This window comes from Vigna angularis, chromosome 3 (assembly GCF_016808095.1).
Source record: "Vigna angularis cultivar LongXiaoDou No.4 chromosome 3, ASM1680809v1, whole genome shotgun sequence".
NCBI classification, from domain to species: Eukaryota; Viridiplantae; Streptophyta; class Magnoliopsida; order Fabales; family Fabaceae; genus Vigna; species Vigna angularis.
This window is the reverse complement of record NC_068972.1, coordinates 11,138,770-11,380,000: the sequence shown is the minus strand read 5'-3', so window position 1 is coordinate 11,380,000 and position 241,231 is coordinate 11,138,770. Positions and strand designations below refer to the sequence as shown.

The following is a 241,231-nucleotide window of genomic DNA, read 5'->3' as shown; positions in this document are numbered from 1 at the left end:
AGCACAGCATTCAACATCTGATTAGAGTCAGACGGATCGACATCGGAGGGAGGAGGAGATCTTGATGCCATCTTCTGTTCAGAAAGAAAGACTATCAGTCCAACTTAACCAACACAACTCCCAACACGAAACCAGAGCACACAAACATAAACGAATCACACCCACAACCTACAGGTTTCTAAGGAAGAACTGCTCTGATACCATTAATGTAACATCCCATCTATATAATAGCCAATATTATATATTAAAGATGTTAACATCCAAATATAGAGAACAGTCGGAGTATGACGTGTAATAAAATGTGAAATTACAGTCATCCAGAAATAAAAGAAAACGGAAATTCAAACTTAAATAGTTTAAAGAGTTGAACACTAGACGTGTTCAGATGGGAAATTCTAAGAAGACTACTCCGCAACATCAGCAACCTCCAGCTCTTGCTCCAAGGGAACCTCTTCGACAACATCTGCTCCCATCCAAGTAGATGATCATCGCCAAAGAAAAAAAATACCCAAACAGCACATAACAAGAAAAATGCAAGGGTGAGCTAGATATAGAAACATGTTATACATATGGCATAGGTAAATCATATAATCATACATAGATTCGTATCAAAGAACAATTAGAGCATACTCACTAAACCACAATTCACCTACTTACACGACATGCAAAAGTCATTCAAACAAGGTAGACTAACATTACAATACTTATTACTTTATACCCCGACTTGTTACTTTATAAACCGACTCGTCCGGACTAGAATGTATGTAGAGCTGGGGCGGGTTGTGCACTTGTGATGGTCCCTACTGCTTTGCAAAGCCATTGCCGAGGGGTTTCACCCGACCATACACAAGGTTAGTCCGTTACCGCGGAATAGACCTCCAGTGATAGCGTCTACCCTGGGACCTCCCTCTACTCCCACCACACGCGTCAATCCTCTCTAAGTGAGAATGAAAGACCGTTGGAGTGTAGGGATAACCCCCCATATGGAAGCCTCTTACATTCATTCTATACAGTAACCGATCCCACCGAGAGATCTTAATTTCCGATTCAATCCCACCATTTAAAACTCATGATATTTCTTTTGGAACCATGTGCCTCATAAACCACCATATTATCCCAACAATTCCAACATATTTCATACATTCACATAATTCATGTCATAGATAATATTCCAAACATTGGTACACATAATTCAATCCAAAAGCAAAGGAAATTAAAATTCAACATAATTGTAAAATACTATTTGGACGAGCACTATTCACTGGACACTATTTGGACGAACGCTCACTCACTGTTTGGACGAACGCTCCACATGCAATTTAAGGACGAACGCTCAACTATTCGGACGAACGCCAACTATTCGGACGAACGCCAACTATTCGGACGAACGCCAACTATTCGGACGAACGCCAACTATTCGGACGAACGCTCACTCTCTGTTTGGAGGAACGCTCAACTTGCAACTCAAGGACGAACGCTCACTATTCGGACGAACGCTCACTCTCTGTTTGGACGAATGCTCACTGGCGAACGCTCACTGGGAAGGACGAACGCTCACTGCCGAACGCTCACTTGGAACGACGAACGCTCACTGCCGAACGCTCACTGGGAAGGACGAACGTACAATAGAGCATAAACCCTGTTTGGCCGAATGCTCACTAAGACGAACACTATTAGATTACTGCCAATACTGTTTAGACGAACGCTACACAGATCAAATAACCGAACGTATATAGGCAAACCGAACATATAAATACTGTTTGGACGAACGTTCATTCAGTCAGAATAACCGTTCATAGATAAAGAAACTCAATATGTAAACAGTGTTTTGGACGAACGCACATACAGCCAATACTAAGAGACCGATCGCTCACCATTACTTTTACATCAAAACCGAACGTTAAAGTGGCAGATTACAGGTGGAATACTGTTTGGACGAGCGCTAACACATACAAAACCGAACGTTTAATATAACTATTTCAAAAGACCGAACGCTATTCTTAGATTGAAGGACGAGCGCTATACTATGATAGAAGGACGAACGCCAATGCTGAACACAAAACCGAACGCTATTAATAATGGGACGAACGTCCCATTTTCACTCCAACAATTTGGACGCACATGTAAATCTGCAGAATTATGCAGATTTGCAGGTTTTTTCCAGAAACCCAGAAAAATCCCAATTTTCATCCCCTTCTACCCAGATTTTCTTCAACAACATAATTTTACTACCAGGCATACAGATTCATGCATAAAAAGTCATTCTAAGTACGAAATTTGTTCATCAACAACACTATATCATAAATCTCAGTACACACATACATGGTTCATACAATCCAAAGAAAAGGATCTAGCTCCCCTTACCTCTTGAAGACTTCCTAGCCAAACAAGAATGTAGAAATTCCAAACGTTCTCTGCCTCACCACTGGATGCAGCAAGCTTCTTCTTCTCCTTCTCCCGCACGTGCAATAAGCTCTCTCTCTCCCTCTGCAGAAACTCCAAGTGCCGAATCCAATCCTCTTCAAAACTCACGGTTCTCCCCCTTAAGAAAGAAAGTAATGGGCACTCCACTGCCTATCAAACCCCAGCCGTCCCACTCTCCTTCCTCAGTGCCCAATCCACTAATGGAGGTAAGTGATGATGGTGCTTGGAGCACTTCTTGGTGGCTGGAACACTCCAAGGTGGGGAGATTCACTACCATTCACTGCTGCCCACTTGAAGCTCCACTAGCCTCCCACTACTTCAACTGCAGCCGCCCCACTCTGAACCCTTCCCTACCACCAATTATAAACAACTCCTTAAAATATTTAGGTCCTTACATTCTCCCCAACAACAAAATTTTCGTCCTCGAAAATTAGGACATACCAGAAAACAAGTGAGGATATGACTTCTTCATCTCTTCCTCCTTCTCCCAGGTAGAATCTCCAGTTCTACCGTCCCAAATGACTTTGATCAGTCTGGTAGCTTTCCCATCTGGTCGTTTGGATAGCCTCTCGTCTACTTTGACCGGTTGCATCTCTATAGAGAGATCTTCCTTGACTTGTACAGCGTCAGCTTCTAACACATGAGAAGGGTCGGGAACATATTTCCGAAGCTGAGAAACATGAAAGACTGGATGGAGATTAGCTAGCTGGGGCGGCATAGCTATCTCATATGCGACAGGTCCGATGCGTCTAGAAATCTGATATGGTCCAAGGTATCTGGGAGAAAGCTTCTTAGCTCGAATAGCCTTTCCTACTCCAGTAGTAGGCGTCACACGAAGAAACACATGATCACCGGCCTCAAACTCCAAAGGCCTGCGTCTCCTATCAGCATATGATTTTTGCCTACTCTGTGAGGCTCTCATCCTCTCCTGAATCACTCTCACTTTCTCAGTCGTTTGTTGCACTATTTCTGGCCCAGTCAGCACAAACTCCCCATCTTGGAACCAGCATAAAGGTGTCCTGCAACGCCTCCCATAAAGAGCTTCGAACGGTGCCATTCCAATACTGGTCTGAAAGCTATTATTATATGAGAATTCCACCAATGGCAACACTTCATCCCAGACTCCCATATGATCAAGTATACCCGTCCTAAGCAGATCCTCCAATGACTGTATAGTCCGTTCTGACTGACCATCAGTTTGAGGATGGTAAGCAGAACTCATCTGGAGTTTACTGCCCATCTCATTCTGTAAAGTCTGCCAGAAACGAGAAGTGAAGCGGGGGTCTCTGTCCGATATGATGCTGGAAGGCACACCATGCAATCTAACAATTTCCTTGATGTACAACTGAGCTAATTTCTGCATAGACATCTTCAAATTAATTGCCAAGAAGTGAGCACTCTTGGTCAATCTATCAACTATTACCCAGATGGCATCATGCTTTCTGACAGTGTGTGGCAAATGGGTCACGAAATCCATAGCAATGCTGTCCCATTTCCACTCAGGAACATCAGGTTGTTGTAACATACCACCTGGCCTCTGGTGTTCTATCTTAGCCTTTTGACAAGTAAGGCAAGATGAAACAAATCGAGCTACATCACCTTTCATACCCGACCACCAAAAAGATTCCTTAAGATCTTGGTACATTTTAGTCATGCCTGGATGCATGCTAAAGCGACTCCGGTGACCTTCTTCCAATATCAATCTCTTCAGCTCTCCATTATTTGGTACACAAGTTCTTCCTCCGAATCGTAGAAGACCGTCTGTACCCGTGTTAAAGTCTTTTCCTTGCTCAGTACCTATCAAAGCCCTTGACTTCTGAAGCTCAGGGTCTAAGAGTTGCCCTGCTCTGATTCGCTCAAGGAGTCCATTAGATACCACTAATTTGCAGCATCTTATACCATCAGGTTCAAACTCCACATTCAACTTCAAATCACTGAAGCTCTCTACTAACTCTAGTTCTCTTACCATCAAAGCTGAGATATGCACGGTCTTCCTGCTCAAAGCATCAGCAACCACATTGGCCTTCCCTGGATGGTAAAGAAGATCAAAGTCATAGTCTTTCAAGAACTCCATCCACCTTCTTTGTCTCATATTAAGCTCCTTTTGATCAAACAGATACTTCAGGCTCTTGTGATCACTGAACACCTGAAATTGAGCTCCATACAAATAATGTCTCCATATCTTGAGAGCAAACACCACTGCAGCTAATTCCAAATCATGTGTAGGGTAGTTTCTCTCATGAATCTTTAGTTGTCTTGAGGCATACGCAACAACTCTTCTTTCTTGCATCAAGACACATCCTAGTCCCTGATAGGAAGCATCACAGAAAACCTCAAAAGGTTTACCTGTGTCAGGAATGGCCAATACTGGAGCGCTAGTCAGTCTCTGCTTGTCAACACTCAATTTCGTCCGGATTGACTAAATAATTTGTTTTATTGTTTTATCCTCATAAAAGGAAAAATTAAAAAAAAAATGTGTGTTTATATAAAAAGAAAAAAAAGTATATAATAAAAAATTATTAAAAAAAAAAAAAAGTAAAAAAAAATAGGATGAAGCGTTCGTCCTTCTTTGGGTGCGTTCGGTTTTTGCCACTGTTGCTGTGACCGTTCGTCCTCAACCGTGAGCCTTCAGCACGTTTGGACGTTCGTCCTCCGCTTCAACCGTTCGGTTATCATCCAGCTTTCGTCCTCTGTGTTCCAGCGTTCGGTCTTGGTGTACGACTGATCTTTAGCGCTCGTTTCTTTAACGTTCGGCATGAATGACCGTTCGTCCAAACTCTGAGGCGTTCGCTCGTTGCAGGAACCGAGTACCACATAGGTTCCATCTTGTGACTGTTCGACCGTTCGTCCTCTCCTCTGCCGTTCGTCCTTTTTCCTTATTGGACCGTTCGGCCAGTATTCAAGCTTGCGAGCGTTCGTCCTCTTTGATCAAGCGTTCGTCCTCTGCCGTTCGTCCTTCCCCAATGTTACAGAAGACGTTCGTCCGAACAATGGTCGCTCGTCCTTCCCCACTGTTACTGTAGACGTTCGTCCAAACTGTTCAACCGTTCGTTCTTTACCACTGTTACTGTGGCCGCTCGTCCAAACAGTGACCGTTCGTCCTCACACACTCGTCCTTTTTCACTATTCGGCCGTTCGGGCATGTGTTAATTTGGGACGTTCGTCCTCAGTTTCAAACCGCTCGTCCGTGCCTTTTGCGAACGTTCGTCCTCATCTTAAAGCGTTCGTCCCGGTCTTTCAGGACGTTCGTCCTTTACACTGTTCGACCGTTCGGCATCTCGTTTCCTCTGGACGTTCGTCATCAACCGTTCGGCCTGACAAGGTTTCCGTTCGGTCAGTGTTCAAGCTTGTGAGCGTTCGGTCTGTACTGTTTGAACGTTCGTTCTTAATTTGGTTTTGTTCTCAGTTTAGCGAACGTCCGAGCCGAGCGTTCGGTCTGTTTGAGATGTCGAGCGTTTGGCTAATGTTTGTGAGCGTTCGGTTTTCGTTGGTTGACCTGCTGAACGTTCGTTCTTTTCTACTATTTACGTTCGACCTGGACCAGTTTTGTTCTACCTTGTGAGCGTTCAGCCTAAGCGTTCGTTCATCTTAGTGAACGGTCGTTCGTTTTGGTAGCAGGCTCTTGACCGAACGTCCAAAACTGGCTGCATTTTAAATTGATATGTCAGTGAGGATTCCCACAACTGCCGAAAATGTCTGCCATGTGAAAGCTGCAGACGGTATGGGTTTCGCGATTAAAAAAGGGGTGAAGCGGAGAATATTCCTGGCTAACACTTCCGTTTGTCTTCCACGAGCTTCCACATGACGCATCTGGAACGGCTGCCCTTGCAACTCTGTAATATCAGACTCCACTATCTCCACCTCCCGCTGCCGCTACCCACGACTATCAGTCTGACAAGCCACTCGCAGTATGGGTTTATGCGTAAGAAAGGGAGAAGAAGAGAATCACTTTGCTGGCACTCCCACCTGAGTTTGTCTCCCACGAGCGCCCATCTGGCTCCTCTGTACTGACTTCGGTTAGCCTCTGAAAGGCAAGCAGCTCACCTTCAGCAAGGGGAGCTGGAACAAAAAAAAGGGGAGGGATCTTCATCAAAACTATTCATTCATCATCCACCTCTGACCAGGTCCTTGGCCTCTCACGATGATCCCTTCGCGACACCACTGACCCCTCTCTGAACACCAACTCCTAAAGGCCACCACCTATCACCCAATGACCATCTCCACCCATATTCACCCACCGTTACAGCCACCCTCAAACACCTCATAACTACACTTCCATCACTCACTACACTTATCATCCTCACAGAACGACCCTTCATCCAGCTTCACCCACTGACAGGGGGACTTGACTATACGGCCGCCCATCTTCATCACATTCCCCATCTAACCCAACACTACAGTGGCAGTCACCGCATACTCATCCCGAACACCACCATCACCACCACGAGTCCCTACCGTATCCAACTCCACTATCTCCACTTCTCATCATCACTCACCTTGGTCTCCCACTCACCTTCAACACCCATGACTATCAACCTAAAAACTCCATTGCCTGCAACCATCATCGATATTCATTTACCACATTACTGAACACCATGACCTTCAACTCCAACATTGCATGACCACCACCATCACCAACACCTCACGGGTCAGCCACCCAAAAGCCGCCTTCACCTCCATATTCCCACACAGCCAACAACTCCCGGGACCAAACACCACTATTGGCCTTCATCTCCTCCCTCACGCTACTCACCTGATTCACCCGTAACTACTTAAGGAACGGAGACATCACTTCGAGAACTGGGGAAGGGACGCCTTGTTGAAAGAGAAAGCCAACCAAAGAGAGGAAGAGGAGATCGGACGCACGGGGATAGCAAAGAGTGAACCAAGCTTCAAGAGGTAAGTAATACCTTCCACTTTTTGATTTACTGAGTTTGGATATTTGAACTTGAATATGTCTCCATTATATTGATGCTAAATTTGCATGAGTTAAGTTTGCATGTGTGCATTGTGTTGTGAATATTTGCGTATGTCTGATACCAAACATTCATTACATCCAACCATCTTGACATCCACGGCCATTTGTTAAACACCTTACGTCCACTACCTATCTTCACCCATCTTCATCATATTCCCATCTAACCCTACACCACAGTGACAGTCACCGTAAGCAGCCCCCGAAACCACTTTCTTCACTGTGCCATGCGGCAACAGCGCCTCCACAATCAATGTAACAGCCACCACCGCGAGTCACCGCTGGACTGACCCCCCACCCCAGCTCATCTGCAACCCAAACCCACTCCGCCTTCACTTCACCACCGCAAGCCACCATGAAGCTTCCATCACGCACCACCACGTTAAAACTCTGCATGTAGCAGTCTCCATCACAATCTCCTATACCCAAACCACGACCAACTTCATCATCTTCATCCTTACCATTCGGCCAACACCTCCAACTTCTTCTCCATCATCTCCAGCACCTGGGAGGCACTGGCTCCTTCTGTTTCTTCATCCTGACCTCACGGCCTTTACCTCCAACACCGAACAATCATCACACCTAACCATCTAGACACCCACGGCCACCGCTAACACGCACGGCCAGACACCCATATTCACACACTCCAGCCTACCATTTTCATCCTCACCTTCAACACGGTCATCAACAAAACCCATTCGTTTCAACTCTCAACCCAATTCCAACTCTCAAGATTTCCTGCACAAAGTTTTTTGGAAGAGTTTGAGTCTGTGGAGCGTGCCGCTAGGGTGGCGGCGGCAGCGGCGTAGAAGAGAAGGAGGGAGGTAGAGCAGCCAGGGCTTGGCGCGGCAACTGGCAGGATCTAAGGCAGCCATCCGAGCACTGGCTGCGGCCAGTCTTAGCGTTCGGTGTCGCCGGCGAGGCTGTGGGGTGAAGTGGGTGCTTGAGTGGTGGAGCGAATATATGAGGGAGAGACTTGGATTTTGGATGTTGGGTGCAAGTGATAAAATGAGAGGAAGGAAGAAGAACCCCTAATGAGTTTCTGAGTAAAGGAACTCTGGGCCTGGACTAGCCAATACGTAGCGCACCCCCACTTCCCATTCACACCTCACTCCGCTTTCTGCAAACAACAAGGAGATTTGGGCATTGGGCTCATTTCGGTTCTGACACCCGATTTTACTACTGCACCCCATCTTGGGCCTCTACCAAGAATTTTGAGTGGCACCCCTGGTTTTATCTCTACACTCCTATTTTTGTTGGGCTATTCCTGTTTCTTTTTGTCTTATTTATTTGTTTATTCATTTTATTTTATGTAACCCCCTTGTAAGATAATCCCATCCCTCTGTACTATATTTGTTTTATTTATTTGTCAAACACTGCACACACTTTTTTTTTTATATATGTAATGAACAGAAATCACAAAAAATAAATAAATAAAATAATAATAATTCTCTTTCTTCAAAAACACCAAAAATACGTTTTAAAGGTTTAGGCACATGTGTGATCGCACGCATCGTCCTTGTGCCAAAAACCTTTTCTCTTTCTTCAAAATACCAAAAATATGTTCCAAAGGTTTAGGCACATGTGTGATCGCACGCATCGTCCTTGTGCCGAAAACCTTTTCTCTTTCTTCAAAATGCCAAAAATACGTTTTAAAGGTTTAGGCACATGTGTGATCGCACGCATCGTCCTTGTGCTAAAAACCTTTTCTCTTTCTTCAATAATAATAACAAAATATGTTCCAAAGGTTTAGGCACATGTGTGATCGCACGCATCGTCCTTGTGCTAAAAATCTTTTCTCTCTTTTAAATTAAATTACAAAAAAATATGTTTTAAAGGTTTAGGCACATGTGTGATCGCACGCATCGTCCTTGTGCTAAAAACCTTTTCATTCTCTTAAATAAAAAAAAATACCAAAAAATATAAAAATCCTCAGAAAACTAAAAACATCTACTTTTTTCAAAACTACGAACAATATCTGCAGAACTACGTGATCCTTGATTCTCCACTAAAAGTGGAGATACGTAGGAGCAAGGCCAGTCCTTGTCAGGCTCACTCTCCCAAAAATCCAAATCATTTTCCAAACGATTTCTCAAACAATTTTCCAAACGAATTCTCAAACAATTTTCAAGCAAATTTCTCAAACAGTTTTCAAAAGAACTACGTAACCCTGATTTCTCACATGAGAATACGTAGGAGCAAGGTCAATCCTTGTCGGGCCCCAAAAAGCTAAAAAATATTGTTTGTTTCTTTAGAGTTTTATTTCAAGGGAATGTTAAACACTTTGAAAACCACATCCACATTCGCGCATTTAGTTAAAGGTACTGCCTTAGGGCAGGCGTTGTAGGGTGCTAATACCTTCCCTACACGTAACCGACTCCCGAACCAAGAATCTGGTTCTATTTGACCATGCCTTATCATTTTATGGTTTTTCCGTAGTTTTCCAGAATAAACTATGGTGGCGACTCCAAAATCTCTTTTTTCAAAATTAATAATTTCCTCTTTTCAATATCTCTTCTTTTTATTGGATCGTCGTCCCGTCGCGATTCCGGTTGCGACAGATGGCGACTCCACTGGGGAGTCATGAGAGTCTGGCCATTTAATTAGATGTGCGAATTCAATGTGGTTTTTCTTTGTGTTTTTTTTCCCTTTCTTTTTCTTTATCTTTGTTTGATTTTTGTCATAATTGTATGTGTGTTTGTTTTGTTTATATTGAACCCTAGGGTAGAAAACATGTTATATCTGCCTGGGATTTTTCTGGTTGTTTTGCAGGTGAGGGTTTGGGGTGTATAATTGCATTCTCCCTTCACACACACACAATATGCATATCATGAGTGGGGCCCTATACCCGGGTCTGAGCGCAACTTAGAAATAGAGGGGTTGTGTAGCGGTGTCATTTGGGACATACTTCCTGTTTGGCTATCGTGAGAACCCCAGCCAGAGTCTGTTCTCTTCATTTGTGTCTCCACATCTAGTTGATTACTCTGACTGTTGTGGAGAAACAGTGAAAAGAGCCATAGCTCTGGTGGCCTGATTTAAGCATTAGGAAGCTATCCTTGTGAGTGCATATATTTGGCCTTAGAACTTCAGTCATCCAACCTTTGATAAGGCACAAAAGGGAGAAATGTGTATTCTTATAACCCTCATGTTCGCTTAATAAAAATCACGCACCTTGTACATATCCTCATATCTCTTTATCTTTTTTTCTTTCTTTTGCTTTTTCCTTTTTTTTCGCTCATTGTGTTTCTTCATAGTCTTGTCACGTTTTGTGGATTCTAGTCAAAAATTATAATGTTGTGATTAAGGCCTTAAGCTAAAAAATGGGAATTAACATGGAATTTTGAGTCAAGAGGTATTCGAGTTCATACATTTTGACGAAAAGATGCACGTCGAGTAAAGGAGGATAATATTGGTGGGGTATAAGAACTTGTTGAGTCTGTTAGAGGTGGAGGTCCAAACATCAGCAATTACTACTTTAGCCCAGTACTATGATCCACCACTAAAGTGCTTCACTTTCCAAGATTTCCAACTAGTACCACCAATGGAAGAATTCGAGCAAGTCTTAAATATGGAAAAGACTCCATACAGCTACCTTGAGCAGTATACCCTTATCTTGCAGTTAGCGAGGATCAGGAAAGTACACCCAATGAAGTTGGAAAGCGAGTTCACAATCAAGGGCAAAGTGAGGGTCCTTCCTCAAAGATACTTATAGGAATACCTACATCGTTTGGCTTAAAAGGAAAATTGGGAAATGTTTACGGATGTATTAGCTCTTCTCCTCTATGGTGTCATGATTTCTCCTAAATGTCAAAAACCTCGTCGATTATGCCGCTGTGAATGCATTTGTGGGATACAAAGAGCGCTGTGAGAATCTAGTCAGTGCCATCATGGCTGAAGTTTATGGGACCCTTAATCGTTGTTATGAACTTAAAGAGGGAAAGATGTTATGTTGTCTACCAGTGGTGTATTTGTGGTTCATTTCCCGTGAGACTGGAGCCGCCTTAAATTCCCTGTACCCCATGGACGAATTATTGTAGTATGTAATCGATTACAAGGACATTGTAAACGATTACCCGAGAGAAAATTGGATTTTGTACAAAAAGTCCATCACAGGTACTCAGTCAGGTGAACATGGGTCACCATTGGAAAAAGAAGTGACTTTTAGGCACTTTTGCACTTGTCTTGGGCTGTTCCTTGTGAACCACATGTGAAAAGAGTAAATGAATGGGCGCAACTTTGTGCAAGTTTAAATGAAGAACAAGTTAAATGGTGTGTCCCTTGGCAGCATAGATCGCAGATCACATATCATTGCAGGAGGTATCCTAATGTACCCCTCATGGGTATTAGGTGTTGTATTAATTGCAATCCTGTGTTAGCGCAAAAAATAATTTGAGTATCCTGAGAGGATCGCTAACACCTGCATCTCTCACCACATTGCAGATCATATGAGGAATGAATCTTCGCTGAAATGTTCCATCAAGTTAAAGACAATTGGGGGCAATGTTGTTCGCTTCAATGAAAGGCTCAAGATCATGGACTGTTAGTGGAAGTTTCCCTTAGCCAATGAATCACAGAAAGGGTTAAGACAATCAAGTTGTAATGCAGATTAATTTCCCCTACCCAAATTATGAGAAGAAATTTCAAAATGATGAGCAGTGGATAGAAGCGATGACAAAACTAGAGAAGGAATGTTGCCATTCAGCTAAAAGAGGACATAAAAGATTGATGAGTCGGATGAAGGAATATGTCGTTGAATAAGGACAAGTTAAAAGAATTGGAAGAGAAGTCTCTCACAGCTAGCTTCCCTTGCCAATGAGGCCATTAAAGACGTCCCTAAGTTCTTAGCTGATATTGAGTTTGTAATGTCAATCATCAACCCGCTTGAGGGGACTGAAACTTTCCTCAATTGCTGCAAGAAATTGATCAGACAAATGAAGAATGTGATGACTAAAGCCTGCGATGGTTGACCAAGAATTCCTATGTCTCGCATTTTGGGAACTTCTGAATGATGAATCACCTTATTGACTCTATTTCGTGTTAATTTCCAAAATTATACCGGGCCAAATATTTTCACAGCTTTATAGTTTCTGACTAGAGAATTTGAACTTGGTTTTCTTTTCTTTTTTTTTTTTTATTTTTTTTTATTTTTTTATTTTTTTCTTAATTTGTTTCACAAAAAAAAAAAAAAAAATACAGTTAAACATCTAAGACACCCTAAAGGACACGAACCAGTGGCAAAATCATGGAGAACCAAGTAGAAGTTCAAGAGGGAATGAAAGCCGATATCCAACAGCTGAAGGAACAAATGAGACAAGTCCTAAGGACCCTGGATGCCTTACAAAGTCCTGGATGTTTATGCACACAACGATCACAACAAGGAGTTCCAGAAGACACAAACTTTCCCTTCCTATGGTCTTCCCCCGAATTATACTCCACCCTCAGAAATGGACTTGAGACATCTTGACGCTCAAAAATAAAAAAAGTCAAAGGGGACACAGTTGAAGTAGGAAACGAGTTTGGGGGGCAACCGTTTGGATGGTCCTTAGGAGAATTATTGTAAGCACTAAGAGGACAAAGCCACCTGAGTTGAATAAATCTGATCACCATGTCATCACATCAATGTTGAGGTTGTCAGGCACAAATTTGAAGAACTGTAAAAATTGTGAAAGCCATAGAAGGTGGATGAAATGCCAGATTTGAAAATGTTGCAAAGTTTGAATAGGCTCAGATCTGATGGTACTTCCAAAATTCAAGTTTCCAGAGTTTGAGAAATATCGGGAAAGAGCTTATCCCCAAAGCCATCTATGGCAAGAAAATAATGGTTCATGCATGTGATGGAAAGTTATTAATTCTTCTGTTCTGAGAGATGGGCTGGCATTGCCTCTAATGGGAGTACTCATCTCGAACCTTGATGCATCGGCCTAGGGAGAATCCGGTGGATGGTTTTCTTGAGACAGTGCAGATATAACATGGATGAAACATCTCATAGAGCATGATAGAGAAGGAGTATGAATTATTCAAAGAATATGCCCAAGGTAGAGAGAAATTTTCTTCTCAAGTAGAACCACCTCTGAGCAACAAGAAGGTCACTACTGTACTCTACAACCATCATGAACACATGATAAGCAATGAGAGGTTGAAGGTGGAAGAGTCTCTGACAGGGTGCGGAGCTGAACCAAAGTACAGAAACGCTCGACACAAGCACACGGACAATCACCCTATGGACGACAGAGAGTACTTCACTAAGAGCACAAGTGGACGTTCGTCCAGTGAACAGAAGAGGACGCTCGTCCACAAAGAAGAAGTGGACGTTCGTCCTGTGAAGTGGACGCTCGTCCTTCAGCTAGAAGTGGACGCTCGTCCAAAATGAGGCAGCCGCTCGTCCAACCAATGAAAGCGAACGCTCGTCCTTCAGCTAGTAGATGACGCTCGTTCAAGAAGCGGACGCTCGTCCAAAGTTAGGCAGCCGTTCGTCCAAACTGAAGCGAACGCTCGTCCAGTCCAGCACAGAGAAGCGGACGTTCGACCACCAACTGAAGAAATGGACGCTCGTCCAGCACACTGAGGTGGACGCTCGTCCAATACATAGAATTGGATGCTCAAGTGGACGTTCGTCCACAAACTGAAGAAATGGACGCTCGTCCAGCACACACAATTGGACGCTCGTCCGTAAAACTGAGTAGAACGCCCGTCCAAGAAGTTAACGCTCGTCCATAATGGAAGTGGACGCTCGTCCTGCACGTGATCGTCCAGGGCGTTCGTCCTATAAGTGGACGCTCGTCCTTCAGGCTGAAACGGACGCTCGTCTATGCTGAAACGGACGCTCGCTCGAGCACAAATGGACACTCGTCCAAGCGAAATAGACGCTCGTCCAAGCTGAATTTGACTCGCCTCTAACGCGCTAGTCCATCCGAACAGAAGTAGACGCTCCGCCTGCCTTTAGAAGAGAACTCTCATTGACGAGATGGAAGAGGACGCTCGTTCTCCAATGAGAAGATGATGTTCCTCGAGAGAAGCGCTCAATTGACGCTCGTCAAGATATCGGTCCGTTAAGATTTCAGTGAATTCTCGTGCGCGATTTTCCAGAGAGCTTCAAGCCCGGGTGCGAATGAGAAGGTGTCAGGCACGACGTTTGCAGATGTATCTATTTAACCTCAAAACGCGAAGGAAAAACGGGTCTTTTGGTTCATTAGAGGCGCAAATTTCATGGGAAAGATAAAGAGAAGAGCTAATTCACATTTTACTGCCTATCCCCAAATGTCGTATTGAGGAGGTTGCCAACTTCACTCCAATCCCTATGACCTATGCAGAGTTACTGCTAAATCTTCTCCGCAGTAACCTCATAAAGATTTGTCCAACCAGGCCTATACAACCTCCGTATCCAAGGAGCTATGACGTAAATGCCAGATGTGATTATCATGGAGGGGCGCGTGGACATTCAATAGAGGCATGTAAGGCTCTAAAACGTAAAGTGCAATCTTTGATCGATTTAGGATGTTTAAAGTTTGAAGAAATGTAATCTAGCACTGCGGCAAGGCGTGAGTTCACCTCTACAAATGCCATGGACGAGTGAAGAGGACTCTCGGATTATTTGGAAAGCATAAATTATTGTAAAAGTTGGAACTGATGTTGTTTTGATCGAGCTTTAATTTGTCTCACTATGAGGTTTACGCTCATTGATATCACGCTTTCATTCATGAACTTTTAATGAGAACTTTCATTACTTGGTATCTCCAAGGTTTACTGGAAATCATGTCCTAATAGGGTGTCGTGGAGAAAATAAAATAAAAAATGAAATTGAGGAAAATCTTGTGTCACTTGTCTTACTTGCAAATTACCAAACTCATGTTCTTCGAAAATATCAAATTTGTTAATCAAGAGCAAAGTTACAGTGTCAGATTTTTCCCGAATTTGATGTTTTCTTGCGAGACGTGTTTTCCATCCAGACAGTTATTTCAGCATGTATTGCATCAGGTTTTCCATCAAAGGCTTATCTTGAGCCCTTTTCTTCATTGTTTCATGCAAATAATTTTGAGTTTTACTCTCGTTCTCATTTTTCCGAAGTTATTTTTCCTTATCTTCCTTCATCGTAATTTTTTTATTGTCTTCTTCTTCTTTGTTTCAAAGGTTTATTCGATTAGAATTTTTCTTTGGGCCAAATATAAAAAAAAACATAAGAAAAAACATAAAAATCCATTTTATTTCATCATCAGAGCGAGATTTACAGTAAGGTCGGAGAGGTGATTTTGAACAAAGACATCATTCTGAATACACTCATACGATCTTAACATTTGATAAATAAAATAAAAATGCATAAAAAAGAAAAAAAACAGATATAACAAAAAAAAAAAAGAAAGTCCAAAGTCACAAATTCAAATAAAAGCAAAAAAAAGCGGAAGCAAAGCAAATAAACAGTGTTCAGGGTTCGATCACTGGTGATCGTTAAGTTACAGACCATGAAAAAAAAATAAGTAAAAGGAAATTTAGCGAAAGTATTCCCGAGCTGGTTGCGGTGGTCTGAGGGAGAGCTCCGTCGAGGGAGCTCTGGTCCGGAATGTGAGAAGCATGGGTGGAGCGATTTGCCGTCCGTCCCTGTCGTCGTCAATGATGATCGGAACCGGGAACAAGTTCAGCAGCCTCGGCGCCCTCATGATCACCCAGTCGTTTTCTTTCCAAAAAAAAAAATTGTCAATAATAAGATGAGGAGAAAATTTTCAAAAAAAAAAAGAAAAAGATGGAGGTGATCAGGATACTTACCATACATGTATAGCGGCAGTTGTGAAAACTGAGTGCCAGTAGGGTCTATCTCCGCTTGCCAGCGCCTGACCCGATTGCCGTGGTTGTTAAACCAGCAGTGCACATTGTATTCAGTAGCGTCTGCGAAAACTCTTAGTCGAGACGCAATCTCGACAATTTGGGCTCTGCTGGGATGTGTGACCCCGTAATTGTAGATATGGGTCATCATTTTGACCTGATCTTCAGTAGGTCTCCACCGCTGACTGGTGTACCTCTCCATCTCCATCTCGCTCATCTTTTCTCTCTAAGTTTTCACACAAAAAAAAATATAAAAATAAAAAGAACAAAAACATAACAAAAGCATAAAAAAAAAGTATTTTCAGTGTTTTCTTTACTCGTTTTTGTTTCCTTTTAAGTTTATTTTGTCCGGTCGGTCTTTGTTATTTCAGTGTCTGGTCTCGGATCTGTTTCACGGTCCTTGCAAAAAGGGTCCTAAACGGATCTATGTCCTTTTGTCCTTGTCCATATTGTCCATGTCCGGTTCTTTCAAATAATTTATCTTTTTAAGTTTTCTGATTTTGTGGGGTACGTGGCGTTGTTCTACCCGATTGTCTCTGCCATACCTTCAATCGAAGGGAGATTAACGTCTGGTTTCCAGCCTATATACCCCTTAAGTTAAGACAGTTGTGTTTTTAAGTGTTTTAAGTTTTTAATTAAAAAAAAAAAGAGAAAAGAGAAAAGAAGACTCAGAAAGAAATGCAAAGAAGGGCAAGATGGAAATAAAAGCAGACAAAGCGAAAAGCAGAAGAAAATAGAAGAGCTTGCAGAAAGGAAAGCAGAAAAGAAAAACATAAAGGGGAGAAGTAAAGCAAAAATGGAAAGCAAAAGCATAAAAGGAAAAGCAGAAGCAGAAGGCTAGAGAGTAAAGAATAAACCGGAAAGCATAAGATAAAAGAAAAATGAAAAAAAAATAGAGAAGGAAAAATCGAAAGAACAGAAAAGCAGAGAAGGAGGGATGGAAGGAAGAAAAACAAAAAGGAAAAACTTAAAGGAAAGAAAGAAGATCGAAGAGTTTAGAGGACTTACCTGGAAGTGGAAGGCTTACAGAAGCTCGTCGCAGCCCTGGGACGCCTCCGAAAGCACACGGGGGCAGAGGCTCCTCGCAGAACTCGGACGCTCAAGGAAGAGAGGAAGAGGGAGAAGGAGAAGGATAGAGAGAGAGCGAAATCAGAAAATGTCGCCCAACGCGGAGGAACTCTCGACTTATAGCTGAGCAAATCCACTGTAGCTACAGTTCCGGTCACTACAACCGTCTGGTGTCGGTCCCGGTCTTTCTGAGTTCAAAAAAAAAAGCAAAAAAAAAAAAAAAAAAAAAATTGAAAATCTGAAAACGGGTAGGGTTTTGTTGGGTCGATCCGGCCCAATTCAAGACTTCTTGGATGATCCGATTTCACCAAAAAATAATAAAACAAAAAAATCAAAAATATGATAAATGGAAAATTTTCAAAAATATATAAGTCGAGTGATGTAAAATTTGAAGTGTTCAAAATTGTTTTTTATTTGCATGATAAAGGACTTTTTTTTCAGGTGCATTGGGCCTCATTACCATGTTAGCCTTCTTTGAACCCAATTCTTTCTGAAATATAAATTTGAGTGAAGAATTATTTTGGCATGTTTGTAATTTCACATCACCATTTTGTTTGATTTTTATTCCTTCTTCTTCTACATTTTGAATAAATCAAAAATATTGAAAAAAAAAGAGGAACAATGCTCGAGCCCATTAGGCCCACTGGCCTTCGTGGTTTTTCTCTCGAGTATACTTCTTTTGGAAATATGTCAAAAATATTTTGTTTTCACATTTTTGCTGTTGAATGATGTTTTGTACATTTGTTCAAATTGTCTTGTGTGATTTTCGTTGAATTTGTAGTAAAAGAAAAAAAAAGGGGTTTCCTTCGTCATCTTCTTGTGACAAGTTCACACGGCTCAGGTCATCTGATCCATCGGGTCAATGTGCTTGGTAAGTCCAACTTCCTTCTATGTTACTTCTCCTCAGGGCCGATCCGATCTGGATTTTCCCGTGTCAAAAAGTAAAAAAAAAAACATTTTTCAAACATTTTTCTAAATCAAGTTTACTCATATCAATTTTTGCATCGCTCACCAAGCCTAGTTCTCAAGCCTTTGTTTCCATTTTAGCTCTCAAATCCTGTTTCCCATACTGGCTTGCAAAGCCCAGCTTCCATGCTGACCCGCAAGGCCAAGTTTCCACAATGGCCGAAAAATATCAATTTCCACATTAGCTCAGAATGCCCATTTTCCATACTGGCTTGCAAAGCTCAGTTTCCATACTGACCCGCAAGGCCCAGATTTCTGCAAAGGCCAAAATCTCTCAATTTCCACATTAGCCCAGCAAGCTTGTTTCCCATACTGGTCTGCAAAGCTCAGTTCTCATGCTGACCTGCAGGACCCAATTTCCATTGGCCAAAAAAAAATCCCATTTTCCATTGGCCAAGAAATCCCATTTTCCCCAATGGCTCACAAAGCCCATTTCCCATATCGGCCCGCAAGGTCCAGTTTCCAAGCTGGTCCGCAAAGCCCAATTTTCAAAAAAAAAAAAAAACAAACAAAATAAAAAAAAAAGAATCTGTTTTTCAACTAGCATCATCATTTTCATTTCATATACTTTTCTTCATGCATAAAAAAAATAAAAAAAAAAATACGCAAAATTTTGAGTCATTTGTTTTCAATGCAAATCATCCATTTTATGAGATTTCAAAAAAAATATATATGGATGTTACAATCTCCTGGAGTCAAATGATCAAATCACATATTCTTAAGAGATATTTGTGTGTGCATCGCTTGAAAACATCATCTTTTAGCCCTCGCTATACCCATAGATTGGCCCAATCATGTTCTTGAGCCCAATTGATAAACACCAAGCTTTACACTGGGGCAGATTTTTCGTTATCTCCACTGGCTTTCATTTGGGAGATCCTGGAATCCGTTAAAAAAAATGAAAAAAAGAATGAAAATGACTCTGTTGAGATCATTTAGTCTTTGTCTCCTAATTAATCTTTTGAAAATAAAGCAATCAAAATTTGAAATGATGTGTGGCCATCTTTCTTCATCCAAAAAAAAAAACAAAAAAACATATCCTTTGATACCCAATTTGAGCCAATAAGAATTTTCTTTTCTAATTTTACCCAAACAAGGGTTATCATCACAGTAGAAGTTAACTCAAATTGCAAAGGAACACACTTAGTGATCAAATGAAGCAAACTCCTCAAAAGTGAAGCAAAAATACAAAGAATCACAAAGTGATGGCAAGCAAAGAATGAAATTTGAGAAAGGGCAAAGTAGTCAAAACAGTTTTGACGAATAACTGATACAAAGTATAGATGGTAACTCTTGTTTTTTCAAAAAAAAAAACCCACAAAATTTTATTTGAGCCTTTATATCCTTTCTTTCAACACCCTTTAGCCCAAGCCACATTACAAGCCCAATAAAAGTCCACACAGATTGAATACTGGTTGCTTAAATTTTCATAAAGCTTAATTTTGAGACAAGACAAAAAAATGACCAACAATGCAAAAAAAAAATGAAAAATGATGAAAAATAAATGTCCTCGGATGAAGGGAACTCCCTTTTGATCAAAATTATACAAAGGAAAATCAAGCCATTTGGGGCAATCTTTTCAAGCCAATCCTTTCCATATCCATCACAAATTCCTGAACACATTCGAATCCCATCCAAACTCTTCCCCCGATTCCCAAACTAGGGGGCAATTTTGGGCAACTATGTGAGTTTCATATGTTTCGGCCCGACCCATTCAGAATATTGGACGACTTTGTTAATCTCACATTTGTTTCATCTGTATATTCAAGGTTCGTACCAAGATCGGGGCATCCCTTGTTGGGCCTCTCAGATTTGTCCGTACTGAAATTCATAGATCCACCCTCAAGACAGGGGCAGACACTTTGGGGTTTTATATGATTTTTGAGTCCATCTTATCATTCGTAAACCCAAAGTGGGGGGCAACTTCTTGTGGAACCTCGCTTAATTGACTCATACCCAAAACCAAGGCAATTTGTAACTTTCATATGTTTCGACCCATTCAGAGTATTGAGCAACTTTGTTAAATCACCAAAATTTTTCATCTTGAATATTCAAAGCTCATACAAAGATTGGGGCATCCCCTGTTGGGCCTTGCATGATCTTGGTTCGCCCCGAACTTCAAAGAAATTCATCACCACCAAAATTGGGGCAATTTGCGAATCCCACATGATATTCTCACTCCCTGATTCCTGACTTATTCCCTCTCATTTCAGATACATGTGTCCATACCAATACTTCTACCATGTTCCAGAGCAGTTTTTGGGTATCTACTACCTCACATTGGCCTTTGTAGCCGTTTTAAGGAGTAAGAGGCTCAAGTAGCCATCCCGGTACTCTCCAAATCCTTCCAATCATCCTCCACATATTTTTCCAACCCCTGATATCAAGCATGTACACACTAGTATCTCGTCAAGAAATGCGTGGCACACAAGCTTCATTTTGCACAATTGACTTTAGAATTGGACATCCATTGAAAGGAAATTGAAAGTCTAGATCGTCATAAATTTGATGATTTCCAAGAAAGCAAATTGACTCAAAAAAAAAAATGTCATAGTTTCATAATATACCCATACATCATGTACATATTTTCATCAAACTTTGGATTTGCCTCCATGTATATTCATCAAATTTTCTTCCTTCAAAAAGACAAAAAAAATCAACATGTATCAAAGTTTTCTTCTCATTTCAAAATTTTCATCAACCAAGTTTCTCTTGCATATCAAGATTCCATATACTTGTACAAAAATGCAACACCTTGTTTCTTAATTTCAAATTTTCAAACAAAAAGAAAAAAAATCAATTAAAAATCAAAATCAAAAATCAAAAAAAATTCAAAAAAAAATTTCTCAAAATTTCAACCAATTCCAATTTTCAAATTCAAAGCAATCAAACACTTTTCTCTTGTTTTTATCTCGGCCATCTGCTAGATAATGGTCGAGCGCACTTTTCTCTTGTTTTTATCTTGGCCATCTGCTAGATAATGGTCGAGCGCACTTTTCTCTTGTTTTTATCTCGGCCATCTGCTAGATAATGGTCGAGCGCACTTTTCTCTTGTTTTTATCTCGGCCATCTGCTAGATAATGGTCGAGCGCACTTTTCAGTTTGTTTTATCTCGGCCATCTGCTAGATAATGGTCGAGCGCACTTTTCAAATTTTGTTTTATCTCGGCCATCTGCCAGATAATGGTCGAGCGCACTTTTCTCTTGTTTTTATCTCGGCCATCTGCTAGATAATGGTCGAGCGCACTTTTCAGTTTGTTTTATCTCGGCCATCTGCTAGATAATGGTCGAGCGCACTTTTCTCTTGTTTTTATTTCGGCCATCTGCAAGATAATGGTCGGACACCTTTTCTCTTGTTTTATCTCGGCCATCTGCAAGATAATGGCCGAAAGCACATTTCAGTTTGTTTTTATCTCGGCCATCTGCTAGATAATGGTCGAGCGCACTTTTCTCTTGTTTTTATCTCGGCCATCTGCTAGATAATGGTCGAGCGCATTTTTCTCTTGTTTTTATCTCGGCCATCTGCTAGATAATGGTCGAGCGCACTTTTCAGTCTTGTTTTTATCTCGGCCATCTGCAAGATAATGGTCGAAAGCACCTTTTGTTCTTTTTTTATCTCGGCCATCTGCTAGATAATGGTCGAAAGCACTTTTGAATATTGGTATCTCGGCCCTCTGTAAGACAATGGTCGAGCCCAATTTTTACTTTCTGTCATTGGTATCTCGGCCCTCTGTAAGACAATGGTCGAGCCCAATTTTACTTTCTGTCATTGGTATCTCGGCCCTCTGTAAGACAATGGTCGAGCCCATTTTTTAATTTTTTCAAACGACCCTCTGCATGGCAATGGTCAGGTACAGATTTTAATTTTTTCAAACGACCCTCTGCATGGCAATGGTCAAACCAATCAAATTCAAATTTCTCATTTCATTTAATTTTGTTCATTTTATTTATGCACTCAAAAAAAAAAAAACAAATGAAAAAAAATTCCATGTTTGATCCTGTTTCCTTTTCATTGAAATCCGAACGAAATTAATATTTCTATCTTTACTTATCTTTTACTTTGATAATATGAAAACATTGTTTATCATATGATCTAGTAAAATCTAAGTAAAGAGGGGCATCACTCAATTTCGTCCGGATTGATTAATAAATTTCTTTCATCAAAAAAATAAAAAAATATATTTCCTCGTTCACTGCATGTGTAGCTTTAGTGGACCCTCCACAAGGTTGTCACACTTCAATTCTCAGTTTTGTTTGTTTGTTTCATTCTCTGTTTGTTTCTTGTTTATCTTAAAATCCAGACGAAATTAGTATTTCTATCTTTACTTATCTTTTACTCTGATAATATGAAAACATTGTTTATCATATGATCTAGTAAAATCTAAGTAAAGAGGGGCAGCTGTCAACACTCAATTTCGTCCGGATTGACTAAATAATTTGTTTTATTGTTTTATCCTCATAAAAGGAAAAATTAAAAAAAAATGTGTGTTTATATAAAAAGAAAAAAAAGTATATAATAAAAAATTATTAAAAAAAAAAAAAGTAAAAAAAAATAGGATGAAGCGTTCGTCCTTCTTTGGGTGCGTTCGGTTTTTGCCACTGTTGCTGTGACCGTTCGTCCTCAACCGTGAGCCTTCAGCACGTTTGGACGTTCGTCCTCCGCTTCAACCGTTCGGTTATCATCCAGCTTTCGTCCTCTGTGTTCCAGCGTTCGGTCTTGGTGTACGACTGATCTTTAGCGCTCGTTTCTTTAACGTTCGGCATGAATGACCGTTCGTCCAAACTCTGAGGCGTTCGCTCGTTGCAGGAACCGAGTACCACATAGGTTCCATCTTGTGACTGTTCGACCGTTCGTCCTCTCCTCTGCCGTTCGTCCTTTTTCCTTATTGGACCGTTCGGCCAGTATTCAAGCTTGCGAGCGTTCGTCCTCTTTGATCAAGCGTTCGTCCTCTGCCGTTCGTCCTTCCCCAATGTTACAGAAGACGTTCGTCCGAACAATGGTCGCTCGTCCTTCCCCACTGTTACTGTAGACGTTCGTCCAAACTGTTCAACCGTTCGTTCTTTACCACTGTTACTGTGGCCGCTCGTCCAAACAGTGACCGTTCGTCCTCACACACTCGTCCTTTTTCACTATTCGGCCGTTCGGGCATGTGTTAATTTGGGACGTTCGTCCTCAGTTTCAAACCGCTCGTCCGTGCCTTTTGCGAACGTTCGTCCTCATCTTAAAGTGTTCGTCCCGGTCTTTCAGGACGTTCGTCCTTTACACTGTTCGACCGTTCAGCATCTCGTTTCCTCTGGACGTTCGTCATCAACCGTTCGGCCTGACAAGGTTTCCGTTCGGTCAGTGTTCAAGCTTGTGAGCGTTCGGTCTGTACTGTTTGAACGTTCGTTCTTAATTTGGTTTTGTTCTCAGTTTAGCGAACGTCCGAGCCGAGCGTTCGGTCTGTTTGAGATGTCGAGCGTTTGGCTAATGTTTGTGAGCGTTCGGTTTTCGTTGGTTGACCTGCTGAACGTTCGTTCTTTTCTACTATTTACGTTCGACCTGGACCAGTTTTGTTCTACCTTGTGAGCGTTCAGCCTAAGCGTTCGTTCATCTTAGTGAACGGTCGTTCGTTTTGGTAGCAGGCTCTTGACCGAACGTCCAAAACTGGCTGCATTTTAAATTGATATGTCAGTGAGGATTCCCACAACTGCCGAAAATGTCTGCCATGTGAAAGCTGCAGACGGTATGGGTTTCGCGATTAAAAAAGGGGTGAAGCGGAGAATATTCCTGGCTAACACTTCCGTTTGTCTTCCACGAGCTTCCACATGACGCATCTGGAACGGCTGCCCTTGCAACTCTGTAATATCAGACTCCACTATCTCCACCTCCCGCTGCCGCTACCCACGACTATCAGTCTGACAAGCCACTCGCAGTATGGGTTTATGCGTAAGAAAGGGAGAAGAAGAGAATCACTTTGCTGGCACTCCCACCTGAGTTTGTCTCCCACGAGCGCCCATCTGGCTCCTCTGTACTGACTTCGGTTAGCCTCTGAAAGGCAAGCAGCTCACCTTCAGCAAGGGGAGCTGGAACAAAAAAAAGGGGAGGGATCTTCATCAAAACTATTCATTCATCATCCACCTCTGACCAGGTCCTTGGCCTCTCACGATGATCCCTTCGCGACACCACTGACCCCTCTCTGAACACCAACTCCTAAAGGCCACCACCTATCACCCAATGACCATCTCCACCCATATTCACCCACCGTTACAGCCACCCTCAAACACCTCATAACTACACTTCCATCACTCACTACACTTATCATCCTCACAGAACGACCCTTCATCCAGCTTCACCCACTGACAGGGGGACTTGACTATACGGCCGCCCATCTTCATCACATTCCCCATCTAACCCAACACTACAGTGGCAGTCACCGCATACTCATCCCGAACACCACCATCACCACCACGAGTCCCTACCGTATCCAACTCCACTATCTCCACTTCTCATCATCACTCACCTTGGTCTCCCACTCACCTTCAACACCCATGACTATCAACCTAAAAACTCCATTGCCTGCAACCATCATCGATATTCATTTACCACATTACTGAACACCATGACCTTCAACTCCAACATTGCATGACCACCACCATCACCAACACCTCACGGGTCAGCCACCCAAAAGCCGCCTTCACCTCCATATTCCCACACAGCCAACAACTCCCGGGACCAAACACCACTATTGGCCTTCATCTCCTCCCTCACGCTACTCACCTGATTCACCCGTAACTACTTAAGGAACGGAGACATCACTTCGAGAACTGGGGAAGGGACGCCTTGTTGAAAGAGAAAGCCAACCAAAGAGAGGAAGAGGAGATCGGACGCACGGGGATAGCAAAGAGTGAACCAAGCTTCAAGAGGTAAGTAATACCTTCCACTTTTTGATTTACTGAGTTTGGATATTTGAACTTGAATATGTCTCCATTATATTGATGCTAAATTTGCATGAGTTAAGTTTGCATGTGTGCATTGTGTTGTGAATATTTGCGTATGTCTGATACCAAACATTCATTACATCCAACCATCTTGACATCCACGGCCATTTGTTAAACACCTTACGTCCACTACCTATCTTCACCCATCTTCATCATATTCCCATCTAACCCTACACCACAGTGACAGTCACCGTAAGCAGCCCCCGAAACCACTTTCTTCACTGTGCCATGCGGCAACAGCGCCTCCACAATCAATGTAACAGCCACCACCGCGAGTCACCGCTGGACTGACCCCCCACCCCAGCTCATCTGCAACCCAAACCCACTCCGCCTTCACTTCACCACCGCAAGCCACCATGAAGCTTCCATCACGCACCACCACGTTAAAACTCTGCATGTAGCAGTCTCCATCACAATCTCCTATACCCAAACCACGACCAACTTCATCATCTTCATCCTTACCATTCGGCCAACACCTCCAACTTCTTCTCCATCATCTCCAGCACCTGGGAGGCACTGGCTCCTTCTGTTTCTTCATCCTGACCTCACGGCCTTTACCTCCAACACCGAACAATCATCACACCTAACCATCTAGACACCCACGGCCACCGCTAACACGCACGGCCAGACACCCATATTCACACACTCCAGCCTACCATTTTCATCCTCACCTTCAACACGGTCATCAACAAAACCCATTCGTTTCAACTCTCAACCCAATTCCAACTCTCAAGATTTCCTGCACAAAGTTTTTTGGAAGAGTTTGAGTCTGTGGAGCGTGCCGCTAGGGTGGCGGCGGCAGCGGCGTAGAAGAGAAGGAGGGAGGTAGAGCAGCCAGGGCTTGGCGCGGCAACTGGCAGGATCTAAGGCAGCCATCCGAGCACTGGCTGCGGCCAGTCTTAGCGTTCGGTGTCGCCGGCGAGGCTGTGGGGTGAAGTGGGTGCTTGAGTGGTGGAGCGAATATATGAGGGAGAGACTTGGATTTTGGATGTTGGGTGCAAGTGATAAAATGAGAGGAAGGAAGAAGAACCCCTAATGAGTTTCTGAGTAAAGGAACTCTGGGCCTGGACTAGCCAATACGTAGCGCACCCCCACTTCCCATTCACACCTCACTCCGCTTTCTGCAAACAACAAGGAGATTTGGGCATTGGGCTCATTTCGGTTCTGACACCCGATTTTACTACTGCACCCCATCTTGGGCCTCTACCAAGAATTTTGAGTGGCACCCCTGGTTTTATCTCTACACTCCTATTTTTGTTGGGCTATTCCTGTTTCTTTTTGTCTTATTTATTTGTTTATTCATTTTATTTTATGTAACCCCCTTGTAAGATAATCCCATCCCTCTGTACTATATTTGTTTTATTTATTTGTCAAACACTGCACACACTTTTTTTTTTATATATGTAATGAACAGAAATCACAAAAAATAAATAAATAAAATAATAATAATTCTCTTTCTTCAAAAACACCAAAAATACGTTTTAAAGGTTTAGGCACATGTGTGATCGCACGCATCGTCCTTGTGCCAAAAACCTTTTCTCTTTCTTCAAAATACCAAAAATATGTTCCAAAGGTTTAGGCACATGTGTGATCGCACGCATCGTCCTTGTGCCGAAAACCTTTTCTCTTTCTTCAAAATGCCAAAAATACGTTTTAAAGGTTTAGGCACATGTGTGATCGCACGCATCGTCCTTGTGCTAAAAACCTTTTCTCTTTCTTCAATAATAATAACAAAATATGTTCCAAAGGTTTAGGCACATGTGTGATCGCACGCATCGTCCTTGTGCTAAAAATCTTTTCTCTCTTTTAAATTAAATTACAAAAAAATATGTTTTAAAGGTTTAGGCACATGTGTGATCGCACGCATCGTCCTTGTGCTAAAAACCTTTTCATTCTCTTAAATAAAAAAAAATACCAAAAAATATAAAAATCCTCAGAAAACTAAAAACATCTACTTTTTTCAAAACTACGAACAATATCTGCAGAACTACGTGATCCTTGATTCTCCACTAAAAGTGGAGATACGTAGGAGCAAGGCCAGTCCTTGTCAGGCTCACTCTCCCAAAAATCCAAATCATTTTCCAAACGATTTCTCAAACAATTTTCCAAACGAATTCTCAAACAATTTTCAAGCAAATTTCTCAAACAGTTTTCAAAAGAACTACGTAACCCTGATTTCTCACATGAGAATACGTAGGAGCAAGGTCAATCCTTGTCGGGCCCCAAAAAGCTAAAAAATATTGTTTGTTTCTTTAGAGTTTTATTTCAAGGGAATGTTAAACACTTTGAAAACCACATCCACATTCGCGCATTTAGTTAAAGGTACTGCCTTAGGGCAGGCGTTGTAGGGTGCTAATACCTTCCCTACACGTAACCGACTCCCGAACCAAGAATCTGGTTCTATTTGACCATGCCTTATCATTTTATGGTTTTTCCGTAGTTTTCCAGAATAAACTATGGTGGCGACTCCAAAATCTCTTTTTTCAAAATTAATAATTTCCTCTTTTCAATATCTCTTCTTTTTATTGGATCGTCGTCCCGTCGCGATTCCGGTTGCGACACTGCTTCAACTCCTGAAAGCTAGCCTCACAACGGTCTGTCCATGCAAATGGAGTGTCTTTCCTAGTCAGCTGTGTTAAAGAGGTTACAATCTTAGAAAAGTCTTCAATAAAGCGACGATAGTAGCCTGCTAACCCAACAAAGCTTCTGACCTCAGTGACTGACTTCGGTCTTTCCCATTGCAACACGGCTTGAATCTTGGCCGGATCTACAGAAATCCCATCAGCTGAAATAATATGACCAAGGAACTGCACTTCTCTCATCCAGAACTCACATTTTGAGAGCTTGGCAAACAACTTTCTTTCTCGCAATATCCTCAACACTGCTCTAAGATGATCGGCATGTTCTTCCTCACTCTTAGAATATATTAGAATGTCATCTATGAAGACGACAACGAATTTATCTAAGAAAGGTCGAAAAATCCTATTCATGTAATCCATGAATATTGCAGGGGCATTAGTCACACCAAAGGGCATGACCACATACTCATAATGGCCATACCTAGATCTAAAGGCTGTCTTCTGGACATCATCAGCCTTAACTAATATTTGGTGATAGCCGGACCGTAGATCAATCTTGGAAAACACAACTGCCCCATGTAGCTGATCCATCAAATCATCAATTCTAGGCAACGGATACTTATTCTTGATGGTTAATTTGTTAAGTTGCCTATAATCCACACATAATCTTGAACTGCCATCCTTCTTCTTTACGAGTAATACAGGCGCACCCCAAGGAGAAACACTAGGCCGGATGAACTGCTTCTCCAACAACTCTTCAATCTGCTTTTTCAATTCGGCCAATTCGGCTGGCGCCATGCGATATGGGGCTATAGAGATAGGCCCTGCTCCAGATACAAGGTCAATAGAAAACTCTACCTCTCTTGGAGGAGGTAAGCCAGGAATCTCCTCAGGAAATACATCTAGAAATTCACTGACTACCGAGAGGTCTACGCTCGAATCTCCTTGCTTAACTTCCATGTGTGATAGTATCAGGAAACAACATGCACCTTCTATTAGGTCTTGTCTCAACACACCAGGAGTCAGAGGTGTGTAATCCTCCTCATTGGGAAATACTAGCTTTTTCTCTCCACAATCAAGGAGAATACGATTAACAGACAGCCAATCCATCCCTAGGATGACATCCAAACCTTGCAAAGGTAAACAGATCAAGTTTACCTTGTACTGACGCCCCTCAACCACTACTGAACATCTAACACAAACTGTAGATGTCTTCACTATCCCAGAAGTAGGAGTAGATACAGTCAAGTCATACTGTAACTCTCTCACTGGTAACCCCAACTCTCTAGTACAAGTCTCAGACACAAAAGAGTGTGTCGCTCCAGAGTCAAACAATACCAAGCAAGATTTACCACCCAATACACAATTACCGAAAATCAAATCACCTGAGTTAGCTGCTTCTGTCCCTGTCAGTGCATAGACGCGTCCAGTGGCCTGAGGTCTGATGCCACCTCTGTGCTGAAATCTCCCTGCATGCTGCGGCTGGGAAGTAGCTCTCCTACCCATAGGGCAATCACGTTCATAGTGGCCCTCCTTGTGGCATCGGTTGCACCTCCGAAAATTAGTCCTATGGGGACATGAAGACAAGTAGTGCGGACCGCCACATTCATAGCATCTCACGTTACTCAAAGATGACGACTGGCTTGGCTGTACAGAAGGCTGAGAAGATCTTCCGGAACTACGAGAAGAAGAAGATCTGGAGTATGGTGTCATCCTGAAACTGGACCCGCCTCTAGACATGGCTGGTCCCCCAACCCTCAGTGGCTGGACCTGACGACTCGGGTATCCCTCAGCTTCTCTCTTCGTCTTCTCCATATCCCTAGCCATCTCCACAAGAGCTGGAAACTCCCTCAGACGGTGACCTCTCACCAGGAGCTTGATGTCACCGCGCAACCCGTTTTCAAACTTGCGACATTGCCACTCTTCATCCACTTTCATGGTGTTAAATCTAAGAAGATGTTTGAAACGATCAGTATACTCAGATACCGACATATTTCCCTGCACTAGCTCCAAAAACTCCACTTCCTTAGCATATCTAAGAGTGTCAGGGAAGTATTCCTTATAGAACTTCTTCTTAAATAAGTCCCATGTGATAGGGGTTCCAGTTCCCTCTAAGATCATCCGTGCACTGCTCCACCAGTGGCTTGCCCCTCCAGTCAATAGATACTCAGTATAGGACAACCTGTTTTCATCAGGACACCTCTTGGCGTTGTAGACTCTCTCCATATCACGAAGCCACTGATCGGCTTCATCTGGTGAGCACTTGCCATCAAACTTGGCGGGATGATGCTGCAAGAAATTTTCCAAACTCCATTCTTGAGTTGGAGCAGCCGAAAAAGAAGGACCGGTGGGAATCCTGCCACTAGTCATCACATCCAAGAACTGCCTTTGGGTGGTATCGGCCGACGCTCTGGCGTTCTCAGCAGACACTCTTGCAGCTTCCAGATTCTGCAAGGCTATGGAATTCTGCTGAACTAGTGTAACATTTTGTTGTTGCAACGCCTGAAGCACAGCATTCAACATCTGATTAGAGTCAGACGGATCGACATCGGAGGGAGGAGGAGATCTTGATGCCATCTTCTGTTCAGAAAGAAAGACTATCAGTCCAACTTAACCAACACAACTCCCAACACGAAACCAGAGCACACAAACATAAACGAATCACACCCACAACCTACAGGTTTCTAAGGAAGAACTGCTCTGATACCATTAATGTAACATCCCATCTATATAATAGCCAATATTATATATTAAAGATGTTAACATCCAAATATAGAGAACAGTCGGAGTATGACGTGTAATAAAATGTGAAATTACAGTCATCCAGAAATAAAAGAAAACGGAAATTCAAACTTAAATAGTTTAAAGAGTTGAACACTAGACGTGTTCAGATGGGAAATTCTAAGAAGACTACTCCGCAACATCAGCAACCTCCAGCTCTTGCTCCAAGGGAACCTCTTCGACAACATCTGCTCCCATCCAAGTAGATGATCATCGCCAAAGAAAAAAAATACCCAAACAGCACATAACAAGAAAAATGCAAGGGTGAGCTAGATATAGAAACATGTTATACATATGGCATAGGTAAATCATATAATCATACATAGATTCGTATCAAAGAACAATTAGAGCATACTCACTAAACCACAATTCACCTACTTACACGACATGCAAAAGTCATTCAAACAAGGTAGACTAACATTACAATACTTATTACTTTATACCCCGACTTGTTACTTTATAAACCGACTCGTCCGGACTAGAATGTATGTAGAGCTGGGGCGGGTTGTGCACTTGTGATGGTCCCTACTGCTTTGCAAAGCCATTGCCGAGGGGTTTCACCCGACCATACACAAGGTTAGTCCGTTACCGCGGAATAGACCTCCAGTGATAGCGTCTACCCTGGGACCTCCCTCTACTCCCACCACACGCGTCAATCCTCTCTAAGTGAGAATGAAAGACCGTTGGAGTGTAGGGATAACCCCCCATATGGAAGCCTCTTACATTCATTCTATACAGTAACCGATCCCACCGAGAGATCTTAATTTCCGATTCAATCCCACCATTTAAAACTCATGATATTTCTTTTGGAACCATGTGCCTCATAAACCACCATATTATCCCAACAATTCCAACATATTTCATACATTCACATAATTCATGTCATAGATAATATTCCAAACATTGGTACACATAATTCAATCCAAAAGCAAAGGAAATTAAAATTCAACATAATTGTAAAATACTATTTGGACGAGCACTATTCACTGGACACTATTTGGACGAACGCTCACTCACTGTTTGGACGAACGCTCCACATGCAATTTAAGGACGAACGCTCAACTATTCGGACGAACGCCAACTATTCGGACGAACGCCAACTATTCGGACGAACGCCAACTATTCGGACGAACGCTCACTCTCTGTTTGGAGGAACGCTCAACTTGCAACTCAAGGACGAACGCTCACTATTCGGACGAACGCTCACTCTCTGTTTGGACGAATGCTCACTGGCGAACGCTCACTGGGAAGGACGAACGCTCACTGCCGAACGCTCACTTGGAACGACGAACGCTCACTGCCGAACGCTCACTGGGAAGGACGAACGTACAATAGAGCATAAACCCTGTTTGGCCGAATGCTCACTAAGACGAACACTATTAGATTACTGCCAATACTGTTTAGACGAACGCTACACAGATCAAATAACCGAACGTATATAGGCAAACCGAACATATAAATACTGTTTGGACGAACGTTCATTCAGTCAGAATAACCGTTCATAGATAAAGAAACTCAATATGTAAACAGTGTTTTGGACGAACGCACATACAGCCAATACTAAGAGACCGATCGCTCACCATTACTTTTACATCAAAACCGAACGTTAAAGTGGCAGATTACAGGTGGAATACTGTTTGGACGAGCGCTAACACATACAAAACCGAACGTTTAATATAACTATTTCAAAAGACCGAACGCTATTCTTAGATTGAAGGACGAGCGCTATACTATGATAGAAGGACGAACGCCAATGCTGAACACAAAACCGAACGCTATTAATAATGGGACGAACGTCCCATTTTCACTCCAACAATTTGGACGCACATGTAAATCTGCAGAATTATGCAGATTTGCAGGTTTTTTCCAGAAACCCAGAAAAATCCCAATTTTCATCCCCTTCTACCCAGATTTTCTTCAACAACATAATTTTACTACCAGGCATACAGATTCATGCATAAAAAGTCATTCTAAGTACGAAATTTGTTCATCAACAACACTATATCATAAATCTCAGTACACACATACATGGTTCATACAATCCAAAGAAAAGGATCTAGCTCCCCTTACCTCTTGAAGACTTCCTAGCCAAACAAGAATGTAGAAATTCCAAACGTTCTCTGCCTCACCACTGGATGCAGCAAGCTTCTTCTTCTCCTTCTCCCGCACGTGCAATAAGCTCTCTCTCTCCCTCTGCAGAAACTCCAAGTGCCGAATCCAATCCTCTTCAAAACTCACGGTTCTCCCCCTTAAGAAAGAAAGTAATGGGCACTCCACTGCCTATCAAACCCCAGCCGTCCCACTCTCCTTCCTCAGTGCCCAATCCACTAATGGAGGTAAGTGATGATGGTGCTTGGAGCACTTCTTGGTGGCTGGAACACTCCAAGGTGGGGAGATTCACTACCATTCACTGCTGCCCACTTGAAGCTCCACTAGCCTCCCACTACTTCAACTGCAGCCGCCCCACTCTGAACCCTTCCCTACCACCAATTATAAACAACTCCTTAAAATATTTAGGTCCTTACAATAATAATAATAATAATAATAATAATAATAATAATAATAATAATAATAATAATAATAATAATAATAATAATAATAATAATAATAATAATAATAATAATAATAATAATAATAATAATAATAATAATAATAATAATAATAATAATAATAATAATAATAATAATAATAATAATAATAATAATAATAATAATAATAATAATAATAATAATAATAATAATAATAATAATAATAATAATAATAATAATAATAATAATAATAATAATAATAATAATAATAATAATAATAATAATAATAATAATAATAATAATAATAATAATAATAATAATAATAATAATAATAATAATAATAATAATAATAATAATAATAATAATAATAATAATAATAATAATAATAATAATAATAATAATAATAATAATAATAATAATAATAATAATAATAATAATAATAATAATAATAATAATAATAATAATAATAATAATAATAATAATAATAATAATAATAATAATAATAATAATAATAATAATAATAATAATAATAATAATAATAATAATAATAATAATAATAATAATAATAATAATAATAATAATAATAATAATAATAATAATAATAATAATAATAATAATAATAATAATAATAATAATAATAATAATAATAATAATAATAATAATAATAATAATAATAATAATAATAATAATAATAATAATAATAATAATAATAATAATAATAATAATAATAATAATAATAATAATAATAATAATAATAATAATAATAATAATAATAATAATAATAATAATAATAATAATAATAATAATAATAATAATAATAATAATAATAATAATAATAATAATAATAATAATAATAATAATAATAATAATAATAATAATAATAATAATAATAATAATAATAATAATAATAATAATAATAATAATAATAATAATAATAATAATAATAATAATAATAATAATAATAATAATAATAATAATAATAATAATAATAATAATAATAATAATAATAATAATAATAATAATAATAATAATAATAATAATAATAATAATAATAATAATAATAATAATAATAATAATAATAATAATAATAATAATATACTGTGAATTATAAAAGTCAAAAAATAGTAACCGTTATAAACTATGAATTAGAAATATTACTAGAATATATTTTAATATTTAGTGAATTTTAAGTCTAATGGAATCTCACAAAAGATTTATTTATAAATTATGAATTAACCATAGTCGATGAAAATATGATTAATAATTTCATAAGATAATGATTCATTATTCCTTGTGTAAATTCCACAAAATCATTATTTTACTTTTGTTATTTGAATGAATAATATTTCACACGAAGTGTTTCCCTTCGTTCTTATTATTCCAGTTAAAGATTTCCTTTAAAATTGAAGTTTTCATTCATCAAGTTAGCGTTGAAATAATGTTATTTAAAGAATAATATAGATTTCATCAATCAAAATTATACGAAATACAACAAATATAAATTAAAAAACATTATTTATTATCATGAACTTTTAAAAAAAGTTATTAATTTTCTCAAATTGTCTACTATGTCAATTCTATCCCTCTCTGTAAATACAACAAATAAAGCATAAGAACATCCCAAAATATAACTACATCTTGTGAAGCATTGAACGGCCTAGGCCTAATATCAATATATTATTAATAGAAATATTAATTCATACTCTCATGATCTTCAGCAACCCAAAATTATAATTAACGTAAAATTGAATCAAATACAAATTGCAACCCAAAGCAACATCAAATCTAGTCAAATTTTAAAACAATTGTAAATTCATACTGTCATTATAATCTAAACCAACATTGTAAATCTCAAAATTTGTTGCACTATTTTGGTACAATAGTTTTCCTTCAATTAAATATTTTAACTTTAAATTTGTATATAGTTATAAATAAATTAAATATTTAGTAAATAACAAAATAATAGTTCAAATTAATGATTTAATTATTTTTGCCGTAATTTTATATATAACTTACAAATACTCTAATATATAACACTGTTGAATAAAAACAAAATGTAATACTTTAACTAATTCTAATCTATTCTGTAACTAAATTTACAATTTTACTATTTTTACACCGTGTAAAAACATGAGTTGCATATTATATAAATAATTCTCACAACATGTAAATACATAATATTTAACTATAATATGATTTTAGTGAAAATATAAAATTAAATATCGAACCAAAATTTTAAATACGATTTTAAGTTTTTTATTTTAAATTTCGGCTATTGTCTACAATTTTCAACTTAGATAATTATTTTCTGATGTTTTATACATTCAAAGGAACGTAAGTTTTAGTGTTTGATGAAGTATTATAAGAATTAGATCACTAATGTAAATGAAAGGAAAAGAAGATAAATGAAATATTAAAGTGATGACAACATACATTTTGACTGTTTTTTCATTTTAGTATTACAAAAGTTAATAGTGCTTTGTTTTCTCCTCGGATACAAATGTTCTTCAACTTATAATAGATTCTTTTTATGGTCATCTTAACAAAATGTGTTTAGTATCTATCATATATAATATATTAAGTAAATACTAATTAAAAACTCATTTATAAATACAAGTTTAAGATAAAAAAGACAATGTGATTGTATTTATTATATGTTAAAAAATTAACTTTACTTACTGAACCGTTATCTATTAACTTAAGTATCGAAATACTTTTTACAAATAATCTCATCACACAGGTTTAAACGAATAAAGATTTGAAAACTTAGATTTGAAAACTTAGATTTGAAAACAGTTTAAATTTTATTAGGACCCTAGTGTACCAGCCAATTAACCTCGACCTCACAATTAAACATCTACATATTTGTTTTTTATTGAATAACTAGTTTTATCGATTGTTTCTTTAGTGAAAATGATTTTTTTTCATCATTCTCTTTGAAGAATTTAGCTTAGTTAAATATATATGTCTCCTATAATATCCTTGTCAATTATTATTTACAATATTGATCCATTTTTTTTTTACATTATGTCCCACTTATTATTTCTATGTAATCCGTCGGATTTAAAATGTAAAACAGAAGAACAATGAATACTTGAATAGAGTTATAGGTAAATATTTGCAAAGAGTTATAATAATTTAATTAAATATTGACAATTCACATAAAAAATATAAATTGGGCCACATGTTTTCTTAAAATTTTGTGATCGACAATTGAGTTGATTAAGCTATAAAAATATTTGATATTTTAAAAAATGTATGAATGGTTCAATGAGGGAGTTTCGATAAATTCTAAACAGATTCGGCGATATGTACAGCACTGGGCATAAGCAAAACTAAATTAACGTTATAAATTATGCTAACCAAGTTTAAAACAAAGCAAATAATTTACATGTTACTGATGGCCGGTTTTACGTAAATTTAAAGGTAAATTTTAAAATAATTTCTTGACCTTCGGAATTTTGCTCCTATATTTTACAATTGTTTTTGAAATTAGTGTCCCTGTATTTTTTTTCTTTAGTAACTTAATTTTAATTATTCACCTATGTTTTTTTACATAATTTTAATCTCTTAATTTTTAATTATATTACACGTGTGTTTTTAATTTAATTATTTACAAATTTTATCACTTTAGATATAACTGGGTAAAATTAGGAAAACACTATGCTTGGTTTTGTTGATAGGATTGAGAAAGATAAAAAGGATAAGGACTTATCACCAACTGTAATTAAATAGTAATTCAATATAAATTGAAAAAATAAACAAAGTTGCGGATATAATAATAATTAAACTTTTATTCTTATTAAATCATTTCATACAATGATGAATTTTAAACACCACTAACTTACTCAAACTATATATATATATATATATATATATATATATAATCTTTAAAAAAGGTAAATATATTATATATATTATACAAAGAATTAATAAAATATCAACTTTTTTACATTGACCATAAACTATATCAACATTTCTCTAAGATATATATATATATATATATATATATATATATATATATATATATATATATATATATATATATATATATATATATATAGTATAAACTTTATTGTTTAATTAGAAAAATCTAAGATATTTTTTCTTCTTTCTTTTTTTTCATATTCTTAATTATTTTTTCTTCTCTTTAAGCCTTTCTCTCTCTATCTTTTATCCTTTATGATTTCTCTCAATTTATCACTTCACTTCTCTTTTAAAATCAAATCTCATAATGCAACATGCGAGTTTGAGATCACTATCAAGGAATCAGTTTTTAATTTATAGTAAGTAACCTTTTATTATGAAAGTCTCTCATTTTCCTTTATTTGATAGTTTAACTAACGATTAAGTTTTTATATGATGATATAACTATTTTGTTTGGATTCATTTTTTGGAGAATTTTCCAACTAAACCGCTTGTAGGTAAGAGAATTATTTCAAACGATAATAAATTTTTTAGATATTGAATTAATGATTTGTATAAGAAAAAAATGACGAATGTTGTTTAAATTGATTTTTGAACTTGAAAGTTTATTACGATTAATACTTTGTGTTCATTTTTTCTAAAATTTTATTTTTATAATTTAAAAACCATCTAGACCATAAATCTAGGCTTCACCCTCTAATCACTTTAGTCCGGAGTCACTTAATTCATATCAACCCAATTTTCAACATGTTTAAATGATTCTTTTTGGTAAGAAAAGATAATATGTATATATGCAAAATAAAATGAGTAACATATTAAAAAACAATCTTTTTTCTGTCCTTTTCAGTATTTTCTATGCTTTGAGAGGTCAATTTGTTAATCTCCAACCCACATCAAAACAAGGATTGTGTTTCTTAATTTGCTTTAGCCAATAAATTAATATACTGTGTTCTATTTCACTTAATTAAGATCTATAAATTGAATTGAAAATGAATTAGAATGAGTAAAATCGAATTCCTAATCCACATTATAATAGTATGCTTATAAACACAAGGTGTTGGAGTACATATAATTTTAACCTTTAAAAGTTGTATATGTCATATGACCGTTTTAGATGGAATTATTGAAAATTTAATAATATTAATTTAACAACAAAATTTCACTAAAATAAATCACGTGACATTATCATTAGGTATACGTGTGTTATATATTATCCTAGTGTTGATATATATACTACTTATAAGAGTATTGTAATATAAGGTACATAATACAAAACGTCGTGTCACTTATTTAACGTAAGATCTTGTTAAACAATGATGTTTAATTTAAAATAACTCCATCGAAAACAACCTTATATGACATTCTCTTCGACAGAACAATGCAATAAAACAATGGAATCTAGTTGAAGAGATTAGTCTGATTTGAAATTGTAAAGTGCGATTCTACTTGATGTCTTATGTGTGGTTAAAAGAAGGTTTTGGAAGAAGAAAGAATAAAGAAAAAGGTTAGAAATTTGAGGAGTGTATAAAGCGATAAAACCTAGATTACATTACCCTTGGCTTTCTCTATTATATATATAGGATCATACCATCTTTTTGGTTGCAACCACCACATAGCGATTCAAAATGAACAAAATTTGTGCATTCATGCTTTTCTTTTTCCTTACAATATTAACACACCTTCCATCTCTTACAAACGCAAAGCACAAATCCAAACATCATCATCAACATCATCATCGTTCCCCTGCGTACGTACCCTCTGGAACGCACGCCATTCTCACCGTCAACGACTTTGCTCGCGGCGGGGACGGAGGGGGCGCCGCCGAGTGCGACGGCAAGTTCCATCCGCTGCCGCAAAGAGTGGTGGCACTGTCTAGCGGATGGTACAATCACGGCGTACGGTGCGGGAGGATGATCAAAATCAAAGCGAGAAACGGAAGAAGCACGGTGGCTAAGGTGGTTGACGAGTGTGACTCAAGCCATGGCTGCAAAAACAACATTGTTGATGCTTCCGAAACTGTTTGGAAGGACTTGAGATTGAACACCGATGATGGTGAAGTTCCAGTGAGTTGGATCATGCTGTAAACTCATCCATCATCATCACAGTAAATAAAATAAATAAATGAATATGAATAATAATTATTATTATTTATTATGATGATGATAATAATAATAATAATAATGAATATAATAATAAAGATAAATAATGATGATGATGATGATGAGAGGCATATGTTTACTATGTGTATTTGGATAAATATAATGCTACGTTCATTTCATATCAATCACAATATGTATCGTATATATATACGTCTTCAACTGTACTTGAAGATGACATCATATTATATATATACATTAATGATATATATATATATATATATATATATATATATATATATATATATATATATATATATATATATATATATATATATATATATATGCACTTCACTTTGCTTTCTTCATCCTTCTATATGCAACTAGTTTCTGGTTTCATTCATCAGTTTTCCTGCATTTTTTTCAACTAGGAAGATATTACAGCACCATTTTATGTTTGATTTTGCTGCAGAATGCTGGTTACATATAACAGCAATATCTCATTTAACAGAGAAAAACCTTATCAGAAATTGGTTTTTGTAACTTGGTCTTTCAATCTTATGTTTTGTATTAAAACTTTGTCATGGAAGGTTTGGAGATTTTGTATAAGGATTATTATACATGTTGTACCTAGGTTTCCAATTATATACCTATCTTTGTCTGATAAAAAGGAAAAAAAAACTAAGAGGTGTTAATATATACTTAGCAAGATATCTAAAACAAATCTATAAATGTCACAATTGTAGTCTTGTTAAAAGTATATTGCCCTCAAAATTTAATATATACTCAATCTGTTTCTATTTATAATTCTCTTTCAAGTATTTCACACTTTTTAACAAAATTAATTAAAAATAATAAGTTTTGTCAGTAATTTATATTATAGTGCTGAAATTATCTTTATTATATTTAAAAAATTGATGAATGAAGTTTTGATATTATTATATTTATTGAGGCTTATATTCTTAAATTTAGAAAGAAAAACATTTCTGCCATAAAAATTTTCTAAAAAATATCTTAAAAGTAGGTTTAGAGTAGTGATTAATTTAACAACATTCATAAACTGATTTTTTAAATCATGGCTTCCTTGAGATGAAAGTGTTTGGGGAAATCTTAAAACATGTAGATTATATTGGTATAGGCATAGGTAAAACCTAATTATACGTTATTATTTATGCTAGCCGCCACATTAAGCGAAAGAATTTAAATGCCAATCTTAGCCGGTTTTACCTATTTAGATTTATACAGAAATTTAAACTAACATTTCTTTTAATAAATTAAGATAATCAACTGAAAAGTTTGAGAAATATAGACAAACTTATTTAAACATGGCATTTATGCCTATTAATAAAAAAGAATATGACATTTATAAATTCAAGCTAAGTTACATTTAACTATAATGTTGTGTTCTTTTGCGAAATTTGGAGGCGATGCGAAGCATGCAGTTGTTTTTGGTTGGAGGAGTTCGAGAGGTATGGGAATGATAAAGAAGCCATTCAGACATGCTTCATGATGAAGAACCGATAGTAAGAATGGTGGCTCAGACTTACATGGTAACCAGCCTCCATGGACATTTGAGGATCGGAGAACCGGTTCAGGATTATGTTAAAATCGATTCTTGCATTGTGTGAAAGAAGTAGAATCGAATTTGGAAGAAGTTTGGAATCGATTTCAGGGACGATGCCATGTGTTGGAAATCGATTTCCTTGTGGTTCCATGCATTCAAACTTCTTATGCTTTCTCTATGCTTAAGAACAAAGTATGCTTAGTTTGCTTTATGATTTCCTTCTTGTATTGAAACTTATCAATGGAATATATGCAACTCCTTTTCCTATATCATTGGCAGGTTTGTAAACCATTTTGAATTACAAGAAAAACGCACATTAAACATCTGCACAGATGTCATGGTCTTAAGTCTACCTGTAATGAAAAATTGTTGAAAAAAAAATCAATTTCTTAAATTATTTGCAGTGGATGAAATAGTCTTTCATTTTTTTTTTAACAAGAATACCTTAAGTTATACAATTTTTTAGGTAGGATTTTAAAGAATACAATTAAGTGAATTTAAGTTAATTTTATTCATTAAAATATTTTTTTAAAATAATTATAATTTATCTAAATATTATTTTATATTATTTTTAATATACAGAGCAATTTAGTAATTTCTTTTTTTATCTATTAAAATTTATTTTTAATCTATCACATAAGTCAAATCATTTCCAAACTTTATCTCTAGATCCTTTAAAAAAACAATCCAAACTTTATTTTCAAATTCATCAACTCATTTTTTACAAATTTATCTTTACAAAATAACACACCTTAAATATAGATTATTATTTAAGTGAAGCTTAACTCGTTGGGAAAATATAAGTCTTATTGTTGTTTCACTTAATTTTGTTTTCAAATTTAATATATATTTTAGCTTACGTCATCTAATTAATGTAATATGCAATATATATATATATATATATATATATATATATATATATATATATATATATATATATATATATATATATATATATATATATATATATATATATATATATATATATATATATATATATTAATGATGAGTCATATAGATTTATGTGATTTGTTTATATATTAAATTTGATGTGATTATATTTTTAAAAATATATTAAAATATAAAATATATGATCATTCTTACTATTGTTATTCACTTTTCATATAAAGTTATTAATAGTATAAATTAATCTAATGAAATTTGATCTGTTTCCATAACATATATTATTTCGAATCAAATACAATAAAATCAACATCATCAAGGTCAAAAGTTTTGCATACCTTATAAAGTTTTACACGGCTTAAAAAGTTTAAACCAATTATATTTTATACACTATATATTAATTCTCACATAATCCATCAATGTTTTTTAAGGATAAATATATGACAAAGTATAAGTTTATAAAACAATATTTCAAACAGATAAAGAGTGATATAATATATACGAATAATTTAATTACTTCATTATTAGTGTTATTATTATTATTTATTACAAAATCTAACATACTAATTATGATAATATGAAATTACACTTTGGCTGGAGGAATTTATACTGTGTATATGCCTTCTGCTAAAACTTGTACCTGATTTATGAAAAGTCTCCCTTATCATAAAAGAATATAAAACTATTAATAATATTGTATTTGATGAGTTACATAGATTTAATTTCTTTATATATATATACATAAGTTGTGTTCAACATCTTTCAATTTAATTACATTCTCTTATATGGTGAAGGATTTAAAAATCTGATCACTATAGGAAATGATTTGATACCATAATAAGTATAGTGAGAGTGTCAAATTCGTAATCATGAATTCCTACATGTTTAACATAAGATGAGGAAGAAAGTGATTGCATAGTTGGAGGAATAGTCTGAATATGTGTTTCACACTAAACACTATGTTAATGAAAACTAGAGAGAATTTGGAAGATGGAATGGTGAATTGGTAGAGGTTGAAATGATGTTGGCATGGACTTAAAAAAGAGAAGCATGAAATGAAATGGTGGATGACGGGTGAAGATGATGGCTACGTAAGCCTACCGAAGCCTGTGGCTATATATCTTGTTTTGAATAAGAGGAAAATCCAAAAAGGTTGACCGATTCAGCATATGGATATATATCCTCTATCTTCATTCAGTCAAAAAGTTAGAAGAAAAGTGCACCCAAAAGATCTGGGTCAAGCTACACACTATTTTTCTTAATTGTTTGATAAACTATTATGATATTTTGGAAGTGATGTGATTAGCATTGTTGTCCACATAAAACAAAGCATTGGTTAAATTGGTCGGTAGTGCCTAACAGCCAACACAAACTCAGGATCAGATCAACAACGACAATTAGTTTGGTTCGCACTACAAGTCCTAAAGTTTTTGACATAGATGTGTTTGCGCGTGCCTTTGTTTTTCTCCCATTCAATGGATCACCAAATTATCCTAAGTTAAAACGTTTCGTTTACACAACATTTCCACCAGTCCTCTGTTTAATATTCATTTCATGTTTTAGGAAAAGACCTAACATACAATGAGGTGATTCTAAGGTACGAAACAAACTTAAGCATGCGCGTATTTTCAATCATAAAAAATATCATGTATTTATATCCTTTTTTTTGTCTATGAGTAATAAGTTAATGAGTTGTGTTATATTCTGTTTATTTAATAAATAATATCATATATTTCATCAATATTATAATTTTCTTATTTCAAAGAAACTAATATATCACATGGATCTCACACTTTTCACACTTTTTGTTATGGGTCTTTTTAGGGTCTCTCAAATAATAATAATATTGCAAATACATACCGGTATAATAAAATAATATATTTGTTTTTGCATTTTCATCATCTAGTTAGAGTGAATTTTGATTTACTATTTTGAGTAGTTTTAAATAATATGATTCTAAAATAAATGTTAAATGTGTTTTTAGTCTTTAAATTTTAACGGTAAAATTCAAATTAGTTACTCAGTTGCATTAAACATTTCGTGTATTTCAAATTGTTTACACCTTTTGACACATTTTAGCTTAAATGTCAGCTTGAAAAGCAATTTAACACAAAAAAAAAAATCTAAAGTTGTTGGATTAAAAGGAGTATATTCATCAATTTTTAAAATTTAGGGACCAAAATTTAGGACAAGAATAAATTATAATTTTTACGTCCATGTTTAAAAATTAAAAGCATATTTAACCTTTACAAAAATTATCAAGGTCTTTATTCATACTTTTATTATTTAATTATGTATACTTGCTACTTTGAATTTAATGTTATGAAATTTAGCTAATGATAAATACATATTTGGAATAGGTTTTTACATAGTCGCGTATATTCTATGTAGACTCCTACTTTAAGTACTCCTAACTTTAATTACAGAGTATTCATTGTTGGAACATTTTTCAAGAACAAGAGTGAATGAGATTACGAAATGTAGAAAAAAAGTCTCTTGTTTCAATATAGCACAAGATCCCTTTATATAGATGTTGATCAGACATCTTTCAAATCCAAGAGATACATAGTTACATTTCTTGATTATAACTTTTCATGAATGATTGTAACTCTTCATAAATAAATAATTGTAACTCTTCATGAATTTGAAAGATTTCTAATACTCTTAAATTCCAATATTCATCCTCTGGAACAATATTCGTCCTTTTCAATCTGAACAAAAATTATGTTTGCTGAAGACACTCTGAGTTAAATCACTCAAGTGTGTTAGATAGTAATAAATATGCTTAAATGTTTACTTCGTCCTCATGTTAAGAGGTGAATTTATGTTTAGTACCCGGTTTTAAAAATGAAGACATTGGGTTCCTATGTTATGAAAAGTGTATGAATAAGGTCATGTCTATTAAGTTGACAGCAACGACGTTAAGTCTATTATGATGTGACCGTACTTTTTCTCTTCTCTCTTCTTCTGCTGTCCAGCTTTTTCTCTCTCTTCTTCAGCTTCTTCTTTGATGATTTGTTGAACTTCTTCTTTCTTTCTGGACCTTATTCATATACTTTTCATAACACATAGACCTAATGTCTTCATTTTTAAAATCGGGTACTAAACATAAATTCACCTCTTGGGACGAAGTAAGCATTTAAGCGTAATAAATATAGTTGTAGAAAATATTATTTATATTATTATTCACCAATTCTTATTTGAATAGATTTGAACCATCTAACATAATTACCTGTTTCGAGTTAACCTCTTCTTAACTTAATAACTTAATTGGAGATTACCAATGTTTGGCCGATATGATTTCGTTATGGCCATGTAGGTATCAATCGAATAATACATGCCGCCTCATATATAACCAATATTTATTCAATTATCTTAAAGTATGTAAAATATCCAAAGTTCAAAATAAGTACGAATATTCACGTCAAAGGTAGTTTTTCTAATAGTATGATACAATATATTTTTAGAGCACTTTTAAAAGGTAAGGAAAGCTTATTTTTGTACTGCAGTTAGTGTACATTAACCACTAAGGAAGAGACATGTTTATTTAGATTGTAGTAATATATATACACACACATTACACTGATGTATATTTAAATTGAATTAACAGAATATTATGCATCAGGTTATTTAGTCTAAAATTATTAAAAGTAAACAAAAAAAATTAATTTTAATTAGTTAAAATCCTCCGTAAAATCAAATGAAACAATCCTTGTACTATTCAGTTTGACAACATATATGCGCAGAAGAGAAAAGGAAAACGTGCTATGTTTTGGAAACAAATTGCAGAGTTTAAAGCTTGAAGATGAATTAGTGATTGGTCACCGATATCGTAGGCTTCATCTCTTCAAACAGTAAACGAAGAATTATGGAAAAGGAAGTGAAGATAATACTCAGAATTATGAAGTTGAAAGTTAGTTCACAAAGGAACTACAATCATTCTGAAAAGTACTCTAAGACCCGCCTTTTTGGCAGGTATATGTGTGAAATAGTGTAATGACCTAAGTTGTCTCATTTCTTTATTGCAAAACTTTGGTTCTTTTGATCTTTAACTTACAGTCACTAATTGTTACTTAACTTTTCACCTGCTTTGATTGTTAAAGCAGTAGTCAAAGACTTGAACAGTTAGTCAGATTTAGCCACCCATAATGGTTTTTTCAGTGTCATTACAACTGTGAGACCACACTAAAACTTACCTACTTTAACACAATTTCCCTACTTTCAATTGGATAATCAACCTCTACGAAATGCTGTATATCATTCAACGCGCTATTGCAGCTGTTAGACTAACAAAATATAGATATATACTAAAAAACACCACATATGCCTATATGATGTTTGTTAAAATGAATGAGTTAACTATTTAGACCAACAAATGTGTTTGATAGAACATGAATTTAGTTTCCATGACTAAGACTAATCGATACTTAATTGTTTTTTTATATTTTTGAAGTAAATGATGGTCAAGGAACATAAAGTTTGTAGGGTTCAAATTCCTATATTGTTCTTTTAAGTGACTTAAATTGATCGATGAACGCTTGAAGCTTCTAGTTATCTAATTCAAACTAAGTTCAATCCTTGAATTAAAGTTCCTTCAATTAAATATGGTCCAAATCTTTAGTCCAAACATCAATAATAATTTCTTGAAACGTATAAATCTATTATTCTTAAAAACTTATTTGTGAAGTTTCTCAATATAGAACAAGAATTTCTTGAAAATTTTAAAAATAATAAAACTAATAAATGAATATCTTTGAAGGTAAATAAACCTAGAATGTTATAATAAATATAAGAAAAGAAAGAAGAGAACAAAGAAACGGTAGAGTGAGAACTCGAAAGGTATTATGTGAAAGGAAGAACTCGAGACTGTGTTATGTGTTGTTGGAATGATCATAGGACCTTTATTTATAGAGTTTAAAAGATATATATTGTTGGAAGTCCCACATCGACTAGAGAAAAGGTCTATTTATAATATATAAGTGAGGTGCAAACCTCACCTTATAAGCCGATTTTGTAGGATTAAGTTAGACTTGAAAACTCACTTTCTATCTAATATATGTATCCAGCCCAAAGATCATAACATGAGGGATCTTTCGACAACAAAAAGTATTGCAACGAATTCAACCAATTCAAACTCGACCACACAAGTTTAATCTAACATGAGCTCAACCAGCATGAAAAGAGATGAGACTTTTACAAAATATATATATATATAAACACATGTTTTATTACTATGCTCACAAGTTTTGCCGTATAAGACACAGGTGGTTAGGCTGCCCTTCAAATTATTCATTGTATTAAGTTATCTCATTCATTATTTATTCTTCCTCACTCATTTTGATCTAGGCCTTCAATTATTTTGATTGTGCCTTCATAAAAATAAGTACTATGTCACTGGTTATTGCATGTTCCTTGTATTTTTATTTTATATTTATTTTCATTTTATGGAAATCGAAGATACAAGTGACAAATTTCCCAGTGCTTTCTGAAATTGAACATTGAATCGTGGCTACTGTACCACTTGTGAGTAGCAAGTGGTTATTTTTTACCTGTCATTTCACTCCAACTCTTCTCTTTTTATGACAGTCAATTGATGCACAGCGTATAGCTTTTGATCTTGCTTTTCATATAAAACATGTTGAGATGATTGTTGAATATAGTTTAAAAAAAAAATGAAGCTAGCTCTTTTAACTGCTTTTTTTTCCTTCCTCGAACCATCTTGCATATATTTTTTCAATAACTTGTCACAGTTCATATAATTTTTTGTCCAAACCTCTACGTGTACTCTTCAGCTTGAGGGAGGGGTATTTTTTTTTTCATGTTGTGTGATATATAATCTAAATATTGTTGTTGGATTATCAATCTAAGACAGATCAATTATAAATTTTTTAGTAAATGAATATGTATCAAACAACATAGATAAATTGGTATTTAATCTTCCAATTGTAAAACATCTTAAAATAGAAAAAAAGAAACATTAAAAATTGTACGTGCTTACAAATAGAATCATGATCTGATTATGTAACTTATATTGATTATTTTTTCTTAAATTTCAGTATTTTAATTTGATCAATCAGTAAATTAAAATATTATTTATGCTATTTACATAGTTAATCTTTCATAATATATATATATATATATATATAAAACCTAAATAAGTAACCGTAGTATGAAACATAGGAATTTTATTTTAGTTATCTTTTTACAAAACTTTTATATATACCACTAATTTTGATTATTGTAATCTTTTACTAACTTAAATATTTACTTAATATTAATACATTCCTATTCTTGATTAATTTCTTTATTATTAGACATGGATACTCAACAATCATGAACATGTCCAACCCATTTATAACAAACGTCAAGGTTAGAAGCAAAATTCTTTCTCATCTCATCATGACCAATGAGGAATAAGAAATAGACAAACACAAGAAAAACATATCAACTATAAAAGATTCGAATCATATCATCGAAAAAGATCGAAGCTGAACCTAGTATATAAATAACCCAAACCAAGAACGAGAGAGCATATATTTCCTCTTCAAAATCAACTTTATATATATATATATATATATATATATATATATATATATATATATATATATATATATATATATACTACTTTTTATTCCTTTCACGTTCTATCTCCATTTTATTTTGGTTAATTTAGCGGTGGTTCAGATGTTCTTTATATCCTTACAAGTTTTTAATTCTTCCTTTTCAGCAGAATTTGCATTTAATAGAATTGAAGATGGCAAAACACACATTAGCTACGCAATTTTAAAATATTAGAGAAAATATTCGTAGAATTTATGAAATCTATTGGTAAAAAGTGTCCATAGTTTGATGTTTTGTCACCTTATGCTTACGGTTGGGTAGCGTGAGTGGATGTGCAAAAGGGTCTAAATAAGTTTATGCATATACTATTTATGGTTAAGCTAATGCTTGTGCGATTGTTAGAGATCGTAATATCATTCTAAAAGTGTTAACTTTGTGTTCATGATTTGAGGACACTAACAAGTTCTCTAGAGTGGTATGTTGGTATTCAATTAAAAATGATATCACTTTTCTATTCCAAGTTTCCAACACTATTAGCTATATTAATTCTCACTCTAATCTTTACTACAATTAATTAATATTCATATCTCTCTTTCTCCCCTTTCTTGCTTTATTTTCTGGTAAGTAATTCCTTCAAACACAAAGCGATCATGATTAGGCCTAGGCCTTGCTTTTTAAGATTCAATTTTCCATTCAAACAAATCGTCTATAAAACAATCTTGCAATTAAAATTCTAAAAGCATGATTAACCATTGAATCAATTAAGCTTCTTGCAATTAATTATACAAGTAACGTTACGTTGATGATGAGTACACAATCTTGTAAACAGTATCACAAGTTTTAAATTTGATGATAGTGCAAAGTTAATTGGCGAGTGTGAAAGTTTGATCTGATTAACAAATGGATTTCTAGAAGACACAGCAGAATTAATATATGTGGGTCGTGTTAAACAATTAGATTCGATAGAATAATGATCGAATTTAAATACTCTCAAGTGTCCCCGCGACAACAATGGGAAAACCTTGATCCTAATCTATGTTGAAAGGACAAGCAAAGAAAGAACAAATTACATGTGTATCCACAAAAAAAAATAATGTTAAACACAAGAAATCACATACGATCCTCTTTTTCACCTTTAATTTTTCAAAATTTGGTTTGAGTGCGCACACATGCTTAGCTGTTAAACAAAGTGTTTTAGTAGTACAAGTATATTTATATTATGTTGATGATGATCGATCCGTACCACACACGGATATTACTTGTAGTATCTACACACACACACACACACACATATATATATATATATATATATATATATATATATATATATATATATATATATATATATATATATATATATATATATATATATATATATATATATATATATATATACATTTAATGTTATTAGTTTTGGTTGTGTTGATCATGCTTCTTCTTTTTTCCAGTGATGAATGTCTCAAAATGATTCATCCATGTAGTTTGAAATTGGTCTGCAGATTTTAGTGACCAAGCCAATTTCATAATTTATGACTACGGCTTTCGATGTAATTTCTGGGATTCTAACACTTCATCAACAATCCACATAACATCCTTTTCAGATTAAAATACCAAAAAGTACTATATAGGAATGTGGAATAAAGAGTAAAGACCCTTGTTTTTCGATAGATAAGGAACAAATTAAAGAGCACAACGATATCTCTTTATCAACAAAAGCCCATTTTTTCTAAAAAAAACCTTAACTTTTAGAATTTAATTTGTTAAATTTGTTAGAGATCTCATCGATTAATAATAATAAGATTGAGTTACAATATATAAATACAATTTATTTATTTTTTTGAGAATTTAAGTGTTTGTCTAAATGTTAGATTAGATAAGATAAAAAAATTAAGCATATGAAAATTTATAAATTCATTATTTTAACATTTTAGGTTAAAGAAAGTGTTAATATTATATATGAATTTGAATTTATGTCTCTTTCGTGAATCATTTCTTAATAAACTCATAAAATCTTTTATAAATTGAATTAAAATGGTATCAAAGTCTATATCTTTTTATTTATTGACTCTCACCTTTAAAATTTAAGTTTTCATTAAGCTAAAGTAACGGAATTATAAAAAAACAAAAGATGATTTTATTTTCATTTTCTTTCACTAATAATATATTAAGATTAAATTCAGTAAATATCTCAAAGAAAAAAAGAAAATTATTAGTCAAAAATAAAACTTTTATACGAGTAATATAAGATATATAACTTGTACAAATTTTTCTTCATAAAAAATGCCTATAAACTAAACATAGTTTGATTCTAAGGAAACAAGTGGCAACTAATTTAGCTCAAACCTCACGTGTGAAATTTAACATCAATTGTGTTTTTTTCTTCTCTACCAAAGAAAACAAAATGGAAAATTCACATGTCCATCATCAGTTCACGAAGCACCATGGTTGGAATTTAAAAAGACGAAAAAAAAACACCAGCTGTCCCAAGATGACGTTGGACACCATCATATCCATAATATTTAATTGGCCCCAATACCCAAAAATGGTATCCAATTAAATAATATTTTAATGAAAAATCAGAATTATCTGTATTGATCCCCGAAAGAGGCAAGCAGTCCAACACCTGGGGAATGCCCATTGGGGATCTTGTACTTTTCACTTTAAAAAAACATCACTAACGTTAATATTTTATGTTTCATTCCTTAGATTATGCTTCTTAAACAGTAATTTTGTGTCCAGATCCATCACCCTACTTAACACGTGTCACCACAACAACTAAAAAATTTAATTTCTCTTTTATTTTATCTTCGCCAAGCTTGTCACCTAATAGTTTAACATAATGTTGAATTTTCTAATATACCCTTCTCTTGTATGTTATTCCATGATTGGCTGATTGCAATTTTCCAAGCTCTTTCAGCGGCTCAAGATTTTGTATGTGAGGAAGTCGATTTTTCTTAGGCAATCACGTTTCAAACCCCAAACACTCACTAATATCAACCTGACGTAAATAATAAACCCCAAGGGTATTTTCGTCAGTTACCAAGATTTTACCTACACGTTGTTTTTCAATTTACATAACTTATATAAAACCAGTTTCTTATAATTGGAACTATAATTCAATATGTATAGTGAATAATAAATATATCACACTTTGCCTTCAAATAATATAAGGAGCTAATATTGTTCATAGTGCGTTTTGGCCTTATAAAATGAATGTTTTCTTTTTCTTTTAACTCGGATTAGGCTTGTATAAATACAATTAATTTCATTGTAACAAGTATATATTAATTTATTAAATATTGTCATTCCTAAAATTTGTACTCTTGGACATCAAACTATTTTATAGTAAAATCACATATAATGGAGAAATGTGCAAAGAATTTATCTTCTCTAAGAAATCATGATGATGCTCCAATTGTTTTTTAAATTTTAAGTGCCAAATTTATCAATGTAAAAATATAAAAATGATGATTAAATTATATTAAACTACATTTCATCTAACCTATAATAATAATTGGTTATATTATTTAGTGTTAATTATTAAAGCAAATTATTTATCATTGATCCAAACACTCACTTATGTTTGAATTGTTTTCTTTTTAAGAGAGTATATTTTATCTTCAAACTTATTTCACAAGAATACTTAAACAAACGTGATCATTGATAACAATTTTATTAAACTAGAGCATGTGATTTCTTGTAAAAAAAAATGTTGTCTTTTCCCTCTAGACAGCATAACCGTGTCTCTAACAGTGACATGGACAGGGATTACAAGAAAATAACATTGGTTGACTGACATAATGAAGTTGAGGTCCAGCTGCTGGTATAAATATGCAGCAAACATTGAACACAAATCAGTAGCACAGAATTTACAACACAAAAACTTTCCCAAAAGACAACAACTTTAGAAGACTTTTTGTATGTATTGGGGAGTTATGGCAGGCAACATGGGATGGGGAATGATAGAGGAACAAGGATGGAGGAAGGGTCCTTGGACTGCTGAAGAAGACAGATTGCTCATTCAGTATGTCAGATTGCATGGTGAAGGCAGATGGAACTCTGTTGCAAGACTTGCAGGTCCCTACTAAATTTTTCTTTTTTATCAGCAAATGTACTTGTTAGTGTTTTATCTTTACACCTATTCTCTGAACAGGACTGAAAAGAAATGGAAAGAGCTGCAGACTGAGATGGGTGAATTACCTGAGACCAGACCTAAAGAAGGGTCAGATAACACCACAGGAAGAAAGCATAATTCAGGAGCTGCATGCTAGGTGGGGAAACAGGTAATTTTTGAAGGTTTTCTCAGTTTGTATATATGTTTATGATAAAACTGTGTGAAGCTAAATCAATAACGTTTCAGGTGGTCAACAATTGCAAGGAGCTTGCCAGGAAGAACTGACAATGAGATCAAGAACTATTGGAGGACCCATTTCAAGAAAAAGGCTAAAAGCCCTTCTGATGCTGCTGAGAAGGCTAGAATCCGTTCCTCAAGGAGGCAGCAATTTCAACAGCAACAACTGCAGTTGAAGCATCAGCAGCAGGTTCAGCAGCAGCAGCAGCAATTCCAATTCAACTTGGACATAAAAGGGATCATAAACTTGCTTGAAGAAAATGATCACAGAGTCCCTTCTACATCTCAAGAGACACAAGAAATGGTTAACATGTGTCCAAACACTTCAGAGCAGCAGGGTTACTTCTACTCTATGTTCAATGTCAGTGACAATGTCTCTGCACCAGAGTCCTCAAACGAAGAAATTCTCTGGGATGGACTGTGGAACTTGGACGATGTTCTTTGCAATTTCAATGCAGCAAGTGCTACAAGCAAAACTAGTTTACACAATTTAGTCACTCCTTTCAGTTAAAGTTATTTTTCTTTTATCTATTTAGCCTTGAAAACTGCTAGAAAGATTTGTACTACAAATATGAGTCGCGGCTTGATAAGGCTCCTAAACAAGGAGCTCAGAGTTAGGATTAATTGTTTCTTGAATGTGTGCAAGTCAGTGTAGTGACTAGTGAGTGATTTTCTGAAGGTGAGTTATTGTATAACCCCTTAATAAAGTGTCTCAAATTTTGCTCATAAAGTCTCAAATTTGTTTGCTTTTTTGCTTTTAAGTTAACAACTTTTCTTGCTATAGGAAAGTGGAAGAAATGAACTAGATTTCCCTTTACATTTTCTTAATAATTCTCATTTCTCAGTTATTTTCTCCTCTTGCAATTGTCTCAAACCAAGGTGGAAGCAGAACCTTAAAAATTTAGCAGACATTACATAAAGCAATTAAAGAAACTAAGTAAAACCCTTTGAGTCATTTCATTTCGATGGTAAAGCTCTGTAGATAAGCAAATTTTAAACATAGATTATGATGAGATAGTTTTGGTATTATTGGTAAAACTCAACATAAAGCTTCTTCACACATCTTTTCTCACCTTATTCTTTTCGTCTATTTAACCAACACATACTACAAATTCTCTCTTTTTTTTTCATTTATTGGTGAATAAATTTCTTAAACCAAGATAGAATTTGATTCTTTAATTCTCACACATCTTACGCAGTATATTTCATTTATTTAACAAATAATCTTTTTACGTGTTGATTACACCCTGAACATGTTTGAAGAAGGATCTCTGCTTCTGACATTCTGCAAGTATCTCAGAATCTGGAATTACAGAGGGAGAGATATTACCAGAAACGTAAGAATTTTTTTTTTTTTTTGTATTCGTACGGTTCAGGTTGATTATATTGACGTTAGAGAACTGATTATAAAAGAATCAATACTGAAATAATTAATTTATGTCCGATAATTTATTTTAGGTGTTAATTTTTATTTACGTTCTTAAGCACTTTTACTTCATTCAAAAACTAATTTCTACAAAATTTATTTAGTTTTCTAAACAGTTTCTGAGATTGCATGTTAAGTAAAACAATTTATAAAGATTATTAAAATGAGGTGTTTCGGGTTTGAGGTCAACAATTTGAAAATAATGTTCAATTCCAAGTTCTTCAGCTGCACTTAGTTCAGTAAATTAAAAGGTTACTTTTAGAAAAAATTTCAATATCAACATCAATAAAAATTCAGTTATTCAAATATTAATGTAGTATTACCATCACTTACATATTTACCTTCTATTTATATTTATAAATTTTAAAATAAACTTTTAATTAATTATGGTAATCAGATTTTATCTTAAAAGTGGTCAATGTTAATATCTTTTTACATTATATTGTCACAAAAAAACTTGATAAAATAAATAGTTCGATTTATGATACGAATCAAACTGTCATATTTTACAGTACTTCAAAATAAACATTGTTGGATAAAATGAAAAAGAAAATGTACATATAAATTAATCAATAATGAGTACTAATAGTTTAGTCCATTCTACTAAGAAGTCTTGAGGATAAAATTTTGACCGCAATTTTTTTTAATGGTAATTGAAACTAATTATTAGTCTCAGTGGTAAATAGCTTAATAATCTTTAAGTTTCAAAACAATTTTCAAATACTCATAATATAAGGAAATTTTTTTTATTATCTATACATGCTATTATTACTTTTTCTTCTTCTTCTTCGCGTATTTAAATGATATTTTTTAATTCTTATAAATAGAAAGGCTAAAATATATGAATCTCAAAATAAATGGACTAAAGCAACCGAAGCGACATAGGAACCGAAATTCAACTAGATAACTTTTTTTTCTAACCCTTTTTAAAAGTGCGTAGCGATAATTTATAAAACAATTACTTAACAAACTTTAAATATTTATCATAAATTTAAAAATGAATGCAAATTATTATTCTCTACACCTGTACCTATTAAAAACATAAGAATGGCATAATAATCTCAGTTTTTTAATCAAAGGGAGAATATTAATGCATAATCTCCACTCACTCGAATCTAAAAATTATACCCTTGCTACTACGCTGTGAAAGTAACTGAATGCATATAAATAAATATAAAATATCATTAATTCATATTTATTGTCAAATCTTTATAGTTATATTTAAAAATCTACTAAATAGTTAAATTGAATGTAATGTATGATATACTTAAAAAAAAAAAACACATCCAAATATTAATTATAACATTAATAGTTAGATTTTAACATATATTTTTTATTGAGAGTGAGGATCTAAGTTAAAGATAACAACAAGTCACATATATATGTCTATTTGCAATAAAACAAGTTCTATTTGTTAACCATCGATGCCTGTTTAAAATTATTTACATATATTTTAAAACACGTGAGTATTCATAAATATCTATTTTAAATTATATATTTAAAAAAAATATTTTATAATTTTTTAACACAAAATTAAAAAACATATATAAATTAGATATAAATTAAAATTAAATTTTAATTAAATTTAACTTAATAAAATAAAAAATAATTTTAATTTTAATTAAATATAATTTAATAAAATGTAAATTAAATTTTAATTTTAATTTTTTATGAGTAACTTAAAAAAATAATAATATTCAACCTGTTTATAAATAAGTATTAAAATACTCTTATTTGAAAATAATAATTACTAGGAGATACTAACTATTTATGATTTTATCAACTCCAACACCAATATTTTTCTCATCCCAAATCTAGACCATTATTACTTAATATTGAATTATTAATTAATATTGAAATATTTAATGATTAAAATAGATTAATCTAATGATATGTAAAACTTTATTAAATATATTAAAATAATTATTTGTAAAGTAATATTAAGTACAAAGTTAGTGTAGCACAAATATGGTCTTATACCTGTCATTTTAACACATATCCCATGTGTTGGCTCTAAACCTATTTAAAACTAAGTTTCTTACTTTTGAGGGTGTTTCATCTTGCACTCGAACACTTCACTTGCACCTCCAACTTTTACAAAAAAAAAATAAAATTCTTTGGTAAATATTTTTTAACTTTTTCTCTTTCTTATTAAAGTAACCTTGCACCCTTTTAACTCTGTAATCTTTTAATAAAAAATTTTAAAATTTTGTTTCTTATTTATAATTTAATAAATATATACTTTAATTTAAAAATCTAATATTATTTAATATAATTTCATATTTTAATAATTATTAAAATATAATTTGTATTATTATAATAGTTATATTCAAAAGTTAAAATTAAAATAATTAAAATAAAAGTAATAATAATAAAAATAAAGAAACAAAAATAATAATATAAAACCTGATTTAATATATAAATATATTAAATTATATTAAAATATTAAATTAATAAAATAAGTTTTCGAAACTTTTACATTTTCTAATTATTATTACTTTAATTTTAATTTTTTAATAATATAAATTATATTTTAACAATTATTTAAATATAAATATATTAAATAATATTAAATTTTTAAATTAAATTAAATAGTTAATAAATTAGAAATAAAAAACAAATTTTTAAAAACTTTCTTTTCGGAATTGGAATACTAATATCCGATGATTATTTTTTTAAAAATTTTATTTTCTATTTAAAATTTAATAATAATTTAATTTAATTTAATTTAATATTTTAATATAATTTAATATTTATATATATATATATATATTAAATCAGATTTTATATTATTATTTTTGTTTTCTTATTTTTATTTTTATTACTTTATTTTAATTATTTTAATTTAAATTTTTTTATATAATTATTACAATAATACAAATTATATTTTAATAATTATTAAAATATGAAAAAAAAATAAATTATATTAGATTTTTAAATTAAATTAAATAGTTATTAAATTATAAATAAAAAATAAAGTTTTAAAAATTTGATAAAGGGATGGAGTGTTAAAGAGATGTATGGTACTTTAATGAAAAAGATAAAAAGTTAAAATAAAATTTCTAAGAAAATAAAAAATGTAAGATAAAAGGTTGGAGTTACATTATAAAACACCTAAAATTAAATTTTTAAAAAATTAAAAATATAAAATAAAATATTAGAATGTTAAAATTGTAATTTTCGAAAGTAAACATAAGATATTTGAGGTGTACACCCTACTTTTGATTCATTAAGAGGCTTCTCTGAAGCTTAACTCCAAAGCCCCTAGGTTGAGATTGAGATAAGATGGAACTTATCCCTAAATCTGAAACTTCTTCCTTCCTAGTTCCCGTCTTGAATCCCTAATATTAAAAAAAAATTAATCCCTGATATTGAACATAATCTCATAAAGTCAAATGGATTCCACAAAACTAACAAATTATAGTTTCTTTTGTTTTTTTTTTCTTATCTTTGGTCCAAAGATAATTGTAATATCCCAAAAATATAGCAATAAACTATATAATAGAATAATTACGTTAATTAAAATATCAGTTCAGTCTTACATTAAAGAAAGTGTGCGGTTCTGGCCGAACGGCATATACAGAAAGAGTTTCAAATTTAATTATACACCACTATAAATCTGACCGAACGGTTTACAAAAAGGAATTTACCGAACGTTCATTCCTAACAAAAGGAAAGGTTATCAAACGACCACCTTACACTATTTAAACTATACTACTAACCGAACGTACTACGGTTCGGTCTTGACTTCAACATCGACGAGGTTCTCTTCCTCCAAATGTTCTTATTCCAGCGCTTCTTCCAACAGCGCATCCGCTTCTGCTCACATCCACACGGATGATCATTGCAACGACAAGACGGAAGTACAAAACGAGACACGACAGAAATACAGGGTAAGCTTATATAATTTAATTTCACGAATAAACATATATTTCAAACAATCCAATCACACAAGAGAATTTTCAACATACGAATCATACAAAGCCTATTACTAGACTGACTGTCCGGACTATATGAAATCTGTGTAGCTACGACGTTCGTGCACCCGGGTGATGTAGTAACTGGAATACTCTCATCAGTTGCCACCCGAGGTTAGTCTGTTTCGTCCAAAGTACCCCTAAGGACTAGGACCTCCTACCGTTCCCACACATGACCTACCCTCCTCTACGTGAGGACGAGTACTCACGGAACATCAGGATGAACCGCCAGCTAAGCATTACCACATTCATACTTTACAAATTTCAATATTCACTCATGAGTCGTTCCTCCCCGGAACGCTCGTTCAAAATTCACGATAATTCCTCCATCTCATATACTCTTCATCTTTTATCATCCTTCGTTTTAATTTCACTTTTATCACCAATTCTAAAAACATCAAATACCGAACGTTCAGTCCTCACTCAGAACGAGGATGAACACTAGGAATGAGACCGAGAAGTCTCCTGTTCCAGAATAGAATAAGATCGAGTGGGTTACTATTAAATTTAGAAATAAACCGAGTACAACTAGATATTATATGACGAACGTTGCTTACAACGCGAATCAGTTAAATGAACTGACTCTCGTGAGCTCAAACCAATATTCAAAGAATATGTCAAGTACGAAGGCTCTAGGCCGGATCCAATAAATGTAGACACGTCAAGACGTTAAAGAACCATACAGAAATCCAATGCCAGTATATGACCGAACATAGTAAGGAAAATTTCTACTGAAGTTGAACGAACGCTATTTTATCAAAATGGATCAATTATAAACGAGTATAAGCGCTAGGTATAAGACCGAGCACTACCCATTACGGAAATTCGGTGTGAGACCAAGAACTACTACTTATAACGAAAGATTTATAAATGTGATATTTATCGGAATTGTGTTTAAGAATAACTACCATATACAAATACATATAATTACAAGATTTGAGTTTATCACCGAATACTCAGATGCAACTACGCTTGGCCGAACACTCAAGCACAGTACTATCACAAGAAGACGCTCGTCCTCAACTAGAATTCTTTCCAAATGAAAGAATTCAATTACAAACCATTTTAATAGGAACACCGAACAGTCGAGGACCGTTCAATGACGAACGTAAACTATTATAGGGAAATTCATATCCAGAAATTCATTTATCTTCAACTCATTTCTCAATACATAATATCATAACCATATAAAATACATATCAAATCAATTTGCATACTTCATACGATCCATATCATATTAATAAATCATTTTCCATATAAACAATCATATCAGTATCCTACTTCATATACATTCAGCCACTCAGCAACATGCATTCATTATCAACGAACGTATAAACAACATACAATTAAATTAGATAAGCTTCCCTTACCTCTAGTGTGAACGATCGTCCTAGAGGCAGAATTACAGTTCACCACTACCGGTTCTTCTACTCTCAAGTTTCGACAGTTTCAACTAAACCAAGAAAATCACAACACTCTCAGAACTACTCATTTGAATAATGACGATCATCACAGAAGAAAAAATGGATTTGCATGCCTAGAAAAATTAACGGTTGGGTGAAGAGAAAGGCTTACCAGCTCAGCTTCACAAACCGAACGGTTTAACTGGAGGCTCTTGACGCCGGAAGCACTTCTACGGTGTCTGAATGATGATCGGAAAAGAAAAAGGTTGAGTTTTCTTAGAGAGAAGATAGAGTTTCTAGTGAGAAGGAGGAGAAAATGGAAAGTTCAGAGTTTGGGAAGAAGGGTGCATGCAGAAGAGAGTGGGACAGAAGTTTCGAAAGACAATCATTTTCTTCCCATGTCCAAACGAGTGTCCGCTCTTCTGCCGACACCTGCCTTCCATTATCTGATTTCCGAATCCTAGTTGCCTGACACCTAGCGCCCGTTCAGAGGGGTTTTGAGTGTGTTTTTAATGATTCTGACAGGAGGGGTTTGGGTGCGTTTTTCCGAGGTCTGACAAGAATTAATATATATAGTTTTTTAATTTTTATTTTCTGTCTTTGATCTTGATTATCGATTTCAGATGATAGAGATACTTGTAAAGAAATTATGATGTTCAAATCAATATTGTATCGATAGTTTGTTTTTAAACCTTTTTACTTTGAATACTTACTTATTTATAGTATTTTTTTTTATCAGGGAGGAAGAAAGTTAAAGAAGGAAGAAACAATGAGAAAATGCTGAAACGCTATAGTTTCAAGTTGATAAATTTATTTTATAATTTTAGGAATTTATGGTGATTTTAATGGAGCTGGTGTGGAAGCCTAGTACAAAACCACGTTGCCCTGTTGTGCAAATGGAAACATATCTCAAATGTCTCTTTCATCTTAAACCGCCAAATTCAAACTCAACGCAACTTCTGGTTCTTATGTTTCTGAAGAGGGCATTTACATTTGCCCTAATAACCTGTCGTTATTACACTTCTGCCATTCCCTCTCTCCCGCTTACACAGCACAGTCTCCTCCGTCTGCTTCAACTTTGCATCGACCTTCGAGCTCAGAAACTCGCTCAACAATCTCACGCTCAGATCCTCGCCAATGGATATGCGCAAAACGTTTTCCTCGCCACAAGGCTCGTCTCTGCATACGCCACGTGTGGCGGGTTGAGATCGTCAAGGTCTGTCTTTGAGTCCGTTGAGGCCAAGAACGTTTACATCTGGAACTCACTGATTAATGGGTACGTTAAAAACCACAACTTTCTCCAAGCCTTTGATTTGTTTGGAGAAATGGGTCGCAATGGTGTGTTGCCCGATGACTACACTCTCGCGACGGTTTTCAAAGTTTCTGGTGAACTTGAGGACTTGGTTTCCGGGAGATTGATTCATGGGAAGAGTGTAAGGGTTGGGTTTCTGTCGGATGTTGTTGTTGCGAATTCTCTGATGGCAATGTATAGTAGGTGTGGGGAGTTTGCTCTAGCAGTGAAGGTGTTTGAGGAAATGCCTCAGAGGAATGTGGGTTCGTTCAATGTTGTAATTTCTGGGTGTGCTGCCTTGGGGATTTGTAATTCTCCCTCCCATGATTATTTGTGGAAGTTTTTTTTACGAATGCAATGTGAGGGGTTTATGGCCGATGCTTTTACCGTTGCGAGTTTGCTGCCTGTGTGTTGTGGCGATTCTGGGAGGGAGCTTCACTGTTTCGTGGTGAAGAATGGGTTTGATTCGAAGATGGGTTTAGAGGTGCATATGGGGTCTTCTTTGATTGATATGTATTCTAGGAGTAAGAGAGTTGTTATCGGAAGGAGAGTGTTTGACCAAATGAAAAACAGAAATGTGTATGTTTGGACGGCAATGATCAATGGTTATGTGCAGAATGGAGCACCTGAGGATGCATTGGTTCTTCTTCGTGAGATGCAAATGAAGGATGGGATACGACCCAATAAAGTATCACTTGTTAGTGTACTTCCCGCTTGTGCCTCGCTTGCTGGATTAATAGGAGGGAAACAAATACATGGGTTTTCTATTAAAATGGAGTTAAACGATGATGTTTCCCTATGCAATGCTTTAATTGACATGTATTCCAAAAGTGGGAGTTTGGATTATGCAAGACGGGCATTTGCATCTGATTCCTATCTCAAAGATGCTATAAGTTGTAGTTCAATGATCTCTGCGTATGGATTACACGGGAGAGGAGAAGAAGCTGTAATTACGTATCACAAAATGCTTCAGGAAGGGTTCAAACCAGACATGATAACAGTGGTTGGAGTTCTTTCTGCTTGTAGCAAGTCAGGATTGGTAGATGAAGGCATTAGTATATATAAGTCGCTGATAACTAAGTATGATATAAAACCAACAGTTGAAATTTGTGCTTGTGTTGTGGATATGTTAGGTAGATCAGGCCAGCTTGATCAAGCCTTGGAATTCATCGTAGAAATGCCTTTAGATCCTGGTCCAAGTGTTTGGGGATCTCTTTTAACTGCCTCTGTAATGCATGGGAATTCAAGGACAAGAGACCTGGCTTATAGACATCTCTTAGAGCTGGAACCTGAAAACCCTTCAAATTATATATCCCTTTCAAATACATACGCTTCCTCTAGAAGATGGGATGTGGTAAGTGAGGTGAGAACAACGATGAAAGAAAGAGGTTTAAAAAAGATTCCAGGTTGCAGTTGGATAACTGTTAGTGGTAAAACTCATTCTTTTTGTGTTGCTGACAAAGCACATCCTTCGTCTAGTTTAATATATGGAATGCTTGATGACCTTGTATCAATTATGTCAGATGGTTGTGCTGACAGTGATATCCTGATTTGAATCTTCTGGTATTGATGTGCTGCAAATTTTGAAGTGCTGGTAGACACTGAAAACTGGCCTGGCCGCCATTCTAGCTTAGCCATCTCTGAAACCATCTGCTTTGTGATACTTCAAGACCCAACTAGATGAATTCATTACTTGAGTGACAAAAGCGGTAGAAAAGCCCGAACTTACAGGTGGTTTTAGTTCATATGGTTAACTTTATTTTGAACATGGTGAGTGCAAACGTTTTCCGCGATACTGAGCAACTAATCAATATGCAGATGAGATGCATGGAGGTTCACATGCAGCCTTACCATCGTGAAGAAGAAAAGGGGAGGGGAGGAAAAACCGTTTCCTTCAAAACAAGCCCATTTTGCAGCACCGGTGTCAAAATATAGCTACCCACTATGATGGGACTGGAAAATGGGGATCCGCATGGGGTCCACATTCTGATTTACGACCTGGATGGCAAAGATCTCCGTTTCAAATATAATAGCATGATTCAACAATCCATGCCACCACGGGAAAAAATAATGTGAATCAACTGTTTCAAATTCTTTAGTTTTTCAGGGTTGTTAGTTCGAATGCTTTCTTCGATAGTTTACCATAATTATTTGGGTGAATGATAATTCTATTCCATCAAATACAGGATCATGAGATGTTGTATAGGAGGATAAATGAAAGTGGATACAGGATATAGGAATATTTGTATTTTCCTGGAGTGTTACTGCTTCAGCATGAAATTGATTTACAATTTAGTTAATATGAAAATGAAGACAGTATCCATGACTTAGATGAACAATCTTATAACAATTTAGTTACTTGTATCAATTCCAAATTTTTAATGTAATGTCTTTAATTGAAATGGATTGTATTCGAGATACCGTACAAAAATATTATACATTCAAAGCAAGAAATCTAGATTGTAGTTTACTATTATAATATATTTTATTGTGTTTTTTGCATATAGACTACGCAATTTTGCATTTAATATACTCTAGGCACTTTTTGTTAACATAATGTAATTAGTAAAGCAATTGCATATAGGTGAAGTGCATTATAATAGTGCATTTTTATATGAAGTCAATCCTACATTTTTCTATCTTTGTTGATTTAGTAGTCACTTAAAAAATTATTTCTTATGACAATTTTGGAAGGAAAAGTAGTAATGTCTCTATGAAAATTATATATAAATATGAATACCCATTTTAGTAATTATACACTCAAAATCAATTTTGAAAACAAATTTCCAAACAACATTTAATATGAAAATCATATCACTTTATGTCATCCAAAAACAATCACGTTACTTTTAAATCACTCAGTCAAAATCAATTTTACAAATTCACATCAATTAAAATCAATTTGTTCAACGCATGTACAAACACACCCTAAGTCTCCCTTATACTGATAATATTATTGTAACCTATAAATTAATTTAGTAAGTCTTAAACATACAAGTACCCTATTAATTTTTTTTAATAATCTTCGATTTAATTTGGAACCCCCAAATGTAATATATATATATATATATATATATATATATATATATATATATATATATATATATATATATATATATATATATATTCAGAATAAATAGAGCTAATATCGTGCCAAAACCCATGAGTCAAAGAAAGTGAAGTAACATCTACAGTACTTGCAAGTCCAAAGAGAGGTAACATGTACAGCACAATCCAATGTATCATGTTGCTGACATTAACTTTCAGAACAGTGATTTTGGATGGCATTCATGCCGATGCAAGACAATGAAAATGATCCAAGCTAAGTTACAATATTAATATTAAAGTGACACCTATTAATTAAACCCTCCAACCTAAATTTTTCAATGATATTTTTGTTTCATGACCTTACCAAAGGTAAGAAATGAAACTACCCTAATAAATATGTCACCTCCATATATCTCTTCTTAGCATAAACCACAATAATTGGCTCGCGTGAACGATCCTTATCATCAGGATGACAGATCAAAATTTACATCTAGAATTGAGTAAACATCAGCAAGGGAAGACACCTTGAAATCTGGTTTGAATTCAACATCAGCATACTCGGGAGAATCATATATTCCTTTTTGATCAAGCAAGCATGTAAAGGCTCCTGCTCGCTTCCCGCAAGCCACCTGTAAAAGGGTTAAGCAAGCAATAAAGCATAAATCAATTAGCAGCCAATTTCAAATATGATAAATATACTAAGAAAATAGAGCATAAATGGAAAGGAATTTGTTTGCAGCTGTGTTGGAAATAGTAATTCGTTTTACAAATATAAAACAACTCTCAATTAAATTTGGCAGGCTTTCGCACAAAACAAAGACTACTTTGCCTCCCACATGAACAGATTGCTACTATTAAATTTAACAGTAAATACAATTTCCTCTATTCATCATAGTTTTGGGGGACTATAAACATGGGTAAATTAACATCATATGGCACTGAATAGTCAAGGAAATGTAATTTACCATATAACTTATTGTGTTTACCTTATACGAAAATCCTTTTGTCTCTCACCATAGTTAAGGAAATGTTAAAAGCATATAATTTATCCTTTTGTTATACATAGCTTATTCCCCTTGTGTACACTTACTAATGCAGCACAATCTTCATTCTTTGACTGATCAAATGCAGATATTTGTAGCGGTATGAAACTTACAGATAAAATAATGATAAAATTAAAATACCACTAGGTAAATAAAATAAGGACCCAAGTCACAGGATTTATATACTGCAAGCAAACAGACTAGTTTGCATACTGATGCTGAATATTTTTACTATGAGAGATTTGAAGAAATGCTTTTATTTCTCTAGATTCAGGATTTTGTTACCACAATATTTAATGTTCTGCTTTTGATTTTGCAATTATTCCTATTATGTATTTGTAATCAAATGTGAAAAGAGAAACCAAGAAGAGCCGTGAGCATTTTTCCCAAATAATGATGATGATAAGAATCACTGCACTTGAAATTGTACAATGCACAGCTGCAATGAAAAGTGTGACCTTTGAATACTCACGTTAGGAAAATAATCACTTACATCATCTTTAAGGCTGTCCCCAATCATTATTACTTCATTCGGTTGAACATCCCAAAGAGAACAAATATGCAGTAGTGGAGCTGGATCAGGTTTATAAGGAAGAAATTCCCTGCTTAATGCTGGAAAAAATGTAATCTGCAGCATTGAGAGATAATATATAGTTGTTCAACATTTTAAAAGAAAGAAGAGTTAGAGGTTTAACCTTACACTAAAAATCCAGTCTTCAAGTCACAATCAATAATGGTGACTTTGTGACGGATGTACCACCATAGATAGCACATTTTAGAAAGGAGTTTTTTTAAAACTGTCTTTATAATGTTACACCAACTTTTTTTTACAATAATGGAAATGTAATGTAATAAGATACCATTCTATACAAGCATCCATCCAGCAACTATATAACTTCATTTTCAAACTGATGTATGTCATACCTACGGACAAAAGAAAGCAGCAGGGCAAAATCCCTGACTCTGTCACGCTCTTCTAGTTTATATTGGCATAATATCATAGCAAAGCCAAAGACAAAGATCAAATAGGAGAAAAGTGGACAACCTAATTTCACAAATAATTTCCCGTATCAATCCAATCCAACTGTCCTAGACAGAGAAAATTAGTATATATACATACACACAGTTGCATTTGTTGACAAACTCACCCCAAATCGTTCATGGAATAAATCAACTGCTGACTTCATGTTCCTAGTGATCAAACCCCTCCTATTGAAAAAAAGCTATATACCATGAGTAATTTATTCACATTTTATAACAAACAAGATCAAAATGTCTACTGTAAAAAAAATCATACTATCCTTATCTTCTTGGGACAACAACTTCAAACAAATGGAAACACAGTTAGCTAAAAAATACTTTTTTTCACAAAATAAACTTCATATTGTAAAATCTTCTAGAGCAGGTCAAAGATATGTGCTGCAGTAAAAAACAAATAATCAATTGATTTTATCAACTCATTGCCTTGGTGTCTAGATGTTGCCAACAAATCTTAGCATAGACATACAGTATGGATAAATAAAAGGACAACTTAAATGTAGTTCCTAAAATGCTTATGGTATTAGTTTTTTGGGTCAGAATTAGAGTTTTACCTCAGTAATAAAGATTCGCATAGGCTTCTGAGATAAAGTTTTAATTTCAATAGGAAAAAGATTACCAAAAGTACATTCACATAAACTGAATCTAAGTCTGTCCTAAGAAAAGATAGAACAAAACTGATTGCTTAAATATTTTGAGCATTGTTCTCTTGTCATAACTGAGAAAACAACACGGTAATCTGTCTTGACCTTTAATACAAATATTCATCACATATACTAAGCTGAACTTTAACTATTTATTGGAAACCGTGAAAAGCAAGTTTCATCACAAAAATACGTCAGTTGTCCAAATTAAACAATGCGCCTAGGTTCACATGTATATTTAGAGTTGCTTCGAGCAACTTTACCATTAGAGATTGGAGGTTGTTGAGATAGCAATGAAAATTGCTTAAAAAAAGTTTGAGCTGCTTGTAGAAATAATTATTGTTTATAATAAAAAAATATTATCTTCATAAATATTATTATATATTATAATCAAGTTTAAATGAAAAAATATATAAAGTAACGAGTTAGTTGGAGTTATTGACAATGCTTCTACTAATAGAATGTAGGTCGATATGCTATTGTGGGACCCACTTTTATGCAAGAAACTCGTAGATTGCTCCTGTATGAGATGCCCTAAGAAACAGGACCGATAACCAATATGGCGTTTAACTGAATCTCAATTCGCAAAGAGCAGAGAACAGAAGAAGAAAGTGCGCTTAACTGAACCTTATTTTCTTGGAATCAAGAATAGCACAAAGCTCCGAAGCACCTGCAGAACGAGCATGAAAACTGTGCTGACTTCATGTGAAAGAGAGAAAGGAAGAGTTGGATGCAAACCAGGCATGATTTGGAGGCGTTCGAGACCCTGACGCTCGACCTCGGCGATGGCATCGTAGGCCTTGTGCTTTTCATGAGGAGGCCAAGTCTCGATGTGACCCAAAATGTCGATGCCGGAAGGGTTTTCCGCCTTCAGCCTGAGGTACTCCGCATCGCCGAGCACCGCCCTGTACATGGCCGGAAAATCGATGACAGGGACAGTGAGGGTGCCGTCCATGTCGAAAACGACGCCTCTGAGACGCGTTTTGAGTGCGGGAGGATGAGAGGACATTCGCCTGGAGAAGCTAAAGGCTTTGGCGGAATTGGATATGAGCAATGGCATTCCCAATCTCTGCTTTCTTCTTCGCTCATCGCATTTTTCGTCCCACTCTTCTAAAATCTTCTTATACACTATTTCGTTAGCTACCTCTTAATTCACAAATTTTTCATTTTTCATTTTTCATTACCTTAATCCTTTAGAAAAACCTTTCAAATGGCTTCAAAACATGTGATTAACAAAAAAAAAAAAAATATATATATATATATATATATATACACATATATACTTTACGAAAATTAAAATTAATAGTAAAAACCAAAACCCCAATAAAAAATTAAACAATTTTTGTAAAAATAATATAATTTTATTTATTAAATAAAAAACTTATTGATATTTAATTTATATTTCTATTAACTTGTTGGGTAGATTAAGAGAATCTTTTTATTTAACAGTTAGGTAGGAGGAGATATTTTCTGACATGACATGACCTTTGTCCACCACAAAAGGATAATATTGGATTTTTTTTAAACCAATTTCATTTTCAGACTTTGGTTTATTTATTTTTTCCACCATTTTTTCTGTGATAAATGATGGATGCATCAGCGGTGAGTTTGGCGGCGAAGAAGATGACGGAGGCATCATTCCTCGGTTACTTTTGGTTTCTTGTTTCAATGATTTTTCTTCAAATATAAATGCAATCCTTGTGGATAAAAAGTTTCAATAATATATATATAGGATATAAGGCCCCGAGGGTATTATACAGAAAAAACAAAATTTACTATTATTTCTTTCCATATACAATTTTTTAACTAAATTTCTTTAATCTAATTAAAACAACTCTATTCTTGTTTTAATTTTTCTTTTTATTTATTTATTTTTCTCTCCATTTGTGTCTTTCTTTTGTTATTTCAATCATAATCAATATGATAAGTATCAACACAAAATCCATTAAAGTATATGAGTTTAAGAAAAGTATTTCTTTTTACATGGCTAAACTACAGCATGACTCATTATTAAAAAAATATCGCTACTTATTTTCCTTTATCATTTATTTTAAATAAATTAGGATTAAACATGTTTTTGTCTGCGATTTTAGTTTTTCTCCTACTTTAAAATTTTGATTTATTTTTATTTTCTCTTTTTAGAAAATCTTATATTAATTCTTCACTTCAAAATTTTGATCTATTTTTATTTTTCTCTTTTTGAAAAATCTCATATGTAATTCTCCATAACATACAAGGTTAATGTTTTTTTTAACATGACTAACTGTATGTCATATAATCAATTGGATATAATAGCACATGGTTGCCACATATTTAATTTTATTTTTTGAATTAAAATTAACTTTTGATGAGGTGAGTATTGTTCACGAGAACTACTGCATTGTAATTTTCTTCATTCACTCAAGATTAGAGTTTTCATGTTTACATAATAAAGTAGTTAAAAGTGGTTTAATGCTGTGTCAGTGGATTTTGGTCGTTAATAAAATAAGTTAGATAATTTAGCTTTTATTTATAAAATATAATATAAGTATTATAATGTTTTATTTTATGTATTTATTTAAATTTTTATAATAAATATAATTTATTTATGTTTAATAAAATATGAATTTTATTATAAGCTTAGTATGCTTTCATGTGCTTTTAATACAATATAAATAGCCTAATATTTTACTTTTATGTATTTATATTTTTTTATAAATGATATAATTTGATTATGTTACGTAAAATTGTTGGTTTAATTTGAAACCAAATGAAAACATATAGACCATAAAAGTAATAGGAGTAAAAACATATTTGTAGTTTTCTTTTTGTAATAATTTTTTATCTATAAAACTTCTAGTTGATATAGACAAATCTAATGTTAATTGTAACATCCCAAAAATACAGTAGACACCATATAATAGAATTGATTACGATTAAAGATAAACCAAATCAGTCTTAATTACTGTAAGCAAAGGTTTAGGTCGAACGACCTTAAGAGAGGTTAATTACAAAACCACGCTCGACCTAAGCGTACCCAACCAACGGTTTACAAGGCAAAGATACAACCCGAACTACCAAAATAATATAAAGGTCGCTCCAAAAATCAGTACAATAAAATATCTAATCTAAACATATAACCGAACGTCTACTGTTCGGCCTTCACTTCAACATCTACGGGGTTTGCTTCCTCCAAATTTTCTTCTTCCAGCATTTCCTCGAGCAACACCTCATCATCTGCTCACATCCACACGGATGATCATTGCATTGACAGGACGGACGTACAATGACGATCGACAACGCAAGGAAAATAACACAGGGTAAGCTTATTGAATTTAATTCAAGTAAAATCATTCAATTCATAATATATCAAACATCTCAAATATTTCACAACATATAATTAAATCAATCCCTTAACTCAAAGCAATTCCTGATACTAGACTGACCGTCCGGACTGTATGAATCTGTGTAGCTACAGGCGTCCTTGCACCCGAGTGGTGTAGTAACTGTATTACACTCGACAACTGCCACTCGAGGTTAGTCCGTTTCTTACGTCGCCCATGTTAACTTATGGACTAAGGACCTCCTACCATTCCCACACATGAACTACTCTCCTCTACGTGAAGATGAGTATCACGGAATATCAGGATGGACCAAGCCAGCATTAGCATGCCCACAGTCATACTTTACAAAATTTCATATTCAACCATGAGCCGTTCCTCCCTGGAACGCTCGTCCAAAATTCACAACCATAGTTCCCCTCATATAATGTTCATCATTTATAATCTTTCACTTTTATTTTCATTTTTGTCTTTCTGTCCAAGTACATAAAAATCACGACCTCTTTATAACGAGAACGAATGTGAGGAACGAGACCGAAGAACTTGCCCCGTTCCAAAATAAAGTAATACCGGCTTCAAGATGAATGGACGACCTATATTACAAGGTGGCTCGACACGGTCGGTCGACCTAGATGGACGACCTACATTAAGAAGGTTACTCCACACAGATGGACAACCTGTATTAAGAAGGGTGCTCGACACAACCGGTCTGCACAGATGAATGACCCGTATTAACAATGGTTGCTCGACATGGTCAGTCGACACAGATGGATGATCTGTGTTATCATGGGTGATCAACAGGGTTGGTCGACACAGATGGATGATCTGTATTAACAATGGTACTCGACACTGTCGGTCGACACAGATGGATGATCTGTATTAACAATGGTACTCGACACTGTCGGTCGACACAGATGGTCGACCTGTATCAACAATGGTAACTCGAAACTGTCGGTCGACACAGATGGATGATCTGTATTAATAAAGGTGCTCGACACTATTCATTATGAGCTCTAAGTAGAAGACCGACACAACACATCCTCAACCAGAATTCTTCCCAAATGAAAGAGTTCAACTATTTCAAAGGAGTTACTGAAAATACCGATCGGTCAAAGACCGTTTCGATAACGAACGTTCATTATAATAGAATTTCATATTTAAATTCAACTTACGGTAACACATTTTTCAGTATAAACTTTCATACATTAAATTACTTATAACATAGCACAATCCATACTTTTCATACATTATCTCATCACCAAAATCATATAGTAAAATCTGATACCATAGATCATTCTCAATAAAATTCACAGAACATGCATCCGACACAGTATAACTCACAGAACATTCATGCATCGCAGTATAACTCAAGAATTAAATTTTATAAGCTTCCCTTACCTGGATCCGAAGTGAACGTCTTAACTCAGGGTGTTTGGTTCGTACGCTAACAGTTCTCTACTCTCACAGGATCACTTAACTCTTCCAACCCGATCTAACCATAAAAACCAAGAAATATTAAGAACTTAACCCTTCATGCAACCAGTATTTGGCTTTGCATGAGACAGAAAACGTTCGACAAGAAGAGAGAGACTTACCAGTATCAGAACGTTGAGGTGATCGGTTCAAAACGAAGCTCACGACACCAGGAATGGTTCTACGGTTTCTGAAACGTGAACGGAGAAGAGAAAGAAGAAGTTTCAGTAGAGAGAAGGTAGAGGTTTCTAGAGAGAAGGTGAAGAATATGAAAAGTTAGAATCTGAGGAAGAAGAAGAGTGCATGCAAAGAGTGATGCGGACTTCAGAAAAGTCATTTTTGTTTAAAAACCAACGTCCGTTCTCTTGCTGCCACTTGTCTTCTACTACTGATTTAGGAACATTCCATCACGACACCTGGCAGGAAGGCAGTGAGTCTGGAAGTGCGTTTTTAATGCACGGCAGAAGGGTTTTTAGAGCAATTAATGAGGATGAGACAAGGGATTAATGGTGCTCGTTTTTCTAGGGTCTTACATTCTCCCTAACTACAAAAATTTTCGTCCTCGAAAATTAAGACTTACCCGAGAATAAGTGAGGGTACAAACCCTTTATGGCGCTCTCGACTTCCCACGTAGTGTCGCCCGTCTTTTCATTTCACACTACCTTCACCATTCGGACAGCTTTTCGCTTGTAATATCTGGTATCACTCTCTACAATGCGCACCGGCTGCATCTCCAACGTTCGGTCTGGACGAAGTCGAACGTCTTCCAACTCCAGTACGTGGGATGGGTTCGCTATGTATTTCCGAAGTTGGGAAACGTGGAAAACTGGGTGAAGGTTGGATAGCTGAACGGCAAAGCTATCTTGTACGCAACTGACACAATTCTCCTTAAGATTCGATAAGACCAAACTAATTTGGGACGCAGTTTCCTTAAGACGAACAGCTCTGCTTACACGCACGTCTCTAGCAAATTTTTCAACGTTGACGGGTTTCAACTATAACGAACGGTTACATTTGGGTAATGGCTGACTGGTCATGGGTAGAGAGTAACTTCAGGAGAATTCTGAAGTAAGGAAACGATTGATGACATTTAAATAAAGAGATAAAGGTTTTGAAGTGTTAACCGATCGGTAACATAAGTACCGAACGGGAGAAATTACTATTTGGAAGAGTCACAAGTCTTCTAAGCGGAAAATTTTTAACATGGAAGTTTCTCACTTATTGGATTAGAGTGTGAAACAGAGAAACATAAGAAATAAGAGAAATAGAGGAGATAAAACACAGAACGAGTAATATGAATATCAAGGAAAAATTATTATTGAAAACTAAGCCAGTTACAATATATATATATAGCTAATTCAAGTGAAGGACAAAATAACGAAAGTTAAAGAACGAAGGAAACCGAGCAGTCAAAAGACCCGAACGTTCGTTCGAAACCGAACGCTTAGAGGAAAGAAAAATTGTTTGGCCATAATTGATCCAACAAAAACCGAACGATTAATCACAAGAAACAAATTGGTTAAAATCAAAAGCTGATCCTATCGGTCAGTTGATGTTTGAAGGAGAAAGGATAGGTAATTCCCGAGTGATTGTAAGAGAGTAGCAAACATCTTAGGATTAGGCAGAGAATGGATTTCTTGGAGAAAACGAGACTTCATCTCTAACCCCTAGTTGATTCAAAGCAGACGTTCGTACGGATATGCGAACGTCAGAATCGATCTATTCGCCAAGTCGTTCCTCCATAGTGACAGCTAAACAAGTCTTCAACTGGTTGCCCAACTTACTCTTCAATGGTTGCACAGAACCTAGAGATAAATCGAAAATTTCTACCTGAATTGCTACCAGGTTGCAGTCTAAGAAATCAAACCACTCCCCTACGATAGAGTGGAACCAATCCTTATCAATAACTTCTCAAACCGATGACTATAAAGCGAAAGTTCTTGGTCAATCTACTCCCAGTAACTCTAATAGTATCTTAGACATATGACTGATCGTGAAAGTTGGTGATGAATTTTATGGTAATGCTATAGTATTTCCGTTCGATGTCTGAGGCTCGTCCTCCACCTTTTTACATGTTACAATGTAACACAAACCGAACTACTGCTGTTTATAAACCCAACTACTAAATTGATGGTGATGACCTGTCTAAAAATCAATCTCTCAATTCGCTACGAAGGACACCATCTTTTAGCCGAATCTTCCAGATACCGTCCATTCCTAACTCAAAATCTTCTCCTTAATCACTTCCGATTGGTTCTACCGAACGTTTCACTCTCTACTTCCAACTGAGGCCCCTACTAACGTTCGTATTTTTACTTATAATATTAAGTGCCTGAAACTCTCAACCAAACTCGACTCTTGGTTTATCACTGCTTACCTATACCCTAGTACTTGCACTTTACTCAACAAGTAATTCACCCTTCGAACAATTCTTCACACATTTCTCCTTATCTTTAATACTCCTAGCAATGCTCTCAAATGTTCCACTCTGATTCATCCTTCTTGTATGCCAGCACAACGAACGTACTACATAACGAATCGTTCAATCCAATTAAACTTTTTCTTGAGTTCCATCCACTCTACTAGTGTTAATTTGTAAGAAGTCACTGATGTTAATCTAACACCTGGCCTTAATGCAAAAGAACCTCAACTCTACTATGAGTAAATAACCTTGGCACTCCTTCAGGAAGACTCACTAATTCAGACGTTTACAGTTACCGTTCGGTTACTCTCTTGCTACTGAACGGTCTAACTTAATAGATACCGAACGCCAACATCCCATTCACGTTAAGTCTCTCCTAAGTTAGTCAATTCTAGAAAATAACACTCTCACTAACATAGTAATAAACATCTATCTCACTGGTCGGATATCTAAACTAACCCAAATGTTGGTGTTTACACTATCAGACCGAATAGCCTCCTTATCAAAATAATTAAACAGTGTACAGTAGGGTAGTTCATACCGCCAGAAAGTGCAGATGATGAGCGTACCTGAGCTCGTTGCTTCAGCGTCCGTTAAGACATAGACTCATCCCACTTGTGCTTGGCCACCTCTTCCTGGTTGACCTCTTCCAGCATTTGGTGGCCCCAACACTGCTCGTTCTCCCATGTTGCACTCGTTCTTGACATGTCCGCTTCCCCCACATTGAAGGCAATATTTTGCTTCCACTAGTTGAGGACACGATGATCGGAAGTGTGGTCCTCCACACTTAAAACATTTTATGGTTCTTTGCTGTTCAGACCGATTGGCAGCAACCAAAGGTTGTGCCTGAGAACCACTAGAAATAGATGGTAATCCAGTACGAGCGTAAGGCGTCCTCCTTGTCCTCCTTGAATTAGTATTATTCCTTGAAGATGTGGTTCCTCTTACTACCTGCTGTTGCTGCTTCATGTGTTGCTCCACTTCTGTCACGTTCTTCTCTAATACATTAACTTTCTCCACCTCACCAGGGAGACACTTCTCATTGAACTCAGCTGGATGATGTTGGAGGAAACTCTCCCAACTCCACTCGGTCCGATTCCTCCCAGAGGAAGTGGACGCTCCAGCAATATTCCTAGTGATTTCTATAATCTCCATCAACTGTCTTCTGGTAGCTTCAGAGTTTGCCCGTGCGGCCTCCAAATTCTGCAAAGCGACCGTGTTCTGCTGCACCAAAGCAGCGTTCTGCTGTTGCAGAGCCTCTATCACTGATTCCAGTAGTCTGGTGTGGTCAGACGCCTCGCGTTCGGTAGGTTGAGGAGGAGGTCTTGGTGCCATTCGTTCTCTCTGATAAGCAGAGAAAAATAATCATTAGATAAATTTGGACAGTTTGATACACTCATCAAACGAACGTTGAGCACACAGCATAAGCATAGTATGCTCATAACCTACAGTGCTCCTTAAGGAACAAAACTGCTCTGATACCACTAATGTAACATCCCAAAAATACAGTAGACACCATATAATAGAATTGATTACAATTAAAGATAAACCAAATCAGTCTTAATTACCGTAAGCAAAGGTTTAGGTCGAACGACCTTAAGAGAGGTTAATTACAAAACCACGCTCGACCTAAGCGTACCCAACCAACGGTTTACAAGGCAAAGATACAACCCGAACTACCAAAATAATATAAAGGTCGCTCCAAAAATCAGTACAATAAAATATCTAATCTAAACATATGACCGAACCTCTACTGTTCGGCCTTCACTTCAACATCTACGGGGTTTGCTTCCTCCAAATTTTCTTCTTCCAGCATTTCCTCGAGCAACACCTCACCATCTGCTCACATCCACACGGATGATCATTGCATTGACAGGACGGACGTACAATGACGATCGACAACGCAAGGAAAAGAACACAGGGTAAGCTTATTGAATTTAATTCAAGTAAAATCATTCAATTCATAATATATCAAACATCTCAAATATTTCACAACATATAATTAAATCAATCCCTTAACTCAAAGCAATTCCTGATACTAGACTGACCGTCCGGACTGTATGAATCTGTGTAGCTACAGGCGTCCTTGCACCCGAGTGGTGTAGTAACTGTATTACACTCGACAGCTGCCACTCGAGGTTAGTCCGTTTCTTACGTCGCCCATGTTAACTTATGGACTAAGGACCTCCTACCATTCCCACACATGAACTACTCTCCTCTACGTGAAGATGAGTATCACGGAATATCAGGATGGACCAAGCCAGCATTAGCATGCCCACAGTCATACTTTACAAAATTTCATATTCAACCATGAGCCGTTCCTCCCTGGAACGCTCGTCCAAAATTCACAACCATAGTTCCCCTCATATAATGTTCATCATTTATAATCTTTCACTTTTATTTTCATTTTTGTCTTTCTGTCCAAGTACATAAAAATCACGACCTCTTTATAACGAGAACGAATGTGAGGAACGAGACCGAAGAACTTGCCCCGTTCCAAAATAAAGTAATACCGGCTTCAAGATGAATGGACGACCTATATTACAAGGTGGCTCGACACGGTCGGTCGACCTAGATGGACGACCTACATTAAGAAGGTTACTCCACACAGATGGACAACCTGTATTAAGAAGGGTGCTCGACACAACCGGTCTGCACAGATGAATGACCCGTATTAACAATGGTTGCTCGACATGGTCAGTCGACACAGATGGATGATCTGTGTTATCATGGGTGATCAACAGGGTTGGTCGACACAGATGGATGATCTGTATTAACAATGGTACTCGACACTGTCGGTCGACACAGATGGATGATCTGTATTAACAATGGTACTCGACACTGTCGGTCGACACAGATGGTCGACCTGTATCAACAATGGTAACTCGAAACTGTCGGTCGACACAGATGGATGATCTGTATTAACAAAGGTGCTCGACACTATTCATTATGAGCTCTAAGTAGAAGACCGACACAACACATCCTCAACCAGAATTCTTCCCAAATGAAAGAGTTCAACTATTTCAAAGGAGTTACTGAAAATACCGATCGGTCAAAGACCGTTTCGATAACGAACGTTCATTATAATAGAATTTCATATTTAAATTCAACTTACGGTAACACATTTTTCAGTATAAACTTTCATACATTAAATTACTTATAACATAGCACAATCCATACTTTTCATACATTATCTCATCACCAAAATCATATAGTAAAATCTGATACCATAGATCATTCTCAATAAAATTCACAGAACATGCATCCGACACAGTATAACTCACAGAACATTCATGCATCGCAGTATAACTCAAGAATTAAATTTTATAAGCTTCCCTTACCTGGATCCGAAGTGAACGTCTTAACTCAGGGTGTTTGGTTCGTACGCTAACAGTTCTCTACTCTCACAGGATCACTTAACTCTTCCAACCCGATCTAACCATAAAAACCAAGAAATATTAAGAACTTAACCCTTCATGCAACCAGTATTTGGCTTTGCATGAGACAGAAAACGTTCGACAAGAAGAGAGAGACTTACCAGTATCAGAACGTTGAGGTGATCGGTTCAAAACGAAGCTCACGACACCAGGAATGGTTCTACGGTTTCTGAAACGTGAACGGAGAAGAGAAAGAAGAAGTTTCAGTAGAGAGAAGGTAGAGGTTTCTAGAGAGAAGGTGAAGAATATGAAAAGTTAGAATCTGAGGAAGAAGAAGAGTGCATGCAAAGAGTGATGCGGACTTCAGAAAAGTCATTTTTGTTTAAAAACCAACGTCCGTTCTCTTGCTGCCACTTGTCTTCTACTACTGATTTAGGAACATTCCATCACGACACCTGGCAGGAAGGCAGTGAGTCTGGAAGTGCGTTTTTAATGCACGGCAGAAGGGTTTTTAGAGCAATGGTTTAATGTCTCCGTAGGTCCCTATTTTGGTCATGAATTTCAAATAGGTCCTCTTCATTTTCGGCGTATCAATTGAGTCCTTGTTTTTGTAAAATTGAATCAATTACAGGCCTGCCGTTAATTTGGAGAAACGGCCGTTACGGTATTGGTTAGGTGGCATGGTTGACTGCAGTAACTAATCAGACGTGGCATTTAAAACGATTTTTGTATTAAATAATTGGTATGCACGTTTGATTATTCAGTTTTGGGTAAGGGCATACTAGGAAATTTGAAAAAATTAAAGGCCAAGAGGTTTTAATTGACGAATGCACATGAGATTGGGGAAAGAAATTGAGAGTTTTTAATATTAGGGTTCGCGTGAGAGGCCAAAAATGGGATCCTAAGTTCGATTCAAAAATCAGGTGTATCTTTGTTCGATTCGAAGTGGGAGGGTGCGCGTTCTTTGTTCGATTCGAAGTGGGAGGGTGCGCGTTCTTGGTTCGATTCGAAGTGGGAAGGTGCGCGTTCTTTGTTCGATTCGAAGTGGGAGGGTGCGCGTTCTTTGTTCGTTTCCAAGTGATGGATAATGAAGTGCAAAAGTCGCATTCTTGTTCATCTTCGACATGCAATGGGTGGCGGAATCAAAACTGTGATGTCGTTTTTCGTGGTGGTGGAGTATCTACCATTGATGGTGTATCACCCCTTTGCCTTTGTGGACAGAAAACAGTGGTAAGAACAGCTAGAACTGCTAAGAACAGAGGGAAGCAATTCTGGAGCTGCCCTAAGTACAAGGTAAGAACGTGTAGAAGTAGGGTTTTGTTTGAGTGGAAAGTGGTTTTAATTTTTATTTTTTTCACAGACTGGACATGAAGGTGGTTGCAATTTCTTCAAATGGTGTTGTGAAGACGGTGATGACAAAAACTATACGAATGTGAAGTGGGAAGAAAAGCATGAGTCTTTGTCAAAGACAAGAGAAATGGGAGGTGGATCGAAGATGATGAGTGATTTGATTAAATCTGTCAACGTTGTGGAGAAATGGATGAAGGTGTTGACAGGATTAGTTATTTTGATTTTTTTACTTAATATTATTGTAATTTCAATATGGATCATAAATCCATAATGTAGTAGTGTTGATCGTATTCTTAGGAAGAAATTAGCTGGGTTTTTCGGTTTGTTAGGATGGAACTGTTTATGTATATGACTGGATGTAGTAGTGTTTATGTATATGACTAGATGTGAAGGAATGAAGTTGTGTTACTGAAGTGATAAACATAATAAATTGAGGTTTTGGTTTAATTTAGCAGGTTTTAAGCCTTTTGAAAATTGTATAATGTTTATTTTATTCACAGCAATGTTACATAATAATTAACGCTCGGTCCGGTCGTCCTACCGTGTGTATCGCTCGTCAAACTAGGTCCCTGTTCCCTAGCGTTCGGTTTAGTCGTCGTCCCTCGTGTACCGCTCGTCCACCTACGTCCGTGCTCAAGACCTTTCGGTGTGGTCGTCCTCCCTTGTCTAGCGCTCGTCCAACTACGTGCGTGCTCAAGACCGTTCCGTGTGGTCGTCCTCCCTTGTCTAGCGCTCGTCCAACTACGTGCGTGCTCAAGACTGTTCGGTGTGGTCGTCCTCCCTTGTCTAGCGCTCGTCCAACTACGTGCGTGCTCAAGACCGTTCCGTGTGGTCGTCCTCCCTTGTCTAGCGCTCGTCCAACTACGTGCGTGCTCAAGACCGTTCGGTGTGGTCGTCCTCCCTTGTCTAGCGCTCGTCCAACTACGTCTGTGCTGAAGAGCGCTCGTCCAACTACGTCCGTGCTGAAGAGCGCTCGTCCAACTACGTCCTTGCTGAAGAGCGTTCGGTCTGGTGGTCCTCCCTTGTCTAGCGCTCGTCCAACTACGTCCGTGTTAAAGACGGTTCGGTCTGGTCGTCCACCCTCGTGCATCGCTCTTCCAACAACCTCCGTGCTGCAGACCGTTCGGTCTGGTCGTCCTCCCTTGTCTAGCGCTCGTCCAACTACGTAATATAACCAAAACATTGTAATACATCCAAAACAGTTCCTGGTCATTGACAAAATAGTTCCTGCTCATTGTAATACATCCAAAACCATACATAGTTGGCATCATTGTCATTCATTAATGTACATAGCAGTAAAACAATTAACCTTGTTCCTTAGACTATTACATAACCAAAGTTCCTTAGACTATTACACACATCTATAGTTCAGCTTCCTCATCATTCATACACACTTCAGATAATTGCGATGATGGCATGATTGGTTCTTCGGTTGCTTTCGGGCAACGACTCCTGTTGTGCCCAACCTCCCTACATATCCCGCATCTCTTCCGCAAACCACCCTTGCTCACTCGTGAATCATCCTTTCTGATCTCCCACTGCTCCAGTCTTCTTTTCCTTTTAGGTCTTCCAGGCATAACCTTTTTCCTAGGAGGCATGACATCCGGATATGGTGTTAGGTCCCACATGTTGTTGCCGTTGATGGGATATACGATTGATGCATAGGTTTCTTCATAGGTGGACTTTAGAAAGCAAGCCGGAATGAACTGCTGGCCATCAATATTAAGAAACTTCATTGCGGCAAGGGAGTGACAACATGGAATTCCTGTGATGCTCCATCTCCTGCACGAGCAGGAGAACTCGTCTATGTTTACAACAAATTTTTCTCCACTTTGGGAGACGTGTCTTACTTCAAACAGTTTGTGTGCTGACCAGCTATAAAGAAATAAACATTTATAAACATTTAAGTGTCTGACATAAAGTTTACGAAGGAATGAATAAACATTTATGAAGTTATGACTAAAGTTACCTAGGTATCCAATTCTTAGTTGCTTGGGATTCCTTTGTAAATCTGGCCTGGATCTTTGGACAAATTGGTCCTGAAAATGATTGTATCTTAGACCTGTTTTTTGCCCATCTTTGCATTATGTATACCCTAATTTCTTCCAGCATTGTTATGATTGGTTTAGTCCTGGTGTGAACCAAGACACTGTTGAAAGCCTCAGTGATATTGTTGACCAATGTGTCACATTTTGGTGTTGGACTGAATCTGGACCTTGACCAATATCTACAACAGATGATATATACACATGTTAAAACTGCAACTAATATGGACAAACATAAAATAATATAGAAAGGGCAAAAATAATTAATACAAATTGTCAACCTTGGAGGGATGGCAATCAAATGCTTGAATGCGTCTTCATTTATATCTTTAATGTTTCTCATCTCCCTTTCCCAGTTTTGTGGATGAGTGGCAGTAGCTGCCCTCCACATCAGCTGTTTCAGATTTTTACCAGGAAACTTTTTCCTAAAGTTTGAATATAAGTGTCTGACACAAAATCTCTGGTCAACACCTGGGAGTAACTGTTGTATGGCTGGTAGTAGACCCTGTGGTGTTAACATAAATGATTTATCACCATATCAAATTAATGAACCAATATTCGAAAGAAGCAATTTAAATATGATTATTACCTTTTGTTGGTCGGAGACAAAAGTAATTGAAGAACACACTTCTCCACCACCAAGATCATCAATCAAAAGTTCCAAAAACCACATCCATGAATCTTTGTTTTCGACTTCTACCACCGCATATGCAATGGGCAACATTTGATCATTTCCATCCCTCCCAACAGCCGTCAACAGCTCACCACCATACTTCCCTTTCAAAAAGGCTCCATCTAATCCAATTATTGGCCTACAGCAGACAAAACTGTCTTTGCATGCCTTCAGACAACAGTAAAATCTCTTGAAAATTAACTCACCCTCATTATTCTCAACATGGACCTTAACTGTAGATCCTGGATTTCTTTCCAACAACTCATGCGCATAATCATATATCCTCTTATATTGTTCATTAAAGGACCCATCAATTTCATTAGAAGCAATAGCTTTGGCTCTATAAGCCATAGACCTTGATATACCTATGTTCCACTTCCTTTGAACTTTTTCACGAATATCAACACCCTTCATCTTAGGATTTTCCTGAACTGTTTTCACCAACTTTTTGCTCAACCACTTGGCGTCAACTAACTTCAGGTTGAACTCCCTGCTGCATGTATGAATGTCTTTTTTAGTTCTCAGCTGCCATGATTTTACAGCCTCCATATAACCAAAGTATATTGTCCATGGGCATTCTCCTTTTGCACCAAAGCACTTCATCCTCAATCTTCTCTTGTCATTTTTTACAAACTTTATATTCCTCCCATTTTCCAAGGCATACCCTTTTACAGCATCTAAAATATCTTGCTTTTCTGCAAAAAAAGTCCCAACTTCCCATGTAAAGTCTACCATACTTTTTGGCATACAAAAAATACCAAACCTCCCATAACCTTCACTGTCATTAACCTCTTCATCACTATCTGTTGCACTAAAAAATTCCTCAGATTTCCACTCAAAATCTGACAATCCTCTATCGTTATGACCATCACATTCAACACTGACATTATCACGGTCATCAACACTATCATAAAGACTTTCTACTTGTACTTCTACTTCTACTTCGACATTACAATCTACATCACCATCTATATCACATTCAACACTCACATCTACTAGGCCCTCTAAGCACTCATTAATTCCATGTACATCACCTTCTTCAGTAGATGTACTCCAACTACAAAGATAAACTTCATCCTCCACGACTCCTTCACACACATTCAACTCTTGCTCTTCTTCAACCTCATGCAACTCTTGTACGTGACCATGACCTTCAACCTCTACTTCAACAGCACCACCATCTTCTTCACCCTCGTTCACCTCTTGTAAGTCACCATCAACTACATCATTTACTTCAACACCGTCACCATCTTCTTCACAAACATTGACCTCTTGTAAGTCACCATCAACTACACCATTTACTTCAACACTGTCACCATCTTCTTCACAAACATTGACCTCTTGTAAGTCACCATCACCTTCACCATTTACTTTAACAGAATCACCATCTTCTTCAACCTCTTTTTGTACTGTACCATTACCTTCAACTTCTCCTTCATCATTAGTAATGTCTTCAAGCATATGAATGACTTCGGGATCAGAAACTACATGGACAACGTATAAGTGAACTTCACCATTAAGCCTAGCTAAGTTAGCCATATGCATGGCACCTCTGTCATCAATCAATTGTTCCAACCTATTTTCCAACACTAAACCCCCTCCTAAACAGTACCATAAATCTTTCAAATTCTCATATCCTAAACTTTTGACTACACTGACAACCACAAAAAAACTCCACGTGTCAGGGTCAAAGGACAAAGTTGTTGTCTCCCCTTCATACTTTAGGGTACTATCATTAATGAACTTTCCTCCATGGTGGAACACACACACAATAGCGTCCTCCATTACGCACAACACAACATAAATATATCTACAGACCTATTATGAAAACATATGACGACAAAAAAATATATATATTAAAACAGGCACAGAGATCAAATAACTTTAAACATACGCACTCAGACAAAGTCAAATAACTTTAAACATACATGGGGGACCACCAAAATGCAATCAAAACCAGAGACCAAACCATACATCAATGGGGGACCACGTATTCGGTGTAGTTTCGATTGAATAAAAACGAATACAATAAAGCACAAACACTTACCTTCCTTTAGATGAACCTCCACTGACCACGTGCTTCAGCTTCTTGCTTCCAACAACAAAAGGACCCACAGACACCGCCCACTGCATGCACTCTGCCGCTTCAGCTCGAACTTACGATCGCGATTTTTGGCCTCTCACGCGAACCCTAATACTCTAATAATCTTTCCCCAATCTCAATTGCCCTTTAATTTTTTCAAATTTCCTACTTTGCCCTTACCCCAAAACTGAATAAACATACGTGCATACCAATTACTTAATACAATAATCGTTTTAAATGCCACGTCTGCACTCAACCATGCCACCTAACCAATACCGTAACGGCCGTTTCTCCAAATTAACGGCAGGCCTGTAATTGATTCAATTTTACAAAAACAAGGACTCAATTGATACGCCGAAAATGAAGAGGACCTATTTGAAATTCATGACCAAAATAGGGACGTACGGAGACATTAAACCTAGAGCAATTAATGAGGATGAGACAGGGGATTAATGGTGCTCGTTTTTCTAGAGTCTTACATTAATCGAAGAGATTAAAGTTATACTTGAACTTAAGAAGATAAACATTATATATATATATATATATATATATATATATATATATATATATATATATATATATATATTCCATATGAGTAGATTTTCATCAGAAAAAGTTTACTACATATCTTCAATAAAAAAACTCTTTCTGACCAAGTTTTCTTCTGTAGACAAAACATAAATTGTAAACTTAATACAACTATTGAAGTTAACAAAATTGGGCAGCAGTGTAAACAGTATGGATGAAAAAAAAAAGTTATGCAATTGTCACTTTCAAAAAATAATTTATAACTTGTAATTTTAATTAATAAAGGCAACTATTTCAAAATGTTGCTTTCAGCTGAAATGATCACATCCCTTTAACTATTACAATTAATAGAGAAAATTATTACAATTTAGTAGAATTAGGGAAAGCTACAATTTTTATTTGTTCATTTTACCATAAATAGCTAGTTTGATTAACTTAAAATAAGTGTTTTTACACTAAGTAATTTTTAAAATAGTTTTATTTTTTAAATAAGACTCATTTATTAACAAGTACATATTTCTAAAGTAAACATATTTAACAAACACATAAAAAGTTAAAATTTACTTATTTTTATAAGAAAAATATGTATAAAAAAACTCACAATAGAAATCGTCATTTCTTTATGAATATAAGATGCTTCAGATATAAATGTTACTACGTACGGTATTTTTTTTATTATTATTATCATCTCCAGTAATAAAATTAATAAGATCTATTAAAGAAAGGGATAATTTGTTTATTAAAAGGAATTGTTTATTTTTAATTTTTTTTTCTTAATTTCAAAATGAACGATAATGTAAAGAAGAAAAAGTGTAGGGCTGAACCAGAGGTGTGGCACCCACCCTTCTGTCTTCCATGGAATTCGTTGCAAGCTCTGTGAATGCTTCTTCTTCTCTTCGTTGCTGTCATAATACGCCTTTTCCTACTATCTCTATTCCTAAGGTTCTCTTTCTATTTCTCACTATTCCCTTATCTTCTCATCACTTTCACCACTTTTTCTAATCCATTTCCCTGTTTCATTCCCACATTCTGTTTGGTTTCTGAGAATAAAAAAATTGTTTTTTAATGTTACCCTTTACTTATTTGTCTCTGTAATAAGCCAATTTATAGATATATGATCAATGAGAGGACATGATTATTTTGATTTGAGTAATACAAGTACATAATGAATTGTAATTTGTACTGTCTGCAGGTGTCACAATGGAAATGTTTTTCATTAAGGGTTTTGGAATCTCGGTTTCCGTTGGCACATAGCAGGAATAAATGTGTTGGTTATAGAAATAGGGATTCTGGAAGAGAATTTTCAGTTGGAGTTGTGTCACGGATAAGCAGCATCTGTTATCCTCAGTGTAGCTATTTTCCATCAAGTTGGGGTTTCTTTGCCAAAAGGACGAAATATAATAGTCTTCTGAGACTGAAGGATTGTTCAGACATAAGACAGCGTGCTTCTATTCTATTTGTGCGGCTGGTTACTGGAGTGATGTTGGTCATGTCTGTTTCTCTGGCTTCTACTGAGTCATCATGTGAGTCACCTTGATTTTGAGCTACGGTTCAAATTCAAAACATATCTGGACAGTGAGTTTTTTATAGAATTTTTTTAGTTTTGTCTTAACCTTGTATTTTTTCTTTTTTGGTTCTTTCTTCTAGGGGGGCTGTCTGAAGAGAATCTTCTCTTTCTGGAGGCGTGGAGAACAATTGACCGAGCGTATATTGATAAAAGTTTTAATGGACAAAGTTGGTTTAGGTATAGAGAAGATGCACTTCGCAATGAACCAATGAACAATCGAGAAGAAACATGTATAGCTTTCATTCTCAACCTTTTTTCATATTTTTTCAACTTGCTGCATAGTAACAACATTCTGTGATGGTAAATTTTCTGTTTTCGAGATAGGAAATCAGCCATGCTTGCCTGTTATTAACTTTTCTTCGAATAACTTTGTCTCTACTTTATAAGTAGTACGAGGTTTTAATTAAATTTGGGCGAAATTTTAGCTCAGACAATGAAAATTTGATTGAAAATGTTTTCAAGTTATACAAATTATACTTATCTATAAACATCATGTTTTGAAATGCACTTGATATCTGATGATTTAACCTCCAAGTAAACTGCTCAGAATTACTTTTGCTCTGATAGCATCATGAACGCAATCACTTTATTGATTCTGGGTTTTGAAGATAAGTAGACCTAATTTGATTAGGTTCCAGTTTGGATACTCATTGATAAACACTTAAAAGAGAAGAAAATAAGAAAATTTAATAAATCAAACTAGTCCATTACAACAGCAGCAACAATAAAGTGTTATCTCATTAGGTAAGGGTCAACTACATGGTTCACATGATGTCATTCATTATTGTTAAAGATCAAGGCTTCAAGGATAGTATATACGAAGAAATCTCTCTTCACAACGTCCTTCCATATCCTTCTTGTTCTCCATATCCTTCTTGGTCTCCATCTCCTTCTTTTCCAAGGTCTAGGAATCTTGCAAACTTGATTTAACTTTTCCAGAACATGAGGTGTGAAACTTGATTTTAAATTATAGGAGAAGTTTAATTCACCTCCCTATTTTTTTTTCTCATAAGTTCTTAATGAGATGTTTATTTGAACTAGACCCAGAGTAGAGTAATTGAAGTTTTATATAACATGGATATTAAATACATTCATCTGGAATTTTACTCAAGTTCCTGGTTTTCTCTCCTCTGATAGGTTATATTCTTGTAAGTGCCTACAATGTGTATCTATGTTTTCTGATTTTCTCCCTCAAGTTTTGATTCCTACATTACTAAATTCAGTAAATTGTATTAATTGGTGTCTGCAAATTAGGTTTGTAACTCTAATTTATACACATATATCCAACAAAGTAACAGAAAGACTGGTAGAATGCTTAACCATTGATTCCAATAAATGGTTCTCAGGACACAGTGATGAAAAATAATGCCACTAAAATTTTCTTGAATGCTGAGAACTAATTGTAGATAAGCCACTTATACGTGAATTATGATAAACAACTTATATTTCTTACTTGTAAAATTGAAGGATCAAACATGAGTGAATAATGACTAAAATTACGCAATTGGTAACTTATTGACTTGCCTTCATTGTCCAGATGGATCAACATAACTGTGGAAATTTTTGTTAACCATTGAATGTTGATTTCTATCTTCAATAAACGAAGGTTGCACTGTTTCTTAATAAGTTGCATACATGGTTATGATAATATATCTGAAATCTAGTACGATTGCACCATTCGTTGTAGCACCAGTTTACCTCAAATTGATGTCATTGCATTTGAACACAGATAAGGCAATAAAAAAGATGCTTGCCACATTGGATGATCCATTCACCAGATTTTTGGAGCCTGAAAAGCTTAGAAGTTTGAGGGTAGAATTCTCTCGTTTTAAGTTTTCCTTTTACTTATTTTACTCACTGTCCTGGCTGCATATTGCATAATACGTTTGACCAACCTAGCAGAATATATGCTTCCCTACACATTAATCTCTAGCACTAATGTTTTATTGAAGGCAGTCTGGAACTCAAGGCGCTTTAACAGGAGTGGGGATATCAATAGGCTACCCATCAAAGACTGATGTGCAAACTGGTGGACTTGTTGTCATTTCAGCTTCTCCAGGAGGTCCTGCATATAGAGCTGGTGTCTCATCTGGAGATGTTATTCTGGAAATTGATGATACAAGCACAGAAAACATGGGGCTATATGATGCAGCTGAGCGCTTACAGTGGGTTTTTCTTCTACATTTCACTTATGCCTTCAAATAAATATTTTCCTCCACAAATGGGAGGGGGCATAAAAAGATTAAAAAAATTATCGTGAATATTGTGCAGAAAGACTGAGAAATAGGACTGCATTTAGTTCTTAAAACTTTTCCAACAAGTTAAAATTGTAGCACCATGTTGATATAACTATAAATATTGTATTCTGTTTTTTATCTGCTGACTGCCATCTTAATTTTACAAGATTGACCCTCATTCATTGTCTGTCTTTTTATTGTTACTCTAATATGAGAGCCAGTTGTAAGGTTTTAGTTACTTGATTGAAACAAAAATGCAAATTTAAGCTTTCATTATTTGCCTTGAAATTATCAATTGATTGCCTTTCCTTTTAAAATTAATTGCAGGGGACCGGAAGGAACCTCTATAGCTTTGACTATTCGGAGTGGTTTGGACATAAAACACCTGGAATTAACGTTAGTTTCATTTCCAAACAGAAGTAAATTCGAAGTGTAGGCCTTTGAGCATATTTTTGTTTTTTGTGATGATTTAGAAGGCTTGTAGTTTGATAATGCTTTATTACGATTAGCCACATTTATATTGTTAACTCTTTTTTGTTACCGTTGTCAGCCCTCCTAAATTTTTTTCTGTTTTAGCTGTAGTATCGTACCTGGTGGTAAGCTTAAATAATGTTTACTTTTTCTTCCAAAATTTCAATTATTTATAATTAAAAAACTAACGCCAGAGTATCTGCATATCAGGCGTGAGAAAGTTTCTGTGAATCCAGTGAAGTCAAAACTGTGCAAGCTACCTGCTTCAGGAAATGATCCCCCGACAGTTGGTTATATCAAACTAACATCTTTTAATCAAAAGGCTTCAAGTAAGTACCAATTGGAGGGTTAAGCACGATTTGTCTTGCTTCTTTACTGCTATGGAAAAGGATCATTTTTAACTAATATATGCTTTATTCATGTGACATTTGTTTGAACCTAATATTTCAAGGCATAGTTCTTACTACGCTCAGCAGTTTGGTCTGGGTAAGAGCTACAAAGTGTCTCTAGTGAACCATTTGTACTCCTCTCCTTCTTCAGGAATATGCAGTTCAACCATTTACTTTTTTTTTTCATAAATTAAGATCAATAAGAATTTTCACTGTTTTATGGAGTATACATCACTGAACTGAAGTGAAGCAATAAATGTGAAGATATCCAAAACTAGTCTTGAGCATTCTATGCATGCTTTCCATCATCCTATCTGTGTTTATGTTTGATATCTTATAAAGTTGCATTGTACTTCACTTTCAATTTAGATTAAGTATGATTTACATTATTGAATATATTGATAATTGGTTCTTTTTTTCTTTGATGATGAAAAAAGTTTCTGTATCTTACTTTTCCTTTCTTTCTGGTGGATGTGCCTCCCTGCAGGTGCTATCAAAGAAGCAATCAATACATTAAGGAGCGATAATGTTAATGCATTTGTTTTGGACCTAAGAGATAATAGGTGATTCGGCAATGAACATTTCCCATTATGTACTTTCAATCACTAGCTTTCTGAAGCCTTTTATTTGTTGCAGTGGTGGTCTTTTCCCAGAAGGAATTGAGACTGCCAAAATTTGGTAAGATAGGATTATCAACTATTGACAAATTTACACCTTATATTATGTATCATTTTTCTTTGGTGGCACTTGAAAATATGCTTGATGCTACGGGTTATAGGCTTTCCATGTCTGTATAGGTCACTCCATCATTCTTATCTTTTATAGATCAGAAGTGTTCAAACAATATTATCAGAAACACCTCGTAATATTTAAAATTATTTGCCTAACTAAAATAGGTTGTGAAATTCTTTAAATTATCAATAATACAGACGTCCTCCAGCATTATCTTAAAATTTTCTTTTACGTAACTATCTTGCGTTCAGCTTTGAGTTCTAGTTAAAAAAGATAAGTTCTAATGGATATTATCAACCAGGTTGGACAAAGGAGTAATTGTGTATATTTGTGATAGTCGTGGTGTTCGAGATATACTTGATACAGATGGAAGTAGTGCACTGGCAACATCAGAACCCCTGGCTGTACTGGTATGTCTTTCCTCTGTTGCATCAGTATCGAGTAAAGAGTTGGCCAAAATGAATAGTAGAGAGATATCATAGTTTTTGTGGTCTCGTAGGTTTTCATGGGCAAGTTTCTTAAACATGATTTTACAGACCTTGCAAGTACTGAGGTCTAGTTGTGTCTGGCATGAGAAGGAGCTTTCAAGAGAGTCAAGTGGCATTGAACAGAGATGCATGGCTAATAATTAGTTGGGGTGTTTGAGAATTCCATTGACTCATTACATCACAATTAAAATATTCTCTCATGTCATTGTGGTCGACAGATAACTTTTCAAACTATCTAAGTTTTGTTTGCATTTTTTTTTTTTGCTGTAACATGGTATGCACAACATCTGAAACTCTATCATTAACAATATGCATCTATATTGTACACTAGTTTTCCATGCATTAGGCTTGATTCCTCCATAATTGAGACGTTGGACGGTTTCTACCTGTTGCTTAAATACTCAAAGAGCTTGTGTTGTACTTACATGTGCTTTGTACAAGTTGAGACTGCATCTTGTCAGAATTTAATGTACAAGTTTAAGGATCTTTTTAGAAAAGAACGAGATCGAGATAATGTAGGAATTTTAGGGATGTGAGTGGTTTGAATTTGAGGATGGCAAATAGTTGTCAGGATTATTTGTAGACTACACTGTGAAGTATGGCTTGATTATTGTTTTCCAGTCATGGGAATATTTAGGGAGTTGTTCTACCTGATGTCAGCTAGGTTTATAAACGTTATGAAGATGTCAAAGTAGGGAGTAAACATAATGCAGTTATTACGTAATTGTTACCTAAACAATTTGTTTATTGTGTTCACGGTTCATTCCTCCAGAATTCCAATTTGTTATTCACTCATTTGTATAGTTAAGAGTAATTAAATATCTGGTGCCTGTTTCAGGTAAACAAGGGAACTGCAAGTGCCAGCGAAATATTAGCTGGTGCATTGAAAGACAATAAACGGGCCATATTGTTTGGAGAGCCAACATATGGAAAAGGGTACCTACTTTTGGTTAAACTCAAACCCGACAAACTAAATTTTATGTCATTTTCCTAATGTGAGCTATACACATTGCAGGAAGATCCAATCAGTTTTTGAGCTCTCAGATGGCTCTGGATTAGTTGTTACAGTTGCTCGCTATGAGACACCTGCACATACAGATATTGACAAGGTTTGCCCTTGATTCTACACCTCTTAAAATGGTTTCCCCCTACTAATACCCACCATTTCCATGTAGGTTGGCGTCATTCCTGACCATCCTCTGCCTTTGTCATTTCCTAAGGATGAGGATGCATTTTGTAGTTGCCTCCAAGATCCTGCATCTTCTTGCTATGTTAACAGGGTCCAGCTGTTTTCACAATGACATTTTTTGAAGATTGTTGTACATTAATTATTGTGAAGCATTACAATTCTTTAACAGAACATAAAGTTTTAGGGGCTTATTATTTTATTGAGCAAACATTGTCGCCTCAAATATCACGACTAGAGATTTTGTTCCCGAAATCAACTAAGGAACGGAAAAACAAATGAGTGTACCTGAATTAGAATTGCTCACAACGTGTGAGATGTTATTAGGGGGTGAATATTGCTGAAAAATTATGAATATGTTTATCCTTCAAACATCAAATATTAAATAATAAGTAAAAGAATATTTAGGTTTCAATAATCTTCAAACTTCTAAAGAAGGGGCTTTTTAATTGAAGATGTTTCAATTTGACACTGGTAAATTTTGTATTGTAACTTCGTTATTAAACTGTACTGATATATTGTGTAAATACGATTAACTTAACGACGTGACGTACGAATTAGAAACAAATTATTTGGTTACAGTTTTTTACCGGAATAAAAATTAAAAAACTTTTCAGTTCTCAAACATTTTAAATGGTCCATCTAGATGCTGTCACTGATGAAATGGAGAAGTATTCAACTTTCTACAACTAGATATATTCTCAGATCATCCATTTATTTTGAAATGTGTAAGAAAGACCTGTTGAATAGGTCTATATTGTTTTCAATTGATTTAATTGAAATAATCTCTTATAAAATATGCTGAATGTTCGAAACATCTGTTACAATTTTACGAAAGGTTTTCTTTAAATAACATTTGATGAATTAAAAGATCATCGTTCATAAATATTTTTAACAGTTCCTTTTTTCTTTTCACAACTATACATTTTTATCATGTATAAAAAACAAATTTATGTCCAAACAAAATAAATTACCTTAAAGTCAAACCTTTCTGCAATTATCCCGAACCCATCCTTAGTTTCTCAACAAAAAAGAAAAAGACTTTCAAAACTATTGTTAAATTAATTTTTGATCGCTATATTCTGATTTGACGATCATTAGAAAGCTTAAAACTGTTGCATCACGACAATAACCAAACGCATTAGAAGGGCACAACGTATGAAAGTTCATAAACAATATCGTTTTCTAATAACTCAATTTCATGATAAGGATATTTCACGCAACAGCACACATACTTAAAGCTAGCTATAACCAATTCCAACACAGTTAACATCAAGTCTTCCAAAAATCCAACATCACTAAATCTAATTTTGATGTTCAATCTAATAAACTACAGAAATTTGCCTTCATCCCTTGAGTGCCAAATTCTACAGCTTTAACATTCAACAGGGGTAATAAAGTGATCAAACTATCCGCATCATACATTCTACAGCGTTAACTGGCGAGGGCATCAAACTTCTGTGAAAAGGAAGCTTTATGTTCTTGCTTCACCAACGAAAATTATTACAATGGCAAATTAACAACGCCTGCTCTCATAAATAAATGTGATCACCTATCAAACTGTGAATGTGCACTAGTATGGCCTGTATCGTGTGGGTCTTCTATACCTTGGAACCCTTCTGCAGGAAAAAAATAATAAATTATACAAGGTCCGGGGAACAAAGAATAGCATTCTATCCAAAAATCAGAAAGAGTTACAAATCAGAGAAATCAAAACATACATTGTCATTAAATTAAACCTTTTCACATTATCGAGTTCAAATCAAGTGATATCTATTCTCACTTGATGATATGATTTATTCTCCTCTAATTGTGAGAACAGATTTGACTCAATAACGTGTTGCGTGCATCTATGGTTTTCTTCGTTTTTTTTTCAGTGGGTTGGGAGTGCGGTGTTCTCTCACATGGTATTGCTACGTCTTTTGGGTGCAGAGCTAGTCCCCACTTAGCATCTGATGGCATTATCCTGGCCAAAGTTCTGTCGGCAGTATTCAAACTCTAGTACTGAGTAGTAAAGCTCACTAATATGGAACTTAAATCTATGTAGTTTTAAATTGGATTTACATCCTTTCGTGTAAGAAATACGTCAAGTTAATGTTGAGAAAGAATCACAACAATTATAATTTGCCCCAACATGTGTGTAGGGCCCGTTAAAAAAGTCTAAAAAAAAGTCTAAAAAAAGTCTAAAAAAAAGACTAATAGAATTAAAAAAAGTCTAAAAAAATTGTATTACTTTCTTATATGTTTCTGTGTACGTACGTATGTGCCCATAAGAATAAAAAACAAATAGATAAACGAAGCATTTGCTTTGCTGTTAGGATTGCATATTGAACATGAGGTTCCTATAGCCTAACACCTACAAGCAAATATATTCGTTACTTTGAAACAACAGAAATAAGGCACCATTTAAATGAAAAAACTTTTTACTAAGTCATCAAAATTCACAAAACATAGACGGGAAAGAGAAAATGGATCAAAGATAAATTATTCATTTTATCCAGTTTCTAATAATTGCTTACCCATAACTATACGGTGGAAAGAATGGAGCAGGCATGAAAGGCCTCCTAGATCGGAAACCAGTAGGCCTTCTTCCATAATACTGCTTCATTCCAGGAACGTTTGTACGCTTGGCTGAGACCTGAAGGGAAAAACAGATTTCAAGTATAGCCAAAGAAACAAGGAATGATTAATTTGAATTTACAAAGATTAATTGATGGTGAAGAAGACCTTTAGTTGTCGACCATGCAATTCTGATTCATTTAACAGGAGAGCATTCTGAACTGCATCAATCTCCACAAATTCTACATAAGCAAACCCTTTTGGTTGACCAAATTTGTCTGTCAGTATGGTAACCCTGTTCACAGTTCCACAGGACTGAAAATGCTGCTGGACTTCTTCAGGCGTACATGCATAGTCAACCTGAAACATAATTTTGAAACCAGACAAAAAAAATAAAACACTATTAAAGCTATATAAGATTATAATTAAATTAAAAGCATCCAACAGAAAAGTTAAACATGCGGTAGACAAGTGACCATAAGAAGCACTAGTCCTATCACATTCAGGTTACCAAATACATTAATGTCATTTTGTGAAAAGTAGAAAATGGATTAAGTTTTAAGATTAGCATCAACATGAAGTCCGTATGAGGTTGGTCTGAATAATCAATAATAGGTCCCGTTATAATTCATAAGATTTCCATAAATCAATAATAAGTCCGTATGAGGTTGGTCCAGTTATTTCTTAGTCCGTTCTGACATCTAAGTCTTGCAGCCTTAAGAAGATGCATAAATTTGTTTTTTTTTTAATTTACTTAAGTATTTCAGTAAATCTACACAATATAGGTTTCACCAAATCTTGCAGCCTTAAAACTTTCTAGGAAAGGGTCTAATTTTTCAGAGATGTCTAGGGTCATCACATTTCAGCTACGAGGGACATAAGCATAGAGTTGTAAATTATGAATAGTGGCTGACTTCAACAACACTGTAACAAGGTAGATATGGCTGTTAAACTGAAGATAATATTATACATATTAAATTTATACTACTCACATGCATTATACTTGTGGTTCACCCACTTCTGACATTGACAATACTATTGTTGTATGAAAAGGAATATATTGTAAAACCCAGTAATATTTTAATGTTAGATTTTATAATGAATTAGACGTGACATCCATAAATAAAAGTTAGACAGTTATTTCTTAGTCCATTCTGACATCTAAGTCTTCTAAAACTCCTCACACTACATTCCCTCTGCATTAAGGAATTCACGTGAAATTTGGGTCTGGGTTGCTCTCAGGCAAAGTATCACTACAGCAACATGTTCTCACTTGGGCGAGGCCAAGCATTGTACATTAATTGGACTAACAGCCTTAAGTTCCTCAAGTGATGGGTTGGTCATTCAAGCATCATGGTATATAGCTAAAGTGAGGGCTTGTAGAAGACAACTTTCTCTTCTCTGAAAGATCATCGCTCAAGCATTATGCTAGACACTTGTGCGATGTGGCATGTGGCTCAAGCATTGTTTTTCAATGCTTACGTGTGGCATGAGGCAAAGTACACATGTCATAGAATAAAGTACTACATGACACATAGCCTTGGTCCTCAAGCATTGGTTGGCCACTCAAACATTACAAGACAGTGAATGGCCTTCTGGAAATGGTTGGATGATGTTTCAACATATGAATGTCATTCAAGCATTAGCTGCAACACTCAAGCTATGGACACTTAAGTGATAAGACGACCATTGGAGCAAGGATAGCTTTGGGAGGGTGCTGCTCTCAAATTGCACTTCGCTCAATTGGTTAGACCTTTGCTCAATCAAAATGGTTAATGCTTTGTGTATGTTGCTAAGGTTGCTCAAGTGTGACGTTATGTCAGGCTTGATGTTTGCATATTTGGTGTATGCTTCTATACATGTTTTATTGATGATATGATGTATAAAAGGTGAGATTAATTATATATTCTCTGGATAGATATATGATTAAAGTTGAGATGCATGACATATGTCCTTCTTGGGTGAATCTTCGTGGGTGGTGGATCCTAGATATATTGCTATATACATGTATACGCATCGGTAGGCACTAGATGGGTGACCTGATTGGCCGGTTTGCATGGCCCTAATGAGTGATGTAGAGATACCCATGATGTTTGAAGATATCACTACTAGAATTGTCAATTCTAGTATGTAGTTGGCAGACATTCACTAAATCTCTAAAAGGACCAAGGATCAATCACAGTTGAGGCAAGCTGAGGACGACTTATATGTCCTAGCTTGGGGAAAAGTGTTATAACTATAGAAATAAGGATAATATCTTTATAATAAGAAATATCGAGATAAAATGTATAATATTTTAGGATCGTATATTTACTATTAGAGGAAATCAAATATCCTAATATTTATTGTATTGATTTCTTTTTGTCAATATAAATAAGCCACTCATGTCACAGAAGCACAAGGTTTCAGTTCAATGCTTCTCATTATCTTTATAGTTTGAAGTTTGATGTGAATCATGGAAGAGATATTAGAGAAAATAGTAGGGGGAAGCACATGCATGTATAAACTATGGATAGAGATACTAGGAGAAGAAGTGGAATTGACAAAGTTAAGGGTCTCAGAAACACAAAGTCTGGAAAATGAGTCATTTATCAGAGATTATTGATGACCTACTGCATAATTCCTTGAATACTAAAGGGTTTTGAAATCATTTTTCTACATGATGCAGAAAAAATTATGAAATTTCAAAACAATTCTAAAGAAACCTGAAGTACAATCAACCAAATGATGGCAAAACAAACATTTATGGACTATGAATATAGTCTGCTAGAAGGAACAAACTTCATACAGTCAAGGGTCTTCCAAAAGTAAAAAGCAAAAGCTTTGCTGGAAAATGAGTCATCAGCGAAAGAGAAGTAGTTCACGGAACAGAGCAGTCGCATATTGAACCATTTTTTAAGGACTGAAGGGTTTTGAACCCATTTTTCACTCTGATGAAGAAAACAGTATGAAATTTCAAAAAGTTCCAAAGAAATATTAAGTATGATCAAACAAAATGATGAGAAAACATGGATATTTTAGTTGTTTCCACATTATATGAAAAAATATTAACCAGTTTAACAAATAATTAATCTCTGCCAAAAAATCTAGTTAGCCAGCTTTAATGGAATAACTCTTCGAACCATGTTTATTTCATTGGAGGACTCGAACCCAAAACATCACTTACAAAATTCAGGTCCAGTTCCACTCAAACCAATGTAATGTTGGTTGCAAAAAAAGGACTAACGGTCTGTTAACCATAGTGGCTGCATGGTCAGGATTTGCCCATATTCATGCAGCTATTGCTGCTCAACAAAAACGTGATGCACTCCATTCATGAAAAGGCTGTGCCTCATGACTCTACATTATATCACACTATAAGTACTCTGGTATGGTTATTATTAAGTTAACCATGTCTTCTACACCTTTTCCTGTTTGTTTCTTTTTTGTTAGTATTAGAGATTTCACATCCATCAGATAGATAGATAGATAGATATATATATATATATATATATATATATATATATATTCAAACTATAATATATAAGAGGATGCAAGCCTCATACAAATCCGATTTTGTGATTTTATGAGGTTGAATTAGATTTAAACTTCACTTTATAATATACTATCATATCATATCTTAGTATCACCTGCCGTTAGACCACTATCAAACTGTCCACAAATACCTAGTTCTGCATTTGGGATATCCAGCCATCAACATGAAGGTGTGTATTGACGACCCCACATTAATCAAATATATGATCAAATTAGAGTAAATAAGTGAGAGCAAACTTAATCTAACAAGTCGATTTTGTTAAAGACAAATTAAGCTTAAAGTCCACTTTCTAAAAGTTACATTACATTTTTCCTTTCTGTAAATAACTCAAACTCCCAGTGTTTCAATCTAATTCGTTTTCATCAAAATTTTTAATATATAAAGCCAATAATAACTTAATTATACCAATTATTTTGCTAGTTAGTATAACCTGATATCACTAAAAATATTAGTCCGGTATGAATGGAATTTTGGACGAAATCAATTTCATTAATTCAGCTGGTCATTGGCATGAAAGCCAAAAAATCTAAATGATAAACATTGAACACCTGCGCTCAAAACATTATACTTCTACAAAGAAGTAGGATTGAAAAAAATATTTATTTAAAGATTTAACAGCATGTCTATAGAGCAAAGAGATGGGATAATTATAAATACTATTACAAGTTCGAAATACTATGCTTTGTCCAACCAGAAAACCAAATTTATCAGTTTTTTCATAACCAAGAATAGAGAAAACTCAGTAGAGAGAGGCCGAGAGCATAATATCACACATTGGTAACAGAGAACAAAAAGGCATGTAGGTGGATTAATGGACTCACTGAATAGATTCACAGAATCAAGCTTTGGGAACAGGAATTAACAAAGTCTTGGAAATTACAATGGATGAACCATAATGCACTTGGGTGAAGAGCTTCACACAACCCAAAAGTGAACAACATGCCCTAGCATGTCTTCAAGCCGGGAATAAGTAAGATGCAATGTCAATTGACTAAGTACTCATTGAAAATTTAGAGGAAAGTGAATTTGACTAGTATTTTAAATCTGGGATCAAAATTCAGATAAAAATAAAATGCACAAAAAATGGCCTAATATTAACTAAAAAGTTCAGTAGGCCAAGAATTCGCCCCACAGACGGAAAAAGCATATAAGGTGCATGCTGCAACCAAGACATCTATCACAGAAACAACAGCAGACTGAATTACAGTCATTAATCTGAGAAATTCTGCAACACAATAGCAATATAACAGCTATTTAACAGCAATGAAGCAGAGAACCGTGCCTTTAAACATTCACGTTCAGTTTCATTCATTCCTCAAAATAGTTAAGATGGTCATTTGGTCTGAAAAGAGAACCTTGATGGACTCACACAACTGGTCCTCCAATTTGCAGCTAGTGCAAACCTATACAATCCACGTGATTTTACTCAAGCTTACTTGAAAATGATTTTACATCTGTGTTAGCTCAATTTGGGGGAATGAGCTAGTAAATTTGTGCAATACTACCAGTCAAAACTCAAGTTTAACAACCATTATCACAGTGGTTCACTTTTAGCAGGGACTATCCAAAGAGAGAAAAAGAGAGGCAGGTGATGAATCCTTGTCTCAATATACTGCAGATCAAGTACCATTGAAGATAGCAAGGCAATTTAAAGATTATACTATTTACTGAAATTACAAGATTATGTTAAGCCTTTATACAAAGGATCTAGATCGCCATTTACACACCTTCTAAAAGAGACAATTAATATCCAGGAATGTATAACCTGCATTTCAAGAAGAAAAAACAGCACAACGTGCAGTTACTGGTCTCCGCTTATTATTTTCTTTCCTTTACTACAGACTAAAATTAGATTAAGAACCGAGATCCTGAGAAATTTTTTAGGACTATAGCTGATATGTTTCCCTTAAGATCCAGATGCATTGATATGTCTCCCGTGACTTCTGTGATGGGTTAAAACAACCCCATGAATTTGCCATCATTTGACAACAAGCTGCGCAAATTTTTATCAGTATGCGGCAGGAAAGCTGCTACAACTTAAGCAACATTTATCATCACCATACCTCATAGATCCAAATTTCATAATCCGTCACCAACAAGACAAATGTCAAAGAATTTGATCAACGAGGTGAATTCGTTAGCAACGAAAAAAAAAAAAGTCCTTAAAAACCCTAAAGTTATCAAAGCACTGGAACAAAGGACCAACAACTAGCGAGCATCAACATGGAAGAGCACAGACCAACAAACAGCCAAACCAACCAAGAAATACAGTGTTCGAAGTGATTAAAAAGCAACGTATAAATGAAAAAAGCGGAAGAACAAAAAAGATAAACCCTCACATTACCAACATAGATTGACCGAGCATCCACTTCTTCCTTTTCAGCTTGAGTTGCAGATGGACCAGACGAATCTTTAAACGAAATACCACAAAAAATACAAAAATTGAAGTCAAGACACAAAAATAGCGCTAAAAATCAGAGAGATCTGAAAGAATAAAACAAAGAAACCTACCTTGAACAGCTCCCATCTCTTTTTCAACCTTGGCCTGCATTTCGCGAAGCGCGCTAGCTTCTTCCTCGATCTCCTTCAGCCTCTTCCTCATATCCTCCAATTCCTGAGAATTTGACGAAAATACTTGATGCAACTTTTCGGAGAAAGAGAGAAAAAAGAAAAACAGCGTAACCTAACTGCGAACCCTAACTGACCTTGGTTGTGTGATTGGAGGGAAGTTGGTCGTCTTGTTGGTCGGCGTCGGCGTCCATGTCAACCTCCTCGTCGGGAATGTCTGCACCGTATACTTCATGCTCTTCCTGCTCCATTCCCTCTTCTGTTCTGCTCGCTGTCACGCCAACTGATTTTTATTTTCCTTTCTCCTACACCCTAACTCTCATCTTATTCAAACGTTCTATCTTATCGCCTTTTATAGGAATGCAGTGAAAAAAATAAAAAAGTTCTTTCAAAACTATCCATAATATGTGTATAAGAATTACCATGTTAAAGTAAGAGAAAATATTCATAACTTTTAACCATTAATTAGTTCGTCGATTAGAAATATTTTGTATAAATCAATCAACAAGTATAGAGTAATAAAATGATATAAATTTTATTATATAAATAAAAATTGTATTTTTAAGAAAAATATATGCTATTATCATTACTATTATTATGTGGTTTTCATTTAAAATTTTCAAAAGTACTTTATTTTTTAATTTCAATAGGCTATTTTATGTAAATTAGTATATTTGACAAATAATTATTTTACTTTTTGACAAAAAGTCGTTTATTTTTAATTTCGATTAATGTTACATTAGTTTAATTTTGAAATACAATTTTTTTATTTAAACTAATTTATAAATTGTTGGATGATAAAAAAAATAATTTTTTATTGAAATTATGGTAAAATATTTTAAATCGTATTTTTTACACAAGAGAACATGTTTTTGTCAGTTTGTAACATGTTAAAAACATACAAATAGAAGAAAGAGAAATAAACTTCATGTTCTTTATTTTGTACATGGATTATTTTCATACTAAGTCTACATTTTATTTTAACTTGTTTATTTATATTAACATATTACTTCTGTTTAAAATGCTTTGAGTTTTCTATATTGCATGTGTTTTTTTTAAAAACCCTTAAGCTCAACTTAATGTTGTTGTCGTAATTTTGTATCGAAAATAGGTTTTATAATATGTTTATATTTTATTTTAAGTTGCTTATTAATCTATATGTCAATATTTTTGGATATATTTATGTCTTTTAAGTTATTTATATTTACATGTTTATATTCTAAAATTTTAATACTTTGTGGACAGATTGTATTGTATATGGCTCAAGATTCGTCTATTTTGTTAAACAAAACTTATAATTCATATTTGTATATACTTAGTGTTAGTTACCTTGGCATTGATGGCCTCCCACTAACTTTGTAGGGAGGGACAACACACATAGATCTCCACACTAGTAAGATATTATCCATTTTGGGTCAAGCTCTCACGGATTTGCTTTTGGTACCACTCCACTTTACCATTTCAAAAGACCTCTTACCACTTTACCATTTCAAAAGGCCTCTTACTAATGAAGGTATATTATGTGTATATAAATTCATGTTAATCTCTTATTTTATGCTTTTAGTATCACTCCAAAAGGCCTATTACTAATGGAGGTATATTATCTGTATATCTTTTACTCAAAACCTTAAGGCAATGGGTTAATGGGTCTTTCACCTTTATATACTGCTCTACTTTTTCATTTTTATTCAATATGAGACTTAGACTCATACTTGAATTCCCAACAAACTTGAAAATCTTTAGATATTTCATAGACCATGGGATGGGAGACCGAAGATAGGATAACACCTATCGTCATCTCCAAATGCATGTTGAAAGCATTCAAAGTCTCATGTGACTTAGCCAAAAACAAGCGAATTTATCATTGGGCTTTCAAACTAATAAACTCGGAAGTGCGACACATTCAAATGAAAGTTCATAATCAATCATTTACGTCTATAAATATTATTTTAATAATAGTTTAATTTTACTTTTACATTTAACACACATTTGACCAAAAATGTTTACCAATGGTTGATTTGAGTTTTTGTACAAGCATTCCTATTTGATGATAGGAAAAGGAGACTTGATGAAAAGACACCTGGTAGTGGCGAAGTCGTGAAGTCGTAAAGAGAATATAACTTTGTAGAATAAGTTTGCCCTAATAAGAATAGAGATTATTTTTATAATTATTGTTATTTTTATTATTTAAGCTTCTCATTTTTGCATATTACCGCTTCATTTTCTTATGATTTTATATGTGGTTATTGAATAACCTTAACGCATGAGGTAATTTGTTTCATTGTTTTTATTGCAGGTTAAAAAAAAATCCTGTTATTTTTTAACATAATTTAGTGTTTCTGTTGTTAGGATTGTAACATAAATTAAATTTTGTTTTCATTTTATATAAGAAAACATGTTTCGCAATGTGTTTATTGTCACGGTCAACTTTAGTTGCTTTACTCTGCAGGTTAGTGTCTCAAAACATGTCTGTATGGTTACCGTTAGACTTTATTTAATCTACAGTTCTATTTAAGTTAACATAGCATTTTATTTGTGTGTTAAATTATTGCATTTACTGACTACTTGTGTTATTATGTACCTTAACTTGGTAATTGTGATTTTTGAAGTTCAATTTGATTTCTGAATATGTCTAACTTGTCATAATATGTTGGTTGCTGCATTTCATTGTTTTTTTTTATATTACATGTTACTTATATTTACCTATTATTTATTTTCTTAAATTAAATTTGGATAGAACTTGAGAAGTGTTTATTTATCTCATTTGTGTATTTTTTGTTAGACTCATATACATTGTACAACATGACCGAGAAGTTTGATATCAAAAAAAATATTGATGGTAAGAGGGAGATGTTGAAACTGTTTGGTTTACTTTCTCATTTCTATCCAATGTGTGACTTAAACTCACACTTGGATTCACCAACTATATAAGCCAACTATATAAGGGATCGACACCACTCTTTACTCAAAACCTTAAGGCAATGAGTTAATGGGTCTTTCACCTTTATACACTGCTCTACTTTTTCATTTATATCAAATGTGAGACTTAGACTCACACTTGGATTCCCAAGAGAAACTTGGTCTTAGAATCATTGATATGTGGTTTGTTGAAAATCCCAATTGCTATAAGCATATTATGATGATTTTGATAGACCATAAAATGCATACAATTCATATTTCAAAACATGTTTCATGTGATATGAAAAAAAAGTTATCATTGGTCAATTTTGCATGTCTTATTATATAGGTGTGATTTGTAGAGTGACATGATATTTGTTATGATTAAAATGGGAGATTTAGCCTTGTGGGAGGATAAGTTGTAGAGAGTAACACTTAAGTCGTGCATAATTTTAAAATCTTAAAGAAATAACGACACTATTGGATATTATTATTGTTTATCAGTGCAACTATTATGAAAACTCAATCAATTTTCAATGTGTCTTTCAAAATACACACCTTTACAAGCATTACGAAAATAAAGAATGAAAACGTATTCTCCTAAACTGTTATTTGGTATGTTTATATTGCTTATTTACCGTCTAAGCACATGTTTTTTAAAAATAGTATACTAAGTAATTATTATGCTATTATGTTTAGATAAAATTTGAGTGGTGACAATGATAGAACAAAGTCACATTCACGGAATATTGTTGTTAATGTCATAAATCAAAGGTGAGTACATTGATTTATATTTACTATATGATTGAGTCTTTGTTATTGAATTGTTTTGATTATATACTTGTTAATATGTAATTATGGTATAATTAGTTGTATGTTGTGGGATAGTTATGGCCCAAAGTTTCAGTAATTAAAACCATGAACAAAAATCTTAGATGATAGTCATTATTTTAACTCAAATAAAAAAAAATTAACCTCCTTCAAGTAAATCTATATTGAAGAAATGAAGAAAAAATTTGTTAATGAATGATGACATACCAGAGATGGAAGAAATGAAAGAAAAATCATCCATATATTTTTTTTATCAAATATCTATTTAGTTTTTACATGTTTAACCCTATATATAATTAAATACTTGAAGTTCTTATCCTATCAAGTTAACAATTACTTCAACTGTATAGCGTCTTCAAATAAATCGAGTGAGATTCAACATCCAAGTCAAGTAGGTAATTTATCAACATATAGTAAACCAGAAAGATTTATGTTACAAGCCTAAAAAATGTTGATATGAAAAAAAAAAATAAATAAATAAATATATATATATATATATATATATATATATATATATATATATATATATATATATATATATATATATATATTTGCAAAGGATATCTAACTAGGATTCACATGGTGTTTTTGGTTAATTTTGATAGGAAATATGTTGTGCAACTATTGCTACTGCAATTAAAGTCAATATGAAGATTGATGGATGAACATTGGAATTTAAGGTTAAAATGAAATTAAGAAATAAATGTGGTTCAATGATGAAAACTTCCTCAAATAGTGAGATTATTCAGAAGATCGTAACTCTATTTCAGTTGAAAAAGGTATATATAATTTTTATTGTCTCGTAATTGTATATTAAAATATGTAAAATATATTAATATTATTGTTGTGACCTTTTGTATGTTTGTTAAGAATAAAATGCCTAATGCAATGAAAAAGTCACTTATAATTTGGACAACTATTAAATATATAATGTGGAATTATGTATGATCCAAATTTTGCATACCTGTTAAAAGATTCTCCTGGGATGCACATGCGAGGAATAATGATCAACTATCAAAAGAGTTACAATTTGGGCAACTATTAAATTACAAAAATTATACAAAAAGGAAAAGGTTTTTTTTAATCCTTTACTATAAGTTGTTGAATTTTGAATGTGTGTCATTTTTATTTCTTGTATATGATTTCTATCCATGACAAAAGCTTCTTTGTGACTGTGCACGTGTAGGTGTGTGTGCGTGCAAAGTATGTGTTTGTGAGTGTACATAAACCTTTCATTAAATTGGATTACAATAATTTGAAAGTAAATTATATTTTTTTAAAACAATCGATCTTTAAATATACAAACAATTAATTTTTGGGAAAGAATAACAAAAATTATAGAGCTGTCAAAACGGATAACCTGGTCCGATCCATCACAGGTGTTACTTAGTGAGTCAACCCAATCCGACTCATTTATTAGCGAGCCGAAAAAATTCGAACCTGACCCGACTCACCACGGGTTGGTGGGTTAAACGGATTGGCTCATTGGCTCACTTAATTAACTTTTTTTTTTCACCTCTTCTTCTGATATTCTTATAACATGTTACTTTGATCGATCAAATTGAAATAGTAATAATTGGACCAATTGATATAAAAGAAAATGAAACAAAAGAAATATATTGTTATATATATTCTAAGCTATCAAGCATAAAATTTTGCCAATTTAGTTTAATGAGACATACACAACCGTTTGACCAAGAAAATACATATAACCGTTAACAAAAATATATAGCATAAGATAAAATTGTCATGCTTGTAGATAGGTATAAAAACAAGATAAAACAAATTATACATTCCTGAATTATTCAATCTATAATATTATCCATCTATTAAATTAGAGTCCTGAATGGATAAATCCACAGTATCATGTTCTCTTGAAACATTTTCTTCTTTATCTCCGTCTATAATATTATTCAATCTATAATCTTAGGATTTTATTTGCAAAGGGGAACTTTTGAAAAGATAGCAGCGCAAAAGGCTCTATTGCTAAGTAAAGGTTGTGCGTTTTAAATAATTAATTTAATTAATTTGATTTCAATAAAAAAGTAGGATTTGAATAATTAATTTAATTAAAAAAAATAGATGGATTGGTGAGCCAACTCGACCCACCACGAGTTCAACCCATGTGAGCCGGGTCAAAATTGGCTCGCATAAAAAATTTTGTATTTTTCTCCAACCTAACCTGCCTCAAACTCGTGGTGAGTCGAATCCATTTTGACAGCACTAAAATATTGAATTTATAATAAATTGATTGATTTTTTTGTTACTGATTGATATACGTTTTATCCAAGATGAATTGAGTTATAAGAATCAATAAATAAAGATTTGGTACGTTATTCTTTTTTTCATGTTGTATTTACAACTACGTTTATTTTAACTACTTATGAAATCTATGTTGTATAAGAAGTCTCTTATAAAATGTTTAGTACTATATTTTTTTTATGTATTTATATATTATTCATTTACTTTGATCTCGTTCATAAATGATAGTGCTTGTCGGGCACCAACCAAATCAAAAATTTTATATTAAAATGTTGTTCAACGGTATAACCTAATGCCCAACATATTTACACAAAATGTTCATTATCTTTGAAATTTTGAACTAGTGTCCAACACCCCACTAATATGTATTAGAATTCAAAGTGTGAGTCTAAGCTTCACATTGGATATAAATAAGAAAACAAAACATTATATAATGTTAAAAATATATTAATCAAGTAGAAATAAGTGAGATATGTGCTAAGAGGAGCATGGGATAAAGAGCATTAACTTATCGTTTTATTTTTGTTTGTTTGTCTTCTTATTTATAACAATTATCTTAATGGTATAAATAAACGAGAATGTTGATTAGGTATATGATAAATGGTGCTGAAGCATAAAGTAAGATATTAGTTTCTTTTTATAACAGTTTTTGAAAGATTCAATTACACCTTTTGTTTTATTGTGATGTCACCTCTTAATGGTATAAAATCTTTGTATGTATGTGTTATATATATATATATATTTCTTTGAGTTGATTATTTCTTAAATTGAATGTGTGTGATGATTTATATGATAGTTAAATACTATTAAAAGTAACATGTTACATTTTTTATTTTCGTAACGGACATTGGATAAAGTTTTCAAAAAAGATGGAAAAGAAAGTAAAAACAAAAAACATAATAAAGAAAACACAACGAGAGATAGTTTTGCAAATTTCTTGAAGGAGTTATAATAGTTAAGCCTAAATTCTTTTATATATTTTAATTCTTATATATATATATATATATATATATATATATATATATATATATATATATATATATATATATATATATTTATTATTAGATTATTTAACGGTGATACCTTAAACTGAGATATTATATTTATGATTCATATTAAGATGAAATAAGTTAAACACATAAAAAAATGATTATTAAACTAAAATTTTACGTTTTCTAAAATTTAAAGACTAAAATTGCAAACAATGATAAAAAGGCAAAAAACGAAAATACAAAGTTAAAAGAAAACCAAAACATTAAATTGCTTTTTTAATGCATTTACTTAATTTGACTCAGTTTCAATTTTCAAAGAGCATAGACATGGTCATTTTGTTTAATAAGCAAAAGAAAAATATTATTAGAAGCACGGAGTCAGGACTCAATAGAATAGAAAGTTAATCCATGTTTGATAAACCCTTCTTACTTTACTTACAATACAACCTTAAGATATTCTTCCTAAATTCTTCCACTATAGCAGTCCTTTTTATACTACTTTTTTTTGTCTCCCATTAATATTACCAATTTTTTTCTTGCAAAACCTTGACCCATGGTGACTTTTTTTTTTCTCTTTAATTCCCAACCCAAATTCTCTTTGGTAGACACAATAATTCCACTCAAATAAACTTTCTCTCTCCCTTTTTCCTTTCATGTGAGAATCTCCTTTGTAACGTTGACATTTTTTTTAAGTTAGTATTTGTTGAAGTTTGGAAAAAGGTGGATATTTTCCATTGGGCTCTGAGAATCCCAAAGAAAATGTTAGAAAATAAAGAACCTTGTATCTATGGATTGTTGGGTGGAATTTTAGTGTGTTTATGGAAGGTTTAGTTTATGGTGGTTTAAGAGAGATAAAGTAGTTCAAGTGACGAATGCTTGTGACAATGTATTCATGTATTGTTATGCATGTTTTATAATGAAAGTTATTAATATTTATGATATACACGTCCATAAATTACATATGGATGTTATGAAAACACACACACACACACATATATATATATATATATATATATATATATATATATATATATATATATATATATATATATATATATATATATATATAATATGTGAAATATTAAATTCATTAATAAACACTTTACATACCATTTAATTAAAATATAAGATTTTTTTATTTTCTTTTAAACACGTGATTGTGATCAATTCATATTTAATATTTTTTAACCGTCATTTAATATAACTTCACAATATATAAACACATTTTTAAATTCTAATTCCTTATTTTATTTTATTACTTTTCTTCTTAGAATTGTATTAGATATTATGAATTTTGATATCTTAATTATGCTGATACTTCAAAGTTTATGAATCATTTGTACATAAAATTTTACTAGAAAACAAATTAAATAAAAAATTACAAACTAAACTCAAGATAAAATTTATATTTCACAAAACATACACAAATTATACCTATTATAATTTTTTAAATAATAAAATATAACATTAAATCACTTATATTAAAATTATTTTAATATTTAATATATTACAATTTAATGTAAATAATATTATTTCTTATTTTTTCTTTTTAATACATTTTTGAATTGTGTTGTTATCATTAATTTTATTAAATAATAGTATTTTTATTGTAAATATCATTTAAAAAAGTTAATTAAATCTTTTTTTTATTTTATTATTAGTAGCAAAAACATATTTTATATTAATTTTGTATCAACGATAGAAAAATTAAAAGAGTATTGATTTTTTCATTAGGCATATTTTTTAATATACTTAAAGTCATATTTTATTTATTCATTTATTACTTTTTACTTTAAAAAAATTCTGATGAATTAAAAGATAAAATATATCATAAAAAAGCAATATATAAAACAATCATAATAATTATTTTTAAATAAAAATATATCATTAATATTTTTATCCCTCGTGGTACAGTTTATGAGACAGCCACTATAGTGCATGGTGTACAGCTTGCAGAAGATGAGGTCAAGGTCACGGTGGATGAAGTTGTCGTACCAGATGTTGTTCTTCCTGTACCTACAGATGAGTTCTTCATTGTGGAAGAGACATTTAAGTCATTTGTCGCCTGACCTAGACATTTGGTTGGTGATGTATCTGATCCCCCGGTAAACACTCGTACTATATACTTCTCAATTTTAATATTTACTTCTAATTGACGTTATAACATAACCATTTTTTCATGTAACAACAGATAGGTCAAGAGGGAAGTCCTACACCGAAAAAGACTCATTTATCTGAGGACGACCCTCTTGGTGCGTTAGACGAGCTTACTAAAATCATTTCAGATGCGCCGATGAATGTACACTGGGATTCTACTACATTTGGAAAAGAAGCTCATATCCCATTGTACTTGCATCATCAAGATGTTAGGGAGCTTGCGTCGGGGAGAGAAGAAATTAATATTACAATCATTCAATTGTAGATGATGTAAGTTTATGAAAACTTTTTCATATAATTATTTTTTATCAAGTTATTTATATCAGATTATATGAGTTCATTGACCCCTCTATGACTCATGAAAGAAAGAAATTTGATGATATCTAAACATACATCACCACCTGCTTTGGAATGGGAAAGGAGATATATTTTCTCCCTTATCTACTTGGGTAAGTGAAGTTTGTTAACTTTAAAGTTTCATTTATTAATTTTGGTATATGACAATTAAGTTATTACCAATTTCAGGTGTCATTGGTAGCTACTTGTGATCTCCATACCGGAGAACACTGTTGTCTGGTTTTGTTCATTGCACAAGTCTCCTCCCAACCCTCTTAGACATGTAGTAGATTGGTAAGAACCTCAATGTTTCAACTTTCTGTTATATAAATGTATCCTAAAACAATTTTTTTAATAGTTCCCTTGCAACACATATGATGTTATCTGGGAGATCTATTGCTACAGCTAAAAAGCTTGCATGGGTTGCCCTTAAGGTTTGATATTTTAGTCTATACTTTGTTACATTTGGTTCCATTCAAATGATGTTACTTAACATTTTATAATTATGATGATATATTGTAGTGTAATAAACAAATGGGGTCATATGAATGTGGTTACTACGTCATGTTTTGGATGATGACTATTATTCGTGCACATTACACTAGTGGATGGCAAATTGTAATATTTATGTTTGAATTTTATTTTCTCTATAGTTTAGATTTCATATACATTAATTGAAATCATTGTGTTTTATGCAGAGATTCAATAGGACTGCTCAAATTCCAGAGAAGTCACTTCAACTCGTGAGGAAAGCACTGCTAAATATGTAATTCAATTGTATAATAGTATGTAGTAGATATTACGATATAGTAAGTTCTAAGTTTATGTTTCTAAGTTGTTTTATGCTTTTCTACATTATTATTAGTTTAACTTTGTACATTGCATTGATTTATGCTTCAAACTTGATTTATGATTACATTGGATTGATGTATGCTTCTAAGAAGTTGATTTACGATTCCATTGAATATATTTATGTTTTAATATAATTTTCATTCAAAATATACGTTTCTGGATTATTCTGAACTGTTATGGCTGTAAATATATATGCAGGTTTGTTTCTGTAGTTGGAAATGTAGCAGAAACATACCTCATTTAAAAAAAAAAACAAGGGCATATGCCTCGGTTGAGGTCATAACCGAGGTAGAAAAGCCCCCTATGGCCTCGGTTAAGGTCACACCCGAAGCAGAAAGGCTAACGGATGAAAAAAAAACAAAAAAGGACTCTACTGCCTCGGTTCAGGTTACAACCGAGGCAGTAAAGGGGGACATACTACCTCGGTTCAGAGGGAACCGAGGCATAAAGTCATACGAAAAAAAAAATAAAAAAATCTACTGTTTCGGTTAAGGCTGAACCGAGACAAAATCCTACCCTTTTATGCCTCGGTTCGCACCCGAGGCAAAAAGAAGCAAAAAGTAATAGACTTTTTGCCTCGCTTGGATATGCTTCGATTCGTGAACCGATGCCTATCAACAAAAATAACCGTTGTCGTTTCTCCTTAATGTACTAGTGTGTAGACTAAATAAATTAATAAATAACTAAATTAAAAGTAACACCTTTCCTTGAGGACTAAAAGTAAACGTACCTCACATTTATTGAAATTAAAAATATATTTAATACGAAAACACCATTAGAAACTAACTTTCTTCTCATTAATATGCATTTGCATTTTAATAAAATTTCATCAAATACAAATTTAAATTCATTAAACGTTTATTTAAATTGTGTATAAATATGATTAAAAAACATTAAATGCTATTTTGAATTATGATAAAATGGCATTAAATGATATATAATTGCTAAATTTTTCACTTTCATTGCTTGATAATCCAACATTATACTCGTAAATTCAAGTAAACATCCCGATATATATATATATATATATATATATATATATATATATATATATATATATATATATATATAAAATTTTTTAATAGTGGATTTTAAGTAGAAAAAAATATGAATTATAAACTTGATTATGATGTTGATGTATATGATAATGAAGGTAGATTCACCATTTTTTTAAAATGAATTAGGTATATATAAAAACTCAATCATTTCCCAACTTTGAGATAAGTTTTGTTTGGATACAAACAAATTGGATAGCTCACTAGCTTGCTAGAGCAATACAATTTTATGAAAATTACTAACTTTTTCTATTGCAGACCACACTATATCTATCTAGTTATCTTAAATGAAGTTATATGAGCCTTTTGGGCAATAAAATATTTCCTTAAAAAGTATTAAATATTTATCATAATTTAGTTATTTGCTTTGTACAATCATTTATCAACATTAAAAATTATAAATAACATGCATTACCATGACAATCATGGAAATTACAAAAAACATTTAATTGATACACATAGAATTAAAAAATATCATAAATTTAAGAAACTGATAATAGTTAGTTGAGTTAATTTAGAAGAGTTTTTAAATATACTTCATAAAATATTAAAAATTGGTTTAATTTTTTTGTTTTGAAAAGATATATTTCATTTTTTGGCATTTATATTTCACACCTTTTAAATGTTTTATAACACAAATCATAATGCAACATTAAAAAATCAATTCAATTAAGAGAAAAATATCTATAAACCCAATTATGTTTATTAATTGGTTTATTGAGTTAGTAAAGATTTCATCATTAAAGAAATAAAATGCACGGTTAATGGATGATAGTTTTGTAGATGCGACCATTCTTTGAAAATTTTAATATTTATTAAAAAAGTAAATAATTTTAAATAAAGAAAATTCTATTATACATTATATTGGTATAAAGAATACATATAAGTAAAATAATATTATTTTATCCGAAGTTAAGATATCATGTTCAAAAAATTATATATTTGATTATCATCCGACTGTATATTTTTTATTAAATAATAGTGTAAAACTATTTAAATTTTTACATGATCCTCACTATTAGACTAAATACAAATTATTTATTATAATATTTAATTAATTTTTCGTTTCAATATTAGTTAATTTGATGAAGCTCTCCTTTCCTTTACCGATAACACTTAAAAGTTATTATTATCTTAAATTTAAGAAAAATAATATATAAAAGGGAAAAAATTTAAATTTTTTTTATGTCATGGCACCCTTAAAAAAGTGATAAGTTATTGCAATATTGCATTAGATTTCTAACAAGGATAACTATAAAAAATAAAGTGAAAGAAAACAAAAAAACAAAAAGACGTCAATATTACTAAAATTATTACTACAATTGATGTTATTTTTGCGTGTTTAAGACAATATTTTTAGAATTGGACAAGGTTCTGGTTTTAAGCGGAAGTGAATTAAAGTTGAACGATATTAATGAAAATATATTTAATTAAAATAAATAAAATAGTTTTTAAAAACATGTAGTTAAAAATTAAAATAAAATATTTATATAGAAAACAAAAATATTAATACTTGATGATGAATTATAATTTTAAAAATAAAATTATGATTTATTTTTGTTATTATACTGATTTCTGATTAATTGATAATTTTAAATGTTTGACAGCAATTTCACTAACATGGCTGCATTAATTTTTCATTAAAGTAATGATGATTATAATAATAACAACTACTATCATCAAATTTATCATTATGGCGCACTAAAATCAGAACATAATTATACTAAATTTCATTGACACTAATAATTAAATACTTATATTTTTTAATACCATAAGTTCAATCTATAGTTCGTGAACGAAGTTACAATTGTACCCTCGGTAGAGTTAACTAGGTAGAAGAAATATTAGTTGACTGTGAATTCTGAACATTTTTTTTTCATAAAAAAAAAACTAAAAATAAAAAAAATTCTGGAGAGAGCTAGGAGGGACATTTCATAAAGTTTATTTGAGTACATGAAAAATTCTTATAACTTTTTATAAGATATTTTAACTTTTTTGAACTTACTTTAAGAATTTATTTATAAATATATAACAAAAAAATTAAATATTTTTTTAGCCAGGATTGAATATACTTACTTCTCTTTTCGGCAAAAATTATTATCTCAAATGATTGAAAAAGAAAAAGAAGGAAAGAATAAGGCGAGTCCAACATGTTGTGGAAGCAAATTCCAATAATGCCTACCCTTGGCCCACCCACCTAAAAATTTTATTTTTTTAATTTGGAAAATTAAAACAAAATAAATAAATTTCATATTTTCTATTTTTTATATTAATTATCATGAGACATGAACATTGTGGAAAATAAAAATAAAAAAGGAATCATCTATCCCCATCTTGCACAGCGTATTCTATACTCTACAGAACGTTAATTAAGCATTAAGTAAAGTATAATAAATACAAATACATAATAAAATAATAATATAAATACCAAAAATATTCCCATATTCCTTTTCCCACGGCTTTCACCATTATTTCCTTTCTCTCTCACTCCAAACAAAACAAAAACAACCGGAAAACAAACCAAACCACTCTCTCCCTCTCCTTCAGCTTCCGCCGTTGTTTTCCGCTGCTGTCGCCGTCGCTACGCAGTGCGATTTGGCGGCGGTTGAGTATCAGATGGGGAAGTACATGAAGAAGGCGAAGCCAAAGGGAGAGCTGGCGCTTGTGGAATCCAGCACCACCAACGCCACCACCTCCTACATGGGAGTTCGAACCCGCGCCAAAACCCTAGCGCTTCAGAAATCACACCCTCAGCCCGAACTAGCTCCCTCATCCGATTCCTACCTCCAGCTCCGGAGTCGTCGCCTCCAGAAGCCTCCGATTTTGCTTCACTCTCCCAGGCGGAACAAACACCCGAACCCTAAATCACCAATCCCTGAACCTGCCAGGCTCGGACTCGCTTCGGAGCACGACGCTGCGCTCACAGCGCGCAGCCACAAGGAGGAGAGTGCTTTGCATGAGAATGCTGAGGTGCAGGAAGCGTCGTTTGGGGAGAATGTTTTGGATTTTGAAGGTAGAGATAGGTGGGTCTTCCTTCCCTTTTTCAAATTTAACTCGAATTTGTTTCGATTTTTGAACTATTAAATATGTCTACGGTTTTTTTTTGTTTAATTTTTGTTACCATTTCGCGATTTGCTTGGGAAAACAAATTTCAAGTTTGTGAATGCCCTATATTTTGGGGGTATTGTTTATTTTTGCGATTTGTCTTGGTTGGAAGGAGTGTGAGGGGGCAAAGTACTAAAACGTGAATATGAAACTCTTTTTTTTTTGCTTCCCCTCTGGATTTGCGGTGGATTGTTCAGTTGAGTTGACGTTGTTTTGAAAGGCAAAGGTTTTTTGTAGCAATTTATTAAGCTTCTTGGCCTTGTCCGCCGCAATGTAATTCGATTCCTTTCCGGAATATGTGCCCTAAAGATGATTGAATGCCGGAATTTTGTTTTCTCGTTTAACGGTTGTGTTGTGTTCCTTTTTTTGTGGTATGAGGATTTCCTTCACAGTTTGTTCAGTTATGCGTGCAATTTCTGTGACATTTTTGGGCAATTTGTTTTTTTGTTGAATTTCTTTATTATCATCTATGATATTTTCATCAATTCAGGGTTCCAAGGGAGAAATATGTTTTGTTTTCTCTTCCTAGAAAGCTTTTAATATATCGGAAGGTCGTGTGACCATTTTCAGTGTACATGTTCTCTTGGTATCCACTGAAAATGCTTCCTATTTGAAGATGTTAATTAGAAAATAGTCTACAAAATTTATTCCACCATGATACTTCATTTTTTATACCCGTTTGTTTTTATTGGTAGGAAATGCTGGTATTTGATAAAAATGTCAGAAAGTTCACACCTTTTTTTTTTATCATTGTGGTCTTTTTACTCGTTTCATCAACTATGTATTGAAATATTTCACTAATTTCTCCTCATGAGACATTAATTTTGTATACTATTATTTTTATTATTATATTAATTATAACAGCTGTGTAGATGGAGAAAAAAAAAATACTCCATTCTCATTCAGTTTTCTTTTTTATCTACTGAGAGAATGACGGGACATGCACAAACTATGGAGAGAAGGGATAGTCATTACGCAATGTCCATTTTCCTCCAAACTCCCCTCATATTTTATTTATGTTGAATATTCTCATAACTGAATCGTTATATGTACAATGAATTTGTAACTGTGTTCTTTGGCTTTAAATGTTGTGCTGGTCAGCCTTCAATTTATGAGCAATATTCTTTTTGCCGTTTTAAGGCTGACTTAGTCTTACGTGAAATATTGTTATGGTATTACCTTATTCTTTGCCATTAAAACACTTTAATTTTTTAGTGATTCTTATCTAGTAGTTTGGTTTAAATTGCTATTTGTTGGAATTTGCAATGTTTAATTTTATGTTTATTATTTGCTGTAGAAGCACTCGAGAATCCACACCTTGCAGTTTGATAAGGGACCCTGATACTGTCAGAACACCCGGTTCAACTACCAGGCCTACTTGCTCAACTGATGCTAATCGAAGAACCGAGCATGCAAATAGAAGGCAAATCCCAACTTCACGCGAAATGGATGAATTCTTTGCTGAAGTTGAAGAGGCCCAGCAAAGGAAGTTCATTGAGAAGTATGCTTTAGTGGTTTTATTGGTCAATCTCTGTTACATATGTCCACGAGCACATTAATATATAATGTGAGTTCATTGCAGATACAACTTTGATCCTGTGAATGAGAAGCCACTCCCAGGGCGTTTTGAATGGGAAAAGTTGAAACCCTAGAAGGACGGTGTAGTGTTCCATCAAGACATCTTTGAAGTAGCAGCAGGGGTAGAATTTGTTGAAGCGGTGGTGGCGATATTTCCCTTTTCCATCACCTTCTATTTACATGTAAAGAAAGTAGGAGTCTTAAACTGTGTAGACTAATGGTCTGTAACTTTACAGAGGTGATGATTACACAACAATACAAATCAAAGTCCTTTGTCTAACAGATCATTTTAAGGGGGCAAGGGAAGGGACCGTAGCGCGTAGGATTAGGGATAAGTCAAATTAGGTCAGTATGAGGTACAGGAATTTACTTAGGTTTTCTCTTGTTCTTGTATTTTACTTATCTTTATCTTTGTCTATACTTGTACTGATGGAACTTGAACAAACTTTTAGAAATAAAGACCCGATTCCCCCACCTAAATTTCTGTCACTTCCTGTGCCATCCGTCTTCTGCTTTATAATATATTTTTGGTCTTATTTCCGATCAAGACATTGAATCTTTCATTTGTTTTTAGATGACACTAGCTGTTTGTTTCTGTGGTCCTTAGCAATATTGCTTAAATCTGGTGGTCTTTTAATCGTCCTAAAGTGGTGGGGCAAAGCTAACATGGAATGTTTTGTCTTCTCTGTTATCATATAATCACGAATGACTTTATAACATTTAATAACCTGACATCGTGGGAGACATTTGCAAACTGGAAAATGATGCATGGCCAGATTCAGTATCCAAGCATAATTTCATCCTTTCTTATGGAACTTATTATTCGCCTTACTGCCTTATAATTTATTTTACTATTTTTTGGATTCTTTCTGTAAACTTGAAGACTTGGTCATGGTCACTTTGAATAGAGCGTGTTTGACAAGTTATTTAAGTTGGTTTGTGATTTATTTTACTACTTTTCTACTATTGGATCCGTATCGATTTTATTCAAAAATCAAGTTAATTTTTAATTTACAGGAAAACTAGTATTATCAACTTTAGAGTTTTTTTCCCATGAAATATATAGAATTGAACTAGCTTTCAATTCAGTATCCATCTCTCACCATCAAATGATATGTAAAAATTACTATTATCCCCTCTTTGAAATAAGGGCACTTCCAATGATGCTACTTTAATTTTTTTCTTCTTATCCACTGAGAGAGAGAGTCTTCAACTCTGTTCTCTATATATCATTACATACCCTACAAAATACAACAATGATGCAAATGCTTCTTACTTTCCACCCTTAGAAGGAATCAACCTTTGAAAGTAAGCCAAACAAGTACCCTTTGTCCATCCAAATGTCATAAAAAAGTTCAGTTTGATCTCACGTTGAAGAAAATAAAATTAAATGTTTTCATAATATTATTAAGAAAATATTGTCCATTTTGACTTTTATTGCAGTTTAGTCTTTAAAAAAATTTAAAAAAAATAAAAAATGGAGAATATAAGATGAAAACTATTTATTTTTTGTTCTCATCAATACTCAAATAAAAATACACCAAGAGATGTCTAGGGAAGCATGTCTTGAAAAGCTTTTACAGTGTCATAATTCTCTCCTTTTGTCCACTTTTCATGTTACACAAACTAATTTTCAAAACCAAAAGATTCGCCATAGTGTTTTTTTTTCCTTTTCTTGTTATAGAGATATTATTGGCAATGGTTTCTCTTGAAGAAAATTACATATTACCCAATGTGTGAATGGTGTTGGTGTTTTTTATTTTGAGGTTGAAAAGGATATTATTGGCAGTTTATTTGAAGAGAAACGTGTGATGATTATTAAATTATGAACAGGGTGTTCCATTTAGGACCCCAATGTGAGAGTCCCCATAGAGTCAAAGGAGAAATGATAGGAGAGTTTGTTTGTTTGTGAAGTGTTTTCCCGTGGGTGAAGAAATCATGAATACCCATTTGAATTTACACTTACGGAATATTAATATTTCCTTTCCACGCATATTTTTGCAAAAGGAACAAAATATTTCATTGGGAACTGCAGATTCTTCACTCATAACACCAACAACCACCCACTGTTCCAATCACAACACTGCTCATGTGTGAACCACATTTTCTTAAGAATATGCACAATAATCACTTGACTTTGGTGTCCAATGAATATTGTTAATTAAAAAATTCCAAACTTTTTACATTATTTTGAGTACATTTGTGTTCTCAAAATAAATTTAGCTTATCATGAATTCAAATCAGAATAAAAAAGTTAAAATTTTGATATAAATTAATTTTGAGTCAGATTCACTAAAACTCTTATTTAACTAGATTAAACTAGTAGTGAATTAGGTTGTTAACCACTTAATTTTTCTTTTTATGTTTGTTTTTAAATTATATTTGAATTTTAAAATAATTTTGTATTATATTATATCTTTTTATTTTAAATTGTTTCTAATATTTAATATAATTTTATATTAAAATTGATTTAAATTTGAATTAGAAAAAAAACTGTTATTTATTTTTAATTAAAAAAAACTTTATAATTAAGTTAACGTGAATATTTTAATCATCAATTCACCGTATGTCATACCAAATTTGAATTTTTTTAAATTTACTAAATTAGATTGAATTGATTTATTAACTAATTAACTTGTGAGATGTGATATCTAATTGAATAACTTATTTTAACAACAGTAATCTCATTATCGTAGAATTGATCAATTTGTAGATACAAATTATATTTACTTTTTTCATAAATTAAATTTATTTCTAGTTAATACTAGACTTTCAACACGCATAAAATTTATTTCTAGTTAATACTATACTTTCAACACGCATAATTCTGTTAGAGTCTAGATTCTCAATTAAAATTTATGTTTTTTTTTCTGAGTTTTTAAAATATATTGATATTAATATATTAAAAATGTTTAATATATTTTAAAACATTAAAATTAATGTTTAGGATTGTGTTTTGCAAACAAAATGCAATATTCAAACTGATGTTTCTATATCAAATTTATTGAAATGATATTTAAAATCAATGGTTATATTTAAGGAATTATCTGTTTTAAAAGATTAAAATTATTCTCCATAAAAAGATACATTAAAAAAACATTTAAATTGTTTTCCTAACATCTAAATAATAACACAACGTTATCATAATAAATCGGAATAATGTAAAATTGAATCTCATAACTGCTTTCTTGGCGTTCCTGGTTCTTTCAGTTTGGTGACTGAGTGGAGAACTTTTGTGTTTGTTTTGGTTTGATTTTGTTCAACTTTTCATTCGATTGCGTACTTGAAAAAATATAGCATTCAGTAGATAGCAAAAGTTTGATTCCGCCGTGACAAAAAACATCATGGGAACTTTTTGTTGGCACTCATTGACATACCTTCAGTAAAACGATGAATAATGATAATCTAAATCTGCTTATGTTAGAAAGAAATTCTTAGAAAATCTTATACCTTGCACTTGCATGTGTGAATATCCATTATTCGTAATAAAAAATTTAAATACTTTTATATTAAGGTAATTAAATTACATTTTTTAATTCAAAAATGTATATCAATAAAATACTATTTTTTTACCTTTTTAAATTCTTCACATATAAAAGTGTGAAGTTGTTGAAAAGAAACAATAATTAATTTTTTTTGTTTTTATTTTATTCAAAAAAATTATGCTTATCATTTTAGTTATACTTTGAATGTTAGGAGAAAAGCAACAAAAAAAGGCAATAGAAAAAGGAAATGTCACAAGATCCTATGTCTCTTATGGGAATTATATGACTTTGGCATATTTAAAAGTTTTACAGTATTTTGCTCATTGCAATACAGAATATAATATTCTTTAATATTATATAATGTGAAATTAAAACGTTTCCCTCAAATGGAAATAGTAGAAAATCGGTATAATATACTCTTAAATTAACTGATAACTATAAAAGGATATAAAAGGAAATGTTTACATATGTATTCGCAGTATATCTTATTTTATAGATAACTTATATTCAATTAAATATAGCTTTTAATTATTTTAAACTAGTACGGTTTTTTATTTAATGGTCAATTGTTAATTAACAATTAGAAAATGTAACAATTAAAAAGTTAGTAGGAGTAAAAAATTTAGTAAAATAGATTATATGCATGTAATGTAAGGTTAACTGTTAGTAAAAGCGAAAACAGACATCGTTTGGATGTGAATTAGAATGTTAACAAAAACTAACTTATTAACACTAATATTAAAGAATAAAATTAATTATATTTATTAAATTATAAAATATAAAGTTAATATAAAATTGTTTATATATATATATATATATTAAACCACCTCAAAAATTAAAGTAACATCATTGGAAGTGTCCTTATTTAGAATGCAGTGTTAAGAGTGTTAAAATGGACTATAACATGCGGACTAGTCCTTCAGCCTGTTAAAATAAGAGTTGAATTTTTCAATTTCTCAGTTCCTTATGACTTAACCTATTTAGCTTTTCAAATTAGGCTAGTCAACTCACTTTATTGACTTTATTTAATTTTAAAATTAAAATAGAAATAATTAAAAAAATAAATTTTTTATACTATAGTTTTAAAGATGAAATATGAAATGATATTATAATTTAAATGATTAATATTTATAATTTTTTTATAATAAAATAATTTAACATGTAATGTAATAATTATTTTAATTTATCTAATTAAAAAATTTAATTAATCAAATAAAAGTTTAGAAAATATGTATATAATTAAATATACTTTCAATATGTACTTATGTGTGTATATATATAAACAAATTTAAAAAATAAAAAGTTAAAACAAAAATTAAAATTAAAAAAAATGAGCTAGTTTATCAACTTGACAAGACGAATTATAATTTTTTACCTATTCTTTTTATGATCAATTTGATTCATTTATTATTTTGGTGAGATAAGAACAAATCAGGCTAGAACAGGTTGAATTAATCCGTTTTGTTACTTTTATGTACAATTTTCTCTAAATTATTATATATTTTTGTTTTTTAATATGTATTTCGTCCATTGTTCTTGCCTTCAGTAAAAAAAATACTTTCGATTTACTGATCTATTTCTTATAGTTTATAAAACGTTCCTAAAAACTCGAATATTATAATAATGAGTTGTTTATAATATTTTATTTATTGCAAAATATATATATATATATATATATATATATATATATATATATATATATATATATAAACAACTTTAAAAAATGTATATTTAGAGCAAATACTAACGCTACTCACGTCCTTTTACATACCTCAATCAAGTGGTCAACTAATATTTTTATTAAAAATTAAAAACATAATACAAATGTTACATTAGTAATCATAATAGTTAATAATATCAATCCATGTCAAACACTTTCAATAAATTGAGTAAACATTGATTGTTTAGTATTAAACTCAAACTAGTTAAGCTCTTTTGAAAGTCCAATAATCTATCATACTTTCGTATGGATTCGTTTGACAACCTTGAACGAGTCGGTGACGTTTACATTTTCAAATAGAGTATTATTTTCAAATAGAGTATTAGTGACTCACATTTATGTTAATGTATGAAAGTGCATCAACTTTTTACTACATAATGTTGGTTTATTTGACTTATTATCCCATTAAAGTACACATATAAGTCTTTTAATTTAATATTTACAATCCATTTCAATATATTGAAACATATCAAATATCACATTTATACTATTTATATCACACTCAGTGATTACAATAAAAAAAACTTTGAATTTAACATCATTTATTCAATAATATTTTTTTCTATCTAATTAAGTAACTATAATAATTGTCAACCAAATTTCAAGTTATTTATATAATAAAAATAATTTTTCATAAGATTTTCGTTGTTTAAATACTCAAATTCATTGTTAGTAAATTATAATTTTGTTTGGTGTACTATATGGATGAGACCATCAAAGAGGACAACCAATCCCAATAAGTTATAGTCAGCATGTACCGTCCAACTAAGATAAATAAATATTGCTTATTAATCAATCGCAAGGTCATAAAGATAAGAGGTCGGCCATACGACATATAGCAATAAAGACTCTTAAACATCGTTTCTAATCAAAGTTACTAGTAAGAGTTACTTAATGGTAATCATGTCATGATTGGGTCGTGATTAAAATTTCACTAATCACAAACCCATTTATAAGAGTCAGAGTGACTTTAACATATACATGGAGACGGTTTAGAGCTTGGACATAAAGACTTTGACTAAGAACATTTAGAATACCTAAGCTAAGTGTGAAAGAATGTTTTGTAGAGATCCTCGACTCTACACCTAAAACATTTGAGTAGGAGAATTATTTCTCAAAGAAAAATATTTTCTTACAAGGATAATTGTTTCATCTTGATTTTCACTTGACCAATAAGCAATTTCTTTGAACAACAAGAATTACACCTACGAGTTTTGTCTTGTTTTATTTTCACAAATTAAAATAATGTATCATTTGAAAGATATGCAAAACAAGAAAAAAAATTATATAATACCTAAAAAACCTTTCAAAATCTATCCAAAATACACTCTATTAATTCAATAATTTGTAACAAGTTTATAATATCATCTTACACTACAGTGTAACATCCCAAAAATACAGTGTAAAACCGTATATGAGAGTCATCACATGTTAATAATAATACAGATCAATTCAACGCTCGGCTATATACGATTACAGCCGAACGACCTTACATAACATCAGAGAATTTAAAACCACTACTCTAACTGCCACTAGACTGAACGTTTTTACAAAATACCCTAATACTGTACGGTCTTTACAAACTATAAAACCAATACTAGACCGAACATCCCTAAGGTTCGGCTTTCACTTTCGTTACATCTTCCAACACTTCTTCTAGCAGCTCTTCTCCTTCTGCTCACATCCACACGGATGATCATTGCAACAGGACAACGACATGACGCACAATACAGACAAAGATGATAAACAGGGTAAGCTTATATAATTTAATTTATTCAATAACAACATACAACATTCATAACAAAACCAACAACGACCACATCATAATTCATACATCCATGCATGCAAATAACGATCACATGACTCTGACTGTCCGGACTGTATGAATCCTGTGTAGCTACGACGTTCGTGCACCCGGGTGATGTAGTAACTAGGATACCCTCAACAGCTGCCACCCGAGGTTGATCCGTTCCGTCCAAGTTAACCTTATGGATTAGGACTTCCTGCCATTCCCACACGTGACTTACTCCTCTCTACATGAGAACGAGTAATCATGGAATATCAGGATGAACAACTGCTAAGCTTTGCCCACATTCATACTTTACCAATCAATAACCACTTCCTGAGATATTCCTCACTGGAATACTCGTTCATAATCAACTATTGCATACACATCACATCTCAATTTTCCTCATACTTAATCATCCATACATTCAAAAGAAATAAGATCATACGCTCTTATCATAATAACCCAAGTACGAGTGGAATAACGTTTCTTAGAAATTAACGAGACTGAGCGCTACTCGTCTACTACAATAAACAAACTCCTAAGAGTTCAACCGGACGCCACGAAGCCTAGGCCGAGTATTAAGACTCTAGGCCGAACACCTTTTAAAGACCAACACAGACTTATACTAAGTAATAATACTGATGAGAAACTATGAATTAACGAACGCTATCTAGTTTGAATGAAGACTCTGATTCTAAGCACAGTAATAATATAATAAAGAAAACACGACCAAACGCTTGGTTTAAGACCGAGCCCTGTAGAAACCGAACACTATTGGACGAGCGCTGGTACAAGACCAAATGCTTATCAGGAACGAGCGCTACTGAGACTGAACGCTTGATTCAAGACCGATCACTAAGAAACTCACATAAAACGAATGAATATAAATTTATACAATTGAGCCACCACTTTTTCTGAATGAAAAGAACGATAGTCTACGACCTTGAGTAATATATGACACGTTCACTAAACTGTTCAGGAAATCTAAAGGAGAACTACACTTAGGCTGATCACTCATATTTACACATCTACTATTATAACCCGCTCTTCATTAACGAAATCATTTATATAAGAAGAACTTAACATGAACGGACGCTCAACGAAAACTGAACGATGAATACAAACTTTCGGGCACAGCTTACCTATTCCTATATAACCTTACAGAAAGACTCTTAAACATTATTCCTAACACATGATAATTAAAGTAAGACCATGCGCTCCCAAGAAAGACCGAACGCTCACTAATGACGCTCGACCACACTATCAACTTTGCTCAGAATACTACGGTTCGAAGATTAAACCCTATCCCAACTCAGTTCACAGCGTATATCATACTTCCATCCACACATCCAAACAAGCAGTACAATCATATTTCATACTCATCAAATAATCAAACAACGTATCATGCAAGCATACAAACATTCAACACAACAATCTAAATCAAATTATATAAGCTTCCCTTACCTTTAAGCGTGACCGAACGTTCACAATTTGTACAAAATAGCTCACCATCAACCTCTTAGAAGACTACGATCACAATTTACGAAACTAACCAAATGAAAGACCAGAAAGACGTTCAGAAATGGGTTAAGGAACTCATGCAACCGAAAATTGAGTTTGCATGTACAGAAAAACCACTTGACTGAGAGAGAGATGAACTTACCAGTCCAAAATCCAAAACTGATCAGTTCAAACGAACGCCCTCGACGCAGGGAGTGTTCAGCGGTGCCTGAGAGGTGATCGGAAGAAGAAATGGTTAAGATTTCTTAGAGAGAAAAAGGAGATTTTAGAGAAAAGGAGGAGAAAAAAGTTTCAGCAGGGTGGGGAAGAAGAAATGCATGCAGAGAAGTGACATGTTATTTGAAATTTTGCCTTAAATACTGCCGTTACCCAAAACGAACGACCACTCTCCTGCAGCCACCTGTTTTCCACTAACTGAGACACTCACTCTTTTCTTGACACATAGATCCCACTACTTGAAATTTTGGGTGCATTTTAATGGAGTCTGACATACAACATCAATTCATATTTCACTTTAACAAGTTTATATTCAAAACAGTTACTTTCCAATAACAAGAATAACAAAATATCATAAATAAATTTGATTTAATTATAAACTAATAATTATTAACATTAAAAATTTAATAGGTTTGCGCATTGTAAGGTTATTACACAATTAGCTAAAATTTTATATTGAAAATCTTTGGTAGATATTTACAATTAGGTTATCCGATAATTTCAAGAACCACATAATCATCTTTGTCAATCAAGGACTCATTGTCGAGATCCTGAAATTCACTGGAACATAAGCACCCAATGTGATCAAATGGCATCCAGCGCCCTTTCAATAGTTATTTTTATTAGCAATGACGTATATAAATTTTTATAAAAGAAAAGAAAAAAGAGAGTAAAATTTTGTAGAAAAAGCAAGTACTGTATGAGAAAAATCTTACAGAGATATAAAGATTTTTACAAATGAATGGTTTCTAATTGAAATTCTATTTATCTAGGTTCTCACATTCATTAAAATATAGCACTACACAAATTAAGAGATTAAAAAATCAACATAAAATAAAATCAAAGACGGATCAGCTTGATGAAATTTAAAATTCTTTTATATCTAAGGATTCTTGGGTATATTATTCTTCTTTTACTCAAAGTGTGAATTTCCTATTTTTTTTTTCTGAATTTTTATCAAACTTAATTTTAGTCAATGAATTAGTTCTTGAGTTAAAAAAATATGTGAATTTAATGATCTTTTCAATTTAAGAGTAAATGTTTTTAATAAATATTAAATTAAATGATAAAAAATACTTTATTTATTTAAAAAAAAATTAGAAATAAGTAGTTTGGATTGTAATGTACTAAAGAATATTGAGTCTGTGAAATTCAAAAATCTGTGTTGTGGTGCATCTTCTCTTTCCCGCCTTCAGTCACAGACAGATCTGATGGTATGGAACCCTAATGGGCGACAGAAAATACGTTGAACTGTACCAAAGACTCTCCAACGCCACCGTTCCAGATCCAATTTTCGCAGGCAAAGACCATCGCGGCGTCTGCGAAAACCTCTTCAACCAACTCCACTCCATCTTCCGCCGATTCTTCTCGGCTCTTCCTTTGTGCCACCGCCATGACCTTCACTATCGGTTCCATCCGCTTCCGCATTCGGAGCTGTGGCCAATTGTTGAAGAATTTTCTCTCATTCTGCGCTGCTGTCTTCTTCTCCTGACGCTCCCGCACTCCTGTCAGAAGTTTTTCCTTCTCAAGTGCCGCTATCTTTTTCGCATTCTCAATTCCTTTCTCTCTGTCCATGTCACCGAACATCGCAGCGTGCGCTTTAGCAACTTCCTCACCGACGTGGACTTGGACTTCGATGATTATTGTCGTCCGTTTCTGCTCGCGCTGCTTGAGGTGGGTTTCATGTTGACATAGTTAATATTGTAATATAGCTATATGCTCCAATTATCGGGTTAAGGTTAGCTTATATGATTATGGATTTGGTTCCTAATTGGCTGTTGCTTTTGTTTATTTAGTTTTTAAATCTATAATTCTGTTATCATTTTCTTGTAGATTTGGAACCTTTTTGAAAATACTTCTTCTTAAGTACTTACTGTAGGAAAAAAAACAAGAAGGTAGAATGAGTTGTACTTAGTTCGTTATTAGAATTGACCGTTTCACTTACAAGTGCACCCGGAGCCCATGCAAAGGGTTTGGTTAAGATATGCCAGATTCCACCAAATATACAAATGGAACCCAACCATACATGCCCTCCAATAATATCTTCCAAGCTTTTCGATATTTTAGCTGAGAAAGCTGTCTATAAAAAGCTGTCTATTGATTTTAGTTTTTTTTTTTTTTTCACTTAGAGGAGATGATAGATTCATTTATATTTTATGAAGATTTTTATCTAAACAGAACCTTAGTATAGAATATTAAGTGGATGTGATAAACATTTTTTTCAGAGGCTGCGTAAAGTAAAGTTTCTATTTATTTTTTGTGTGGATCCAACAATGTTAGACTGTGGGCTAAACACTTTTTTCTTAAGCTGTTTGATGTAAAGTTTTCCTCTTTTTGGTTTCTTCTGATATTTTCCTTTTCCTTTTTAATCTGAATAATTTTTAGTTGATTCGAGTTTGTCAAATAACCATTATTATCTTGCCTCTGACATGACCAAGTCAGCTTGGAGCCCAAGAAAACTTTGTTTCATTTTCTCTCATGTAATGCAATTGTTTCCATCATTCTCATTTCTTGTATGTATGTGTTTTTCACTTTGGATTCCACATAAACCATTTATTTTTGTCCCCACATTTCCAATCTGCTGCCTACGTGCGCAACCAAGATGGAAAGCTGTAATGTGGCAATGGGCAATGGGATTCTGCTTTCAGTTTAATGGTAAAATCATCTGCTTTCTTGAAATAAAAGGGAAATCACTAAATGGAAAATAGCTTTTGTTTCATCAGCTAATTTAAGTTTTTAGTTCCAGTTTGTATGAGACCAAAAGTCTATGTGGTAGTTCTATTAAATTATTAATGATTGTTACAAAAGTTTTTTTTGTCCAGTGCTTTAGGCTCCCACCTATTGTTGTCAGGGAGATTGTTCCAGGATTTGAACTTGTAACTTTCAGGTCACCAGACAACAATCTACCGCTGTGCTAAATCTTGTCCCTCTAGTTTTGTGCATTTTAAACATCTGCCACATAGAAATTTGTATAGGATTCTTACTGGAGTTCTATTAATCTAAACTTGAACATGTTATCTCAGGTATTTGCAGATGAACTTTTAAGACACCAGCCATTGAGAAGGTATCTTATGATGGTTGATTCAGTATCTTCTATCCATGAAAAGCTTTTCGTGTGTCATTTCAACCAAGGTGATATTGCCATTGTCCTGGAGGTGTTATCTTCTCATTTCATCCTGTCAGTTTCTAATGAGAAAGCAGTTGAGGATTTCGCAGTTAGATTATTTTTACGTTGTGATAAGGATTTCAGATTTCCTGAACTTAGTATTGGGCCCTCCATTGTGTTGTTGCATGACCCTGTTGTGCTCTCTGCACCAAAGATGTTCCAGGCACACATAGTTTCAACGGTTTCTGAAGCCATTGGTTCTGGCTTATCTTCCGAGCCTTTAGCCAATTTCCAGCTTATAGCACTGCAAAAATCTGTTATCTTGTACTCTACACACGTGTCTAGTTTGCAAATAGATGGCTTTCATGTTGAATCAAAATGCTCCAACTCACACCTTCTTGACAGAGGTCAGCTAAAATTTGAATCTTATATCCGGCATGGCACCAGAAACAGATTAAATAAAGTCTTATCAAAATTAGATGATTCATGGGATTCTTATCAATGCAAATTGTTTTCCAAGACAAAAACGGATCTTTTGACTGAGTATATTGCATTTATGAAGGAGAGACAGTACCTATTTGATGATTCGTTAAGGGAAGGGATTACCTCAATCTTAAATTGCCTAATCCATCAAGCCTTCTCTCAAGAGGCCACTGGAGTATACACTATAAAGGAAAACACTAGTGCACAAGATATATGTCTTCTTGCATCCATATTGAAGATGATGAGTGTTTCATTGCATCAAGCAGTTAAGTATCTACGTAATAGTGGTGATTCAGATTGTTTGAAAACCATGAAAAGTGCCACTGTGCATGGGAAATATGATTTCTTGATCAGCATCTTTGACTATTTTCGACAGTTTAAGATCTGTTTACCAATTCAAAGTTTCTTGTATGATGAGATGAAAAGTCAGAAATCAAATTACAAAGTCTCCGAGGCATTGCTCGTGCACTTCACAGGCTTGCTATCTTTAAGTTTTAACAATGGACTTGAATTGTTGGCAAAGGGGTGTATATCCGTACTTATGGCATTGATGTATCTGTTTGTTTTTGAAGAGGGGGATTTACTTGCTTTGGAATCATTGAAGGGTCCGTCATTACAACCTTGCTTGTCTGAAATTTCATGTCATAAGAGTGGAAAGGTGAATTGTGTGTCTTTGGTTCTCACGAACTTGAATTAAGTTTATATTTCATTCTAAATTGTTGGTAAATTTTGCAGGGTGCAAGAGATAACCAATCTGTCTATGAAGTTGTAGCAGAGTTTCGGAGAATTCAATCATGTAATTTGAGGTACGTATTGTATCTATATTTTTCTAGGCTTTACATGGTGTTGTCTTTTCCAGTCACAGATTCTCAATTTCTCTATTGAAGAATGTAATTTGAGGCTTGCTTAATGGGTGCTTGAGTAGCCATCTTAAGTTCAATTCATTGTTATGCCCAAGGAAACAACACTCTGTAGGGTATAGTTAGAGGCCCACTAAATTTTGCTGTTTTTGCCAAGGAGCAGTTGTGTTCTGTCCTAGTTATGGCCTCTTTAAAAACTTGAAAGATTACCCTTTATTTGATTAAATTATACTGCATATTCTCTTATCTTGGAATTTTGGGGAATATTTAGATCTTGAGGAACTTCATTTAGTTTAGTGCATTAATGGTACACTGAGTTTGAGGGATTCCATTTAGTTTAATTTAACTGTGGTTCCACTTGTGATATATAGATTGCATGAATTATTATTGTGTTATTTTATTCATGCATTTTTTTCCCACCCAAATATTGTAACAAACATTATTCAATCAAGTGATGAGGGCTAGCTCTAGTGGAATGTCTTGGGCTCGCTTTGGGTTAGGGATCCTTCATTCTTTGCTTATACCGTTGTCTCTCATGAACATGGCAACCTTCCCTTAGCTTCCCATAAACTTTTTCTGACCCCCAAAAAATGATGATTATGCAATGGATTCATAAGCTCCACTGAAATGAAGTGACAAATATCTTATATTTCCTCAAATTTTTGTGATGAAGTAGACATGTTTTGTGTGAATAAGTTGTCCTTTCATTTTTAATACTATTCCTCTTTTGTGCTTTTTCTGAATCATCCTGTATTTTTCAGAACGGATTCCTTCACCTCCTGTAACGACGATAATGAAACAAAGAAAACCTGCAATGGGGAAATGTTTCTTAATTGCATATTAGGAGACCCCAAAAAATTATCCGATTATGATGAACTTGCAGATTTCCTTGAGTGTAAGACTGGGAAAAATTATTCCAAGTGGATGAATAGGCGCGAAATATATAGAGATAAGAGGTATCAGAAAAAACTAGAATTAAGGAAGACCATGAAGAAAACTGTCCGGAAGTCTTGTCGGTTTAAAAACAATGGTCACTCCTTCAAGGGACAGAAAAATTGAATGTTTGTAAAGTATTGGAGGTGATAGATGCAATCCACCTTTGGCCCTTGTACATGTAAATGAATTATTTACTTTTTTTAGCTCTTCATTCTTGGCCATATTTTTGTAAATGGATTTATATTTAGGTTTGCTCAGTGGGTTTGGTAAGAGAAAAACATTTAAATGGAACTTCCTATCTAACATAAGATAAATGTTTCAGAAAAATAATTTAGTACAATAGATAAAGAAGTTCTTATATATATATGTAAAGGTTGGCAAATTGATGACGACATCATACTTTATTTTTTTCTTTATAAAATTATAATCCATCTCAATGTGTATGGTTTTATAAAAGATATGATTAGAGGTAATATGTAATGATGTTTGGTTGTCATATATGAGGTATATTCGTTATTTTTTTTTTAAATTTAAGCTATTTGAAGAGTTTTTTAATCATATGAACTAACTGTGACGAATGTTATTGTTGTGTATTATGAATTTTCATTTGATTTTATCGTAACATTTTATTTGTTACCTTATCAAGATTTTAAATTACCTTTAACAAAAATACAATATATTGAATTGGAGTGTTTATTACTCGGTGACCTTACTCAGTTACAATAAAAATAACTAATAATTTGAATATTATTTTTATTTTTATAAACGAGGCATTTTTTAGAAACCAGTTTAATAAAGTTTGGGATCTATTAGACACTATTGTAATCATAAACAATGAGAGTTTAAAAGTTGACTTATTGTATTGAGATAATTTAATTTATTCACTAACCTTGAGTATCTCTTTGGCTTAGAGTAAAGTTTTCTTGTAAGTCATGTATAAGTTTGACACTTAAATTTATTGGTATGTCTAGAAACTTAATATTTATTTATTTTCTTTCGTTAAAATGTCAGGAACAATTTTTTCTTTAAATATAACAAACCATTATTAGATCATGTCACTTTAATACTAAGAAAAATATATCAAGTTTATAAGATCTTTTGTTCGAAACTTTTGAACAAGGTATTGCTTTAATTATACATTACTCTCGTTATCACTACCTCTAATATATGATAACAATGGTATTTACATATACAATAATACATATATCCTTTGAGAGGATGACGAAATAACAAAGAAAGAATTACCAACATTCCTTCATATTATTCCAAATTGCTAGATAACCATTTCAAAATGTTCAAAGCATAAACGGATTGATTCTTTGAGGTCTTACGGAAACATCATAGGCAACATACCATACTTATTTAAATTAAAAATTGAGATAAGAAGTGGGTAATGTAATTTCTTTTGAATTATTTTATGTGATGATAATGCATCAGTTTGAAATTGAATTAAAAAGATTTTGAAAGAATTAGTCAATGACAAAATGAGTTTTGTGTTTATATAATAGTTATTTTTACACTATTCAAAAAATACTCAAACAAGATAATAAATTATTTTAAAGATTTATTGATATACTTTTTTCAAAGACTGTCGTGTAAAACCTATTAACCATTCATTTATCATTTGTATGTAAATATAAAAGGAAATGCTAAACCAACCTTATTTATTCAGATGAAATTATTAAAAGTGAGAAAGTAAAATAAAAGAAAAAAAAGTGAGAAATTAAGATTGCTTAAATTATAAAAAAGAAGATGAAAACTAAATAGAAGATGAAATAAATTTATTTATGATCTTAATAAATAAAACATGAAAGTTCTATAAAGACTTACTATATAATAAATTATATTTTTAATATTTCCATAATGAATTATATTTTTTTAGGTAAATGATTGTATCTTCCAAATAATGTAATATATCACATAAATACATATTAATAATAATAATAATAAAATATTTATGATATAATTAATTATTTGTTTTATTTAGACTATTATGTAATCTAAATATTAATAAAATAACTAATTTGTTTACTTTTCATCACAAAATTTCTTGAATTTTGTATGGAAAGTTGTTCTTTGTTCTTATCAGTCGCGTTTTCCCAATTTCATTGAAAATAAAATGATTTGGTACGTTTTTCTAATACATTCTTTCCTCTATGTACATAAACATACAAAAGATTGATGTGTAGTTAGAAGTGAGACATCATTAGACTGATACATGTGGTCAACATGGTGAAACATTAGAATAATAAGAAGTATGTAGTTGATTGTTTCGTTCATAAATTACATTAAAAAATAATCTATAACAAATACATTTAAATCCTTCAGTCCACGAAAGAAAAAAATATATTTACTTTACAAATTATTTTTATAAAAAATACATTTAAATGCTCTTTGTGACGTGTTAAAAAAATATAACAGAATAAATATGATAATAAAAAAGAGAGAGAAGAAAAAAATAAAAGAAAGAAAAAGGATAAACATGTAAATCGTATCCCTTATTTGTCTGTCCATGTCCTTTTATCGTGTTATTGTTTTTTTTTTTATTTCAATTTTTTTGTTCAATTTTCAAATACTTCCCTACCACGTTTAAATTGAAAAGCTAAAAGGTATTTTGAACGAATCAAATTTAAAAACAAATTAAGTTTTACTTATTTTATAGAATTATTTTTTAATAATCAATTTTAGTAAATTTTAATAAATGATAAGTGTGATAATTATCTATTATTTATATTTAGTAAAATCTCTTATTTATCTTTAGATGTAAGTATATAGTTGTTATAGAGATAAATACTTGTATGTTTTTGGATTATTTTGTAGGAATTTGAAAAAATTGGAGGATATTAAAGAGATAAATACTTATAAATTTTTGAAAATAATTAAATAGCATTGATTAAAAACTAACAAAAATAGGCAATTAATTTTAAAAAAGTAAAATTACAGTTATAATCTGTTTCAAGTTCTTTTTGCGTGGACACATGTAATAATACTTTAAAATGATTTAGTAATATCTAACTTGTCTGTTTTACATACCCATATCATGAACTTTTCTACTTGTTTTTCTCACACATACAACGATCATGCACTGAGATAAAAAGTTCCACGTCAGACTCTCACGAAGAAAGTGTAGTAAAACGGAAAAACACATGTTTAACGTTTCCTCTTCATTATATTTTAATTTCATTATTATATAGTTAGTGTTAAAGTCTTTAATAGGTTCCTTAATTGAAAATTATAATTAGTTTTTTACATTAATCTGTAACTAGGTTTTTGAAGAAACCGCAAATTCAAATTTTTCTGACAAATTTAAATTGTCATTAAAAGATTCAATTATAAAATCTGTACAAAATCAGTAATCTAATCACAATAATTTAATATAAATAATTAACTATTATTTTTTTTCCAAATAATTCAGACAATTTAACCTATAACCAACTTATTACTGTCATTAAAAGGTATGTTTAGCTTGGCATTAGAAAGTAAACTGAGAACAGAGCAATTAATAAAAGGAAGAGCTCTAACAAACAAACCCATGAAATGACTAACTTGGTGTGATCAGAATTCAGACCAAAGAATGGTGGGGCTGTAACTCTATTCCATTCTCATGGCACCATCATCGCCTCCGCCGTCCGACAATTCCGACGCCGAGGGCCGTCTCCGCGAAGCGGAGGAGCGCCTCCGTGACGCCATCGAGGAGCTCCAGCGGCGGCAGCGCCGGGCCGCCGCTCATGCTCAGCACCACCTCCGTGTGGAATCGCCTCCCTGCGATCATGGCCCCGACGAATCATGCGTCGCTCACGCCATTGGCAACCTCTGTCAGACCTTTCTTCTCTCCTATGGCGTCAGAGTCGGCATTGGTATACTTCTCCGCGCCTTCAAGCTCGTTCGGAGGCAGTCCTACTCCTCTCTCCTCGATCTCAAGGTTAGTTAAAATCAAATTAGGGTTCCTAATTTTCCTTCAATAACAACATTGATTTCTTACTCGAATAAAATCTCCTCCTCGTGTCAGATTTGAGGTTTGTTTGTTTATCTGAAACATTTTCTCTTAAAATTTGGTCGTGTTTTGATCGGAATGAGCAGAAAGTAACAGAATCGTCGTTTAGGAGTAGCTTAAAGCGGAATTTAAAGCAATTGAGATTTCATATTCTTTATTTTAATATATTTTATTGAAATTGATCCAGCATATGTTATTCACTTCGGTTCAATACTTTTGTAGCTAATATTATTGAGTGAAACTGTGTAGCTTTAAATTTTTGTTAGGTAATATGTATATTGCGTGGAAGTATTGACAGTATTATTGTAGATGTTAGTATTTCGGTATTTGTAAGTGGAGAATGTGAGATTATGGATGTTGTTTTTCGTTGTTTGCAGCAACTTGTTTCAGAGAAAGATCTAATAGTAAGGGAAGAAGCATGCCGAATTGGTTTACTTTTTGGTGGTTTCACTGGATCTTATCATGCTCTTAGATGTTTGTTGCGTAAATTGAGAAAGAAAGAGACACCACTTAATGCGTAAGTTCCAAGTCGAACCACTTCCTGGATTTATTCTTCTAGCTTTTCTATTCGAATGATTTATTTTATTTTTTGAGTTTTTGTTCATCTATATTTAAAATACTTGGATATTGTTGTATGCTGTTTGTGTTTGCACCTGTTGCTTATTTATGACTTTGTTTAGGGCGATGATGGTGCAGAATTTTAGCAGGTTCAATAGCTGGTTTTTCAATTTTGGCGTTGAATGATTCAAATAGGAGACGTACACTGGCTTTGTACCTGTTGGCTAGGCTGGCCCAGGTATTCTAAAGTGCATCCCCAAAATGATTTCTAAGCAATCTGACTTCCGTGGATGTATTTAATGCATTTTTAGCCTTTTGTAAACGATTTGCATATGCCAGGCTAATGCATATTCTTATATACTAGTGTGCTTATAACTCTGCAAAGTCTAAGAACAAGTTTCACCTTTGGGGGAGTCATTGGAGGCATGGAGATTCATTGCTGTTTGCTATTGCTTGTGCACAGGTATTTAATCCTCACTCTGAATTTTCGGGCCAGGGTTTACCGTTAACTATCACTTTGTAATCTTTTTGTATGCCTGATAATTGATATTGGTAAAATAACAATAAAACTAGTATGAAGCATTTTTATAGATATGAGCAAGAATGTTATTTGATGCAAAAGCTTTATTGTTATAAAACTTCATAGCCAATCCTGGTGAGAGAAAAAAATGAACGGTTGCTGGACAAAATATAACACTTTTTACTTTTATCACATGTCATTTCACAATAACACGTTTCTACCATTTAGCACTTTCTTATAATTAGTTGGGACACTCCTCGCGGGAATGTTTATTCCGTAATTGTCTTAATATATCCCATGTGGCTGATTCCTCTTATGCCAAAAATGTTAAGTAAATTACCTTGTATAACTAGTTAATATCTTAAACTTGATTGTTTCTTCTTGGGAGATGCTTGATGGGTTCCTCAATGTCTGTAAAATATTTGTCATTATTGATTTCATGAAATGTAAACCTTAAATTTTTGTCTATAGCATCTCATCTTTTCAGGTTTCATAAGTTACTTTTATTATTTTTACAAGTAAAAAAATATTTCAGGTTATGTATGCCTTTGTTATGCGTCCAGAGAGCTTGCCAAAATCCTATCAAGAATTCATTCAGAAAACTGGGCCAGTTGCAGAGCCTGTGTACAAGGCTGTGAGGGATAGCTGTAGAGGTCATCCAGTTGATGTTACTTCACTACATACCTACTTATCTCATGCAGGAAGGTCTGACTATGTAAAGTTGGAAGAATTTCCCTCTATTATTCCATGTTCCATCATTCATCCCGAAACAAATTCATGTTTAGCCCATCAAGTAAAGGCAACTTCAACAACGTTCAAGAAAACATTCCCGCTTTACTTTTCTTTGACCTTTGTGCCTTTTGTTGTTCTGCACCTACAGAAGGTATTTTCTTACTAAGTTTTTTCTGTTACTATATCAGCAAATCATATACTTGCATAATTTATCAAGAAAATTGATTTTTTTGTAAAGAGAACTGTTATGCATAATTTGGAAGTATTTGTGGCAAGTGTCCTTTCTAAGGCACTGGAAGGAAAACACAGCTAGTAAATTGCTTGTGGTTAGGTTCCTTTTTTTTATTTTGCTGGCTTACAAAACTTCAAATTTTTATTTTTTATGCATTGTCAGGGTAAAGCACACAGCTATATATGACTTTTAAGATATCGTTATTGTAAAAGTCAACGCACTTGACCATATAGCCTATATGACATTTTGTGATTGGTCAGTGCATCACAATATTTACCCCTAACTTTATGCCCATAACTTAACTACTTACTGCCATTTTTGTTTTAATTTAAGGTAACACTATCTTGCTAATTTTAACAGAGTGGTTTTTGTGCTTGGAATAAGATAGCCAACTTCTGTCTGCATCAACCAATGTTACTACTATTAACTTTTATTGCTGACATTTCTGTAACTTTTGTATATTTCTCTTTGCTGATGTGAAAATTTATGTTTTTTCAGTTCACTGATGCTCCTTTCCGTACTTTCTGGCTTGCCATCAACGGAGGTGTTCGCTCGACAGCTTTTTTGTCTGCTTTTGTTGGAATCTTTCAGGTGTATTTTGTTGTTCTCATTGTTAATATTATTATTACTATAATACTTTTTATCGGTAAATGTAATTTTAATGTTCTGTGTGTCTTTCTGGTTGTGCAGGCAGTCATATGTTTACATAGAAAAGTTTTTTCTAGAGATCACAAGATGGTATATTGGATAGCAGGTGGAATATCTGCCCTATCTGTGCTACTGGAGAAAAAAGCTAAGCGTGGTGAGCTAGCTTTATATGTTCTTCCCAGAGCAGGAGATTCACTATGGTATATCTTGGTGAACAGGCACCTCCTTCCAAATATCAGGAACGCTGAGGTATGGCCTCCTGACTTATTTATTTATTTATTTTAAGTAAAGAATGAATGCAAAATGATCACCACATAAATTTGAATTCGGACTAGGTTGACATCCCAAGCTATATTAATTATTTGCTGCATACCTAAATATCATAAAAGATTAAAAAAAAATACAAAAGAAAATGAAGGGACTATACAAACCTTTGACTTGGTAGACATCATCTAATCCTATAGAAATCAAACAGTAAAATCTGGAATAAGATCCCATGAAGTAGTACGTCTATGTCTAATTCCCAGAGCAGAGAGTTCGTTGGCACAATGGTTTCTCTCTATTTATATGAGATACATGATATCTCATGCTCCTAAGCCACACAACATATTCTGCCACTGATTATGAAGATACCAAAAAACAATATGATAATGGCAGAAAGCTTGAACCGGGAACATAGAGTCACTTTCAATTCATAGACTATACCCTGCTTTCTCAATTGCAATTTCAATACCTCGGATAGCACCAGGAAGTTTTGCATAATTAGCTAATTGTACACTAAGATAGTGAGTGAAACAACCAACAAAGGCAGCAACTCTATCATGAAATAGGTCCCCACAAGCTGCAAGACCAAGAGCACCATGAGCAGCTCCACCAATATTGCACTTTATCCAAAAACAGGGAGAACATAGTAAAAGATACTGGTATGACAGAAGGAGCTAGATCCACTTTAATAGAGATGCCAAATGGTTTTAGAATGCTGAAATCTTTCATCTTACATTTCCCATTATACGAGCACAGATATTTGGCTACACCTAATCAAATATCCTTCATCTTACATTATAAGAGCATAGATATTTGGCTACACCTAATCTTTCATCTTACATTTCCCATTACACTTTAATAGGGAAGACATGGCTTTTCAAGCTGGAATAATGAATCATATATCCTTCAAAACAAGTAGATATTTGGCTACACCTAATGCCATCAATGACACAAAAAGATGGCAGCTTGATGATTAATACGAAGCGTCAATACATAACAACACCCAATCAAGGCTTTGATGATTAACAGTATCATGCACACATGAACTAACTAGAACTTATGAATGAATGGACAAGTGTGCAACATTTTCAATGTGATTCCCACAATGATAACATCGAGAGACCATATACCAACCACATTTAAGAAGATTATCATCTATGGCATGTCTATTATAGCATATCTCTCCATATCAAATTTCATACCCATCTGGTATGGAGACGAAGATGGGTATACATTTTTACTTCGGAGACATAAATGAGTATAACCAAATTCATACTTATCCTATGTTACGATCTAAGATAGGGGTAATAATAAGGGTTGGAAAGTATATGAGCAGAAAGAATATTTAGTATAAGTTAATTAGAGTAAATAAATATAGTATAAGTTAATTAGAGTAAATAAATATATATTTAGGGAAATATTCAATATAAGATATTTATAATTAAGGATATATGCTAGAATAATATACGGAGAGATATTTATATTAAATATAGGGATATTTATATTAAATATTAAATATAAGGATATTTATATTAAATGCAGATATATTCTAGAGGAATATTTAATAAGAGATGGGCGGGAATTAATTAATATAAATAAGGTTAGAGTCCAGGGTTAAAGGACAGGCTTTTGATGATTGAGTTTTGTGACAGACATTATTGTCTTGTGAGGGAGGTTATGCTCTCAAAGTAATTGAAGGAGGTTATGCTCCCAATTATTGTTTATCCTTGTTTATTCAGATATTACCATCAATAAAAGAGATTCATTCATCCAATATCATTCGTTTATTGTTCTGTTACGTGTGAGAGAGTGTGAAAGGTTGTATTTGGTTAGTTTACGTACTCAGGTACGTAACAATTGGTCCGACCCGCCGGATCATCATGGAGGGAAGAGTGAATGTCATTGAAGGAAGATTGGAGGTCATAGAAATCTCCATGGGAGGACTGGAGGCAGCAGTCCAGGAACTGGTGAAGGTGATGGGAGAGCGAGGTCGACGACATGAGGGAAATCCTGATGGAAGTCAGGGGTCTGTCAACGGGAGAAGGAATGAGGAGGACGAGAGAGATTGCAGCAGGCTAGATGGTGGACACCGAGAGGAGCAACCGTATTGGAGGAGAAGGGTAGCCTTACCCATCTTCGAAGGAAGGGATCCTTTGAATTGGATCAATAGAGCGGACAAATTCTTTGAGCTACAAGGAGTGTCGGAGGAAGAAAAGTTGCGCCTAGCCTATATCAGCATGGAGGGAATCGCGGGACACTGGTTCAGATTCTAGAGGGAGAAGGCCAGGAACCGTTCGTGGGCAGGATTAAAGGAGTCAATGGTGATCCGTTTTGGAGGAAGAAACCGGGGAACCATCTTTGAGAGGCTGGCGGCCTGTAAACAATCAGGAACCGTGGAAGAATACATCCAAGAATTTGAAGTCTTGGTCGGCCAAACGGAAACAATGCCCGACGCACAGCTGATGGGGTACTTTATGGCAGGATTGCAGGAGGGGATCCGTAATCAACTCAGATTACTTGATCCACGGGAGTTGATGGACGTTATGAGACTGGCAAAGGACGTGGAAGAGTTCCAAGGGGGCGTGAAGGCTGGGAGCGGAAGTGTGATCGAGAATCAATCTGGAGAAAAACCGAACGGGGTGGATACGCGACTGGAGCTCAGTGGTCCGAACCAAGGCCGAACGGTAACTGCCGTGGAGAGCCGAGCAGACATCATGGAGAATGCGGAGACCGGACGAAAGGAAAGAAACATGAGGGATCTACCTTATGAGGAATATGAAAAACATAGGAAGGAAGGAAGGTGCTTTAGATGCGGCGAGCGGTTCGGTCCTGCGCACCGTTGTCCGGACAAGAGTTTGAGAGTCCTGATATATGCAGAGGACGACGAAGAATTTCCACCACCCAAACCTCCAGACTTGAATTGATGAGGAGCCATGAGATCAAGCTCCCCAATCCAACCTTGGGGACAAGGTTGTTTTGCAGCGAGGAGTAATGTTACGATCTAAGATAGGGGTAATAATAAGGGTTGGAAAGTATATGAGCAGAAAGAATATTTAGTATAAGTTAATTAGAGTAAATAAATATAGTATAAGTTAATTAGAGTAAATAAATATATATTTAGGGAAATATTCAATATAAGATATTTATAATTAAGGATATATGCTAGAATAATATACGGAGAGATATTTATATTAAATATAGGGATATTTATATTAAATATTAAATATAAGGATATTTATATTAAATGCAGATATATTCTAGAGGAATATTTAATAAGAGATGGGCGGGAATTAATTAATATAAATAAGGTTAGAGTCCAGGGTTAAAGGACAGGCTTTTGATGATTGAGTTTTGTGACAGACATTATTGTCTTGTGAGGGAGGTTATGCTCTCAAAGTAATTGAAGGAGGTTATGCTCCCAATTATTGTTTATCCTTGTTTATTCAGATATTACCATCAATAAAAGAGATTCATTCATCCAATATCATTCGTTTATTGTTCTGTTACGTGTGAGAGAGTGTGAAAGGTTGTATTTGGTTAGTTTACGTACTCAGGTACGTAACAATTGGTCCGACCCGCCGGATCATCATGGAGGGAAGAGTGAATGTCATTGAAGGAAGATTGGAGGTCATAGAAATCTCCATGGGAGGACTGGAGGCAGCAGTCCAGGAACTGGTGAAGGTGATGGGAGAGCGAGGTCGACGACATGAGGGAAATCCTGATGGAAGTCAGGGGTCTGTCAACGGGAGAAGGAATGAGGAGGACGAGAGAGATTGCAGCAGGCTAGATGGTGGACACCGAGAGGAGCAACCGTATTGGAGGAGAAGGGTAGCCTTACCCATCTTCGAAGGAAGGGATCCTTTGAATTGGATCAATAGAGCGGACAAATTCTTTGAGCTACAAGGAGTGTCGGAGGAAGAAAAGTTGCGCCTAGCCTATATCAGCATGGAGGGAATCGCGGGACACTGGTTCAGATTCTAGAGGGAGAAGGCCAGGAACCGTTCGTGGGCAGGATTAAAGGAGTCAATGGTGATCCGTTTTGGAGGAAGAAACCGGGGAACCATCTTTGAGAGGCTGGCGGCCTGTAAACAATCAGGAACCGTGGAAGAATACATCCAAGAATTTGAAGTCTTGGTCGGCCAAACGGAAACAATGCCCGACGCACAGCTGATGGGGTACTTTATGGCAGGATTGCAGGAGGGGATCCGTAATCAACTCAGATTACTTGATCCACGGGAGTTGATGGACGTTATGAGACTGGCAAAGGACGTGGAAGAGTTCCAAGGGGGCGTGAAGGCTGGGAGCGGAAGTGTGATCGAGAATCAATCTGGAGAAAAACCGAACGGGGTGGATACGCGACTGGAGCTCAGTGGTCCGAACCAAGGCCGAACGGTAACTGCCGTGGAGAGCCGAGCAGACATCATGGAGAATGCGGAGACCGGACGAAAGGAAAGAAACATGAGGGATCTACCTTATGAGGAATATGAAAAACATAGGAAGGAAGGAAGGTGCTTTAGATGCGGCGAGCGGTTCGGTCCTGCGCACCGTTGTCCGGACAAGAGTTTGAGAGTCCTGATATATGCAGAGGACGACGAAGAATTTCCACCACCCAAACCTCCAGACTTGAATTGATGAGGAGCCATGAGATCAAGCTCCCCAATCCAACCTTGGGGACAAGGTTGTTTTGCAGCGAGGAGTAATGTTACGATCTAAGATAGGGGTAATAATAAGGGTTGGAAAGTATATGAGCAGAAAGAATATTTAGTATAAGTTAATTAGAGTAAATAAATATAGTATAAGTTAATTAGAGTAAATAAATATATATTTAGGGAAATATTCAATATAAGATATTTATAATTAAGGATATATGCTAGAATAATATACGGAGAGATATTTATATTAAATATAGGGATATTTATATTAAATATTAAATATAAGGATATTTATATTAAATGCAGATATATTCTAGAGGAATATTTAATAAGAGATGGGCGGGAATTAATTAATATAAATAAGGTTAGAGTCCAGGGTTAAAGGACAGGCTTTTGATGATTGAGTTTTGTGACAGACATTATTGTCTTGTGAGGGAGGTTATGCTCTCAAAGTAATTGAAGGAGGTTATGCTCCCAATTATTGTTTATCCTTGTTTATTCAGATATTACCATCAATAAAAGAGATTCATTCATCCAATATCATTCGTTTATTGTTCTGTTACGTGTGAGAGACAGGTACGTAACATCCTACCTATCACCACACCTATTTAAGAGAGACATGCCTTATTCATTCCACCATGAGTTTCAAATCATCAAGGAGGAATCTGCCATATATACTTCTAGAGTTCCATGAAGAAAGTCATTCTTCACATTAAGTTGCTGTAATCTTCACAAACAATTTGACTTTATATTTGTCTATCGTCCACTTTCACTGTAAATATCCTTTTGCATTTTATGACCTTTTTGTCTCTTGGTTTGTAAAAAATAAGCTTTTTTCTAATGCATTCATCTTCTTTCATGGTCTTAATCCAATTTTCACTTTTCATGGTTTCTTGAACTAATGTAGGAAGTTTTGTGCTATCAATGACAACATTAAATCTTCAATCTTTATTAGAGAGATTATCACTGCAAACATATTGAGAAATGCAATATTCAGTACACTATTTTTTCCTTTCTCAATACGATGGGTGAAATCTCAATAACACTTATCTCCTCCTCACTATTATCTTCAGGAATTATTACCTTGGGAGTTAGATAACTTTTCTTGCACTGAAGCCAAAGTGAATTGTTGCCTTTAATATTTTTTGTTAAAGAATTAGTCTTCTTCCTCATTGTAGGCCGGTTCTATTTATTGGACATCCTGCAAAGATATAGTAATTACATGAATAAGAGCTCATTCATTTCACGTGCTTTCTCTCCTTGAAACGGGAGGGTTGGCAAAAAAATATTTTTGTTTTGTGAAAGGTGATATCCATAGAGCATTTGTACCCCTTTTTGTTAGAGGGATAACCAATAAAGACATATTTAAGTGTTCTAGGATGTAATTTACTATGACTAGAATTATGAGAGTGACAAAAAAAGCACATCTAATCCAGCAAGGTAGACTTGACACTAAACGAGAAGAGGGAAGAAAAGAGAATATAAACTCATTAGGAATAATGTCATTAAAGACACAAATGTGTAACCTGTTGATGAGGTATGTGACCACTAACCCAACTTCTTCCTGATAGCTTTTAGGAACATACATGTAGAAAAAGAAGGCTCTAACTACTAGAGGATGACAATTCCTTTTTGCTACCCCCATATTGTTGTGGAGTGTTAACACTTGTTAGTTGATGAATAATAATATTATGGGACAAATTTGGAGAATTCACGATTCACATATTCAGCACTATTATCAAATCTACTATTTTTTTTTTCAAATTGAATTTGTACAAGATAAAGAAAATTAACAGACATTCGAAATACCACATATTTACTTTTCATACAATATGTTTATGTGAGACATGTATAATCATCAATAAAAGCATCATACCATTTCATTCCAGAAATAGATTCTAAAATAGGTTCTCAAACATTAGAGTAATTAAAATCAAATGAGAAATTAGTCTTTATATTACTAATGAAATAAGATGCACGGTGACACTTTGATAATTGGTATGTAACAATTAAAACACTCAAGAGACTTTTTGGTAAATAAACGAGTGAACAAGGATTTGACAAGGTTGAATGAGGGATGTCCAAGTCTACTCTGGACAAGAAAAGGAAGTGCCATTGATTGCTAGCAAGGAGAAAGAAGGTTTCTTGAAGTACATGATATGACTCACCAATCAAATCTCCTTGTCTAGTTTTCTGTTAACTTCTCAAATTGCAATGAGTAAACTCTTTTCTGGTCTGTTTTTCTAGCATTTTTCAAAAATATTTTTCTTGTATTCTTGCAAACAGCCTTACTTTGCTTGAGAAAAATTTAGTTTTTACTGTCGGTGCCTCTTTAGATGTTTTTTGACGTCCAATATATCTATGTAGTTAGAGAATGTGAGTATTTTATCAGTTTGAAAACAATGCCTCCCACCATTGCCGCTCATTTATTGTCTTCTTCATAGTTAATCATGTTTATGATTCTTCTTTTCATTTTTCTCAAAGGTTCAAGGTTCTTCATGGTTTAGGAATTGCGAAGTAGGCGATGCCTTGCATGACAACTACATAACTTGTTTCATTTTATGCTGTCAACTTGTACAGGTTTTCTTGTTTTCAGTGTGTATGGGAGGAATAATGTATTACTTGGAACACGAGCCAGAAACCATGGCTCCATTTCTGAGGGGCCTGATCCGTCGCTTCCTTGCGAGCAGAATCAGCAATCCAAGCCCACCATCTAATCGGACTGCTTCCTACGCATACCTGCAAGCTCTTGATGGCATGACACCGCCATCATTACAGGAGAAGAGGGATACTGAATCTGAATCTTCCGAAAAGTACAATCTTGAATCTATTCCTGGGCTTTAACGTTGTTTTTTTTAGGGTTGGGAAGGGGTAGTCTCCGAACTAATGTTTCTTATATTAGGTTATAGATTATCCTTGTATTGGGAGCTAGTTCTGTTAGGTTCCTCATTTTTTATTGATTGCCAATGAAGGTGCTCTCAATATTTAGGTCTTCTTAATGCTTTCTAATTGTGTGCGATTGTCAAAAAAGAAAAAATTGTGTGCCAAAAGTAAATAAAAACATGATCTAATTATGAAGTGCTTGATGGAAAAATTGATCTCCATGATCATATTCTAACAGATAAAGGGGGGGCCGTGAGAAGTTCAAACAGACTGATACAGTAATTCTTGTGTGGATTGTGTTAGTTTGAAACTAAATAAATTGTTTACAGTGAAAAGAGGTGTGACGCGGTGAGCGGATTTTGAATTCTCAATATTTGAACTTTTTTAAGTGTTATAATGTTAAATTGCTGTAATAATATATATTTTTTATCATCGCAACAAGTTTTGATAAAATATTTTAGTACCCATTTATTTTGATTTGCAATAACAAGGACATGTGAGAAGAAATGTGGGAGCAGTATGAACCCATTCTGAGTAAGTTTATTGGTGATTATCATCAAAGTAATCATTTGCAAATAATCTCGACATTCATACGACATTTTTTCATTTACATTTGGCGAGTATTAATAACCCAAATACAATACAATAAAGCAACGAATTTACAAGAATATGAAAAATTTAAATTTTAAAATTCTTATTTCTTAAATATTTCATGGATAAAGCAATTCAAATTCTTTATACTTTACATTTTGCTTTTGTCGAAAATTTAAGAATAAATATACATATATTGACTCTTCTACGTTAATTTTTATTTATAAAAGAAAATGAAAGGAAGTAAACAAATGTGAATTAAGACAAAAGAATAAGTATTTTTGTCGAAAATTTAAGAAAATAAATATACATATGGTTGGAATTTAAGAAAATAAATATACAAATGTGATAACATAAAATAACTGTTCCATAACAATGGAAAAAATTTAGTAGATGGTTGGAATCAAAAAGGTCCATCAGTTTAGTTAACAAAATTTGTAAGCAAGCTTGCAAACCAGCTTAGTCTGCAATATAATCTTACATTGAAGTTCAGTGTATGGAGACTGAAAGGAAGGTTCTTACTTCTGGATTCTTACAGTGATTTGTACTGCTCAATAAGATGAGACGCATGAAGGCGAGATGTAGGGGTCACAGTGCAACCCAGTTTTTTCAAATATGAGATCTGCGAAAACAATTGCAACGTATGTCACATTCAAACTACAAATTTACATTCCTACAAATAAATAAAGCACAATAATCTCCATTTGTTCACCGAATCATTATCAAAAAATAAATGCAAGTTATCTAACACTACTACCGAAAAAATCCATGAATCTCAATGGCAAAGTGGGTCATATGAGAAGTATTCTTGGGCATGCGAAGAAAACAATCTGATGCTTAAGAAAGCATTGAAGTTTCAACAAGAAAATCAATGAACCAAAGTTGGAAAAGTTTCGTTTTAATCGTCTTTATATACCAAAGTTGACACAGATCATTAGCAATGCTAACTAAGAAATGAAAACATTGGAGATGGAGACTTCTTGTGAAATGTGACACCACCACCATTAGGTATTAAGTCAGTAAACGAAAGGTATGAATGTACAAACAACACAATGAAAATGGTAAGAATTCAGATACATAGTAAAGTTATCCAATCCAAATCATAAGTCACGAAAAATCAACAAAATAAAATTTCAACGTAGTGATAGCTAACCATGTCTTCATAAATGTAATAGTAGGTTGCATCGCCCAAATCAGTAAAAAGTGAATATACAAAATCGCTACTGGAAAAAAAATCCAAATTCCTAGATCAACAAGAACTAGTGTTAAAATACAATACATAAGTGGGGATAATCCTCACTTTACAAAAAGTTTTATAGTACTAAGTTAAGCCTAAATCACTTTGTAAGTTTGTATCGTCTTAGATCCACTAAAAAGGTCGGTCATCGTATTATCTATGTTCCAGTCCTAATAGTGATGGATGTGAAGGGGTGTATTGAGAAAACTCAAGTCCAACATACAAGACATGAATATATAAATAGAGATAATCATCACTTTAGAAATCGATTTATTAAGGTTAAATTAGATATAAACTATTAATATTTTATCCAAGTTTTCTGAATTTTTGTGAAGTTCATCATGAAGAATAACTTCATATTTAATTAACCACATACAAGACACGAATACCAAAAAAGATAAAAATGAAAGGTCTAACATGTTTTGTAACCAAGTATTGTTACCTGCTTGACAGTTGGTGTTGCAGAACCCATTGCATTCTCAATCTTTAATTTAAGAAAATGTTCCTGAAAAGTGAAAAAATACTCCAAAATCTTATATTCAATATGAAAACAACGAAAATCATGGTTACTATATACGTACCTCAATCCACGAAAATACTTGTTATGCATATCACTCAATAGCAGGGGGAAAATTACATAAATGCTTTGCATAAGGTTGGTTTAGTGTATCGACTTATTTAGACCAATTATTATAGGATCGTGTTGATCCACTCGCACCTATTTATAAATGAATCAATCTAGTACCTACAGGTATACAATCACTAATTCTGTGTTGCCCGTTGCCGCATCCTAACAAGTCTTCTAACAGATTCCTAAAACAATTAGAAACCTAATTTTCAGCTTCTTATAAACAAACATATTTTCTCAGGAAATAAATAAAAAATAATAAGGTCCTTAAATTACAAAATATTACAATATAGGCAAAAACAAAAATGACAAATCCCAAGACGGAAGTAACACATGTTATGTTACATGACCAAGCAAGAAGTATTACATTAGCACAGCCCAAACTTATTAGAAGCTCCTGACAAGTATTACCTCGAGTTTGAACCAAAAGACCCAAACACTATGGAAAACATATTTTTGATGTGAAGTAGGTTTAAACAAAAATAAAGAGACAAAAGAGAGCATACAAGACCGTGAAAATCAAGGCCAATTAATCATGAAAGATAAGCATATTTAATACGCACTAAATATGGAAATAATCACTATAAATTAGGGATGCAGTAACTAGAATTTAGGGATTTGATTCTTTCACTTGTATAATTGTATCTATGACCGATTATTTTGTACCCTAATATGTGATCATAAATAAGATCCAAGTGTAGACATATAATCGAATTGTATGATAGTGTATTAACAGTAGACCGATTGTGAGAGGAATTATCAACAGAATTGGTCTGCATGTGAGTGAACAGAATACAAGCAGGAGGTGCAACTTAATCAGGTGAGGGCCGAACAGGATTGTCAACTGATTGAGTTCAGCCGAGTGAGATTGAGAGCAACGGTTTCACACAGTTGTTTGAACTGTTCAAGTTGAGTTTCCTATTATGCGAACAGCCCAGGTTTGCTCTTAAGGGGAGAAACGATAGAGGAAGACATTCATACTCACGTCCAGAAACTTGATTGATGCGTAAAAAGAACTCCGCAATCAAAGCTCAGTTTACGATTGACAATACCTAGCTTTGGTCAGAGAACTGAAGTTTGGGGTTGTTAGGTTTTTTGCCAAGAAACCTTGTTGGCTCTAGTTTGGTCCAGTAAAACAACAGAAACTCAGCTTAAAACTGGAAAACAGCTTTATTACTTCAAAAGCAAACAGGATGTTCGAATGGAGCAAATGGACAATGCTTCCCTTCTCACAGGATGTCCCAGACGTCAAGGCTTCTCAATTACAAAACAACATCTCCTTAACAAGACACCCCTCCCTCCTATCTATAGTCTTCCTCCTAGGAATACTATAAAAACCTAACAACCCCAAACTTCCTAATAACCTATGTTCTGTTTTTCAACTCCCTTTCTCTTAACATAGACCCTCATAGTCCTGTCAAAATCACAGAGGTACTTGAGGTTTGCAGGCTGGAAGCATGCTATATGGAAGTAGACATGGTCTTAGAACAGCTGCAAGAACTGAAAACTACGACTGAAAGACGATGCCAAGTCAGGAAAAGTTTGCACGAAAAATAAAGAAAATGGTTTTGAATGAGCAAATTGATCCAAAAATGAGGAAAACTATTGGAATAGAACAGTTCCATGTTTAGGGGTCATGGTGCATGGTACCTATATGATATTATGTTAATTTTATCAGGGGAGATTAAAGGAAGAAAGAACGCAATACTACATAAAGAGTGGTACAAAGGTTCTGCATATGATCTATATACATATACAGTCTCTAGATATGGACTTTGAAGACACTCTAAGCTAAAATATGCAAAACTTGCTAAGAACAAATAAAACCCATTAGTATTGCATGAATATATTATTTCCTATCTGCATTAACTAAAATATTTCCAACAGAAGAAAAAAATTAAAAACTCTCAAAAATATAATATGAGATGATGTAAGATACAAGTTATTCACATTAATCTATACTAATTTTCTAAAGTCAAATAGTAACTAGTGAAAATCCAGAAAACCTGTTTTTCTCTCATAAGATGAGCACGTTTATCAGCAGGAATCTGCTCCCATCTCAAAACCTATCAGGAAATAAATATCAGATTTCTTCTAAAGATGCAGTATCCTAGAAATGGAATCATGTTTGGTTTAAATAATATATAAAGGCGCTTACATATTGAGCATACTGAAATGCTTCGTCACAGCTTAAGCAAGGTTTTAATGTATTCAATAAGTCCTGAAAATGAAATTAGAAATTAGGATTCAAAGCAATTATCAAGATATTTTTGTAAAACGTAAAACAAGACATTTACGCCAGTAACAGCCGTCATGTGAGTTTGGACAACTTTCATTAAGAAAAGTAATGAGAACAATATTTTACAGATTACTGTAAAAAAGTTTGTCCAGTAAGACGGAGAACGAAAAGAGAAATTGTTTTTGTTTCTGATAGATACTTGGAAAAGAATATGTATATCAACACATGAGTCCCAAAACATTTAAGCACAGTAATCTTATGCTTAAGCAGTGTCATCAATTGCAGACTGAAGAAAGTGGTGGATACCCAATAATCCGCTATATCTACATCATATAGCAGATATCACAGCAGCCAAATAGTGGAATTTGCATAATGGTTGAAAGATATATCTATTATATATGTATACAAATTAAGCCGTATGCAAATAAAAACAAAATGAACCAAAATTGGCATCATATTAACTCAAAAGTCCTACTGTCTGGAGACTTGTCAAAGATGACAAGCCAAGAAACCTCAGTGTCCACATAAGCAGACACAGTTGCAATTGCAGATCCAAGGGATTCCACAACGTAACAGCGTTATGGCGACTATTCAACAACACTGTTCTTAAGTAGCTCCCGATATTTCATGCCAATGCATTTAAATTTAAATAGTGGAAATATTCAACACAAGCTTAATAAAATATGTACATGCACTTCAATGTAATTGGCAAAAAAAGAATCCAAAGGTTTGTTAGAGACACGTCTCTTTGTAACAGGGTTCATTCCACATAACTGGAAATCTGTCAAAACAAAGTACACAAACAAGAAAGAGGGAACAACAGGCATCATAAAACAGACAGCTCCGAAAAATATGGATATTGCTGGACCTTGTTTTTGTTTCTCTTCTGTCTCAGGCGTTCATCAATTACAAAACTAACCTGTTGATAGGAAAAAGTGATTTAGTTAACAAATAAGAAAATATTAATTATATTCACGTTGTACATCCTACAATACTTATCTAAAACGATATCTTAATATTATAGCACACAATATCTAGAAATGCTTAGGCTACCTATGGCTGTTAATTATATATAAAATGAAGATAAAATATAATGAAATATATGTATTTTATAATAACAGCATAAGGAACACTTAACGGCATCTAAAGCACTATTTCCTTGAAATCGATATTGAGGGTCTTGATCAATCACTTAGTTTGTAATTCCCAAGTCCCAACATTAAAAGACCATACAAGTCTCAGTAGTTATTGAGTTCCAGCACGTTCGTATATGTTTCCTTTTTATGAATTTTCACAGGGATTTTGTACAATCCCGCAAATTCAGAAATTTAAACAATAAAAGTTGGGGATATTTTATTGATTAAGAAAGACCTTAAAACATCTCCAATGTGGAAGTTTTAAAAAGGGCATTAAATTTAAGGGACGGATTTTATAAAGAACTCCTACTGGGGAAAGCTGACATGGTGCGATGGAGCCTTAAAATTAAGAACTAGGCTTGTATCATAACCTGAATCTCAAAAATAAAATACAATATTTGAATAATTAAATTAATTCTTTAAGTTGTAAAAAGATGGAGACAAATAAAACACTATAAAATGTTGGTTCTAACAAGATCTCTCCATTGAAGAAAAATTAGCAAATATTAATAAATTGCTTAAAAGTGATGTGACATGGTAAGACTCATTTAAAATAGAGTAAGACTCCTTATGTGTATATTATAAGACACTTGAATTTTAGATGTTCTTAGTTAACTAATATAACTAAGACCCTCATAATCATGAATGTAACATTATTGACATTTATAAAACTACTCCCTCCATTTCAAAATATTAGTCTTTAATGTTTTTTTCACAAGGACAAACGATAACTATAAGTAATTTAATGAGTGCAACCACCCCAAACAGACTCTAACACTTAGCTTATATCAGGGTGAGTAGTGTAACCATGGATGATTTGTGGGTGAGATGCAAGTTTGGTTGCATGGAAAGACATCGATTTGTAGGGACAAATTGTTGCAGAGACACTTATCAATGAACGTACTCGAACTATGTAAGAAAATAAAAAATCATTTCAATGATAACTGTTGTAATTAGAGAAGATATCTTTAGAATATTTCTAATTAGAGAAAATAGATGTATAATCTTCTATTTTATTTTGTTTCCCTAGTTCCCTTTTTAGGAGAATTAGATTGTTACATATAGAGGATATAAGAATGTATTTTTTATCATTTAGAATAATAAAATCAGTCATATTTTCTACTTGGTGTAAGAGCTCCCGATCTTGGATCTCCATTCCGTTGCACAGTCGCACCATCACCATTGTTCGACCACCACCGATGCTGTTGTTGCCGGTTGGGCTCGTTGAAAGGGCAAAAAGGTGCGCCCAACACCGGCGACCACAACGTCGGAAGTCGCTCCGGGAGAGAAGCCGCCACGCACCGCCACCGTCTCCGGTGCGTGTAGCCTACGCACCCACCTTCGGCGAGACCCACTCGCCGCCGACACCACAAACAGAGTCGCCGAAGCCTCCTGAGTCTGTTCCTAGGGTTGGTGACGACCCATTTGGCCTATATTTGAGTAGATCTGAGTTTTAAGTTCTGCTCCTTTTTTCGGTGTGACCCACATGTCGTCGTCGTCTCGGAAAAGGTCACCAAAGCCTCCTGGTTGCGTTCTACGGAATGTCTGAAGTAAAAAATATTCTATTGGTTCCTAATGACTTGCCAAATATAGGGGGTACCTGTCGGTTGGATGGTCATAATTTCTTACAATGAAGCCAATTTATTTGAAGGATTCTCAAGGGTTGTTCAAGACTTGTTCACATAGATGGAGGAGGACCAGGACCAAACAACACTCATTTTTCTATTTGGGACAATGAAGATTCATTAATTATGACTTGGATGTGGCAATCCATGATTCTTGAGATAAGTAGAAATTATATGTTTCATTCTTCTACAGAAGAAATATGAGATGATTTACAGAGTAGTTTTTCATTAAAACCACCACTAGATCTTGATATGCAAGCTTATAAGGAGGAACTCGAGCGCTTGAAAACAATGGTTGAATCAATGAGTAAGTCCTTTGGATCATGTACTCTGTCCATAAAAGGTAAGATTTGTCTCAATATTGTTTGTCTTGTGTCTCAACGTATTTGGATCCTTGATTCGTGTGCAACTGATCATATGACACCTTTTAGTATGTCCTTCGACTCATATGGTAAAAGAAATAAAGAACAACTTATTACAGTTGCGAATGGTCAAGGTATACCTATATGCGGCTCTGGGAATATAATTTTGGACTCATCTATTGTATTGAAGGATGTTTTACATGTTCCTCAGTTAGCTAATAGCCTTATCTCTGTGCAAAAACTCACAAAGGATTTAAATTGTTCAGTAACATTTTTTCCAACTTACTGTGTTTTTCAGGACCTTGCCACGGGGAAGACGATTTTAACTGCTAAGGAGCATAATGGGTTGTACTTTTTAGAGTTTGATGACCAAAGCAACACAAAAATCATGAGTCAACAAGCTACATCTGAGACGTGGGCAGATTCCCAAATATAGTTACATCATCAAAGGCTTGGGCATCCTTCATTTAGCTTTATCAAGTCCTTGTTTCCCCATTTGTTTACCAAAGAGCCGTTGAGTCTTTTAATTGTGATATTTGTCAATTGTCAAAACACCATCGTGCATCTTATCCTTTTAGTGATAAAAAGAGTATTTCTCCATTTGATTTAATTCACTCTGATGTTCGAGGTCCTGTCATAGATTCTATTTCTAGAGCCAAATGGTTCGTTACCTTTATTGACGATTGTACTCGTGTCACGTGGACATACCTTATGAAAAATAAATCCGAAGTTTTTCAAATTTTTGTTAATTTTTTCCGTCTTGTCCAAAATCAATTTGGAAAAAATATCAAAAGAATCAGGTATGATAATGGTACTGAATATGTGAATCATGAATTTCTTAATTTTTTGTCTCATAATGATATTGTTCATGAACTAACCTATGTTGGGGTTGCACAAAGAAATAATCGTCATCTTCTTGAAGTAACTAGAGATCTTTCTTTTCAAATGTCTGTTCCAAAAAATTATTGGGGAGAAATTGTGTTAACTGCCACCTATCTCATCAACAGGTTACCCACTCGTATCTTAAATGACATTAGTCCTATAGAGTGTCTATTGTCTTTTGTTCGTTCTTCTCCCCTAATAATGAGTCTACCTAGTCGAGTCTTTGCATGTGTTGGTTTTGTTCACTCTCATTATCCTAACCGTGGTAAATTAGATCCTAGAGCTCTTAAATGTGTCTTTATTGGGTATCCTTCTAATAAAAAAAGGGTACAAATGTTATCATCCTCATAGTCGTCGCGTCTTTATCACCATGGATGTCACCTTTCATGAAACACAATCCTTTTATGTCAGTCCACCACTTTAGAGGGAGAAAGCACTTGAAGTGAATGAACTCTCCTTCTTGTCATTATCATGTTTGTTTTTGCAAGATGCCCAAGACTTGAGCAATGAAGCTACCATAGTCCACAGTGAGGAAGAAGAGGAAGAAGACAAATTTTTTGGCAAAAAATATGAAAGAAGAAAACAACCCACTTCAACTCTCGAGCAAGAAAAATTGCCTAATCCGGAGGTGAGGATCCCTGAAGATATCAATGAGGAGGAGGTAAGTATTACTAAGGGTTTACCTATTGCATTGAGAAAGGAAAGAAGATCATGTGCTAAATATCCTATTTCTCAGTATGTTTGCACTAACAATCTCTCTGATAAGCACAAAAGTTTTATTGTTGCCATTGATGCCACAGAAATTCTTACCTCAATCTAGGAAGCCATGAAACTTGAACATTGGAATCAAGCAATGAAAGAAGAGATGAATGCATTAGAAAGAAATTCAACTTGGGAGATTGTTGATAAGCCAAGAGACAAGAAGACAATAGGGTGTAGATGGATATTCACAGTGAAACATAAGGCAGATGGGACAATAGAAAGATATAAAAAGCTAGATTGGTGGAAAAAAGGATATACCCAAACGTATGGGATTGACTATGAGGAGACATTTGCCCCAGTGGCAAAGATGAATACAATTCGAGTTATTCTCGCTTTGGCTGCTCATTTTGGATGGGACTTACACCAGTTGGATGTGAAGAATGCCTTTCTTCATGGAAATCTAAAAGAGGAAGTGTGCATGGAGATTCCCCAGGCTTTGAAGTGAAAAATGAAAGAAACAAGGTATGCCTTCTGAAGAAAGCATTGTATGGGCTTAAAGCATGGTTTGGAAGATTTACAAAAGCAATGGTTTCCTTGGGATACAGACAAAGCCAAGGAGATCATACTCTATTCATAAAGCACTCTTCTACAGGTAAACTCACTCTATTGCTTGTCTATGTGGATGATATGATTATTGTAGGAGATGATGAAATAGAAAAATTGGCATTAAAAGATAAATTGGCAGCTCAATTTGAAATGAAAGACTTAGGAAAACTCAAATATTTTCTTGGAATACAGGTTGCCTACTCCAAGAACGGAATTTTCATCTCCCAAAGGAAATATATACTTGATCTCCTCAAAGAAACAGGAAAACTGGGATGTAGAACCTCAACAGTTCCTATAGAACAAAATCACAGAATTGGAAGTGAAGAAAGTGTTCCTGTAGAGAAGGCCCAATATCAGAGATTGGTAGGAAAATTGATTTATCTATCACACACAAGCCCATGATCCAAGAGAGAGACACATGCAAGCAGTTGACAAAATTCCCCAATACTTAAAGTCAAGCCCATGATCCAAGAGAGAGACACATGCAAGCAGTTGACAAAATTCCCCAATACTTAAAGTCAAGTCCAGGAAAGGGGCTATTATTCAAAAGGGAAGACACATTTACTATGAAGATATATACTAATGCTAACTATGCAGGTTCTATTACTGATAGAAAATCTACTTCTGGGTATTGTGTGTTTCTTGGAGATAGTCTGGTAACATGGAGAAGCAAAAAGCAAGATAGAGTATCCCGTTCTAGTGGAGAAGCTGAATTTCGAGCTCTTGCCCAAGGAATGTGTGAAGGACTCTAGATGAAAATCATTTTGATGATCTTAAAGTCAAAGTGGAGAACCCGGTGCAACTACATTGTGACAATAAGTTTGTCATGAACATAGCCCATAATCCAGTACAGCATGACAGAACCAAACACATTGATATTGACAGACATTTCATCAAAGATAATCTTGACAGAGACTTTGTGATTACAACTTATGTTCCTACAGAACTTCAAATCGCATATATTTTTACAAAAGGGCTTCCTCCAGGTAGATTTCAAAATCTTGTAGGCAAGTTGGGAATGATTAGTTTGTTACAAATAAAGGAGGAGGTAAGTCGATATTTTTTGTTTGTTGGGCATGTTGTTTCACCCGCTATCGGGCCGTTATCGGACCACCTATTAATGTTTAGTCTCACGCTCAAGATGTATATACCTCGGCGTCAGGGGGTGTGTTGGAAGTCCCACATCGACTAGAGATAAGGTCAATTTATAATATATAAGTTGGTGCAAACTTCACCTTACAAACCGATTTTGTGGGGTTGATTTAGGCTTAAAGTCCACTTCTTAACATAGTATCAGAGTCAGGTTAGAGCCTATCCTAGCAATATTTGTTGTTTGTTGGGCATGTTGTTTCACTCGCTATCGGGCCGTTATCGGACCACCCACTAATGTTTAGTCTCACGCTCGAGATGTATATACCTCGGTGCGAGGGGGTATGTTGGAAGTCCCACATCGACTAGAGATAAAGTCAATTTATAATATATAAGTTGGTACAAACCTCACCTTACAAGCCGGTTTTGTGGGATTGAGTTAGGCTTAAAGTCCACTTCTTAACAATAACAATAACACACAATACACTCATTAGCTCTATTGTAGCAATCAAATTGTCCAGAAAAAGGAAACAAAAATATGTTGAACATTGTTAAAAATATTTTCCCCTAGTCGAGTATGGGAATATTCCCAGAACCTTGTAGTATGGGAATAATAGGCTATTTCCAACACTTTCTCTCAAGTTGGTAAATAAAAATCAATCATTTCCTAGTTGCCTAGAAGATCCTGGAATTTACCTTGAGGTAGACCCTTAGTAAAAATCTTTGCCATCTAAACCCTTGTAGTACACATAGGTTGTAACCACAAGACCTTTATCAAGATTATCTTTGATGAAGTGCCTATCAAATGCAATATGTTTTGGATTGTGGGCAATGCTCATGGATGATTTGCTATCAAAATTGCATGGGAATGTCAACCTTCACTTTAAGATATGTTGTTTTAATGATATTCACTCCTCTCACTCTCACATAAAAAAAGGTCTTCTTAGTTGATAAGTGTTGCACAAATGTGTGCAATTTTAGGAGAAGATAACGATCTTTCACAGTATTGATTGATCAAAATTACATGTTAGATAAGCAGAGATGACTAGGAGAGTTCCTAACTACCATGATTACATAAAAAATTCAAGGATGAGATAGGAAGAAAGTAAAAAACAAAATCTAGACCTAAATATCTTAAATACTAATTATGCTAGATTAATAAAAATCCAATTTCAATTACCAGATCTTGATCTTTAATTTTAAAATAAAATTACATGCAGTTATCAACAATCACCTTGTCAAGCAATCTCTTTGGATCTTGAAATGCTTTTTTTTTGGCCCATTGATGGAATAAATGGGAAACAATAGATCTGTCCTCAACACTAAATCTGCATAAAAAAAAAACTAAGACGTAACGATTAACATTAATGTTCTAAAACTAAATACAGCTTAGATCAATGAAAAATAACAGTAATATGATTATTGAAATAGAGAAACCTTCTTAAGAAATCATTTCCACTGTTTGCCTCATCAAATTGTGCAAGCTCATTGGAAATGTCACTGGAATGATTATCAAGTATTTCAGGAGGCATAGGGACCACATCTGCTTCAGTTGGTCTCTCTTTTATCAACAAGTCAGTGGTACAGGGGGTAGGTTCCTTTTGAAAAGCTTCGTGCTTTATCTGTAGTTCTTGTAAATTTGTTTCACCCTACACAAGAATATACAACTCACTAGATTTAAGTCCTATTGCTTTTGACTGTATTTTCATTTTATTACTAGCATATGAATCCCACAATATTCGGAATTTGTTTCCTAGAATAGGCAATGCTTATTTCAAAAAATTTCCAATTAATGTGTGTGTGTGTATATATATATCAGATGCATGTAATGAGACTCAATAAGAGATAAATTAGTTTCTTCTAAACTTTAGATAATCCATTATTTTGCTAAACCACTATAAGACCTTGACTTGGCTATTTGAGATGTTATTATATGTTAAATATGGGTTGGGAAATCCTATATCACCTACCTCAAAAATCTTGGAGTGTGGCTTATATATCTTTTGGACAAATTCTCTTAATGTCAATTTTAAGATCAGGTTCGAAATGGTATCAAAGTCAATTATAGTTCATCTTAATAAAATGTCTATTTGGTAGGCTCGCCTACCATCTTTGGAGGGGTGGGGTGGGAAGTCCTACATCACCTACCTCAATTCTTGAAGTACAGCTTATATATATGAAAGGAAACTTTGCTTAATGTCAATCGATTTCAAGATGAAATCTGACAATTTGCAATCCTCATCCTATCTATAATTTATTAAGCTGTCACAATTTAACTCCCTTTCATTATACCCACTTCTGTGCATTGTCATCTACTTTTGTTCCTTCTTATCTTGGAAAATGTAACTGCAAAGGCAAGGCACATCCCAAAACCTAGCTCAAGGAGAGAAGATTTCAAAGTTTCACTTGTTAGGCCCCATCATTTTGAGTGGTGGCCAGTATTGTGGTTCAAATTTAGTATAAATTATAATGCAAGTATAAGGACAGATTGTTTAATTTTTGCAATACATATAACTCACTAGGTTTGATATGATATGGTTGAATACCTTTGTTAGAGACCTCGCCCATTTATTAATTATATTTAAATATTTAAATGATAGGAACTTCTTTCATGAATCCTAGCTACCTCCATTAAGTGATTGAAATGTGTTTGTTATCCTTGAGAAGTTCATACAGAGAAATCTCCACCAAATTTTCATTAATTTATTTTTTTATTAGTTGGAGCATGTATTCCTTATTGAGTGTGATCCGTAAGCTTTTCAAGCAAAAGGTCATTTGAGTTGGTCTTAACCATTCTGTCATGGTTTTAGAGCAGACCATGACAACAAAAAGGGTATGTACTTCAAAACAGCTATTGCACTATAGTTTAATAGCGAAAATAATTTATAATTAGGAAAGAAGAATACCTGGACTTCTATAAGACTACGGGGGATTTCTTTCAGAAATCTTGACGGTTGAAGTATCTAGAAATGCACAGAATTAGAAAAATCTGACAATTAAGAAGTTGAATTTAAAATTACACAAAACAAACCTGCCAGTTTGAGTCCATCAATACGTAAAGCATAAAAAGCTTCTGCCGAGCACGAGTCATTGCAACATACAACAAGCGTCTTTCTTCCTAGGAATGACACAATAAATTAGAATCATAATTTAAAACTGTGAAAAAATGTGTAGGCAGTAACCAATAATTATGGCATTATTTTTCTTGATATCATAAAGAAACAAAATATTGGTATTTAGAGGAAAAATGAAATCCTAATAAAAGGACAGGAATATCCTCAAATAAAGGAAATAAATCTCCCTAAATAAAGACTCTAAAAAAGGAGCAAATCTACCAAATAAACTCCTAATCCGAATCCCTTAATTTTAGGAGTTTCTTACAATGAAATCTATATTTATTATTCAATAAATCTATATTTATTGTACAGTAAATGTGCAATATTTACACCCATATTTCAACAAAAATAATCCAGTTGAAGACAAATGAACATACAAATTATCCATCCAACTAAAAAACAATAACAACGTACCTCAACCAAGGCTGCAGTGTCCTTTACAGTACCCTTGAAATTGTGTAACAGCGGGATCTCAGAGTCATTTGCCTATTTGATACAACAAATTACCCAATAAAGGAAACACAGCCCAAAAAACAAAGGTAATTCAAAACTTTTTGTGGTAAATTGTTGAACAAACCAAGGACCTATGATCTCCCCACACAAGGTAGTCAAAAAACAAAAGTGAACATTAACCAAAATAGTCTAATCTTACTGGGTGAGGTAGGCTGCATAAACCATACAACACCAATTGGATTAGTTAAAAACTAATTCACAAGAAACCAAATAAATTAGTGACTTCCAATGAGCAATTGCAAGGACATGTTGCAGATTACCAGGTTAAAATGTCAATCAATAAATTGTTAAAGGATCACAAAAAAAAAAACTTGAACTTTTTAAATAACAATAAAAGAATATGCCAAACACAGCAAGAAGTTACTATCCATGAAAAAGGTAATCACATAAGATTCAGGTGACAACAAAGATGTGTTCCTCTAGTACTAAACTGCAACAAATTGATAATTGTTTTAACTCAATCTCCAATTAATTTCTGAAAGGGAAAAAACTCTTTTTGGTGCACCTTTTCACCAAGTATGCTAACTCACTGACTTCCAATGAGCAGCATGGTCATGTTGCAATTTATTGAGGTGTAAATATAGCCATATAGTCATCCAGGTTAAGATGAAAAATGGGGTATAAAAATCTGATAATATATTTCATAGAAACATAAGAAAGCACATATCCTTCTGTTAAAAGCTTTGACAAAGAGCAATCACATACCTTAACTATGAAGACAACATCCCACTCTAAACCTTTTGCCTGCAAGTAAAAAAAAACTAAAACCTTCGTTATCATTGAGCTAAACTCAATTAGACGCTAATCAAGTGAGACAGGTACCTGATGAATGGTAGTCAATGTCACAGAGTTTTCATTGTTCCTCCTTCGAGCACGACAATTTTCTCTCTCACGTTCAAATAAATAATCAATGAATGCTTTTAAAACAAAAGTGCAGCCCTTATCTTCTGATATTTCCCTTTCCCCTTCTACCTCAACTAATTTAGTGGATAGAAACTCAGAGACATCGTCCAATAGGTATTGAAGAACCTGAAGAAACCATGGATGAACAAGGTCTGGGTCAAAATGATTCAAACTTCAGACTTCTACCCGAATAACTCATCCCATGTGTAAGAGGAAGAAAAGGATCTAAGAGTGAGCCCATTGTTTTCGAAAATATGAGTAATATGTAGAACAGGAGTGTAATGCAAGAGTCCAACTAGAATTACAGGTAAAAGAGCAAAAGCATACACGATGATTACTATTAATAAAAAAGAAGTTGAAGTTTTCAATATATGTACATTACAAACACAACAGGCATTTTTTTTCCTAACACAACAATCTCTAATGGTAACCTAAGTTTCCCTCTTGCATCGAAAACTTACAGATCTCATGTCATAGTCTTCATTGAGGAATGTGCCTCCATCAACATCAGTGATTGCCCGTTGCTCAAGAAGGTATTTCTGAAATTCAAAATTCATGGAATAATAATTAAATAGATATTGAAGAATATGACATTGTATTTGTAAGGAATATTTTGATAAAAAAAAACTATCTACTTATTCTCAAATCCATCCAAATTTATGTCAAAATTAAATGAATATATCTTCATATTTATCTAACAAAAGAAGCAAGAAATCTAAAATAAAATGCTAGGTAGTACACTAATACAATTGTATGATTGATACATACACACAATAATGTTTCATAGAGATAAAGCCATAAAATATCAAAATATGATTAAAAATAAACAAAAACTGTTCAAACAACAGCTACCAGTCAGTTAAACAAATTGATTGTAACACTTTAAGGAAATGCAATAACCCATGCACTACTAATAGGATACTATAGAAAATATTCCAAATAAGATGCAAGACAAACCTCGGGTATCATGTTTGCCACAGAAGTTATGATAGCTGAGATTGATTTTTCCTGTCACAAATAAATATAAATATTGCCTGGACTAAATTAGTATTAAGGAAGAGGAGAGAATTAAGCATGCTGATAAGGCATCCTCTCTTAGTTCAAAAGAAAACCAACAACATCATATTGTACAAAAAATGTTGACATATGTTGTACAAAAAATGTAACTTGGCACCAATATCATATTAGGCACTGATGCAAACAATTGTAATGTCGATGTCATAAACCATTAAGTGATGTTTTATGAATCTGATCGCTAGGATGAGGGGTTAAATGTCGCTTCTGAAGGGGAACAACAAAAAGAAAACGAAAACATTTTCCTTTAATTTTGCTAGAGATCTCATAAGTGGGTGCAGATCTCGACTAACATATGCCAAGCCTTATAATGCTCTTTACGATGGTATCAAAGCTTACCCTAGATCTAATTAAGTTAAATATGTGCCAAGCCTTGTAATGCTAGGGGTTTTGTAAATCTCATCGTACAAATTGATTTTGTGAGATTAAGTAACGCTTAAAATCCTTTCTCAAGGAATTTACAAATTTTGGCTTATTTTTGCTATCATTTTCTTCAGAAAATGCTTTCTAATATTCTATCAAACATATTTTCAGATTCATCTTCTGTTTTCTTTGGAAATTAAAACAGAAAATGTACAAAGTAAATGCCACCTAAATTTCTGAAACAGATCATTATCTAGAATAATTCAAACTGAATTTGATACAGCGTATATATATTAAGTTGGAGTACATAATTCTTCACGAGGGATAGATATTATATTAATCCTAACCACAACAAAGCCTAGCTAACTGCAACTGACCGCCCAACTCTCAGTAACTGATAACTAACTAGTTAGAACAGGACACAATACCCTGCACTTGATTGCAGTACATTCAGCATCATAACCAAATATTTCTAAAAAGTTGAAGAAATCTTTTTAGCACAAATGGTCAGTGCATGACCAGATGTTCAATGCTTGCGTTTGTGCTTGTCCTCTGTATTAAAAAATCCCCTTATTCATTTTTTTTCCATACATATCTAAGATAGAACGGTCAAACATCACCAAGATATACTTTCTTTCCATTGACCAACAAAGATTGCATCAATAATTGTTATTGCAAACATAAATTAGATTAGTGATTGAAGTTTGCAGAAAAAGCTTACCCTCTGGGTAAGTTTTGATATCATCTCTAGAGTCGTTAAAACCTTCCTTCCATGAGTAAGCTCACTTCTGTTATCAATAACAGCTATGAATGTCATTATATCAAAGACATCATACACCAAAGTAATACAGAAAAAGTGCATCTATGAACTGATAGAAAGCACAAAGGATACTAGCTTAGGTAATTATCATCACATGTAAGATGCCATGGAAGTAAGAAATTCACATTGAAGTTTAAGGGACAACCACAAAAGCAAGAAACACACCCTAATAAATTTTTAAAAAAAACAACACCCACATTCAAAAGAAATATTGCTTACTAAAGATTATTTTTGTAATAATCAATATTCCAGGGGGAAGCCTTGATGTATAGGGCTGATCATCCTAGTTTCGACATCAAGCCATTGTTATTCAATTAAAAGATGGATAGGTAGATTACTTTCTATGGCATTCACAATAAAACGGGATGAAGAAAAATACTTTACTTATTAAAAGAATGCAACCTCTAAGAAAATAAGATGGGCCATGCACGCTCTTACAAAGCAACAAAACAAAGTAATTGTTTCTTGAAACAATTAATATAGCATCATAACAATTTAGGAAAGAATCCTTTGCAAAACCTTTTAAAGGTACCAGAAATCTTTGCACTAAATATGTCAGAGGCAGCCGACAAGAAACTACATTTTCTAATTGTTGATATTTTGTTGATATGGTCAATTATCTGCAAGGGAAAAACATCAAAAAGAAACATTTACACTGAAATAATATATGAAAACTAAAGAAGGTATTTGAAGCCACAATGGCAATATGATTCATCTGTTATGAAGGTTAAAACAGAAAACCTTTATAAAAGCTGTACCCTCTTTTTTTTATCTTTCTCCAACGGCAATAAAGCCTTGAATACTCGACTATATGACCCATCATCACAACCAGGCAGGGTCGTTCGAAGCATGGCAATGATAGTTCTGACTACCTATTATAAGAAGGCACAAGCAAACAAATTATGCATTGATAGATACCAGAAATAAGGAAACACAATAAAGTTGAATATTCAATTTATTAGTAAAGAAAACAGATTGTATATCCCAGGGAAAAGACTACAGATCTGTAAAGCAAGAAACAAAGTATCTCTAGATAGTTAGAGAGTGTCTAGTCTCTCCCAATTCCCAGCCAATTCCAGCCCTCCCTCTCCTCCACTATCTTTCCACCCCTTATACCCATACAACAGATTTACTCCTTTCATACTGTGTCAGCTCAGCAGTTTGTTACATGGAAGGATTCTTCTCATTCTCTCTCTTGCCATTTTGATCCCCTACTTTGTCATTCCTTCTTTGTCTAACAAACACCTTAGATATTTTGGGTTTGGACCTAACTATTTCTGGGTTCCTATCATGCATACATGCAAAGACAAAGATACCATCATTTGCAAGTCCAATAGTTATAAACTTATAATAATAAACCTGTCAACGGCTTGTGAACTTCAATGATAAAATAGTCTAGAAGATATCTTAAACAAATCTTGCTGAGCCCTAGGGATAACTTACACATGTAAGAAGCTGGATGCAAGACATATATGCAATAGCTTAGCTTGACAGAGGGGAGTCTTAGGGTGCATAAAAGCCAGTTCATATTAATTTTCTAGGACTTGCCACAGATATTCTTCACATCCTAGAAATATCTTAAGGAAAACCTGGCGTAGGATTCTACACAAGATTATTGTACACCATAGAATTTGCAGTTTTGTTGGTGCAGACTAGGCAAGGTTTTTGCTGATAGGATACATGTGACTGATTATTTTCTTTTTGGAGGTAACGTGGTATCTTGGAAAAAATACAGCTCTAGTTGAAAACAGTTACACATAATTTGAGAAAGTAAAGAATGAAAGAAAATATATTGAGCTTGAAAAAGTTTCCCTTAGGTGGTCATATTTTTATACAACTGATCTGTGATACAATAATGAGAAAGGAAAGAGTAAAACACAAGTAATCTAGGAACAAATAGGAACTACCAAAAAATCAGCTTTGAAATAAAGTTTACTTAGCCTACTCTTAACCTATTCTAAGATTATCCATCAAGTTGGAGCATACAAATTGTATGTACCAAGCTTAGAGCAAATATATTCAATTTGAGGTCTTGTCAATGATTTTGTCAACACATCTCCAAGTTGATCATTGGACTCACAAAATCAGTCCTAATTTCTTTGGATAACAACATTGTTCAAATGAAATGATAGTACATTTGTGTGTGTCTTTGGTCATCTCATGGAACACACGATTAGAAGGAATGTGAAGAACCACTTTATTATATAACAATACATCTTCATTTATTCAATCTCACAAAAATCTCATTCCTGGAGAAACTATTTTCCTCGTACAAGCTCAATAATGAGAGATGTCATTGCCCTATATCTAACTTCAGTCGTAGCTACACTTTGTTTCTTGCACTTCAAAAAGATAATATTTTCTCTAATTAAAACATAATAACTTGTAGCAAACTGTTTGTTACGATCTAAGGTAGGGATAATGTTAGGGGTTGGAAAGTATATGAGAGGAGAAAGTATAGAAGGAGAAGGGGACCGAACGGTGAGAGAAGGAGACCGAACGGTGAGAGAAGGGGACCGAACGGTGGAAGATGGGGAGAGACCAGGCCAAACGGTAGAAGGCAGGGAGCGACCAAGCCGAACGGTGGAAGGCGGGGAGCGACCAGGCTGAACGGTGGAAGGCGGGAAATATTTAGAAATAATTATAATAAATAAGAATATATCTTAGGGAAATATTTTATTTAGAACAATATTCATATTTTATTCTAGGGAAAGATTTTATATTTATATTTTATTCTAGAGAAAGATTTTATTCTAGGGAAATATTTTATTCTAAGGAAATATTTTATTTAGGAAATAATTAATATAAATAAAGTTAGAGTCTAGGGTTAAAGGGATGTTTTTGATTATTGAGTTTTGTGACAGACATTATTGTCTTGTGAGGGAGGTTATGCTCCTAAAGTAATTGAAGGAGGTTATGCTCCCAATTATTGTTTACCCTTGTTTATTCAGATATTACCATCAATAAAAGAGATTCATTCATTCGTTATCATTCGTTTATTGTTCTATTACGTGTGTGAGAGTGTGAAAGGGTGTATTTGGCTAGTTTATGTACTCAGGTACGTAACAGTGTTTCATAGAAGAACTTACCTAATCAACATCACAATATCTAGAAATTTGGAATTTCATTTATTTTCACAATGTAGACCTTGTTTTGGAGCCATTTTTCTTAGAATACAAATGACATAATTCCAATGATCAATATAACGAGTATGTATGAATTGACTCACAACACCAACGACACTATTCCATATCTTTTTTAATTAGAGAAAGTTTCACCCTGCTTTGCCATTAAATTTTGATTTGGGTCCATACGGCTATCCATTGGTTTATATTCAATCATACATGTCTCTTTAAGGATATCTAAAGCATATTTCCTTTGAGAAAATACAACACCTTCCTTTGATTGGGCTACTTCATTGCCCAAAAAGTATTTAAGACTAATAAGATCCTTGGTCTGAAAATTATTGCACAAGTGTTCCTTTAGCTGAGAGATTCTAGAAACATTATTCTTTTTAATGACTTTCTCATTAAGATACATTATTAAGTATACACATTTCCAGGGGAGGTAAGACGATAGAAAACTGAATGATTTGCTTCAAAACCAAACACATGGTGATTACTTGAGACTAGAGGGAGAGCGAAGCAATTTACAAAACAAACCAAACTCCCCCGAGCAACATACCCAGTAGGTTACTCCACATAGACCATAAAATAGCAATTTACAAAACTAACCAGACTCCCCCTGAGAGTTAAACAATCCAAAGACTTACAATGTAATTAAAATAGTTAAATCGAAAGGCTATAGTTATTAGCAGTGGCCTAGAAATGTATAGTTTTAACAATGGTCAATTATAAATTGTTCAATATAAATGCAGTTTCATCTTATTGTAAAATAAATTACCTTTTTTCTGTAAAAAGCCACACCGTGAATGTTAAATGGTATTTTCCTATCACGGAAAGCCATTTGGAAGGCTTTCCCTGATACCTGAAAGAGGAAGAAAGGCAGTAGAAAAAAACATTCAGTCAGAAATAGGGAAATTGCTTTTGTACATAATTGTGATAGCAATAAACATCACCTGCCTACGGTAGAGAATTGCAACGTTGCCAAAACAACAGTTATCAGTTGAATGATCTGATGACATTTCTAAGATTTTGTCAACAACAAATGCGCATTGTGCATCCTCATTGTGACACTCCTTCATAACTATCTACACATATTGACAAAAATAAATTTTAACTATATATATACAAAAATTACAATTAAACATATTTTCCAAACCAGCACAGCAAGAAGTAACCTTAGAACCAGAAGAGTTATCGGTAAGAACATTCTTCAGCTGACTTCGCTTGGAATTGTTTTGAATAAGACAAGATGCAGCCTCAACAATGCAACGTGTGGATCGATAGTTTTTGTTAAGCCTAATCTGAAAAAAAAAAATAAGCAAGTATCCAACTAAGAAATTTAATAAGGAAACAATGTAACCATTATTCTACCAAATCATAAATGAATATGGGTAAAACCAATCACTCCCTAGGGCCTCGAATATAAACAGTAAAGAAATGAACCCACACTACTTAAGGAGTTAGTTGGCATTATTTAATTGTACCAACCTAAAGAATGCATGAATGGGGAAGATGAAGAAGACCAAGCAAGAGTGCACAAGTGAAATACCAAGGAGGGTTACATGACAAGAGACAACACTCTTGCTCAAAAAAATAATTCTTTACTTGCTTTTCTATTTCTTGGGCTCGTAATTGAAGAATTTAATTTCTTTAAATTCAAGCTTTAATTGTAATTATAGTTAGTTCAAATTGGGCTACAATCGAATACTCAATCAAGCCCAATTGGAGCTATAGAACTTCGACCAAGATGAGAAGATGAGGCAAAGAAAGGATGTGTTGATTTGTGCATTGACCAGCAAGCAACAAAAGCATGGAAAGCGAGAGCATGGCACAAATCACACCACCTTGCATATTCAGCCAATTCTTAGAACAGTCTAGATTCAAGTTGGAATTTGAATTTTGAATTTCCCTATTGTCTTTCATTTAAATTTTAAAGCAATGATGGCTATAAATAGTCATCCGTTGTGCTTATAAATCACTTTTGAATATCTATTATTGATTATATATAAAGTTGAGAATTTAGAGCATTGCCTCTTAACAACGGTTCTCCTTCTAAGTCTTATCTTGAGATTTGTTAGATATATTTTATTATGAGCCTAGGCTTATCTCTATGCAATGCAATGTACATTATATAATATATTGTAGATTCCACATCGATTAGTGATAACGCAAATTTACAATATATAAGTGGGTAAAAACCTCACCTAACAACTCGATTTTATAAGATTGAGTTAGGCTTAAAATTTACTTCTTGAAATGTTACCAAAACCATTTAAAAAAACTCATCCTAGCGAGATTTGTTATTTGTTGGACCTATCGTGCCACCTACTATCAAACTACTCATAAATATTAGTCTCACACTTCAGATGTATGTCTAAGTACGAGGAGAGGTGTTGGAGATTTTACATCAATTACTAATAAAACAAATTTACATTATATAAGTGACTGCAAATCTTACCTTACAAGTTGGTTTTATAAGATTGAGTTTTACTTAAAATCCATTTTTTATGATAATATATTATTTTAATGTGCATGAAACACACAAAAGTCAAGTATCTAGCACAAACAAAATCAGTCAAGAGAAAGAGAAACCTCTTTGTATTTTGGAAAATCATTTCGAAATGATGTAAATCCAGAAATGTCAGCTCCGTTGAAACTGTAAATAGACTGCAAGAAAAATTAAGGCAATAGACCAATGGTTAATAGGATGAGCATTTAAAAGACCAGACAGAAACAAAAAAAATACAAATATCCAACCAGACTTATCAAAATTTAGGTATCAAGAAGAAAACTCGCACCTGATCGTCATCACCAACAATTGTTATTTTATGATGAGATCCAAGTATCTTTAGAAACTTGTATTGCATGGCACTAGTATCTTGGAATTCATCTATAACAATAGCTTTCCATGAATCCTGAGATTCTTTCAAAACTTATTCATAGTTTAAACAAATACAAGTTAGTCTAACTAATTGTAACAAATGAATAGATTTTAACTAGTTGTATATTTATGAAAATGAAATTATTACCTTCAGGAAAATCACTGAGTAGCATCACAGAACAGCTGATCAAGTCATGATAATCCAGAGCATTACAAGATTTTAATATGTTGTTGTAATTCTCAAGAATTTCTGCCTGATTATAGTCCAGAAAAAATAAAGTAGGCGTATGAAAAGCAAATAATGTTGTTGGTGTTTGTGAGTGCATGCATGTGGGAAAAACTTTTATTTATCGGCTTACTCCAATTTCATTGCCCATTGCACGATATTCTGCAGAAGTTCTTCCCGAAGCTTTGGCCTGAAAATAGTGTAACGTTATTGCATGTGATAGGATAAAACTTTACCAATTAATCATAAGAATTAAAAGATCTTTATTAAGTAATTATAGGTGACAAAGCTTAATTTAAAAGAAATACATAATTTTGCCACAAAATTTCTGACTAATAATTTAGAAGCAAACAGCTTGTAGCTCAACTTTCCAGTCCCTAACAACATAAACAACCAACTGCCTCGTGAAGATGAATGAACTCAAGCTTTGGATTACAAAGAAATTTGAACATAGGTAGATGTCTGCCAAGAGTCGTCGTAGATACAAGGGAAGTCACATGACCCACATTAAGAAAATAGTGGAAATATAAAACCGGTAAAATTATAGTGTAGAGTAATTTTCTGCATGATAATTGATTTGTCCAATAAGATGCCTTTTTTATTAAACTACATGATACAATCAAATATTTAATTTCAAATGTTTCTAAGATTATGCATTACTAGTCAAAGAAACATGATGAAATGAAGTAGCTTGTGCTTGTCAGAAATAAAACTATCCCTGATTATTAATGTTAGAGATCTCACATTGACTAAAGATATAATCAAATTATAGTAAATAAGTAGGAATAAATCTATCCTTACAAGCTAGTTTTAAGAGGTTGAGTTAGACTAAACTTCATTTTCTAATATGATATCACAGTCTATCCTAGCAAGGTTTGTTGGGCCCCTCAAGTTACTATTGGACTAGCCACAAATATCTAATATTACACTTGAGACGTCTAGCCTCCAAAATTAGGGGGTGTATTGGAGATTTTACTTCGACTAAAAATATGTCATATTATAATATATAAGTGGATAAAAGTCTCACTTTACAAACCTATGTTTAGGGTTGAGTTAAACTTAAATTTTGCTTTCTATGATGGTATACGAGTCTATCCTAGTAAAGTTTTTTGGATCAATTATGTTACCCATTATCGAGTCACTCACAAATATTTAGTCACATGCACAAGATGTCAAGTTTTCGACATGAAAGTGTGTTGGAAATATTATATTGACTAGAGATATGGTCATAGTATAGTATAAAAATGGGTGTAAATATTTGCAAGCATTGTGAGGTTGACTTCAAGACCACTTTCTAAGAATTAGAATTTGGGCTTAAAGTCTAACTCAACCCCATATAATCAACTTGTACATTGAGGATGTAATTAAGTCATATCATATCTTTAGTCTCTGTTAGACTAAACACACCCCTTTCAAGCCAGATAAATGGAATAGCTTAAGTGGAATGACACTTTACTTCCCGTACATACACTTTATAATAAAAACATCAAGGATAATGGAGTGAGAGATCTTTCCTTGACATTATTCCAACAAAGATGTGTTGTTATTCAATATTCTAACACAAAGTTTCTCTTCAGATTAAAATTTGCAATATACTTAGTTTTGATTTGTTAATTAGGAATATCCTTCTCAAAAAAACATGCGCGCAGACATTGTTGAGCAGGGAATGCAAGAGGTCTTGCCATATGAGCAGCAAGACAGGTCAAACCGCTTTACTACCTACTTGAAATCAAAGAGTATGCCAAAATTGTATCTAAGCCATAGTGCCACATCACACAATGATATATTTATACTAGCATTGTTTTAATTACAAATTACAATAGTGATTTTCACTAAAGCTCTATTATACCTTACACATACACTAGATACTTCTAATAAAAAAAAGACAACTTCTACAACAAATAGAACTTCTTGTAGACATACAACTTAGATTTAAATATATATATATACACACACACACAATGAGTGAGATTATAATTTTACAACAGAATTGAAAGAGGATAACGTAGCTTTTGCGAAAGCATTTCAAAAGAAGGTTTGGAAAGACTGACTCTTTAAATAAACTGAGTACCTGAGCCACAAACTTTTGCCATTTCTTTGCCTTATCCTTGAACTGTTTAGGATTCTCTACACTATTGGATAAATCACCCATTAATAATGCACCATCTTTATTTCTACACTTTTCATTTTCTAACAATCTGACGGCCTCAATAATTGCATTTCGCTGCTGGCCCTGTCCATAAATATAGAATTCAGATGTACGACCCAACCTGCAGCATAATTTGAATATTATTCCGGAATCATTCTAGCAATAAGAGAAAAAAAAAAAGCTTCCAGATGCAGATGTAGCACATAGTTCACACAGATCCAGTCATATAATAAATGCATAAACATGATTAAGTAACCGGCAATATGGCTTTAAAACAAGATGTGATACACCATTTTTAATGATCTTAAATATTGTTCTTGTAGGTCTTTCTCTCCTTTCACCATAAAAGTTTCTTCCATGGCTTTAAGTGGCAACCCATAGTAATGAGCACCAACTACTCAATTCAAACTTTTAGGGGGAGAGTTAATGCAATTATGTTTATATTTGGTTGGAAAAAGTCATTTGTGTCTTTAAGCATGTTTCTGATCTCTCGATTTTGACTACAAAATCAGGTAGTGAATTGATGAATTGTGAACTACCATAAATGCCACAACTAGCATTTAAATAACAAGGAAATTAACAGCAACTTCAGTATCTATAACAGAAAACAGAGAAGGACACAAGTTATATGTAATAAGCAGAGCATATCAAGGACAAATTAAAGTGAAATCTGGATCAAATTCAGAACAACATACTTTTCTCCATGTGAACGACAAAGTTGCAAGGAAAATGAATGAAAAGTACTGATAGTAAGTTCTTTAGCTGTTGTCTTCCCAGCTATAGCTCCTATACGTTCTCTCATTTCAGAAGCAGCTGCTGTTGTGAATGTCATAGCCAGAATGTTTGATGGACTAATGCCCTGCTCATATTTAGCAGAGAATAGAAATTACAAACAATTGAGCAACAAAATTTACAGAGGTAAAAAACCTTAATACATAAAGTTAGAAAAGATGGACAGGTATCAAAGATACGTAAGTGAAAAGCGTGTAGCTCTTAGGAACGATTATTTTGCATCACCTCATTGAGGAGCATCAATACACGCCCTACCATTGTGGATGTCTGATATAAAAAAATAAATGATAAAAAAAAAGACAATTCAGCTTTTATATGAAAATCAAAAAACTCAAAGGGAAAAGAAAATTGTCCACATTCAATAGGACCAAAAAGGGCGTAAAGTAGAAGAAGACCTTTCCACTTCCTGGACCAGCTACAATCATTAAAGGGGTTGAAATATCAGTGCAAGCTGCTTCTCTTTGCCTGTCATTTAGGGACTGCAAGTATTTCAAATATTCCTCAGGCATGCTGCTGTTGCTATTTAATAAACCTTGCAAGCTTGTATCCACTTCGTCTTGTTTGGTATGTAGATCAACCCCAGAGTTAAGCAGGTGACCATTTCCTAACCCCACAGAAACAGTACTGCATCCTGAACTCAGACTAACCTCACCAGCAATATTGGTCTGGTTCAAAACTTTCTCGTCACATCTACAATCTAAATGCTGCTCTACTGCTTTCTCTACTGCTTTCTCTGCAGATTTCTGCTCGACCAAAATGTCAATCTGCTCCAAAACAGAGTCATCAAAGTCGTCATCAAGAAGGCCACTCGCGGCAAAATAATCCAGCTCTTTTGGTTTAGAGCCTTCAGGTTCTCTCCTTGGAGTTTCAAACAAAGATTGACACAGATTCTCATTCGCGGAAACAAGTGCAGAAACAGACACATTCCTTGAATTGAAGCTGCCGTAATTTGACTCAGACGATGGACCATGGTAATTCCCAGCCGCATTGAACATGTTCAGCGGTACCTCCGCAAGGGGAACTCTCTTCGCAACAGAACCGGAACCAACATCACCAGCATTCTTGATTCTACAAACAGTAAAAGATTACGGAGCTTCAAATAACGAAATTAATTCTCGCACGGGCGTTTCAAAATGCATTGACGGTTTTTCTATTTCTTGCATTCGATCTTCAAAAATTAAGAAGAAATATCGCATTCCAGAAAATGGAAAATTGAAAGGAGTAGAGAAAGAGGGTTACCCGTGACATTGAAGGGGAGAAGAATCCGAAGGTCTTTTTCGAGAAAGAATGGGCTTCGAAGCACTGAAATAAGCGCTGATTCGGCCACTTCTTTGGTCCGTCATTTCGGTGGGAAGTCCAAAACGTCAAACCCTGCCGCGGTTACTGACAGGGTATGCTGCGAGGCGCATGAAGGAGACCACGAATGACTATGGTTTCTTTCTCCCTCTTTTGAAAGTGTTTTCTTTCCTTTTTTTTCCCTCCATTAGAAAAACATTTTTTTTATTTATTTGATTTTAGAAAAAAAAAACTAAAATTGTCTTAAAAGGGCAAATGGGTTGGTATGTCAAAATCAAAATATTATTTTACATGAGAACATCTTACATAATTTAAAATATATGTTGGACTGCAATGACTCAAATATGTTTAAAATGTTAAGATTTTTGTAATTTGGATTTTTACAAAGTCACAGTAAAATTCAAAAAGAGTTTAATAAATTTTTGAAAATTTTTTTAAGAGTATTTTATGGAATTTTATAAAGTATTTAAACTTAAGTAAATGATAAATAGAAAATATATAAGCTTCGGGTGATGAAAAGTCCAACGAATATAAATTGTTATATTTTAATAGTTGGATTTTTAACTTCATACCACTTTATATTAAAGTATCTTCACTCGCTCATATTAAAAAGTTATCTCTTGTAAGTGGTCACAAGAAATTTCTAAAATTTTAACAATGTTTTTTATAAGAAATGATAGTTCAAAATAATAAATAAAAAATATAAAAATATTTATCAGAACAAAATTTGTAGAAATGTAATATATATTATTTTAAAACATGTTACATAATAAATATAATTTAAAGTGTAATAGAAACTTATGTATGACTTGTAAGAAGCAGCTGAGATGTTCCTAGTCTATTTTTTAAGACCCGTTGCACTTGAAGTGCGGATGGTGTCGCACTTGGAGATGCTGATGGGAATTGTATTTGGAAGTATGATTGTTAGTCGCCGTAATTGCTGTTGATATTCGCCGTTGAAGTTGTTGGGTGTGTTAGACGTAGTTTGATATGTGGTTTAGACTTTTTCTTTTATTCCTTTCTTTTTTCTTAGTATATTTTAATTTTACGCAGTTTAATATGCGGTCTAGTTTTTTTCATTCCTTTTTTCTTTTTCATTATGTTAGTATATTTTAGTTTTATTATTTTAATATTTGGTATACTTTTGTTTCAATATTTTTTATATATTCTGTAATTTTAATTATATGGTTTTGGAGTATGTTTTGATCTGTTTTTATTTTATAATTTATAATGTTTTTATTATAATTTCTAATTATTTAAGTATTATTTATTAAGTAATTTTTGATGTAATTTTTTTTATTTCTTTATTATTTTAGTGTTTTCTTTTTTGGCTTTATTATGTTAGTATATGAAATTTATTTTTGTTAATATTTTATAAAGTTTTTTTGTTAATATTTTGTTAAATAATGACATTAAACGTTAACATATTATAATTTAAATAAAAAAGTTTAAACATTTTTATTATAAAAATATATATAACGAAAAAAAAACATCATAAAACTAAAACAATTAAATAAAAGCATAAAAATAAAACACCATACAACATAAAACTAAATTTGAAAAACAGCATATAACATGTTATATAAATAAATAGAAACATCTTATAAATTAAATCATAAAATTTGTAAAACAAAACAATAAAAGTAAATATGTTTTGCAATGTAAATAAAAAATTAAAAAATAGTAAACAGATAATAACTATAATTTTGTGGTCTAATTGCAATTGGAGATACACCGCGTCTCAGTTGGAAATGTGAATGTGACACTTGGAAATGCAATTGGGGTACTTGAATGTGCAGTTTCACTGCCTTAGCTCGAAGTATGGAAGTGCAATACTTTTGATTTGTGATTGTTTATTACTTTGATTTGTATTTTATATTTTTCTATTAGTTTATTTAAATATTAAATATTATGTGGTTAATATTTTATAATTTATATTTTATTTTTATATTTGATATTTATTTAAATTTTATTTTTAATGTAATTAATTTTTCTCAATTTCAAAATTTAAATTTGTTTGTTAATTTTTTTGAATTTATAATTATTTATTGATATTTTAGTTTCAATATGAATTATTATTTAATTATTTGTTGCATATTATTTTTAATTTTTATTCGTTTGTTAATTTAAATTTAATTTGTTATGTTTTTGTGGTTTTTTAAACTTTTTTTATTGATTTGTTAACACTTTTTTAATTTTTAATTTTTATTATATTTGATATTTATTTAAGTATTATTTATAATGTAATTAATTTGAAATTTATATTTTTTTTTAATCTTTAATGTTTTTGAAATTATTTATTTATTTAAATAATATTTATCATGTCTAAATATTTATTTAAGTAATATTTATAATGCAAAAAATCATTAAACCATCATTACACTTTTTCAGATTATATTAAATGAAGGATATAACTGGCAATTGGGAGGTGCAGAATGAAACATGTGAGGTGTAGGGAGGAACACTCAACGGATTAAATGTAGGGATACTAACAAATCGATCACGAGTAAATCAATTGGATACTCGTTTAAACAATATTTTATGAGTATTTTAAAATCAATAGCTACTTCTGGAAATTTTTAAAAAAATATTTTTACTCAGCCACATACTTCATTTAGCTAAAAGTATTTGTTAGTCTACTCGTTCAACCAATAGATATGTTAGCTCAGTTAAAGGGGTTAAACAACATACTCATCCATCGACAAATCTGCTCGCTCAGCGATAAAAGAACTTAATGATTTTAAACCTCCAAAAAGTCGTCTAACGAATATATTTTTGTCAAACAACTACCAAATTAGTAGTTATCTGACTTTGACTCCGCTTAACAAGTATATCATTGCCCCATCGAGTTTCCATAATTTTTAATGATAGGATTTCTATCGATTTATGTCACTCCAACCCTGCAAAACAGTCTACCACTAATCCCAAATACTCAAAACAAACAATCATTTCACATAAATGATTGAATTAACCTCATATGCATATTTCAAACACACATTGTACCAACATTTCAACATCCAATTACTATAAATGATTCAAAACCCCTAACTCAACTCAACGTACCAAAATAACCAAATTAAACTAAACTCACCATACCACTTAGTCAAACAACACATCAAAGCCTCAAACAACAATAAGCACACTAAAGACCTAATTTCAGCAAACTAAGGAACTACCTAAGTTTTAGATAACACAAACACAAACTCATAACATCAAGCTCACTCTAAAAACAATCCCCACAAGATTTCACCCATTAAACCATCAATCCTAGTCCAATTCCCAACTCACTAACAAGTCTAAGTTCAAACAACGTAGAAGTTTAGTATATAACCAGATTTCAACAAAGTCAAGCAATTCAAGCAACATACCATCATAATACCCAACATAAATTTCATTATTAATTCAATCGATTAAAACAACAATTTAAACCAACCACATATCATTAACAATAATAACTTGTTCATTGAGCCACCACACGGAAAATTCCCATATTAGACGATCAACCTTAGATCAAATTCAACATGCATAATAGACTATAAATGCATCAATAACTTTAAAAGTGGTAGTTAGTTTTTCTTACATGTTTGAAGACCAACAACTCTATAAAACCCTCAAACAATTTCCACAAATAAAGAAAATACTTACTACACATACAAGCAACAAAATCATGACCAGAATATACCATCAGAACCACTAATCAACATTAAGTCTATTGGGAATAAGGCCCAACACCCCCTGAAGCCCAAAAGGCCCACCTTGCTCAGAACCGAAAGACAAAATATCTCTTAAGAAAGGCTTTAGTAAACAAGCTGCCTTCATCACACACGAATGAGAAAGATAGAGAGCTTGAGGCTCTTCTGGAAGCTAGAGAGGGAAAAAGTGTGGAGCTCTCTGCAAGCGTTCAACCATGGTTGTTGGGAGGAAAAGAGGAGAAGAAGAGAAGATATGCACAAAGGCTTCACGAAAAGGTAAGAAATACATAAACTTTTCTTATTCTCTGTAATGGTGTTCTTACATCATTTTTGTTCTACTAAAAAATAAAAGGGGAACTCTATTTATAGAGTTCATGGGAAAAAGGGGAAAAAAAATCAGAAAACTCTAACTAACAAAACAAACCTATTACTGTCTTCTGACAGTATTCTAACCGATTACTTTCAGTCTCAATAAAGTCTTATAAAAGATTAAGATGACACGTGCAAAAACATTAAAGTTCACATACAAAGTAAGCAAGACATATCAAAGAAAAATAGTATAAACTAACTTACTCTTTCGAAAAAACTGATGAGTTAAATCTAAAGACCTTGTCAATATAATCACTCATACCATTTTTTTTTTATCTTTACACAATTATTTTTATGATCATAACATATACATATACAAATATATATATATATATATATATATATATATATATATATATATATATATAATTTCTATTGGTTTCATAACATCTTAAATTTAAAACTTTATAAAAGATATGAAATGAAGAATAACTTTTATTATTTTGATTTAAAAAATGTATTATATAATAAAAATCATATTTCTCACCATATTAATGATGACTAGAACAGTCCATTAATAACTACATGTGATTGCATCATAATAAGGAGAGAGAAAAAAATAAAAAATATATATATATATATATATATATATATATATATATATATAACATTTTCATTTGATTTCATGTATTACTTATTTATATCTTTATAAGTGCTATATTTTATAATTAATATAAAAAATATAAAATAAAAACTATTTTTATTATTTTTATTAAAAGTGTATTATATAATAAAAAATAATATCTGTCATCTACGTTATTAATAATAATTACAATTCATTAATAATTATAAGTTATTACATGAAAGTAAAAATAAAACAAAATATAACAATCTTATTATTTAATATGTTTTAAATTAATATCACCTTACTTTAATCACAACATTTTTTTTAATAAGAGAACATTACAATGTTTTAATACATAAAAACAAATACAATGACGTCACACAATTAAAAAAATTTAAATATAAAATTTTTAAATTTTCAACCTATTAGAACTTAACCAAACATATATTATTTGATAAAATTGTAAAAATATAATGTATATTAAAATAAATTACAAACTTATTTTTATATATTACTCTAAATTAGATTATAAATAAAAAGACAGTAATGTATAATTAGTTCACCCACACATATACTATATATATATATATATATATATATATATATATATATATATATATATATATATATATATATATATATATATATATATATATAGTTTTAAATCAGTTGTACATTGTAAATTAAATTATAAAAGCTGAAGATTGTGCATATAATTTATTGAGGGAACAATGTTGAAAAGTGGAAGGTGTATATTGAACTTAGGTAAAAATAGTGAAATTGAGTGTGTCTTTGTTCTGTGTCTTATTGTCTGCATAAATTTGTTTTTGTAACCCAATTCCACCAATCATCGGTCTCCTTCTCGCGCCAAATACAAAAACCACCACCATTTCCCATTCTCCTCCTTCCTCTCTCACTCCCATACCGGTAATAATTTAACTTTGCTCTGTTAAACATCGTCCACCCATGTCACATCTCGGATCTCACCCACCCTTCACTTTCCATCACCAATCAATCCATTCCTTCTCCTTTCCCACACCCACATTCATCCATGTCTATAAACAAACATCCACAAGAGACTCTGCATTTTTTCTTTCTTCCTTTGTCACGCTTTGTTTCTCTGTTAAATCCTTGCGTTTTGTAGGGTTTGTGAGATGTCGGATGTGCCAGTCAGCCCGAGTCACGACAGTGGGGGCGAGCAGAGCCCGCGAGCTTCGTCGTCTGGTGCCAGGGAACAAGACCGCCTCCTTCCTATTGCCAATATCAGCCGCATCATGAAGAAGGGTCTGTCTCCCAACGGCAAGATTGCTAAAGACGCCAAAGATACTATGCAGGAATGTGTTTCTGAGTTTATCAGCTTCATTACCAGCGAGTTAGTTCCAAACTATAGATAACAAAAGTTTGAGTTCACGATTTTTATTTTTGATTTTTAATTTTTGTTTTAGCAACTGGCGGTTGTTTGAGAGTGTGATTATATATCAAACATTTGTAACAAAGAATGATTTGTTTTCAGTTTTTTTTGGCAATTGGAGTTTCTGATGATTTTTGGTTACTGAATTCCGTGCAGGGCTAGTGAGAAATGTCAGAAAGAGAAGAGAAAGACTATTAATGGAGACGATTTGTTATGGGCAATGGCCACTTTAGGTTTTGAAGACTACATAGAGCCCCTTAAGGTGTACCTGGCAAGGTACAGAGAGGTATTTTTTTTTTCTTTTTTATTCTTTCTTGATAAAGTTTCTCAGGATTCTTACATATTGGTTTGCAGCGTCTGCTCTTTCTATAGTAATAAATTATTTGTTCATATATATATATATATATATATATATATAAAAGTTCTGTCATTGTTGTTTTATTTTTTAGTGGATACACAAATAGGACACTGGGATATATATACATACCCACACCCACACCTACACACACTATTAAAACTTAAGGAGAATTATTCATCCCAGTTTTCATTTCCCTTCCCATCTTGAACTGTGGATTGGTTTTTGGCTGGTTGAGCCAGGTACACGAGGAACCTTTTCAAGCAAAAAATTCATAAAGTTCTCTTCCATCCCCTTCATTTAAACGAGGATGCTTGTATAATGTTGCTTATACTATAATTAACTGACTTTTCCTTTTCCTTTTTATTTGGTTGTTGACTTTGGGATGTGCACAATATCACAGACGGAGGTTAGTCAGTCCTCCTCTTGGGTTGTGTTATTTGTAATTTATCTTGGACTATTTTTGTCAATGGAAATGTTAATGTTTGGACACAAATTCTTATAGGGTGACACCAAAGGATCTGCTAGAGGTGGTGATGGATCTGCTAGACCAGATCAAGTTGGCCTTGCAGGTCAAAATTCTCAGGTGTGGATGAATAGCCTTTTTAATTTTGTTTTTAGTTCAACAATTATTAGTCTTATGATATTATCTCTAAGGAAAAATGATTTGGTTCATTGCGTGTTTTTGGTTAAATGTATATGGCAGCTTGTTCATCAGGGTTCACTGAACTATATTAGTTTGCAGGTAATATTCTTTCTTTCTCCTTCTCTATTGAATGCCTGAATGCTCATTTATTTAGCAAGCACTTGCAAGCCCAATTATGTAGATAGAAAAATAGGCACGTTCTTATTAAGCAAAATTGAATATTGTAGTGGCTTTTTATGTTCTGAATACCCTCTACACTATGATTCAGATATACAATACGGCAATACAATTATTTTAAAAATATATAGGATATTATATGCATGAGATACACATTTAAAAATATATAAAAATTCATAAAATAATAAATATATAATTGCAATTCTGCAAATTCAAATTAAAAACATACTTCTTGGACTTTACTAAAAGCAACAAAATTGTATCTTATTGTCATTATAGTTTACTTTCAATTATTTACATATAGGAACAATATATCCATCTCATTTCTTCTTTGAAATGATTCATAAAGAGAACGATTTCCCCCTTTTATTCATCAGGTCAATGCTTTTTGTTTATACATGCTTATGCCTATGTGTTAGATGCAGTATTGTTCTTTTATAAAACACTTTAAAAGGTTGTATACTTTATCGATACATATTGGTGAAGTATCTGAAAATATCGGTATCAAATATGAATACGTGAAACAAATAGAAGTATCAGTGTATCATAACCTCCACCATTGTTTGTTGTATTGATTCCAATTTCTTATAAGAGGAGGGAGGACTGATATTTACAAGCAAAGTTCAGTGCCAGCAATTTGATATTTTCCCTTTGTTGCTTGTGCAATTGCTGTTCTTAGCTTTGAGAGGATCATTTTGATTAACTTATTTTTTATGTTAAGTTTGTGGCTTTACATTTAGATCTGGTCAATATATTTGAAATTTTTAGTTTTATTCCATGAATACTTGGTGTCTCAAGCATAAAGATTAGATTGTCCTTTTGAAACATATAATTTAGAGGGAGCTTTTACAAGTCTAAATTGAGTTACAATTTTGTTGGAAACCTGTTGCTTTAGAAAAGCACACGCAATTTGAAGATTAATGGAGAGAGGTTTCACATCTCAGGATATTTTATTGATTTTGAAATTGGTACTCTAATTAAGCTGTCTAGCCATTGAGAGGTTCATTCCAACAGGTTTGTGTTCACTGGTTTGTTTAGTTTTGGATCCCTTTTCCCACCAGTTGGCAACCCCCGTGAATAAAAAGGCTTTTTTGAATACTTCATAAAACAAAAGTGTCTCAATCTTCGTCTCTTGCTGGATAATTTTTTGTCTCTGGTGTTTGTTTCATCGATTCTTGTACCTGTTTCCTAATAAAGTCTTCTTAAACTGGATAAAGACTATACTAAAATTTCATTTCATCAAAATTATTAACCTCTTCAATTACTAATGTCAGTATATTAGGAATATAGATATATAATGTATTCTGTTTTACTGCCGGGCTTTTAAGCTGCTCTAGTGCTGGATCTATATTAGAAGTTAAGACATTTACTAGTGGTTTTTATGCCCTTCCTTTCAGAAACCTCTTTGTTTCCATATGTTACTAGGTATTTGCTTAATCACTGCCGACAATAAGCCAAATCTGTGGGATGTTAGGGTTAATTTCCCCAAGCTCTGGATGTCATGATAATGTGATATTGAAGTCAGTTATTCACATTCTGTGTTTTATTTGCATGGAGATAACGTGGTTTTACAAGTTTTGTTTGTTTTTAGATAACAGAAACATCATTAATAGAGAAAGAAGAAAGTTACAGTGAATTTGGTCGGTAAGGGATACTCCATAAAGAAAAATAAAAAATAAGAATAATGAAAAACATCAATGGCATATAGCTACCCAATCCCTCTTCATTTTTGGCAAATAAATACAATGTTTGAGTGTGTGCCTTCGCCTTAAACTTGGAAAGAGGAAAAAAGCTATGAAATCGTTTTTGAATTCTTATGTGTTCTGCTCTTGTTCTTTTAAAGGGAGTTACCATTTTTATTTTCTATTTTTGTCGCAAAGTGATTCCTGGAGAAACTATTTTACTCGTACAAGCTCACTAGTGAGAGATGTCATGGTCCTATATTCAACTTCAGTTAATCAAACAACTACATTTTGTTTCTTGCTCTTTCAAAAAATAATATTTTCTCTAATGAAAACATAATAACTTGTAGCAAAGTGGTTCATTGAAGAACCTACCTAATCAACATCACAATATCTAAAAATTTGAGAATTTCCTTTATTTTCACAATGTAGACCTTGTTTTGGAGCCATTTGAGGTATCTTAGAATACAAATGACATAATTCCAATGATCAATACAACGAGTATGTATGAATTGACTCAACACCAACGGCAGTCTTTCATATCTTTTTTAATTAGAGAAAGTTTCACCCTGCTCTGCCATTAAATTTTGATTTGGGTCCATACGGCTATCCATTGGTTTACAATCAATCATACATGTCTCTGTAAGGATATTTAAAGCATATTTCCTTTGACAAAATACAACATCTTTCTTTGATTGGATTACTTCAATGTCCAAAAAGTATTTAAAACTTACAAGATCCTTGGTCTGAAAATTATTGCATAAGTGTTCCTTTAGCTGAGAGATTCTAGAAATATTATTCTTTTTAATGACTATATCATTAACATACATTATTTAGTATACACATTTTCAGGGGAGGTAAGACAATAGAAAACTGAATGATTTGCTTCCCAAAGGTTTGAACAACGTGGCTCAGTTTTCCAAACCAAACACATGGAGATTACTTGAGACCGGCGAAACAATTTACAAAACAAACCAAACTCCCCCGAGCAACATACCCAGTAGGTTACTCCACATAGACCATAAAATAGCAATTTACAAAACTAATCAGACTCCCCCTGAAAGTTAAGCTATCCAAAGACTTACAATGACATTAAAATAGTTAAATCGAAAGGCTATAGTTATTAGCAGTGGCCTAGAAATGTATAGTTTTAACAATGGTTGTTCAATGTAAATGCAGTTTCATCTTATTGTAAAATAAATTACCTTTTTTTCTGTAAAAAGCCACACCGTGAATGTTAAATGGTATTTTCCTATCACGGAAAGCCATTTGGAAGGCTTTCCCTGATACCTGAAAGAGGAAGAAAGGCAGTAGAAAAAAACATTCAGTCAGAAATAGGGAAATTACTTTTGTACATAATTGTGATAGCAATAAACATCACCTGCCTACGGTAGAGAATTGCAACGTTGCCAGAATAACAGTTATCAGTTGAATGATCTGATGGCATTTCTAAGATTTTGTCAACAGCAAATGCGAATTGTGCATCCTCATTGTGACACTCCTTCATAACTTTCTACACATTATTGACAAAAATAAATTTTAACTATATATATACAAAAATTACAATTAAACATACTTTTCAAACCAGCACAGCAAGAAGTAACCTTAGAACCAGAAGAGTTATCGGTAAGAACATTCTTCAGCTGACTTCGCTTGGAATTGTTTTGAATAAGACAAGATGCAGCCTCAACAATGCAACGTGTGGAGCGATAGTTTTTGTTAAGCATTCTACCAAATCATAAATGAATATGGGTAAAACCAATCACTCCCTAAGGCCTCGAATATAAACAGAAAAAAAATGAACCCACACTAATTAAGGAGTTAGTTGGCATTATTTAATTGTACCAATCTAAAGAAAGCATGAATGGGGAAGCTGAAAAAGACCAAGAGTGCACAAGTGAAATCCCAAGGAGGGTTACATGACAAGAGACAACACTCTTGCTAAAAAAAAATATTCTTTACTTTCTTTTCTATTTCTTGGGCTCGTAATTGAGGAATTTAATTTCTTTAAATTCAAGTTTTAATGGTAATTGTATTTAGTAAAATTGGGCTACAATCGAATACTCAATCAAAAATGGTGTATGCTAAAGGAACATTAGGATTATGGAAATATATCATATCTGTTAGTATGGCGAGGTACATTCATTAAAAGCTTTGTTATTTTGGTTCTAATATGTTGATGGGTCCTTAATATGTTGATTGTTGGTTATGTGTATGAGAAATAAAAATATTTGTTGAGAGGTTGCTTCCACTTCGTGATTTTTTTTGTCTAGAAAGGAATTGGTAGGCTGTGGAATACTTTTGATTCACACAGAAAAATGTGCAGTTAACCGAGTTGCTCTAGGGATTTGAGACCTCCATTTAATTATAGCTTTTTACTTAGCAAGTGAATTTCTTTTGCTGTTACTATGTACATTGATTTAAAAACTTATGACTTAGAATTGATTTTCATTGAGCTGTTTCATTCTCCTTCTCTTCTCATTTCTACGTTCTCTATCTTTTCCAATCTTCTCCGATCTCTATTAGTCATTGTTTATCCTCATCGTACATGATATTGAAGTTCTAGTCACATGATTACTCGCTCCATCCTCAGCAAAAATCCCTATACCATTCTGTAAATAAAATATGGGATGGGCTCATTGGGGTCTCGGACAAAAGGTTATATGATAAGATGGTTCTTTTCTAAAGTTTCTCATGTTGAAGCATAGTACCAACCAAGACATAGTTAGCCTTTCAACATTAAATACTAGTTATTGGTATTTCGATCAGGTTTCCTGTGGTGCCTAAATTGGAAATCACTTGGGAACTACCTGAGTACTTGTCTTAATATTGTCCTTCAGCTAAAAGTCTAGGATTATAGTTATCTACACATGCCAAAGTATAATTCATAACGGCAAGAAAAGATAGCTCAGTATTTTTTTGTTTATTTCTATTTGCACGCTTCATCCAAAAAGCCGTCGTTCTTTGGAGATCAAATGTGACTTGTTTTGTTTATCACTGTCTTTTTAGCATTTAAGATTGGCTGGGCATACATAGGAATTCAAATACTTTCAAGTATAAGGAGTGTGATTTCTTTGCTATCAGTTGTTGACATTTGTTCTACGTGCTTCTATTTTAAGAGGTTTGACAATTTTGAAATCTGTTGGGATTTTCAGGTGCAACCACAACATCTGGTTATACCTTCAATGCAAAGCCATGAATAGTGTAGATGTTTCGACGCATCTTTTTTATTTCACTTGAATGCTTGTACGCATGACATGGGTGAAAACAATGGTGTAATGATTTAAACGTAGGCTCTCGTGTAGAAGGTTTGAGTCTCGGTTTTGTTACGTCACTAAAGTAGATTTTTATTAACACATGTAATATTTAGCTGCATGACCAACTGAAGGGAAAGACGTGTGTTGGGGTTATGCATGTGATTCACCTTGTAGCTTGTCATGGTCAGAAGCATCTGCATTAAGAGTTTTCTTGTGATTATGTAATGTTTGCAGACACTCAAGTTGTTATATTATTTACTTTAGGTAAAATAGTTGGATTCTCTTTTCCTTTATAATCTTAAGAAAATGTCCACTTGCTAAAATACCAATGTTATCGAAAGGGTTCGCAGCTTCACTGATGTTCAAGTGATGCTGTATAAATTATAATTTAATTTTAAAAGTTAATTTTCTGTACGAACACTATGCATGTGTAGTATTACAGAGTTATGAGAATTAGCTGTTTGCTGGGGTATGTTATTTAGAGAGATTCAGCTTCGGGCCATCGTGTTTAATGCGACAATGTTGAGTTATAACTTCGAGCAAAATTCATCAGAAAAAGAAAAACTTTAACAGGAAGAAAAAAGACTTTAATTTATAATATTGATTTAAAAATTCATTGATTCCACACGATTATATATACGATAAATTTATAATATATACATGAATATAGATCTTATTTTATAAATTAATTTTGTAAAGTTATGAATTTAGTTTAAAATTTATTTTCTAATATCATTTAAAAATAATTTGTTTAAATTTATTTTAACAAGATTTATTATTTATTAAATTCATTATATTATTTACATATAGAAATAAGTGTAAATTTCACTAACATCTTGTTATTTTTTAATCTACCATTATAACTCTAACTGGTGTAAAAAAAATTATTCCAATCCTTGTTATAAGAACAAAATTACAATTTTTAATACTTTTCATAAAAATGATCTAAAACGTATGTTATTTTCTTTAAAGTACATTTAGTTATTAGTAAATTGCAATGAATAATACCAAACAAAATACATTTATCTTAAATTTTTTGGATGTGACCTTGCCAGAAACATTATGAGAACCTCGTTGTCAGTCGACTTAAATAATCAATAAAAGTTAAGCAATAAATATGTCTGTACGAGAGATTAAAAGAATCAAAACTAATAACAATAATTGAGAGCAAAAACAAAAACGTGTTATTAAATTATTGATAATGGACTAAATCCTCTTTGTTCCCTTGGAAGTTCATTTTTTACGATGTTTCTGCCACCATTTGCTCATGGACAACAAAATTACAATTATTTAAAATGTTTTATAAAATTTTACGACAACCCCAAATGGATTAATTCATAAAACTAATTAACAGAAGAATTATTTTTTTAATATATGACAAATGTATATTAATAAAGTATTCTTTTACCTATCCTCTATGATCAAACTTAATTTACTGAAACCATCTAATTGACACTGGTAGCCCTTGCACTTAGTTAACGGAATTGTGTGCAATACATATCATTATATTTTCCATTGAAGTACGTGTCCCATAAGAATAATAGATCCACAACACCTCACTGCATATTTTCTGAACATATCACTGAATGTTCAGTTTTCCATTTGCAAGGCACCAGGAGAAAGATGAAAAACGAAGATGCAATAAGAATAAACCCTAAATTCAGTCCTTCAAAGATACAAAGGTTATCATATTAGTTTCAATAATTTTGCTCGTTGTATTAGTTCTCCAAAACACTTTTTTGTTATCACCCGAGACTATGTTTGACTTACAATTTGGGACGCTTCAAATTTGAAGAATAAACTCAATTTTATGATATGTTTGGTTACTTCATAAGTATGTCTTGACAGTAAAATTTTACCTGGAAACTCAGTTTGGTAAAAACAAGACTTGCTTGCAAAATTTAATCGAAACATCACCAAGTTCTTCAAAGGTTTTCTTATACTTTGGCAGCCATTTAGCAATAAATTGGTTAAGCAGTTTTATTCATTTATGATATGCTGTTAAGTTGTTTTCAGCACCCCGTATAGTTGCAAATGTAATTTACTTATGGTATGCTTGCTATATTTGCTTCCCTTTGAGGTGAGGAGAAATCTACGGGTCTAACCTGCAAAATCAATTTGATAACTCAGTTAGCAGAGTAATAGTGTACTGAGATGTGCTTACCTATTGTCTTTGCATATGCAGTTCATCTATTTAGGAAGCACCCAGAGGTGCTAGATGAATCATAGCAAGTTCCAGGTAGCCTTCTTAGCCCAATAAGGATCAGTGACAGTAATTAACTACTTCAATGAATAATTCTATTGGAAAAAGAATCTTCTCTAAATAATTGTTCTGAATCTCCATTACCAGATTCCATTGTGTCTTCCATGATAGAATCTGGCAAATTTGCCAAAATATATTGCATGGTTTGTTCTTATCAGAATCTATGGTTAGTGCTCAAAACAATCAGATTTGAAGTAAATGACCAAATGAAACAAAAGATGCACAGTACACAACACACAGTAAAAATTCTAGGAAAACCAAAGTATATGTATTTTCAACTCTATGGTCTACAGTGAGATTTAAACTGAGGCCCCAAACTAGCTAAACCAAGGAAGATATGGATCAGATTCCCGTTTCAACTACAGAAACAGGACTGTTTACTTATCAACATTGTTAAACTAATATACAATTGAATGTGAAAATTGACCTATCTAACGTTTTTTATGCTACTGCTCCCAGACTTAAAACTTTAATTTTGTAGTGACACAGATATATCCAAGTAAATAGAGCTGACAGAGGATGCATTGGTATCACAATAGCTAAAAATCACTTATAAAACATGCCCAAGTAATACCCTTGTTTTCTTGAATATTTTTTCTTCAGCGGTCTCAAGATTGTTGCCTCAAAAGTGCGAATTCCTTTCCATTAGGCTTGAAACGCCTGATTGAAAACAGAATGTTTTATAACATCCTCCTCTTTATCTTCCCTGTTCTGTAGTTTTTGTCAGCTGACATGCTTCCTTAAAAACATTCTAGTGGTACTAAAATATGTATGACCTAGTAAGAGAATGATTCAATTAGTCCCAACTCAAAACTAGAAGAAAAATAAGATAATTTTATCTTCAAGCTATGCTCTATTATTTCTACTGCATCGTCTATCAGGATAATATGCAGCTTTTATATCATCCATCATAAGACATACGTGCACCTATCAAAATTATCAATTACCAAATCTTGCATATGTAATAGCAAAAAGTTACTTACCAAATAATTAGACTGTATTATGTTCAGAATTGGAGAGATCAAGATGCATGTCCTGGTCCTGGTCCACCGTTGTGGTAAAAGATGCAGGTTTGAATAATGTACTTGGAGTATAGTTAAGCTTGTAATTTACAAGAACTGATCCAAATATGTTGAAATTTTCAGCACTACTGAAAGCACTCTCTGCATCGGCACACTTCTTAAAAACCACTCTAGCCTGGCTGCTCCCTCTGTCAATTTCTGTCTCAGATTCATTTAGAGGTCCAAATTGCCTAAAAATCTTATTCAGTTTCATTTCTGAAAGAACATAATCCATCTTAGCAAAGTTCAAAATAAGTTCAGCTGGGGAATTCTCATCTACACAACCAGAAGGCTTTTCAGGAACCTCAAGATGACTATTTTCAGACAATTGTTTCCTGGGGTAGGACCTACGAGTGTAAACTATAATAGGCTTTTCTGGCTCAGCGGGGGCATGTTGGTAGTCTCTTCTGCTGCTTTTCTGTGACTGCTGTTTTTCAGAACCAATCTGGATGCCCGTCTCAGTCCTTTCACGTGATCCACCCACTTGTTTCTTCCTTTTACTACCAGCTTTCTCTGCAGACGAAATTTCTTTTCCAGAATCATTGGCCACAATTATTGAATTCCTGAAATCAGAGAAGAAGCTCACTATAATATTCAAGGAACTATAATCTCCCAGGGGTTCATGTGCCACCCACTGAAGTAAATGTAGCAAATCATCTAGAGATGAATATTCCACTGGAACAATCAAGCTTGACTTCTGAGTCTTCTCAGAATTAGAGAAGACATCAGTCCCATTTCTTAAAAAACCTTCAGCGCAACCATCTTCCCTTTGAGACCTGTCTCCAGAACACTTCAACATAGTGGGTGGTCCAGTAAGTTGATTAGCAACCTTTAGAATACGTTCACCAATTTTAAAGGATTGCTTTGTGGAATTAGAAACTTTGGCAAGGGAAATTGTTTTTCTCCGGTCTTTCATCCCTGAAATACCGGCCCAATGATCAATAGTCTTCTTTTTCTTGGAAGAGGCAGGATAAATCAGATTATCAGTGGCATCACCTGACTGATAATCACCGTGTGTAGAATCTGAAGTCCCACCTGCTGATTCAGACAAGCTTCTTTTCTTCTTTTCTTGATATATATCATCTTTCAAATTATGCTTGCCTTTGTGACTGGAGCTGTTTGATGTTTTCCTTTTTCCAACACCAGTTTGAACATCTTTTTTACTCGATTGACTTGCATGCTTATTAATTTCACTCAAACTTTTATCAGCATCCTTAATTAATGCGTTGGTGCCATTATCCAAAACTCCACAATATTGTAACTCAGGCAAGCAAGTGTAACCCTTCAAACGGTAGAAAGCAAGCAATTGAGCCTTAGCAATTAAGAGCTCCAATCGATCAAAGCTGCCAGTGGGAAACTCCGACAGAGTTTTCAAGTATTCCAAAAGGTTCTCAGGTGAAAAGGATTCGGCATTTAAAGATTCATCCACTCTGCGTATGAAACTTAGTTCTTGTTGAATGCCAGTGTTTTCAACAGTCTGGAGTTTAATCTTGTCAAGAGTATCTTCAGGTACGCAGGAACATGCTAACCCATATTCTGCACGTCTTGAGGCTTCTTCCAAAGCACAATCTACAGCACTCTGAAATACATCTGAATTACACTGCTTTACAATATTAGAGAAATTACTCCTAAAGGGCTTGAGCTGAGACGAATCATTCCAGGCAAATGTTCTATCCCCAAAATAAGCAACCAAATAGCGGTCCTTTTTTAAATGCTTATGTGCCTCCACAGATGAATCGGAGGGATCAAATATCTGCCCCGGCCACCATGGATGGCTTCTCACCTTGCCCCATACCAAATCATACACAGAAAACTCACCTACCTTTTCAATTGGCAGCTGATAACTTGCCTGAAAAATGACTCCTGAGCTCTTCTTATTTGACACATGCTTTGTGACTTTTTTACCCGTTGTTTTATGCCGTTCAGCATCATCAAAGTTTTCATCTTCAATTTCCTGCTCTTCATGCGAATCAACTTGCTCTGAAATGCCAGCATTCTCTTTAATGCTTTGTCTGTCTTCTGACTCAACCTTAACATCATTGATTGCTTCTTTCTCCACTGATTTATTTACCTCCCTGTCATCAATATCCTTCTGCTCATCTAATGCTTTCAAGTAGGCATCATTTCCACCTAATTCGGCAGTTTCATTCTCACTCTTTCCTTCTAAGGACCCCACAACTTGAGAACCCTCACCAAGAACCCCAACACCTTCTCTTGCGGTAGGATTCACACCTTTACCCTCCTTATTTAAGCCATCAGAATCCACATCACCATTAAGCTTAGTAACACCCTCACTACTGCAAACACCATCTTCTATGCATAAATCAGAACCCACCTTTAGATCCTTTCCATCCAAAACTAAAGATCCCTCCTTTACTAAAAGTTCTTCTAGGGTTTCTAGTTCACCAGCCATGCTCACAGTACAGGTCAACGAGGATGCTAGAATTCTCCAAGCAGACAACTTTCATACGTCTGCTTCACCCATGGAAAAGCTTGGCAAACACTGAAAACATGTTAGGTAATGAAAAAATATCTCTCCTGAACCCAAAAAAAAAAAAAATTGGCCTCAAGCAAGAAACCCATATGGGAAAAAGTCCATGCTCACACACATAGTACATAAAGATTCAAACTAAGATGCCCATCAACGAAATGAACAAAAAGTCCAAACAAAAGGAAGAATGAACAAAACAGGAAAGCTGAATACCAGGTTAGATCCTTGGGAAGTGAAAGCTGGCTCGAGTTTCGGTTTATTGGTTATTGGTTTAATTCGGTAGCCCCGTTTGGAAATTAGGAGAAACATTAAATAGTGCCTGATAGAAAAGACATGGGCATGTCCTAATTTATCAAATTGGCGGAATTTTGTATTGAATTTAATGACATGGATAAATTTTACAATCTGTGTAGTGTTTCTTATTAATTTTTAATCAAGAAATCATGATTCTAAATTTAACTTTGTAGTCTTACATCAATCTTTGAACGATGAACTCTTGCTTTCAAACATATTTTTACAACTTTTTTATTTATTTAGAAAAGTCGTGATTACTAGTATATTTTTACTATTTTTCTTAATGGAAGTTGGACTTAGAATTACGAGTTTAATTTTCTTTTTAGATTGTATCTATTAGGATGACTTTTTTTTTCTTTGTCTATATTTCTTATATAATCATATGTGAACATGATTTTAATGTATAGTGTTTTTTTAATCGTGTTATCAAGTACTTTTATATATTTTTCTTAACAAATTTTGTAATTATTTATACTTTTTTATAAATTATTTTTGTTTATTTAATGTGATTTTTTTTTCAATTTGAATGTTTTATGGTGTTTTGTGAAAAAATAAAAATAAAATATTAATTTTAATTTTAAACCATTATTTTATTCCATGAAATTTGTGAAACTAAAATCAATTAGATTGTAAGAAAATGAAATATTCAAAGATTAAAGAAAAATAAATAATAAAATGGTAATTAATTTTGAATAATAAGAAAAGGAAATACTTATTTCTAAAAGTTAATTCCATTATTTTAGATTATATTCTATATCTTCGTTATATTTACTTAATTCATCAAATTTAGTTTATACATTGACGTTGTATTGTACATTATGAACCTTTTAGTCAAACAAGTTTACTGAGTTGATCGACCTATAGAACATTCGGTTGAACGAAAAATCTTTGCGATTCAACATAATTAACCAAGTACGAGCATTAAGCTATGTTTGGATGATAAGTAAAAACCCATAATGAGTAATATAAACAAAATATTCAAGTAATTAAGATAGTTGGGTTACATTATGACAATAGTTAATACAATCTACATTTATAACTAACAATTATAACTCAATCTTTTTGAAAAAATTACAACAAACAAGTTAAAAATAATAAAGTATAGTAAAGATTTTAGTAACAGGAATTATTACAATGAATTATAAAAATAATTACACTAAAATTATTATATGTAAATACTTTTTGAATTCAAATTTAATTATACTAAAGTCATAAGGACGATTTTAACTCAATAATTTAACAAAAGTCGTCATACTAACGTATAATTTCAGACTAACTTAGTTTTTGCAAAAGTCATTATGTCTAGTAATAACTTTTGTTAAAATTATATTAAAAAAATGTGTCATACCCAATAACGATAACGACTTTAATTCAATTTAGCTTTTGACAAAAGTCGTTACAACTAATGGTAACTTTAGTAAAAATTATTTTCAAAAAATTGTCATACCTAATGTTGACTTTGGTTAAATTTTAAGGAGTTGTCACATCTAGATGACTTTAATGTAATTTATGTACGAATTAGTTTTAAAAGAAGTTGTGTGATGATTTTACTTTAATAAAAAAAATTAAGTATGTAAGTAAATAAATGTAATGTGATGAAAATTGTTTTTGACCTCTACAACTATATATTAACGAAGAAGTTGTATATTATTTCCATGACTTCATCTTCAAAAATCACACTTATCCTTATGACTTTTTAAAATGAAATTGAAAACGACTTAATTCTTTAAATAATTTAAAATAAAAAAACCAAAAACATAATATAAAAAACAAATTAACCCACTTTAAAAAAAATACAACCGCGCTAATAAACATCTCCTAAGTATATTTTATATTTTCATTTCACTTTTTACTTTCTTCCATTTATTTTCAATCAATCGTAAACCTATATCATACCAAACCACTTAATTATTTTGGTAGGTAAACATAATAGTATTTATCATGACCTTTGTAGTTACTATATAGTTTAATATAATTTATTTATTTGAATTAAAATAAATCAAATTTAGAACATAAACATGTGATATTAACATTTGCATTTACGTATATTATAAATCCAATTTTAGAACTGATAAGATGATGGTCGAGAATAATTAGTGAGAAATTAGGTAAAAGAAGAGTTAAAGGTTAAACTAATATACAAACCAACAAATAATGCTATAATATATTTTAAAAAAACTTTTAATTGTATTTTTAAATTTTAGATATTGCACATTTGAAAATTTAGTTCCTTGTATTTCAATTAAATTAATTAATTTTTTTCTATCTCAAATGGGAAATTTTATACCACGTCCTGGTTTAATAGTATAGTATTAACAAAACTGTGCAACATTCAATTTAGATTATTAAGTGTAATACTTTAAAAATATACTTTATAATGATTGTACAACAAATTGCATATAATTACAAGATACTTTGAAGAGAATGAATGCATATGTTTATACAAATTTTCTATAGAGAAATTGAAACTATTTTTGTATAAGTAATGAATTAATAAAATAAACAATATAGTACGATATACGATATAATCTATTTTAAATAAATTATAAAGAAAACATTCTGACATTGCTCTCATATCATAAAATATAGAAAGAAAGATATATGTTGACAATCCTGGATCTTGGTGTGATATTTTCATAAAATATATATAAAAAAGGATAAATTTATAATAAAATCATGTAAAAATTTATTAAAATAGAATTGTTTAAGTCCATGTAAAAGAGAAGTGAGTGACATCCACATTATAAGTAGCAAAAAGTATCTCTAATTTGCACTCAAGTCAGCAATTATTAAAATCCACATTCATGTAACCGGAGCATGCTGAACCCATATTTTCTAAATGATGTAGACGAAAATACCCAACAATGTGTGCAAATTCCCAGAATAAAACGTAATTAAATTATCCTGCACCATGAGAGGGAATTTTTCATACAGATGAATATCTAACTTAATATATGACTATACAAAAGTCCCCTAAAAATGACAAAGCTTTTCTATGTTCCAACTACAAAACACTGCAATTAGGACGTAACCCTTAGTGACAGAGAAATCCCATGATAATAGTCAATTAAAGCCATTGGAATTTTAACCAAGGAAGACCTATCAACATGTGAATTCAATATGTTTGTTCTCCTTTTGTTATCTTGTAGTGCCTTTCTCTGTCCTGCTTCTGTCAAACTATTCCGCTTCACATTAAGAGAAACTAGTCCCTGCAAATTTTATAAACAGACATCATCCAATAAAGTTAGAAACTACAGAGAGTTAAAATTGATAGTGGTAGAGATTCATAAAGAATGAAAGAAAAAGGGATTATAATATATATATATATATATGACTAGGAATATGGATATTAGTAGATGTGATAAAAATCAATCCTAGAGTAAGCAACCACTGCCAAATGGTATATACAATAAACAAATAGAATATTTTATAGATACATCAGCATTCAGGCTGAGGATAGAGGTAGAGAAAGCGTTGAACAAACATCCTGTTAATTTGATCAGAAAGATCATGTTACTATAATGGGTTAGTTAGATATAAATAGGAGAAGTATAGGAGAGATGCAGATTTGTTGTCACTAAAGTGTACGTTGGCTCTCTGAGAGGAGAAATCCTTTGTGAAGGAGAAAACCCTGGAGGAGAGGTTTCTCTTTTTTTTTTTCTTTTTTTTTTCATGGTGTTAAATAAAAAAGTTTCTTTACTTTTTCTTTTCAATTATGGATTTCTAACAAATTGGTCCGATCTGCTGATCCTCAATCACGATGACTAATCAGGTGGAAGCATGGGAGAAAATTGTCACCGAGCAAGGCTTGCGACTGGCAGAATTAAAAACTGATATGGTTTGCATCAAAGATTTGCTATCATAGATGACAAACAATAAACCGTAATCTTTTGAGAGGGAAAATTCCGTTAATTAAAGTGAGAAATTTGCCAAAGAAGAGGGGGAATAGTGGGTTTGAGGAAGAACATGACTTTCTTCCTTGCTCTTGGGCAAATAACGTTGAATTACTGACTTTTGAAGGTTCAGCAATCAAGAACCACACCCTTCCTGGTGAAGAAACCAAAACTGGCGAAGAAAAACTAGAAAAAAAAAACAAAGAAGGTGTTTTGATGGAGAAAGATGTTGATATTTCCATGAATAAGGAGAAACACATCAAAAATGAATTTCTATGCTGGATGTGGATTGTGAATAATGTGGATTGCAAACGACTTTTTCTGCCGGATGACGTGACCTAACAGTACACACTTGCTCAATAAGCAGGATGAAGATTCAGCCAACAAGCTTGGCAATGAAGCAAAAACAAAGAAAGTTTAAGTGATTACTGTTATACAGACTCTACCCTCGTCCCCATCACCACCCAAGCCTTCAGAGATGAGTTTGACACTGGCTGCAAGTGGGTTCTCATTCCCATGGCAGGAAAGCATCACAATGCTTTCAGGAAGGCCAGATGAAGATCATGGTGAAGATGAAATCGGAATCCAGCTTCCACAATTCTAACCTTGATTTTTAAGATAGTCAGTCCGTTAAAAGTGTTAGTTAGATATAAATAGGGGAAGAAGGATACGTGAAATGCATTTTTTTTATTGTAAATTTAGCAACCCTTGGAGGAAAGACTTCTCTCATATTTCTTGTTTCCATCTTATTCGACAAAACCTTCTCGTTCTTTTTTTTTTCAATTCTTGGTTTATGACTAAATTCTATTGATTTCAGAACAAAGAAGGTCTATTAAAACAGGATTAAAATATCAAATCATATTTTCTGACATAGCGAATTTGCTGTATCATGTTAAACAACCCAAAGTAAATGTGACTTGCTACAAATAACATACTTATAAATATATATTATGCAGTCTTGTATGATTGTAAACATTTGGTAAATTTGAAATCTGCACATATTTTGATAACTGTGTACATTTAAAAGACCAACAATAATATTGAGAGGATAACAAGATGTTTTTGGTTTAAAAATATTACAACAATTTTATAGATGCCGCTAGTAGCTATTCATTTAAACAAAACACAGGAGTAGCTAATGAAGACACCGAATCTGTTATCAATTGATGCTAAATTTATATTGCCTAAACATGTCTATCAAAAGGTTAGACTATTTCATAGCATTAAACTTGTATTTAAACAGTCTTAAATCTGCAATCTTCAATCTTAAAATAAACAGGTTCCATTATGATACAAGGTCCCTGAATAGCCAATGACAAAATAGTAAACAGAAGTCAACTAACTCAAAACTACTGAGATAAAATATTACTCATGACACATTGAACTGGTGCAACGATGGCTAACAACATGGTTGCATACTGTGATGAAAATGGTAATATGGATGAGAAGCACACAGTATATCAAATTTAATATAATAAAAAACTATAAGTAAACTCTCCGTGTGTATGAGAAAGTAGCAGCTTGTAAAACATTCTTATCATCATCTTAATTTCACCAAAACAAAAATCATTCATAATCCAAACGTATTGAACCACCAAACATTATGAAGATGTCAAAGTTGAAAGGGCTCAGGAATTAGGAACCTAAGTACATTTACACCACAAGAGTTTATCAGATCAATAATCATAACATTCTTCTCATTCCTGATAAAAAATTCATTAGAATCAGACCCTTTTCTTCCCTGAATATTATTCAAGTTTGAAACAAGCTGTTTATGCCAGCCACAGACACTCTGTCTTCCACATTTAATGGAATGAGACAGCATAAAAGAAAGGTAGAGGAAGAAAGGAAAACAATAGACACTACAAAGGTAAATGTCATAGGGCTGAGTCTCTAGGATTGTGCTCCAAAATGAACGGTTGCCAATATGAAGATCATCAAAGGAATCAGTTGACCAAATTTATTCACTATTTTCTTAAAATAGATGTCAGCCTCACAAAAACATGACAGACTTGTGCTGGTGCGAATGCAGTTATGAAATTATTCCAGTACAAACTCCAGATTAGAAGATGAACATGCTATTTGGCTATGATTTCAAAATGGCAAGCAAAAGTTCAGAAAGGTTCTATAAATGCCTGCTGAAGCTTAGCTTTGAAACTTATAAAGGACGTTACAAGTTTTATTATGATAAACATGATTTCAAACTGTTATCCAAGACGTAAAGTAATTTGGGATAGATTCTGATACTGATGGCTCTTTGCTGATATATAATAAAAGACATCAAAGGTTCTCACAAGTAGTTATGCCTCCAGTTATTACATTTCAATTCAGAGCACACCCCCAACCTCCAGCTACTTTTATGACATCCAAAACATATACTTTGTTCTCATAAAGTTTGAGATGCAGACATCCCAAAGTGTCTACAGTATTCCATTATTGTAGAACATATTCCTCTGCATCTCTCTCACTTAGAAGGAAGAGATGGTTTGCGTTAAGGTTTTTGGACAAAAAATATTGAGTCTCAGGTCTACAATGCTAAGGAAATTCAGACGTTTATCATACCAGACTTGCATCGCTAAATTGCTACTTACCAGGTAAAGGGTTTAATAGTATAGATGGAAAAGGAAATTGAGAACTTTCAATTGTTAGTTACACTTGTTCAACCTTAGATGTCATTTCTGTACTAGCATCCGAGTATCCCAGGTCCATGGAAATTCAAGAATAACACAGCAGAAGCAAGACAGCTACATGGGTTTACCGACAGACAAACAATTGTAGATACGTAGATATGGAAGAGAATCAACTACAAAGAACAGCGAAAATATCTTCTTTGGTGACCTCACCTGATTAGAGGTTTACACAAATCTCTACTCGTAGACCATCCCACGTCGCCTATAGATTATTATATCAATGAACTGATAATAACTAATCTGACCCCACATAATCCAATGTTATCTAAAACGGGGAGGTATCAAAAGAAACGAAAAAATAGAGATAAAGTCTATGTAGCGTCTATTTATGTTAGGATTACCTTATTTTGTATTAGTAAAACTTACAATCAAAAGCATTGTGATTAACCCTAAAATCTTTGCCAATACAAACATAATCTGAACATTAGCTAGACAAAGTAAAGCTTGAACTATATCATCTTAGAAACAGACAAACCAGGATAAAATTCAGCAACTACGATAGCAAAAGCGTATTTGAAGAAACAGCATATTAGATTATGTAACTAAATGAAGCTTAACATTAGAATTTACGTACCAGTACTTTATCATCCCATCCCAGCCACACGTTGCTACCTTGCTCTGTTCCAAGGGATGCCACTCACTACCAATGCAAACCCCTTCATGACACTTGAGAGTTCTGAAGACCTTGCAGCTCTTCCAGTCCCAGAACCAACACTTCCCCTCACCATCCCCTGACATGACAAATCGCCCATCCGGAGAAAAATTGACCTGACAGGCATATCCCGCCACAATATGTCCTGCAAACCTCTTCTTCTTGTTAAGTTGGAACTTCTCCCTTGTGCTATAAATAAGTATCTGGTTATCCAAGCTCTGTGCGGCAAGCCAATTAGCATTCGGGTGAAGCGAAATGGAAGGCATGGAGTGCATGTGGGGCTCACTAATATACTTTATCACCACAGGAATACCAAATTCCCAGACCCTGAGGGACTTGTCATCACTAGAAGTAACAAATCTCCTGTTGTTATCAACAAAGGTGATGGTATTCACAGCCCCCAGATGCTGATCATACTCCTGGGTTATCTGCCCGGTATTCATATCCCACTGAACAATCTTCTTATCACTCATTCCAGCCAACAAAACATTCTGCTTGTCCTCATCCGGATTAAGCTTCACGACATAGGGAATTTTCCCAGTGGCGAAAGTGGATATCACCTGCCCCGTCTCAGTATCCCAATACTTGATATTTTTGTCATAGCCAGCACTCAAAAACTTGGTCCCATCATTGCTGAAACAAATATCCCTAACAGCTTTCGAATGTCCCATGTAAGTCCTCATACACTTGCCAGAGTTGAAAACATCCCAAATCTTAATCTTGGTATCCATGCTGGCAGAGAGAATCAAATGGCCATACTTAGGGAAAAACCGAATAGCAGAAACCCCTTTGGTGTGTCCACTCCAAGTATGAACCAATCTCTTAGGAATATAGCAATGATCATTACTAGCCTTAGCATCCTTAGGAGGCGCAATCCAAGACCTACCCTGGTAATCCCTCTCCTCTTTCCCATGAAAGGTACTCTTATCTTTAACAACCTCAGCTTTTTCCCCTCCAAACCCGCTCTTCTCTTCTCCTTTCTTCTTCGCATACTCCTCCGCGTACTTCTTCTGTTCCTCCGTCAACTCTCCCTGCAACCCTTCCTTCTTCCCCGCCCAGGGGCTCTTCTTGTTCTTCAGCAGCCACGCCTCGGAGGCCGGGTTTTCGATCTCTTCTTCTCCTTCCTCCTCCTCGCGGTCTTCCTCATCGTTTTGGTCGGATATTTTCTTGTCCTTCGCCTCGGTTTTCCGCTTCTTCTGTTGGTGGCGGGGGATGTTGTAGACGGAGACGGCGTTGTTGGAGCGGAGTGCGTCGAGGTCGCCGACGTAGTTGTTGGCGGAGGGGTCGGCGGCGTAGCCGAACTTGTGGAAGGTGTTGTACTGCTCGTCGAAGAGAAAGGGCTCGATGGAGGCGTCCTCCACGAAGCCGAGCTTGTGGTTGCGCATGCCCTGAGCGATGCCGTCCTTCGCGTAAGGGTGGGCCGGGCCCTGGATGGGGGCCCAGAGCTGGTCGTAGGAGGGGTTGAACCCCACCAGGTGCTGAGTCGGGTCGATGGGCCTGGAGAGGGCCGAGGCGGATGAGGAGACGGTGAGGGCCAGCATGGTGTCGTCCACCTTGGGCGCCCCGGTACGGCCCGGGAGGAGGCGCGGCGGAGAGCTAGGGTTTTGGGACGGGGAGTCTGGTTCGTCGTCGTTTTGGTCGTCGGAGTATTGGTGAAGAAGATCCATTGTGTGTGATAATACGATTGTTGATGAATGCGAGAATGTGAACTGCTGAAGTGAATTCTTTTACGATTGCAGTGGAATGAATGGCTTGGTTCCTGGTGCTGCTTTTGGTTTAAACCAGGGTTTTTATTTTCCCTCTTTCCTTTCCCCCGGATTTTTCCAGTCGGTGGGGGAGGTTTAACATCTGGGTCTGCATCTATAAACAAAATGTAAATTTATACCAACTAAAATTTTTATGTTTATATATTTTATGAATAATTTTGATAGTATAAAATTTATTTTGAAAACAACATACAAAATTAAGTAGACAAACATAGATGAAAAATAAGTTAGAAGGGGTTAAATTTGATATTAAACATCCATTTACAAAATTCTTTATGATTAAATGTATTTATAGTCTTTAAAATTTAACATAAAAATAAATATATTTTAAATTTAGTTTTAGAATTAAAAATATATTTAACATTTTAATTTGTATATTGTTTTTATTTATCTTAATAAACTTCATTGCATAATCGCTTAAATTTATGTTATTTGAATCATATTCATTTGTTCTAACTAAATAGTTTAATGTGATAGTTTTTAGTTATCATTCCATTATTATTTATGATACTTTTTTGTTGTATGTCTTAAAAGGTTATGATAACTTGTATCATTTGTAAAAGAATCTCTTGTTATTGAGAAACTAGAAGTTCACCTACAAAAGATAATACGAAGTTCAAATTAAGAGAGTTATAAATTTTGTAAAGAGCACTTATAAAAATATACTAATTATATTTATAAAATCCACACAGACCATTCATTTAAGTTCTTATTGAAAAAATATTTATCTGAAACTTACCATAGTACGATCAATAATAAGGAAACGGTAAACCAGAATTATCATATAAAACTCTCAAAATTTAATTAAGATATATGAATATGACCTAACTAGGTATAATTTTGGTCAACTTCGTAATGAAAATATTTAATAAATTTTATTAGATATTGCTATTTAATATGTCTATTACTTGAGTAGAAAGATATGTGGATATGTTAAATACTTTTATAAAAATAATTTGTTAGATACATTTTAATTTAAATATGGAAAATGTGTTTAAAACATAAAAAAGAAAAACATATCATGTTTTTAGTTCAATTTGAAGCTTTTCATTTTAATATTTTATAAAGTATTCAAAATTAATATTGTGAGAAAGTGAGATTCATTTTTTCAATTTCATCTTTATATCATCGATCACTCTTATCTATATTTATATAGAGTTTGTCTTTTTTTCATATTTATCCTTTAATATTTTTTTAAAATTAAGATGATTATTTACTAATTATAAAATTACCTATAAAACAAATTAAAAATATTTATAATAAAGTTATAAAAACTATTATATTTAATTTCATAATTATAATAATAATAATTTTATTACTTTTTATTAATAAGAAAAGGCAAACACATGTTCATGTGTTTTTAATCGGATTTGCAAAATGGGACATCCAGACTTGTTTAAGCCTAATCCAATATTAGCTTCCGAAATGAATAAGGTCAGACCTATAAATTAAAAACAGATTGAACTTTATTGTTGGATCTTTAAACGGGTGGGTTGATATGTTTGTATTTTTTTCTGTAATTGAAAGTCTAATAACACATTAAAATAAACTATTTTTTTTATATTTACACAAAAATAAGCTGATGACAAACTGTTGGATCAATGACGCACTGAAAAAGGGTAAAAAGAATTGTCAATTGGACTACTTTAGTTTTTGTCGAACTTTATCAAACATTAATCGGTTATATCAAACTTTGGCATAATTGTTTCATGCTTTGATCGAGTTGTATTAGTCATTGATCGAACTGCATTAAAATGAAATATCTGGCGTGAGTTCAAATATTGTCCGGTGTGTCTTTGTTGCTTCCAAATGTCTGGGACGCTCGCTTCTCCTCAATTGTTGTCGTTCGCGCTCCTTCAGCTCGTACCGCTCGTCTACCTTCGTCAATGGAGGGGGAGGTACCTGCGAAGATACTCCGACGCTCAAGTCAGATGTGAGTTATGGAGCCTCAGCTCTCAAGAAAGTGATTATATTATCACTGTAGAATATTATCTAGAGTTCCTCTGGCATAAGTAGAACGTAGAGGGAACGTACCTGGACTTTTGCCCTGTCATTGTATTTATAGGCCAATAAAAATAACCTTACCTAAAAATCTGGTTAGTTACTCATAAATATCTTAACCGCTTAAAATATCTAAGATATTTTGTCCAATAAATATCCTACGATACAATATTCAAAATTAATATTGTGAGAAAGTGAGATTCATTTTTTCAATTTCATCTTTATATCATCGATCACTCTTATCTATATTTATATAGAGTTTGTCTTTTTTTCATATTTATCATTTAATATTTTTTTAAAATTAAGATGATTATTTACTAATTATAAAATTACCTATAAAACAAATTAAAAATATTTATAATAAAGTTATAAAAACTATTATATTTAATTTCATAATTATAATAATAATAATTTCATTACTTTTTATTAATAAGAAAAGGCAAACACATGTTCATGTGTTTTTAATCGGGTTCGCAAAATGGGACAACCAGACTTGTTTAAGCCTAATCCAATATTAGCTTCCGAAATGAATAGGGTCAGACTTATAAATTGAAAACAGATTGAACTTTATTGTTGGATCTTTAAACGGGTGGGTTGATATGTTTGTATTTTTTTTTCTGTAATTGAAAGTCTAATAACACATTAAAATAAACTATTTTTTTTTATATTTACACAAAAATAAGCTGATGACAAATTGTTGGATCAATGACGCACTGAAAAAGGGTAAAAATAATTGTCATTTGGAGTACTTTAGTTTTTGTCGAACTTTATCAAACATTAACCGGTTATATCAAACTTTGGCAGAATTGTTTCATGCTTTGATCGAGTTGTATTAGTCATTGATCGAACTGCATTAAAATGAAATATTGTGGCGTGAGTTCAAAGATTTTAACGAAGCGGAACTGTCGAACTGTGCGAGTGACCTACTATCAAACTCGACAGACAATATTGATTAAAACTTTGTACCAATATGGAAACTTGACTCTTTTTATTATCTAATTTTCATTACTTTATATTTATATATTTGTATATAGAAGACTGTACAAGGAGAAGATTCATTTTATGTGTACATCTTCTTTTTAATTTTATTATTTAAGTAACCGTTATTTAAACTAAAATAATTACATTTTATTTGTATTCTTTAAATGACTATTAATCCAAATTTAATTATTTTATAAATTAAAATAATTACTTTATAAATGTTAGACCTCATTAAAACGCACCAAAAACCCCTCTGAGCGGACGCGAGGTGGCAAGCAAAGGGAATATGGAAATCAAAAAGTGGGGGACAGGTGTGAACAGATGAGTGGACGTTCGTTCTTGACGGTTGTAGTAAAACTTAGTTTTTCAAAACTCACGTCACTCTCTACATGCAACCCTCTTCTTCCAATTTCTGAAACTTCATTTTTCTCCTCCTTCTCTCTAAAAGCTCTTCCTTCTCTCTACAAAATCTCACTCATTCTCTTCTCCGATCACCACTCAGGCACCGCTGCGACACTTATGGGGTCAAGAGTTTCCAGTTAAACCGTTCGGTTTGTGAATTTGAGCTGGTAAGTTCTTCTCTTCGTTCAGTCGTGCGTTTTCCTGGACATGCAAACCAAGTCCTGGTTTCATGTGCTGATCACTCTTCTCAAATGAGTGGTTCTGATAGTGTTGGGTTTTCACTTTGTGTAGTTTGGATTGTTGAACGTTGAGGGTAAAAAGATGTATAGAGGTGAATCATATACACTATCGGGAAGCGTTCGGTCACGTTAGAGGTAAAAGAAGCTTATATAATTTGATTGTATGTTCGTTTTTATGTTTGTCTTTAATGGATGCATGTTTGTTGAATTGCTGAATGAATATGAAGTATGATTGTTGATATGTTTGACTGTATGGATGTATGAATGTATGAAAATAGATGTTGAAGAAATGAATTGATGTAAAGACTGATAAGTATGTAATTCCACATGAGAATTTATGTTCGTCACTGAATGGTCTTTGACCGTTCGGTTTTCTAGTAGACTCGGTTGGAGTTGGATCCTTTCATTTGGAAAGAATCCTAGTTGAGGACGGACGTCTTTGTTCTGTAATACCCTTCTATAATTGTGCAACCAAGAATAGTCATTCCTTGGTGTTGATGGAAAATCTGAGTATACCTACATTTGATTTCATAGATCATTCATTCTTGAATACTAGTTAAGTGGTAACTTATTATATTTATCAAGCTTTTCTTCTATAAGTTCAGTGGCGCTCGGTCTTACACCAAGCGCTCGTGCTGAGTAAGTGCTGGGTCTTACACCAGGCACTCATCCTCCTTTATGTAATATATATATATATATAAATATATATATATATACATATATATATATATATATTAAGAACGTTCGTCCAAACTAAATTGGGTTCGCCCTTTTCGGTACTCGGTCTTTGCCTGACATCTGATTGTTCTTGATGTTTAACTCATTCAAAAGCTAAGTATATTTATTGACGTTCGGTTTATTCACCGGATCCAATTATGTACCCTTATTTGATGTCCCACAGTGTCTGTCTAAATTGGTTCTAGCCTAGAGTTTTAGTACTCGGCCTAGGCTTGTTGGTGTTCAGTCTAAATCGTGAGTCAGTTCATTCAATTGGCTCGTTTAGTAAATAAACGTTTGGTTCTAGTCGTTCTCGAGAAATATTATGTTAATCACTCCCTTTCTTAAAACCAATGATTCCCTCTCTCGGTTTGATCCGTTTGGAACTGGAGACCTTTGGTCTCACTCCAAGCGTTTGGTCTTGTTCGGGGCTGATGCTTGACGTTCGGTATTTGGTATCCTAAGGATCTTTGTACGAAGGGTTCAATTGAGATTATTAATAATGAAAGATGAATAGAATATGATATGGATGAAATGGTTTGGATTATGGACGAGCGTTCCGGGGAGGAATAACTCATGAATGTATATTGGAAAGTGGTAAAGTATGAATGTGGGCATGCTAAGCTGGCGGTTCATCATGATATTCGTGATTACTCGTTTCTCACGTAGAAAATGATAAGTCATGCGTGAGAATGACAGGAGGTCATCGTCCTTATGGTTAATTTGGGCGGACGGACTAACCTCGGGTGGCAGCTGTTGAGGGTATCCAGTTACTACATCACCCGGGTGCACGAACGTCGTAGCTACACGAAATTCATACAGTTCGGACAGTCAGAGTCTATAATTAGGCTTTGCATATAAAAGTGAATTAAATTATCCCATTTAATTGCATTGTGTGAAATCTATGTTGATGTTTGAATTAAATTATCTCTTTTGAAAGACTGATATGTAATATTATTAATTTGTGATATTCCTATTATATGATTTTGATACTGTATTTTTTGGATGTTACAATAAACTATAATAATTATTTTTCCATCACACTCTTTTAATACACATTTTTTAAATTTAAATAATTATTTACAATAAAATTGTTTGATAATATAAAATTATACAAATTATTTATTTTTATAGTTATTTTTAGTAATGTTATTCTATAGTATCGTTGAATAAATTTTTGTTAGCATAAAAGAAAAGACACAGGTAAAATGTGTATTTTCACTAGTTATTATAATCAGAATAAAAATTATTTGGTAAAATCAACACAATATTTCGAATTTATATTTCATGGTTGTAACATTATAAAATTGTTATGATATTTGAATAAAATCATAAAATTCTTTAGATTGTTATTCCCCTCCCTAAATCAACCCTTTCAACACCTTTTTGAGTAAATAGATCGAGTTAAAAAAATCATAAATTTAATTAAAAATTAATATAATTAAATTTTTATTTTGTTACATGTGATTATCGTCTAATTAACAATTAATGCAACTAAGTACTATACTTTTTTTAAACTGTGACACTCATTATTTAATATTTATTTTTAAAAGGGAGTTAAAGTAAATTTAGAGAAAACATGTTCACAAACCATTTTGTATACAACTCTTAAATAAATAATATGAGAGTTTTAATATCTTTGAAGATAACCAAAATTTTGAGTTAAAATAAATACATTATTTAAGAGAACATATGAGATTAGGATTAATTAGGGTTTAGGACAGGGCCAATTAACAAAAGTACAATGAATAATTAGTTTCCCGCCAGGAGAGACTAAAACCTTATATATAAACTTGATTTAGTCTTACAAATGTCTGGCTTGGATCCTCTGATAGAAGATAAGACCATATTAGTTAGAAGAACAAATATTCATAAGCAACACATCCTTCAATGGCCTTCATCATCCAAATCCCACTATGCCAACTCTTCTATCTGTCACTGCAACTCCCACTTTCACCCTCACTCTCACCAAAACCCTAATTTCTCTTCCCAAACCCTATTCCCTCTCTTATAAATTCAACTCCCTCGTCACCCACTGCTCCGTCTCCGACCGCGAGGAGCAGCGATGGCTCCGCGAAGAGCAGCGATGGCTCCGCGACGAACAGCGTTGGCTTCGCGAGGAGCAGCGCTGGGCTAGCGAACGCGATCAACTCCTCCGCGAGATCTCCGACCTCAAGCTCCAAATCCAGGAGATGGAGCGTCGCTTATCCACGCGCGATGTGTCCACTCCGGCTTCCGTCTCCGACGCCGTCGCGAATGTCACGTTGCTCTTGCAGGTGCTGAAGGACAAGAATATGGTTCTCGAGAGCGGTTCGAGTATTCGGAAGTTGGAGGATGTTAGAACGCACACTCACACAAACGGAGAAGAACAGGGAAAGACAACAAGTAATATCGGTATTGAATCTGAACTTTTATTTCTCACGCACATGTGTCATAATGCATAGTTGCTATTTACAGTTCTATTACAAGCAGATAGTTACAGTAACTAACACAGAGCAAACTGAATTCCTAGCAGCTTTTCCCCTTAATGCAGATTAGCAATTTATTGCACACTTATCATCTCTATACTCAGCTTGAATCTGTCAGCCGCTTTGTTAGAATATCAGCTACCTGGTCATTAGTACTGCGGTATATAGCCCACTTGTTGTCTACTAGAATTTTCATAGTTTTTTTTTTTCTAATCTTAATTTCTGACATCAAGTTTTCAAGCAACAAGACTAGACATGTTCTCGTTGAGGTTGCAATGTCAGGCGTCACATGAAGACAATGCCACCACTGCCTCCTTCTTATAACACCACGAACTAGGTGCCTCGCCACACGCCATAAACACATACCGTGCTGTACTTTTTTTTGTCCCTTTTATCATCACACCAGTCTAAATCACAGTAGCAAAATACTAAATTAAAAATATTTCGTCATGTTTTTGAATTTCAAAGTGCCCTTCACATATGTCAATATTCTATTAGCTACAAGCAAACGAGAAACATTGGATGAACAGAAAATCTACTTATCAACCTCACTCCATAAGGTTACTGCACAAAAATCTCAATAAGCCAACAATTTTTATACAAGGTTGCATCGACTACATTGCCATTTCCTTCTTTGTCTAACTTCATACCACAATCAACTGGTGTTTAGACAAAATTACAATCCAGCATTTGGAATATTTTCAATATTTCAATTGCATGCCTCTCTTGGATGTATGAAAGCTCCATCACTAGAGGAGACAAATTCCATTCCCAAAAAATAAGATAGCAGTCTTTGATCTCTCATTTCAAACTTTAACAGAGTTTTTTCTTTTAAACTTATTTTTCTGTACTGCATTGCTGCTAGTAATTGGTAGATCATCTACATAAAGGCGAACTATCATTAAATCACTTATAATAGATCTCGCAAAAGTTCCGTATTTGTTCTGCTTCCGCTGAAACCCAGCTGGAAGAAGAAGCAATATTTTTATCCCTGGCCCGAGGGGCTTGTTTTATCCCATATAAAGCCTATTTCAATTTATATATCTTGTCTCATGTCCCGTCACATCAAAACCAGGAGATTGATTCATATAAATTTTCTCCTCTAGTGACCCATTTGAGAAGGCTAATTTTACATCAAGTTGATGTAATAACCAACCTCTAAATGTGGTTGTAGATAGCAACCACTAGTTTGATAGTTTCAGTTCTTACCATAGGTAACACTCCATAACAATCCAAACAATGTTTTGCAAAAACCACCCCTTTGCAACCAACTTAGCCTTGTATTGTGCAACTTCTCCTGTTGGTTTTACCTACACAACACTAATTGAATGATCTACAACAGAGGAGAAGCGAATTGAAGAGGAGGAGAAGCGAATTGAAGAAGTCATAGAAAGGGAGAAGGAGGTTGTGGTGGTTGAGGAGTCTGTTACAGTTGAAAAGACGAGCCTTTTGCGGAAAGGTTCTGAAGGAGAAGGGGTTCGACAAATGCAGGTTGATCTTCCATTTTCCTACTCTTGATGGTTCTGATTTTTTTATGTTTCCAAAAATTATATATAGGTTCTGTTTGCATAAATTTTCTGAAGTAAATAAGACAGAAAAAAGAATTGAACATTGCTTATGAACTCAATTGTGATTTTAACTTCTAAGCTAAGCTTAAAGTATATAAGCTGACTTTTAAGTTATAATGTAAATTTAATTCATTTTATTTTCTTACTTATCCTACAAGTGATTACCGGAGATGTTTATCCAATCACAATTTTAGTTATCCACTTCTATGAGTTGATTTATTGGATTTGTGCGTGAATAATTGGTGCAATGTGAAATCTTACTTGATGTGTTGAAAAATAACAGGAAGCGTTGCTGAAATTGGGGTTTTACTCAGGCGAGGAAGACATGGATTACTCAAGCTTCTCAAGTGGAACAGAGCGTGCTGTGAAGACTTGGCAAGTTAGTGTTGTTCTGCATTATATATAGTTTATGAAGCATTTTCATGCAAAGAGGGCAACATTTTTCAATATAAACTGAAAATTTGAGTACTGTATATATGTAGTGCTCTCCATATTGTGCTATGCCTGTACAATTTTGTTTTTGAGGTTTTGATGGTTGTGAGATGTTTGTTTGAAAGGCTGCATTAGGTGTCCCTGAAGATGGTATTATGACTGCTGAACTTCTTGAAAGGCTTTATTTGGAGATAAGGAAAAAGGATGCAGGCAGCACGACTCAAGATAAACAATCTACATTTGTTTTACCAAAGGTATGCTGCTTATATCAGATGCAGTTCTTGATCCTTCCTTGTCGCCGAGCCTGAGAATCTGTCCCAATGTTTGAGACTTTATCTCTAATATGTTTCTTGAGTCTAAATTCCCTTCAATTACGCATGCTCCAACAAAAATTAATATCAAAATCTACAGAAAACGTGAAAGTTACTCGTATTAGCTTTACCTTGACTCATGTAAATACAAACACACTGTTAGTTCCGTGTGCTTTTTGCTAAATCACTTGACTCCTTGCTCTCAACTAAACATGATAGTTTGTGTACTGGAAATCTGAATATATATTTCTTTCTATGTGACTAAAACATAATTTGGAAATTCTTCTCTCATTTTTCTTCATTATTTTATTATGTTCTTAGTGAAACTTTGGTTTTTGATAGAACATTGATGTATTCACTACTTGACAACTAGCGAGGACGACATCTCCCATAAGTTTAAGCTTGTGGACGGAGGTCTAGGAATTATTCTACTTCTATTTTATCTCTAAGACAACAAACACATTGTTTAAACTGTTAAATACTTGAATTTGCATCATAATCCAAATGTGAATTATATAGGAAGGTGAAAATGGAGCTGCAGTTCCTTCAGTGACAGATATTTCAGAGGTTCAGCAAAATGTTGTGAAAATTGATAAGGAAACAGAAGTTCCCCAGCGAAGAGTTTTTCTCCTTGGAGAGAATCGGTGGGAAGAGCCATCCAGACTTGTTGCAAGCAATGATGGAGTTGATAGGAGCAAAAACAAGAATGCAACGACAAAATGCCTTCAATGTCGCGGAGAAGGTCGCTTGTTGTGTACAGGTATGTAACTTATCCCTTTTATTTCAATTAAACGACCATTATGCAGTAGTTGGTTCATTGATCTTTGTTCTGGAAGTCAAATCTCATTGTAAATTCACTTTTAATTTTATGCAATCTCCAAGAAACAAAGCAAGTATTATGTATTTTTCAGAATATAATTTTCCCAAATCCTCATAATGTACAAACCTCAATTGTTTCATGTACCCATTTCCTTCTATATATTTCTGTTTGGAGGAATCAATGACTTAGGAGCAGTGTCATGCATATTTTTTGCTGCTATCAATATGGTCGCTATTAGAAGGATACTTGGATAAAACGAAACCATCACAGTATTGACATTTTGAACGACAATAAGGGCTCTATCATTATATCGTCATCCATCTCAATGATTGGTTCCTTTTGATGCCTTAAATTCTGCCGTTTCCTTTGCTGGACAATCTTTGTTTTCCTAGATGTTCTTTTGTCTAAATCAGATTCCTCCTGCAGGATTTCTTCGTGGACTTTCCAAACATGGTCTATCCACCATTTAGGTTTTGGTGAAACTGTTCGTTTTCTCTATATATTGAGCTTGTTGGGGAGGCTTTTTCCTAATCCCTATTTGTGCGAGTTACTTGAACACAGCCTACTAGGCACTTTGACTTGTTCAAAATTGTCTCTACTCTACTTGAGAAAAATAGATGATAGTTTCTACAGTCTTAGACTTCAAACTAACATGGTCATTGCTATCAAATGGATTTAGGAATAACAATTGTTATAGCAGTAATCATGATAGCTGGCATGGCCCAATAGCCTCAATGGAGCAGTCAGAGTTGGGATGGTTTAATCTCTCGTGTAATGACCATTCTAAGGGCAACCATAATATTCGTCTCTGATATATTGATGTTGACTGTATGATAATGGTTTCCTAGATGCATTATTTATGATCAACTTTGGAAATCTCCGGCCAACTTCCATTTCTTTAATTGCAGAGTGTGATGGATCTGGCGAGCCAAATATTGAACCTCAAGTAAGAAAATTTACTTTTGTGGCTGTTTACCCATGCTGCACATGTTCTTGAACTTATCAATGGATTTTTCAACGCAGTTTTTGGAATGGGTGGGTGAGGGCACACAATGTCCATATTGTGAAGGTCTAGGGTATACCATATGTGATTTATGTGGAGGGAAAGCTATGGTATAGGAATAACATACATTTCTTCATCGTTACACAGGTACATATTCATCAATTTCCAAAGTATCACAAAATTTTGCTTACCTGTCGTTTATTTATTATTTTTTTGTTTTTGATTGAACTGATAAAGATACGTAGTACATAACAAATCTTATTATGAACGTTTAAACGGAACTGATAAATATGAACTTGATATTATAGAGATTTTCAGGGCTTTGGAACATTCAGAACTGCCCCAAATTACAACATAGATTGAACCGAACAGGCGCTTTTAATCCATCAAAATGAATGATGTCATATCTGACTATATTCAGACATACATTATCCCCTTGTCCAACTACGTCCATTTCAAATTTTATCTGTTACATCACAAAATATGTAACGCTGTGATAATTCGAAGATGCTTCAGAGGCAAACGGTCATCTTTGAACTCTGTTATAAATCATAAGCCAAAAAATGTAAATGGCTAACGACAATGGCAAATGGAGGACTGCACAGAGGCTCTTGTGGCAACGGTTGCGAGCAGTTTCCTAAAATACGAGTGAACTCCAAATAACGGTGGTGTTGGATTGAGCTCAATCAAATACTTGGTACTAAATCTATATCTTCATGGCTTTGTTTGAGCGACTTGAGTTTGCTGAGCTTTGGATGATCGGTGAATAAAATTGTCGGAATTAAACCCTGATTAGCAGAATAGTCGTCAATGTGGTTAATAGTAATTATTGTCCAAGTGCCGAACAAAATATTCTTTTTACTAAGTCAGTTAATGATACTGTGCATCAAAGACCAACCGTTGGTGGTTGTTTTGTTTGATTGGTCGACAACACTTTCTTAATGCAGTTGTCAACACCATTTATTAAAATATGAAAAAGAAATATATCAAAGAATGTCTACCACTTCACTGGCAAATTGTGTAAATGTGAAAAAAAAGTCAGAAAGGAAGAAAGATATAGCATGCTTCGGCTACGAATAGGATAACATATTCCTATAGCATGAGCTAGAAGGTCCTGACAGACCACTAAAGAGGCACAAGTTTGTGCAGACCAATGCAGAGTTGATAGCCATCTGATATTTGACGAAAAGCTGTAAGTGAGGTATGGGTAGGAGGAATACGCTCTTTAAATACGTATATTCAAGTGCCAGATATTGAAAATCAAATTGTAGTCAGTCCTGAGTTAGCCATCAAACTGACAAGAATGCGGTACGTAATATTAGTAAAAGGCAATTTTTAATAATATCACTAATGCTTTACTTACTTGAAAATTGATATTATTTTAATTGTCAAATACAAGTATCGTATTTTCATTTATAACAGTTAAAAAATTGTATTGGGTTAGTCACCACCTTCAATGCGCCATACCATAAAGCAACTATCCTCATGTCTATTTGTGTATAACATCCCGCAGCATTTATCTATCCTCCTGTAAACCGTAACCATTGCCACCTACATCATATATTTAACATTATTGATGACAATCATTTAAGAAAAACATTTTAGAAATTGGACTGTGGTAAATTATATTTTGAGAGATCAAATAAATGATAATGTACAGTACAACAGTTACAATGAAGCGTGACTTGCGTTGCCTAAACTAATGGGCTATATATCTAAGTTACAATCGATCTCTGCTTATTTCTAAAATATTACTACCCTCAGGCCTTGACCGCCATTATTACAGCTTCTCTAGGAGAGGGTTGGGTAGGAATTGTGTGAAAGTTACCTATACAAAAATTTTATGATCTTACATGCTGTCGATCAGCAAGCACAATGAAACACAGAATTGCTAAAACATCTTGCTTTTGTTGCAATCTTTCTCACACCTGTTTCATTATGAGAGAAGCCGCCAATAACAGGAGACAGATGGATTCTGTCCATGATATTGATTTTAGGGGCCTCAAGAATTGCTTTGGGCCGATTCATTGCATATTGCATGCCCCAAATGGCCAGGGGTCTCATGTACATTAGGGACCGGTAGTGCCCATCCATTGTCCATGCCTCCGGAGTCTGAAACCAGTACCTGATATGGGATAAAGGGAATGACTGAATGATTTTTCTAATGGAAAATAATAGATGCGCACAATTTAGATCTGCCACATTTAAACATTTAAGTAACTTACGGAATGTGTGATTTTTATCAAGAAATAAAATAATTATCATAGAACCATTGATACTCTCCGGGTGTCTGGAGTGAACACTAATATGTAAGTTAACATTAACATATAGATCATACAAGCAAAATATGCACGAAGTAAACTTCTCAACTTGATGTACTTTAAAATATATTTCTTTATTTTTATTTACGCATCAGAAAATCCTAGCCTTTCTTCATAGACACTAGCGTGAGGATGCAGGTTATCAAAAAACAATTATGAATGACAGAGGGCGTAAGAAATTACCCATATCCATCTTCTGACCAGCCAGCTAGAAATATTCCCTCGGCGGTTGTGAAAGCCTCTTCTTCCATTCCGGCAAGTATCATTGTTGCAGCAACACCATAGGTCACACCTGTCCATACTTCACGAGACTGCATACAGGTCTCATCAACCTTACCGTTGGGATGCATGCCATTTACAGCACCCATCCTTCCTCCTTTAACTTTCATTACATTGAAATCATAAACCTTCCTGAGAGCACTTTTGATTTTGGAATCCTCAAAAAGGGAGGGAAGCCCCGAGGATGCAGTATACCATTGCCCAGCCAATTGATCTGCTTGAATGGATTTACTGTTACCACTTGATCCACTGTCGTAGTTAAAATACGAACCATTCCACAGTTTTTCTTCAAATGCTGGCTTAGCCTTCAAAAACTTCCTTTTGCATGTTTCCGCAAAATCCCTGTCACCCAGCTCAAGGGCCATTGCTGCGGCAGCTTGTAGAGCAGCAAGCCAAAGACATCCGCAGTATGTGCTCACACCATGAACTGTCCATGTATCATAAGTTTGATCTGGGAACCCATCATTCTCAATAAGACCATCGCCATCTCTGTCAAATTGGTCCATGTACTCCATTGCAGCCCGGACAGCCGGCCACACATCAATTCCAAACTGCAAATCACCCGTTGCAGCAAAATCTCTATACACCTGAAGAACAAATTTTGGGTTCAGGTCCTTCCACTTGCTAGTATCATGGATGTTATAGGCATTCATTTCATACCACGGATCGTGTGTCCCCAGATCATGTGGCACTGCCCCGTAAACCTTGCGAATTCCCCAGTTTCCCTCTGCCAGAAACCTTACTTTTCTTCCATCTTCACACAAGACAGCTCTAGCAAAGTCACGCTGTATATTTAATTCAATCCTAGGAAACAGCTCAAGAAGGGCAAATGATGCGTAGAAGTGCACGTCATACGTGCACCACATGATATATTCCACTCCTTCCAAGTACAAGAACCTTCCAACATCATCATCATTATCATGTCCATATAGGTTTTCATCCACACAATTATGTCCTGTAGTAGCGTTAGATTCATAGGTACTATCTGTTGTGCGCTCCACAACTGTCCTTTTTCTGCCATTTACTTTATCTTCAGTTTCTTTGACAACTGCATTTTCCAACTCCCTTGCCGGATCTTGGCCATTCCGCATACTTGAAGATAGCAAAGGAGAGTCTGGCAGAAAGATTAGGCAGTTTCAAAGATCTTATTAACAATTAAATGACAATAGGAATCTCCAATGAAAAAACCAAACATTAATAAAAAATAAAACCCCAGTACAATGTGCTAATATACATACCAATCCAAATTGTTCCTCCGGCAACAAGAAAGTAGAGTTCGTTAAATAATGTAAATTTGTACCTGTAAAAATAAATTACAAATACATTAATATATCTTCTCCTGGAACAATAGAAGCCAAAAAAAGATGGTCGACAGCTTCACAAGTCAAGGTAGAGGAAGACAAAAGCGAGAGCACACATGATCAGTCAGTTTTTGACTTCAAACAGAAGTAACACTATGTTTTACGAGATGAAATTGTGACTGAATACCTCTGACTTAGGGTCCCGTAAACCCAACCTTTGAACAAAGTGAAGTTTTTTACCAAGTCTAAAATGCAACTCGTTGCACAAAAAGTAAGCTGCCAAACATCAACTGAAAAAACCCAAGTTTTGCTCAGGCAGTTTAATAGACATCAAGACTTTAAAAGCCTCCTATTTGATATTAAAATAATACTAAACTGGAATTGACCCGTAACAAGCAAATAAACAAAAATTCAGTGATACTTCATGATTAAAATATTATAGAAGTTAAATTGAGAATTACCATTCTGGTAATGTCTCGTCCTTGAGGATAGGATTCTGCCATTTCTCAATCTCTTCTTCCCACCGGCTGTAATCTGTTTAAAATTCAAAAATCTAATAAGCTGGATGAAACCATCAATCCCTTGAGAAACATTTGCATATTTTTTTCTGTTCTGAAATGTGATTATATACAACAAATGCAAGTAAAGCACAGGCCTGGAGAATATCAATACAACATACTTGTCAAAGCATCATGGGCCAAGTCCACTGCCGCTTTCTCAGAAGTCCCATAAAATTTTGTATATCTCCTGTGGTAAAAGAATCAAGCAAATTTAACTTAATAAAGTATAATTATACAAAAGATATTGGGCTGTATGTAGACTGTCTATTTGGCAACAACAGGCACAATCTCCTCCAAAAAAACATGAGAGAATTAAAAAGTTTATGCTGTCCCAAATAAAGCAGGAGTGATGCTAATCATTTGGAGCTTAAGTAAAACTTTATTTAGGATAATCATATTTCAATGGACCATGTACAACAACATAACAAATCAAGATAGTCACTTGTAATAACAATTAAGAGCAGGCAAGCAAGGATACCTTCATAGAAGCAAAAAATAAGGATACAATTTCAAGAGATACAATAGTCAATATATTGCCTCTAAAGTAAACCAAGAATTTGATCACTTGGAAAATATACCATAAAAAGAAACAAAGCAGACATTTGAAAAGCATAGCTTTTGAAGCAAATGGCCTCCATAATTAATATATGAGAACTTGTTTTGCCCAACTTAGTATCCACCACCTGTTTAAATCACAAGGGTTCTGTTGGAACCGAGTGAGACAGATTCAAAAAATCTTCATCTAAGCTTAGCTAGTCAAAGGCAGATCTGATTTACCAATAACTAAAAGTATCATTCAAATTTTTCTAAAGCTAAAATGTAGCTCATGTAACTAAGCTAAAGGTAGTTAAATCATATCATGAATAACCTCACTCGTACAGGCAGGTGTACGCATATAACTATTATTTAATATATAGAGAGACCTTGGTCAAGGATAAATATTAACTACCTAATATTCCATCGTAACATTGATTACCTGTTGAAAGTGCAACCTTTCACGAACTTTACTTTTGGAGATGACCATGCAAGACTGAATGCAACAGTGCACTTTCCATGGGGTTCAACCCAAGCTGTAGCTGCAACAGCAGCACATAGTGTCTCTCCAAGTGATGAAGGCATGCTACGACCAGAATTGAAGTTCTCCTGGTCAAATTGACCATCCTTAAAAAGATATAATAATTTCAATTAGAACCTATCCTATATCCTTTCCGTACAAAAAATATTTGGAAGAACCTTGTGGAGAACTATAAATATCATTTAGAAATCCCCAAAAAGAGGAGCAACCAGTACCTTCACCATTTTACTCCACATTCCTTTTGCTGTTATGCTACTTCCTTCTGACAGCCCAAAACTCGGCAAAACAGAAACACTAACATTCTGTGTTTCACATGCAGCTATTGAAAAAGTCACAGGAGGATTTCCTTTTGCTGTCCTGTATATTGGAACGGTCTTAATATATACACCAAAATCCTCATTTACATAGAAGTTTAGGGGACATGAGACCCTAATTACAATTTACAATTACATACATACCGACCCACAGAAACGTGTTATTTATACCTACGTACATGCAAATATGTCAAACCAGAATAGTGACATTGTAAACTTAAGTTTAGAAATCAAGTACAGACAATGAACATATATTATTTCAAATTAATGGAAATTAGTAGCAATAAACAATTAAGTTTTCTTAGTTCATTTTTACAAGTTCATGGAAAAATCCCAAACCAGAATGATAGACCAAAGTAAAAATAATCTATTTCAGAATAGTGTTTCATTTAATTTGGAGGTAAGCAGTTAACTCACCTCCCTAGCACAATTTCCGCTGTTGTACTTTCTCCATATCTTTTTTAATGAGTTTGTTTTCTATAAAAAGTAACAACCCGAACTCTATACCTGGAATAATACTTAAGAAAGCTCAATTGTTGCCATTTTCCAAGGGAGAATTACCCGGTAATCCTCTTTTACTAAAAGAAGGCTTTATCAGAAAAGAGCATGAAGATTTAGGATAGGTCTCCAGAGAAAAAGCATTAGGGGACAAAGGACCGATAAGAATCAAAAGTATGACAATTCCAAAGAGCACCTTAATGACAAGGGAATCATATAAGCAAGGGTCTATAGAATTCAAGCTGAGTATCTAACGATTTTGGAGTAAGTGGAAATGGCAAATTTTTCTTCTTTTCATATGTTGCTGATTTCGGCACATTTTGGTTTTGATAGTTGTGTTGATTATGGGCCTATGGACACATTTTTCAAGTATCATCTGTCTTTAAGAAAATAAATGGGTTGGAGAAAAGTTATGGTACTAGACACTGCAGAAATTTCTTCTTTGCACGGAGCTCGGATACAATAAAAAAGCTTGCAAGAATTACAAGGTAAGTGAGCTTTGCTGCACAATGTAGGGCCTTGATCCTTAATACTCATTTTAAAAACCATAAACAAAGCCATACAAGTTACAAATAGAAGAATAGAAGCTCATAGGGTATGAATATTTCTTTTGAAGAAGAAACTGCGGGAGAAACGTAAATGGGAATCACGAAGGGCAAACCTCATTTGAGATCGGATGTCTTGGAAAATCAGAAAGGTTGCAAAATTGTGGACAGAGAAAGAACTTGGTGATCGAAGCGTTCAAGAAATAAAAGTGTGTCTTGCTTTGGTCTAATAATGATAAAATATTGGATAAGTGATGAACAGCCCAAAACTTAAGGAGTTTTACTGGTGGGGGGTGGAAAATGTAAAAGCTTGAAAAAATAGAAAAATTTAATCAAGAGATTTGGATTACTTAAAATATTAACATGTATAAAGAATGAAGAATTTAGTCAATGGATCAAGATAATCAAGAGAGATGGGGAAATTATTTTTTTAAGTTTATAATGATGGGAAAAAATCAATTTGTAATACAGAAGGATTAACAAGCTCATATGACCAACAAAATTTGGCTTACTCTCACAAAATTAAAGTTAGGGCGGAAAAGAAACCCTTAAGATGATTGATAATGGTAAAGCAGTTTGTAGGAGATATGTTGAACAACAGGCTGTTAAGCTATTTAAAAGAGATGGTTTATAAATATAAGCTAGAGCACCTTTAGAATATTCAGAAACTTTAAGTCATTGCTTTATCAACCATTCCCATGTAAACAATAAAGAGAAATCAAACCAACCGTCAAATATATCTATAAGGTTTGATAACTTGCTTGTGATATAGAAGTACACCAGAGACTCCATCTTCAGCTCTATAAATGAAAAATGAAAAAGGAGTTAACATATTGTATAAGGCCTACTCTATTTTGAATAACACATCCCAGATTAAAGAAAAAACTTACCGGAATGGTTCATTCACATGATCTCCTGACAGGTGTGAGCTTCCACCAATGGAATTCTGCAGAAGATTAATATTGATGGTTATTTTATCAATGGCCCGATCACGATAATCCCCACCCAAGCATATTTTTGTGACAAGTAAAGACAACACTTAAGGAAAAAAAAATCTTACCGCCCAAGTAAATAAAAGGCTGACTTTAGCTCTTTCCTTTCCTGTGTTCACCAACTACCAAAGAAAAAAGTAAAAGCTTTAGTAAACCTGAGAATATATATTACTTCACACCTCAAAATACTGAAATTAAACATGGATATGATAATATGAAAATAATGTACAACACGGGAAATGTATGGAATATTAAGTTCTTCACCCACTTTGCTTAATGTCCATTAAGCATGATAGTTCAAATAACCAGAGGGAAATCGGCATCCAAAAGGATTTACCAAGGTGGAACATCGCCCAATTCAACAGCTCATATGGAAAAAGGATTTCTCAAACATCTTAAGGGATGAAAAGAGTCAAAGTCAAAGTGAAGGTAATTTGCAACAATCAAACAGCCATATACAATGCCTCTATCTAATCCAATTTTTCATGAGAGGACCAAACATAAACAGGTGAAATGTCATTTCATACAAGGGGAGGGACACAATAGTAGATTTTACACTAATGTAAACTAGGAAAAATGCAATTAAAACTTTTTCTCTAAAAAGCTAAAGTGCAGCAACTAGTTTGTATTTAGTATATAATATGATATGCCAATTAAAAGGAAAACAAAAATATCAAACAATAGTGCAAGAAAACTGACCCTTTCATTCTCTTACATACAAATTTAAGTAACAATAATAAAATTACACACCGTATAAACAAAAACAGCAGCTGGTAGACTGCTTTCTCTATAATTATGTGGTATGAATGGGGATATTTGCCGACAAGATATTTTTAGCTCTGGGTCTGGCTCACCTGAGAACAAGAAAATAGTAATTAATTAAAAAGGATCATACACATTTAACAAAGAACCAATTCATATAAATATAAATGACCATACCATCATAAACTGTCCAAGCTCTTGGAAACAAAGCATGGTAGGTTGAGTGCTGCCCACTTAGATTCCATCCCCATGATGATATGCCCTGATCATCAGGTTTCTTACTAGATCTGAAAAACAAATAAAGATGAATTTGAGTACATGTATGTGTATCTAGATACATGAAAAGCACCCGAAAAACCAAATGTTAAGCAGAATCCAAAATTCAAATCATACTAATCGCCAGATCAGAAGAGTAACAATTTTGCAACTGGGTTGTTGTTGCCAATCTACTCTCGAGTGCTAAATGGGTAGCAGTTAGAAGTATATTAGTCAAAGCTTGGTAGAAAATTGTGTTATGCCTCTATGTAATAGTTAGAAACCAAACATATATTGTGCTAAGCCTATCAATTATTTTCATCATCAGAAGCTTTTCTCAAAAATGAAGACGGAAATATTCTGCAAAGCTAGTTTTTTTTTTTTCATACATAAGTTCATGTAAGCAATAAAAAGGTCAGCAAGATAATCATAGGGCAACTGTGAAACCTCAGACTGTCAAATTAGAGAATTTTTTGTTAATAACAGATATTAATTTATCAAATCATCATCATCCAAGAAAACATCAGAAAGTTATATTTATATGTAGGGACTGATTGGGTCTAACCGCACCAATGGTATTTTCTATTACCACTGATTAGTATTCTCTTATTACTAGATAGTTAAGATATAAAGACAGGGATATTGTAACATAAAAAATAAATTTACAAAAATGCTAAATAGTGTTGTTAACTATGTTTGCAACACTCAAAGTCATGAAACATTGTTTTACAAACTTCCACACAGGCCACCTTACCCTAAACCTTCATGCTGGCCAGGAGCCAAAACTGATGAAAAATTTTTGTTTCCTCCCTCTCTACTTATAAAAATCTGCAACATGAGTAAATAAACCATATAATATGTGTTATAAACCACAGTTCAGAATGGCCACAAACAATAAAGATCATTCCAGTTAAAAGGGAAAGCCAGATGTTTTACTAGAAGGCTCTAACAATACCTTTGAACTAAAATTCATACAAAGTAACAACTAGTGAAACTACAAACCATGTTCCATACTTTATTTTTCTCTTGTCTAGAGAAAGCTCGGGGTTCTATCTCATCAAGTAGAGAGCAATTGATACTGATAGAATTAAAAAGCTCAAATACAAAACACCAATCATATTTGATTAACTAATTTCTATTTCCTTTTGCACAAAAGCACCCTGACTCCAAAATCCATCTGTTTGCACAGAAACATTAATTTGTGATCCTAATCAACTTCTATATATCTACCTCCAACCCTCAATATAACTGTCTAACAACATCACTGACCAACTCGGCCACTAATTAACCATTCCACTCCAAAAGTCTTGTATTTATATTTTAAGATACATTCCACCCATTATCCTTATTCTGTTAAGGGAATGCAATATAATTTTAAATAATTCATTTCAAAAAAAGGTACATGCTGAGCACATCAGTGACAGTCAGGGAAAAAAATCCACATTTTTATGCTATACAATTAGAGAAGAATATATAGCACATCAATAGTAAGCAGAAAAACAGGAAGGCTTACAGAGAACTGATTGGCCATGACTGGTGACGCTTCACATAAGCTAGGAATAATTTGCCATTGTCGGAACTCACCTCTAAATCCTCTTGATATGCTGCCACTCCTGTTTAGGAATAAATGATGTTCAAATCAATACAAGAAGAAAGAGATTTCTTTGTTCTAAAGGCCAAATGGATAAACCCGCTTGTAAAGAATGGTATTCAGGATAATTAATTGGTAGCTTTCAATTGGAACAAATCATACCCCATCCCACCAAGTGGAACTCCTTGAGATGCAGATGGCTTGCAACTCTCGCGAGTGAAAGGATCAATAGGGGCTTTCTGCAGAAATCAGACAAACAAAAATAAGTTTGGAATCCTATGTTTCAACCTACCAGTATAATGTACCCACCACACAAAATTAAACAGCAATGAATGACCCAAAGAACAGAGAATTTGAAATTTACCCTTCCATGAGAAGCCTCTTCCCTAACATATGACCAAATACGTATCCCTAATCGAACCTGGGAAATTTAAAACACAATAGACAATCGGGTGAGATAGAGAGAGATGCAAATACTAATAAAACAATCTACATAAACAAGAATATGCAAAGGAATTCCATGCACTAAACCAATGAGTCCACGTTATTAGTTGTAGTTTGGGAAAGAGAGAGGGAGAGAGGAAAAACACTTGCCATTTTAATAGCTTCCATAAAAGTTACTCTAAATTCTTTAAGAAGATTGGCATGGCTGTTCAATCTCCTTCTCCAAGCTTGCTCAGGGGGAGCAGAACTATCATAATCAAACTGCAAAAACCATGTCAGGGACACGGATTACATTTAAATGAAATCAACTATCAATATCAATGACATGTGAACGTAGCACCATGTAATCAACTACAACTAACAAAAATCACACGCTAACGTCAAATTTCCAGATAAATCATCATCACGAAACCAGGACGCCAATTCACAAAACAACAAAGAGCAACTTAATAAATAAAAACAGCACACCGAATTTCCAAATTAATTCAGCAATCAACAAAAAACCAAATTCGCAACCATGTCGCTCAGCTAAGTAATAGTATTCTTTTAATTCACACTTAACTTCACTCTCTTTTTTTTTCTTCAGCTAACTGCAACGAGTAGATCCTTCGTGTTTTCCGCCAAGAAAACACAAACAATCAGACTTTAATTTTCAGATATCACATGCAAACGCTAAATTTTCATATATCACAAAAAGCGCGGCGCCATCAGAAGGCAGAACGCCGATTCCCCAAAGTCAGAGAGCCACTTAATAAAGACAACAAAAACTACGCCATCGAATTTCCAAACTGAATTAAGTTATCAACAAAAGCAAAATCGTTGTCATGTCAATAAGCTTCATAAGAATCCGATATTCCAAAAATAACAAAGAGAAAAATTATATACCAGCTGCAGAGTGGATTTACTGATATACTCTCCCGGAGGCCACGAATTCTTTCTACAATGAAAAATGTTGCCGCTAACCATGTTTCCACAACACACAACTCTCTCGGAACAACGAGAGATATCAAACGAGAAAAATAAACAAACGCACGCTTAGTTCTCCAAGATCGCGCTCACAAAGCGCAGATAAAAAAAGAAAAGAAAAAAAACGTTTGTGTGTGCCTGAAGTTGGAGTGAAACAGCAACGAATGAGATCGAATATCTCGTGATTGATCGGAGAAAATCGATTATCGAATATCACGTGATTGTTTCGGCAGATTCGATTCGGATTTAAGCGCAGCGCAACATAGTGAATGATGCGTGGCCAGAGGAGAAAACGCCGCTTGTGCAGCCGAGTCCGCGACTCGCTCCTTGAAATCAAACTCGGATCGGTAGTGGAGGAGGAAGAGAGAGAACAAGAAAGTTTGAATGGAAAAATAACATGCTTCTGTTCTGGTGGCCACTCTTAAATTGGTTTTAATTTTTCTCTCTCATAATAATTATGATTGAAAATTTGTGTTCGTAAAGTAAAAGTGTGTATATGTATTTGGTGGTGAACAACTTTCGTTTGGATTGAAGTGTAAATCACCATTGTCATTTGCGGGTCTCTTTCACTCATCACTTTTATATAACGGTCCACCTTGATGTCGGTCTCCAAGACTATACTTTTTCGTATTTTTCTTCTTTAATAATTTAATTATTTTGTATAAATAAATTAGCATTTACTGACTGCTTAAATTACATAAATAAAATAATATGCACACTGTTTGGACACACATTCTTGACGCAGTTTGACACTGTTCAAACGTGAAAAATCGCGTTTAGCGTCACCAAAAACTCGCACACACAGTATCTAAAGTGATTCTTTCAATCTACACATGGAAGTGGTCATGTGGAGTTGTTACGCTCTTTCTCGCCAAGAGAGAACGTCAACCATAAGTTTATAATTTGTTATCATTCTCGTATTTTAACTTTTGACTAGTATTTTTTTTTTTTGTATAAATTGTTTAATATATTATACATGTTATTTTATACTGAATCTTGCAATATAAAGTGTGTTATTTCGTGTCTTTTATATAATAAAAAAAATAAAACAATTATCAAATTAATATTATTTTCAAGGCAACACCAAGTTAATAGTCAAGAAAATATAAATGATTAAAGTAATTTTGAGTTGTTTCTCGAATACGGATTTTTTTTTTCAATATTTGAATCTTATAAATACATAGTTTAAAAATAAAAGTGAGAAATTATGCTAATAGAATTAATGTTTGAAGAACAAAGAATAAACTTATAAACAATATGATGAAATAGGCTAATTCTATATTCTTCAATTGATTATTGTTAAGTTTCAATTTATTAACCAAAGTAGATTCTCAATCAAATGCTACTTTCTAGATTATTTATAATGAATTCAACCAAAGTACATTCTTAATCAAATTATATCATGTTTAATCAAGTCTATTCTTAAATCTCCTAACCAAATTAAAAGATAATTAATATGCATGTTTCAAACATGTTATGATGCAAAAATCATTGCTAGAATCAAATTATATCATGTTTAATCAAGTCTATTCTTAAATCTCCTAACCAAATTAAAAGATAATTAATATGCATGTTTCAAACATGTTATGATGCAAAAATCATTGCTTTTAATATGATTGAGAGATGAAAGACAGACAACTCAAATCAATAATTAAAAGAAACAAATTCAAAAATCATTGCTTTTAATATGATTGAGAGATGAAAGACATAGAAGAAGAATAACTCAAATCAATAATTAAAAGAAACAAATTCATTAATTCAAATTAACCTCAGAATCCATAATGAAATTATAGTGGAACAACCTAGAAGCTTGGTGGATGAATGCTTCCAAGTGTTTGAGAGAATGAATAAGTTATGATTTATGTCTCCCCTCGGTCTCTTTATATAGGTTTGATTGGGCTTGGACTCTAAATCATTTTGTTGATAAAATATTTTATCTTATATCTAATATCTTCCAAATATTCAATATTCAACAAATTTAATCAGTTTTTGAGAATATTTAATAATATTTTGTTAGATTAAAAAAGATTTGGAAAATATTATCTTTTGATATTTATTGATATAGTTAAATAAGGCAATTATTTAACAATATCAAATAAAATATCTTAAGATATATTTTCTCCAAATTATCTTTTAAAATATCTAAGAGATTTAAACTTATCCAAAATTATATTTCAACCATTTTTATTTTATTCAAAATTACACAGAAGTCGATAATTTTCTTCTAATTGCACTTTAGCCATCTCTTTCCTTTCAAAATTGCATAGGATCCCTGAGTTGATCAGATTAGACCAACTTTAACCATTCAATTCCATACTTTAAATAAATAAAATTCTAACTTCAATTGAACAAATAAACATTAAAACATTCGAAAATGATTTATGTAACTAAAAATCACGTTTTAAGTATCTTTAATTCCCAAATCCATAAATTCAATAGTAACACATTCACTTTAAACCAATTATTTAAGCACAAGAATCTCATAAAAATTTGAATTTTAAATGCACTCATCACATAATTAGTACTATTTAATAATATCACAAATCTAAATTGTATTCTGACTACTTTATAAAATTAAATTATTTAAGTAATAGTGTATCTTTAATTCATTAATCTTAGATTGTATCTTTAAATCTTTTGAATCAAATTAAAAGATAAATTAAAACGTAATTTTGATAAATAAATCAAGGTTTTCACTTGCACATAAAATGGTAGGTATGTTTATATTTTTCACTGATAATAAATATTGTTATTGAAACTACGAATTAAAGATTTAAATATCAACATTACCGGTTTTAACAAAGCAATGCTAGTAAAATTAAAGTAAGATACATAACTTTAACAATATCATAAGTAAATTATTGAGAGACCAAATAAATCTTAACAATAAATTCTCTTGACAAGTACTAATATCTTTCAAATAAACAATTATAGCTATAAAAACATGTTTGTTTTAGTCAACCCGTGATTAAATCCCAATTCAATTGAAATTTAATTTTTTTTACAAAATTTGGATCCAATGGAATTAATTCCGATTCAATGTGGATAACTATCATAATAAATATTTCACGAAACTTATTTATTTTAGGTAATATATAATTTAAACTTATATCGACAAATCCTTAATTTAAGTGGTATTGAACTTAATTCCCTCTGTAATTTTAAATTTCTCTATATAAATTAAATTATCAATAATCCTTACCAATAACATAATTCATAAAGAAAAAATAGTAGTTAAATTTTTGTAAACTAATGAAGTGTTAGTCTAATAGAATTTCCCAATTTCCGTTTCACTCAAATGAAATCTAAACTGAGATATAGAAATAAAAACAATTTAGAATCTCTAATTTAACTTATCAAGTACCCACTCTTGGTAACGAATTTTAAAGTTAAAATTAAAAAATAAAATATTTTTACTTTTTTAAATTGTTTTTTTTTTCTTTAAGAATGTGTCTGGATTAGAGAGAGGATTTAGGGAGAGTGAAAAAATAGATTTGAAGAGATGGAGAATAAATTATAATGTTGTTTAAACCAAGAAAAAGAGTGATATGATTTAAGTGAATTTGAGATAAAAGTTTGTATATAATGTGATAAGTATAATAGATTAAAAATATATTTTAATAAATGAAATTAAATTATTATTGTTTTATTCCTAAAAATAGACAAGATATAAATATAAATATTATTATTTTTATTATTTTATTATTATTTTACAAATCTGTTTAAACAAACGGAAGAATCACTTGCTCTCCGATGCTCATCATCACCAATAAATCGGATGAAGCAATTCTTCCAAACTTTACTTTCAAATCCACTCTCAATTACCCACAAATCCACTCAAAAAAACAACAAAAAAATTACCCTCAAATCCATTCAAATCATCTCTCCCAAATCACTCTAAAAGAACAAAACTTAAATGTCTAGTTTTTAAGCTAGTTTTATGTTCAAAGTATACTATATTATCCATATTTCATTTTTTAAACTTAAATTTGACTATACTAATTAAAGATTCTTTTACTTTTTTATTTGAGTGGTGATAAAAATTAACTGGAGATAAATTTGAAATAAAGAATATGTGGAAAATATTTAGTATAGGTTTATAAATAAACAAAATAAATTATTCGTTTCTCGTACTTTGCCCTATTAATTTTATGAATAAATATTTACACTTACTTTACTTTAGTTTAATCAAATTTTTCATTATCCATTATTTAATTATAATTAGATTTATTATTATTTACTCTTTCTGCATATAAATACAATGTATAAAAAAAATACTCCACAAACATGTGTTTTTAACATTTTTGTTTTACATTATTTTTTTAAAACACAATAGGATTAAGATACTTCATTACACTATATTGATTTGAGTTGGGAGATGATTGTGATTTTGTTGAGCATGTGCATGATGTCAAAATAAATTTGAAGCCATCATCCAATCCGATTTATTACGATATCGAGTTAGGTTGGATTAGTTTTTTTTTAGTATATGGTTCAAACAGAATTTGATTTACAAAACTTTAAGGTTAACGAATTTGAGTCAAATTAAAGGTAGGTTGCCACCTACTGACAACCCTTTATTATTCTCTTATATATTTTTTTAAATATTTTATTATAATTATTTATTATTTTTAATTGTGGAGGTCTACGATTTAATGGTTTTGAATACTAAAATTATTTTCAATAATGTTTGAATAGTATAAATGTTTAATTTATTTGTTTATCAAATCTATAAAAGCTGGTATTTTAATTTTCAACAATCATATTACAATAATGTTTGGTAAAATTGATGAACATTTTAATTGTACTCTTATGAAGTCCAGTTAATTTTCTTTGATTGTATTACAATAAATATATAAAATGAATTGAAAAAAATTAAATATTGTTAATGATGTCAACCAAATATATGTAATGAATTGATTTCAATTACAAATTTGTGTGAGTTCAATTACTATTTTTAATTAATCTCATGGTGAAGCAACCTACTTTAAGAATAACATCTCAACTTATGTTTATCTAATTATTTTTTTCATTTATAATTTTATCTTATATTATTATTGTTTGTTATAAGAATGTTTGGACTTAATCAATCTTATTTTATCAAATATCTCTACATTATTATTATAACAAAATCTTATTTTCTTTTTCTTTTCCATCTCAACATAGGACTACTTTTCAATTCTTTCAAATTTAAATTTTGATTTAGGTTTACAATTATATTGAATTAGATTAAGCGTATAACATTAACATCTTTTACCTCACGTAGCATCGAGTCTTTTCTGTCTCTCTTCATGATTTTGGTGAAGTTACTCAATCTTTAATAATCTACTCATTTGTTTTCTTCTGGAGAAAACTTGTCTTATATTTGAATCTATCGATTTTTCAAAAATAAATTTAGGATTTTAGATAATTTTGTAATGTTCCAATTTTAGTTAAATAGGTTGAATAATGAATTTCGACTTTTTCATATAGAATTTCTTAAAATCTTAGTTAGATAAATTATAAATTTTAAAAGTATGTGACACGATAAAATAAAGTAAAAAAAATAAGAATACGTCTAGTCAAACTTGCCTTATGTTTTTAGTATTTTAGATAAATTTATAATGTTTCAATGTTAGTTAGGCAGGTTCAATAATAAATTTAGACTTTGTCATATAGAATTTCTTAAGAGCTTAGGTAGATAAATTAGAAAATTTAAAAATATGTGACACGACAAAACAAAAGTAAAAAATAAAAATTAAGAACACGCATACACAAACTATTTCCTAAACATTTATAAAGTATAATATTGAAAATAAAATAGTTTTTTCATGAACTAAATTTTAATTTGAAAACATTTTTTTTAATTTTTTAAAAATGCTTATGAAGAAGTTTGTTCAAAATAGACTTTAATTTATATATAACTTTTTTATTCTGCATATTAAATATAACTTTTAAATTAGCAGTCATAAAAAGTAACACATTTATCAAATATGACAATTTATAATTCAAGCGCATGAATTTTAGAAAAAAAAATGTTTTGAAAATTGATACCTACGTTGGAGAGATTTTACTTCGAAGGAAACTGATTTACCTATTTGGGAAGAAAACTCATTTTCAAAGTTGCATCAAACTAGACATCCCATTACTTCTACTTTAATGTTCTTATCCACTATAGTTTGGTGATTTGACAAAATCAATCACCGAATTCAAGTAAAATTTGTTAAATTAAAACGGTCATCATTCTTGAATAGATAATCTTAACGTGTGTTTGTTTTCTACATCACTCTTGAACCAAACTGAAAAGCGGAGATAGTTATGATTTAGTGCATAGATAAGAAAAATCAGGAAGTTCTCGCTAAATTGATAAAGAAGGGAAAAATTAGCTCACAGTTGAAGTTTTACATCTTTGCCTTTCTTTAAGGTTTGCACTGCAAAGAAAATTTTCTACGTGATTTTCTTTTGCCCATCTCATGCTTATCCATTTGAAATCATTAATGTTGTGTTTTGATTCCTTGGTTGCTCTAGTATTATTATATAATATAATTATATGATAATAAAAATAAGTTCATATAATAAATAAATAAGATTATTAAAAAATAATATCATAAAATAATATTTTATTACTTAACTGAAATGAATTTATAATGGTAATTTAATATAAACAAGTTATTTTTCATTTTTCTTTTTCACCCTCATTTTTACCAGGTTGAGTTTGGTTCCCAGTTACTTGTTCATTATGTATATTTTCGACCGTCGTTAATGTTCGGTTGAAATTTGTAGGCTCATACAAGAATTTCACAAACATGTCAGCAATGTTATACCCCCTACATTTGTTATTCCTATCTGCTCAATTTACAAGAAAAACAAAACTGATTATTATCGCTATCTGACAAAAGTTTTTGAATTACTTTATTTACAAGAACGGAATCGATGTGGACACATAAACTCCTGTTACTTTATTGGTTTAATACCCAATGTTGTCCCCACTTTGGTTCGGAAATCTCAATTTAGTCCTTTTTTATGAAACTTATTATAATTGATCCTTACTTGTAATTGTGTGAGTCAAATTAGTCCCTTCCGTTAAATAGAGGCAAACGGAGTTAATGGGCTGATGATGTGACAGTAGGCACTGATTAGGTGTCAACACGTAATTGAGATTGTTCTTACGTGGTGTTAGGGCACCTGATTTTAAAGTTAGGGCACCTAATTGGAAATTGGGGATAAACTGATTTGGGGGTGATTTGTTGCAGATTAGGGCATTTTGGTGTGTGCGAAAGAAGACAGAGGCAGTGATCGCGGGAACCATTAAGTTTAAGACAAAGCATTTGTCAGTGGACGACCATTCGTGGAGATCGTGTTGATGGGGTAAATATCGAAAAGCGACTTTCGAAGGTGCGTTTATGGTAGGTTTTGTAATGTGTTGTGTTGCTTTCGGTGTGGTCCCCCCAGAAGTTTTGATTTTTGTATGGTTTGTCTGTGTTGTGTGCCCCATTGTCAGTGCATTTGCTTTGTTTCTGTTGCGCCATTGTCGTTGTGGTCCCCCATGATAGTGTGTGGTACTGTGCTGTGGCATTTTCTTTATTTACTGTGATAAATGTGGTTTTGCTTTGTTTGAGTTGTTTATGGTCTGTACAGTGCTATGTTTATGCTTTGTTTTTTGGTTAGATATCATTTGGGTCAAGGGTTAAGCATAGATTAACTGTGAACAATTTTTATATTAGATAATATGGCCAACTCAGACATTGAAGTCGTGTTTCACCATGGAGGGAAATTTGAGAATAATGGGACATTTGGATATCACTATGGTCAAACCACAACTTTAAAAATAGACCCTGACCGATGGAGTTATTTTGAAATATTAAGCATTCTAAAGGAGATGGGTTATAGGAATGTAAAGGACTTATGGTATTCATTGGGTCGTGGTCCTGTATTAGAAGATTGTTTGGAACCTTTATTAGATACAAGGGTGCTTGTCATCTGATCAATATTGCTATGTTGAATGGTGAAGCTCACCTTTATGTTATACATAGGGTGTGTGAACCTGAGTATCTTCTGCAGTTGGAATACTTTTCTGAACCCCAAATTGATAGACCTAGTGGTGAAGGACAAGTTGAGAGAGAGTGTGCTGATTTGCAAGTTGATAAACCTAGTGGTGAAGGAGAAGTTGGGAGAGAGAGTGTTGAAAAGGAAGTTGAGATAGAGATTGGTGAAGCAGATGTTGAGGCAGTGGGTGAAGCAGATGTTGAGGCAGTGGGTGAAGCAGATGTTGAGGCAGTGGGTGTAGCACCTGAGGTAGAACCTGAATCAGAAGTTGATCCACAAATGATAGAAGTTGAGGTTGATGTACAACCTGAGGTAGAACCTGATGTAGAGGGTATGGTAGAAGTTGAGGTTCATGTACAACCTGAGGTAGAACCTGAATCAGAAGTAGCCCCACAAATGATTGAAGTTGAGGTTGATGTAGTGGGTGATGTAGAGGTACAGAGTGATGTAGTGGGTGATGCTGAGGTACAGAGTGATTCAAATGCTGAGGGAAATGGTGTGAATGTAGATGTGCAGTCTGATGTGCAGTCAGAAGTAGAGGGTGAGGTAGAGGGTAATGGAGTAGAAGCTGATGAGTATGATGTTAGAAGTTGGAATGGGTCCGAAGAGGATGTATTGAGTGATCATGGAGATGAAGTGGGATTCGATATTTTTGAAGCTACTAATGAAGTTGAATTTGGTGGACCTAGGGGTTTATCTGATAGCGATTGGGAATCCGACAGTTTGAACAGTGTTGTGCAAAGTGATAACACAGATGATGACAGGGATGACTATGGGGATTTTGGTGTTTTTTCAATGCCCAAAACTATGGAACAATATAAATGGGAAGTGGGGACGTACTTCAGTGAAAAAAAAGATTTTACAGAAGCTATAAGATCTTATGGAGTAGAAAATGGTAGAAAATTAAAAGTTTATAAAAATGACAAAAGAAGAGTGCGTGTCAGATGTTGTGGGGCAAAAGGGAAATGTCCTTGGAATGCATATTGTGCATATAAGGCAGCTGAAAAAACATGGCAGCTAAGGAAAATAGTAGACAACCACACTTGCAGTAGAGAATTTAACATCCGTTTAATGACTTCAAAATGGTTGAGTGGGAGGTTAGAGAAGACTATGAAAGACAATCCAAATATTAATCTCTATAACCTCCATAACAAAGTTTCTAAGAAGTGGAACATTGGTGTTTCTCGGTCCACAACCTGTAGGGCAAAAGCAATGGCTTTTAAACAAATAGAAGGTGATTTTAAAGAACAATATAGAAGAGTGTATGACTATGCCAATGAGTTGCTTCGGTCAAATCCTGGTTCAACTGTCAAAGTTCATGTTGAACCTAATGAGGACACTCCAATTTTCAAGAGACTATATGTGTGTTTGAAGGCCTGTAAGGACAGCTTCGTGTCTTGTAGGAAGATTATAGGATTGGATGGTTGTTTCTTAAAAGGGAAATTTGGAGGGGAGTTGTTAACTGCAGTAGCAAGAGATGGGAATGACCAAATGTGTCCTTTGGCATATGCTGTTGTGGAGGTGGAGAATAAGGACAGTTGGAGTTGGTTTCTACATTTCCTCATTAATGATCTTGGTGGTGTGGAGATTTCTTCAACCATCACATTTATGTCCGATCAACAAAAAGTGAGTAACTTACTAACATTGGCATTTTTTTTTATCTTTTAAGCCTTCATGTCTTTTATTTTAACTTGTATACCTTCATGTCAATAGGGACTTTTACCAGCATTACAAGAACTTCTCCTTGGTGTGGAGCAAAGGTTTTGTGTTCGGCACATCTATGCTAATTTCAGGAAGAGGTTTCCTGGCCAGATTCTAAAACGACTACTATGGAAGGCAGCAGCATCAACACACCCTCAAACATGGGAAGCAGTGATGAGAGAAGTTAAAGAGGTGAATCCAGACGCCTTTAAATACTTATTAGCCATTCCACCAAGGTATGTCAATCCACATGCCTTTAAAATTCATTGTTCCTATTAATTGTTCTTTGTTTTCATAGCTGATATTTTGCACTTGTTATTTGTGTAAGTAGATTTTGGTCACGGTCAAGGTTTACAAGTAATGCTGTTTGTGACACCTTAGTGAATAATATGTCCGAAGCATTTAATAGTGTAATATTACATGCAAGAGGTAAGCCTATCATCACAATGATGGAAGAGATTCGTCTGTACCTCATGAAGAGATGAGCAACAAATAGAAACAAAATAAGTACTTATGAAGGTACTCTTTGTCCAAAGATTAAGAAAAGATTAGCTAAGGAATTGCACTTGACTAAATACTAGATCCCTAGGTATGTTGACATCACTACATTACCATTTGACTTCTTTATGTATTCAATTTTGTACTGTAAACAGTGATTTCAGCTGAAAAAATTTGCAGTTGGTCAAGACAAAATTTTTTTGAGGTCAGACACACCTCAATGATGAGTGACAAGTATGTGGTTGACATAGATAAATTGGAATGCAGTTGCAGAAAGTGGACTTTAACAGCTATCCCATGTTGTCATGCACTAGCTGCCATGACATTTATCAACATCAATGGAGAAGACTACGTCCCACATTGGTTTACAAAGTCAACCTACCAAGAAACATACATTCCAATCATCTACCTTGTCAATGGTCCTCAGCTACGGGAAAAGACTTCTCAGCCTGATGTTTTGCCTCCAACTAAAAGAGTGTTGCCTGGTAGACCAAAAAAGAAGAGAAGGCTAGAGGCTTGGGAGCTAAAGAAGGATGACACACAACTCAAGCAAAATGGAACTCGTAAGGGATATTCAATATGTAGACAGCTTGGTCATAAAAGAAATAGTTGTCCACAAGCTCCTCCAGCAAACCGAACTCAATATCAATCAACTGAGCAACCTCAAACCCAACCTGAACAAAGTCAGCCAATTACTGGACCAAGTCAGCTTACTCAATGCGTTTTGGAACAAACTCAGCCATCTACAACACAAGTTTAAAAGTCATTTAGGACTGACAGTATGTTTAGGTTAAGTATGTTTAGATTAGGTTATGGCTATTTTGTAATCACAGACATGTATTTTGTTCACTGTCAGACGTGCATTTCAAGCTCCAATGTCAGATTTTGTTTTCTTTATGATGTAATTATGAATGGTGTTTGGACCTTTGGCATATCAATTTCAATGACAGATTTTGTTTGGATGTGCATTTAACAATTCCAAATTCTCATTATATTTTGATCACAGCTTCTGTTTTGATTATGATGTCATTATCAGTGGATTTGTTGGACAACTCCTTTTTTTGATCACAGCTTCTGTTTTGATCACAACTTCTATTTTGGTGTTTGATCACAGCTTCTGTTACAGAACTATTTTTTTGGATTAAAACAATGCACATATACTTCTTCCAATCACTGAAAGTCCCTTCTTATACAGAACTCTCCTTTTGGATTACAGAAGTCTTTTTTTTATTACAACAATGCACATATCACTCCTCATTTGATTGCCAGTTACACACCACTTCCTCATTTTATGTTCTATCTATCAAACAAAATGTAAAATCAAACCATAATTTCAGATGCTTGAATTCAAATTTCACATTCATTTCATAACATCATATTACAATTTGCCCAAAGTGCTCTTCACATCAACTATCTAATAGAACACATCATGGACTTTTAAACAAAATACATACAACAATAATGTTAATGAATCCCAGAAAACATATCATTGTTATTAACATCTTCTCCCTTTTCTGACATTCCTTAACACATTTCTCCAGGCTATTAATCTTCCTCCTTTGCCTTCCAATAGTACTAGCAGCATCATCTACGTAATCTTCATTAAGCCATTTAAAGAAATTGCATCCTTGAAGTTCTTCATTTCTTGTCCGCTGTTCAAAGTATCCAACCACAAAATTTTCATTAATAACTAAAAATAATTTATCACAAACATTAAACTACAAACCTTGTAGTTAGGGCAGCCCCAGAATTGTTTCCCCTCGTTCTTAACTGTTTTTGCCACTCTCAACACAGCAGCCTCCCCACAATGGCATTTTTGGCTTCCAACCAATCCTCTGGATGAACCACCACGAGAGCTCCCCCATGAGCAAGATGAACAACCGTGATTCGAAGACATTGCCAACCCCAAAGCGAGACAACCACTGAGAAGGAAGAAGAAGTCGTCAACCGCGAACCACCACCAACCACTGACTTAAGCACAACCCGTAAAGAAGAACAACACGAACGACAAGATGATGAAAAACAACACCCACAACTGCTCCGTGTTCGCAATGTACGTGAAGAACTCCAACTCCAGCTGCCCTAACTTTCTTTCTATTCAATGCACCTGAAGAACTCCAACTCCAGCTCCCCAAATCAGTTTATCCCCAATTTCCAATTAGGTGCCCTAACTTTAAAATCAGGTGCCCTAACACCACGTAAGAACAATCTCAATTACGTGTTGACACCTAATCAGTGCCTACTGCCACATCATCAGCCCATTAACTCCGTTTGCCTCTATTTAACGGAAGGGACTAATTTGACTCACACAATTACAAGTAAGGATCCATTATAATAAGTTTTATAAAAAGGGACTAAATTGAGATTTCCGAACCAAAATGGGGACAACATTGGGTATTAAACCTACTTTATTCAAACTACATTGAAAGTTTCCTTTACATGTAAACAATCTGGTTTCATAAATTTTGTTACTGACATTTTCAAATCTGAACTATCATACACTCGCAACGTTTTAAAATAGACAATGACAAAACTGAGCCATCTTTATAGATCTTTATAGGTTAATTTTAAACTAAATAGGATTCTGTTTGGAGTGAACTTCAAGCATTCTGGTAAGTCATTACTACCGAAAAGGACAATTAACATGACACCACAGACATCTGTAGTATTCCATGTTCTTTTTGAAATTCACTACAGCCATTAACTTTAATTTATTTTTCAAATAACTGGGGCACAGAACATTTTCAGCATATGCCTTAAAGTGAACTAATTATATTGAAGTGAAAATAACTGTACTTTGAGTGACTTGTCTACATGGAGTTAAAGGTTTAAGAGTACGTTGGGATGAAGGCTAAGCAAAATGGGCACAGTACAAAATTCCTCTAAAACACGTAAAATGTCTAATCAATGCCAATCTATTATTCCCCCGAGTGTGGTGGATCCCACGCCCTCCCATACTTCATTGGAGCCCAATTCCTCATTGTCAACACCTTCCATGTCGTAATCCCACCAGCCATGGCCATTCGCATCTGCTCATAAAAATTGTACGTTATAATGTCTGAGATTTCAAACCCATCGTCTAAACACAAAATATGTGTAAGCAATCATACAGTGATTATAATGAGGCCTTGGCCTTTTGTTGTTAGAGCCATTATGGGTTTGTCTTTTTGGCTTTAACTTTGATTCGCCTCCAAGAACTACCACATGATTTCGTGCAGTTTGGCTCTCATTTTCACCTGTGAGAAAAATGCCAGGAAATGAAAACCCAAAACCTTTGCAGAAGAGGTCTAGCATGCCTTTATATTGATTCAGATTTCCAGAGAATCTGATTGTTCAGTTGGAAACCGTATAGCATCTTTATTTTGGCAGTTTCTCAAAGAACCGTAAACAGTGTAAAGTACTTGTTTGTCTTACTTTTATTTATGTCCGTTCAATCAAAAACGTTCATAGCAAATGGTTTCCGGATATATTTTCAGGCAAGCTATTACATTCACTCCGATTATCCAATAACTAGTCCTAAGTCTGAAAAGTGAAAACTACTGTGATTTATCGTGTCTGCAATCAAGGCAAGCGAAACAAGTTTCTAAACCTTCTATTAGGTGTTTTAAAACGAATCCCAGCACCAAGCTAGCCACAGCAGAAAGATGATTTTAGGATTAGACAGTCTTCTCAATCAGAACCACTACACAGCTGACCCTGTAATCCAATACAGACAAGAACCATCTTCTCCTAATCCTCCAATAATGTTTTCTACTTATGTTTCACTTCTATTGATGTGGTCAAGGCGAAAAGAAATTTAATAGATGTAAAATATTGTTTTATTTAAACAAAATATCTTATCTCATTACTTGTTGCGATAGATTATTGTTGTAGCAATTGTTAAATAGGTATAGATGGAAAACAGTAATTAATCAATACTTCGCATTTGAAAAATATCATTAGTTTTTGACAAAATAGATTAGTAACAAAGGTGGTAATTCATAAACATTAAGTCAAATAGAGCTTCTCGACCATGACAAAATACTTGTGAAAGCTTCAATTAAAAGCAATGCAAGGTTAGGTTTTCACTTCTCACCGAACTCAGGCTGAACATATACAAAAAAACTTAGTCGTACTAAATAGTAAAGTTCCCAAAAGAAAGCTCAAACCCTGACTTGATCAAGGGGGAAAATGACGAAATCAGAGACCCAATTCTATTTGATTTTCCAAAGGTGGATTTAAATAGGTTCTCAGTAAAGATTTAAAGCGAAATAGACAACCAAATTATCTTATAACATCAATACATGTTTTTAGGCAAAGAAGCTTATGTGCAACAGTTATTCAGGGAAGGTTCAGGCAAACAATACTATAATTAGAATACTGGTTTGAGAATTCCAATCAGGATAATGAATAAAATGTAAAATAGTAACTGTAAAAGCATTGATGAATAACTCCACAAATAATTCTTTTTACCTCGAATCTGGCCTTTGGATATTCAGCGCACAAAAAAACAAAATAAAACAAAACAATCGTAAAATGCTAAATTGAACTTTTAAGAACCCCAAAAGGTCAAATTGGTTAGAACAGGGAAGCAAACCTTCAAACGGGGTTTTCCTTTTCTTTGAATCTTGATTGGTATCCCCAACTGAATTTTCTAATTCATCAACACCAATTTCACTGACAAAGTTTCTTTTGTCCTCTTCAGTGTGCTTGAAGGTTTCAAAAATCAGCTTACTATCATTGTTGCTGTTTCCCTCCTTTCCAACTTCTTTGGCAGTTCGATTTTCCTCACATTTTCTTAAACCGATAGGTGACAGAAAAGGCGTCGATTTCCCCTAAAAAAATAGATAATTTCATAAAAAAAAAACTTTTTATTCTTTATAAAGATGTTCACGATATTCAAAACTTAAATTCTAACACATTGATTAAACTTGAACTAGATGAAACTGATCCAGCAATTGCTAACCAATTAGTGGAATAATTTTACCATTGAATCTTAATAAACGGGAATAAAGTTATAGAGAAAATAAGAGGAAAAAATTAGTAAGAAAAAAAATACCTGGACCGTTTGTGTAAGATGTGGGGATCTTTGCTGCTTGAAGGAGAGGAAGTTTGAAAGCGAGGAATGCGTGATATCGCACTTGTGTGAAGCTTGATTTCTCACGCTTCCTTCAGAGCTGGTTCAAGCAAATATGCTTCGTCACAAATTAATCGAAATTTTTGTAGTTGATGAACGAAACAGAGGTGACTCACAGAGGATTGCGTGGTGGGAGATTGCGGAACGTTGAAGCAATGGTTCGCTGCCCGAAAGCCCTAATTGACGTTTGGTTTTTTGAGTTCATCGCATTCGTGAAAACGCAAAGAACACTAGATTTTCAATTCGTTGTTTTTTTACTTTCTCCTTTTCTCTTTTTTTTTTTTCGATTAAACAAATCAAAATATGCAGTGCGTGTTTTGAGAGTCACTGTGAAAGATTTTCCGGGAAAGAGGTAAAATTCAAAATTCTCTCCCTCCGCGCCAAAAGAAAAATTCAACTATTTATCCGTCTTTACGGATTTAATTATATTGGTTTTAAGGAGACAAATTATTCGATTAAACTATTTAAACTTTTTAATTATTTCTTTAATCATTGAATTTAGTTTATAATTTAAATTCAAACAAATATGAAAAGAATAAATTAAATTGATTTATCCTTTTAGATTTATTTTTTAGAAAAAATATTAAATCAATAGTAGCTCTAGACACTTCATGTCCAAAAACCAAGTGTAATTACGTTAAATGTTCAAAAATAAATGTGTTGAACTCTACTGGGATTTCAGTGAAAAATTCTTAACTATGCATGAGAAAATATTAAATATGATTAAAATATCAATTTATACGTCGTTATATAAGTAATAACATTATTTCTTTGAATATAGAGATTTTTAAAAAAATTACACGGGCTGATAATTACTTCTATATATTCAATTAATTACTGTTTATTATAAATTTATAAGAAGGATTATATATACATATATGAATATTTATACGAGTGTGTGTGTTTGCGTTTTCATAAAATATAATTGTATATTTCTGTTTCTTAAAAGTTTTCCATTTGAACTTCGGTCCCCGCATGGTTTTGCTTGATTTTTGTTATTTGTTTCAAATCTTCGAAAATGTTTTAGTTCTTACAACATCTTAAAATAATTTCTTAGGAACTAAAGATAAATAATATACATGTCAGAGGCGTTAAGACAAAATAAAATAAATTTAGGAGCTATAATAAAAAAGAAAAATACAACAATACTTTAAAAATTAAAAACACATAGGTCCCAACAAGAAGTTGGTTCAAATGAATCTTACATATACATATATCTGTCTAAGTTGAATTCACTTTCAAGGGATCATTTTATAAATCAAATAAACCAAATTTAAATTAATAAATAGTTTTTTTATTTGTTGATTAATAATTTGATCTATGTATTTAATTATATGATTCATTTTAATTGTTATATAATTTTGTTTACTTATCTGAGTTTTAAAATGTTTTAAATAAGATTGATTTAATCAATTTTATTAAATTAACATTAACTTTTTTGGCGGTTGCTACGTGTTAAATTTTGAATTTTTTATTTTAGATTTTTTTTTACTGACAGGTATCACTTTTTAGAATAACACATTTCAAATTTTGACAAGTAAAACTTTTCAAACACTTTAAACGTTAATTTATCATAATAAACCAAATTGATTCTGTTTCACAACAAAAAATATACAAATATTAAAATAAATTATAAGTCTAAATATATAAATAAAATTACTATTTGACTTTGTTAGGAGTTTGAGACACTTGTTATTAACAAATCAAGTTGTTAGTTGTTACTTTTCTTATTGTCAACTAAAGAATATATTGTACATAAAAGCTTATATTGATTATGAATGATGATGTGATTGATGTTACAAGTTGGCTCGTTAGTTTACTAAAAAAATATGATGTATGAGTTGAGTATTTTAATTTGATAGTTTTATTAAATGTGTCTCACGTAATTATAATGTATGTTAATCAACGAGATAGAGTGAACCGATTCATACAGTTTATAACAAAAAGAATTTATTATATTTTGATCCTTAAATTAGTAAGTTCTCCTATTATTTTTTCTATTTTTTATTCTTTTGTCTTATATAAAATATATATAAAAAATTCCAAATGTTTGCATCTAACACCAGGACTCTTAACAAATATAAAAGCTCTCTTACATTTTTTATAATTATAAGTACAAATAATTATTTTTACTTATAATTGAAAGTATGGATTTTTTAAAAATAATAAAATCCTTTTAGCTTATTATGTTTTCATATTTTTCTTGTATTATTATTATTTTTTAACTATTGTCATAGTTCAAATGTCTACAAATAACAACGAGAAAGATTATAATCATGAAAAGTGAATTATGAAAGTTATTCCAAGCTTATATCCAATAATACTAGATTGAAAAAACAATAATGGTTTTGAAGTGAAGAGACAATGATTAATTACTATAATATTTCAACCACTTAGATACTAATTTATTTTTATGTTTAATTTTAATTAAATTTAATATATTTATTTGATGCAATAGTTAATCTTATATTTATTTAATTTATTTTAATTATACTATTAATTGTAAATCTATAAAGTGCAACCAATATGTAATATATTAAAATAAAATTATTGTTACATGTAATTTTCTAGCCAACATTTAAGTTGAACTTTATGCAGATGAGATTATAAAGCTAGCCCGCGATTCTTTTGTGGACCAGCCTGTTTCGACATGCTTTTTAGATACGTGGAACGAGACTTAAGAAGGATAGACAAACTCACATTACTATTCCTATATTCCTATAATTGATTAATATTTTTAAAAAATATATTTATAATTGAAAGATACATTACATATAAATCATGTTATTTCTATTTTTATAATATGATCTTATTGTAAGTTTAAGACCAAACGATTCCATCATATTATAATATTAAGAGAATCAAAAGTTAATGTTAAAAACGATTATATTAAATTTAAATATGATTATTATTAGTTAGATTTTAATTAAAATAGTGTTAATTCAAAATTTATAAATATAAATTTAATATGTAATAAGTTAATAATAAGTTAATTATATTTAATGTGCATTGTTAGTATTATCAAATATTTATTAATTCTATTATCTCAATACCTTCTAACTTTCTATTTCGATAGATAGTAAATGCGAAATAAAAGAAAAAGTTTGATCTGACTCAAAATAACGAATCAAATAAAAGAATTGACCTCTACATTATAAATCAAAACACTACTATTTTATTATTTTTTTTTTCTACCTACCAAAAAAGCACAAACATGGGTAACACGTGGAATAATTACAAGCACCCGAAATATTCAGTGAATAATGTAAACATGGTAGGTACACACAGATGTCTCCTTAGATTCCACCTAATTATTCGAAGTCGAATAGAGTTGTTTAAGTTAGAAGCTTTTTTTCTATTGAATTTTAACTT

General features: G+C 33.6%; 17 protein-coding genes and 1 long non-coding RNA gene across 30 annotated transcripts; 9 read left to right on the top strand and 9 right to left on the bottom strand.

Moving 5' to 3' along the window:
* Positions 1–38,667: 38,667 nt before the first annotated feature.
* Positions 38,668–39,126, top strand: LOC128195790 (ripening-related protein grip22-like). The gene has a single exon (XM_052874462.1). It carries the CDS (start codon positions 38,668–38,670, stop codon positions 39,124–39,126), a length of 459 nt encoding a protein of 152 aa, XP_052730422.1.
* Positions 39,127–52,038: 12,912 nt separating this feature from the next.
* LOC108342641 (myb-related protein 305-like) lies at positions 52,039–53,300 on the top strand. Its single transcript, XM_052875059.1, has 3 exons — positions 52,039–52,243; positions 52,320–52,449; positions 52,527–53,300. The coding sequence occupies exons 1-3, from the start codon at positions 52,087–52,089 to the stop codon at positions 53,026–53,028; spliced, it is 789 nt and encodes a 262-aa protein (XP_052731019.1). The 5' UTR covers positions 52,039–52,086; the 3' UTR covers positions 53,029–53,300.
* A 6,885-nt stretch (positions 53,301–60,185) lies between these two features.
* On the top strand, positions 60,186–62,786 carry LOC108342186 (pentatricopeptide repeat-containing protein At3g57430, chloroplastic). The gene is made up of 2 exons (XM_017579908.2): positions 60,186–62,345; positions 62,433–62,786. Exon 1 carries the CDS (start codon positions 60,220–60,222, stop codon positions 62,167–62,169), a length of 1,950 nt encoding a protein of 649 aa, XP_017435397.2. The 5' UTR covers positions 60,186–60,219; the 3' UTR covers positions 62,170–62,345; positions 62,433–62,786.
* Positions 62,787–63,777: 991 nt separating this feature from the next.
* LOC108341201 (haloacid dehalogenase-like hydrolase domain-containing protein At2g33255) lies at positions 63,778–67,546 on the bottom strand. Its single transcript, XM_017578872.2, has 5 exons — positions 67,126–67,546; positions 67,015–67,057; positions 65,854–65,914; positions 65,199–65,333; positions 63,778–64,291 (listed from the first exon to the last, which is right to left on the bottom strand). Exons 1-5 carry the CDS (start codon positions 67,445–67,447, stop codon positions 64,127–64,129), a joined length of 726 nt encoding a protein of 241 aa, XP_017434361.1. The 5' UTR covers positions 67,448–67,546; the 3' UTR covers positions 63,778–64,126.
* A 12,143-nt stretch (positions 67,547–79,689) lies between these two features.
* LOC108341350 (uncharacterized) lies at positions 79,690–81,604 on the bottom strand. Its single transcript, XM_052875057.1, has 4 exons — positions 80,964–81,604; positions 80,656–80,879; positions 80,299–80,556; positions 79,690–80,204 (listed from the first exon to the last, which is right to left on the bottom strand). The coding sequence occupies exons 1-4, from the start codon at positions 81,594–81,596 to the stop codon at positions 79,691–79,693; spliced, it is 1,629 nt and encodes a 542-aa protein (XP_052731017.1). The 5' UTR covers positions 81,597–81,604; the 3' UTR covers position 79,690.
* A 2,839-nt stretch (positions 81,605–84,443) lies between these two features.
* On the top strand, positions 84,444–91,100 carry LOC108341156 (carboxyl-terminal-processing peptidase 2, chloroplastic). The gene is made up of 13 exons (XM_017578810.2): positions 84,444–84,600; positions 84,851–85,181; positions 85,306–85,455; positions 86,955–87,037; positions 87,182–87,390; positions 87,790–87,858; positions 88,144–88,262; positions 88,810–88,885; positions 88,959–89,000; positions 89,356–89,464; positions 90,381–90,478; positions 90,558–90,651; positions 90,718–91,100. Exons 1-13 carry the CDS (start codon positions 84,514–84,516, stop codon positions 90,841–90,843), a joined length of 1,593 nt encoding a protein of 530 aa, XP_017434299.1. The 5' UTR covers positions 84,444–84,513; the 3' UTR covers positions 90,844–91,100.
* Positions 91,101–91,960: 860 nt separating this feature from the next.
* Positions 91,961–99,725, bottom strand: LOC108343178 (polyadenylate-binding protein 1). Of its 2 annotated transcripts, XM_017581284.2 has the most exons (6): positions 99,528–99,725; positions 99,334–99,436; positions 99,162–99,232; positions 93,456–93,647; positions 93,248–93,366; positions 91,961–92,347 (listed from the first exon to the last, which is right to left on the bottom strand). In XM_017581284.2, the coding sequence occupies exons 1-6, from the start codon at positions 99,639–99,641 to the stop codon at positions 92,302–92,304; spliced, it is 645 nt and encodes a 214-aa protein (XP_017436773.1). In that variant the 5' UTR covers positions 99,642–99,725; the 3' UTR covers positions 91,961–92,301. The 2 variants fall into 2 exon arrangements, with proteins under 2 accessions (XP_017436773.1, XP_052731016.1); XM_052875056.1 differs by lacking the exon at positions 99,528–99,725 and having other exon boundaries at positions 99,167–99,232; positions 99,334–99,400.
* Positions 99,726–113,214: 13,489 nt separating this feature from the next.
* Positions 113,215–115,936, top strand: LOC108341055 (cyclin-dependent kinase inhibitor 4). Its single transcript, XM_017578664.2, has 3 exons — positions 113,215–113,796; positions 115,176–115,379; positions 115,461–115,936. The coding sequence occupies exons 1-3, from the start codon at positions 113,390–113,392 to the stop codon at positions 115,528–115,530; spliced, it is 681 nt and encodes a 226-aa protein (XP_017434153.1). The 5' UTR covers positions 113,215–113,389; the 3' UTR covers positions 115,531–115,936.
* Positions 115,937–125,338: 9,402 nt separating this feature from the next.
* LOC108342017 (uncharacterized) lies at positions 125,339–129,793 on the top strand. Its single transcript, XM_017579715.2, has 4 exons — positions 125,339–125,861; positions 127,211–128,434; positions 128,512–128,582; positions 129,398–129,793. Exons 1-4 carry the CDS (start codon positions 125,415–125,417, stop codon positions 129,693–129,695), a joined length of 2,040 nt encoding a protein of 679 aa, XP_017435204.1. The 5' UTR covers positions 125,339–125,414; the 3' UTR covers positions 129,696–129,793.
* A 3,303-nt stretch (positions 129,794–133,096) lies between these two features.
* Positions 133,097–144,266, top strand: LOC108343278 (uncharacterized). The gene is made up of 8 exons (XM_017581459.2): positions 133,097–133,494; positions 133,944–134,083; positions 134,263–134,362; positions 134,489–134,587; positions 135,180–135,527; positions 136,107–136,199; positions 136,299–136,505; positions 143,753–144,266. The coding sequence occupies exons 1-8, from the start codon at positions 133,177–133,179 to the stop codon at positions 144,014–144,016; spliced, it is 1,569 nt and encodes a 522-aa protein (XP_017436948.1). The 5' UTR covers positions 133,097–133,176; the 3' UTR covers positions 144,017–144,266.
* A 664-nt stretch (positions 144,267–144,930) lies between these two features.
* On the bottom strand, positions 144,931–172,579 carry LOC108343380 (ATP-dependent DNA helicase SRS2-like protein At4g25120). 3 transcript variants are annotated; one of them, XM_017581631.2, is made up of 29 exons: positions 172,354–172,578; positions 171,510–172,182; positions 171,340–171,381; positions 171,018–171,181; positions 170,245–170,443; positions 168,307–168,363; positions 168,096–168,201; positions 167,865–167,998; positions 167,659–167,733; positions 166,242–166,367; positions 166,020–166,151; positions 165,845–165,928; positions 162,700–162,813; positions 162,461–162,561; positions 161,843–161,909; positions 160,642–160,692; positions 160,146–160,223; positions 159,604–159,810; positions 159,487–159,525; positions 158,683–158,754; positions 158,184–158,270; positions 158,059–158,115; positions 156,590–156,801; positions 156,387–156,480; positions 149,619–149,669; positions 148,670–148,732; positions 148,518–148,577; positions 146,326–146,388; positions 144,931–145,268 (listed from the first exon to the last, which is right to left on the bottom strand). In XM_017581631.2, exons 1-29 carry the CDS (start codon positions 172,455–172,457, stop codon positions 145,179–145,181), a joined length of 3,402 nt encoding a protein of 1,133 aa, XP_017437120.1. In that variant the 5' UTR covers positions 172,458–172,578; the 3' UTR covers positions 144,931–145,178. The 3 variants fall into 3 exon arrangements, 2 of the variants coding, with proteins under 2 accessions (XP_017437120.1, XP_052731014.1); XR_008247891.1 differs by having other exon boundaries at positions 145,183–145,268; positions 146,326–146,696; positions 172,354–172,579; XM_052875054.1 differs by lacking the exon at positions 149,619–149,669.
* Positions 172,580–176,223: 3,644 nt separating this feature from the next.
* Positions 176,224–184,860, top strand: LOC108323697 (nuclear transcription factor Y subunit B-1-like). 2 transcript variants are annotated; one of them, XM_052875052.1, is made up of 6 exons: positions 176,224–176,378; positions 178,181–178,408; positions 178,604–178,733; positions 179,308–179,388; positions 179,509–179,547; positions 184,463–184,860. In XM_052875052.1, the coding sequence occupies exons 1-6, from the start codon at positions 176,239–176,241 to the stop codon at positions 184,508–184,510; spliced, it is 666 nt and encodes a 221-aa protein (XP_052731012.1). In that variant the 5' UTR covers positions 176,224–176,238; the 3' UTR covers positions 184,511–184,860. The 2 variants fall into 2 exon arrangements, with proteins under 2 accessions (XP_052731012.1, XP_052731013.1); XM_052875053.1 differs by lacking the exon at positions 176,224–176,378 and adding an exon at positions 177,782–177,963 and having other exon boundaries at positions 184,463–184,857.
* Positions 182,528–182,990, bottom strand: LOC128195939 (uncharacterized). Its single transcript, XR_008247890.1, has 3 exons — positions 182,912–182,990; positions 182,689–182,820; positions 182,528–182,597 (listed from the first exon to the last, which is right to left on the bottom strand). It is a non-coding gene; the product is annotated as an uncharacterized LOC128195939 (long non-coding RNA).
* Positions 184,861–186,518: 1,658 nt separating the features above from the next.
* On the bottom strand, positions 186,519–190,733 carry LOC108341456 (PWWP domain-containing protein 5). 5 transcript variants are annotated; one of them, XR_008247889.1, is made up of 3 exons: positions 187,811–190,679; positions 187,402–187,603; positions 186,519–186,669 (listed from the first exon to the last, which is right to left on the bottom strand). XR_008247889.1 is itself a non-coding variant. In XM_052875050.1 (3 exons), the coding sequence occupies exon 2, from the start codon at positions 190,299–190,301 to the stop codon at positions 187,818–187,820; it is 2,484 nt and encodes an 827-aa protein (XP_052731010.1). In that variant the 5' UTR covers positions 190,302–190,391; positions 190,593–190,661; the 3' UTR covers positions 186,519–186,669; positions 187,811–187,817. The 5 variants fall into 5 exon arrangements, 4 of the variants coding, with proteins under 4 accessions (XP_052731010.1, XP_052731009.1, XP_052731007.1 ...); XM_052875050.1 differs by lacking the exon at positions 187,402–187,603 and having other exon boundaries at positions 187,811–190,391; positions 190,593–190,661; XM_052875047.1 differs by lacking the exon at positions 186,519–186,669 and having other exon boundaries at positions 187,074–187,603; positions 187,811–190,391; positions 190,593–190,733.
* Positions 190,734–193,548: 2,815 nt separating this feature from the next.
* Positions 193,549–199,761, bottom strand: LOC108342909 (uncharacterized). The gene is made up of 2 exons (XM_017580812.2): positions 197,831–199,761; positions 193,549–193,882 (listed from the first exon to the last, which is right to left on the bottom strand). The coding sequence occupies exons 1-2, from the start codon at positions 199,573–199,575 to the stop codon at positions 193,876–193,878; spliced, it is 1,752 nt and encodes a 583-aa protein (XP_017436301.1). The 5' UTR covers positions 199,576–199,761; the 3' UTR covers positions 193,549–193,875.
* Positions 199,762–205,823: 6,062 nt separating this feature from the next.
* Positions 205,824–211,558, top strand: LOC108342785 (protein disulfide isomerase pTAC5, chloroplastic). 4 transcript variants are annotated; one of them, XM_017580585.2, is made up of 8 exons: positions 205,826–206,408; positions 207,825–207,973; positions 208,334–208,429; positions 208,608–208,736; positions 209,313–209,553; positions 210,522–210,559; positions 210,637–210,763; positions 210,935–211,558. In XM_017580585.2, exons 1-7 carry the CDS (start codon positions 205,931–205,933, stop codon positions 210,730–210,732), a joined length of 1,227 nt encoding a protein of 408 aa, XP_017436074.2. In that variant the 5' UTR covers positions 205,826–205,930; the 3' UTR covers positions 210,733–210,763; positions 210,935–211,558. The 4 variants fall into 4 exon arrangements, with proteins under 4 accessions (XP_052731514.1, XP_017436075.2, XP_017436074.2 ...); XM_017580584.2 differs by having other exon boundaries at positions 210,925–211,558; XM_052875554.1 differs by lacking the exons at positions 210,522–210,559; positions 210,637–210,763; positions 210,935–211,558 and adding an exon at positions 210,293–210,515 and having other exon boundaries at positions 205,824–206,408.
* Positions 211,559–211,979: 421 nt separating this feature from the next.
* Positions 211,980–222,962, bottom strand: LOC108342784 (uncharacterized). 2 transcript variants are annotated; one of them, XM_052875553.1, is made up of 19 exons: positions 222,439–222,962; positions 221,704–221,814; positions 221,474–221,530; positions 221,272–221,348; positions 221,032–221,131; positions 220,273–220,346; positions 219,441–219,550; positions 219,252–219,355; positions 218,570–218,623; positions 218,400–218,455; positions 218,271–218,309; positions 216,368–216,509; positions 216,054–216,238; positions 215,197–215,264; positions 214,979–215,051; positions 214,455–214,516; positions 213,121–214,330; positions 212,545–212,741; positions 211,980–212,167 (listed from the first exon to the last, which is right to left on the bottom strand). In XM_052875553.1, the coding sequence occupies exons 1-19, from the start codon at positions 222,517–222,519 to the stop codon at positions 212,133–212,135; spliced, it is 2,835 nt and encodes a 944-aa protein (XP_052731513.1). In that variant the 5' UTR covers positions 222,520–222,962; the 3' UTR covers positions 211,980–212,132. The 2 variants fall into 2 exon arrangements, with proteins under 2 accessions (XP_052731513.1, XP_017436071.1); XM_017580582.2 differs by lacking the exon at positions 211,980–212,167 and having other exon boundaries at positions 212,216–212,741; positions 222,439–222,957.
* A 12,533-nt stretch (positions 222,963–235,495) lies between these two features.
* On the bottom strand, positions 235,496–238,142 carry LOC108342392 (uncharacterized). Its single transcript, XM_017580165.2, has 5 exons — positions 237,976–238,142; positions 237,782–237,899; positions 237,320–237,557; positions 235,854–235,979; positions 235,496–235,772 (listed from the first exon to the last, which is right to left on the bottom strand). The coding sequence occupies exons 1-5, from the start codon at positions 238,062–238,064 to the stop codon at positions 235,648–235,650; spliced, it is 696 nt and encodes a 231-aa protein (XP_017435654.1). The 5' UTR covers positions 238,065–238,142; the 3' UTR covers positions 235,496–235,647.
* Between the last annotated feature and the right edge of the window lie 3,089 nt (positions 238,143–241,231).

Coding starts and splice junctions, on each gene's coding strand:
- LOC128195790 (XM_052874462.1), top strand. CDS start 38,668: ATGAACAAAATTTGTGCATTCATGCTTTTCTTTTTCCTTACAATATTA.
- LOC108342641 (XM_052875059.1), top strand. CDS start 52,087: ATGTATTGGGGAGTTATGGCAGGCAACATGGGATGGGGAATGATAGAG. Junction 52,244..52,319: donor CTCTGTTGCAAGACTTGCAG/GTCCCTACTAAA, acceptor TTCTCTGAACAG/GACTGAAAAGAAATGGAAAG. Junction 52,450..52,526: donor CATGCTAGGTGGGGAAACAG/GTAATTTTTGAA, acceptor ATAACGTTTCAG/GTGGTCAACAATTGCAAGGA.
- LOC108342186 (XM_017579908.2), top strand. CDS start 60,220: ATGGAAACATATCTCAAATGTCTCTTTCATCTTAAACCGCCAAATTCA.
- LOC108341201 (XM_017578872.2), bottom strand. CDS start 67,447: ATGCCATTGCTCATATCCAATTCCGCCAAAGCCTTTAGCTTCTCCAGG. Junction 67,058..67,125: donor ACGCCTCCAAATCATGCCTG/GTTTGCATCCAA, acceptor CTCGTTCTGCAG/GTGCTTCGGAGCTTTGTGCT. Junction 64,292..65,198: donor GGGACAGCCTTAAAGATGAT/GTAAGTGATTAT, acceptor ACCCTTTTACAG/GTGGCTTGCGGGAAGCGAGC.
- LOC108341350 (XM_052875057.1), bottom strand. CDS start 81,596: ATGGAGGCTGTAAAATCATGGCAGCTGAGAACTAAAAAAGACATTCAT. Junction 80,880..80,963: donor TTGTCTCCGACCAACAAAAG/GTAATAATCATA, acceptor TTAACACCACAG/GGTCTACTACCAGCCATACA. Junction 80,557..80,655: donor TTGATTGCCATCCCTCCAAG/GTTGACAATTTG, acceptor CATCTGTTGTAG/ATATTGGTCAAGGTCCAGAT.
- LOC108341156 (XM_017578810.2), top strand. CDS start 84,514: ATGGAATTCGTTGCAAGCTCTGTGAATGCTTCTTCTTCTCTTCGTTGC. Junction 87,038..87,181: donor AAAAGCTTAGAAGTTTGAGG/GTAGAATTCTCT, acceptor TATTGAAGGCAG/TCTGGAACTCAAGGCGCTTT. Junction 89,465..90,380: donor CAGAACCCCTGGCTGTACTG/GTATGTCTTTCC, acceptor TGCCTGTTTCAG/GTAAACAAGGGAACTGCAAG.
- LOC108343178 (XM_017581284.2), bottom strand. CDS start 99,641: ATGGAGCAGGAAGAGCATGAAGTATACGGTGCAGACATTCCCGACGAG. Junction 99,437..99,527: donor CCTCCAATCACACAACCAAG/GTCAGTTAGGGT, acceptor TCAAATTCTCAG/GAATTGGAGGATATGAGGAA. Junction 93,367..93,455: donor TGCATGGTCGACAACTAAAG/GTCTTCTTCACC, acceptor TTTTCCCTTCAG/GTCTCAGCCAAGCGTACAAA.
- LOC108341055 (XM_017578664.2), top strand. CDS start 113,390: ATGGGGAAGTACATGAAGAAGGCGAAGCCAAAGGGAGAGCTGGCGCTT. Junction 113,797..115,175: donor GATTTTGAAGGTAGAGATAG/GTGGGTCTTCCT, acceptor TATTTGCTGTAG/AAGCACTCGAGAATCCACAC. Junction 115,380..115,460: donor CAAAGGAAGTTCATTGAGAA/GTATGCTTTAGT, acceptor AGTTCATTGCAG/ATACAACTTTGATCCTGTGA.
- LOC108342017 (XM_017579715.2), top strand. CDS start 125,415: ATGGGCGACAGAAAATACGTTGAACTGTACCAAAGACTCTCCAACGCC. Junction 125,862..127,210: donor TTCTGCTCGCGCTGCTTGAG/GTGGGTTTCATG, acceptor ATGTTATCTCAG/GTATTTGCAGATGAACTTTT. Junction 128,583..129,397: donor ATTCAATCATGTAATTTGAG/GTACGTATTGTA, acceptor TGTATTTTTCAG/AACGGATTCCTTCACCTCCT.
- LOC108343278 (XM_017581459.2), top strand. CDS start 133,177: ATGGCACCATCATCGCCTCCGCCGTCCGACAATTCCGACGCCGAGGGC. Junction 133,495..133,943: donor CCTCTCTCCTCGATCTCAAG/GTTAGTTAAAAT, acceptor CGTTGTTTGCAG/CAACTTGTTTCAGAGAAAGA. Junction 136,200..136,298: donor CTTTTGTTGGAATCTTTCAG/GTGTATTTTGTT, acceptor CTGGTTGTGCAG/GCAGTCATATGTTTACATAG.
- LOC108343380 (XM_017581631.2), bottom strand. CDS start 172,457: ATGACGGACCAAAGAAGTGGCCGAATCAGCGCTTATTTCAGTGCTTCG. Junction 162,814..165,844: donor TGGCTTTTTACAGAAAAAAG/GTAATTTATTTT, acceptor TTCTTATAATAG/GTAGTCAGAACTATCATTGC. Junction 156,481..156,589: donor GGAAATGATTTCTTAAGAAG/GTTTCTCTATTT, acceptor TTTTTTATGCAG/ATTTAGTGTTGAGGACAGAT.
- LOC108323697 (XM_052875052.1), top strand. CDS start 176,239: ATGAGAAAGATAGAGAGCTTGAGGCTCTTCTGGAAGCTAGAGAGGGAA. Junction 178,734..179,307: donor ACCTGGCAAGGTACAGAGAG/GTATTTTTTTTT, acceptor AAATTCTTATAG/GGTGACACCAAAGGATCTGC. Junction 179,548..184,462: donor TGAACTATATTAGTTTGCAG/GTAATATTCTTT, acceptor TGGGATTTTCAG/GTGCAACCACAACATCTGGT.
- LOC108341456 (XM_052875047.1), bottom strand. CDS start 190,301: ATGGCTGGTGAACTAGAAACCCTAGAAGAACTTTTAGTAAAGGAGGGA.
- LOC108342909 (XM_017580812.2), bottom strand. CDS start 199,575: ATGGATCTTCTTCACCAATACTCCGACGACCAAAACGACGACGAACCA.
- LOC108342785 (XM_017580585.2), top strand. CDS start 205,931: ATGCCAACTCTTCTATCTGTCACTGCAACTCCCACTTTCACCCTCACT. Junction 209,554..210,521: donor AGGTCGCTTGTTGTGTACAG/GTATGTAACTTA, acceptor CTTTAATTGCAG/AGTGTGATGGATCTGGCGAG. Junction 210,560..210,636: donor AGCCAAATATTGAACCTCAA/GTAAGAAAATTT, acceptor TTTTCAACGCAG/TTTTTGGAATGGGTGGGTGA.
- LOC108342784 (XM_017580582.2), bottom strand. CDS start 222,519: ATGGTTAGCGGCAACATTTTTCATTGTAGAAAGAATTCGTGGCCTCCG. Junction 218,310..218,399: donor CATGTGAATGAACCATTCCG/GTAAGTTTTTTC, acceptor TTTCATTTATAG/AGCTGAAGATGGAGTCTCTG. Junction 214,517..214,978: donor GACGAGACATTACCAGAATG/GTAATTCTCAAT, acceptor TTATTTTTACAG/GTACAAATTTACATTATTTA.
- LOC108342392 (XM_017580165.2), bottom strand. CDS start 238,064: ATGAACTCAAAAAACCAAACGTCAATTAGGGCTTTCGGGCAGCGAACC. Junction 237,900..237,975: donor CTCCCACCACGCAATCCTCT/GTGAGTCACCTC, acceptor TGCTTGAACCAG/CTCTGAAGGAAGCGTGAGAA. Junction 235,980..237,319: donor AAGGAAAACCCCGTTTGAAG/GTTTGCTTCCCT, acceptor TTTTTCTCACAG/GTGAAAATGAGAGCCAAACT.